The 282,484-nt window shown below is 31.0% G+C and overlaps 32 protein-coding genes, 2 long non-coding RNA genes, 1 other non-coding gene and 5 pseudogenes across 77 annotated transcripts; 20 read left to right on the top strand and 20 right to left on the bottom strand.

The window, feature by feature from the left end:
* Positions 1-16,714: 16,714 nt before the first annotated feature.
* LOC111306445 (embryogenesis-associated protein EMB8-like) lies at positions 16,715-18,650 on the bottom strand (annotated as a pseudogene).
* A 2,674-nt stretch (positions 18,651-21,324) lies between these two features.
* On the top strand, positions 21,325-22,463 carry LOC111306133 (uncharacterized). The gene has a single exon (XM_022904038.2). The coding sequence runs from the start codon at positions 21,710-21,712 to the stop codon at positions 22,166-22,168; it is 459 nt and encodes a 152-aa protein (XP_022759773.1). The 5' UTR covers positions 21,325-21,709; the 3' UTR covers positions 22,169-22,463.
* Positions 22,464-23,986: 1,523 nt separating this feature from the next.
* Positions 23,987-27,528, top strand: LOC111305321 (thioredoxin-like fold domain-containing protein MRL7, chloroplastic). Its single transcript, XM_022902741.2, has 6 exons — positions 23,987-24,813; positions 25,089-26,118; positions 26,484-26,568; positions 26,813-26,924; positions 27,030-27,137; positions 27,279-27,528. The coding sequence occupies exons 2-5, from the start codon at positions 25,298-25,300 to the stop codon at positions 27,131-27,133; spliced, it is 1,122 nt and encodes a 373-aa protein (XP_022758476.2). The 5' UTR covers positions 23,987-24,813; positions 25,089-25,297; the 3' UTR covers positions 27,134-27,137; positions 27,279-27,528.
* A 3,375-nt stretch (positions 27,529-30,903) lies between these two features.
* On the top strand, positions 30,904-34,731 carry LOC111305320 (succinate--CoA ligase [ADP-forming] subunit beta, mitochondrial). The gene is made up of 12 exons (XM_022902740.2): positions 30,904-31,156; positions 31,491-31,601; positions 31,792-31,903; positions 32,200-32,264; positions 32,391-32,468; positions 32,612-32,686; positions 32,798-32,950; positions 33,076-33,210; positions 33,357-33,521; positions 33,850-33,972; positions 34,329-34,400; positions 34,496-34,731. The coding sequence occupies exons 1-12, from the start codon at positions 31,058-31,060 to the stop codon at positions 34,571-34,573; spliced, it is 1,266 nt and encodes a 421-aa protein (XP_022758475.2). The 5' UTR covers positions 30,904-31,057; the 3' UTR covers positions 34,574-34,731.
* A 259-nt stretch (positions 34,732-34,990) lies between these two features.
* Positions 34,991-38,099, bottom strand: LOC111305319 (long-chain-alcohol oxidase FAO2-like). Its single transcript, XM_022902739.2, has 3 exons — positions 37,736-38,099; positions 37,354-37,626; positions 34,991-36,856 (listed from the first exon to the last, which is right to left on the bottom strand). The coding sequence occupies exons 1-3, from the start codon at positions 37,964-37,966 to the stop codon at positions 35,132-35,134; spliced, it is 2,229 nt and encodes a 742-aa protein (XP_022758474.2). The 5' UTR covers positions 37,967-38,099; the 3' UTR covers positions 34,991-35,131.
* A 3,743-nt stretch (positions 38,100-41,842) lies between these two features.
* LOC149512831 (polyubiquitin-like) lies at positions 41,843-43,045 on the top strand. The gene has a single exon (XM_089751090.1). The coding sequence runs from the start codon at positions 41,843-41,845 to the stop codon at positions 43,043-43,045; it is 1,203 nt and encodes a 400-aa protein (XP_089607216.1).
* Positions 43,046-44,340: 1,295 nt separating this feature from the next.
* LOC111305318 (glutathione gamma-glutamylcysteinyltransferase 3-like) lies at positions 44,341-50,471 on the bottom strand. 5 transcript variants are annotated; one of them, XM_022902733.2, is made up of 8 exons: positions 50,312-50,471; positions 50,042-50,198; positions 49,739-49,977; positions 49,485-49,648; positions 49,138-49,204; positions 48,462-48,689; positions 47,781-48,293; positions 44,341-44,517 (listed from the first exon to the last, which is right to left on the bottom strand). In XM_022902733.2, the coding sequence occupies exons 1-8, from the start codon at positions 50,384-50,386 to the stop codon at positions 44,449-44,451; spliced, it is 1,512 nt and encodes a 503-aa protein (XP_022758468.2). In that variant the 5' UTR covers positions 50,387-50,471; the 3' UTR covers positions 44,341-44,448. The 5 variants fall into 5 exon arrangements, with proteins under 5 accessions (XP_022758468.2, XP_022758473.2, XP_089607039.1 ...); XM_022902738.2 differs by having other exon boundaries at positions 49,138-49,189; XM_089750914.1 differs by lacking the exon at positions 44,341-44,517 and adding an exon at positions 44,793-44,981.
* A 3,825-nt stretch (positions 50,472-54,296) lies between these two features.
* Positions 54,297-59,394, bottom strand: LOC111305317 (glutathione gamma-glutamylcysteinyltransferase 1-like). 2 transcript variants are annotated; one of them, XM_022902731.2, is made up of 9 exons: positions 59,051-59,394; positions 58,668-58,824; positions 57,898-58,136; positions 57,254-57,417; positions 56,749-56,800; positions 55,899-56,126; positions 55,291-55,800; positions 54,840-54,893; positions 54,297-54,673 (listed from the first exon to the last, which is right to left on the bottom strand). In XM_022902731.2, exons 1-9 carry the CDS (start codon positions 59,129-59,131, stop codon positions 54,659-54,661), a joined length of 1,500 nt encoding a protein of 499 aa, XP_022758466.2. In that variant the 5' UTR covers positions 59,132-59,394; the 3' UTR covers positions 54,297-54,658. The 2 variants fall into 2 exon arrangements, with proteins under 2 accessions (XP_022758466.2, XP_022758465.2); XM_022902730.2 differs by having other exon boundaries at positions 54,666-54,893.
* A 2,145-nt stretch (positions 59,395-61,539) lies between these two features.
* Positions 61,540-63,217, top strand: LOC111306132 (uncharacterized). The gene is made up of 3 exons (XR_016331759.1): positions 61,540-61,921; positions 62,310-62,344; positions 63,000-63,217. It is a non-coding gene; the product is annotated as an uncharacterized LOC111306132 (long non-coding RNA).
* A 1,972-nt stretch (positions 63,218-65,189) lies between these two features.
* LOC111306131 (uncharacterized) lies at positions 65,190-67,250 on the top strand. The gene has a single exon (XM_022904036.2). The coding sequence runs from the start codon at positions 65,584-65,586 to the stop codon at positions 66,967-66,969; it is 1,386 nt and encodes a 461-aa protein (XP_022759771.1). The 5' UTR covers positions 65,190-65,583; the 3' UTR covers positions 66,970-67,250.
* Positions 67,251-67,997: 747 nt separating this feature from the next.
* On the bottom strand, positions 67,998-69,612 carry LOC111305315 (CRIB domain-containing protein RIC6-like). The gene is made up of 4 exons (XM_022902729.2): positions 69,421-69,612; positions 69,014-69,117; positions 68,785-68,881; positions 67,998-68,551 (listed from the first exon to the last, which is right to left on the bottom strand). Exons 1-4 carry the CDS (start codon positions 69,482-69,484, stop codon positions 68,127-68,129), a joined length of 690 nt encoding a protein of 229 aa, XP_022758464.1. The 5' UTR covers positions 69,485-69,612; the 3' UTR covers positions 67,998-68,126.
* A 1,290-nt stretch (positions 69,613-70,902) lies between these two features.
* On the bottom strand, positions 70,903-76,212 carry LOC111305314 (uncharacterized). 3 transcript variants are annotated; one of them, XM_089750279.1, is made up of 12 exons: positions 75,927-76,212; positions 75,339-75,460; positions 75,115-75,210; positions 74,167-74,270; positions 73,525-73,709; positions 72,994-73,116; positions 72,817-72,905; positions 72,296-72,401; positions 71,740-71,837; positions 71,308-71,562; positions 71,118-71,201; positions 70,903-71,046 (listed from the first exon to the last, which is right to left on the bottom strand). In XM_089750279.1, the coding sequence occupies exons 2-12, from the start codon at positions 75,435-75,437 to the stop codon at positions 71,032-71,034; spliced, it is 1,254 nt and encodes a 417-aa protein (XP_089606405.1). In that variant the 5' UTR covers positions 75,438-75,460; positions 75,927-76,212; the 3' UTR covers positions 70,903-71,031. The 3 variants fall into 3 exon arrangements, with proteins under 3 accessions (XP_089606405.1, XP_089606406.1, XP_022758461.1); XM_089750280.1 differs by having other exon boundaries at positions 75,339-75,474; positions 75,927-76,187; XM_022902726.2 differs by having other exon boundaries at positions 75,339-75,485; positions 75,927-76,106.
* A 983-nt stretch (positions 76,213-77,195) lies between these two features.
* Positions 77,196-78,911, top strand: LOC111305313 (large ribosomal subunit protein eL14z). The gene is made up of 5 exons (XM_022902724.2): positions 77,196-77,347; positions 77,509-77,610; positions 77,751-77,880; positions 77,976-78,088; positions 78,683-78,911. The coding sequence occupies exons 1-5, from the start codon at positions 77,345-77,347 to the stop codon at positions 78,737-78,739; spliced, it is 405 nt and encodes a 134-aa protein (XP_022758459.1). The 5' UTR covers positions 77,196-77,344; the 3' UTR covers positions 78,740-78,911.
* A 115-nt stretch (positions 78,912-79,026) lies between these two features.
* On the bottom strand, positions 79,027-88,516 carry LOC111305312 (serine/threonine protein phosphatase 2A regulatory subunit B''alpha-like). Of its 2 annotated transcripts, none has more exons than XM_022902722.2 (12): positions 87,725-88,516; positions 86,329-86,571; positions 86,079-86,184; positions 85,835-85,934; positions 85,563-85,668; positions 85,335-85,425; positions 81,562-81,703; positions 81,137-81,284; positions 80,902-81,011; positions 80,035-80,191; positions 79,820-79,945; positions 79,027-79,710 (listed from the first exon to the last, which is right to left on the bottom strand). In XM_022902722.2, the coding sequence occupies exons 1-12, from the start codon at positions 87,890-87,892 to the stop codon at positions 79,570-79,572; spliced, it is 1,638 nt and encodes a 545-aa protein (XP_022758457.1). In that variant the 5' UTR covers positions 87,893-88,516; the 3' UTR covers positions 79,027-79,569. The 2 variants fall into 2 exon arrangements, with proteins under 2 accessions (XP_022758457.1, XP_089606604.1); XM_089750478.1 differs by lacking the exon at positions 87,725-88,516 and adding an exon at positions 87,094-87,227.
* A 677-nt stretch (positions 88,517-89,193) lies between these two features.
* LOC111305311 (vacuolar protein sorting-associated protein 2 homolog 3-like) lies at positions 89,194-91,972 on the top strand. The gene is made up of 11 exons (XM_022902721.2): positions 89,194-89,371; positions 89,627-89,671; positions 89,842-89,876; positions 89,956-90,006; positions 90,131-90,235; positions 90,345-90,416; positions 90,689-90,760; positions 90,868-90,948; positions 91,200-91,235; positions 91,332-91,387; positions 91,556-91,972. Exons 1-11 carry the CDS (start codon positions 89,338-89,340, stop codon positions 91,605-91,607), a joined length of 639 nt encoding a protein of 212 aa, XP_022758456.1. The 5' UTR covers positions 89,194-89,337; the 3' UTR covers positions 91,608-91,972.
* Positions 91,973-92,034: 62 nt separating this feature from the next.
* On the bottom strand, positions 92,035-98,453 carry LOC111305310 (casein kinase 1-like protein 9). The gene is made up of 14 exons (XM_022902720.2): positions 97,533-98,453; positions 97,383-97,423; positions 96,482-96,551; positions 95,860-96,008; positions 95,676-95,771; positions 95,402-95,472; positions 94,602-94,663; positions 94,428-94,491; positions 94,198-94,282; positions 93,554-93,680; positions 93,301-93,374; positions 93,160-93,223; positions 92,713-92,846; positions 92,035-92,405 (listed from the first exon to the last, which is right to left on the bottom strand). The coding sequence occupies exons 1-14, from the start codon at positions 97,606-97,608 to the stop codon at positions 92,145-92,147; spliced, it is 1,374 nt and encodes a 457-aa protein (XP_022758455.1). The 5' UTR covers positions 97,609-98,453; the 3' UTR covers positions 92,035-92,144.
* Positions 98,454-103,944: 5,491 nt separating this feature from the next.
* On the bottom strand, positions 103,945-105,753 carry LOC111306130 (scarecrow-like protein 23 pseudogene; annotated as a pseudogene).
* A 3,124-nt stretch (positions 105,754-108,877) lies between these two features.
* On the bottom strand, positions 108,878-114,574 carry LOC111306127 (uncharacterized). Its single transcript, XM_089750410.1, has 13 exons — positions 114,026-114,574; positions 113,406-113,580; positions 113,176-113,259; positions 112,856-113,097; positions 112,558-112,777; positions 112,153-112,232; positions 111,746-111,830; positions 111,210-111,341; positions 111,000-111,113; positions 110,840-110,887; positions 110,323-110,407; positions 109,796-109,852; positions 108,878-109,670 (listed from the first exon to the last, which is right to left on the bottom strand). The coding sequence occupies exons 1-13, from the start codon at positions 114,265-114,267 to the stop codon at positions 109,546-109,548; spliced, it is 1,689 nt and encodes a 562-aa protein (XP_089606536.1). The 5' UTR covers positions 114,268-114,574; the 3' UTR covers positions 108,878-109,545.
* Positions 114,575-116,417: 1,843 nt separating this feature from the next.
* LOC111305307 (ABC transporter I family member 21-like) lies at positions 116,418-118,637 on the bottom strand. 3 transcript variants are annotated; one of them, XM_089749708.1, is made up of 7 exons: positions 118,427-118,637; positions 118,169-118,329; positions 118,029-118,080; positions 117,789-117,925; positions 117,417-117,503; position 117,356; positions 116,853-117,080 (listed from the first exon to the last, which is right to left on the bottom strand). In XM_089749708.1, exons 1-7 carry the CDS (start codon positions 118,599-118,601, stop codon positions 116,992-116,994), a joined length of 702 nt encoding a protein of 233 aa, XP_089605834.1. In that variant the 5' UTR covers positions 118,602-118,637; the 3' UTR covers positions 116,853-116,991. The 3 variants fall into 3 exon arrangements, with proteins under 3 accessions (XP_022758453.2, XP_089605834.1, XP_089605835.1); XM_022902718.2 differs by lacking the exon at position 117,356 and having other exon boundaries at positions 116,418-117,082; XM_089749709.1 differs by lacking the exon at position 117,356 and having other exon boundaries at positions 116,853-117,082; positions 117,796-117,925.
* A 322-nt stretch (positions 118,638-118,959) lies between these two features.
* Positions 118,960-124,726, top strand: CHR8 (chromatin remodeling 8). Its single transcript, XM_022902716.2, has 8 exons — positions 118,960-119,164; positions 119,364-119,559; positions 119,698-120,270; positions 120,480-120,879; positions 121,160-122,033; positions 122,183-122,792; positions 122,994-123,464; positions 123,651-124,726. Exons 2-8 carry the CDS (start codon positions 119,470-119,472, stop codon positions 124,305-124,307), a joined length of 3,675 nt encoding a protein of 1,224 aa, XP_022758451.2. The 5' UTR covers positions 118,960-119,164; positions 119,364-119,469; the 3' UTR covers positions 124,308-124,726.
* Positions 124,727-125,062: 336 nt separating this feature from the next.
* Positions 125,063-127,480, bottom strand: LOC111305309 (uncharacterized protein At1g03900-like). The gene is made up of 3 exons (XM_022902719.2): positions 126,864-127,480; positions 125,904-126,188; positions 125,063-125,360 (listed from the first exon to the last, which is right to left on the bottom strand). Exons 1-3 carry the CDS (start codon positions 127,347-127,349, stop codon positions 125,295-125,297), a joined length of 837 nt encoding a protein of 278 aa, XP_022758454.2. The 5' UTR covers positions 127,350-127,480; the 3' UTR covers positions 125,063-125,294.
* Positions 127,481-137,364: 9,884 nt separating this feature from the next.
* On the top strand, positions 137,365-144,659 carry LOC111305299 (dolichyl-diphosphooligosaccharide--protein glycosyltransferase subunit 2-like). Its single transcript, XM_022902688.2, has 20 exons — positions 137,365-137,435; positions 137,612-137,757; positions 138,018-138,210; positions 138,310-138,399; positions 138,626-138,688; positions 138,963-139,032; positions 139,216-139,280; positions 140,075-140,129; positions 140,266-140,393; positions 140,478-140,593; positions 141,051-141,120; positions 141,508-141,612; positions 141,738-141,827; positions 141,910-142,058; positions 142,258-142,369; positions 142,449-142,532; positions 142,624-142,704; positions 142,794-143,018; positions 143,621-143,743; positions 144,264-144,659. Exons 2-20 carry the CDS (start codon positions 137,615-137,617, stop codon positions 144,378-144,380), a joined length of 2,079 nt encoding a protein of 692 aa, XP_022758423.2. The 5' UTR covers positions 137,365-137,435; positions 137,612-137,614; the 3' UTR covers positions 144,381-144,659.
* A 218-nt stretch (positions 144,660-144,877) lies between these two features.
* LOC111305300 (putative methyltransferase PMT3) lies at positions 144,878-149,678 on the bottom strand. 5 transcript variants are annotated; one of them, XM_022902690.2, is made up of 11 exons: positions 149,356-149,675; positions 149,103-149,245; positions 148,960-148,999; positions 148,674-148,724; positions 148,246-148,547; positions 147,977-148,141; positions 147,685-147,867; positions 146,970-147,564; positions 146,114-146,226; positions 145,786-146,006; positions 144,878-145,440 (listed from the first exon to the last, which is right to left on the bottom strand). In XM_022902690.2, exons 5-11 carry the CDS (start codon positions 148,489-148,491, stop codon positions 145,119-145,121), a joined length of 1,845 nt encoding a protein of 614 aa, XP_022758425.2. In that variant the 5' UTR covers positions 148,492-148,547; positions 148,674-148,724; positions 148,960-148,999; positions 149,103-149,245; positions 149,356-149,675; the 3' UTR covers positions 144,878-145,118. The 5 variants fall into 5 exon arrangements, with proteins under 5 accessions (XP_022758425.2, XP_022758426.2, XP_089606981.1 ...); XM_022902691.2 differs by lacking the exon at positions 148,960-148,999; XM_089750855.1 differs by lacking the exon at positions 148,960-148,999 and having other exon boundaries at positions 149,153-149,245.
* Positions 149,679-150,756: 1,078 nt separating this feature from the next.
* LOC111305304 (Serine/Threonine-kinase) lies at positions 150,757-157,834 on the top strand. Of its 16 annotated transcripts, none has more exons than XR_016331552.1 (10): positions 150,790-151,077; positions 151,168-151,241; positions 151,408-151,488; positions 152,192-152,284; positions 152,524-152,643; positions 153,793-153,864; positions 154,294-154,371; positions 155,059-155,323; positions 155,406-155,474; positions 157,662-157,834. XR_016331552.1 is itself a non-coding variant. In XM_022902712.2 (8 exons), exons 1-8 carry the CDS (start codon positions 150,990-150,992, stop codon positions 154,602-154,604), a joined length of 726 nt encoding a protein of 241 aa, XP_022758447.2. In that variant the 5' UTR covers positions 150,764-150,989; the 3' UTR covers positions 154,605-155,040. The 16 variants fall into 16 exon arrangements, 3 of the variants coding, with proteins under 3 accessions (XP_089606983.1, XP_022758447.2, XP_089606982.1); XR_016331554.1 differs by having other exon boundaries at positions 157,622-157,834; XR_016331556.1 differs by having other exon boundaries at positions 157,571-157,834.
* Positions 157,835-166,233: 8,399 nt separating this feature from the next.
* Positions 166,234-170,571, top strand: LOC111305303 (protein CUP-SHAPED COTYLEDON 3-like). The gene is made up of 3 exons (XM_022902705.2): positions 166,234-166,779; positions 169,217-169,482; positions 169,939-170,571. The coding sequence occupies exons 1-3, from the start codon at positions 166,611-166,613 to the stop codon at positions 170,347-170,349; spliced, it is 846 nt and encodes a 281-aa protein (XP_022758440.1). The 5' UTR covers positions 166,234-166,610; the 3' UTR covers positions 170,350-170,571.
* A 5,810-nt stretch (positions 170,572-176,381) lies between these two features.
* On the top strand, positions 176,382-181,468 carry LOC111305296 (putative inactive lysine-specific demethylase JMJ19). Of its 2 annotated transcripts, XM_022902680.2 has the most exons (8): positions 176,382-176,549; positions 177,001-177,304; positions 177,466-177,543; positions 177,688-178,197; positions 178,289-178,513; positions 178,706-178,867; positions 179,495-179,863; positions 180,272-181,468. In XM_022902680.2, the coding sequence occupies exons 2-8, from the start codon at positions 177,008-177,010 to the stop codon at positions 181,106-181,108; spliced, it is 2,478 nt and encodes an 825-aa protein (XP_022758415.2). In that variant the 5' UTR covers positions 176,382-176,549; positions 177,001-177,007; the 3' UTR covers positions 181,109-181,468. The 2 variants fall into 2 exon arrangements, with proteins under 2 accessions (XP_022758415.2, XP_022758418.2); XM_022902683.2 differs by lacking the exon at positions 178,706-178,867.
* On the bottom strand, positions 178,729-179,670 carry LOC149512830 (uncharacterized). Its single transcript, XR_016331128.1, has 3 exons — positions 179,538-179,670; positions 179,097-179,222; positions 178,729-178,852 (listed from the first exon to the last, which is right to left on the bottom strand). It is a non-coding gene; the product is annotated as an uncharacterized LOC149512830 (long non-coding RNA).
* Positions 181,469-181,582: 114 nt separating the features above from the next.
* On the bottom strand, positions 181,583-183,686 carry LOC111306444 (putative arabinose 5-phosphate isomerase). The gene is made up of 3 exons (XM_089750083.1): positions 182,802-183,686; positions 182,022-182,245; positions 181,583-181,908 (listed from the first exon to the last, which is right to left on the bottom strand). The coding sequence occupies exons 1-3, from the start codon at positions 183,453-183,455 to the stop codon at positions 181,752-181,754; spliced, it is 1,035 nt and encodes a 344-aa protein (XP_089606209.1). The 5' UTR covers positions 183,456-183,686; the 3' UTR covers positions 181,583-181,751.
* A 15,152-nt stretch (positions 183,687-198,838) lies between these two features.
* On the bottom strand, positions 198,839-200,614 carry LOC111305305 (protein LIGHT-DEPENDENT SHORT HYPOCOTYLS 3-like). The gene has a single exon (XM_022902715.2). It carries the CDS (start codon positions 199,837-199,839, stop codon positions 199,297-199,299), a length of 543 nt encoding a protein of 180 aa, XP_022758450.2. The 5' UTR covers positions 199,840-200,614; the 3' UTR covers positions 198,839-199,296.
* Positions 200,615-215,440: 14,826 nt separating this feature from the next.
* LOC111305298 (U-box domain-containing protein 3-like) lies at positions 215,441-222,160 on the bottom strand. Of its 3 annotated transcripts, XR_002691978.2 has the most exons (6): positions 221,807-222,017; positions 220,162-220,442; positions 219,053-219,169; positions 216,969-218,867; positions 216,365-216,502; positions 215,441-215,834 (listed from the first exon to the last, which is right to left on the bottom strand). XR_002691978.2 is itself a non-coding variant. In XM_022902687.2 (5 exons), the coding sequence occupies exons 2-5, from the start codon at positions 220,435-220,437 to the stop codon at positions 216,437-216,439; spliced, it is 2,358 nt and encodes a 785-aa protein (XP_022758422.1). In that variant the 5' UTR covers positions 220,438-220,442; positions 222,031-222,160; the 3' UTR covers positions 215,993-216,436. The 3 variants fall into 3 exon arrangements, 2 of the variants coding, with proteins under 2 accessions (XP_022758422.1, XP_022758420.1); XM_022902687.2 differs by lacking the exons at positions 215,441-215,834; positions 221,807-222,017 and adding an exon at positions 222,031-222,160 and having other exon boundaries at positions 215,993-216,502; XM_022902685.2 differs by lacking the exon at positions 215,441-215,834 and having other exon boundaries at positions 215,993-216,502.
* Positions 222,161-225,073: 2,913 nt separating this feature from the next.
* LOC111305301 (putative E3 ubiquitin-protein ligase XBAT35) lies at positions 225,074-229,715 on the bottom strand. Of its 6 annotated transcripts, none has more exons than XM_022902698.2 (9): positions 229,306-229,715; positions 228,916-229,030; positions 228,600-228,680; positions 228,351-228,439; positions 228,162-228,253; positions 227,883-227,964; positions 227,529-227,631; positions 226,881-226,966; positions 225,074-226,011 (listed from the first exon to the last, which is right to left on the bottom strand). In XM_022902698.2, the coding sequence occupies exons 1-9, from the start codon at positions 229,393-229,395 to the stop codon at positions 225,250-225,252; spliced, it is 1,500 nt and encodes a 499-aa protein (XP_022758433.2). In that variant the 5' UTR covers positions 229,396-229,715; the 3' UTR covers positions 225,074-225,249. The 6 variants fall into 6 exon arrangements, with proteins under 6 accessions (XP_022758433.2, XP_089606933.1, XP_089606932.1 ...); XM_089750807.1 differs by having other exon boundaries at positions 228,916-229,060; positions 229,316-229,715; XM_089750806.1 differs by having other exon boundaries at positions 229,316-229,715.
* A 385-nt stretch (positions 229,716-230,100) lies between these two features.
* On the bottom strand, positions 230,101-232,986 carry LOC111305302 (rho-N domain-containing protein 1, chloroplastic-like). Of its 2 annotated transcripts, none has more exons than XM_022902704.2 (2): positions 232,810-232,986; positions 230,101-231,427 (listed from the first exon to the last, which is right to left on the bottom strand). In XM_022902704.2, exons 1-2 carry the CDS (start codon positions 232,847-232,849, stop codon positions 230,334-230,336), a joined length of 1,134 nt encoding a protein of 377 aa, XP_022758439.2. In that variant the 5' UTR covers positions 232,850-232,986; the 3' UTR covers positions 230,101-230,333. The 2 variants fall into 2 exon arrangements, with proteins under 2 accessions (XP_022758439.2, XP_022758438.2); XM_022902703.2 differs by having other exon boundaries at positions 230,101-231,442; positions 232,810-232,985.
* A 600-nt stretch (positions 232,987-233,586) lies between these two features.
* On the bottom strand, positions 233,587-234,833 carry LOC111305295 (mitochondrial ATP-independent inner membrane protease subunit 2-like; annotated as a pseudogene). The gene is made up of 4 exons (XR_016331531.1): positions 234,643-234,833; positions 234,305-234,489; positions 233,907-234,013; positions 233,587-233,811 (listed from the first exon to the last, which is right to left on the bottom strand). The product of XR_016331531.1 is annotated as a mitochondrial ATP-independent inner membrane protease subunit 2-like (transcript).
* A 4,866-nt stretch (positions 234,834-239,699) lies between these two features.
* LOC111305294 (ENTH/VHS/GAT family protein) lies at positions 239,700-242,774 on the top strand. 2 transcript variants are annotated; one of them, XM_022902679.2, is made up of 4 exons: positions 239,700-239,852; positions 240,021-240,562; positions 241,521-241,787; positions 242,249-242,774. In XM_022902679.2, exons 2-4 carry the CDS (start codon positions 240,077-240,079, stop codon positions 242,612-242,614), a joined length of 1,119 nt encoding a protein of 372 aa, XP_022758414.1. In that variant the 5' UTR covers positions 239,700-239,852; positions 240,021-240,076; the 3' UTR covers positions 242,615-242,774. The 2 variants fall into 2 exon arrangements, with proteins under 2 accessions (XP_022758414.1, XP_022758413.1); XM_022902678.2 differs by having other exon boundaries at positions 239,716-239,852; positions 241,518-241,787.
* A 6,013-nt stretch (positions 242,775-248,787) lies between these two features.
* Positions 248,788-261,566, top strand: LOC111305292 (structural maintenance of chromosomes protein 1-like). 2 transcript variants are annotated; one of them, XM_089749735.1, is made up of 18 exons: positions 248,788-249,544; positions 249,652-249,888; positions 250,000-250,233; positions 251,700-251,938; positions 253,462-253,728; positions 253,861-254,131; positions 255,114-255,240; positions 256,295-256,402; positions 256,493-256,600; positions 256,664-256,803; positions 257,195-257,275; positions 257,364-257,572; positions 258,660-258,829; positions 259,523-259,632; positions 259,728-260,104; positions 260,401-260,652; positions 261,046-261,273; positions 261,366-261,566. In XM_089749735.1, exons 1-18 carry the CDS (start codon positions 249,107-249,109, stop codon positions 261,412-261,414), a joined length of 3,645 nt encoding a protein of 1,214 aa, XP_089605861.1. In that variant the 5' UTR covers positions 248,788-249,106; the 3' UTR covers positions 261,415-261,566. The 2 variants fall into 2 exon arrangements, with proteins under 2 accessions (XP_089605861.1, XP_089605860.1); XM_089749734.1 differs by having other exon boundaries at positions 257,195-257,284.
* Positions 261,567-262,313: 747 nt separating this feature from the next.
* LOC111305293 (patellin-4-like) lies at positions 262,314-264,078 on the top strand (annotated as a pseudogene). The gene is made up of 2 exons (XR_016331021.1): positions 262,314-263,111; positions 263,268-264,078. The product of XR_016331021.1 is annotated as a patellin-4-like (transcript).
* A 377-nt stretch (positions 264,079-264,455) lies between these two features.
* TRNAR-CCG (transfer RNA arginine (anticodon CCG)) lies at positions 264,456-264,528 on the top strand. Its single transcript has one exon. It is a non-coding gene; the product is annotated as a tRNA-Arg (tRNA).
* On the top strand, positions 264,491-266,085 carry LOC111306126 (legumin A-like; annotated as a pseudogene).
* LOC149512829 (legumin A-like) lies at positions 266,068-267,443 on the top strand. The gene is made up of 2 exons (XM_089750573.1): positions 266,068-266,480; positions 266,612-267,443. Exons 1-2 carry the CDS (start codon positions 266,337-266,339, stop codon positions 266,999-267,001), a joined length of 534 nt encoding a protein of 177 aa, XP_089606699.1. The 5' UTR covers positions 266,068-266,336; the 3' UTR covers positions 267,002-267,443.
* A 242-nt stretch (positions 267,444-267,685) lies between these two features.
* LOC111306125 (uncharacterized) lies at positions 267,686-269,968 on the top strand. Its single transcript, XM_022904033.2, has 2 exons — positions 267,686-268,027; positions 268,226-269,968. Exons 1-2 carry the CDS (start codon positions 267,888-267,890, stop codon positions 268,545-268,547), a joined length of 462 nt encoding a protein of 153 aa, XP_022759768.1. The 5' UTR covers positions 267,686-267,887; the 3' UTR covers positions 268,548-269,968.
* Positions 269,969-282,484: the final 12,516 nt, after the last annotated feature.

The raw sequence follows: 282,484 nt of genomic DNA, 5'->3' as shown, positions 1-282,484 counted from the left end.
GACATTTTTTACGATATTTTACCTTTTAAAAAAAAAAAAAGTACCCTTCAGTGAATAGGGTAATCCTTAGTTAGGATTCTTTAGAAAAGAAATCATAATTGGTTTAAAGGGGCAACAATGAATGATTTTTCAAATGATAAAAAAAATATGGCTATTTTTCATTTCAAATGTGAATACTTTTCTTGAGCTTTCTATTGAACAAAAATAAGCTCATGGATCTTTATTCATTTTTAAGACATATCCACATCTACTAGTTGCCAGCTTCTTTTGCTCAAATAGTCTTCTTAGATCAATGTGAATGAGTTTTTAAAATAAAATTTCAAAATTATTGTTATAATTATCTAAACATCCATCATTTAAAATTTAAAAATGGGAATGAACAGCATGAAATGTAACAAAGTATGGAACCATGGTTGAATGAAAGAGAAAATGTAATGAATATATTATTCTTACATTTTATTAAAATGATAACAAATTAAATCCTATTGCCTAAAGAAATCCTAACATTACTTTGAAAGAAATCATAAAATGACAAGCAACATTCAACTAGCCTTAACATTATTTTTTTCCAAGATTATACCCCACACAATCAAGTGAAAGATCTTTCTTAACATCTAATGCCCTGATTCATTTTAACTCTCTAGGCCTTTTCAGATCAACGTGTTCTTGATTCTCACTCAGAGCATTGACATTGTGATTTAGCAATAAATTATCACTAACATTAGGTGTTGTTGCTCCTCTTTGATCAAAATTGATCATTCTATCTTTGATCAATCTTTGCATTTTATGGTTCAAAGCAATGCAATTTTTAGTGAAAAGGCCAGTAATTCTATAGTGGTAGTCATAGTGGGCTGTAAGATCATACCACTTGAGATAAGGTGACTTAAGCGGCTCTACACGATTGGGAGCAATTAAGTGGTTACTGTAGAGCTCTCAGTATAACTCTATATAAGTCATGAGGATTGAATCAAATATGAATTTTTCACGAGTAGTTTATTGCTCTCTTAAACCACCTATTGGGCTAGTAAAACAGGTTTAAAGTCTTGAGAAAAGTTGAATGTTAAAGCCGTATACGAGAGCTTAGAGGCTAAAAATAAGTTGGTATATGGACGAGTAAGATGGTAATAGGGCTGGCTGGTATGGATAAGATAAGGTATTATTCACAACAGAATAATATAGAGAGTAACCTTGTGGATATGGTTGATATCCCTTGAACTATCTATCAAAGCTCACAGCTTGAGCTTCGATCTCTTTCTTCTTTAGCGCTTTTTTAGTTTCTCTTCCTTTTAACTTACCATTTTTAATGGCATTTTCAATGAATTCGCCTAAGATCATCATGTCAATGAAATTTTTTGTTGTATTCCCTATTATCTTTTTATAATAGAGAGATTTTAAAGTGCTGACGAAAATATTGTGGTCTCTTTCTTAGTTAGAAGAGGCTGTACTTGAGAAGCAATATCCCTCTACCTCTGGGCATATTTTTTGAATGATTCAGTCATTTTCTTTTTCATATTCTGTAAAGAAAGACTATCTGGAGCTAAGTCTATAATATGCCAATACTGATTAATAAAGTCATGGGTCATATCACTTCAAGATCAAATATAGGTTCTATCCAACTGGACATATCACCTAGCAGCAAAGTCTGTAAAACTATCTTGAAACACATGTATTAATAACTTCTTTTTATTAGCATGGATAACCATTTTTTGATAGCATATGATAATATAAGTTTTCAGACACTTTGTACCATCATACTTTTTGAACTCTAGTACCTTAAACTTCTAAGGGATAACCATATTTGAAACTAAACAAAGCCTAGCAGCATCAACTAAACTATAAAAACTAACTCTTTCTATTACTCGTAACTTTTTTTCTAATAAATTTATCTTCTGTTCAGCTTTTGAGGCTTTTAAAATCTCTTTCTCCTTGGACCTCAATTTTTTTTTATCTTCTAGATCATCTAAATTAGAAGCTGGTATTGATTCTACTACTTTCTCAGTAAAGATAGGATTTACATAACTTTAATATTGTCATGGATTTGAAGCTAATGACATTTCAAGATATATATATATCCTACAAGATAGGTTAACTGTTATAGTGATGGACCTTGTATAGGTTGGCTTGATGTGACCCAAAACCAGAATGGTACAGTGGGTCAACCACCTTTTGTGGTGGATGGTCTTGTTGGCTAGTATTTTCTTCTATATTTTTTTCTTTGTTTAACTTGTTCAAAGCCTCTAGAATTCTGTTTAATTCCTCTTCAAGCTTTTTTTAAGCTTTTTTTATCCTCTTGAGACGATTAGAATTCTCTTATTTTATTTGTTTGGCTTGAGCTTTTGTGTTATACTGGTGAGTTGGGTTATTGCTTGGTGAAGCTATCCTTGAACCTTGAGTACCACAATTATGATAAAAAAAGCTATGCTTTTTGCATGATATGTTGATACATATAATGAAATGATATGAAAATAGTGCAAATGCACAAAATCAAATAAACAAAATGATTAAATAACAAATTGTTCTCTCTTGTGTCCTAATTTTGAGTTATATTTGTTGATGAGTAGTAAAGGCTTTATCTTAGGTCAACCTCTTAAGGGTGAATTATATGCAAGGTTAGGAGATTTTGACCACTAAAAGTTTCTCAAATTGTTTCTTATATCGTCATTTATCATAGACTAATAAGGCAGTTTAATTGTCACCCATCACAGGCCACCAACGGAAAAGATTCAATTTTAGTAAGAGTATTTCGCTAGCCATTGCAGAGATTATCATCTCATAAAAGCGTAGGTACTTTACTCATTCCTAAGAGGGACAGAGCTCGAGTATAGAGCTCATGGAATGTAAATACATGTGATAGTATGTGTGAAGGAACATATATGTTTCATGCCCCAAAAAATAAAAGATAAGACAAAACAAAAAAAAATGTTAGTAAACAAATAACACAAATCATTAAAACCATTAGACCAAAAGATAGAATAAATTCAAAAATTATGGCTTAATCTTTAGCTTCCCAGTGGAGTCGTTAAACTGTCATAACATATAGATCCATAAATCTATAGCTACACTTAACAAATTAAAAAGTTGTCACCAATCTTTTTTAACTAGTTGTGATTGGTCACCTAAGGAATCTATCTTCTCAAAGAGCTCTTAAGCTTGACTAAGGGTCCCTAAAAGAATAGATTCGGATCTGCAAACTAGAACAAGATTTGAGAGTTCGGTTACATGTGAGGAAGGTTATAGCACCCTCACATGCCCATCCAAAAAATGGTACCATATTATTTCAAATTTATTCTAAGGTCTTGAGCCTAATGGTTTCAAATTTTATGTTAAATATTATAAATAATTTTTAAGATTCTCTATCAATCTAGTAGAACTCTTAAAAAAATACTTTATCACCTCAAGAATATTCAAGAATCCCATTTGATATCTTGAAGAGGCTCCGTTGTCAGAAAAAAAAAAATTTTTTGTCGAAAATATATCTAATTATTCCACAATTTGGATCAAATTAGAAATATTTTCTCTTTTGAAATTTCTAAATTTTTCACAATTTAAGTTTATTTAGAAAATCTTTTTATTATTCTTTTTTTATTTCTAAATTTTTCATAATTTGGGTCAATTTATAAATATTTTATTTTTTAATTTGTAAAATTTTCACCATTTTGGCGTATTTAGAATTTTTTTTTTTAATTTTTAAATTTTTCACCATTTAGGCCTATTTAGAAATTCTTGTTTTTTAAAAGAAAATAATATGACAATTACTTTTATTGAAATTTCATCAAAATTATTTTACCATTTGAGATAAATTTAGAGAAATTTTTTCATCTAGAGATTTCTTAGGAATTACTATTTAAAATTTGCAAGAATATTATCATTTGATAAATTTCTAAGAAATCTCATCCTTGGGTAATTATCACATATTTTCAATCAAAATTTTATTGGAATAGAATACAATTACTTGTATTGAAACTTCATATAAATTATTCTACCATTTGGGCCAAATTTAGAGAAAATTTCTCACCTAAATATTTTTTTGAAATTTAACATTTGAAATTTCTAAGAATCTCATCATTGGGTAATTTGTATTTAATTCCAAAATTTTTATATTTTTATGTTTTTTTCATTTTTTTCTGTTTGAAAATAAATAATAATTATTGTTACTAAAGCTTTATCTAATTATTCCACCATTTAGGACAAATTTAGATAGAATTTCTCACTTAAAAATTTTATAAAAATATACCATTTGAAATTTCTATAAATTTCATCATTGGATAATTAATATTTATTTTCAAAATTTTTTTATTTTTTATTTTATTTTTTTGAAATTTAATCATGCCAAAAATACTAAATAAAACACATAAATAAAATACTAAATAAAAAATATGAAAAAAATAGAAATGGTTCGACTGGAGCGGCTAAATCAGCACAGCTGCATACACAAAAGATGGCTTAAAGAACGACTTGGGAAAAATCAGCTCAGTTCGACTTAGCAGCAAAGTCTGGCTAGGACGTGGGTTGACAGATCAAGTTGCGCTTAGGTCGAGTCGTCCGAATGGATAATACACGAATCCTGGGTTTTCTTAAACGCCAAAACAACGTCATTATGGCAAGACTATAAAAGGCTAATTTCAAGCTTTCTGCCTCATATCTCACTTTCCCATTCTCTTTATTTCCTTTATTTTCTCTCATTTCTCTCTAACCCGATTGAATCTCTAGTTGAATATCAATTGTATTTTGAAAATTATAGTCGGAATCTGGATTGGTTCGCCGGATGGTCACCGAAAAATTCAAACTTTATCAAAATCTTCACTGAATTCTGAAAACCTTCGTCGAAAAATTCAACTGGGGCAAAAAAATTCACAAAAAACTAAAAAATTTTGGCGGAATCTGAGAATTTTTTAGATTTTTTCAAAAAAAAAAAGTTTTTTTTTCCTAAACCCAAAAATCTTCAAAAACCTTTTTGATTGCTTTCTGCTTGTGATTTTTTTTCTGTTTTTGTGTGTTGCTTTTTTTCTATGATTCCCTTTGGCCTCTGATCAATGGATTTTTATAAAATTTAATCAAAAAATTTTTTGATTAACTTTATAACTCCCACTTTGACAATAATTTGGCCTTATCCCATAGAAATCTAATTCAATAATGATTCTGCCACTAGTCCAATTCACGGTAAAACTTTCTTTTCTTTTTATCACCTAAAAAAAAATTAATAATAAATCTAACAAAAAATACAAAAAATAGATAAATCAATAAAAAAATGAAGATTAATAATTAGCCTAATAAAACCAAAAAAATAATAAAATAAATAAAAAGTAAAAGAATGGCCAATTGGGCCTAATAACCTGGGCCCATGGGTTTCGACACGGACCAAGTAAGGTGTATACAATAAATAACATATTTATTAATTTAATAATTTAATTATATTTATTATAAAATAAATAAAATATTATTATATTTTATAAATTATTATCTTTAAATAACGTTTAAATCATTAACTTGTATAATCATTTCAATAAATATGATTATTTTTATACTTTTAAATAAAATAATATTTTATTTTTTATAATACCAAATATAATAATATTTAATTTGTATAAATTAACAATTATTAACTAAATAAAATGATAAAATCACCTTAATAATAAAATTACCTTATTCATTATATTACTATAATAATTTTAAAAATAATATCAAATCGCTACCTTAAATCAATTGTTGAGGGACTTTATGATGCTCGTCACTTTATATTTTTTATATAATATATATATTGGTTTTGTAATAAACGCTGGTGTCACTTGACAAGCGACGCAACTCAGTTAAGGATTTTAATAATAGTGTAGACCATCTATTTAAGATCTTGACATAGGTGTATTTTTTTTTATCCAAATTAAAAATTGGATTCACTAAAAAAAAAAAAAGCACTTGTTTTCATGTACGTATACAAGTAGTAGCATGCTTTAAAAAAAAATCCAAAATTTGCTCTAATAATGACTATTTATCTCAAGTGTTATTATTTGAGTTAAAATTTGAGAAATTTTGTATTTCTTTTTATGAAAATTAATGATAAATAGCCTAAATTAAGAATGCTAATTTTATTCATACTTAATGAAAAAATTGATATTTTACTTAAATGGGGATGAAGATGGAGGTGATATTAAATTGTGAGTATGAATATGAGTATAATTTTAAATTTTTATTAGGTAGAGAGATGAAAACAAATAATATAGCATTCACTCAGTATTTGTTCCCTACAAATATGTTTATATATATTTAATAAATAAATTTTTATTAAAAAATATAGATTATTATTTTAAAATAATTAGAATTACTAAATTTTTATTGAAAAAATATATATTAATATATTTTTATAAAAAAATATTTAAATATACAAGATAAAAAAATTTTATTTTTATTTTTTTGAAAGTTATGGGACCTATTAAAAATCTGTGGGGATGGAAATAAATTTAAAATATCTATTCAATACGAGTATAGGAATTGGTATAATATAAAAATTCGAGTATAAGGATGGAGAATATTCTACCTTTTTCATACCATATCCGTTGATATCTCCAGCCCACATTTAGTAAATTTACTTATATAAAGTAAAATATTTATTTAATAATACTTTAACTTTAAGCATATACTGTATAGTAATCTAATTTAACACAAAGTTATTTGATTTTAAATTTTCAAATAATCAGGTAATACGATAGTATTGCATTTCCATATATTTAACTTATAATTTAACCGAAACCATACCTCAAACATATTTGAGTTAAACTATAATAGTAACATTTGTTGAGGTTTTGACTTATCTTCTTAATTATAAACATTTTTTTTATAAATTTAAAATTATCGGAATTAAACCTCAAACATTAAATTAAAAGTTTAATAGTAACATTTGTTGAGGTTTTGATTTATCTTCTTAATTATAAACATTTTTTTTATAAATTTGAAATTATCGGAATTAAACCTCAAACATTAAATTAAAAGTTTAACATTCTACCAACAAATCACATGACAACATTTTCTCTCTTTCTTTCTCATATAAACATAATATCCCTTCCACTTAATTATAATGCCATCAACATTTTGAAGATGCATAGTGCATTACAATGTTATCCATATTTCTTAATTTTTCTTGAAAATTATGCCATTTTTCAATTGTGGCAATATAAAACTACAGAGACTTCTTTCTTGTATGGGAAAAAAGCTTTTTGATAGGATATTGACGCTTGTATAATTGAGAAATTATGGTGTATATATAAATTCGCCATGCTAATTCACCTATAAACTCGACGACAAATTGTTTATATTCCTTTTAGGGAATAAACTATTTATATTTCTTATTAAAAAATTAAATTCAATATTTTTATTTGTATTAGAATTCAAGTCCATGCTTTGCTTACGGAAGTAAAATACAGTTATGTATTAATTTAAACATTAAAAAATGTAATCTTTAAAAGGGCAAAGAGAATTTTTGCCTTGAATTAATTGAAAATGATTACACACCGTTTGAATTGTGTTGGTTGATGATAGAAACATGCTTTATGAAGAGGTGGCAAGCCTTGGCTAGGTTTGAAAAGAGAAATCAAAATAGTTATTGTCTTCCTGTTTGACGTTTTGTTGGTTGTTTTCAGAATTGGATTTAGGGTTTGTAAATGTTTAGCACAAAAAAAGTATGCTTAGTAAATATTCAGTATCAACATGAAACTCTGTAAATGCAAAAGATGCAAATCTGCACGATGATTGTATTATCAGTTAAAGCAACTTTTTGCTTGTTCAACTTCCCATAAACTCTATTGTAAATCAATTCCCTCACATTCTTAAGATTAGAGCATCTAGAAACATGTATTACTGAAAAATAAGACATTACAAGTATATAAAATATTAAAAGAGAAAGCAAGAAAGTAAAAGATGCCCGTAAGTCACATAAGGTTCAACTAGGTAAAGCATGTTCATTCACATTAAGAAAAACAACATTGAAAATTTGCATTCAATAAGAGTAAACACAACAACTTAAATTCAAATTTTAATTATTTATTAGAAAAATATTAAATAGTTTAAGAGCAAACTTAACAACAATCTTGTGTTCTTTTCTTTTAGTATAATCTATTGATGCCAAGAGTCGAACTTTAATACATGTCATATAAGATAGCAACATCATAAAGATGATATTGAATAGTATGAGCTAAGAAATTCAGGAAAAATTGGCACAAATATATCACCTGGATGCAAAACAATGGTCTTTGAACATGTTTTATAGAATCAAAACTACTTGAGTTAGAGTAGTACTCACCTGCTGACTTGAAATCAAACGAAACAGGGTTAGGTAGAAGGCAAATCAGGTCTGAATCTGATAGTTTGGTAGGGCATGTGTCCTGCCCCGAACATAGGAGGGAGAAGAGTTGATAAGCCGTTGCCGTTCATACCTGCCTGGCCGTGTCGCATTAAAAGCATGCAAAACGCATGTTAAAATAATACCATGCCTCAAACCTTTAATGTTTACTTGTTGCAGCACACATCTTTCAAGAGCGCACTATTTAATCGTTCTATAATTTTCTTTCTCGTTTCCCTTTCCTTTAGAAAAAACGATTTAGAAGATTTTCATTTGTCATTTTAATTTTTTTTTTTTATAAAAAACAAAAGTTGCAGTATTCAAGTATACTAAAAATGTTGTGCTCTTGACGGAAGGGAAAAAAAAAATGGTAATATACTAATATTCCCCATGTGATCTGCCTGCCTAGCCTTCACGATCTAACTTGTAAGGCTTGAAAAGTATCGAAGGCTTGCCGTTTAAGCTGTAACCCCTGTTCTGACTTCTCAGCAAAAGCTAATTAAACACAGGACTTGACTATTGGTTAATGAAAAAATTATTTTAACCTCATAAAAAGATAGTATTTTAATAAAAATAAAAACTGTAAATATGGCTTTTTTAAAAAAAAAGATCAGGAGACCTGCTTTAATTATAAGATATGAAAGTTGAATGCAATTAACAGTTTGATTTAATTGGTAAAATTGTTCTGTGTCAAATATAATAAACTATGAGTTAATTTGAATTATAGTAAAAAAAAAAAAAATTCATAGGTCTAAAAGCACATTTTGAAAATTCTATGATAATTCAAGACCAAATACATCTCATAATTTTTTTAGTACAAAAGAAATTGTAGATTGAAAATAGAAAAAAAATTATAAATATTAAAATTTAAATTTCATAAATACTGAATGCATATCTTAAAAATAATTGTATTAATCAATTAAATTAAATTTTATATTTATTTCATAAATTATTCGTGTGCATTAGTTAATTGATATTTGCTAACTTATCTGTGCGATTCACCAAAATCAAATCCTTTTAACTAGGACAAATACTAGGATTTGATATTATTGATTTGATCATACCAAGGCCTGCAACCAAAAATTGAAGCTGTTTTATAAAATCTGCTTAAAATCTTGGAATTTATTAAATTTATTAATTCGTTTGACCCGGAAAAGTACAGGAGATACTATAAATAGATATTTACTAAATATAAATAAATTTAATAAAAGTTAGTGTCTCCAATAACGTCTGGACAACCTGTATGAACCACCTACCCTTGGCTTCTTTTGCTGGCAACTCGTACTAGACAGAAAAAAAAAATGTAACTTTTTCGTTAAAAACAGACATAAATGCTATCTACACAGCAGATGAATATAAATTATAATTTGAATCTCTTAAAATTTTCTTATTAAAGGATGCATATAAATAATCTTGAGTTGGTAATGAAAAATAATCCTCTTCTACTTCATAAAAGATAGAATTTCTTCTTATTTTTTTCAAAATTCAAATCCAAAAATTTTACGTTAACTTAATATTTTAACCATTAAAATGTCCGATTGAAATAATTATTAATTGCATCAATGTATCTTAAAAGATATAAAAGGTAATCTGAAAAAATTGAAAAAAAAATGATAAATTTTTTCAGTTTTGGTACAAATTGTTTAAATATCTACTAAATTAAATCATATAGGTAAATTTACAAATAACCCGGCCCGCAAATTTGACCTACCTAGCTCAAGCTTTGAATAAGGATTTTAATTTTGATGCTTAATTTTAATTCTATTTAAAATATTTTTATTAATTTTAGTTTTAAAATATATTTAAAATATTAATTTTTTAATATTAATTTTTTAAAAAATTAAATTTATTGAATTAAATGAGACAAGTTAAATCGAGTCTTGAATAAAATTTTCTAAATTTTATTTAGATCTAATCTAATTTAATTAGACTCATGAACACCTTTATTTATAAACAAATTAACTTCATTATTAGTATTATTATTGTTATAAATGTAATTTTATTTCAACGATTTAAATAATTAAAGAACTATTAATTTTTACTCGGGAGAGGGGAGTTGAGCTTTTTCCAATTTTATATCATTATACTAGACCAGACGCGCGAGGCAATAACGTTACAAACATATCGTAAATCCGACATCGTTTAGGAGCTGCCGGGGATGGATGGGACCTTTCCATTAACAAATCAACAATAATGCTCAATTTGATTTACACATCTCAATAATATTGGGATTAATATCTTTTTGACTTTTTATATATAATGTGCATTGACTTTTTCTATCTACATCATTTTCTTCTATCCGTATAACATAGCTGAATATGCAAGCTGTTCAACTGCATGGTTTCGAATTTAAGTAAAGAAAAATACTCTAAAATTTAAAGTAATATGTGAATAGTTTTGGTTTTAATTATATATTCCTTCATCCTATCTTATAGTTATTAAATTTGATTTTTTATTTTTATTTTTTTGGAAAACAATTTTTTTAATTATTTTTTTAAATATACTTGATAAATGAAAAGAAAAGTTGTTTTTAAGAAATACAAAACATGTAATTGTGAAAATAATTATAATTAATGACATCTAATTATAAATATAATATATATTTAATAATTAATAACTTCCTAAAGTATTCAAAATTGGGTCAACTTCTTAACTTACAAAACATAAATAAAAAAGTAATGAGTATTTTTTGTTTTCATAATTAAAAGCACGTTTTTTATTTATTTTTGAGGCAATTTTTTAATTTTTTAATTTTTAATTACTAAATACATTTTTACTTTTCAAAAAAATGAAAATAAAAAATGCTTTTATTTTCTAAAATTAAACATTACCTAAAATTTATGAAAAACAAGAAGGCTACCTCTTACACAATTAAAAATTTAGTAAATTTTTACTTTTAATTCATTATTTATTTATTATAAAAGAAAAAATTAGTAAATTTTTACTTTTAATTCATTATTTATTTATTATAAAAGAAAAAATTTTGCCTAATTTTATCCTTTTGTTTATTCAATCTTTTTCTTTTAGGTGGTATTTGATACGAGGTGACAATTTTAAAAGTCATGATGATTAAATTGTCCTATTGGATCACACCTTGTGATCCAATGTGATAGAGATCTTGGATTGTAAAGAGTGATTAAATTATTATCTTAGAGAATAATCTAATTCTATCTAAAAGAATATAAAACTTTTATCACATAAATAAAATGATATGTAAAATTAATAATAACATATTACTGTAAATTAAAATTTTAATTCCTTTTAAAATTGTAATTGTTTTATGTTTTCAAACTGATATCCATAATAAAAATCTTAAAAATAATTTGTTTATTTTTTTTACTTTTTCTAATGTTTTATATATAACATAATGTCTTTGTTTTTTTTATTATGATTTTAATAGATTAGTTTTGTTTTCTAATTCAAATATTTTTTTACATATCTAATCTAATATATCTAATATATATATATATATATATTACAACATACAAGATTACATGATTAAAATTGTTTATGTGGATGCCTAGGTGGATAATCTCTTTTAATGACACATAGGATAATATTTATATTATTTCATTTATCAAATAAAATTTTTAATAAATTATTTAAATTCAATATTTTGGATAATTATTTAAATTGAAATCAATATCTATCTAAGATTGAAATTTTTGTATAAGATTTGAATTCAAATATATTAAATCATAATTTATCTTTTCTTTTTAAATTTAATGGTAGTTCCAAATATATATTTAATAAAAAAATTTTTTCAAATAATTATATTTAATAAATTATTTAAATTTAATATTTTTAGAAATTATTTAAATTCAAATCAAAATCTATCAAAAATTAAAAATTATTTAATAGATTATTTAAATTTAATACTTTTAGATAAGTTAATGAATTATTAACTAGAAAGCATGTATTTTTTAAGTAATAAAAACTTACATCTTTATATAAAAATATGAGATATTTAAGTATTGATAAAAAAGTTAGATAAAAATATTTTTTTTATAAGTCATATTTTATTTATCCAAAAGAAGTAATAAAATTGCTACAGTACATACACTTCATATATACAATCAAATCATATTCTAACTATTATGCAATATAGCTTTATTTATATTCTAAACATCACACAAAACCTTGTTGATTGGGTCAGAAGCAATTGAATGCAATTCATATAATCGAGTCATAACAGTTTCCTTAATCAGCTTATACATTTGTTATTCTGTTCTTTCTTTATTATTGAATAATCTGCAATTCCTTTCTTTTCATATATAGTATATATGAGCATTCCAAGCAATGTTCAATACTACTGATATCAGTGCCTTGTCTTTTATCATTGTCATTACCCATTTCAATTTTTTAATCCACTCTCTAACTACTCTGTCAATCTTACATGACTATAATACCTTTCTTCACACCATTTTTGCATATTCACAATCGAAAAATACGTGGTTCTAGATTTCCCTCCATGTTGACATAGGCATCACCTTTCAGCCACCTCCACTCTTTAATTTTTCAATCTATCTTTTGTTAAAAGCGTATTTAGTATAGTCATCTATGCAATCATTAAGTGCTTTCAGGATATAATACTGAAATCAGATTAGTTTGTGCTACTCAACCTTCATTTGCTTGGACCTTATATCATTCCAAATCGCTGCAATAGAATAGCCATTGCTAAAGACAAGCCACACCTCAATACCATTTTTCTGTTTTATGAATTGGCATGCAGTAGTTCGGGATAAAATATGTTTTTGCTTTGAAAACAAATATAATGTTTTATTTATGTTCTAATTCAAATGTTTTTATATTATATTTGGTTAATATATTTGTTTCTCTTTAGCCTTTAACTTTTTTTAATTTTGCTTAGATTGATTATAATTAACTTTTTGTATTACATATATATTTTTTATTTTATTCATTTCTTCAATGTTTTTATTCTCTGTTAATTTATTAACATATTTGCTTTTATTATTGTATATATTTAATCTTGACAAATTAATATGTAAATTTATATTTTCTATTTCATTTTGCTATACTTTTATTATTGAATTTCTTTGTATGAGAAGAATGATGATTATTACCATATCCAACTCATAAAAAAAAACTATCAATTATATTAAAAATAATTAAAAATAAAAAAATATTTCAAAAAAAAGTTTTTAAGCATAACATAAAGAATTATTATTTCCTTTTAATCTAAAAAATAACTTTATTTTGTTGACACATATAGAAATAATTGTTAGTCCGATATATTTGTATAATAATTACTTGAAGCATATAAAAAATAAGAATTAATAAAAAGCAAATGATTATAACAAAATTAATAATTGTGATTTATCGTTTAATCAAATATATATATGCCACCTAATCAACATTATGATAAAAAATAATTATTAATATTAACTATTTAAATATTGATTCTTGATTTTTTATCAAATAAAAAAAAGCAGTAGCAAAATTTTTAGTATTTAGCAAATAAATTGAAAAAAATATTTATTAATAAAAAAAGAATTTTATAATTCTTGAAAATTTACAAAAGTTTAAACTTCTTTTAGATAAACAATATCATTTATAATATATTATATTTAAATTATCATTTAATGTAACTTAACATTTATAAATATATGATTATATCTTAGATAAATAATGAAAAAATAAATTTAAAATTTAATAAAAAATCTTGTACATTATACAGGTTAAAAAAGCTAGTTTTATATTATAAAATTTAGTTTATTTAATAAATAACATATTTATTAATTTAATTATATTTATTATAAAATAAATAAAATATTATTATATTTTATAAATTATTATCTTTAAATAACATTTAAATCATTAACCTGTATACTCATTTCAATAAAGATGATTATTTGCAAACTTTTAAATAAAATAATATTTTATTTTTTATAATATCAAATATAATAATATATAATTCATATAAATTAATAATTATTAATCAAATAAAATGATAAAATCACCTTAATAGCAAAATCACCTTATTCATTATATTACTATAATAATTTTAAAAATAATATCAAATCGCTACCTTAAATCAATTACTGAGGGACTTTATGATACTCGTAACTTTATATATTTTTATATAATATATATATTGGTTTTGTAATAAATGTTGGTCTCACTTGACAAGCGGCACAACTCAGGATTTTAATAATAATGTAGATCGTCTATTTAAGATCTTGACTCAATGATTGGTGTATGTGTTTTATCCAAATTAAAAATTAGATTTACAAAAAGAAAAAGCACTCGTTTTCGTGTACATATACAAGTAGTAGCATGCTTTAAAAAAAATCCAAAATTTGCTCAAATAATGACTATTTATCTCAAGTGTTATTATTTGAGTTAAAATTTGAGAAATTTTGTATTGCTTACTTATGAAAATTAATGATTAATAGTCTAAATTAAGAATGTCAATCTCATTCATACTTAATAAAAAAAATTGACATTTTACTCGACGGGGATGAAGATGGAGATAGTATTAAATTGTAGATATGAAAATGAGTATAATTTAAATTTTTTTAGGTATTAAAATAAGTACGAATAATATAGTATTTGTCTCATATTTATTCCTTACATATATGTTTATATATATTTAATAAATAATTTTTTATTAAGAAAACACAAATTACTATGTTAGAATAATTAAAATTAATAAATTTTTATTGAAAAAATATATATTAATATATTTTTATAAAAAATTATCTAAATATATAAAATAAAAAAAATTTTATTTTTTTTTATTTTTTTGAAAGTTATGGGTATAGAGATTATCCATACCCATTCAAAATCTGTGGGGATAGAAATAAATTTAAAATATCCATTGAGTATGGATATAAGAACGGGTATAATATAAAAATTCAAGTATGGGAATGGAGAATGCTTTATCCTTTTCATATCATATCTATTGATATCCCTAGCCCAAATTTAGTAAATTTACTTATATAAAGCAAAATATTAATTAATAATACTTTAACTTTAAGCATATAATAAATAGTAATCTAATTTAACACAAAGTTATTTGATTTTTAATTTTCGAACAATAAGTCAATACGAGAGCATTGCGTTTCCATATATTTAACTTATAATTTCACCAAAATCATATGTCAAATATATTTGAGTTAAACTATAATAGTAACATTTTTTAGGTTTTGATTTACCTTATTAATTATAAACATTGCTTTTTATAAAATTGAAATTATCACAATCAAACCTCAAACATTAAACTAAAAGTTTAACATTCTATCAATAAATCACATTATTGATGACATCGTTTTCTCTATTTCTTTCTCATATAAACATAATATCCCTTCCACTTAATTATAATGCCATCAATATTTTAAAGATGCATAGTGCATTACAATGTTATCCATATTTCTTAATTTTTCTTGAAAATTGTGCTAATTTTCAATCGTGGCAATATAAAAATTTAAAGACTTCTTTCCTGTATGGGAAAAAAGCTTTTTAAATAGGATATTAATTCTTGTATAATTGAGAAATTATGCTGTATATATAAATTAGCCATGCTAATTCACCTATAAACTCAATGATAAATTGTTTATATTCCATTTAGGGAATAAAGTGTTAATATTTTTATTAAAAAATTAAATTCAATATTTTTATTTGTATTACATTTCAAGTCTATGCTTCACTTGCGGAAGCAAAATACAATTATGTATTAGTTTAAACATTAAAAAATGTAATCTTTAAAAGGCCGAAGATAAATTTTTGCCTTGAACTAATTGAAAATGATTACATACCGTTTGAATTATGTTGGTTGATGATAGAAACTTGTTTTATGAATAGGTGGCAAACCTTGGCTAGGTTTGAAAAAGGAAATCAAAATTCTTATTGTCTTCTTATTTGTCATTTTGTTGGTTGTTTCCAGAATTGGATTTAGGGTTTTTAAATGTTCAGCACAAAAAAAGTGTGCTTAGTAAATGTTCAGCATAACATAAAACTTTGTAAATACAAAAGATGCAGACTTACTCAGCAATTGAATTATCAATTAAAGTAACTCTTTGCTTGTTCAACTTCTCATAACCTTCTTGTAAATCAATTCCCTTACATTCTCAAGATTAAGGTATCTAGAAACATGTATTACTTACGAATAAAACATTGCAAGTATATAAAATATTAAAAAGGAAAGCAAAAAAGCATAAAAGTAAAAGATGCTCATAAGTCACATAAGGGTCAACCAGGTGAAGCATGTTCATTCACTTTAAGAAAAACAATGCTGAAAATTTGTATTCGTTAAGAGAAAACATAGCAATTTAGATTCAAATTTTAATTATTTATTAAAAAAGTATTGAATAGTTTAATGCATTCATTAAGAGTAAACATAACAATAGTTTTGTGTTCTTTTATTTTAGCAAAATAATCTGTTAATGCCAATAGTCAAAGTTTAATACATGTCATATAAGATAGCAACATCATAAAGATGATATTGAATAGTATGATAGTAGCTAAGAAATTCAAGAAACATATTTTCAAAATTGGCACAAATATATCATATGGATGCAAAGCAATGGTCTTTGAACATGTTTTATGGAATGAAAACTACTTAAATTAGAATAGTACTCACCTGCTGACTTGAAACCAAATGAAACTACAATGCAACATAGAAAGGTTTATAAGCAAATAATGTTTCATTGTAAACCTTACCTCCTACCCCCAATCTCGCCCCCTTTTTTTTCAAAATGAATATCACAGTTAAAAGTAAGCCCTGTGTTAATCCTTCATCAAAATCCCTGATAAATTTTGCTTTAACAACTGAAGAAATATTAAATTCACCTCCATATCTTCAAATAGGAAAGCATGCTTATAGAACACATGAGATTCAAGTGAAATCTTAAAAATTGTGATACCAAGTTGATAAAAGTAGTACTTAAATAAAAGCATCTTATAAGAAGATTATTTTTGAAATATTTTACAGATGGCTCTAGCAAAAAATTTTTCATAAGAATTATTAAAACCCTTGTGGAAGTCTTCATTAGCAATGACCAAATTGAAAGGATTATACAATGACATAGCACTAGAAAAAAAGCAAGTATGAAATTTCTGCAAGTGGAATACGGTTAAATGACAAATAAAATGGAAACATTGCTGTGATAAAATGGAGAAAATGAAGTAGAATCGAAACCAAAAAAAGATCTAACATTAAAAATAAAGAGTACAAAAATTTTTTCTTCCAAAACAGTGAACTTAGAATAGGTCAGCAACAAAATCATATTAAAAATAACTATTCAAGGCATATTTACCTACCAAACATTAGGGTAAACCGTAAACTAATTATAATCTATCATTATAAAACTTTACCTTGATAGAAAAGTTGAAATTTTTAAATGGATTCCATTTCAAAGTTATAATGAAATGCTCAATCATGAATCATCAATAATTTTTCCCTTATCCCAAGTTAATGTAAAAAATATTTTCTCAAATCAATGAAATGAATAAACTCCATAGATGAAAATTATTTAAAGGAAGTGCAATTGCCCTAATGAAACACAAATACATGAAATAAAAAAATAAAGATAAATTAGTGAACAATTTCAAATTAACTTCACAATAGGAAGAAAACATAAATTTTTCACAACAAATAAACAAACACATTTCTACCGATGACATCAAAACTAACCAACTAAGGTACAAAGTTTCACCATAAAAAAAAGAAAGAACAATTATACTATTATTTTACTTGACCAAGATATCAAAAGAATACTTGCACAAAGAGACCAACAAATAGCATACAAATTAGCTTTTGGGTATTCAGCACCAACATGTTTCACTTATTCACACGTGTCTCTTAGAAACGAAGTTGAGTATAACTACACATGTAATATATCAATGTTATTCCAATAATAAAATCAACATTTTCTTTCTTTAAAATAATTTAAAAAAACCTAATATCCGAAAACTTTTCTTATTAAAAATATTGAAAATCAAGCAGCAAAAAATGAAAAGTAAAGGGAAGGGTTTTTATTACCTAATGAGTGAAAACTGGACTATCTCCATAATTTTGACTATTAAAAACCACAATGCACCACCTTTTACTTTTTGCTTTAGTTAGCATATATCTTACATATGAATATTGGCTTTCTATAATCAAACCTGGCTACCAAAAAAAAGTCAAAGCTTCTTAGATTAACACAATTTATTTATACCAATATTTTTTAAAATATGGTTAATTTTATGTTACCAATAAAATGAGGATAAAAGAATCAGGAAAAAAGCGATGCTATTAGCCAAAGACCTAGTCAAGGGCGATGGAACCACCTTATTTGACTTGGAGGCACTTTATCATTGTGCCAATATAATAAGTGTTTGAAGTCACTAAAATAAAAATATTTTATAATAGCATTAGGAACTAAACAAACATGTCTAACAACAATCATTACTGCCACATATGCCAATACAAATTTATATCTAGGGTGGTTGAACAAAGTTTCATATATAAACTAAATATCTATAACAAAATCGGGACAGGTGTAGTTTTTGAACTTATTAATGGTAGGCAAGTCCTTAGCAATCTCAAGAAACTTGAAGCTCCAATTGTTATTGTTTGTACTAGCCTGTGATCACACATACTAAGTACGAAACTATCAAAACTTTCTTTCAAAATCGTAGCATATGATATATTTTACATAGGACTCTATTAAATATTTTTGTTCCCTCAAAATGTTGAATTTTATAAAGACATAAGAAAACATTACTAAACACATCTTCTAATTGCTTACCATTACTTTCAAATAAGCATATTTTGGTTATACATTCCATTCAATTAGTATACTCAAATTGAACTTACCATTACTTTCAAATAAGCATATTTTGGTTATACATTCCATTCTATTAGTATACTCAAATTGAAATGCCATGATAATAATAAAAAAAAAATTGCAACATTTCTCACCTGGCTACACCTTTATACTTTGAAATTCGATGAGAAAATTCACAACTTTTTTTGTAAATTAAATCCAAAAATAAATTAATTAAAAAATAAAAAAAGTATAAGTGTTGCTATTGAGTATTACCTCATCAAATGCCCAATATATTATTCTTTTGATTAACCTTTCATTTCATTGAATTCATTTTGATAAGTTGATAACTAAAATGAACTAAATAATAAACGAAAAATTAAGTGTTTATCGAAGTAATAAACAAAAAATTAAGTGTTTAGACCAAAATATAAAAATCTTATGATTCAATAGCTTCAATACCAAATAAATCAAATCTAATAAAATGAATAAAAAAGAAATATAACTTTCCAAAAAAAAAAATCAAAGAAAATCCAATGTTCAAATTTATTAGGAAATTAAGGATACTATCATATCCCTAGTACTTTAATGTAGCCAAGTTTTATGCATTTGTTACCGCTTCTTCACCATAATAAGCACCTAACCCAAAATCTAACACTTGAATTAAATCTTTCAATAATACCATAAATTTGATGATAAAAGGGAAAAGGCAAAAGGAAATATAAAGTGGTTTCTTGACATTATTAAAAAGAGAGGTAAAAAAAAATTATAATAAAGTGATAAACTCACTAAGATATATTACATTAATTTCAGTTTGATTTTATTATCGTTACGATTACCATTAATATCATTAGAAAAATAAACCATGACATTTATAGAATTACATCAAAATTATTAGTCAATAATTTGTGTAAAATAGAGCATGGATATGGGAAAAATACCAATTGGACAACCCTTCTCATTTCTTTTCCTTTTCTTTTGATTTTTCTGATCGTCTCTCTCCACCAATGTTGAAACTCATGCCAATTAAAATGCATGCACCCAGTCGAGACTGATTTTTTGGTCTTCAAAATACTCGGAATACTCCAATTTACAAAGCATCACCAAAAAACACAAAAAAAATAAAAAATCACAATCTTTATAATTTGTGAGGAACCCAGCAAAAAAAAAAGAATAAAAAACCAACAAAAAGAGAAAGTTTTGGCTGAATATTGAAAGGTTTGGACTGTTCGGGCAAAGCTTTGACCAACGAAAAAATAAGAAAAAAGAGAAGAGAATAAATAAAAGAGAAGCAAGAAGAGAAAATGGTTAGCCAAACTTTGGGTTTTTTTTTCTATAGGTCTTTGATCTTTGCGAAAGTCTTTTCTTTGAACTTTCTAGAAACAAAAATCACCCAAAATTACCCTCAATTTTATTTTATTTTTTATATTGTTGAGTTATCCCCTTTAATACAGACAAAGAACAACTTTTATATTAAGGTATAGATCTTATAATTATTTTTTACAAAACAATTATTGAATTTGAAATTGACTCGTTATAAAATTTCATAATCTTTACATGATTTGTATTTTGGGATTCTAATCAAACATGTAAAAATTATGAAATTCCATTTATACTTTGCAATTAAAATGTATCATTTATATGTATTTCCATCAGTTAAAAAAAAAAAAAAAAACCTCATAAATATTAGATGTAGAGCATGCAATAAGGAAGTTATATTTGATAATTTAAATATAATATGAAAACAATATAAAAAAAACATAAAAGTTTAACAAAAATAGTATATGAATTTAATAAAAATAAAAAATTATATTTTATGTTTGATATATTAAAATAAATTATGATATGATAATTTTTATAATTTATACATATTTAATTTGAAATAAATACAATACAAATTTCTTAATTATCAAATAAAAAAACTATTATTACTAAAAAAATAATAAAAGAAATTAGGCAAAAGCCCATGGATCCTATTCCTTATGGCTAAAGAAGAATATTCATTCTTGCCCCACCATTTTTATTTTTGCTTTTCCAAAGATGGGTGACTTCTTGGCATGGTTAATCCGTCAAAAGACAGAAGTGATAAAAACATAAAAATCATGAGATAAAGAATGGGGGTACTTTCGTCATTCAATGTTTTGTGGCAATCCCCGTAATTTTGTCCTTACGCAGGGGCCAATTCTTAAACCCTTCTCTATAAATACCTACAACCCCACCATCGTTTCATTCTCCTTGTACCATTCATTTTTTTTTTCTCTAAAAAATTTCTCTCTCATTCATCCTTTTTTTCTACCTCATTTCTTCTCTCGTATTTATAAATCACTTTCAAGCGGCAATTTAGAAGCCAGATTCCGGTCGCTGCCTTTTTGAAACTTTATTTTTAACTTTTTTTTTACCCTCCGTCTCTCTGTCTTTACCCCTTCTCTTCTTAAATATTACTTTTAACTGTTTTACCTTTTTACCGCTCATTATTTTAGCCAAACAACCCCATTTCTTAAAAAATTTGAAAAATATGGGGTCCCCTGTTTTATCTCTCGGGGGATTTATTTTTTATTTATAATAGATATTTTGTGCCGACGTGGCATGCACCAAAAAAGGCGCAACAATGAACACCAAAACGATGCGCCTCCCTCCCCGTCGGGTTACCATGCCCAACAACAAGCGAAAAGAAAGAGACAATTTTGACCTCAAACACCTAACCCCTTCAGCCACAAAATTACCCAAGCCGGCTGTCCCCTTAGCCGGTTCTGAAAAAGCCTCCCAACCGTTTCTCTCAAACCAGCTCCTAGCTGGATACCTGGCCCACGAGTTCCTCACTTGTGGGACACTGTTCGGCCAACCGTGGGACCCGGCCCGACAGCAACAAACGGCCGCCGAATCCGGGAGGGGAGTTAGAGAAGATGCCGAGCCAAGCGAGAGATCCGGAGCACGCGACCCCGAGCCAAAGCCGAGGGAGGCGAAGCATCAAAGGTACGTGGAAGTGGCAAGCCTACTGAAGACAGATGGGGCCCACATACCGGGCATTGTCAACCCGAGCCAGCTCGCTCGTTTCTTACATATGTGAGGTTGTTTTCTCACACGTGGAGACACCTCATTGGGCATCGTTTTCCTTCACATTTAAAGCAGCAGACCAGAAAGAAAAAGAATGAAAACGATAAAAGGAAAAGAAAAACCTTTTCTGGAGAGCGTATCTTATCTTCTTCTCCGTCTTTCTACTGAAGAAGTTCTCTGTGGAGTACGTAGCCTTAGCCCCATAGTTTTGTTTTATTGTTGTTGAAGGTATGCATGCTAGATGCATGCATTCATGCCTGTACATTTGATGTGTATGAACTGAATAATACAAATGAAAATTTCTGCAATGCTTTCCATTACTTTTGATAATGTTGTTAGGTTACTAAAAAAGTCAAATAAGAACAGAGCAATGTCGTTGGTATATATAGATAACAGATTGTCTCCTTTGATAGAACAAAATTGGTGTTTTTTTTAACGGTTGATTTGAGTTTGCAAATTAAGTCGGTGTTTTGATTTGCCAAACTGCAGTTCATGAAATGCAAATAAGTGTTAGATTAAAAAAGAAAACCGTAGGAACACATTGAAAAGAAACATGGGTTATTACTAACAAGTTGGCAGAGAACCCGTGGATATCCCTTATTCAAAGCTTTCGCCATTTTTTTTTTTAATGGAAACGACTGAAGAAGGCCAACAATTTTTGTAGCTGTCTATTCTGGAGTAATGGGATTGACTTTATTAATTGTAAGGTCGATTCTATTGGTTAAGATGAACATTGTTTCATAGCTGATTAAATAAGTTTCAATTCTTAATTTGACGAACTACTAAGTCAATATATGTGCATACATTGTACATCTCAAAAAAGGAAAAAGTCAAGCGGATGAAATTATTTACTTTTTATGTTTAAAAAACAAAAAGCATACACATACTAGAGTCCATTTTAATTTATCTCTTTATTTTTATATATTTGTGAAATTGGTGTTATTTAAATCTTGAGTTTTTTTTTTTTTTTGGTTTATATTAAATTTGACCCCTTCACTTATTGGTTTTAAGATTGAACCCTCCACCTAGTGTATTCAAGTTTTTTTTTTTTTTTTTTTAAATTTATATATATATAATCAATTGATTTTAAATTATATACTTAAAATTATATCAACATTCAGATTTTAATTTATAATTTTGTTTTATATATTTAAATTTGTCATGTGATAATTATGTTTACACATGGTTTATATGTTAAAATAATATTATTTTACATATGTTAATTCTTGAATTTAAATTTTTATGACTTTATATTTAAATTAAAATTTTTTATCTATTATCAATTAATTTAAAGTTGAATAATTAACAATCCTAATAGTTCTTTTCTTAAAAAAAAAAAGCCTAATAGTTTTACCATATATTTAAGATTTTCTTTACCCAGAATTTACCTCATTGGACATATGGCCACCCCATGGTTGATCAACCTTTGAAATTTGAATTTGAATTTAAATGCTTTTAGGTGTTTGCTACTTTTAAGTTTTATCAATCAGCCCGCTACCCCACTGAGAAATGAAGTAAAAATAAAAATTGACTCACTTATTTTTTAAACTTGAATCAAATTAGTGCGATACTTTTAAAGTTTTAATTCAAAGCAATAGTAGTAACTGATTCTGACTTTGTCTTTTATCCGTAATTTAGAAAAATTCTAAATTCGAATAAAAACAAAAAAGCTCGGTGCAATAAAAATCTTGAAACTTTTTTATTTGAACCGGGAAAATGGACCGGCTTTAGCCAAAAAGCAAAGGGACCGGCATTGCGGCTTGGCGATTCTGTGGCTGTGGGACGTATTGTCAGACCTAAATATAATAAAAGGATCCTAACTATTAACTATGAGCCATGAGGAGAGGACATTATTAATTATTGTTAATTTTATTTAAAATTGCCCTTTTTTTTCTCCTCTTAGTAACCCTAACCCTAATCCAATAAACTAACAAAGGTTGTTATTATTCATATCTATGCCACTCGTTTCTTCTTCCTGTCCCTTTTTCTTTCGCTCCCCTCTTCCGCTTCTGCCGTTTCAAGGGTGGCCGTACCATCGTCGGCCTCAAAATCTTGATCTGAGCAGAGACTTTTTTTTTTTTTTTTTCTCGCAGTTTAACGTTTTAGAGATTCTAGCGAAGTCCGGTGTCGGATCGAAAAATTTCTTAAAAGTTTCAGCTGATTAAGGGGATTTGGTGTTTGTTGATTGCTAATAGCCGGTTTGGAAATTTTATTGGGAATTTTGATGGATAAAAGTTGCTAATATTTAAGTGATTTTGATTTATTGCGACAGAATTTATTTGGGATTCAAGATTTTTTTTACTGTTCATAGAAAAAATAGTGCTCTTCAAATGTTACTGCAACGATTGAATTTGAATAAAATATTATCAGTGATTTAGATAAGAAAATATCCGATTTAAAGAGCGTGGAGAGGCTCCTTGGAAACCACTTCTTTTCGTTTAGGGTAATAATAAAAATAAAATAAAATAATAACCATAGGAAAAGCAGACTTGTCCTTTTCGCAGAACAAAACGGCACCGTGGAACTTGGATAAGAAAACGGCCGCGAGATTCTGGGTTTTGCTAAAGGTGTGCTATGCTCATCCTTATTTCTCCATTTTCAGGTTGATGAATTGGAGTGTTTCAAATCCATCAACTCCTAACGCCAACCCTCTCCGAGGTACTCTAAGTTTTCCATTTAACGAAAAATTTCTAAACGTTTATCTACTACTACTAACTCTTGCCAAGTTTCCGACTCTCTTTTTTTTTTTTTTCCTCTTTTGAAGTTAAAATTTCATTAGATATATTCATTAAAATGAGAATTATTGTATCTATAAATGGGTAAACAAATGATTTTCATATAAGCATGCTGGATGATTGTTGTGTTTAAAAAGTTAAGCAATTAGTTTATGATGAATTGCTCATTACTTATTTCCTTGACTTATACTGTGACAGGCTTCTATTGCAAAGAGTCTACTATCTCAGCTTAAGTTTTGGGCATTTTGGGATTTCATGGTTGATTATAATTATTAAAAGGGTCAACAAATTGGAAGCAAAATTTGGGAAACAGACTCAGCTATCATTATTACTTGTTTAGGATTGTTTCTATATTCCTTTGCCAAATTATATCTTCTAGTGCTTGAAATTACTTGGTTGTTGAGAAAATGTTATCCCTTCATTTTAGAATTGCTCCGAAATCCTTTTCGCCTCGTCATGTAGTAAACATTGATCATAATTCCTGCACCTTGCTACCTATCTCTAATTTTACTCCTAGTACTCTTAGTCATTCATACCAATGCTTGCCATCTAGTTTAAACCATAGCCGCGCTTTAAAAACTTCCCCTTGCTTTGCTATTTCAAGCAAATCGGATTCGAAGCCTGACCATGACCCGGATGCTGAAGCTTTTTTGAACCCTAAATCTAAAGCTGAAACAGGAAGCCATAACAAAAAGTATGTTGTTTCCCGTAACAAAGATGAAATTCCTGATAAAAGCTTCCCAACAACCATTCCTAAGAAGCCAAGACGTGGTCGTAGGAGTGAAGCCGTAGCTGTTGAAGATTTTATTCGTGACTCACTTGAAAAGACATTTGAATCAATCCGGCGGCAGAGTCCAGAAGCTTTTGAGAATAACGAAAATGTGATGAAGGATAGACTTGAAAATGAGTTTGATTCTGACAGTAGCAGTGATGAGGATGAGGAGGAGGAGGAGGATAGTGAGGTTGCTGGTAGAAGAGGAAAGAAGATGGTAGTGGAAGAGGACGATCCAGATTGGCCTTTGGATGCTGATGTTGGTTGGGGAATCAGGGCATCGGAGTACTTTGAGCAGCACTCAATTAAGAATGTAGTTGGTGAAGATGGTTTTGAGATTGACTGGGAAGGAGAGATTGATGATAGCTGGGTAAAGGAGATTAACTGTCTGGAGTGGGAGAGCTTTGCTTTCCATCCAAGCCCGCTAATTGTTCTTGTATTTGAGAGATACAACAGGTAACCCTTTTCCTCTCGAATTTGTTGTGTTACTGTCTGTCTCTTTCAAATGATTTTTTCTCCAGTTTTTGGAATACTGAGGCATATGACAAAGAATTTCAGACTTATGTAGTGTTTATGTATGCATTTTGCCAATTAATTTTGCCTGTGGTTAGCGAGAGCATTAAGACGATAAAGTTCCTCAAGATGCATTTTGGTACTTCCTTCTGATGCATGATGTTTAATTGCTAATTATATTATGTTCTTACATGTTTGCACCTATTATAGAGGAGTATACCTTTCAAACATCTGTAACATAAAGAATATATTTAATTTTTATATCTAACATTTTATAAGGAAAAACATCCATTTGATTTTGTCAACAGGGCAACTCACAATTGGAAGACTTTGAAGGAGCTGGAGAAGGCGATCCAGATATATTGGAATGCCAAGGACCGATTACCTCCTCGGGTATAAATCTGTGTTTTGTCTTTTATATGAAAATACTATGTTGGCAAAATATAAATTATGCTCACCGACTTGGTTGCACATAAGTTTCCATAAGGTTCAGTTCATGTATAAATCACTCACTGCATGTGGTTGCTTGAGAAATCTGAGTGTGTTCTACTTTGTTAGGGAAAGGTCGAAATTTCCTCAAATTGTTTTGCCTTGTTTATCTGCCAATAATAACGCCTTGAAATATTCCTGGAAACAGGCAGTGAAACTGGATATCAATATTGAGAGAGATTTAGCTTATGCTCTTAAAGTCAGGGAATGCCCCCAGATGTTATTTTTACGTGGAAACCAGTTTGTGTACAGGGAGAAAGGTAGGTTGTACAGTTTTGCTTGTAGGAGTCATAAAAAATATTGGTCTGTCAAATTGATGTGAACTCCTTTCATCTGATGTTACAATTTAATGAGGGTCTTTGCAGAGTTTCGCACAGCTGATGAATTGGTCCAAATGATTGCTTGTTTCTACTATAATGCAAAGAAGCCTTCATGGATTGACAAGGCAGCCATATATCGACCTTATTAAGTGTGTATGTGTTAAACAATCCGCACCTACAGTCAAGAATATGTTTATTCCTCATAATTTGTTCTTGATCATTTTGGTTCTGTTTTTCCTTTGGGATAATGATGTGTAATCCTTCTGACCGGGGATTTCCTATGCTTCAATGCAGGTAATCCCCTAGCTTGCTGAACATAATGGACACCTATGCTCAAATGCAGATCTAACATCATGCTGTGAAAAGCAGAAATTGACTCTGGGAAAACATGAACAAGTAATGAATCATCTTTCTTGAGACCAATTAATGTATTTTTGTTGAGAATTTACTTCTATCACCTTCTGGACGAGTGCATTTGTAAATAAACTCCATACATTGTTGAATTTCTGTTGATGTTTCTGCAATAGGTCTTTTGTTTTCCCTCTTTTTGGTTTTAAGTTAATTCATCCACTTAGCTGAATCATTTATATCAGCAACTTTCCTTCCTCAAAGTCCATAAATAGCTGCGTATGTTCTTGTTTTTGTTTTGGTGCGAGAGGAAACATTGCAATTCAATCCAGGGCAGAGGAACTTCATTAGAATCCAAGTTGAATTTCCAGGACACAAGTGTCCCCCATAGAAGTTTATAAGTTTATACATTGGTCCCCATAAAACTCAAGGATGATTTCAAATGTTAAACCTCATGTTGTTGAGGGGAAGATCTCTGCCAGTTAAATGTGAAAGTGAAATAACAGCACGTGAAAAATGAAGATCAAGGTTCAGATTCTTGATATGCGTATCAGAAACTAAATCAACTTTGCTTCACTTTACTGAAGAATATGCCATCTTTTTGCATGCTTTCTTGTGTTTTACAGCAAATATTCTTCTGTAATGGTGCACTGCCAGAAAATGGAACATTTCCGTAGGTTAGACTTTCCAATGTCACATAACTATTTTGAAGGAACACGCTGGTTCCCGAATGCATTTTGCCTATAATTTTTTACGGTAAATTTTACTCAAGTCTTTGAATTTTGAATATAATTTAATAAAGTTTATTAATTTGAAAAATAGATAATTTATCTCAAATTTTTTAATTTTACATGATAATTAGATCTTTTCATGCTAAAAATCTCATTTAAAGATATCTTAAAATGCTCACATAAAATAATATTTTATAATAATAATCTTTTTATTTATTTAAAATATATCAAATCTGTTAATAATAAAAAAAAATTAAATACAATATATAAAAATAAAATTTACATTTATAAATATGCTAATATATAAATATATCTATAATAAAATGAATATATTAAACATAAATTATTATTTTAACATGTAACAATTAAATAAATGAAAGATATAATATGAAAAAGGATGATTGAAAAAAAAAATGTTCAGAATTGAATATATGTTAATTCGATTTTAGTTATTATAAAACTTATATATATTTTAAGCTTAAATCTATATGTACGTGAAAATATAGTGACAAATTTATTTATTTTAAATTAAAAATGATTGATAATAAGTAATTAAATATTATTTATAATAAGTAAATCCAAATTAAAAAGTTATAATATTTAAATACAAACAAATTTTTGTTATTACATTTGAATAGATATATAAAATAAAGAATAATATGTATATATATAATAAATTTTGAATGGTAGTTTTGTAATTGCATAACAAATTGGAGTGGATTGTCCATTTTTAAAACTATGAATTTACGTTAAATTATACTTACAGCTAAAGGACTTTAATGAAATTTAATCATTTTTATTACAACATTATAATTGTTTAATAACATTAAAGAATTATATAAGAATCTACTATTTAAAAATGTGAGTTTTATATAAAATTTTGATAAAGTTTATGTAATTTTAAATTTAATTAATTAATTATAATGTAATAATTGATATATTTTATGATCAAGATTTAAACATTTTTTCGTAAACTTGGCTTACAAATTGCCAGAGAAAAGAAAAATGAAAAAAATACTACCAAGATTTTGATAGATTTTTTTAAAAATATATTTGAAAATTTTAGAATCTTTTTAGTTTCTTTTTATTAAATTTTTAAGATTTTTTGAATTTTTTAAGTTTTCATAATTTTATAAATTTTAAAAATATTTCACATGATTTTAATTGTTATAATTTTTAAAATTTGTTAAATTTTTTTGAAATTTTTTTAATGTTGACACGATAATTGATAATATAACATTAATTAAATTTTTTTGATATATATTAGTATTTTATTAGAATTCATATTACATTAGTAAGTTTACTAAACACATTAGTCTTAGATATCAACCTGAATAACCAAATAAAAGTTAAAATATCCAATTAAAAATTTTATTTTTATTAAGTATCAAATTAATATAAATTATATAATATAAAAGCCGTTATTATATGAAAAATTATATGATACACTAATGGTAAAATTCTTTAATTTTACAAGAAAAATTAAGACTATAACACATGTCTCATTTTTTAAAATTATTTTTTAAAAATTTTAAATATATACTAAAAAACTTAAATTATTATCTTAATCTCACTAAATTATAACCCGTGCTATGCACAAAATAATTTTATTTATTTAATGTATATATATATATACAATTTAGTTTTTTTTTAACTATATTCAAGTCTTTAAAATTTATAATATATATAAAATTTATATATATTGATTTGTCATTAAAAAAACAAACTTTTTGAAAACAATAAAAAAATTATGTATTTCCTTTGGATATTTTTAGTTACAATAATATTTATACATATGTAAAATTATATTAAATATAAATAAATTATGTTTTTTTAAGAAAAATAAAAATATATATTATTGAATGATAAATTAAATAATAAAATAAGTATTAACACATTTTCACTTTAGAAATATTGACTAAATTATTATACAAAATATGAAAAATATATGAAAATATGTGAAAAATAAATAAATTGAAAAAATTTATTTTTTATAAAAATGAAACTGTAATAACAATAAAATATATTTTTAAAAAATTTATAAACAAAAAAATAAATTGAAATAGTAATAAAATATACATTAGAAAAAGTTACTAAAAAAATTAAAAAATTGATGTATAATTTATAGAAGAAGTTTTTAATGACAATTATGATTAAATAGATAATTTTAAATTAATTTTTTAAAATTTAAAATGGATATAATAAGTGATAAAGATAATATTAAAATTTTACATTTATTTGAAATATAAATTTAATAATTAGAGTTTAAATGGATATAATCATTTTGATGATCTTATTATTTAAAGATTTAAGATAAAAATTGTTTGAATTTTCAAAAATTTATCTAAAATTACTTGAATTTTTAATGTCTTACTTAAATTTTTTAAAAAGATAAATTTTTAAATCAAGATACAAAAGATTGTTAAAAGATTTTGATTAATTTAATCTTTATAATTTTTAAATATACTTGAAAGATTTTGATAATTAAATAATTTTTTAAATAAAATTATTTGGTAAACAACTAAAGTTATTTATTAAAAAAATCTATATTTCATATTTTTAATTTTAAAATATATACATCTAAATTGATTTGATTTTCAATTATAATTTAAATAATTTTGATATTTTAATAAATTTAAAATTATCTAATATATAATTAAAAGAAATTTTTTTATTCTTTTAAAAAATTATTAAAAAAATTATTTTTATTACCTAACAAACTTATTTGTATATACTATTATAAACATATATATTAGATATATTAGATTTGTAGAGTAAAAAATTAGTGTATTTAATAATTTCCGTTTTATATTTAACCCCAAATAAAACAATTCTAGGGTGGGGTCTTACTTTTTCTCTAAACCCGCTCGCTTTTTCCCTTACTGCGGCAGGATCTTTCTCTTTTTCTCATTGATTTTTCTAGGGTTTGCTGCAGGTTTCGGTTTAGCCCTTCGTTGATCATTAATCTTCTCTTAATAGGGAACGAAGAACAAAATGAGAGGATTAGTGAACAAGCTCGTCTCCCGCTCCCTCTCCGTCGCCGGCAAATGGCAGCAACAGCAGCTCCGTCGTCTCAACATCCACGAATATCAGGTTTGTTTGTTTATCACTTTTTTCTTTTATGTATTTTATTCCTTACTTGCCATTATTTTTTAAATTATTTCTGTGAAAGACGGAAACTTTGATTTCCAAAAGAATACTTGATTAGTGATCTATAATTTATACTGATTTTAGTTCCTGTTTGGTTCCTATGAAATTATTTTTACGTAGTTGACGGTTTTGTTTTTCCTTTTTTTTCTGTTTGAAAATTGAACTTTTGAGTTTATTGCATTTTGCTGGTTTTTATGGATCTGTGCGTCTGTTTGGAAATAAAAATTTCATTTGAGCGTCCCGGAGATAGACGTAATTTTGGTTATTTTAAAATCAGGGGGCTGAGTTGATGAGCAAATACGGAATTAACGTGCCAAAAGGAGTTGCTGTTTCTTCTGTTGATGAAGTTAAAGAAGCAGTCAAGTCTAGCTTCCCAAATGAAAATGAGGTAACTTCTTCAATTTATGCAATGGATTTTTTTTATGTTTATTATCCTGATTGTTGATTTTGTTAAGCACAATAGAGTTATTGGTTTGTGTTCTTAACTATGAGAAATTGGACTTTGAAAAATATTTGATGACATTTGGATATGAAGTGATTGAATAGTAAGGGTATTGATAACTTTGATTATGGCGCAGTTGGTGGTTAAAAGTCAAATTTTGGCTGGTGGAAGAGGCTTGGGAACTTTCCAAAATGGTTTCAAGGGTGGAGTTCACATTGTCAAGGCTGACCAGGTTGAAGATGTAGCTGGTACTGAAAATTAGACTGTATTACACATTGCAAAATACATTTATGTACGAGTATTGTTCTGGAGTTTTTCATTTATCTTTGCCAAATATGATGTTCGAAGTTATACATGTGTATTTGACTTTGTCTGTGTATTGTCAAGACGTGCTCTTACTAAAGATTGAGATGCTTGTATGCTATTTAGCATTTAATTGCCTTGCTTTTTCTTTTTCCCTTTTCTATATGAAGATCTTTCTTTAGTTGTTTTATATCTTTCTTTAGTTGTTTTATAATAGGTGCTTTATTTTAATTGCATGCAGCCAAGATGCTTGGGCAGATACTTGTTACCAAACAAACTGGCCCCCAAGGCAAAATTGTCAGCAAGGTTTGGCACCCATCATTTTTTTGGTGTGGAATTTATATTTTAATCATTCTATGCAGTCAGTTTCAATTAAACTTTGGGGCTTGGATCCAGTAATTGTTTGAATATCTACTACATTTTCTTTTACAGGTTTACCTCTGTGAAAAGTTGTCACTTGTCAATGAGATGTACTTTGCTATCACTTTGGATCGTAAAACTGCTGGTCCGGTATGTCTCAAATCTGTGTAGGTCATATTTGTGCTTGCTGGAAACAACTTTTTTCTTGTTTACCCCATTACTGTTTGCAACTGTAATTGATTTCTCATAAAGCCAAAGGTGCATAATTTCACTATTTTTTTTCTGTTTCTCAGCTTATAATTGCCTGTAGCAAGGGAGGAACCAGCATTGAAGACCTTGCAGAGAAATATCCTGACATGATTATTAAGGTTATAATCATCTTGTTTTCTGATGTTTTAGTATAACCAATAAGGTAGTCTCTCCTTTCCACGGTGATCATGATATGGATATGCAACTGATTTATCTTCTATTTTTGATAGGTACCTATTGATGTTTTCAAAGGAATTACTGATGAAGATGCTGCCAAGGTTGTGGATGGTTTGGCTCCAAAGGTTGCTGATAGGAATGAGTCTATTGAACAAGTGAAGAAACTATATAAGCTTTTCTGTGAACGTGATTGCACATTGTTGGAAGTGAGTATGAGTTTCTTTGTCTGGCTATCTCATGTGTTACTAGTAGTTTGATTTGCAAACTGCAAAATGCATTTCTCTTTTAATTAACGGTCATCTTAGTGTGAGTTGTTTATTCTCTTCAACAGATCAATCCTCTTGCTGAGACTTCTGGCAACCAATTAGTAGCCGCTGATGCAAAGTTGAACTTTGATGATAATGCTGCTTTTCGTCAAAAGGAGATATTTGCTCTCCGTGATCCATCACAAGAGGATCCTCGAGAAGTATGGATTTGTCTCCTTTTCACTTTTATTATGTTCATCAAATGATTATTCTTGGTTCTCTTGTAAATCAAAATACAGCTTAAGTGAATTACATGATAGTCCAATATTTGTACTCATGTCCTATTCTACATTTTCTCTTTTTACAGGTTGCTGCTGCCAAAGCTGATTTGAATTACATTGGCTTAGATGGGGAAATTGGTTGCATGGTGAATGGTGCAGGGTTAGCAATGGCTACAATGGATATAATTAAATTGCGTGGGGGAACACCGGCCAATTTTCTGGATGTAGGCGGAAATGCTTCTGAAGGCCAGGTAATGATGGTTTTTACTTTTAATACTTTCATATAAATTGCCTTCTGTGGTAATTTTGGTCTTTCAAGTGTGCTTACTTTCTGGCACTGGTACATTGGCTTTTCATTAGTCTTAATAATAGTTATGAGGCTTGTATGTGTGGAACATGTGAGCACACACTTCTGCGCATGACTGTATGTGGTAATTTTGGTCATGCATTTCTAGCATCACTCATCATGATGTACAGTGATTTGCTATATGAAAAATTTGGTATCTGTTGATGCTAACCTGATGCTATAATCACTGTCAAATGTATTTGTTCTTTTAATTCTTAGATAATGTGGAACAGGTGGTTGAGGCATTTAAGATTTTGACTTCTGATGACAAAGTGAAAGCAATTTTGGTGAACATATTTGGAGGAATAATGAAATGTGATGTGATTGCAAGTGGGATCGTCAATGCTGCAAAACTGGTGAGAGTTGCATAGAATTTCTTCAACTTCCCTTGGAGCAAGTTCTTTATTTACATTGGTGACCAATTCCTCGTGCATCAAACTAGCATTGAATCTTAATATGTATGGATGAATCATCATTTTAAAACTAATGAAGAACAAACCAAACTGCATGTTGGAAATTTATGAAGCACAGTTTGGTTTTCTTTTAAATAAAACAATGGAGAGAGAAAAAAAAAAGAAAAGAAAAAAGAAAAAGGGGAGAAGAAACTATGATTGTTTTTGCTTGTCAAACTTCGAAGTTATCAATATCTAAATTTTATTGCATCCATAATCCTTGTTAAAGGCAATGACTTGTGTTGCACCTTGTGTTATAGGTTGCCCTCAAAGTTCCTGTGGTGGTTCGTCTTGAAGGTACAAATGTTGACCAAGGGAAGAGAATTTTGAAGGTAAATTGGAAATTTGATGGACATAACTTTTCTCATATCTTGGCAATTATTGATGCCTTTTTGGTTTTCCTTGGTGGTTGCCAATGGTCGTGCAGGAAAGTGGAATGACACTAATAACAGCTGAAGATCTGGATGATGCTGCGGAGAAGGTGGTTAAAGCAGCAAGCAGTTGAGAAATTTAAGATATGGGTCTTTTGTTCTTGTTTCTTATCATCTTTCACAACATTGATGAGTTTTTATAAATCAAGCCCATTGACTCTTGTTAGTGATAAAGCAGGGTTGAGGAATATACTTTTACCGTCCCAGGAAATTGGCTTTTCGTGGTCTGAAATCAGCCCATTGTCTTCTTGATTATTTGCATGTCCTTACACCCACTCCCCAGTCACCAACGATCCTTTTCTTTCGTTTTAGATCGTGTAGTGAAATCTTGTTTCAACAAATTGCAATGAACAAATAGCCATCGAGAAAACTTAGTGTGGAAATTTCTGTGCTTGCATGTGTATTAACGTTAAACGTATTGCAGGGCTTCGTGGGTGAGCCAATGGAAGCAATCACATAATGAAAGGTTTAAGAGCCAATAGTTAAACGCATTTGAGACACAATACATGGTTTATTTGTGAGTAGTTGTATTACAGAGTGCATGTATTTTACAGGAAATTGGTACATTTTTCAGACTTGCTCTAGTAGTTTAGACAGAAGAGACTTTGGACAAAGGTTGGATGACCAAAGGATCATTCCTTTAACAATTTTGCAATCTTCTTGGAAATGCAATAGGACGTGGATTGTATGGTGACCATTGGATTGACGCCGATTGCAGTTGGCAGGACACTTGCATCGCACACAAATAAACCTTCCGCTTCCCAACTGTGACCATTCTCATCAACGCCACCTTCTGCCTCATTTGCACCCATTCTACAACTTCCCATCTGATGAGCTGAAACGTACATGGTCCAATACTCATCCTTGGAACTAGGACCTCCAACAACTGGGACATTATCCAAGAACTCCTCCAAGCTTTCCTCTGAAAGACCTTTGCATTTAATTCTTTGGCCATCACTACGTTGGGTTCCTACTTCCACCGCCCCAGCTGCAATCATTATCCTTAGTAGTTGCCTCAGACCAATCTTAAGATTTTCTTTATCCACTTCGCTAAATCGATACTTGATCTTACCTTCTTCCATTACTTCCCCTGAACCCTGGTCTCTGATCAATGTGAAAAGGTGAGCCAATCTCGGATACCTCACCATTTTATCCTTTAGCTCCCTTCCCGAAACCCATGTGGATAATGCTGCGACTGAGGCCGGTCCAAGTGCAGGAGTTTGTATAATTGCATGGACATTGGATTCTTCTGAAACAACCCTACGAAATGAAGTGATGATTCCACCCTCGTACGCTTTGCCTTTGATTCCTGATGCATCTTCTGGAAAGTATCCCCAAGCAAATAGCACTGGATGCAAATGAAGATTCCTGCCAATATTTGGGTTTTTTAACCCGCTAGAAATCATTAAAGGAGGAGTCAGGAGAGATCCACAAGCTGAAATTGTTGCTTTAGCTTCAATATGCAGCTTCTTGGTCAAATTTTTGTTCAAAGATGTTGCAATCACACCCAGGCATTTCTTTCTTCTCCTTGCATCGTTATTATTCACCAATATAAACTTCTCAGCTTTGCATGCTGTTAGGATCACCGCACCGCAGCCCACAGCATCCACCAGCCAAGTAGAATCAGTTCCTTTCTTGTCTCCTGTTCTACACCCAAAATTACAGGAACCACAGTAATGATTCTCTGAAGAATTCCTTGGAACCGACTCGATTTGCAAACCAAGATTCTCACACCCTTTTCTAAGAACTTGATTTTGGAATCCTTCCTCCGTACAATTTTCTGTAACTCCGATCCTCTTGCACACAGCATCCATTGCAAATTCATAGTCAGAGCTGCCAAAGAATGGAATCTTATGATCCACAGACCACTCCTTGAGAACATTCTTTGGTGTTTTCAATGACGCAGACCAATTAATAGCTGAGCCTCCTCCTACTGTTGACCCAGCCATGATCATGATTTTTCCATTCATGGTTGCCAAAATTCCTCCAGACTCATAAAGCTCAAACATAGATGGACCTTCTAAAGACGTATAGTCTTCTGCTGCAAAATAATTCCCTTTCTCAACAACAACCACTTTCTGGCCAGAGCTTGCAAGAACTGCTGCAGCAACCCCTCCACCGCAACCAGAACCAACTATCACTACATCACATTTGATCTTGTAGACGTTGTGCTCTGCATCTTCCAGCACTTCAAGGCCTTTCTCAGTGAGAGATTGGACTAAGGTTGAATCATCTTCATGCATTGTTTCTATGATGCCCTTTTGAAGTGGTCGCCCTTGAGGATATGCCTTTTTCTGCCTGTTGTCTACGTTGTATCCTACTGCTTTCCATGCTGGGTTTTCTGATTTTTCATCGGTCTGCAACAGAGAAATTTCAAAGCTTCGAGATGGTAATAATCGGAAGAAAATGAGTGCACAGTATCACTACATCGCATGGTACTATGTTATTTACTGCTATCTACACTCTACGCTGCTTGGACTCAGGTTTAAGCATATAATTACAATCAATTTCTTCAATTCGAAGTATTTGATAGGTTTTGCTTGAACTCAGTCAAGTGTATGCTATTTCTCTAGTGAAGCATTTAATTTGTGACATCAACATAAATCAGCCAGACAGGGTTTGATTTTTATAGCAGAGAAACAGTGAAAAAGTGACATTGTTCATTATTGTGTGGACAAAATACATCAAATATCAATATCTTCTCGATTCCTTGGGTTTAGGGTGTTCCTAATATATTTTTTTTTAGCCTTTCCTTGTTTTATTATTTGGCTTATGGAATCAATGTTTAGTTCCACCCTAGTCTCATACAAACGAAAAGAACAGATGAGATTAAAAAAAAAAAAAGATCAATTACCATGGAGAAGAAGATGAACAAGCAGAAGGTTTTGATCAATGCAAAAACAGCTCTTAGAGGTAACGGATGGGCTTGCCCTGACCATTTCATGAGGATTTTTTCTCTCCTTTCCACGGGTATTTTTGAAAACTTGTGAATGAATGGCCATGTCCAGTCACAGCAAAGCCAACCACAAAGCAACAGTGTGCCCAATCTGAAGGAGAGAACTGTCAAAACCACTTTAACAAAGGAGATAGCTTTGGGTTGACCCCTCTTCACCATCAACTCTGCCACCTGTTCCCATTTGGAAAACAAAAAATATATGTTTTTAACTGTAATTATAACCATATAAAGGACAACTACTTTTGAAAGAAAAAAGAGATAAGGAAGACGAGATTTTTACCTCATCCGGAACTGGGGGCTCAGCCCCAGAAGCTTGATAGAAAGCCTGAAGGGCAGCCTGGTCAGCTGAACTATCCTTGTTGTTGATGGTATCAATTGGCAGGGAAGGGACGAAAGTTTCACAAATGGCAGCAAGTGATTGGATCTGAGCAGAAGAGAAACCATGGGTGTATTTACTCGTTCTCCTACCCCCTCTCAGCAAAGGATGACCACACTCCTCTTTTCTTTCCATCGTGTTTTCTCCACCTATTCACTAAACTCTTCTGCTTTGCTTGATAGAAATTCAATGGCTTCGAGCTATGATAGAAAGAGATCGGTTGTCGGCGTTTTCCTGTTTAAATAAAGCCTAAAGGCACACTTCGCCTGTAGAAATAAAGAGGTCTTCTGTTTTTTTATATGCCTCTCGACTATGAGGCTAAGGTAGGGGTGCCTTTCTTTTATTTTGTTCTAACTCTCATTACATTCCTAAAATATGGTGGATGCCCTGTTTTAAATGACACCATGTCAACTAGTAATTGGCCTTTCCTAAAAATATTGATGACTTTAATTACAATTAGGTACCTAAGGGTCCCCCCCCCCTAAAAATTAATTAATTAATCTTTGGACGTGCTGCATGTGAAAACGTATGGTTCAATTATTAATGATTGATTAGACGGCTAGTTTCCTTGGTATTTTACTCTGGAAGAATATTACAATTTTAGGCAGAATGCAAACGAAATCCAAACTTGTGGTCCTTTTCCATCCGTCCCATTTTAAGTGTGGATCAAATAAAACCATGATTACCAGTAAAATTACAACTCAATGAAGTATTACTCAACATATATAATATATAATATATAATTAGTATATTTAAAAAAATTAATAAATAAATTTTAAAAATCAACATATAATTAAATAAAACGATAAAATTTAAAATTGAAACTTAAAGATTTCAATTATTCTTTCTGTCGTTGAAGTAAAACTTCATTGACAATGATAGTGTACAGTTTTTTTTTTTTAATCAAATAGTAACATGATTTATTAATAAAATATTAAAATTTTAATTATATTAATTAAGATTAAATCCTAATAATTTTAATTATAAAAAAAAAAACTGAGGTTTTGTTGCTAAAATTGGAAAGAGAATACAAGTGAATCCTAACAAATTTAATTATAAAAAAATTTGAAGATTTGTTGCTAAAAGTGGTAAGAGAATATAAGTGACACAGAATGCAACAATACTTATGTAAAGGTAGGGAGATAGAAGGAAAGAACATATTTGTTTTCAATAAAAGAAAAGGAAATAAGTACATGCTTTGGAAGAAAAAGAAATGAGAAAGTACCAAAAAAAGAAAAGAAAAAACAAGGTCATTGCTCGTCGCTCAACTTAATTACTGTTTGAAATGAAGTACACCGACAGTATAGAAGTTGAAACGGTGGATAGAATTAGAATCGAAATGAGATAATATAAAATATTTACTCTTGAAAAAGGACATATTATAGAGACGAGCCGTTGATGGTGGAAATTGAAAGATTGAGACAAGACATATATGGGCCAGCAAAAGAAATCCAATCGAAACGGGACGCACAACTTCTTCCTGTTGTGGCCGTCCTATCTTTTGATAGATTTTTTCATTATTGTAGTTGAAACGCTTTGATCCCCTTATTTTTGTTTTCCTTTGGAATGGGCAACTTCTTATCTCTATTTAGTCATTTCAAATACAAAAATGTATGGCAGGCAACTGGCTTCTGTTTCAATGTTTTTTTGTTTTCTGGGTTCAGGTCAATATTCTAGCATTTCTTCCAATAGTTGCAAAATAAAATTAAGAAAGTTGTAAGAACAAATTTCTCTTGAATTTGATGACTATCAGAAGTGCAGGAGAATATTATAAAATCAAATGAACTGAAGCTTTCAGCTTTAGAAATTAGAACAGAACTTGTGATATATATTGTTACCTCAAATGTAATGATGGGATCTTCAAGGGTGAGCATGATTGCGAGTATTTCATCCAACATACGTAAAACAGAAGAAGGAAAATTTTGATAACAGTAGCTTTATATATGGCAGTAAATCGATTACAAGCATTTCTTCCAACAGATATGGAACCTACCTTCCTGGATAGGTTTTCAGCATTTTTGTTTGATACAATCGAAGAATGGATATAGTAAATTGATTCAAACCTACAATTTTATTTGATTTCACACGTTTTGAATCACAAAAATAACAAATGCAATAAGTTTATCAATTGCTTCTGCCTACTTTTGACTTTTGTCCTATCTTCTTGGGTGGTCAAATTTGCAGGTTACACCGTTTGCATATTTCCCAGTGTTATAATTAATTAATTAACAGATGGATTGGATGAGATGAACAAATTAACATCTGATATAGCTATCTTCAACGCTGTCACAGGAAACAAAGAAGAATAAATGAGAAGGCAAATATATACTAATTCACAAGTGGTATTAGTCTTCTCAGATGGCCTTTGTGTAAGATAGATTCATGAGCATTTTCTGAAGCAACACCCTGGAATATGCATCAAGCTGTTAATTAGAAATGTCAGCAAAACAAAAAGGGAAAAATTGTAAGATGGTATCATGTTTAAAATTATTACATGTAGACTACACCCATGCTATGTTGTGAGTGTTGGGCCCATGTCATTGCAGTGACCCTGAGTTTGCCCGAATTGTGGCCAGCATGTTGAGCCTAAGGCTTGACACATTACGTTTTGTTATTAGGACCCGCAGATGTATTTAAAAAATCTATAATATTATGAGTAGTTTTTAAATTATTTAATATGATTTTGAATTTAAAAATTTTTAATGTTATATTTAAATTATAAATATATTAATTAACGTAATATTTAAAAAATTATTTATTTTTTATATGTTATTATTTAAAAGTAATCATATTAAAAATAAATATTATATTAATTAACAAATTATAATTTATATATTATATTATAAGTTTTTATAATTTAAATAATACAATAAATATTTTATTATAATTTAAATATTATTTAAACATTAACCCATTTAGAAAATTTCTATAAGATGGACTAAATGGGTAAAGAAGCAGACCATAGAAGAAGGATACGCGGAGGCGTTGGTTCCACGAGTTTTCTTTCTTTTCTTTTTTTTAACTTTGTTAAAAATCTCAAATTTCCCCAAAATTAATGATGACATGGACGTGGACCCCACTACTGACATATGTGTCGTTTGACTTGGCATCCAATGACCACGAGCGGCTTACTATTGGCCGATAACGTCGGATCAGCTTTTTTTAACGTTTTAGTTTTAGGGCTAAATTGTTTTACTTTCGGAATTAAAGTTAAGGGTATATTCTGATTTTCTTCGACTCCAATATAAAGTGGTAAACAGACTCTAAAACTACTTTAAATTAATACATGAAGCAAAGTCTTAGGGTATATTTTAGTTTGTTCACCAAAAAAAAAAAAAAAAAAAAGATGAAACTAATTTGTTCATGCGAAAGTTGCCTAGTGAAAGGCATGGAACCTGCACAAAGCTGCGGCATTGATCGCCACAACACCATCTCAATCGTCGTCAAGTTGGTTTCGCCCTTATCAGACGCGAAAACCATGAAGCTGCAGGCCATGAAAAGCTATGACACGGTATGGCATGTCAAGGCACTAATTGATATGAAGGAGAGGATTACACCTAATCAGCAAATATAATCCACAATGGAACAGAACCAGAAGACAACAAAACTTTAGCAGCAAACAAGATCGGGAATGGGTCAATCCTGTATGTTTTTATTTGTCCCATGGGTCCGAACCATCCCAAACAGTGTGGTTCAAAGGTGACTGTGAAGGTGCCCTGTTGGAAGCCTGTAACGGTGGAGGTGCAACCATGGTACACGTCTCGACATGTCAAGACTTTCATGTAAAGCTTGACGGGTTTAATGTTATTGGATAAGTGTTTGCTGAAACACGGTGGAAAGCTTTTATATAACGATGATCACATCGACCTTTTTCACAACGAGTTGCCTAGTTATCTCGTCGTGACTCCTGTGTTTGGCCGACAATGACCAGGACTCGTTTATTACCTGGTTGGAACAAGATCTTGCAAGTTTTGATATAAGGGTTAGTGGTAGTGGTTTGGAAGAATACTTATGGTAAGCAAATCGAGTACTCTATATGATGTCAAGAAGATGATTGAGAAAGTTACTGATGTCGCACTGAATCAACAGACTCTTTTCCATAAAAAGAATATGGCCAGGCTTGAAGAGGATGATAAAACTCTAGGGTTTCACTCCATGAACGAGGGCTCTGAACTTTATGTACTTGGCTTGTCACCAAAGTTTACCATAAAGATGCCACAAGTTAGGGATACAGTTTATCTCAAAGCCAAAGGAATCAAATATGTCAGTGATATCAAGGATGGTATATTTGAGAAGTTGGGGATCCCACATAACAGCCAAAATCTTGTTTACCAAGGCCAGTTGCTTGAGGATTCCCAAATTCTAGAAGCCTTCGGCATTGATGGGGATTCTGTGGTTTATGCGATAATTGGATCCGATGATCAAACCAAAGAAGTGTCTCTGCATATAATGTATTTTGGTTTATTATTTTGTGACATCAATGTGAAACAGTGGTATACAATTTTAGATGTCAAGACCGTCATTGAGAGCCAGCTTGGAGTGCCAATTTGTGTGCAGGAGTTAGTTCACCAACATCAGCAACTCAAGGATTGGAAGCATCTATCAGATTACAATCTTAAAAATAGGGACAAAGTTTATCTGGAACTCAGAGGTTCTCCAGTGAAGTTAATTATCAATGTGCCTAGTGGAGGGGAAGGGGACAAGAACAAGGACAACATTTTGATTGAAGCCAGAAACACAGATACCATCAATGAAATTTTGAGTCGGATCCCTGAAGAGGAGATAGAAAAGATTTATGGTCAGCCATGTCTCTTCCACAACAACAATCCATTATTAGGCAACAAAATGCTGGCTCAATACGGAATTAATTTGTCTAGATGTATTCTTTCTCTAGGCAAACTGGTTCAAATAAATGTGACAGGAGCAGATGGCACAACCACAAAGGTAAACCCGAAACCTTCCTTTGATATCAAAACTGTGAAGCAAAAGATTGAACAAATATGTGGGATTCCGTATGAGCTACAAAGGCTTATCTACATCGATGATGATGAAGAACTTGAGCACGAGGCTGAGGATACGCTGAATTTGGCGCACTATGAGGCTGCTTTGAGGAATCTTTGGGATCTAAGGTGGAAATTTGGTGGTAGATCTTGGTCGTTCTTCTGGCCCTTCTACAGAGGCAACATGCTTGGTGCTGAACTCTGTCTTTACTAGGAATTTTATTTATTGGTTTTATTTGACTTAGCTTTCATCAGCGTAACAATTGCTCGAGAGAATAGTTTTTAGTTAATTGGCTGGAGGCTTGACTTGATTAGGTGAATGAATACGAGGAATTTTAGTTGTTTAGTTCGTTTTGTTGTTCAAGGCTTCCCAGCAAGAGCATTTTTTTTTTTAACTCTATCAAACAAAAATATTAACTGATTGTTTAGAATAATAGAGTATTTTTTTGCTGCTGCTACAATGAAGAAACCAATTGTTTGTGGCACTTGTCAGAAACGCCTGCCTAGCATTCAATTAGGAATTAAGATGCAGGGGAATTGAAAGGCCAAGTTTGGTAATTAGAATAAAATAATATTGAAATTTTGGTAAAAACTAATAAATTTAGACTCCATTTGTTTAGTAAAAAATAATTTTTATATTTTTAAATATTTATTTGAAAAAAATTAACTGATCAACATAAAATAACTTATTGATTAATTAAAAATAATATATATTTTAAATTGTCTTACACTTTTGAAAAGGAAAAGATATTTTTTGTAAAATAACTATCTACAAATAAAATTACTTAACAATACTATTAAGCGTAATTTTATTCCTATCGAACATTGAACATAACTTTTTAAGTTTAAATTTAATTTGATTCGATTTAAAATATTATTATATTAATAAATAATATTTTTATTTAATTTTATTTAAAAATTTAATATTAATATTAACCTTAAAATTTTTTTAATATTATAATGTTAAATACTTTTATAATTCTATTCAAGTAAAGTTTTGAATATAATATTTTAAATCGAAATTGAATTTGATTTTACTTAAATATTATTATATTAATATAAATATTTTATTTAATTTTAATTAAAATATTAACAATAAAAATCTTTTGATATTTTAATTTTAATTTTTTAATTTTTTATATTATTAAAATTAAAATTTTAATATTTTAAGAATAAATACTATTATATTATCATTTTTAGTATTTCTTATATTAACATAATATTTTAATATTAAATATTATTATTAAAATATAATTGTTTTTAATATTAATAATTTTAATAATAAATAATTTTTAATATTTTAAAAGTTATATTAATATTATTTGAAAAAAATTTTAAAAAAATAACCAAATACATCTCTCATTAACTCACCCAAATAACAAAAAATCTTTAATTTTTCATAAAATGTAAATATTTTTTAGAAATCATTTTTAAAAAATTATTTTCCACCAAACATTCATAACCATAATTATAAAATATATTCTATAATACATAGAAATTCTCTGGATATTAAAAGCGCACAAGAAAATGAGGTTTGCATATAACTAAACGACTTTCATAATGAATCCAATACAGAAGTTTGTCTAGCGTTCTTGGACATGCTTGTCTAAGGAAAAATCAAGAAGAGGAGGGTGGCATATTGAGATCAGCCTTGACGAAAGAGAGCTGTCGTTGCAAATGCAGAACCTGTCAAGGTCATAATAGGACAGACAGACATCTTTGAGATGAAATTTTACTTTTAATTAAACAAGATTTATTGCAATTGAATAACCAATATGAATCAGGCATGACCGTGAAAATTGAATTCTTAACCAAAAGCCTATGTACCTTTTGTTAGGATCTGTGACCTGCCTTTAGTGGCCAAAATAGTTGTCTACATCATACTTCGCAATTTAATACATCATACTTCGTAATTTAAAACATGAAATAAAGATATCATATAAAAATAATACAAACAAAGATACAAAATGAAATGATTTAAAATTTTATTAAAAACCATATAAGTTTAACAAAATTTTAAAAAAAATGTATTTTACATTTTTATAGCTACATAAATTATAACATGTAATTTTTTTATAGAATACGATAAAAATACACGAATTATCAATATTTTACACAAGAAGATTCATCAGCTCTAATGATGATGGCACCTAGAAGTCATTGAAAAAGAATTAATTACACTTTTGGTGTTGAATTTGAGAAAACATACAAATTGACATTTAAAGAAATAAAATACACAATTTGCACCATAAACTTTCAAATAATACAACAACACACTAAGCCTTATATCACACTAAGCCTTATATCTCATACTCCGAGATCGACCATATAAAAAACCAAATAAGAGAATCAAGTTAGGATATAATTTGAATCTTCTTGCATCACTCATTTCTATCAACAATCACCTTTTCATCTAATTTTTTAACCCTCATATCGTTCTTTATTACTTACATATATATCTTTCGTGGTTTACCTTTAGATGTTTTGCTAGATCTAAAGACTCAATTCTCTTAACTGGTGTCAGCTAGGCCTACGTTTCACATGTTCAAACCATTGCAAACCAACCTATCTCATCTTTTCTTCAATTCGAACTAACCTTAATTTTTCTTTGAATCTATTCATTTATGATTTTATCTCTTCTAATCTTACCACACGTCCATCTAAGCATCCTCCTCCCTGCTATGTTCATTTTCTTTTCATGTTGTTTCTTAACAGCCCAACACTCAATTTCATATAATAATGTAAGCCTTATAGTTGTTTTATACAATTTCGCTTTTAACTTTAAAGGCAAGTTGCGATCACACAAACCAAAGCACTTTGTCACTTCACCCATCATGCTTAAATCCTATGTTTGACATCTACTTCTATTTCAGTATCACTTTGAATAATTGATTCCAAATATCAAAACTGGCTACTCTTTAATACTCCCTCACCATCTAACTTAATCACACTAATACTTACTTCTTTGTGACTACTAAATTTGCATTCCATATATTCAGTTTTAGATCTACCCAATTTAAAACCTTGAGACTCCAATGTACTCCATAATTCTAATTTCGTATTAAAGGCATCACAAGTTTCAGCAACTAAGATTATATCATTGAGAAACAACATACAGCATGACACTTTATCTTGAATATGTGATATGAGTTCATCCATAACTAATGCAAAAAGAAAAGGACTTAATGCTAGGCCTTAATGTAATCCTGAGGTAATAAGAAAGCCATCTGTCATGCCCCCAACCATTCTCACATTTTAACTATGTTGATGTACTTAAGGTATTCTTTTCTTCATTAAGGCCTACCAAAGCACTTCTCGAGAAACTCTATCGTATGCGTTCTCCAAGTTGATAAATACCATATGTAGATCTTTATTTCTCACCCAAAAAGCCTCTAATAAAATCCTCAAAAGGTAGATCGCCTCTATTGTAGAACATCCTCGCATAAACTCAAATTAGTTTTCGAAATTAATGATCTCACATCATAACCTAAATTCAATTACTCTATTCCAAATAGTCTGACTTGTAAGTTTTATTCCTCGATAGTTCACACAATATTGTACATCACCTTTATTTTGTAAAAAGGCACAAGAGTGCTCTTTTTCCATTCTTTTGGCATCTTTTGGGTATGCCAAATTTTGTTGAAAAGATCCGTCAACCATCTTATCCCTATTTCACCCAAGCATTTTCAGACTTCGATCAAGATATCATCGAGTCCTACAGCTTTCTTTACTCTCATCATTCTCAAAGCCTCTTTAACTTCATAGCTTTTAATATTACGCTTAAACACACAATTTACATTCTGTGAAGGTATGTACAACCCACCTATATCATGCTTAAAACTGTTATTAAAGAGATTATTAAAATAATCTCTCCATCTTCTTTTAATCTCCTCATCCTTCACTAAAACTCCTCTGTCCTTGCCTTTGATGCATCTAATGCAATTAAGATCTCTACTCTTCTTATCCCTTTTCTTAGCAATTTTGAACAATGCATTTTCTCCAACTCTTGTCTCTAGTTTTCTATATAACACCTCATGGATCTTACTCTTTGAATCTTGAATAACCTTCTTGGTTTGTTTTTTTGTTGTCTTATACTTCCAATAACTCTACTCATCCCTATTATTTCATAAATTTTTATAACACTCCCCCCTAGCTTTAATTGCCTTTTTCACATCCTCGTTCCACCACCAAAATTCTTTTCCTAATGTGCCTTACCCTTAGATTCCCCAAGTGTCTTTTTAGCAACCCTTTAAATTTCAACTGTAATATTTTCCCACATTACTTCTACATCCTCATTGGTATTCTAATCAAATTCTTTTACTAATCTATCCCTAAACGCTGTCATTTTGTCCCCTTTCAAGTTCCACCACTTAGTACGTGGTTCATAACTTTGATGTCTCTTATTTGACCCCCTGAGATGGACAAATTCTAATATATCATTTTAATCCAAATTCTAATACTGTTAACGTGCTTATATGATATCTAATCAATATAATTTTGTTATATGCTTATCATTTGTAAAAAAAAAGTGTTAAATATTTTGTAAAATCTCCGTAGATATTATGTGAAAGTCATGTGACAAACAATAATTGACCGATCCTTAACAAATACTTTTATGGTTCAGATAAAAAATATATTTTTAATTTATATTGAAAAATATTGATAATATATGTGATGAACACATAACTTGATCATATTTGTCAAACATCACATATACAAGCTAATATGATTTGCAATATTAGAATTTAGATTAACATGATACATAATTTGAAAGTTTAGGTGCAACTGGTATATTTTATATCTTTAGGTATCAATTTGTATATTTTCTCAAAGTTGAGATACCAAAATGTAATTAACTCCATTGGAAAATGATTAAAGAAAAACCGATAAAGTCTATGCCTAAAAGGAAATACTAAGAATTTCATAAAAAAAAAGGAACCAGACATTACCTCCTCTTGGAGCAAAGTTGGTAGATTGTCAACGGATGTAAGGCCCTTCATCTCTGCCTGTAGCTTCTCCTCTTTAAGGCCCAGCCAGGTATCTTGAGGCAGGGAGAAAAGAAGTACCGTCAGACCATCCCCTATTGATGGATGTATACCACAACAACTATTTTGGTCAAAATCACAAAAACAACTGGGCTCTGTTTGAGATGATGGGATCAGCATATCAACCATTTGTTCAGTGCCATCAGTGATTACTGTGCCTGAAACCACTGTGACAGCTTCCTTACTCTCAGCTTTTAGAAGTTTTACAATCATATCTTTACAACACAATCCATTTGCTGACCTGATTTTCCCAGTTAGAAGTTTTGCTCCTTGACAACAAACATTTGCAGCAATGTCAGCTAACCCATCTTTGTAACCTGAAGGTGCCAAATTTTTACACAACGAGCTCTCAAATGCCAAATATCTCGTCACATGTTTGAATAGTTCAGTCTCTCGTATTTGTTTTAATACTTCTTCCTGAAATTTCAAATTAGTAACTTTTTTTGTTACTTTCTCTTCCAAGTCATGGAAAGAAATCAAAATAAGTGAAGCTCTAAATTGAAAATTCACACTCTTCAAAAGGAGGAATTAACAGGAAAGATAAATGGTAGTGCAGAGAAAGATAAACAAATATGCCCATCATACCTTGAGTGCAAGCCTTCCTTTCTCCTCTTCACTCAATACGGTACCGCCATCATCCTGTCTCCGAACCTCTGTAACCCACTGGATAAAATCTCGCAAATTGGAAGGTGCTAATCTAAATACAACACATAATACATCATCAACATCATTTAGATTCTTGGAAGTGAACAGAAGGGGAACATCTTCTGTCAAGTACTTAGCAACTGCGTTCCAACCCTCATGTCTACAGCTCTGCATTTGATCCACAATGGATGCAGTAACACTTATCACCTCTTTGAACAACAGAGTTCTAACGAACATAATGAAAGCAACAAAACAAAAAACAATTCAAGATTTGAAACGTACATAGAGATGGAAAAGGATCACAAATATCAACAGCAAAGAATGTAATATTTATCATATTATAAGAACTAAAATCTTATTTTTAGTTTAAGATTTTAAGCTCCCCTACATGTGTCCCAGGTTCAAATTTGCATTAAGTTATATTAAAGAGCATATTCAAAATTTTAATGCCACTTAATAATGAATCAAATTTCACAATTTGTTACTATTCTCTTTCAACTGTCATTATTTATTAAACTGATCCTTGAGGAGAAAGAAAGACTATTGTAAAGGATTTCTATCAAGACATAAAGATGGAGTTAGACGGGACTGAGCTGCCAATGATAAATTAAAGTACCACAGTGTAAAGAACAGATGTTGCTTTCTGAAGCCTTGAAATAACCATGAACCTGCAGAAAGCAAGCCTGAGTTGTGATTAGCAAATATTAACATCTAAATCACAACAGGAAGGTAGTAATAACTAATAACAAGCTAGCGAGTTTGAGATCTGACATATTTTACAACAATCCAATCAACCAATAAAGGGTAGATTGTAAAATAAAGCTAGAAACTTCAAACAATATGCAAATTCAAGTTGAGCATACTCGCATAGAAACAAAAAAATAAATAAATAAAAAGTAACAGGTAATAAAAGTAACAACCATTCAAAGCCTAACTTTATGAAGAGGAAAAAAATCAGATTACCCTCTGTGATGTCCGGTGTCTTTGTCGATAGTATTCATAGCGTCCCAAAGAAGCGATAGAGGAACCCAATGAGGAGGATATTTGAATCTAGCAACATCCAAAATCAGAACCATATCCTTTCCGGCATGGTAACCCCCTATTGGCGAAAAATGACCGGTTCCTGTCTGCAACCAGCTGCCATTTCAAATAGGTAAGACGCAAAAAAAGGTCAATAAGTTAATATATATTGAATTGTGGGTAATCGAAATGATTACCTGCTTGAAAACTGCTCTGTTATATGAGACAATCAAATGGCAATCCTCGGAAGAAGTACACGAAATCACGCGTTTCCGAAAGTCGTCAAGACTAGATTGATCGGTCCTGAAAGGTTCAACTTGAGCACCATTGCAAACAGCCAAACAAGCGACTTTCCCAAAAGTGACGCCTTGACTCTTGATTTTCTCCAGAGGCTCGCAGCAATCTAACATCGAATCATCGAACCATCTCCAAGGCCCTGATTAAATTGAAGGAAGAAATTTAATTACATAGAAAAAAGGAAAAAAGGGAAAGGAAATTACCTTTCCAGATTTTTCCAGGATCTATGGCAAGGGCGTTTAAGACCATGGCGAGGGTGGCAAGTCCGCAATACGCAGGCTCTGATTGCGTTTGGTAGTATGATATCAGTTTGAAAAATCCTTCCGCAGTTCCTCCTGCTAAAGCTTCCGTGAACAGTTGCTGTAAAAAAATTACAATTAAACTTTTTTAAAAAATAATAATAAATAAAGATTTAAAAAGATTAGAGAAAGACAAAGAGAAAGAGAGAAATTAGGGTTTTCTTCTGTACTTGCCTTTCCTTCCGGAGAAGGGAACTCGATTGCAGGAGGAGAGGGAAGAATTCTTCTGTAAAGACCCGCTAACGCCATTGTCTATGCTGCTTTTTTTTTTTTTTTTTTTGTTGCCCTCTCTAATTGTGACTTTCGAAACGGTAGTAGACTAGCAGTAGAAGTAGTTAGCGTTACGGTGCGGTCATGATACATATTAAGAAATGACCCCAACCAACTACGTGTCTAATCCGCGTGGAATGAACGCGAACCTAGACTGCAGTCAACTCCTAGTGCATTACATCTATACAATAGATCTGTCAGTATGAAAACTAACCCATAGATTCGTTGAATGACACCTGTTTAAGAATAAAAAAACCATTTTATCCCTTCATCAAAATAAAATATTATATAATAACAAATAAAAATAATCTCTTTTAATTAAAATTTATTTTAAAATGTATTTTATACCTGTCCAAACTAAACTTAATTGATTCACACCTATAACCAAATCAGATACTTTAGTCCTTTTATACAACCTGAAATTTTTTCTTCCCTCTCACCAAATACAACAATCAAACCAAATTTCATAAAAATTCAATTCCAAAAAATTTATGCTATTCACATTGCTTTAAATATTAAAATTAAAATTAAAATTCTTTAGAAAAAGGGAATAGCAAGATGCCAATGACTTCTGTCAGAATTTCAAAGGTTAAATTAAAAAAAAAAATACTACACCCATTAAAAGAAAAAAAAATCCTCTAATAAAGTTAGATTTGAGGCTCTATCAGTCAAATCTCAATAATAACATTCAAATGCAAACAAACGAAAAAAAAATTGATCAAACAATGTCAATACATAACATAGACGAGACATAGATCAGGGAGCAAAGAGCCAAGAACCTTAAGGTCTCGTGAGGTCGGCTTTAGTGGCTTGTGAGGAGGTGACAGTCGGTTCCGCGGAACACTGGGACAGGGAGCAAAGCCATAAACTCCAGCAAGATTAGGAGATACTGTTTCAAAAAAAAATCTTATAATTATCTAAATCTTTAATCTTATGACTTCTTTAAACTTTTAAAAAATTGAACAGTAAAAAATTAAAAGAAAAGGTTTAAGAGCAAAAAAACCCCTTTGCAATGAAATAAGAATTGAAGGGGAGAAGATCTGTACAACATCACATGGTTAAGGAAATAACTTTCTTTTTTGGATTTTTTAGACAAGTAGAAGGAAGAGAAATTATAAAGAAAAGATAGAAAATAGGTAATTATTTTATATTTATTTATTTATATTTTTAATAATGATTGATTGGACATATAAAAAACAAGTCATGCAAAGGAGGGGTCAAAAAAGAAAATAGGTGAAAAACTATTAAGAGAAAAAAACAAAAAATTAATTATTTTTTATTTTTTATGACTTTTTAAATTATTTTAGTTTTTTTTTTTTTTTCTCAGGAAGTTTAGATTTTTGAAAAAAAATTTGATATTTTTCATATATTATACTTTATTAGTAATGAAATAAGGATAGGAAGAGAGAAGATATGTACAACATTATATATGATAATTTGTATTTTTGTATTATATTTTATGTTATATTTAATATGTGTAATGATATAAATTATTAAAATATAAATATAAAATGAATTATAAAAGTGTTCAAATCATAAATAAGAATATGACACGTTTAATATGATGTTATATGTGACACAATATAATTAATATGTATATAATTAATTAGTTTAAATATAATACGAATAAATATGAATAATATAGATATACATAAATAAATACAATTAACACTAATATACATGAATAAAAATAACTAACACTACTATATACAAAAATATGATTAAAATAATAAATAACTATAAATTATTCATCATTTATAACTTAATAATTTTGACATATTAATAATATAAAAAAATACTTACATATTAAAAAAATAAAAAAATTTAATACTCATTTACTATGTATTTAATATATATATATATTTTTAAAATTTAATTTATATTACATAATTATATTCATTTTTAATATTAAATTCAAAATAATCAACTATTAAAAATTAAAAAATAAAATAATAATATATAAGACTAATATTAATATTAATATTTTATTTTTATTATTAATATTAATATAAAAAATAATGTTATAATAATTATTAAATGAATATTATAATTAAATGTTTAAAATAAATTTTTATATGAAATTAAATAACTAATTAAGTATCGTAATTAAAAGCTTTAAAATTAAAATAATCTTTATATGTATATATTAAATTAAAATAAATATAAAAATGTAATAAATGTGTTAAAAATATTAAATATATATTTGTATAAAGAGATTAAATCAAAAGTGTTATTTGTATCGTGTCACGCATTTAGATAAATCAAAATATATATAACATAAATTATATTGTATCGAAATTCATATCAACATGAATAAATACGAAACATATTTTTTTAAAACATATATATAATTTTTTATATCATTTTTATATCGTATCACTGTGTTGTATCTGAATTTATTAAGATTATACAACATCACTTCATGGTTAAGCAAATAACATTTCTTTTTATGGACTTTTTAGAGAAATAAAAGAAAGATAAATTATAAAAAAAAAAGATAAAAAATAATTATTTTATAATTATTTATTATGTTTTAATAATAATCGATTGGATATACAAAAAAAACAAGTCATACAAAGGGAGGGTCCAAAAAGAAAATGGATGAAAAACCATCAAGAGAGGAAAAAAACTGAAAATGAATAAAACTTTTTTATGACTATTTTAATTATTTTAGTTTTTGTTTTTTTTTTTTTTGGCTTAAGAAATTTGGATTTTTGAAAAAAATGATATTTTCCACTTATTATACTTTATTGGTAATATCTTCTATTATATTTATTTTTGAAATTTTCAAAACTTTAATATAATACTAGGATTTTACGTTGAATAAACTTCACTCCACAATGTCAAAAAAATATCATGAAAGTATTAGAGTGAAGTTTGCGTATAAAAATAATTATTGTCAGATAATTAATGAAAATAAAAGAAAAGCATTTGCTGAAAATAATAAGCGGTAAAGTGCACACATGTTAATGCGAAGGTCATTACGACTTTTTAATTTCACTCTCAAAATTTGTATCTAAATAAAAGCATCTATATTAAAAAAATCCTTTGAAGGTTTTAATATGCGACGCTTGTTTAATATTTTTAAATTGTCATTATACCCTTATTTATTATTTATTATATTATATTTAATTTTATTTGTTTGTTTTATTTTATTTTGTTTTGTTTTCATTTAATTATTTTTTTATTTTGTAAATTTATTATTTATTTAAATTTTAAATTAGGATAGGTTTTGATTAGTTAAAAAATAATAAATTTTAAATTTTGAAAAAAAATGTATTAAAATTTTTAAAACAAATAAAATATATAAATAATAAAATATTTAATAATAAAAAATGGTTAATTTTTTAAAAAAATTATGAGATATTTTTGAATATTACCCAAATTATGGAAAATTTTAGAAAGAATTTAATAAAAATAATTGACATTAATCTCCAAGCCAAAATAGAATTATTAAAATTTTGAAAAAAAATATTATTTCAAAGATGATAAAAATTTTGAAAATAAATAAAAATATTTCAAAAAATGAATTTTGTAGAAATCACGAATTATTATTTTTTATGAAATTTTTATATGAAAATATTTTTTAAAATTGACTTAAATCATGAGAAATTTTAGATAAAATTTTAAAAATGATAATTGACATTTAATTTCAAATAGTAAAAAATAAATGAGAAAAATTTATAAAAGTAATAAAATAAAATTGGGAATTAAAATTTAGACCTTTTAAAAAATTAAAAAAAATAATAAATCCTATAATAAAATTCTTAGAAATCATGAACAATTAATTTGATGAAAAATTTTTAGGTTAAAAAATATTTTTAAATGTGATTCAAATGATAAAATTTTTTATTAAATAAAATGACAAAACAATTTAATTAACCACACATAGCGGAAAATGAATACTAGTTAATTCTAGAATTTTCATTTTTCTACAATTATATACCAATATTAATTGCGAAATGGAGCTAATATTAGGATAATAGCATCTCACATTCTTTTGTTAAAATAAAAAATAAAATTTGTCTTCATTGGATGTATGGTAATGAGATAAGGGCAGTTTATTGCACCAACATTTTGCAGATAAGTAGGAAAATTGCTTCATCGTGATGCAGCATCCATACCACTCCCAAAACATGGAATTGCTTCAAAGGTTACTGCCTCTGAATGACGTTTCTTTCCACTTTGTCTTGAGGTCCCCGGAAACTCCCCTTGCCTCGTAACAATGATATTTCCGTCACAGGGGTAGCATTACTTGCCCCCCGGCTGTATTAAAAAGGGCAACACATTTCTATGGTGCTATCTAACTTTGTTACCAACAATATATACTATTGGAGAGAGAAATGAAGATAAAAAGGAAGAGAAGAAAAAGTATGCGAGGGGAAGATCGTGTAATAGGCTAGCATAAAGGTGCACCTAGATCTTCATCTACCTTATTCTCTTGACATTTCTTGAGAAGATGAAGCTGCCGTCGAAGGTGCAAAACCTGCCATACCAAAATTTGCGAGTAGTGAGAAAATCATTGAGAGACAGATTCATAGCTCATTGTGCTGCAGTAAGTTAGTAAACTTGCCAGACATTGCTCAAGCATTCAGCAATAAATCAAGGAATTCATGCTGGACATTGTTTTTTCTCTAGCGCGTATTGCAGTTAGTTCTCAACAAAACTGACATGTGCAAAGAGCATCCAGAAGGCAACTGACACTCGGTTAAATGCCATCCCCCAAACTTGGACATGTTCTCACTCAAAAGTCAAAAGAATGATAGCAGCAACCAAAACCTTATTTCCTTACCATGCCCATTTAGTAATTTTATTTTATAAATTAATCCACAAAAGGTTGCAAAAGAAGCAGAAAGATAAATAGACCACTATTATGTTGTTACCTCTTCCTGAAGCAAAATGGGAAGATTCTTGGTGGAGACAAGGGAATACATTTCACTCAAAAGCTTCTCATCTTTAATACCACCCCACGTTTCTGGAGGCAAGGCCAGCAGAAGAGCTGTTAGAACATCATTGCCAGCCGGGTAAATCCCAATGCAACTAGTTGGGCTAGAGCCACAACAATTCAGCTTTTTCAGGTATGAAGGAACCAGCACATCAACCCCCTGCTCAGAGCTACCATTTACAACTGTCCCAGACACAAAGGTAATAGGCTTGTCACCATTAGCCTTCAAGCTTGTAACACATGTTTCCCGACAGCAATACCTCTTTGGGGAACCAAACTTCCCATCCAAAAGTTCTGCCCCTTGGCAACAGACTGTGGCAGCAATGTCAGGCAGATTACTTTCACGACTTAAAGCCAGTGCATTTCTGCAGCATGAATTCACTGATGATAAAAATGTTACAACATGCTTAAAAAGGCTGGTTTCCTGTACTTGTTTCAACACCTCTTCCTGGAAGGGCAAAACAACTTTTAAGAAAGAACTATGGCAAACTGCACAAATACTAAAGGAAAAGAAAAATAAGACTGACTAGTGAAGTTTTACAGCACCTTTAGAGAAAGCCTTCCTTTCTCCTCTTGGCTAAGATTTTGACCACCATCCTCCCTTCTCCTAACTTCTGCAAGCCACTTGATGAACTCTTCAAAATTTGATGGGAGTGATGAGAAAACAACTGAGAGAACTTTATGAACATCTTTCACATCGTCTGACTTCACAAGATTAGGAACATCATCCATTAAATACTTCGCAACTTTGACCCAACTTTCATGCTTACAGCTCTGTGCAAAGAACAGACATATAATCCCTCATCAGAAAAGAGATAGAAATAGTTCAACATTTCAGCTCTAATATATTAAATCATACAGAGTAAACCCACAGGCAAACATAAGACTAGACAGACTTTCAAAACAAGGCAGGTGTAAAGCTATCCAAGACAAAGTCACTCTAGCACTACCAAACACACAGCACATGCATGATGCATCTGCCATCCAGAAGAGATGCAATTTTACCAAATAAACATGTAAACAATTTGTTGTTAACCCCTATAGTAAACCAAAATTCAAGAAACCACACCTAACTGCACTTGTTAGAGGATAAGCACAAAACAAATAAACAGTTCACCCAAATGCTAGTTTAATGATGAGAAAAAGAAGCCTAGTGTATTTTGGTGATAAATTTTTGTTTCTAGTGTTGTATCAAATGCATCTTAACTCTACTGCTGATGATATTAACTGTAACATTCAACAATCAGTCCACCCAGCCACCCCACATATACACCGAAAAGACATAGAAAAGAAGTTTGAATAATCATTTGAAAATACATATTGGCAAAATATGAAGAATTGCAGAATAGCAGCATTTCTGCAGGTATAATTTAAACTGTAAAGATAACAAAATTACCAGGGTATAAAGCAATCCTGGATCTCTGTGAGGTCTGGAAATTAGCATGAACCTAGCAAAAATAGATCAACCTAATGAGAATCAGCAATTAACACATCTTGGTATCCCAATAATAATACAGAAAAAAAAAATGAAAGGATTCAAAATTTTTAACAAACTAAAGAGTTTGGGACAGCAGTGCAGTTTGCAGCATCTCTCATTCCCAGTTTCTTACAACATATAGGCAAGCATGCATACAAGCTGAGGAAGCTCAAGCCTATAGCAATGTCTGTATCTTATAGTAATCTGTAACCAACCATTTTTAACAGAATCACAAATACACTAGATCTGGTAAACTAATTAATTTACTGGTCGACCTTCCATATGTTTGAATGCGACTTAATCATATTTCTGAAAATATTTCAGTCTTCCTCTAGCCTCCCCACCCAAGAAAAGCTGCTTGTTAAGGCCATTTTGCTTAGATAACATTGGACAACTAATTTGGAAAGCAGATATAAATGCATACCCTCTATGTTGCCCTGTTGCTTCATCAACATTATCCATGGCTTCCCAAAGAAGTGTCACAGGAACCCAATGAGGAGGATACTTAAAACGAGCAACATCTAAAATCAGGGCCATGTCCCTTCCAGCATGATAACCACCAATAGGAGAAAAATGGCCAGTGCCTGTCTGCAAAATATATAGCCAATTGGATCCACCACTTAAAAGATGTAGAAAGGATGCAATACACTTGATTTTATATTGGCAAAAGTCAATGAATAGATAGTCAAAAGCATGGCATCATAATCAAAATGGAAGACTTAACACATAAATGATAAATAATATTTGAGAATGGTAATTCCTAATTGCCTAGCTACTAAGTGATTAACCAAGGATCAATATATGCAATAATATTCAAATGATTTACAATGATAAACACAATTATGTACAAACACCTAATCAATGTCAAAGACAGCTGATCTCAAGTGGAAGAAAAGCTCAGATTGCTTGCATGTCACCCATTGTCACAGCATGAAAAAGTATACAATGAATACAAATAAGCCTAGTATTATTACATCCCAGGCCGCAAGCACATGAACTGATCTGTTAAATAACATTATACCAAATGAAAGAGCTGGGAAATATCCTTAGTATAAAGTTGAATATCACCTGTTTAAAAGTTGCCCTATGATATGATGAAATCACATGACAATCATCAGAAGTGGAACATCTCACAATAAAGTTGCGGAAGTCATCCAAGGTGCTTTGGTTTGTGCGGAAAGCTTCAACTTTCGCTCCAGCACAATGAGCCAAACATACAAGCTTCCCAAATGATATCCCTTTTTCTTTAACCTTTTCCAAAGGCTCACAACAATCAAGCATAGATTCATCGAACCACCTCCAAGGTCCTACAAAAGAAACTCATAACTGCTCGGTATCTACTTTTGGATGACAGAAAATGAATTCTGTTACTAATCTATCAAATACAATAAATAAGAAGTATAACCGTGATACATATCATTGAAACACTACTCCAGTCACAGGAGATGCGATTCAAACCAACCAAAATAATAGTAAATATAGATGTGAATCGGGCCATATCTAATACCAACTGCCAACAAAATTTAAATGTTACAAACACATTGCAAAATCGGCATCATACATTGGATGACAAGATATTAAATCATTTTCAAAGTTACAAAAACCATTTGCAGCATTACATTTAGACAACTTGAAATTCTTATAATTCCACTAAAAGTGCCATTCGCTCCTTCTAGCCTGCAAACACATTCTATTACCAATGATGAACATGATACAACAAATTCTGTTACATATAGAGAGATTGCTAAGTTGATGAATAAAATAATTTATAAAAAAAAAAACCTCTTTTGAGTGCACAGACGAGCTGAAAAATATATCCACTAAATTCTAGAACTTACCTTTCCATTTTCTTCCAGGGTCAATAGCAAGGGCATTCAAGACCATGGCAAGGCTGGCTAGCCCACAGTAAGCTGGCTCTGATTGTGTCTGGAAGTAAGATATCAACCTATAAAATCCTTCCATCGTCCCATTTTGAATAGCTTCAATGAAAAGTTGCTGCAGTTCGAATACATTACATGGAACTGAATTATTAACCATAAACATTAAAGAAAACTTCCCAATTGAAAAAATTGCAGTTTACAATTCCGTTAATTCTTTAATTGGAAATTACTACCAAAGACACATTGTTCAATTTGACCTAAAAATCAACAATTATCTTTTTGGCGGATGATGAAAAACCTTAAACAGCCGAGAGGTAAAAAATTGAGAACGTTGTGATTACCTTTCCATCGGAGGAAGCGAAATCGACCGCAGGAGGAGAAGGAAGGACTCGTTTATACAAACCAGCCATTGCCATCTTCATTTTGCTTTGTTTTTCTCGATTTATACTAATTCTGTTCTCTTTCTTTTTTGGGGGTAATTTTTGTTAGGTTTCTTCAAAAAGGAAATTGAATATTTTGTGCAATCAAAGCTTAATCAAATTTTAGATTCAGAGATTTAGGACTTGGCGAATTCAAAGCACCGCTGATACGCCGTTACGCCTGTCTTGATCACGGAGACACAAACACAAGACAAGAAGAGAGAAGAGACGGCGACGAAACGACGTGACGCGGCGCCCGCCTAAACAGTTTTCAAATAAGGAAAGGGAAATCTATTTATTTGGGGTTTTTTGAAGGGATTACGGCGGTTTTTTTGCAGCGAGCCAACGTCGTCAATGCCAAATTTTTAACTCAAGTCAACGTTCGTTTTGAAGAGAATTTCGTGGTAAATTGGTAAATTCCGTGCCAGGCCTTGGCCTATGTCTACGGATCGGACTTGGCTTCAATTTGGGCTGGACCTTTAAAATAAAATTTTGACTTTTGACTTTTTTTTATTTGTCTATGAATATTATTATGTAATATATATATATGTAACAGTTATTGATTTGACAATAGTAAGATCAGGTGATATACTTGGTTTGTATTTAAAAAATAATAATATAATAAAAATTTATTTTTTATAAGATCGTTCAAATATTTTAATAAAAAAAAAATTATCTTTAATTTATAAATGGTAATGTGTGGTTGAGAGTAGAAGTGTAAATAATATATTAGTACTCGTAAATTATTCAGGTTTGATTCGATTATTATCGAATCAAGCTCAAGTTCGAGTAGTTCAATTTATTGATTGAATCAAATTCGAGTATTCTAATACTGATTCGAATAGCTTACGAGTCTAATCAAGTTTTTATATTTAAATATATTTTTATTATTTTAATTTATAAAATATCTCAAATTTGATTTCGAGATCAAGTACAGATAATCGAATTATTGTCGAGTATACAAATCGAACTTATTTTTATATATTAATCGAGTGAGTTCGAGTAGTTCGATTTCGATTACGAATTGAATTTGAGTTAAAAAAATGAAACTTGATCGAGTTCAAATTCAGTATCGAGCCGCGAATTAAGAATCGAGCTCAAGCTTGAATTTCTCATTAATTATCGTCGAGTATATAAATCAAACTTATTTTATATATTAATCGAATGAGCTTGAGTAATTCGATTTCGATTACGAATTGAACTTGAGCTAGAAAAATGAAACTCAATCGAGTTCAAGTCCAGTATCGAGTCGCGAATTGAGAGTCGAACTCGAGTTTGAATTTCTCATTGTATCAACTCAACTAGGTTCAATTATACTCTTAGTTGAGAGCCCTTTTAAAAAATTTTTAAATCTTTTAGTATATATATATTTGATTAAATAAATTTAAATTGATCTCTAAATTAAAAATATTAATATTTTTTTATTTTTTTTATGATTTTATAATTTAATTTTGTTACTTGAAATTTAATTAAAGGGTTAAAATTACATTACTATTTATCTTTTTATTATATCCACTAATCATTATTTAAAAATCTTTAAAATTATTTATTTTAAATCACAATAATTTGATTTTAACTTTTTAATTTGATTTTAGCTTTCGTGTTATAGTGATTTTTTTTTTTTATAATTTTATAAACTCATCTTTTAATATATTTTTTAAGCATATATATATTTATATTAATAATATGATAAAATATATTTTTTATAGAATATAATAAATATGTTTTATAAAAACAAATTAAAACATAATATTAATTGCCCCCCTTAAAATCGAGTGTCAATATCTACCAATTGCACCTTTTAAAAATTAAATTAATGATTTAAATTATATAAATTTTTTAAAAAATTAAACTAATAAATAAAATCATCATATCGTAATCATTTTAACTTCAAATGTAAATAAAATATAAATATTTAATTTAATTTAATTCATAATATTATTTTTCATATCTTATAATAATTTTACGCACTAAATACAATTTAAGTTTTTATAATCATAATCAAATCTTATCAGTCTTATATACCTAAACAAGTAGTTATTGTTGTCATGTAGTTGCATATGGTGTAAAAACAACTAAATTTTGCATATTAACAAAAACTTACATTAACATTTATATAAAGTTTTACATCGAATATAGATTGAATAAATATTATCAATAAAATGAGTTTATTTAATGAAAGTCTAAATTAAAATTCTTATTTGTAATTAAAGTTAAATCAATCTTATTACTATGTATTTAATAAAAAATATTTCAATTGATAATGTAAAAATATTATAAACAACAAATTTTTGTTTTCTTCGGTTCAAAAGTTTGTAACACTCGTGCTTTTATATATTATACATAATAAGCTTATCAGATAATTATCCTTTAATAAGATTAATATATATATATATATATATATATATATAGATTTCAAGAAGATAATCTCAGGTTTTATCTTCTTGAAATCTGCAGTCTTTCTTTATATTAAACCCTTTAATTTCCTTATTTGGTTTCAATCAATAGCATTTGGAATCCCTTATAATTATTCAAACCTATTGGTTTCTTAAATTTTTTGAATCTACAGCAATATCCTCAATATTATCTTAAATTTCCTCAAAAAACCCAAAAGTCCAAACGCTTCAAATCAATACATCTCTATGGGATTTCGTCATGCTTGCATTTTTCAATCATTTATGGCCCCAAACAAATGGATTGTGATTTTATCACCAAATTCTGGACAACATCAAGCTACGTGTGGATCATCGCTTTCCATGCCAGTATCGCTTTTTCTACTTCAATCCAAAGCAGGTAAATCCATATTTTATATATCCAACTTTTTAAATAAACTCATATGATGATCGTTGTCTTAGATTTAAAATTGCAAGATTTGCAAGATTTTTTGTGTTGAATCTCTTCCAGTCGAATGTTTAAATCTTAAATTTAACAATTGCAGAAGCTTTCTCTCCTTTATCACAGATTTAATTCCGTCAATTTTTTTTTTTAGAATCCCATCAGCTCCAATTGGGTTTGTTCCACTTCCCAAAATGCCTAAACTCCTTCCTTTATCCAAACATTCCCGTCTTGTTTGCCTCTTGATTATTTACTTATTTATTAACAATTTGGATCTTCCAAAAGCCTTTTTGAGGAAACCAAAAAAACTAATACCCATTTTTTTTATCTTTGATTCTCTATACAGATTTTGTGTTTCTGAAAAGCATAAGCGGGAAAATTGTAAGTAATTTTTAAAATTTATATTTAGGAACTCATGATTTGTTGCTACATATGTTAACTTACTAACCCTTTTCTCATGCAGATTTAATGGGTTACAAAACCTTAAGCTCAAAGTCGAAAGGAATTGAACCAATAATTCAACTCTGAAATCTTTGATCTGTTTTAGTTTGTTCCAGTCATTGAGATTTGAAAAAACATGCTTATGTATGTATTGGCAGTAGGTATAACAATAGAAATGTACTTGTGTCTTATTCTATGTGTTTTGTTGAATATGAATGTTAATTTTAGGAATAGAAATTTATTCTTTTAATTTATAGTTTTTTAGTTTGATTACTGATGATTTTCATTGATATTAATTTTAAATGGTTTTTGGTTTAAAAAAGACAAAAAAAAAATGAAGATTATTGGATCAGTAGGCTGATTAAATTCCAAGGAGAAATTGAATTATTAGATCAGTAGTTGAATTTTTTTTTTTTATTAATCAAAGCGTTAAACTATTGTTGTTTTAAAAACAAAAATTTAGGAACATATACAGATTCTTTTAATTTGGGAGGTTCAATAAAGGTTTCTGTGCTTTTGTTTTATTCTTTCTTTTTGGTGTTAATTTGTGGGAGTATGTCACTCTTATGATGATGCTGGGTTTGCTTTGTGACAGATTGAAAGTTGATTTTCATTGCCAGTGGGTATGTATGACTCTATATGGGAACAAAGATGAGATTGTGAGAGCTTGGGATACCAACTGTGTTCAGGTTGTGCTTAACTTTGTTTATTTTTAATGTTTCTTTTGTTGGTACACAAGTTAAGAGTTTAAACTTTAATGTAATTAGAGATATCAGATTCTTCTCATTTATACATTTGAAAATATTTTTTCAATGAGTTGTTATAGATTGATGGAGTTTGATTGTGAATACTTAGAGACGAGGAAGGCATCATTCCTTCTAAAGTCAATATGCAGCTAAATGATGAAAAGCAATCTATAGTTTAGTTTTTGTAACCTTACATTCCTAATTACTGGAAACAAGACAGATGCAAGATGTATGATAGAGTGTTTAAGAAGCATGGAGGTCAGCAAATGCTTTTCAACAGGAGTGGTCATTTGTGAAAAGTATATCTCCCTATATTAATTTTTAATGTTATGCCTTCTAATGAAGGTTTTTTTATCTAGGTTTAACAACAAGGGATTATTGATAATCATAAGTTTCAAGCATTTCTTATGTAGACTATTACTGTTGATACTATACAAGAAAATTATACACCATCGCAACGCACGGATTGTTATCTAATATATATATATATATATATATATGTCATTTTATTAAGGGACCCTCCATTTTTTTTTATTTAATGACAAAGATTTATGGACTTCATTTATTATTATTTTTTTAAAGATTGGTACAAATTTAATGATTTAAAAAAAATATTTTTTTGCGATATTTTAATAAATTTAAACTTGTACAACAAAAAAAAAGTACACTTTCTCCGTTACTGAAACCAATCATATGGTGGTGACCCTCTATTTTTATTATTATTCTTATTATCATTGAATTAAAATCAAACTTTGAAAACCCATCAAGCTATTTACTTGTACAATCCAAAAGAAACTTTGTGTGTGGACAATTATGAGTTTAACTCCTCACGGATTTGGTTTAGTAGGAATTATCACATAATTTTAACGTAATTTAATTAGAATAATATTTTTAATAAATATTTATATTTTAAAAATAAATTATAATATTTGTTAATAATTAAAATTTTATAGCTGTTATTAAGGCATATCAAAATTTTGTGATAATTCAAATATCTGTAGAATCAAAACTCAAAACAAATATGAGAGCAATCAGGAGTAAATATGAAAGAAACTACTTTATTGGCAAAACTTTTTAACCGTAGCAGGAAATTATCGTCTCCCCACCGTCAAAAGATCGTACTTCTGCAAGATATAGCCATGTAAAATTAATTACCATCCGTCACCAATTTTGTCCCACATAACCACAGTGAAGAAGCAAACAAGTAAATAAAATTATTACTATTATTTTACTCTTGGCTTCTTTCGCTTACCTCGAGAAATGAAAAAAAAAAAAAAGGTAAGAATTTCTTTCCACTTTCCGAGTCTATGGAGTTTGCTTCCACTTCAACAAGTAACCGCAAAGATCAAAAAGAACGAAGAAGCAAAGGCAAATTTTGGCTGGGTAGGTGAAAAAAGTATACTACTGCAAAAGTTAAAACCAGTAAATGGACCCTACACTGCGCAGAACAGGACCAAACCGTACCGGAAATGGACTTCGCATGCACTGTCGTTTCCGGAAACGGTCCTCCGTACAATATACACCTGTCATCTGCCAACGAGTACGATGTCGACACGTTTCAACAGAATGCCTCGTTCGTCGTCCGTTACATGTCGCTTTAATGGGACATTGAGACAGTAGGTCGGCGGCTGCGGCTCATCATTGTCGGCTTCCGCGCTACCTTTGTTCCTTAGGTTTTTCTGCCTGCTTCTCTTCGGCTATCGTTTTATGCTTTTTTACTGTTACCGAAGTTAAAACTTAAAACTACAAATCGAAGCTCCAGCCTTTTTCTTGCAGGGTTAAAGGCTTAAAGCTCGAACACTTTCATTTACGTTAGTGCTTTTGAGTGGCCAGATAGTTTGCTAAAAATGTTCGTAGTTTATGGAAGGCTTAAAACACGTACTAGTAAAACAAAAAAATTGACATCTTTGGTCTGGCCAATTGTATGATTGGTTCTGCTCCAACATTTGTGTACGTTTTTTACATACAGAATTGGCGAAACTATGTAAAAACAAGATCCAAAGTCCATTGTTCCCAAAAAAACCTCTTCCACTGACCCTAATCTTCTCCTCTTTTGCATTTCTCTAAACACTTGAAATTTTGCATTAACTACTGCCGAGGCGTCTTTTTTTTTTTTTTTTGTTTTGCTTCGCTGTTTGTTTTGAGCATAATTGGGGTTCAAGTTACAAAAGATAAGGAGGAAATTTTGAAGTTTGGTTGGACAGAGGCTCAGAGCTAGGTCGACTTGGCAGAGCCAGCCTACACTACAGTCCAAGGGCAAGTCCATTGAGGTAAATTCACAATATCTGCACATCATAACCATGCGGCAAGCTCCAGCAAAGCGAATGAAAATCACCATCTCTTTGCTTTGATCCCAACCGAACACCTCCCACACAATTATTTGGTTTTCTCTTCTCTTTTCACTCTCAAGAAAACCACTAACCAAGAAGAAAAATGGCTGCTCTTTCCATTTTGAAGCTCGTCTTTTTCTGCACTCTCATGTTCACTGTCGTTACCATTTCATTGCAACAGGAGCAACCTGTCCTCAATTCGGCTGAGCAGGACTCAGTTTACCAAGTTCTCTCCTCCATCAACTCAGCCATCCCCTGGCGTACTCTCTTCCCTGACGACCTCTGCTCCTACCCTCCACACGGCGTCGTTTGTGATTATTTTACCGACCCCGCCACGAACAACGTTACGGTTCACATCACAGAACTGAGTTTCGGCTACGTTTCGGATTACACAGCAAACCCTCCTTGCTCTCCAAACTCCACTTTCAGCCCTCTCTTCTTCACTTCCTTCAAACATCTACGCAAGCTTTTCTTCTATCAATGTTTCACCGAAACCCAAGTTTTTGTCCCTGAGATTCCCACAACTTTCGGGTCCTCTCTTGAACAGCTTGTCTTTATAAATAACCCAGCTTTTGTTGGTCCTCTCAGTGGCATCATCCGCAATTTCACAAGTTTGAGGAGGGTGGTTTTGACTGGAAATGGAATTTATGGGAGTATCCCAGATGGGATTGGTGATTTGGTTAACCTTGAAGAGATTACACTGTCAAGAAACAAGCTTAGTGGACAGGTTTCTGTTAGTTTGTCTAAGTTGAAGAAACTGAAAGTTTTTGACTTAAGTGGCAATAATTTTGGGGGAAATGTCCCTTGTTCAGTTGGTAATCTCACACAGCTTTTGAAGCTAGACTTGAGTTCAAATGGGTTTTCTGGTAAAATTCCAGGGAGCTTGAGTAACTTACAAGGTTTGGAGTTCTTGGATTTGAGTTTTAACCGTTTTGGTAACTTTGGGATTCCTTTGTTTCTTGCTGATATGCCCAGATTGAAGGAGTTGTATTTGAGTGGAAATTTACTAGGAGGTGAGATACCAGAAATATGGGAAAAGCTAGGGGGTATTTTGGGGATAGGATTTTCTGGTATGGGATTGGTTGGGGGAATTCCAGCTTCCATGGGGGTGCATTTGAGAAACTTGTTTTATTTAGGACTTGATAACAACAAGCTAGAAGGGAAAGTGCCTGAGGAAATTGGATTCTTGAAGTTTCTAAGGGAAATCAATTTGGAAAACAACAATTTGAGTGGAAGAGTTCCTTTCTCTTCTAAATTTACTGCTAAGGTTGGCGAAAAGTTAAGGTTAAAAGGTAATCCAGAACTGTGTGTTGATGAGAAATTGAGCCATGGTAAAAGCATTGGCAGCAGCTTGGGAAAATTGAAGAAATGCAGCAAGCCAGACATTCCCATTCCCGTCCTCTTCATTGGAGGTTCTAATGCTGGGCTGTTATCGTCTTCTTTTCATGTTATGTTACTGTTTTGGGGGTTTTTGATAGTTTTAGTTTGATTGTTTATCATCAAAGATCATGGAAAAATACTGATATATCTTACAGAAACTACAAGTTAATACCGACTTGAATTAATAGGAATTTTTGGAGGTTTATTGGCACTGTATTGCGGTGGGTAAAATTAAGTAATTACTTTCTTTTTTGTGTTTTGTTTTGGTCAATTAATCAATGACAAGTAGATATAGTATTATTTTGTTGCTAAATATCCACTTCAGTTCAGTTGCATTTTTTTTGAAAAACCACTGCATACTTCTAGAAATTCTCTTGTTGTGATAACTGATAGTCTGATGAGTAGTAGAATCTTTTTTGTGCAATGTGGTTTGAGGAAACTGAAAATGGCCAACTTTTATCTTTTTGGTTTCACATTTTCTCGAGTTTTCCATTTTATTTAGACATGAAATTATTTTGAGTTATGGATCAGATTGCCGATTTATTTGATATTTTAAGGGAAAAAAAACAACTTTTTGGCAACCAGTTTGTGGTGTGAGATTTGCTTCAAGCCTTGAGCTAACCCTCCTCTTCAATTTAGTTATAGTTTTATTGTTTTGTGGGAAAGGGGATATTATCAGGATCAAACTGTTTTCTTTCTTGTGATGCAAACAGGTTAATAACTAGTTAAGCTAACTAGATATTCTGGCTCAAGCCATTGAGACATACTGAGAGAAAGCCTCGAGCATTCGTGAAATGACTTGATGCAACTCTCGAGAAAAAAGCTGCTGTTTTAGAGCATTAATCCTGATTCATGAAGGCTCAGACAATACAAAAATTTCCAACGCACTGTTGCACAAGGACAAAAACCAGCTGCACTCGCATTGCGGTTGATGTAGACATGAACTATCCATTTATTGTATAGCCATGATCAGTTTGATCACGATTGACAGTCCATTTTCGTTATGATAGTTAGATTTAGGGTAAATCTAAAACTAGTTCTCCCACGCTTTGAAAATTTTCCTTCATCGAAAGCTGAACCACTGAATCAGTTCCAAGTTTCAACAATTAATTCCAAAGGATTTTTTATCGTACTAGGTTTCCCCGAGGTGGGAAAAAGATTAAAGAAAAAAACAAAAGTATGTGATTCTTCTTGGTTTCCACTAAAGCAAAAGAGAGTCTAGCTTGCTGCTACCAACCAAAATCAACGGCACCAACATTAATTTTCTCAGGTACCTTCCTCTTCTTCAAAACCTGAAGCATTACTAAGCCGTTCCTCTCGGGGTCCAGATACAGACCCTGACTCGGATCCAGTATCCAAGTCCTGGGTTCTGTGCCCCCTGGAGGATCCACCGACAGAGGAGTCTTTGGACTTTTTTCGCCTACTACTTTTCTTTGGGATGCCAGGGAGGTCTTGTGAGGTTGAGTCAGTAGCTTGGTTTGGATCCTTGGGTTTTCTGGGCTTGATACTACCATCTGAAGAATTCTTGGAAGGCTTCCTTGGTTGCCTAGGTTTATTTGGTTTTTCCTTTATTGAAGACTCTCCTGTACCATGTCCATTTGTAGATGAACTGCGCTTTGATGATTTAGGCAGTTCTGGCATGTCTCTTGGTGAAGAATTTTGACTCCTTGAACCTATTCCGCAGCTCCCATCTGCAAAATTATATTAATACTAATCAAAATAATGATGCATAAACTTATGTAGTACGTACCAAAACTTGAGAAATAAAATCAATAATCGTGCAGTTTGTCAATAGAATTAATGCTACATTTTTAATTTCCGTAATCAAAACTCAATTTTGAAAATCTCAAATACGTATTTGAGAAATGAATCAAATGATGCACACAATTCTTCTGCTTCGGTTTGGAAAACCAATATATGGTACCTTGACAGACCCATTTGACAGGATCTTCCTCCCGAACTTCTCCTCCATTACCTACAGGTGCTGATGAAAGTCCAGGTGGTGCTTTAAACTCATTCATCTGCATATAAAATAAAAGCCAGAATATACTCAAATATGAATCTTGTTTTTCTTTTTACTTGGCAATTTTAATTTTGTGATCATAACAAGATAAAAAAATTCTAATAATCATAGTACTAGTAGTTAAATTTACCCAGCTGGGTGCAGAATTTACAGATGGGCCATCCCATCCTATATGAGCCACATGCTTTACATCTGTTGGGAGACCAATCTGCATTTCAGGCTCTTGTTCATTATCTGCAAAATAAGTACAGACATTTTGTCATTATTAGCAAGAAACGCCAAACAAATCCAACTAAATCTTGTGTTTTCTTCCTTTTCTTCAATTATTTATTTATTTGTTAACAAATTGGGGTACCCAATTTCCTTTCTTGTTCACTAACTTTTGCAAGACTCATTTTTGTCTAAAATCTGAAAAAGTTTCCCTAATGAATTGAAGCATATCTCCCAGAAATTTTACAAGTTTCTGCATCTTTATGTCTTGAAATGGATAAAAGAATCTGCAGTAGTGTAAAAGGCCAAAGAGATGGAATTACAAACCAAATATTTGAGAAATGTATCTAAGGCCTTTTAGCAGGCCCTTCATCTTATTGTTTGATGACATCTTGATTTGTTACTTTTGCTTTGACAAATCAGCCTCTTAATTTTGAGTTAGCTTCTGAGATGGAGGTGGAAACATTTGTTCTGCTAACATCTCACCTTCAAAGAAGAACATAATGATGCAAACATGCATCAATTCATACATGCAACAACATGAAAGGAGATTGAATTTTTTTTTTCTTAAGAAACAGCAAAGAATTTTAAATTCAAAGAAAAAAATAACAGTGATTGTTCCTTGAACCTTAAGATAGAGGAAAAAGTGAAGTTAACAGAAAAAAATTGGATAAAAAACATTGGACTGTTTTTGACAAATGTGTCTTTAGGGATTGTGGTCATCAGGAGAAAAGAATTAGGAAGGCAAATTCTGTCTTAAGCAAAACTTGCGTTAATTCAATGGAAGTGCATCATCTCACAATTAAGACTAGTCAATTTAAACCAAAAATTTTTCGAAAAATTAGGTAAGAGAATGAGAAAAGATAAATTTTTATTTAAAAAAAAATACTAAATTTAGGAAAGTTTACGAATAATCATTTGATCTGCTAAGTAAAATACTGAATTTTTAGTTTTAGATTCAAACAACTTCAAATATCAAACAAAAATTAAAAACGTTTCAATAAATTATCTTATTTATTGAGAAAATATAGATTATTTGATTTTTTGTGCTTGCTTTATCTAACATAATCTTCCTGGGATTTTTTTTTTTTAAATTATAGAATATAAATTTTGTGTGCATTCCCGTTATTTCTATATATACCAGTAATGAGTGAAGGAAATCTTGCTGAAAAAAAGATATTTAATTCAAGTTTAAGCACTCCTATCTGTTCATGATCTGTCCTTTTTTCGTTGTCTTTTTGGTATAAATGGTCCTTGCTATTATACCATGTTTTTAACTACATATATATATATATACATACATACATACATACATACATATATATATATATATATAGAGAGAGAGAGAGAGAGAGAGAGAGATAAATTTTATATTTAAAAACCATGTTTTTACAATCAAGTAATCTAAACTTTATATATATTTATTGAAAAACAAACTTTATATTAAAACATATTTGAAGCTGCAAGATTGAATCCTAATCACTAAATTAAAAAATATAACCTTTTATCAACAATCCAAATGGTTATTTTACACTTTATATTAAAATAATATAGAAAGAAATTGAAATAGAAAGTATGCTCCCATTATTCCCTCGTCTTTGATTCATAAATTTGTCTCTTGTGATCAAAGAAAAACGCTTAATGGAACGAATTTGACTTCCTTGCATTATTTTTTTTTTTACACACTACATTTTTTTTACTTTGTTATTTTAACCGTGAAAGCTCATAATTCCACAAAATCATCTCATCATAATCATTTTACACAAAAGAACTTCAGTTTTCAAAAAATGAAATCAATTAATATATGTATGAACAAGGTGGAAGAGAAATAAAATAAAAAAAAAATCCAAAATACAAGGAAAATTGGAAAAAAAATTAGGCGAAAAAATGGATACAAAAATCTTAAAAATATAAAAATTCATGTTTGATGATCTGCGGCTATGGCTTCTTGGCCTGCATGCAAAAAAAGGCAAATGAATAATCAGTCTATCCATCTAACTATTTTGGAATAAACAAAGCCTTACCTTTTTCAAGTACTTGTCTTGAATCTTCAGTGCCTCTTTACATGCTTTCTTAGCATCCAAATTTCCAGTAATATCACCCAATATCTAGATAGAGACTTCCATGGTCAGAAAAATGCTGCAACATGAATGGGAATTTGCGAGGATTTATGTGCACAAGGGGGAAAGGAAGAGAGAGAAAGAGAGAGAGTACCGTGACAACATCATCCAAACCCTTAGCCTCCTTTAGAATCCGCTTATTCTTGGTCTCAAGAACACTTGCAACAAGGAAAACTGCTAGTGCACTGTTTTTCTCTGTTTGTCCATTCTGCACATTTTTTCTTTGAAATTTCCCATACTGCTTTAGCAGCTTCTGATCTAATGTTAGTGCAGTGCTGCTATCTATAGTTGCATCGGGCAGCTCATACGACGAGAAGATATTAGGGTTGTACTCCATTGCCCACATTACCTGGAACCAATCTCTGTCTTAGGATAAAGCATAGAAAGAAATTCGAACTCACAACAAATTAACACAACTGATGAAACCTTCAATTCTCTCAAAGCTACAATAACAGCTTTCCTAGATATTAAAATAGAGAGCCCATTTCTAGGAGAAACTCAAATCAATAGAGCTCTTTCCTCTCACCTCCCAAAGATACAATGCATCAACAAAGGAGAACTCTCTCCGGAAGAGTACCATCAACATGCGAAACGCAAACAAATACTCCCCACCATCTAGTTCCTCTGTCACACAAATTAAATGAGATTTTAGTTGAACAAGATAAAATTGTAAGACTATGAAGATGGCAAGAAAAAAGAAGGCACAAAAGAAAAAGTGTTGTGTTTTGGGTACTGTTGATGTCCATGAAAAGCATTGGGTGCCTCTTCTTTTTGTTCTAATTTTCTTTCTTTTCCACTAAGTTGTGTATATGAAGTTAGGAGAGGTAGCAAGTTTTTAAGCTGTAGTCACGATCTTAAAGTTCAAATGGCATAGGAACATTTTGTAGGAGCTCCAGACATGCTATAATTGGTCTATCTAGTATTGATACTTAAATACATAACAACTGATGTTGTTAGCCAGCTTTTTCCAATGGTTTAAATTTTCAGGGTAATTTTAAACTAAACAAGGCCAATGTTAACAAGGAGTAAAACAGCAAATAGAATTAATTTAGAAAAAAATAATGGGGCAAAGAAATGCATACCAAGGTGTTGATGAAGCTTAGGGTCAACAGTTTTAATAACTTGTGAAAGTGTACTAAGCTGGGACTGCACTCCTATTGAAGTTGTATTGCACCTAAAGTTTTCCCTCTGTTACAAAAACAAAATCAGAAGTCTGACTTGTACTTTTGGGGATGTAAAACATTATATGTAAAGCCAAAGTTTTATATGAACCTTCCCCACATAAAATCATCATATAGAACAAAAATCTGCAGCAGTTTAAGTAAGCATGTACTTCTTTCATTTTTAATCACCATATACATGACATAAGCATAAAGATCCCACTATGTCAAAAGCTTTATAAGACATAAAGACTGTCCTTTCCAAAATGATGACCTAAAAGCAACCAATTCTTCAGACTAAGTTAACCATTCATAAAAAGCAACTTGAACAGATTAATGATTAGTGAATCATACAAACTAATTCCGAGAAAAAGAAATGTAAAAGATGGTGCATCATTGAATCAATTATTCGATTAACAATCCTGCAAGAAATACAAATTTACCAGTCTGCGCATTGCACGCTCAAAACACCAAAATGCGTCTGCTTCATCTTCAAGAAGAATTACCATTGGAGAGCATATGTCATTCATTCCTGCTCATGAAAGAATATGCCAGAAATGTTGGAGAACAAGAAAACTTTAGCTTGGTAACAGCTAATGCAATCAATAGCTACTACTCACCTTGAACATAACAAATATCATCATCTACCCATGAATATATAGCAAGAATATCCCAAAGTTTTGCCTGATTAGTTTCATTCTCATAAAAGAGAAGTGCTCGATCAGTTCGAACAACATCCAAACCTACAAACCAAATACATCAAGTACATTAAGGACGGTTGGAATTTAAATAAAGCTACAACTATAATTATCAGATGGAGGCATAGATGATCTAAAACCACAAATGAAGCCCTCTATAACAAGCATGCTTTCTGAAATAGGATTTTCCTTACGATTAGAACAGCTTACAACATAGAATATCAACAAGCAACTACGGTAGAATTTTACAAGTGTCGAGGCCATTAGAATGGTATTCAAAAAAGAAAAGGTTACAAACAAGTATGAGACAGGCCTAGTTAAAGCCTTAAAAGGACATCTACCGAACTTATTGCTGCAATGAAAGTACAAAAATGGTTAGCAGTACGTCAAGAATCAACATAAAGCACCAGGAAGATCCAATCGGTTGAGCATGAAATTATATACCATACATACCGATTTGATGCAAAGAAAGCATCCACTGAGCCACTTTCTTGTCTGAAACAGCACTTGTCACATTGCAACCTTCGACTTCTATTGGTTGGCCATTATCAGTGATAATTGGTGTTGTAATGAACTTTCCACTACCAATGACAGGCACCATATTCTGGCATTCAGTCTTCCACATGCCATACCGCTCCCTGGGATGGTTAGTGTGATAAATTCAGCCACAATGATCAACTTAGGAAAAGTAAAACATTGAACTTAAGAGAAAGAAAAAAAAGTCAGCATTATGAAAGAAAACTAAATGGTTCACAATAAAATTACCAAAATCAACACAAAGTCATACTTGAACATGGCTGACTACCTAAATGCATCTTCAGAAACAAAATGTCCTCAAATATAAGACTTCATAATCAATGGAAAGGAAGGCATGACTATTCATTGAGTGAACAAACCATGTTAAATCAGTACTTTAGGGCCCAAGCAACAGTTACAGAGCTATAAAACTTCAATCAGGTAAAGATATGGAGCACTACTAAAATTTAGAAGTGATAAAAAGAAAATACACATTAAGTCATGAACAATTTATACTTGTTGAGACGCTAAAATCAATTTCCTAGTTCTATGTATTAAATCTCAATGTAAAGTTGTTACCTCCTTTGCTGTCTAAGCTGATTCCGATCCTCAAAGCTACTGTTGGGATCAAAGCAACCTAAAAGGAACTCCCAGACTAGCCCTTTGATTGAAGGGTGAATACCCTACCATAACAAATCAAGTAAAACTAACAAAAATAAATTCTCCATATTTGATATAAGTTGTTTAACTTTCAACAAATATAAATAGATAATTATATGCAAACCACACCAATGTAAACAGACACAAATAAATATCAGCTATTACAAAGGTGGTACAGATGGTTAACCACTTCAAAATGACAGAGCAGAAACCCAGTTGAATAACAATCATGAAAAAGAGACAAAAATGCATGTGCATAAACATGTGTATGCATTCATGTAGACATATGTCTGCTATAGGATTGGGAAAGAGAGGGGAGAGTAATAAGATTGCATTTCTATTCCTTTATAATTTATAGGTTGGAGCTGAATATAAATTTAAAAGTCACAATGATTAAAATTATTACATTATTGTCTTGAACACCGTTAAATTTGGCCCATACATATGTTAATATATGATGCAAAAGTAAATCTATACCAGCTCAAACTTACTTTTGCATGGATCTGAACAAATTTAGTTCTCCATAACCTCATGAGGTTTTTCACAAGCTTGAAGAAATTTGATATTGATTTTATTTGGGTGCTAATATCATAAAACTCATAGAAGCAATCTCATATTGAACATAATTCAGGAGTTTTATTAAAGACTTTAAAGTTATGAATGAATGAATCACATTTTAGAAATCTTATCTCTAACTTTTATCTTAAATTACTAATAAAATGATCATACTATCCAACATCTCAAATGCAACAACTTACTCTATTTCAATGTCCAATACTCTGTGTCAGTTCTTTGGTCCAAATTGTATATATAAATATATATGTAGTCAGGCAATATAATTATAAATAGAACTAGAAAGAAGCATACCCCTCGTTGGATCCGTCTAAGAACTTTTGCTATATCCAGGTGACCATCTTCAGAAAATGCAGCATGCCATCTTCTTGCACTGAGAGTTTTCCCTGCCTGAGAAAATAGATAGGTATTGCAGGTGCATCACCAAGAAAATGGTATACGTCTAGTAAAAAGCAAAGCCTACAAACAGAATTAAACTGAAACTTGAATAAGGGAAGATGTGAGTAAAAGATGCACACCCTGGGCCTAAAGCGGGTCTTTGGAACATCAGCTATGCATTCTGGTCTTATGGGATAGAAGGCCTCCAACTCCTCTGTTCCAGGATTTTTACCAAACATCTTTGATATTGCTGCCCAACCACCTAAACAAGTGACCCTAATCATTTACTGCCCATTAAACACAATAAAACTAAAGACATTTAACAATACTCAGAATACATAGAAAACTGTGAACAAACATTAAATCATTGCCACTGACAAATAGAAAGAAGGAAATGATGAAAAACATCATCACAATAAAAGAAAGAAAAAAGAACATCTTGGCATCGTTAAATAATTCAAGGCTTTAACATTTGAGTGTCAGATCAGTTTAATTGATTCATTCCCTTAAAAACCCAGAAACAATCATCATCAGACCATCAATGGTAGATTCAAATATTCATCAAATTCAAAACAACCCATCACCCTTTTGGGGACAGACTCTTCCTCTCTCCTCCCTGTCGTGGATGATCCAAACCCAAACACAAGAAAACCAATAAAGAAATTCTGAAAAAGAAATATGTTCAAAATTGCATCTTTACATATTATTGTTATATTTCTAAAGCTTACTTGCAGAGTGATGAAATCAAATAGAAAGAGCCAACTTCTTTGCTGGCAACGGACTGGATATGCTACAAAATTCCCTTCATGGAAGCTTTTTTTTTTGCTTGGAGACAAGGCAGAAATGGAACAATTCAATGAAGAACGACGCAGAGGAATTATTGGTAAGACGGGAAAAAAGGATTCTTTATTTTAAACGGTAAAACAGTCGTTGTTAATGGAGGCCACTGGCCAAGTATGCATTTTTAGGTTTTTTTTTTTTTTTTCCCCATTGTCCCAAAGAAGCAAATGTCACTTTTTGACAACAAACTAATTAGAGAAATGGATAGTTTCCTTAATTGAAAGGTTAGTTTCCTTAGTGAATAATTTCTTTTCTTTTTATTTTTTTATTTTTCAGGACTTGGATTTATTATTAAATTATATAAACCACTCACTAATTTTAATAAAGTAAAATAAACTATTAGAAATTTAGGTATTTAATTTATATTATAAAATTTATGTTCCTTAAATTACAATTTTCTTAATAATTCATAAATTACAATTTCATCCATTATTAAGCAGAAGATCTTTGGCAAAAAAATTTATCCATGAATTGTTTCGGGCTAAATTCGCGTCAAGCCTAAGCTTATTATTAGCAACTTACATATTTGTTCTAAACTAAATCTGATTTGACTATTCATATTTCAAATTCTATTCAAACTCATCCATTTAATAAATTATACAATTTAAATTTATGCAAATTCATCCAAAATAAGTACTCTTAAAAAATATAAAAACATGATATATATTTCAATCTTTAGCATTTTTTTTCTTTTATAAAGTTTATAATGTTGATAATTTAACGTATTTTTTAATTTTACAATATAGATTTTAAATTAATATAATTATATAATAAATATACTTTTACAAATTAAAGTTTAATAGTTTTTCAAATCTTTTAAAAAAGCATAAATCTTTAAATTCAAGAGAGTAATGTATTTTGAAATATATTGATTTTGTATTTCAAAAATACTTTTAGTTGAAAAAGCATCTCTTAAATAATTTTTCTAATTTGAGATGTAAAATCAGGTATTTAAACTAAAAAAATTATTTTTTAAATTGATTAACATTAAAATTGAGTAAAAGTCACTTTTAAAAGGAAAAACTATTTTTTAAAAAAACAATATTAAACTGAACCTTACATATTTATCATTTTAGCTTTGGTCATCATTTTCTAAAGACTGAAGCGCAAACCCGAGCCCAAAAAGGAAAAGCCCATATTGGCCCAAAAAATAACCCGCAGGGCCCAAAATAGTTAAAAACTTAAAACCCTAGTTACAGAAGTTTAATGGCGGCTTTCGTAAACCCTAATTCACCCCACTGCATCGCCTCTCTTCCACTTCCCACCTCTCCACTGCCATAGCCCTTCCTGCCCCAGATCTCTCAAAATGGTAAGCTTCATAAAGAAAGAAAATCCCATTATTGTTTTTCATCTCTTCTTGTTTTTCTCAGCATCCAAACAACAAAAAGAAACAAAAAAAAAAAAAAAAAGATATCATGATTTTCATGTCCATATATAATAATTATATATTTGAATTTGTTTTTTTTTAAGCCGTTCAAGAGGTACGTGGAGATTGGAAGAGTGGCTCTGGTTAACTACGGCAAGGACTATGGCAAGCTCGTTGTCATTGTCGACGTCGTTGATCAAAACAGAGTACAAGATTACATTTTATGTTTGCATTTTTTGGGGGTGTTTGTTAATGGGTTTTCAATACACTGCAATTTTAGCTGAGATTTTTAATTACTATTATTATGAAATAAGCCGTAGTAATGGCTTTTGTTAATGTGATTTAGGCTCTTGTTGATGCACCTGATATGGTAAGAAGCCAAATGAACTTTAAAAGGCTAACTCTCACAGATATCAAGATTGATATCAATCGGGTTCCTAAGAAGAAGACTTTGATTGATGCTATGGAGAAAGCTGGTGAGTGTTAACTTAAATCCTTGAACTTTAAAAAGAAAAGGGGGAGGGTCTTTTTTTACTTTCTGTTCCCTGAAACTTGATTTATAACGGTGCAGATGTGAAGAACAAATGGGAGAGCAGTTCATGGGGTAGGAAGCTGATCGTGCAGAAAAGACGGGCATCACTTAATGATTTTGATAGGTTCAAGCTCATGTTGGCAAAGATTAAGGTCAGCAAATCATTCAAGCTTTTCATATTGCATCATTTTCTTGCTATGCTTGCCTGGTTTTTATTGCCCTTTGAATTTTGTTTATAGTCCTTCATGTATCCAAGATTGGCATAATCCTTGAAACCCTCTCTCTTTTCCTCATTGTCCATTTCTCTGTCTCTCATTTTCTGTTTCAAAGCTTATTTTATGCCTGCCATAGACTGTGAACTGTTTAGAATGCCTTAGGCATTGATTCCAGAACCCATGTTTCAAGTGTTTTATCTGGCTAGCTAATTCAGTTTTGGCCTCTTTATGAATGAGAGCATCTGCTCTAATTTTGGATGGAAAGGAGTTGAAGTTAATTTTGTACTATTTTTTGCTGTAAAGTCCACTGTTAGTCCTTCAAATGTTAATGATTTAAAGAAGTTTGAACTTGAATGAAATATGGCGAGGATAAAGGTATGGTTCTGAACCTTTTTGGGACAATCAAGACATAAAATCTTTAGCTATTGAAGTTATTTTGGCCCCTTTGGTTAACTCAACACTGAGAATAAATTGTTTTCCAACTTCTATGATTTATGATCCTGATTTATATACTGCAAATTTGTACTGCAGAGGGCTGGAATCGTTAGGCAGGAGCTGGCTAAACTTAAAAAGGAGACCGCTGCATAAACTCCCTTATAGAGGCCTTTCAATATGGTTATACGTTTCCAGTTTTGATTGAGTCATTGGCTCCTTTTGATTTTCATCAATATAACTACCGTAAACCTACAGACTTGAATTTTGGATCATTGTTATTATAACTGTTGCTATCAAAATCTCTCTAGCTGAAATTGATTCTTAACTTTTGAGTTGATCCCCATTCCAGAGTCTATCAATCACCAATTGTCATTACTATAAACCCACTGTCATTACACATTACGCATATAATCAGAAAATCAGTACGAAAAAATAACCGGTATGGGAAAAGTGATATTTTTCATATATAGTCCTGACAATAGAAACTAGTGCAAGGAGATCAGTACGAAATCTCCGCACAACAAAGAGGAAGAATAAAAGAATGTAGGTTTTCAACACTCTTCCTGCAAACAATTTTTGACATGATGCTGCAATTCCAGTACTTTGCCGTTGTTCTTGAATCCAAAATGAGAAACTTAAAAAAAAAAAAAAAAAAAGAAGTCGAAGAGGAGCAAGGTTAGAGAGAGAAGCAAATGGTTGTCTAATCAATTAATGAAACAACGACCTTTAACACAGTAGCAGATTCTTGATACGATGGTTGGTTAAGCAATTATTTTCATCGCGGAACGTCAGTGCAGCGCAGCATAGTTGCAAAAGGGCTAGCCAATAGCAGGCTGGGTTAATATGCGTGTAAAAGCTATACAACCCAAGTTGATATTTTTGGCTGTGAATTTTCTGATCAACAGTATCTCCATTTAGCCAGCCTTTCTTCATACACCCCGAATATGTTTGGCAAAGGTCCTACAAAACTTGCTTCAGGAAACTTAAAATGGAGCTTCTAGGGACTCATCCCATACTTCAACACTTCCATTCGAGGCATCTTCAACATCTTCTTCCATTGAAAGCCTGATATACTCCCTATGAGCAAAGCGATCCCACTCTGTCAAAGTTGGATCCTCGCGTTCCTGCTCACACACAACAAAAAAAAAAAAAAATCCAAGCAGGCTTTTGTCATTCCAGAGAACTAAATTAGCATCCATTCAGCACCCAAAATCTAATTGTGCAATCACTAACCAGCCGAATGAGGAATGGGTCACGGGTTTCAAATGCCATGAACTTATTAAGATTAAAAAGGATGTTAAAAACATTTCCTGAAAGTTTGCACCGTTTCAAGTCCCATAGCGTGATGCAATCTTCTCTCTGCAAAAAATCAGCGAGTTAAAATCATCTTCACATGCAACAAACAAGTACAATGAAATAATAGTTATTAGAATGAAAGTATCTTTAACCTCAGTTGCAATCATGTCAATTATTTGACACAATATATCCTCAAAGAGCACAGGTTCTTGGGCCATGCATTCCATTCGGTGCAGCTGCTCCTCATAGAAAAATTGCATTTCATTTGACGTGAGCACACCATTGCCATCCAAATCTATGCACTTGAACCTGTAAAAATAACTAATTAGATGTGGAAAGCTAAGCTAGTAGATGAGGGAAAAAGGCCTTAGATATAAGGCACAAAAGAGGAGAACGCTAAAAGTTTTCTGTTCTACAAACAAAAGCAAGGAATGTAGCATGCAAAATAATGCACCATTTATGCCAGAGAAACTACATGACAACAATGCTGATATTCTTAAAAAACAGCAGGACATTTTAGAGTATTACAGATCATTCCCCTTGGTTCCCCTTCCCTTACTTTTAAGGCATTGTCCAAGTACAGAAAATGAAACACAACCATTCTTAAGAGATCATAAAGCATCCAAAGCATTTTCAGCATTTGTTTACATAAGGGATAGGTGCATTGCACCATGTGCATTGTTATCTTATTGAAGAACAATATAACATTTTTTCTAGCTTCACCTGCATTTTCAAAAGGATAAAGTAATGGTCAATGCCCTGAAACCAGCCAAGGTTTGATATTGTTCTTGCAAACTAAATGTTAATTTGATATGATGAATAAAAGGAAATTTGCAAGAGAATCATGAAAATAATTTAAAACCTCCAAATGTCAACCTAAGAATAAGGTGGGGAATTAACAAGGAGTTACTTGACTTCAAACTGTATGAACAACAAGAATCCAACTCACTTCAAATAAGCAAAACTCAGTAGTGTAATCTATTGTGGAAAATGAGAGGTAAAAAGAAAAAAAAAGATACCAATATTCAAGACTAGCGTTAGATGATTTGTCCTCCTCTGAGAGCATGAAGTAAACAAAGTCTTCATAACCCATCTTCCCTTCTACCTCACTGGTAAACTTCCGTGGAGCCTGAGATGGAATTCATGCATTCACAGCCAAAGAAAACCTCATATGTAGGAAAAGATTTATTGTACTTGAAAATAGAGTCTAATTGATTCAGAAGTTTAGAGAACTAATGACCAGGGCAAACCAACCTGTGAAAAGATTCTATCAACAATCCTGTAGGTAAGGGCATGATTACCATATCTGATGAGGTTTTCTCTGTCGATGAAGAAATCATGGTCTGTGTCCAACTCCCAAAACTTACAGTATATAACATAGAAGTGTTCATATGAAAAGAACCTAGAAGAGGAAGCAAAGAGGTTGCGTAATTTACAGCATTAGTAATTCATGAAACAAAAAATTTAATAAACCCAAGCTCTCCACAATGTTCAATTGTTTACTGACCATTCAGAAGAGAAAAGAGCAAGAATTTCCATGCTTTCACCGACCAACTAAAAATAGTTGAGAGAAACTGCGGTCTCAGTTTACATAATTACTGTTTAGTGTGTAAGGATTTGTGTGCTGCTGCTTTCAATAAAATAACATATATTCTAAAAAGGTCCACCTGGATACTAACCTAAGGACTTTGTTAATGTCCTCTTCCTCATCTGCATGTTGCATGGCAGCAATCAGATTTCCACGTTTGAGCTCTCTGAGGGTAAGACTACCATTTCCTGATCTATTGAGGTGATAAAATATTCTGTATATGACAGTTTCACCTGAAACATTAAAAAATAAATTATGTTTTCCGGTATCAGTTATGCAGTATCTTTGCATAACAAAGAAATTTATGGTTTGGACATGTGAAACGAAAGTCTATTTGTGTACCAATTAAGAGAAATGAGCTTTTGAATTTGGGAGACACCAAAACTTCTAGAGATAGATCATGAAAGACATGAATGCAAGTAATAACAAATGATATAAAGGTTAAGGAAGTAGATGAAAATGTTATTTTTGATAAAAATCAGTAGCACAAGAAGATTCAAAACTACGACATATCATGATTTCTTTTTTGGTTTGATGATTGAAGAAACAAAAAAATACATTAATGAATGAAATGATCCATGGTACCCCCTTAAATGACTACAACAATCAATCAACTTTTTTTAAAGCATTTTTTCAGCTTGACTACGCAAAGGGAATAATCCCCCTACACCCCCTCTTTTTTTTCTCCTTTAATTTAAATCATTTGGTAAAAATTTCTGAAGCAAAAATGTTGTCTGAAGAATCAAGCACAATGATGGCCATCATTAGAATCTTTGTTTACTTAGCCCTTAATTACACTTATTTCACAAAAACTGCATACAATCTCCTAGTTATTGTTCTTTATGCATTCCTTATTAATTACTAGAAAGATGCCCACGCATTGCCATGGCTTAAAATTTTTTTGTTTTGCTACCTCTATTAATTATATATATATTTTTAACAAATATTTAATTAAAGAAAAAACCAAAGGTAAAAAAACAAACATGAATGAAATATGAATATCTTAATTAGTCTGATTTTCTTATAAAATTAATCGAATAAAAAAAATAAACGCAAAGAACAAAAAAATTTGAAAAAAATGGAAATTGTGTAAATGGGAAAAAATTTTAAAAAAGGAGAAAAAGGAAAAAAAAAACTCATAAAGGGTGCCACAATAATATCCCATATTGAGTTTAAAATATTAATTTTTTATATTAACGTAAAAAAATATTATTAATATAATACGTATATATATATAAAATTAAATAAATAATAAAAAATATTTTTTTATATATACCTCCAAATGAATACCCAAAACAACCTTCCAACTTGATTTTTTTTTTTTTAAAACTCGAGCTGTCCCAACTCAATCTTAATTTTAAAAAATCACCTTTCATCAGATTGAAATAGATCAAAACCCGTTGGATATAAATTGTTTTAGTATTTCTATCAATTGACACCTTTCGTTGTAAAAGTTATCTAATAAAAAAATATGAAAGAAAAAAAAACCCAAATGAGGTACTAAGTGAACACCTTCATTTTTTTTTTTTTTACAAAATAAGTTTTATTAAAAAGACCTAAAGAAGGAAAAGGAAAAAAAAAGAAACAAAAAAGGAGAAAAATTTTTAAATGGAAAAAAAAAAGAAAACTCATTGGAATACTATATGGACATCCTAATTGAATTAGAACCTATTAGATACAAATTGTTTTGCAATTCTTATTAGGGGTGATAATAGTTTTAATTTGATCAAATTCGGTTCAATTTTTTCAGATAATATATAATATTATGAATTTTTAAAATCCGATCAAAATTTGAACCGACCTTTTTATGAAATCAATTTGAACAAATTCTATTGTTTCAAAATTAGTTCAGTTCGATTCATCAGTTTTTTAAATTTAATTTTTTATGCATTATTTTAATATGATTTTTAATATATTTAAATAAATTTAAATATAAAGTAATTATTTTTATTTTATAAAAAATTAAAAAATATATAAAAGTTAATAAAAATATATAATTTGTTTTAGTTCTATTTTTCAATTTTCACTTTCAAACTCGAAATTTGATCAAAATATAATATATATTTAATATCCGTACTTAATCCGAACTGAATAAAAAAAATCAATTCGAGTCGAAATTATTATAATTTTGAATCGATTTTCAATTTTCTTAATATGTTTCTCACCCCTATGTAGATAGTTTTTTTTTTTTTTGTAAAATTTATCTAATTAAGAAAAATCAAAACAAAAAAAAAAACAAATTGAAATGATGCGCAAACATGTACATTGGCTTTTTTCACAAAATTTATTTAAACTTAAAAAAAAATCTTAAAAAATTAAAAAAAGAATGAAACATAGGGTGGTACATTGAGACCTTGAATAAAGATCAAACAAAATTCAAAATCAATCAAATTTATATAGTGGATAGATAGATAGGTTACATCTTAATTATATATAAATATAATATTTTTATTAAATTAAGATATTAAATAATAATTTTATTAATAAAATACATATATGTAAATGCTAAAAGAAAAGACAACAAAAAAAAATGAAGAAATTGAGTTGACACATAATATCAGTAATGAGAAAAATATTTTTTTGAAAATTTTAGATCATAGATTTTTTAAAAAAAGAAACTATAAAAAGACTAAAAAAGAAAAGATTGAAAAAAAATCAAATCTGGATGTGACGTTATACCTAAATTAATTTTTATTTCCTAAAAAATTATCAAATTAAAAAAAAAAGTAACAAAAAATATATTTTAATAATAATATCAAATAGCTCAACATTAAAAAAATTTAAAGTATTTGCAAAATATTTATTAAATAAAAAAAATGTAAATAAAATATAAAGAAGCATAAGGGAAAGAAATGAATAAAATGGGTTAACACACAACATGCCCTTGATATCAAGTGAGTCTCTAAAAAAATAAAAAATGAAAAATTATTTATTAAATATATAAAAATAAAAAAAGTGGACCCTACGAAAAATATTTTAAAAGGTGAGCCCTACAAAAAAATAAAAAATATTATGAAAATATTTTTAAAAAGCAAAAAGTTAAAAAAAAAAAAGGTTGACATGTGTTAACAAATGGGGAAAGGAAAAAATTAAAAAAAAACTCCAAAAAAAAAGTTGATGCATGGTGGAACAGCGCAGTCTGTTTAACTACAGGATTTATCTTATAGATACTCAACGTTATTGAGTTTGATAAATTGAGAGCTTTATGCAACTTTTCACCTACTAAACATTTCTCATTTGATAACTGATCTGCATTTACATTTTATCATCAGGATCAAGATCCATCAAGCTGCTTTTTGCTGAGATTTCCACAGGAAATTATAAAATCAGCACAAACAAATTCAGCCAAAATCAGAATGCATGAATTGGTTGGTGTTGAAACTCAAAACAATCAAACCATGTTCTGAGTGCATGTCAATCCCACTTGGGCAATGCTTCAGTTTAGATTCCAATTATATTAGCAATTTCAGTCAAAGTCATTCAGAAAATTCATTGACATGGTACCTTGCAAAATTTAATTGTAATTTCTTCTAAAGAAGAGAAAAGAACCAAAGAAATATGGTTCAAGGAGCCTATCAGAACATTAGACAAAATCAACAGGTTAACACCATATGCTGTATACTATGCATATAGTTCCTGGTAAATTATGAGCGTATGATGTTCACCAGTCCACATCACCACTCTTGAGATTATATCAATCCATGGCATAATACACCAGTCAAACTAGCTAGCAGATTGCATGTTCAAATATCAATGTAGCTTTCCACATAAATAATTAAAAAAAAAAGATATGAAAAAAAGGAAATAAAGTTCACTACTTCATAGTCACTTATTAAAATAACTCACAATTAATAAAATACATACCATATCTATCTTGAAATTCAGGCGTGTTTCGCAGGAATTCTAATCCTGGATGGGTTGCCAAAAGCTCTCGAAGAACAGGTTTGAAGTCAACCTGCATCCAAGTCCCAAATGATCTTATGAAGAAAAGTATGAAATACATAAAACTTTAGGCCTTCGAAAGGATAATTTTAACAGAAGAAGAACAGCTAATCAAAATAATTTTTTCAGAGCAAACACAAAAAAGAAAACCTGAGTGAGGTGCTTGCAGCCTGGCCGCTTAAGAATTTCAAATATTTGAGTTGCCAAATCCATTGTCAGCATGTTGCCATCAACCCAATACTTGATGAAAGCATCTCTGAAGTCAAATGATAAATTTAAGAATGTATGATGGAAGCACTTATTAAAAGAAGAAACAGCCAACACCATCTACCAAGTGCTTTCGACAGACCATGTTTAAGCAGTCAGAGTAATTCCTACACATAAAACATCCATTCATCTACAAACATGCATAGAGCTTATACCTGGTCACTATTCCGGCGCAATCTACATCTATCTTCCTAAAAAGTGCAGAAGAAAGGAAAGATGGTAGCTTGCAAACTTCCTTTGTCACTGTTTTAAACTCTGCATAACCAGAGAAAAAGCATTAATTCCTTCAAAGTTTCAAGGGGATTTTTTCACCCTTAATCACCAGAAGATAATGTGTGAAGGGGAAAAAACAACTTAAAATATAAAATGAACACATTAAAGATCAAATATATATCTCACCATCTATTTGCAATCCATTTAGAGGATTATTAAAAAGGTCGTTAATTTTAGAAAGATCTTGTTCTTTCAATTCCTTTGTAGGTGGACGACCATTTTGGAAATAAAACTGCAAGCAATTATCAGACAAACAACTTTATTGTAAGTACTTTTCAGCAATTTTGGGTAGTAAAACCTAAAACCAACATTTCCAATCTAAGAAAGCTTTAAATATAACAATAGTCCAAAGAGGACTTTCAATAGCAAATCAAACCTGTGGAATGACTTCTTGAGTTGGTTCCCTAACTAATTTCAATGGAAAGCCAAGAGCTGATGGGCTAGACTTCTGCTTCGATGTGCGAGGAGAACCAGATGAGCTTCTTGGAGAAAGTGGAGGAGCACTGCCACTCGAAAACATGGAAGGCAATGAATTGCTCCCAACAGCATTTACATTAGTAAAGTTTGCAAAGGCATTCACTTTGGTCCCTGCTTTTGCATCGTCGATCAAAGATTTCACCTGCACTCATGTTAAAAAAGGGAGAAATGAAAGCTCATTGCATGACAAAACATCCATATGCGGATATAGATGAATCTTTAGTGGAGGAAAATCTAGCAAACAGAAAAGAAGACGAATCTAAATGCAGAAAAGTTTCTAACTTGTCATAGTGCTGTATTCTATCAGATTCAGTCATTAAGGAACGTAAAAATTATTCCTACCATAGCCATTTAAAAAATACAAAATCTTGCAAATTTCTACCAGAAATTTATATGTAATACATGCAGTCTTGAACCCCTCCCCTTTTTTCTCTAAAACAAAGGAAGGGTAGAATACAAGTTAGATTTACACATCTTACAGTAGTTCAGAGCCTGTGGAACTCATCCTTATAGTTTTAAGCATCCTAGGTGAGCCTAGAGTGAAATTCCAACCCGCAAGATTAAGATATGTGTCCATATCTTGAAGCAAAATACAATAGCAATTTTCACAGCAAATTACTAAAAACCATATAACCATCCTGTGCACTTTCATTGTAGCACCTACCATGACATTAACATGGTGCAAATCAAGAACTTGCATTTACTAGCGCAAAACTACCAAATAAGTTACTCTATGACTAATAGTCAGAATGACAGAGGTGTTTGTTCTTGGTTGCAATAAATCTCCGTTTGCACCCATTTGCTCCCCTCTGTTTACTGTTTTTAAAAAACCTAAGTGACATCATAAACAACAGTTAGTCCCCATCCATCACACAGAATGATAAAGTATCAATAATGTTCAACTCCTTTTTTTAAATGTTTAAGTTACATATGTGATAAGTCCCTTGAAATAACCAGTTTTTATACTCATCCAATCCTCATAACTTAATTTTGTTTGTTTTCATATGGATTTTATTTGGTGTGCATGTCTTTTTGACCATCCATTCATTCATAGAAACCTACACTGATCATAAGGTTTATATCACCAGTCAGCTTCAAAGACATCATCATATTACTAATTCGCGTGAACTTCAATTAAAATAAAATAAGTTTCAAATGGCAACAATTAGCAGCATTAGACATTAAATTCAACAATAGGCAGCCAACTAAAGTCGAAAACAAAATCGAATATACATAAATTATTAAAGAAAGACTAAGAAATCAATAATAACAAAAGTTCGATTAAAAAAAAGTACCAGATGGCCGGTCTCCGGAAGCGAAAGCCATTGAGAGAACAAGTCCTCGACAAGTTGAGGACTGGTTTTAAGTGCAAATCGAGACACTTCAGGAAGCTGCAAAAGCTCGGGGTCCAAACAAGTAACATCTTCCAGTGCATCAATTTCCATTTTTATAGATAACGACATCTCGCCTACCACATCAACCAGGCTAAACAAATTCAACCACTCTAAAACCCTAACTCCTTCAATTCTTCAAATGCAACAGTCAAAAGAAACCAACGCCACTTTGCTTTCGAGATTTCTCTTACTAAACGAGGACAAAATGCGCTTCCAAATTCTAAGGTGAATTGACGAAACAGTAGAAAAATTTTGCACCCAATTGTTAAGGAAAAAGACTGCACAATCTTTTCTTCACCGGAAGTAAAAAGTCACCGTTTAATTCACGCCGTTCCAGAAACCCTAACTGTCGAGTAATGAATAAACTGAAATACCAAATTCTTGGAAACTTCCCGAAAGAAAATTTAACCTGTTTTGTCTTCAAGAAAAAATAAAAATAAAAAAAATAGAAATCACTTTCCTTAGAACACTTTCCATCTGCTTGCGGTTCGGATTTAAAAAAAAAAAAAAAGAAGGAAGAAAAAGAGGAGTAGAGAATACAGAGTTTTTATTATTATATTATTATTTTTATGGGTACTTTCTTAGAGAGAGAATGGGGAGTGGAGAGACAAAAAGGAAACGGAAAGAGCTGCGGAGGACGAAAGGTCGAAAGAAAGCAGCGAAGCGCGTGGAGTGGAGTGTTTCAGTGCATTGTACTTGTAGGTGAAAATATAGATACGTATATTTATACGGTCTACTTGGTTTGACTAAATGTCACATCATCCGTAATTCTTGTCCGCTTTGCTGACGAAATTATTTTTTATGTTAATATAAATTTTAAATTATGCTTGACCGTTGGATTTCCTTCTATATTATAGCTGGTTGGTTTCGATTTAAATTATGCTTCATTTGTGTCTTATTATAGCTGGTTGGTTTCGATTTAAATTTTTTTCTTTGATTCTCTCTAATTTTTTTTTATTTTCACGTATATTAAAAAAATTTATACCATAATAATAATATTGAAAATGATAACACGGATCGCTATTTTTGCAATTCAATGATTTTCACACTTATTAGAGTATTTATTATCATTTAAACAAAGTAATCTACTTTTGTGTATTTCTTGATTAAAGGTCTTTTTCACTAGCTCAACTGGTCAAGTATATTCATGTCCCAATTCAAAATTGTATTCGGACTTTAAATAGCTAATTGTTTTTTTTTTTTTTTTTGTTAGTGGGGAGTAAAATGAGATTTATGAGAACCTCATTGCAAACTTTAAAATTTCAGAGGAAGGTTTCAGTTATTTACAAGGAATTTAAGCCCCAATTTGTAATAGGTCCACTAATTAAGTATAATAATAATATAAAATATTTAAAAAGGCCGGAGACAAGAAAAAGCCCGCAAATTTCCAGGCAACTTCTCCCGCATTGGAACCAAACACTGTTTTTCTTGTTCCCGTAAAGATATCTCCAAAACCTCCTCTACCGAAAAGGCCATTTGAAATCACCAAACAAAGGAAAAAAAAAAAAAGGAAAATGAGCATCTTCAGCAAAAAGCCCAATCCCAAAGGTAATTTTATTGCGATTTATTTTGTGCCCCAATCATACGATCAAGCAATCTCAAACTTTTTTTTTCTGGAAATATTTAATTATCTTCAATTCAATGTTCATCTTCTGGAACAATCAAATTTTACATGCTTCTGGTGACTTTTTTTTTTTAAAAAAGAAATCTATGGTTACAGTTCGCGTTGACTTGTGAAAGCTTAACGATCATGGTTTCTTAGTTTGTTACTATACTTTATTATTATTTTTTGGAGATTTGCAGACGCTCTTCGTGAGAGTAAGAGAGAAATGGCTCATGCTACTAGAGGTAATATTTGACTATTTTCCCTACAACTTGGCCTTATCCTTTTTTAATTAAATTAAATTAATTTATGTTTCCGTATCTCTCTCCCACTCTGTGTGTGTGTGTGTATATGATTTTGGAGTTGGAGCATTACTTTGATCTGAAACTCAGGTATGCTTTTGGCCTCGATTCAGGTATAGAGAAGGAAATAGGAGCCCTACAATTAGAGGTACATCCAAGTACCAACTGATGATGGTCTTTTTGAGGATTTTGTAAGTGGGTTTTAACCTGATTTATCGTAATGGCAGGAAAAGAAACTTGTTGCTGAAATCAAAAGAACTGCAAAAACCGGAAATGAGGTATTTTTAGCATAGTAATTTTATTGCATTTATGTCTCTCCCTAGAGATTTGAGTGCCAAGTTCATTTACCTTGCATGCTTAAACCTGTTTAAATTATCCCTTTTTCCCATATACATTGTGCAGACAGCAACTAAAACTCTAGCCCGGCAGCTAGTCAGGCTTAGGCAGCAGATAACTAAATTACAGAGTAGTCGAGCTCAAATGAAAGGCATTGCAACTCATACGCAGGTGCACATCCCTCCCTCCTTCTCTTTCCCTCTGCTATTTCATCTAGGTTTTGGCATTACCGGTGAGTTTGTTGCATTGTGCTTCTAGCAATGCTTGTTTCTTTTTATAGGCAATGCATGCTCAATCTTCAGTTGCCGTTGGCATGAAAGGTGCCACCAAGGCAATGTCAGCTATGAATAAGGTCAGTAATAATTTTATATGATACATACGTTAATTTTCATTTTACATGGATGATGGTATGGATTGTATTCATCTTTGTCCTTAGTAACCCGTTTACCAAATTGTTCCCCTTAACTGTTGGTGGATATCTATATCCTATGTAGACATCCATAGATATATCACTATTACATGTTTGTGTTATGGACATCAGCGTGAACACAATCTTAGAATCATTTTCCACTTTCAAAATAATCCTTGAATTTTAAACTGCTGATGACTGAGATTTCATTGCAGCAAATGGCCCCTGAAAAACAAGTGAAGGTTATACGGGAATTTCAGAAGCAGTCTGCACAGATGGATATGACCGTAAGATGATACTTGTCTTTTCCAATATAGAAATATGGAAAAGAGTTCATGTTTGAGTTTTTAGTTCATATGCATGGAATTTAACAGTCTAGCATTTGTGCTTGCAGACTGAAATGATGTCAGATGCTATAGATGATGTTCTGGATGATGATGAGGTGGAAGATGAGAGTGAGGACCTAACGAATCAGGTTTGATTCTTTCTCTTTCTTTTTTGAGAAAAAAGGGTTGGAGGGGGGAGGTTGGATCGTAAGGTTTAGCCGTTTAGGTGTGGGGCTGATGGGGTAAATTAAAAAGCTGGTGAAAGGATGGCTTTTGGGTGCTTCTGTGGGGCTCGGACAAATTTTCTTGGGCAGGGCAATAGGTTAAGTCCATTGTTTGACTGTTGTAAATTCCAAAACAAAGAACTGATAGTGACCATTTTTAATTTTCTTTTCTTCAGGTTCTAGATGAAATTGGTGTTGATGTTGCCACTCAGGTTGGTATTTTGCGTTTTTCCCCTTCATTTTGGGATTCTTGTGAGCCAAATATCATAGTTTTTGCAATCGTCTGATGTCTATGTAAATTTTCGCAGTTATCATCAGCTCCTAAAGGTAGAATTGCAGGAAAGAATACCGAAGGTGTTGGCAGGTATATTTACAATAATATGCGACTTGTTATATCTTTTTTTTTTTTTTTTATTCGGACTTAGCCAAAAATTTGAAATTTTGGCCCTCGTAAACCACCGTTTGAATTTGTTTCCTGAAAGAGATTGAATTATTTTTGTTTTGTTTGCTAATTTTTAATTCCTTCTTGCAGTTCGGGTGTTGATGAGCTTGAGAACCGGTTGGCAGCTCTTAGAAATCCATGAGCTGAAGACAGAAAACTCCAGCTTTTCCTTCATTAATCTATTGAGTTATTCCCTACAATTATCATCTCTCTGAGTTTGTAATTTTATTGTCTACATACGACGTGATGATTCACGTTTCCAGAAGGTGAGACATAGGTTACGTAACTTTGATTCCCATTTGGATGGTATCCATTTGAGTAATGTGTAAATCCTGAAAATATTGCTGGGAAGCGAGGAAAAGGGGAAAAAATTCGTTAGGTACTCACCTCCGGCCTGGGTACAGGCCGCTCTGCTAACCAAGGAAGTTAGCTGGAGTTGCAGGCACTGAAGTGGCATATAACATTAAAATTCCGATGAATGAATTCTCTTTCATGCTGTCGAAAACACGTTACAATGGCCATAAACTCTTCAAAAAGGGGGGAGGGGGGGGGGGGGTGGTTTGGCAATATGGTAAAGGAAGTCACAAGTTGTTGTGGCATTGAATCTGGGTGATATCCCCTATACACTTGAGATTACAAGTTCATAAGAACATCAGCCTACAATTGTTTTACTGCTCCATCATTTCCTAATCGAGAGGAGCTCAAAACTTCGAAGAGGGTGATCATCACGGCTTCCTCTAACTGGGGCAGCACGACTAGATGTTTTGGACTCAACGGCAAGTTGGATTCTTTGTGTTGTAGACACGCGACCACCACTTGGCACCAGTCGGTTTTGTAGAGCATCATTGGGTTCACCTGATGAATTTGGGATGCCGGCAACAGCTCTCCTTGAAGTGCTACCGTATCGAGAAGAACTGCGTCTTTTATCCGAATCAGGAGGCTGAAATAGCAAACCAAAGATCAGAATGTTGGAAATGGGAACATATCATTCTAGTGTTATGACTTGAACAAAATCATTACTTGGCCAAAAATTAAAAAACGGCAACAGGTATAGGTTGTGATATTTAACTTCACATTCATAAAATAGGACAAAAAGTGGGTCCAAAGCTTAGCTATAATACAGCCGAAAAAGACATTGGTGGCTGAGAACCTTTAAAGTTAGTAGGATTTCATTTTTAGAAAAAGATTTTCACACACAGATGTAAAGGCTGATAAAACAAAATGTTTGAATGGATATTAAAGCTCACCACATGCTTTGACAAAGTTACATCCTCAGCAGTCTTGTGTCGAGAATGTTCATGACGAGGACTAGTACTCGAAACATTTCTTTTGGAAAATGCTTCAACTGCACCAGAAAATCTATCCCGAATCTCTCTTCCCACTGAATGTTGTTGTCAACGGGAATAACCCATTAGAGGTTCCAAAGATAGAACACAAAGAGGTTAGTATAACATTATAATAGTTAAAGCATTTTTTTTTTTGAAGAAGACTGCAAAAAAATTGTACTCATCCGCATTGTATAATTTTTGCCATTATATTAGTCGCCATCTTTTTTTTTTTCCTCAATTTTTTTAGATAAACTCAAATGACCATCTTCTAAACCAAATAGTTGACTATCAAATATTTAAGTTCCAGGAATCTGGTATGATTATACTATCTAATGAGAAATATAGTTCGGTTAAAAGAAAGCAGACCCAATATTCTTTCTGGTCTTTCAATGGCTGGCCCTGCAGCTAGACCTGCTCTTCCACTGGAATGCTGAGAAACAGATAGAAAAGCTGAGTGATATTCCCAAGATGACAGTAACCGAGAGCTAGAAGTGAAGAAGTACTTACTCTCCCTCTGGAGCTGCCACCAATCTGTGGGTACTTCAATACAGTCCAGTCAAAGACATAGTCAAATTGATAACCTGCAGCAATGAGAGCTTCTTTAACCAAATAAAGAAAAAAAACTGACTTTGAGATTCCATGAAGAAATTAATTTAATAACATCCTCTGAGTATGTGTGTGTGTGTTAAAGAGAGATAAAGAGAGTAACAAATAAAAGAGTACTATATATACAAAGGTCATTATTATGATGATAACTAACCTTCTCTTATAAACAAGTCTCGGAAAAGCCTCTTCAAATATGAATAATCTGGTTTATCTTCAAACCGCAAAGAACGGCAGTAGTGAAAATATGACACAAACTCAGATGGATATGACTTACAGAGCACCTGTTAAATGCGCATACACCAACATTACCGAACAAGGAAACAAGAATAACAATCATAAGATGGATTAACACTGAATTTTGGTACCACATGCCGACCATAACTTAGCTTTAATAGATGCATTCCCTTTGTCAAATTTATACATCACGCTTTCTATTTGCTAATCAAGCCAAATTAAATTTCATTATAACAAAACCCAAAGAATTTAATTCTCCTCCCTTTTACATTAGACTTATCTCAAACAAATAGGGAACTTTTTACTCTCAAAAACATTTATGGAAACAGCAATTCATGAGGAAAAATGTGCCATAAAAGAATTCAAATTGCTTTAAAAAGTTTATAGTAATGATCAAACATTCCATAAAAATGGGCAGGGATAATACAAAGATCAAGCCTGGCCCGCATACAGATGAAGAGCAGGCCTGTTTACAAGCACTAGCAATTCCTACATCAGATTAGTAACTCAACCAAATTTCTTGAAGGGAAACAATTTGTCTAAGGATGGTGAAAGTTATCATACCTCTATAGGAGTTGATACCTTCTTTTCACTAATCTTATCATATTTTTGCCTTTTTGTGCCAGCTTTTAGCCCTTGCCAGGGAAGGCTGAAGCAAAGAAATTGTGCAAATTGAATCAAAATCAATGTGAAGAAAACTAAGAATAAAGATTCAGTAACAAGAAACAATTAAATATCATCTGGAAATGCATAAAACATTGAATGAATGAGCATGAGGCCACTATATAGACAACCTTCCTCTCAGGAAATACATAAGCACATAACCAAGGGATTCCAAATCATCTCTTCGGCTTTGCTCTACCAGTAAAAGAAAAGAATGTATGTTAATAAAAGAAACAGGAAGTAAACCTACATCTATGATATATGATTTACTGCAACTAGTTGTGTCACAAAGTAAAATGACTCACCAACTCCAAGGTGAGTGTTCACACTTGCATAACGAGCTGTTCCTGTGAGGTTTTTGTTTTCTCTGCAGCAAAGAATTTGATCAGTTGTTTTCACCAACAAATCCATTTGGGACTAGGTTGCACCAAATACTCAGTACATCTTTACCAAGTAGAAACTTAATACAAAGACAGGAGGTAATAAGTAAAGAAGGAAAACTGAGAGAGCGCAAGAGTGATAATCAGAATGGATGTTTAAATTTTAAAGCAAAGTAGGATGGGCATCAAAGATAATTAAGCATTAGTATATTGAAAACGAGTAAATTTGAGTGGCAGTATGTAATCTTTATAAAACCAGTTAAGAGTCAAGAGTAAAAGAAACCACTCCATGTTCAAAATTCACCCAAAGCAAAAGAGACCTTTATCCATATCAAAGTCAATTCCATCAAGTCAGACTGACCTCACCCCACTGAGGCAGCAGTGCATGGTGGAATGCCTAACAAAATGGCATCGAAAGAAAAAATAGCATGAGATATGAGCATAGCCTCAAGTTTTGGAGTTATATTTATTTACAAGGGTTCAAAAGGCTGACAAAACTTTCAGTAAAAGCTTCCTCAAACTGCACAAAATGCCAAAGCAATATAACTTGCATCCATGAGTAAAGCAAACACCCAGCTGAAAAGAAGTATATAGACCATGAAGTAACTTTCTTATCTACTATCTTAACTCAATAGTCATGTATTATGATGAGAACTATACAGTTTTGAGATATTCAAGTTTGAATTTCTGCATTAAGAAGTCAAACAAAAAAGACAAAAAATCACCTGTACGGAATGTGCTTATGAGTCTGAAGATCCCTATACTTCTTTGCAAGACCATAGTCAATGATATATACCTGTAATAAAAAAATTAAAAACAAAAAATGATACCACAATATTTCATACTTTTCAAGTGTCATAGAGTCCTATTCTCAGAAATGGAATAATATTCTTATCATAACCAGAAACTCAAAATTGAAGGTGGCAGTGCTAGCAGTCTAATGAGTATGCGTGTGGTATATTGCCAACATATCATACAAGAAAACACAATAACTAATACCTGATTTGCCTTGCGTCCTAGGCCCATCAAGAAGTTGTCAGGCTTTATGTCACGGTGAAGAAAACCTCTTGAATGCATATATTCTACTCTATTAATCTGGAAAAAAAATATATTGAAAAGGGAGAACATTAAATATGAAAGAACTCAAAACTAATTCTTTATCACAAAAAGGTCATGTACTTACTAATTGATCAGCAAGCATCAACACTGTTTTTAATGAAAGTTTCCTGTTGCAGCAGTTGAACAAATCTTCTAGACTAGGTCCAAGAAGGTCGATTACCATGACATTGTAATCCGCTTCAACTCCAAACCACTTGAGGTGGGGAATTCCCGCTGTATCAAGGAGAAACTCACCAAGTTATTTAAAGATAAAAAAAGTGCCTTTTAAAAATTTATCCAAAAAAACTAAGCATCAGAGTATTCAAGATTAAATATCAACCTGCCAGCATGTCCAGAGAAAGGTTTGTAATTGCATGCTGAACAAATTGTTTAAAGACTAAGTTGATAGTGCAAATATTATGAAAAGGAAAGAAGACCCACTATTCTCTTTCTAAACCAGCAGATACCAAGATCAATAGCAAATTGAATGAAGACCGATTAAGAAGTTATAAATCAAAGAAATTACTGACTTCCATCAGACAAGAGCTTGCATGTTTTTCTCTGGTTTTTTTTTTTTTTCTCGTATGATGGTAGTCCAGTGGAAAAGGCTACCCAGAGAAGACCATAGTCAAGTTATGTAGGATCAAATCATTTATCAAGACAGCAAGAGGGGGGGGGGGGGGAGAGAAGCAGAGGCAGAGACTTACTTCCTCCTTGAAGAAGCATATACAATTTTGACTCATAATGAAGCTGTGGATGCTTGGTCTTCACAGATTCCTGAAATTAGGAAGAAAAAAAAATAGGTCAAGGCCATTGCTTTGGAAGTTAGAAAATATAAAATGCCATTAAATAAAAAAATTGTTTTCTGCCCATCACTGTTACCATGAATAGGAAATTTTCACACCCTTCACATTCACACCTAAAATGACACATTATCGTATGTAAAGTGCACCACCACATCTTCATTCCAAAGGAGGAAATAAAGAAAAGAAAAGTGCAGCTTGGAAATACAAAGCTGATAAATTGTCTTCAAAAATTACGCTTAGTAATTAGCATGAATTTGTTATTTCAATTTTTCATTTGTGTAGAAACACTTTCTTCTTCTCAGAATGGAAATGAGTGCAACAACAAATGTTCTTGCCTTTATTTTTAAATGATGAACCATGTAAAGCTGAATATAGCTAGATATTCAAACACTGTCTTGGACAAATGACTTTCCTTTACACAAATTAAGATGCGCATTAGTATAAACACTTTTCTTTTTAAGGTAAAAAAAAAAGCAATGACTAAAGAGCATATTTCTGATCATTTTTTAGTCAATGTCCAAAACGTAATGCAATAAAGTCCAAAGGTTAGTACCACTAAAACAACAGAAAAAGATAAGCAAGAATAACTGCCAATAAATTTTTTTTAAGAGAGAGACAATAGACTACAAATAAATGGGGTGAAAACAACCACCAAAGCAAGCATACGAAAAACAGAAGATTGCTTTATTTATAGGTATTCAAGATCCAAAATCATCATTACTAATAACACAGCTAGAAATCAGTCCATCAGCAGACCAACGAAACACAACCAAAAACACATCCTCAAGAAAAGATCACATACCAGTTTGACAGCAACTTCATCTCCAGTTTGCACATTTACCCCTTCAACAAAAAAAAAAATCAGGAAAAAGGGCACAATGCGGACAAAGAAACAATACATATTTTCCATAAAAGAAAGAGAAAGTTATCAAAGAGATTTGGATTATTATACCTAAATAGAGCTCTCCAAAAGAGCCACTGCCAATCTTTCTTCCAAGCTTGAACTTACCACCAATCACATGATCCATTCTCAAACAAACAAAAACAACTCTCTTCAATAATACCCAATACCACAAAGTGGTTAATCTAAGCTAATTTCACTCAGATTTGTCAAATTCAGCATCTATTGCCCCCTAATCCAAATACTCCCTCAAAACTCAACGGATTTACCAAATTGACAACCCCAAGCCTCCAACAGATCAACTAAAAAAAATGTTAGCTTTCTTCAATAATCAGCAGGGATAAAAACGTCAAACAAAAAAATCTGGGCTTTTGCCCAAAAGAAGAAGAAGAAAAAGGAAACCTTTGGAAGAATAAAGCTACAAATAAAAAATAACAAAAATTAGAGATTTCAATCTAAGCCCAGGAAAGATAAAAAGACGATTATTACAAAAAATCTAGCTTCACGGACTAAATAGTTTGATAGCAAAATCCCTAAAATTTGAAATGAAAACCCTAATTAGGGAAAAAAAAAAAAAAAAACCCAGCTACATTGACCTGGGAAGAGGAGGAATCAACTAGCAAAACCAAACTTCCAAATGTAATCAAATAAAAAAAACGGTTGAAAATTCTGAAATGGCTGAAAATAATAAATCAGATGAAATACGAAAGCTTTTATTTTTTTGGGGATAAAAATGAAAATCAGAATAGTAAAGAAATAGTTTTCAGGTGTTTGTTATTAATGATGCAAGAAAATGGAAGAGAGAATTAAGGGGAAGAAAGGGAAAGAGAGTTTGAATTTGTTTTTTTTATTTTATAATTGAAAAAAATAGTTTTTTTTAATTAAAAAGAAAAAGACATGATGAGGGGTTAAGCGGTACCTTCTCAAACTGCCGCCTTACCAAACACGCTTGGCTTCTGTCCGAGTCTGACCCTCTCATCTCTCACTCTTTCAACTTTTTTACTTTTTATTTTTTTATTTTAACTTCTTCCAAAGCGTGCTTTCCCTTATCTCTTTACATATTGACTTTTTAGACTCAAAAATAAAAAATTTTGATTTTTCTTTCGACTTCTTCCACTTTCTTTATTTATTTATTTTTTTAAAGACGGTTGCTTGATCTTACGCCTTTCCTCAAGATTTTATTAGTAGTTAATTTGGTGCATTTATAATTTTATTTTTACAATATTTACCATAGTGATCAAACATTAATTTAATAAAAACATTTCTTTCCCTTGTTAAGGCTTTTTTCTTTTATTTTTAATTTTTAATTTAATTTTACTATTAATTTTTATCTACTTACCATACTTGATAAAAACATTTTTAAAAAATCCACTTGATAAGAATATTATTTATTTAATTTTTTCCAATCATAATTTTTAATTTTCATAAATTTAATCAACATGCATATTGTATAAACTAATAACATAATACTCCAATATCTCTTCTTCTTTCCTTTATATTCACAGAAATATAATAGTAGTAAATATTTTTATTAACTATAAATTTACTCCATTGATGAAAAAAATAAAATTTGAATTTAAATCTTTTTAATAATCTTCGATTAAGATTAATTTAAACTGCATTATATGTTTACAAGATACCAATAACAACATATGTTAGTCTTATTTGAAAATCAAGTATTTTTATTTACTGATATATTTTTTTAAATTGAGTTCCAATTGTTTAGAAAAAATCATGAGTGGTTGAAGCTAGTTTCTTTATTTTCAATTTTTTTTTAATGAGGAAATTGCATGGAGTTGAGGTGGGAGGGTCTGAATTTTGACTCATTCCACATGGGATCATGCTCCTCGTTAATATGATGTGGGAATTTATAATTGAAAAATAAATACTATGCTGAATTATTCTTAATTATGGAATAAACCGCTGTTCTTCAACTTTTCAATTTGGTTCCATTATATAAGGCCAAGATTTGTATGAATGTTCAATTCAATAAACAACATTGTTATAACAAGTCCATGTCTCTTTTTTTTTTTTTAATTGGACCCCAATGAAAGTCCAGCGCTGACTCATTCATTAAAAGAATCTCAGTGACAAAAGAACATTACTGTAAAATAAAGACGAGAAGGCTATAAGTACCATAATTAGTATATTGTCATCTAATTAATGTCCTTGTTATTACAATTTTGCCCATAAATTAGATCTTGCTCAATTGCTCACACAAATTGTTGGTGAAAATTGAATTTGAGCAGCTTGACAGTCAAAACGATTGGTCTCGCATGACTTGCTTGGTCATTGACCAGTATATCCGTATTTTTGTATATATTTAAAATTGTTAGAAATTCAATTTTATTTATTAAAATTAAAATTTTAATATTTCATAAAAAATTAATTTTTTTATAAATATTGAGTAGCTTTAATTTGCTTATGGGTGTGTGATTTTTTTATGAAATTATTTATCCATGTTTATTTATTGCAGTTGGTCCTAATTACCTTAATTTGCACGCTACACCCAAAAAAAAAAGTGATTTGAACGCCGGAATTAGCTAAACAAAAGTTGTGAAAGTTAATTTCTCTGGCGCCGACCGTCTCCAGGTGTTTGTGATTTTGTATACCTACAGGGGTTATTAATTAACTTGTGATGTTTATATGTATGTATATTTCATTCATACGTATACATTATATGTACATATACATATACATATATATATGTATATGTACATACTTTATATGAGTAATTATGGTACAATGAATGTGTACAATTTGACAATTGAAAGCTACAGACCAAAGTGGTATGTTTTTGTCTTGATATATATTTGAATGGATAATAAAATTAATTTTAATGAAATTAAATTTAATAATAAAAATTATTATAATTATAATTGATTAAAAAATTTTTAATAAAAATTTTATATTGAATAAATTTTATTAAAATCGATACTTTAATTTAACTAATAATAAATAAAATCGTACCTAGCTGTAAGTACAATTATGGTCGAGAAAGCTAGCTATAAGGCCGAGATGGGATGTTTTTCTTCTAAACTTAAAAGTCCAAACTCCATCTTCCGCTAATGTTTCATCATATGCCTTTCTTCGCAGTTCACATCATAATTTACTGCGAGTGGCCCATCGACGTCGCACATTTCACAACCCCACTGAGAGAATCCTAAGCTGAATCATCAATAACTGACAAAGAGATAGGGACAAGTGCTGTTCACTACAGGGAGTGATTAGCTAACTAACTGCATGACTAGCAGGGATTAATGTCCAGTATATGATCATGAATAATGTAACTTTCCCTAAAAGAATATCGCACGTGCATATATACATATACAAACATATATATATATATATGTATATATGTATTGAGATTGTGGCACTTAGTCATTTTTATAATTTTTACTAGTAATAGACACCCTCGTCCGTAGGGGTGAATTATTTTTTTGTCAAAAAATTTTATTTTATTTATTATTTATTTATTATTTTGAATATATTTATAATTATTTTAATATAAAAATAATAAATTTAATTAAAAATATTAAAATAAATATATATAGTATTTCATATATTACGATTATAGTTTTTTGTTAATTTTTTATACTATATTTTGATAGTTGAATTTTTATTAATTATTTAATCAAATGTATAACTTTTATTTTATTGTAGTTTATAAACTTTTAGTAAAAATATTTAAAACAAAATAAAAATAATTTACTTTTTTTTTGTTATGTCTTTCTACATTTATATTTAAAAATTATATTTTTTAAATTTTATTTTATTATAATAATTTAATATGTAGCTAAGTTTTATGTAATTAATTTAATATGTAATTTAATAAGAGTGTCATAGTAATTTTCATAAAATGTCACCTATCAAATTTTTATAAAATAATGGTAATGTTATTTTAATAATTTAATATATGATTAATTTTATATTACGTTAAAATTTAATATAAAACAATTATAAAAGTATTTTCGTAATTATAGCGTGAGAAATATTACAATAATTTTAATTAATTATGTTAGGAGTAATATTATAATAATTAGTTTTTTTAACCCATATAAAAATTTTTATTAAATGTTTCATAAATTTAAATTTATTTTAAATTATTAATTTAATATATAATCATATATTTAAAAATACTAAGTTACAAATTAATTGATAATTTATATATAATATATTATAAATGATATTGTTTATATAAAAGAAATTTAAAATTTTGTAAATTTTCAAGAAAGAGAATACGATCCCAATGAGATATAAGTTGACTTGAATACCTAAAAAGAAATAAGTCACCATAAGGACTTTTTCATGATCCATCGTGATCTTTGAAGAAGCTATTGAGTTGGATGACTAATCATAAGTGGGTGCATCATGTGGATCATCTAGTCCCCATAATGGATTTCCATTTACTTCAACACCTTGCTTAAGAAGATTAAGCATGTTGAGGTCGTAACATTAGAACTCCCCAACTCCAATAATTATGCCACTTTTGGTAAGCTTGTGGCGAGATAGATAACGGAGCTCGTCATCTAGTCCCAAACCTATTGAGATTTCTTGAAAAACCACAATATAGAAGCCATTAGCATCACTACACCAAAAGAGGGTCTAAGACATTGGCTTATTTGATCACGTTATTTGAAGGCAAACCTCTTACCGTGATTGTAGAACCAATGAAATGTGAGAATGCAAACTTAAAGCTCTCACAAAAATCTTGGTAAACTTGAATTAAAGTATTTCCATTAAGAACATCAAGATCATCATCCACTTGATCAATGTATACTTAAATTGAAATGTGTTGTTGTGGTCATCTTTGGCAAGTCGATTGTTATACAACCCTATCTTTCATCAATTGTTGCATTTGTAACTACTTGACTTTTAGGGACTGAAGGTCAAGGTGTTGCTAATGTTCTGTTTGGTGACTATGGGTTAACTAAATGATCTTACTAATATTTTCATTTTGAAGGATTTTGGATTTGAAATTTTTGTGTCGGTTTGCTTTGTGATCTACATCAGTTACATGTTAGACTGAGTATGTATTTGATAAGTTTAATGTCTATTGATAGGATTTTTATAGTTATAATGGCTCTTACTTGTATCAACAAACTTATGGTTATATGCCATGTGGGACATATTCTATTCCCAGTCTACCTCTTCCTGTTATGGGACATGATGGTCAGCTACATGCGCTATAGACATTTAACAAAAAAGATGAGACTTTTATTTCTTACAATAATTCTTCAAGAGAAATAATTTTGAGAAAATAAAAGGGTTTGGGGTTTCGAGGAAGAGTTACTTTAAATGAGTTTTGAAAAGAACAGAAAGGAACTGAGAAACTTAAAAAAATACAGCACGTCATTGAAAGCTTTAATTGAAGAATAGTTAGAGAGGCTTATGGGTTTAAAGGACGAAGAAAAATGATGTTTAAAATGAAGAATCACTTAAATTACTTAAATTACTTTCCATTTGGATTTGATTTTAAATTACTTAAAAATTAATTTTAAATTGAGATGAGGTGATATAGGGATAAGAATTTCATTAAAATTTAAATTGATATTTTATTTATAATTTAAAATTTTAGATGATTCAATCATTTTTGAAATATATATTTTTTATATATAATTTAAAATTAGTAAATATCTTATATGTCATTTTAAAGAAAAATTTTAAGAATTTTCTTACGTGTCAAAAAATGAAACTGTCCATGTAAATATCAATGTCAATAAATTTTATCAAGTAACTATGTATGTTGTAATAATATATATATATATATATATATATATGATTTTGGTTAATTATGATAAAAAGATATTTTTGTAATTATGATAGAAAAATATTATAGTAGTTTTTTCAATTATGATAAAAAAGATATTTTATAATTATGCTAAAAGAAACATTATATTATTTTTTATCAATTATGGCACGATAAACAGTATAATAATTTTTACCATTTATGATAGAAAAAACACTACAATCACGTGTCGTCCTCTAAGCAAATAATCAAAGGGGTGTTATAGTAATACCAATGGGAGACTATTTAAATGTATTTAGTAAGATAAATATATATTAATTAAAAGATTAAGCTCTCCTCCCATAAGAAGTTACACTAGCAGACAGATTGGAGACAAGAAAAAGACCAAACGAGACCCAACAAGAGAATAACAAGTTATTCTCTAGTGAAAGATCGATCCTCGAAACCAACTAATCATTTCTTTGTTTTAGCTAGGTTGAATACAAAGCGGATAGCCCTAGGATTTCTAGTGAAAGATCTTAATATCTGCAAATTATTATTTACAAGTTGGAGTTTTTGGTCAGATCGAGTATGTATGTGTCTATATGTATATATATAAAACGAGTGACGAACGACTTAGTTAAAACTTGAAGCAGAGCATTAATTGAATAAGAAAGTTATGAGAATGATTTGCTTTGCAAAGATTGAATTATGGAACAAGGATGAGGAATTAAATTACATCTAGTTCTAGTGTTTATTATATACTAATTACGCAAGTTCACAGTAGATGAAAAAGATAGAACAAAAAAATTACAAAAGGAGGGGAAAAACATCAGCAGCTATATCTAGAGGCATGCGATGTCCAAGCAGAAGCAGTAAACAAGCTAGTATCTTTCCATCCAAGCCTAAGTGTTCCATCTCCTTGAACAAGGCTATAAGCATGAGCAGGAGGGAACATGTTCAATATTAGTTGTGCCTGAGCCATGGAGTTGCTGCTCATTGGCACCTGCAGAAAGCAATTCCTTGCAAGCTCACTTCTCCAATGCTTTAACTTATCCTCCCCACTTCTTGCGGGGCCTCCTATTGCCAATATGTTGTTAATTTCCTTATAAAAAAGGCAATGCTCGATGCGATGCCTGCTAGGGTCATCAGCTGGCAGATATGCCCCAAGCGAATCAAACATGGTGGAATAGTAGTGGAGAGAGCCCACTAAACGGTCCAAGAAAGATCCACCATGGGAGAGATCTTGCTCGACCAATGTGATCACTCTTGGAGCCAGTTGTTCAAAAAGTTTCAGTGTCTTCCAATCGGGTCCCGTGGCATCATAGAGTGAATGCTGTAGCCAGTGAATAGCTAGTGTTTCTCCCCTTCGGACTTGTATCATTGTAATGTCAATTTCTCCAAATTTCTTTGCGATTGGGTGGAATTCAAATGACATTCCAAGGCGTTTAGCAAAATTGGAAAGTTGTTTTCCTGTCTCCACGAGAAGCTCCATTGTACTGCCCATGCCGGTCATCCTGACGTGCGGAGGCCCTTCAATACGCGTCGCTAGGATATGAAATAAGGCCGGCCATTGCAAACCTTGCATGATATCGAGGTCTATGATATGAACCTTATCGCGTCGATGAAATGCCTCAAGGATGGCTTGGTTGGAGGTGAAGTGAGCGAATTTAATAAACGGAGAGACATTGTTGAAGGCTTGGAAGGCACAATGAACGCTTTTATAGTTTACCAAAGGAAAGCAAATCCCCAACCATGAGTTAATAACCCTACTAGACATGGCCTTAGCAAAATATGCCACAACCCTTTCAGCACAAGAAAGAGCATAAGGAGAAGCCATCTGGGTCAGTTCAAGCAACATTCTATGAGCTTCCCCAAGATTGTCAACAGAGATAGCAACAGCACACTCCAAAAGAAGCGTTATCAAGCTTAAACCTTGCTCTTCTAACCTACTTAACCCTTTACCATTCCCTCCATTATTTTCGCAAACGTTATTTGTTTGGTTTCCAACAAGCTTGTTGCTCCATTGAAGCTCTTCAATACAGTTGCCATCCGAAAAACTCCTTACAGTTTTCGTTGGCCTAAAATCACCCGGCAGCAATGGGGCAAAGTTATCCTCGCATACCATTGATGTGTCAGCCGCCTGAAAGCTGCTATGATCAGTTTCTGTATTATCAGCTGGCAAGTCATCAATGAGCTGCTTGGTGACTTGCTCAACCCACTCTGAGAGCTCATTTCTCTCCAAGTTTATGCAACCATTTTCAAGTGTTTGTCTCGGGATGGAGTTGACAGCAATTGTTGTTGGAAACCCAACAGAGGCAAAATCCCATATTGGTTCATAATGAGGCTGGATCATATCTAGAGTCGCATGAAACACTTCAAATCCTCCTTTCATCATTGAAAGATGAAGCAGAAGGAAGAAAGAGAAAATCAGAGAGAAAAATAGTTAAGGGGTGTGGGAGGGTGTTAAGCAAAGCTGGAGGCCATTTTTAAAGGGGAAATTTAGGGCAGTTAAGATGACCAAAGAAAGGAGCAAAGACTAAACTTTGGGACTTGTTTAATGCAACAGCTCGGCCGGCATGGCCTGACACAGATCAAGATACGAAGCTAAAAGCCAAGCAAACGTCATTTTGGTAGTGATTTTCCCATTATTAACTTTCTTAAGATTTTTAACAAGTTTATATATTTTGAAGCCATGAAAGCGTAAGGTGGAATTTCCATAGATGTAGAAAGAAGAACTACCCTCACATATAAAATTATCAATAAAAGGAAAAGATTTAAATGAAATTTTTTAGGTGAAAATTATGAAGTTTCTTATTAAAAATGATTAAATAAGAATTAAAATCTAAAATCAAACTTAATAAATTGAAAATTCTTTTTATATAAATCAAGCATGAAATTTTTTTTAAAAAAATTAATAAATTTAATATGTTTTTTAGTTGGATATTTTTAATAAAAATTTTGATAGAATTTTTACAATTAAATGAGTACTTATCAAATTTTAATTAAAACCAATATTTTTAGTAATTTTTTTTATATATTATTATTTTTCATATTGAATTCTATTAATTTATCAATTTGAAAATTTAATTAAAATTTTTTTAAAACTAAAAAATTCCATCTAATTAAGAATTTTATCTAAATTTTGTCCAAAAAAAAATGAAAATCGTGGCTTATGTGTTATAGATTGAATTAAGCTGCAAGTGACTTATATTATATATTGAGTTTATGGTTAATTTAGTATAAAATATTTAAAAATTTAAAATTCCAAAAATCTTTTTTTTTATAAAATGCTGATTAAATTTTAGTTATAATAAAATATAAAACTGAATAAAAGATTTTCTTCAAGGATTTAATCGAAAGGAAAATGCTTATGAGGTAATCATACAATAAGAATTTGAGTAACGAGCAGCGTTTTAAGAACCCTTTAAAGATTAATTAATTTTTATTTACAGAAGTAATATTCTTTCATTAAACGGGATAGCTGTTAGTTAATATGCTGATTTTTAGGAAATTGAAAAAAAAAAAACTTCAATCGGTGTGTTTTCGTGGCGATGTTGAGATTAGAGGTGTAAATGATACATTAGTACTCGCAAGTTATTTGAGTTTGATTCGAAAAAAACTCAAATTCGGTTTGATTATTATTGAGTCGAGCTTGAGCTCAAGTAGCTCGACTTATCAATCGAGTTGAATTCAAGTATTCTTATATCCGACTCGAGTAGCTCGCGAGTTTAATCGAGCTTTTATATTTAAATATATTTTTATTATTTTAATTAATAAAATATTTCGAGTCCGAGTTCGAGTTCGAGCATGAATAATCGAACTCTTGTCGAATATACGAATCGACCTTATTTTTACATATTAATCGAGTTTAATCGAACGAGTTTGAGTAGCTCAAATTCGATCATGAATCGAGCTCGAGCTTGAAAAATAAAATTCGATCGAGTTCGAACCGAATATCGAATCCCGAATTATGAGTCGAGCTTAAACTCGAACTTCTCACTGTTCGATTCGACTCGACTTAATTACACCCTTAATTGAGATAGCTTGTTTCCTTTGACCTCTTCATAAGTTTGGTTAAGGCTACTTTAACTAAGCCCCATAGTATGACAGTTTAAAATGTAAAAATATATTTAGGGTTTAATTAATTAATTAATTAAAGTAATAATAATGCATGGTTTGGTTAATGATAGTGGCACACCTTGAAGCCGACGGGGTGACAGCAACATTGATAATGACACATCAATTTATAGAATTAATACACAATATAAACTATACGTGATTTTGGAATTACTAATGACATAATTAATTTTTCTATTATACTTTTACTGTAAGTTAATTTCTAACAAAAATAATCATGTTTACATTATGACTGTAAAACTGTGTGATTTTGAAACTATCAAACTAATAATCAATTCTACGAAGTATATACAGATACAAATTTTTGTTGTGCTGGTAAGCTGATGATTTTGATGGAATCTGAAATTTAAAAAAAAAAAAAAAAAAGAATTTTACATATTATTATCATGTAATATTTTGAAATGAAGACTATATATCCCAAAAGCAATGGATAAGGATAATTAGTTGTAACTCGATATTTAATTGATGGAAAGTGGAGTAAGGAGTGGGTTTAACGTTTAAGAATCAGTCAAGAAATGTCATCTCAAGCAGACCAACCAATACCAAATACGGACGCTGTCTTTAAGGGGTCAAATGCTTTTTCCTTCTCTTGTCACCAAAAAAAAAAAAAAAAGCCAAAACGTTCAAATTAACAACCAGGTCCATCTCGCCTGCTGATTGATTTTCATTTTTTTTAAACTTCGATCGAAGCCATTGCAGACCCAAACAAGTGCATAGGTTAACGACCACAGACACATAATGTTACAACATTCTCAACCAAAGGAAACATTGTAGAAAAATATATGTATCCTGTTAGAAAAAATAAATTAAAAAAAATTAAAAAACAAAATTTTGATTTTAAGATGTGAAATTTTTTAAAAAAAAAATAATTATATATTTAAGGTACAACAAAATTTTAAAATTTTTAATTAAAAGTAATAAAAATGATTATTTTAAAAGATTTATTTATAATGATTGAATAAACATAAAATTTTATTTAAATGAATATGATTTTTTGTATAATCGTAATATTTATAAATAATAATTTATTTATATTCAATAATCATAATTATTTAAAATATAAATAAAATTAATTTTACTTCACTAACAAGTTCAGAAATTTAGCTAAATTCCTATAAATATGAACCGAACTTTCATACATTGATATTGATAAATGGAGGTAACTTCTGCATCACAATGATTGATTACTAGGCTAATTCTCAAAATTCCCTTCTATCAATCTTATTCTAAGATTTCTGTAAGAAGACAATAGTTCAAAATGGTTTGGATACCAGACTGACCAGTCAGTCAATTGGATCAATACATTTGATGGTGAAGTTAGATCCTAAATTTGGTTAGTCAAAACAAAATTGATAGTGACACTACGTTTGCAAAATATCATGACAGATGGCACCCAAAACTGACTCTGGACCCATAATACCATTTTTGAAATATCAGGCCGCATCATTTGGTTGCTATAAGTCACAAGATTCTGAATTGGGTAATGTAGACTAGACAGGTCGATATATTTTAATCTAACTTCTATTTTAGTAAGCAAATATTAGTAATATGTTTTTTTCTTTTCTTATCAAAGGCAATTGGTTCAATAATAAGCATTTGTATCTCATGTTTGTTATTATAGTTCAAACATGTTTTTAAGGGTTTGATTCATTGATAAATATTTGTATCTCCAGTTTGTCACGTTTTTGCTTCAAACCATGCCATGAATCGAAGCGAATCTGTTTAATAACAGCGGGCAGCGGCGGCGGTAACTATAAGCTAACGCTCTTCAAACCATCTCTCAGGGCATTCAACCTTTTGTTAAGACATAGCAAGGCATGTATACATGATGGTATATGGCTTAAGAGCGTGTCTTTGTACAACATTTTGCTGCTTTTGACACTGACAAAGAATAAAATATTTTGAACCTAATATTATGGAATGGCTAGTAGTTTCTCCTTAATCCTTACTCTCTTCTTTTAGGTTTTCTTTTTCTATTCTCCTGTTTGTTTTTATATTTATATTTAAAGAAAAAAAAAAAAAAAAACCTTTGATCAGTAGTAGCTTTCCTTGGTATCTAGACCTTAAACTGTGAATCAAACCTGAAGTTCCTGCAGTTATAACGACCACCTACCAACATGTCCAAAGATGGGGTTTGGTTACTGGTTAGTAACCCGGACCAACTTGTCTTCTAACAGTTGAAAAAGATGGGGCAAGTTACTGGGACCCGCACCGCTTTTCAGTGGCTTCGAGTTGGGGAGGCAAGAGATTCAAAAAGCTCCCTTGAACAGGCTGATCATTAGTAGTTGAGTCTGAAGTATCTGATGTATCTGACTCACCCTCTATGTTGAGTAATCAGATAGAAAAACCAAATATGTTAAAGATAGTGGCAGTGATGTATATGTCAGCAGACATACAAATAATAACCAACAACATATCAAGTATGATAAGGAAAAAGTGAAGGTACCGAAAAGCGACTTAATAGACGGCCTCCTTGAATTGGTGCCCTTCTTCTTCAACTCAGCTGCAAAGAGAAAGTAAATGTCATCGTATAAATGTAATTTCCAAGGTCCAAATACTGACAATCATAGAAAACTTTGCATGAAAACAAGGTACTATAAAGTAATGCCAGCAATAAATCACAAACAGGCTTAAATAGATTATGCTGTACTTTCCAGTTATTTTGGGTCAGCGATTTGAACACTTGCACTCCCCATGAATCTAATGCAATAACCCTTAAATTCAGTGATTGGGGATAAATCTTTAGTGCAAATTACTGAAACAACTATTTTCCACATACAGCAGAATCAAGCTATAAAGTTAAGATGCACCATTCAAACAAAAACAGCTTGTACAATATAATAATAATGATCATATGAAGCTTTAGAATCTTGAAACATTGGTCAGACAGGCATTCTTACACATGATTCTGAAACCAATACCATGCCAGTGTATGCACATAATTCAATACATAAAGCGGATAAAGAAGAATACCCATCCCAGGCACTTGATAATCATTGACAATTTCAAAATTTTTGTATGTATAACCCACAAAGTTGATGTCCTTTGACGAAAGCATCTGCAAAATAGATGGATGATCAAGAAAAAACAATTATTTTTGTCATTAATAATTAGCATATGAAATGCACTGCCATGACATGTTGGGATTAGGGAGCACAAAATCATGAAATGCAGTTTCATGAAACACTCTCTGAAATTATAATAGACTTTCGAATTTTTAACAATCAAACAGTACACATGCAAAAACCATCTTGACATAACAATAATAACAACAACAACAACAATAATAATAATAAATAAATAAATAAAATAGTACCCACCAATATAATTCTATGGTATAGCTGCTTCAAATCAAATTAAAAAATCTTAGTTCTGAAAAAATGATAAGAGAGCCAAAGAAAAAAATGACAATTTTGTCATTCACTAACAGCAGACTGGAATGCAATGGATAGATGACTCCAATACTATACAAAAGTTACTGGAAGCTTACTTTCCTCCATGGACCAGATTTTGACGATGTTTGATTCATATTCTCAGACTGTACAGTGAAAAATAAGCAAACAGAAAACAAACATCATGAATGACATTAAAGTTGCAACATAATCAACGGTTCAACACTACTGAATCTGAAAATTAAGGGTTATCAGTACCTCATCAAACTTTTCAAAATTTTGAGTATCTAGCTCATCATTAACCTCAGGAATAAATGCTGCCTCCATTTGATATATCCTATCCCAGTCCACACCTTGAAACCACGGATGGTCCTAGGGAAGTAAAAAGAAGCAAGATAATCTCCTTTTCTGGAAACAAGTTTAAGGAACAGATTCAAGAATCTAGAATAGTGTCACACCAAACAACACCTTAATTTCACCTGCCCCTTTTGATCCTAGTCTCTGATTGACATTACACAAGAGTTTGCTAATCAGATCTTGTGCCTCTGGAGATAACCTTGCTTCTTCAGGGAACTTCAAATGAGTTCTCCAGTTTACTATCTATGCAAAGAATAAAAAATGTGACATTATTAGAGAAATGAAACTTCTTTATATCCTTCTTTTTCTTCATCAATTAATTCATTTTGCAAAAACAGATGGCTGTTATGCAGCCGAAAAAGGAATTATACTTAAGCTGCCCTCTATGAACAGGAGATCATTGGAGCAAGTTTTGTAAAGATTCCCTAATAAAAATTCATAAAACAAGAAAAATCTACGAAAAGTCATAAATGTTTTATTGCTGAACTGTGAGAGTTTCTTTCCACATTCCAGCCTCAGCAAAATCAGGACTGGTTAACTGATCTTCAGATGAAAGTAAAAACAGTGATAACACAAGCCAGATCCAGACAAAAGTAATAAATGAGAAAAGAGTACATAACATCAATTGGCACTATTTCTCAGATTACCTTTCTACAAGTTGACATCGGATCATCTGAATAAAAAGGTGGATATCCCACAAGCATTTCATACATAATTGCACCAAGTGACCACCTATGCAAAATAATTATCATCAGTCACAAGAATCTATAATACTGTCAGAACTGCAGGAAATTAGGACATTCTTGACATCATAAGAGGACACCACTTTAATTCACCATTTGTTATTGAGAGAAAGGAAGCTAATATTTCAAAATAAGTCAACAGTTTATATAAAATAGTTAAAAATGAAATGCCCTCTAACCTGCAACTAAACATAATCAGTTCGGTTTCTAAATTAAACGGTTACAATTTGAATTGCTATGTCAAACAAACCAAAAGGAGATTCGTATGTGAAACAAAATGGAATTTCATTTCAAAACGCATAACTACTCACCAATCACATTCCATTCCATAACCTTTCTTCAAGAGGACTTCTGGAGCAATATAGTCGGGAGTACCAACAGTAGAATAAGCCTAAGAAATCCAAGTATTTGACAAAAACAATAATGAATCATCCAACAATCACTGCTGAGTTCTTCCAAAAGCTCATAACCATTACTTCAAGACACGCACGAACACATATGAACTGAAACAATTCTATTTACAAATATTCTGATAGAAAAGCAATGCAGGGTCCAATATTTTTCATTTAGTGAGTCCATGAGACCATCTTCAATTCACCAAACAAGGGCAACCTACCTCAGATCCACCAATATATTAATTTAATTTAGTGAACCATTTATATCATGAGATATAGAGAGATAGAAGGATAGTTGAGACATAATGGATGAGAACTTACAAGCATTCTCCGGTTTTTTTGCCAATGCTGTAGTTGCTCTTGCTGTGTTCGTTTTGGAGCTGGTGGGCGTTCATCATTTTCTGTAACCTCGTTAATGTTACCTCCTACAGAAAAATCCTGTTCTTGGAGAATTCTGCAATCTAAGGGTTTACATAGTCCAAAATCTGACAATCTCAAGTGTCCATATTTATCCAGTAGCAAGTTGTCAGGCTTGATATCCCTGCAACATTTAACACTCAAAAGGTTAACCCTACGTCAGAAAAAACATCTTGAGAGTTCATTTTGTCTATATATTGACCTATGAATGTAATTGTGCTTGTGGATAGATTCAATAGCCAAAACTGTCTCTGCAACATAAAATCTAGCTTCATCATCAGTCAAGATATCCTTTCTCATAAGTAACGTCATCATATCTCCACCAGGTAGATATTCCATTATAAGATAAAGGAACTCCTCATCTTGGAAAGAACAGTAAAGTTTGACAATACAATTGCTGTCAACTTCGGCGAGCAGGTTCCTTTCAGCTCTCACATGCTCAACCTAAAATAAGATAGGAACATCCAAAATTAATAGTGTACAAAACCTCAACAACACCACGTGACCAGAATAAATGAAAACCTGGCCTCTTCGAAGCATTTCTGATTTCTTCAGCTTCTTCATAGCATATACTTGGCCGGTTGTCTTTTCCCTACAAACTCTAACCTGCACCATAAACAAATTTTTAAGAAACTCAAAAGATTAATTTTAATTGGAGAAAAAGAAATCAAGTACTCTATAGCATCAGTACTCCTTGCACAAGGACAAAACAGAACATGATCTATGGCGGTTGACAGTACATAGAAGTATACCTCTCCAAACGCACCCTTGCCAATCATAGTTAATAATTCAAAGTCATCAGCACCCATTTTATGCCTCTGAAGGCGCATGTATTCAGTTTCCTTTTTCTCCAAGAACTTCAGTAAGTTATTTTGATCTTCCTCAGAGACGTCAGCATCCGCCAGCTTCTTTTCCAGGATTATTCGTCTATTAAAAAAAGAGCTATTAGAAAATGAATTTCTTTAAAAGAAGTTAATAATCTACTAAAGTTTAAAAGACATTATAAACTCCACTCCAAATTACTATCAGCCCCTGCCGTGCTTATTTTCACTCAGTTACCATTTAAAGGGTAGAGCTCTTGTTGTTAGATATATTTTCTGCTTAAAAAGACTGCTATAATTATCTTTTTCATATTTTCCTTAAAATGATGAGAAAATTCCTCAGTTTGTAATGACTTTGAAAATTTGTTCAGATTCATTAAATCATACTACCAAAAGTTGGATATAATATTAGTCTTTTATATGTATCTAATTATAACTTACAGAAATATCCTCGCTTCTCAATATAATTTACAACTTATATAAGAAACGAAAGATACTTGAGCAAATTTAAGGATAAGATTAGGAAGATAAAGGGTCGAAAGGAGCCATACCGCTCTTTTCTTTCTTGAAGATTCTTCATTTGTTCCTTGTAATGATTCTCAATGTACTGCTTGGCAGCGGCGGCCTTTTGTTTGGTGACATTGGAGAGAGCTTCTTCGTCCGTATTGGCTTCGTCATTGCCTTCTGCTTCTCCTCCGCCTTCACCGCTGGACAACGGCTCCTTCCTCCTCGTCGAAGCCCTCAACTTATCCCTCGTTTGTAGCTTCAAAAACCAACTCCTCGCCGAATCCATTTCCTCTAATCAAAATCAAATTTCCCCGCGAACAAAAAATAAACAAAAACACACACACGCACAGAGCCTCAATTTTCGAGAAATGAAAAAAAAAAGTTAAGCAAGCAAAGAAATTCACGCTGCCGCGTAGTTTGCGTTAGACAATATGATCCGCAAAAAGCTCTCCCGGTTGTTTCGCTGCAGTTTTTTTTTTTGGAAAACAAAATGCGAATGAGAAAAAGGAGGTTTGTAAGAGAAACTAGAGGAAGGGAAGAAAGGTTTTTGGTTTTCTTGTCGCGCGTGTGATTCTGTCATTTGTATTTTCATCACTCACACTGTCAGACACCTTCCATTTTATATGCGTTTTTCCCTTTTTTTTTTTTCTAAATTTTTGGATTTTTATTTTTGTAAATAATTATTGGATATCACAAGTAAATTGATCCAGGAAGATTCATTATGCGGTTATTCACGTTCGTATCATGACCTCCGAACGTATTGAGTACCCTTTTTTTTTTTTTTTTTAACATTTGTGCTTTAATAAATATTGAAAATAAACAAAATATACAAAAAATTATATTGGAATGTTCAAATTAAATAAGCTTAATATATTTAAAATTTAATATTTAATTCAATTTATCCATTTAATCATGGTTAATAAATAACATTTAATTTAGGATTTACATTCTAACATTTATAATTTTTTTTTTAAATGTGATTTTTTATAAAAAAATATTTAGATATTTCTAAATTATATTCTATTTAAAAAATAAATAAAAGTTGTTAAATTATTTGTGAATAAGTGCAAACGATGGCATATGATTTCAAGTGATATTTGATTAAGTTCAGCTTAAAATTCATTGTTCAACCAAAATATTTCTACTAGTATAAAGTATATGCAGGCGAAATTTATTCTTCTTCCCAAGCCACCTTTATGTGTTGACGGTTGAAATGTTACAACCTTTACCGCAGCCTAATCTTCCTTCTTTTAATTGAACTGACCAAATCATGTTGAATGTTTTTGGGAATGTTTTGGTGGGATGGTTGGTTAACCTCTAATACACTGCAAAGTTTCATGTTTTTCTCTCTTTTTTTGTAGTTGTTGTGGTTGGAATATAATGAGAAAAGTCAGACCCAACCTAGGGACCGGGGCTGTTGCCAGCGCCAGTGATTTGGATTGGATTGGGCGTTTCTTCAAAGAAGGGCGGCACCTTGGGACAACGTCAAAGACCAACTTTGTGAATAGCACAAACCATCCATCTTCTGACCTTTTTTCCTCAGCGGATATTGCACCATCAACTACATTACTAATTGACAAATGTTGGGATAGATTATAATGTCTTTCACATTGTCTCACTAGTCACTACATGTTTATTCTAAGAATTTTGATGTGCTATTGATCAATGTAAATATTCATATGCTATAGTCAAATATTTAGTTAAAAATGTCCTAATTTAAAAATGTGACCTTAAATTAATTTTTATGAATTTACGTGCTATAAAAGAAGGAAAGAGAGTTCTTGTGAGCTTACAAGACGACACCAAAAAAAAAAAAAAAGCAAAGCAAGATAATGGGACGAAGTAGGTTTTGTTTTGTGTAAGATAATTCTACCGTGTTACGGTGTTAGTTGTTAGTTCCGTCCGGTCCCATCTTGGATGCCGGCAGGAAGGAGGAAGTTCTAGTCGACATCATGAACTGGACAATGATTTGAATTAGCGTAGCCAGCTTGGCAGTGGGAAGTGTTGCTGTTGATGTGGTGGTTGAGTGTGGAAGTTGAAGAAACATTGCTATAAAAAATTCAGGGAAAACATTAAGCCGCTTTCAGAAGATAATGAAATTAATTCAGACGGAATTAATCTCCAATGGAAGATAAGCCTGCAGCAGTATGCATGCCTTATTTTCCACTTTTGGGACAGCTCTGTTCAATGCGATTAATGGGTGTAAAGTCCATGTTCTAAGTTTAATTCTGATACGTTTTGTCAATATCAGCAAACCAACTTAAAAGACACCATATTTTGGGAAATAATACCATTAGCTTTCATGACCTTAAATCATTCATTCGGTCAACTAAAACTAAGGGGAGAAATTTGAAGCCTAAAAGCATAATTACTTGCAGCTTTAGTATAAACAACCAACAAGCACATTTCTTGTCAAGATTGTATCAAACAAAAGTGTAAAGATATATATACATTGTACTCAAGGCTTTTTCATTATTGAAATGAGATTACATTATTTGCCAAAGGCAGATTGTTGGATCAGGGCTTCATTGGTGTAGCCAACAAGATCCAGAAGCAACTATTCTGCATTGACTTCTTTCAACTAATTTCATAGATATTTCAGTACCATAATAGATGACAAATTACAACACTATTTGCCAAAGACAGATCATCAGTTTCACCATTATCATTTTTAAAACAAAGATACCAACAAGTATATAAATCGATAGTGGCCAGCTATAAGTAAATAGTAGGTGACCACAAAAAACTTTCCCCACTTGTATTTCTTGCTTTGGTTTTCAAAAATTATTGAAAAATAGCTGGACTAAGAGAGATCACCGATAGTATGCCATGTGCCTCGATGACATGAAAGGAGAAGTACCATAAGGCGAGGCCTTCTGGACTTGGGCAGGGGCGCTGATGGGTTTCTTTTTCTCACACTTGGATTCAGAACGAAGCCAGGCCTCAACAACAGAGAGCAAATTTTCAAAGCTTTTCAACTCATTAACTTCTGTCAACTTCTCAGATCTCTTCAATTCACCATCTTGGATGTAAGCCAGATGTGTTGCCCATGTTTCCAACCCATCAAAAATATGGGTCGCATATACAATTGTGGCTCCCCTCTAAAACAATAGTAAATATTAGTCAGAGAATGAACATGACATATTGGTTTTAGAAATGATGAAGCAAACATCTATGTTCTATATGTGGTTAGCAATCGGATAAGTGAGCCAATGTAAAAATCAAAATGAAATTGTGAATTTTACTCATTGTTACAGAAAGAAATGTATCAGCTAATGAAAAGCTATATGAAGAGCTATATGTTTTTCTTAAGAAATATTCTAGATAGTGACAATTCCAGCACCCTATTCACATGTAATCTCTCATTTTCTAGCTCTTCAACAACATCAGGCTTGAGCATGTTGATATTCTAGAACAGACAACAGAAGCCATTACCTGCTCACATTCTTCCTTAAAGAAATCAAGTAAATCCATCCTCGCAACAACGTCAAGGTCCACGGTAACCTCATCCAGCAAAAGAACCTGCAAATAATAAAAGATATTTGTAGTTTTGAGAAGCAAATGAAGTCAGCTACAAACAAATCAGAATAACTGGTAATCATGCAGGTTAGCAGTCACAAATTTATCTACAAATATTCCCGTGTTTAAAGTGGAAGATGGCAGTTGAATTTTTGTTTGTCACAAGATAGTATTGTTAATGGCACCATTACATTCATGCAGTCATAGATGATAGCAATACTACAATCATAAAGCTTCAAGTGATGATATTAGTCAAACGAAAATGGCGCATTCATAACTTCGAAATACCTGAAAAGGATGAAGAAGACCCATACAAATTTGGACTCGACGCCGTTGCCCATCAGATACCTTATGCATTCGCCACTGCAAATCAATATCAAGCAACTCAATCAACTTTTCTCTCCTCACAGGATCAATCCCTTCAACTGCGAACAGTAAAATTAGACAAAAAAAAAAGGTTTAAATTTCAAAAGTGAATAAAAGAGCAAATGAGAAAAGCGACAGTCAAACGGAGGTTAACTGACTCACCTCCAAATATCATGTGTTCCGCTGAGAAGTCCCCCTGCAATGGAACCTCCCCCTGCATATGTTTGGCCCAAGTAAAATTCCAGTTTTTAAACAAAAATGGCGGATATTTATCTTAAAAAGGGTTAGGAAAATCTACGGACAGCAGAGCCAATAGTTTTACTCCAAGATCCTCCCAAGTAAGCTAAATCACCGCTACAAACAAGTTGAGTCTCATGAAAAGCCGAACGGTTTAGCACTCTCACAACGTCTCTTCCACCAACCATATGCTTTCCCGCTAAAATTTTCAACAATGTCGTCTTCCCTGCCCACAATGAAAGAATAGAAAATTTTCTTGAGGAAATCGTTTCTGTTTGAAGGCAAAACAAAAAGGAAAATGAAATCGAAGTGATTGAAATTACCAGATCCGTTCGCGCCGACGAGAAGGCAACGAGATCCACGAGCGATATCGAGATTGAAATCCAAGAAGAGTGGATGTTGTAATTCGTATGCGAATTGCATGCCGCATACGCGGATGATTTTCGATTCTCCATTTTCCTTATCTTCTCCTGATCTGCAACAAGCTTGCTCCCCCATTTTCTTGTGGGCGGAGGGCTTTGGCGAAAGTAGCACGGAGGTGCCGGTTCTTCTGGCAGTCATTTTATGCAAGTCACTTGTTGTTGAGATTCAGCCAGTAGAAAATTGACACGTAAACGGTTGGTGAATCAGAATTTCCGCGAACAGATTTGTTACACGTGGCAGATGATATTGTGACACATTATTGATTCGGTTCGGTTCGGACTTTTCGGTTCATAGGCAAGGAGGAAACGCAGATATGCGGCTGCGTTTGATCGGAAGCGGAGGCTAAAACGGCATAAGCTTTTTGAGTTTTTGCTTGGGGAGGAAGACACCGAGCGTAACGAATATAAATAGGGTCAAAAAAGTCCCTGAACTAGAAGAAAACAAATTTGGTCCTAACACTCCATTTGGGTTGTATCGAGGCGACAGAGAAAACTGTAGGTAGCAAAGGAGAGAAGACGGCGCAAGAAACAAGGAACCGGTCAAATGGAATTGCCGATTATTTCTGGTTATTTTAATTAATCTTAAGGAAAGAAAATAATTTAAAATTTCTTTGCGACGATTGGAATTGCAAGATTTGGGTATGTCTACGAGCTCTGTATCGAATGTTTTTCTTTTCATCCAAGGAAAAAAAAGCAGAATTTTTTATAAAAAAAAATCTTTACTTTATCTGCGTGTTTATTTTTTTAATCTCTCAGAATCTCAGTAGCTTAGCTTAGTAGTCGAACAGGAATTGGATTTAATCGAATCAATCACGGAATTATACATTCTTTTTTGCAGTTAAAATTAGGGGGCCGCAGTGGTCTGTGGAAGGAAGAATGTAATGTGATTTTGGTTTGTTGATTTATATGACGAGATTAGAGTTGAGGGATCAAGGCGAATTTTGATGAAGGAAGAGGAGGATAGAGTCTTGTTGAGTAGTTTAGGGGTCACGTCTGCATATCCTGAGGATATCGAACAAGATATTCTAGCCGAGGTATCAGCTCAAAACCTCTCTTTCAATTCTACTTTATAATATAATGTTACTGTATTGTTCAGTAGAAATTACCCGCATTTGTAAATAATCCTGGTTGAATGTGGAGATTTGACAATGGTCAATTGTGTTGAATGTCAGGCGGAAAACAATGCTGGGGATGGGAGTGAAGTAGGAGGGACTACTGAGGAGGAACCTCCTGATAAGTCCGAAAGCAATGACCCATCTTTGTCAGCCAACCAAGCGAAACTCTTGAATAAATTGAGGGCTGTGGAATTTGAAATAGATGCTGTTGCATCTACCGTTGAAGAGCGGAGAGATGTTGCCTGTGGTGATCATCAAGCTGATCATGATGATGACGATAGCACGGAGAGAGGAAATAGAGAGGATGATGAAAGTGTTATGCAGTTTTCTTCACGTGATTTGACCCTTCAGCATGCCCTAGCTACTGATAGGTTAAAGAGCCTAAAGAAAACTAAGGCTCAACTTGAGAAAGAACTGTCTGGTTTGCTCAAAGAAAGTTCGTCTGAGGGCATTAAGAATGACAAGCTGATAAAGGACCTGGTGAAGGAAGAACCTAGACTGAAGAGAAAGTCAAAAGAAATCCAAAACCCTAGCAAAAATAAAGAAAAGCGGAAGAAAACAGTTTCCTTTAATGAAGATGTTGATTTTGATGCAGTGCTGGATGCAGCATCTGTCGGATTTGTGGAAACGGTGAGTTAATCATGGTTCCTAGTTTGGTTACTTATTGGCTTGTTTCTCTTTTTTTGTTAGAGAGTAGGGAAGAAGATAGTTTTTTTTTATATCTGTGATTGCTGTTTAAAGTTGTACATGTTTAAGACCTCCTTCTATTTCAAACCTGCGGAGAGGGGAGAGAAAAGAGAGAAGAGAACGATGCTAACGCCATGCTATTTCTGGCTTAGGAAAGGGATGAATTGGTACGGAAGGGAATTTTAACTCCTTTTCATAAGCTTAAGGGCTTTGAGCGCCGTCTTCAACAGCCTGGGACATCTAATGAGCACATTGTGCCTAATGAAGAAGATGAGAATGACGATCTTGTTTCTGCTAGTGTCGCTAGAGCTGCAGAGTCAATATCAGAAGCTGCACAAGCTCGCTCATCAACCAAACTACTTGATTCGGAAGCTTTGCCAAAGCTTGATGCACCCACCTTTCCTTTTCAAAGGCTAAAAAAACCTTTAAGATTTCCTCAGGCTACAGTGGTCAAGGAGACTAAAGGTTCAAAACAGAAAAGGAGGAGACCTTTGCCCGACAAGAAATGGAGAAAGCGAATCTCTTATGAGGAAAGGGATATAGAGGAGGGAGGTATGCTCGGCTTTGTCCTTGCACAAGTTATTCGGTATTTTATGACTACCATAAATTCCTTTTAGAGAGTTTTTTTTCTTAATTAACCATTTTAATCATTATCCTTTGAACAGCAACAAATATGCATGAACTTAATGTTTGTTCTGGATGGTTCTGAAAAAGTACATTTATGATGAACATTTGCTTGTAACTGTTTTGTTTTCTGTTCACTATGTGCTGTTTGCATTTTCAGCTGAAAGTTGTTTTTTGCTGTATCAATTTCTTTCTGAAATTTGTGCAGAAGATGTGAGGGATAACTTGACTTCCCATGATGAGGAAGAAAACCAAGAGGAGTCGGAGGATGTGGATGATAATGACCCTCCTTATGTGACACTTGAAGGTGGGCTAAAAATCCCTGAAACCATTTTTAGCAAACTTTTTGACTATCAAAAAGTGGGAGTGCAGTGGTTGTGGGAACTGCATTGCCAAAGAGCAGGTGGGATTATAGGGGATGAAATGGGTCTTGGCAAGACTGTCCAGGTCTTGTCTTTTCTTGGGGCATTGCACTTTAGTAAAATGTATGAACCAAGCATTATTGTCTGCCCTGTAACACTCTTGCGTCAATGGAAAAGGGAGGCACGAAGATGGTATTCAAAATTTCATGTTGAGATACTGCATGATTCTGCTCAGGATCCTGATTATAAGAAGAAGCAAGCCAAATCATCTGGAGAAAGTGATTATGAAAGTGAAGGTTCACTTGACAGCGATTATGAGGGAAACTTTTCTTCTAAAAGCAGCAAAAAATGGGATTCTTTGATAAATAGAGTTTTGAGGTCAAAATCTGGGTTGCTAATTACAACTTATGAGCAACTTCGACTGCTAGGTGAAAAGTTACTTGACATAGAATGGGGTTATGCAGTCTTGGATGAAGGACATCGAATCCGAAATCCAAATGCTGAAGTCACTCTGGTTTGCAAACAGCTTCAGACGGTTCACCGTATAATAATGACTGGTGCACCAATTCAGAACAAGCTTACTGAACTGTGGTCATTATTTGATTTTGTTTTCCCTGGAAAGTTGGGTGTCTTACCTGTATTTGAGGCAGAGTTTGCAGTCCCTATATCTGTTGGTGGATATGCCAATGCTTCACCATTACAAGTATCCACAGCCTACAGGTTCGCACTGTGTATCTCTAAAAATTTTAGTTGGTTTTAAGAAAGTTGGAAGAAGTAAAACCTTTTGTCATCTTGGGTTTCTTCATGCTGAAATCTTTGATTGTTTCCTTAATGAATGATTTCTAAATTTTAAGTTGTATATTGTGCAGGTGTGCTGTTGTCCTCCGTGACTTGATCATGCCTTATCTTCTCCGGCGCATGAAGGCTGATGTGAATGCCCAACTGCCAAAAAAGACGGAACATGTACTTTTTTGTAGCCTTACTGCTGAACAAAGATCTGTGTATAGAGCATTTCTGGCTAGCTCCGAGGTGGAACAAATATTGGATGGCAGTAGAAATTCTCTTTATGGGATTGATGTGATGCGCAAAATATGCAACCATCCTGATCTTCTTGAAAGAGAGCATTCCTGCCAGAATCCAGACTATGGAAATCCTGAACGCAGTGGAAAAATGAAAGTTGTTGCCCAAGTGCTTAAGGTTTGGAAGGAGCAGAGCCATCGTGTCCTTTTGTTTGCTCAAACACAGCAAATGCTTGACATTCTTGAAAACTTCTTAATTAGTAGTGATTATGACTACCGAAGAATGGATGGACATACCCCTGTAAAACAGAGAATGGCCTTAATGGATGAATTCAATAACTCTGATGATATATTCATTTTCATTCTGACAACAAAGGTTGGTGGTTTAGGAACAAATTTAACAGGTGCAGACAGGGTGATCATCTTTGACCCTGATTGGAACCCATCAACGGACATGCAGGTATCTTTTGATCAATTCTTCTTTTTTATTGACATATTTTTAAGATTTAACAAAACAGGCCTAAAGCATCTTAAGTCAGATGAATTTATATAAAGGAAAAAAAATAGCATGTGATGGATCTTGCTGCATTTTGCTTGATATTCCTCTTAGAAGGTTTTCACTTTTCACAATTGTTGTGGTGATGGCTATCACCTATAACAGGCCAGGGAGCGCGCTTGGCGAATTGGCCAGAAAAGAGATGTAACTGTATATAGATTGATTACTCGTGGAACAATTGAGGAGAAGGTGTACCATCGGCAAATTTACAAACATTTTCTTACCAATAAGATATTGAAGAACCCCCAGCAGAGAAGGTTCTTTAAAGCTCGAGATATGAAGGATCTTTTCACCCTGAATGATAATGGGGAGAGTGGGTCAACTGAAACATCTAATATTTTCAGCCAGTTGTCTGAAGATGTAAATATTATAGGTGCTCAGAAAGATACGCAGCATAAGCAGGAACATTCGAAAGCTGCTGTTCCTCAAGCTGGTAATGCTGACAGAGGAAAAGGAAATTGCTCAAACACTGCTCTTTCAATTGGGAAAGGAAAAGAAAAAGATGATCATAGTGATGGTGAAGTAGATGAAGAAAAAAACATTTTGAGGAGCCTTTTTGATGCCCACGGGATCCATGTAAGATATGTCTCAAATTATAATATAATAATGATCTCCTTCGTCTAATGGTAGTTTCACTATTTTGTTTAGGATGTCTCTTCTTGTAAAGCATTAGAATTGAAAATTTCTTGCTAAATCCATCAAAAAGATGAAACGTGTTCTTCCTTGACATTTTTCTTTTTCAATTTTTTCTTTTCCCCACAGAGTGCCGTGAACCATGATGCCATCATGAACGCCAATGATGAAGAGAAGATGAGGCTTGAGGAACAGGCTTCACAGGTGGCACAAAGAGCAGCAGAAGCACTACGCCAGTCACGAATGCTTCGAAGCCATGATAGTATTTCTATTCCAACTTGGACTGGGAAATCAGGAGCCGCAGGTGCGCCATCAGCAGTTGGTAAGAAATTTGGCTCAACTTTGAACTCTCAGTTACTAAAACCCGCAGGTGAGTCATCCAGCAGTGGCATGGCAGCTGGGGCAGCCGCTGGGAAGGCGTTATCTTCAGCAGAATTGCTAGCTAGAATTCGTGGGAACCAAGAACAAGCAGTTGGTGCTGGGCTTGAACATCAGTTTGGATTGGCTTCAAGTTCTTCTCACAGGGCTAGATCTGTGGTTAACGGGACTTCTAGGTCATCTTCTAATGTATCAAGTGTGCAGCCTGAAGTTTTGATACGTCAGATATGTACATTTATACAACAAAGGGGTGGAAGCACTGATTCAGCCAGCATTGTGGATCACTTCAAGGACAGAATACCCTCAAACAATCTGCCTTTGTTTAAGAATCTATTAAAGGAAATTGCTAAACTAGAGAGGGATCCAAATGGATCTCTTTGGGTTCTAAAGCCAGAGTATCGACAATAGTAATTTCTTTATCCAGAGACTAATTGCTTCAACAGCGCTCATATTTTGCTTCTTTTCCCATACATCAGTCCTACTGCTCAAGTAGTTTGAATTTTCCTATTCCTACCAGTTTCATAGTGGCAGCAGTGCTTTTTGTCGCAGGGGGAAATCAGAAGAAGTCAATAAATTTTTGGTGCTCTTGTTTGCACTTTGCAGCGCTTTTTACATTAACAACGTTCTCTTTCACTGTATTGAGTAAACGCGCAGGAGTTACTCTCCTGAGGGTTTTTATTTTGGTGGACTAGTAGGACAAAATCAAGGGTAGGTGGATACAAAAGGAAGAGGATTTTTTTTTTCCTTTTTATGTGCCTTAACGAGGCATATATATAATGTAATTAATTTTTTGAAGGCTTCTCTTCAATGTTTACTCATTTGATGTCCCTGATGTTCTTTCCTTTTTTCTTTTCTCCCTTTTGTTGCTGAAGTACTTCATATGCTATTATAGACTAAAGCTGGCCTTCCCTAGATCAAACTAGTAAATTAGAAAATCCACTGTGAAAGAATTATTTTCCTCTCTATTCAGGAAGCATGTTAATGAACATTTAAATGCTAGTTATGATGGTTGAGCAGTTTAGATAAATAAATTATTTCAAGAGCATAGTCCAAATGGAGGAATCCCGAGTGAGGGTCTTGTTGAAAAGCCGGCCATGGAAATACACGTCACATATCAATTTACAAGATTTAAAAGAAAATCATTACCTTTCAGAAAAAGAAAATTAATAAAATTTTCTATTATATTATAATTAAATAATATAAAACAATACCAACAAGTTCAAGTAAGACAAAAGTGGCATATCAATATGATCTTGGAAACATTATTTTCCAAACATGGAAGTATTTGGTACCTTGTACTTTCTTTGATTTTTTTTTTCTTTTTTCTTCATTTCTTTTTCAAATATCAAAAACATCAAACAAAAGATCATACATGCTCAACAAATGTTCACACAATTAGAAAGCCGCCCATCCTGATGCAGTGGTCTTCGTAGATCCTGACCCAGTAGCAGGAAGATTCCTCTGTACATGTCACCAATGTTGTTAAATGTGGAACCAACAAGGAGTTTCTGTTACTAAGAAATATAGCAGCCTCCTAATATACGATACATTTATCATCCAGGTAAATAGTACCCAAGAAAATATCCATAAATCAATCAAGTACGAAAAAAAAAAAAGCCAAAAAATAATTCCATTTCTTACATTAGAGCTTCCATTCTGAACCTATTCTCACATCATTTCCACTACTAGGGAACAATATGCATTGATTTAGCACAGAGCAATTATCACAGTAAAACATAAAGGAAGTCAATGTGGCTAAATCCATACAATGTCTATAAACAATTAAGACACAGAATCATAGAAATGTTGGCACAACAGTACTTGCCAAGAGCTACAAGTGTAATTTCTATCCAACAAAGAAAAATCAGGCATGTGGTGTATGAATTATGATAACCAATTCCCTCACAATGCTAAATTCAAGAAAAAAGACATCAAAATTTGAAAAATTTTTATGTAGTGCACATGAAACATATATCAGGTTAACGGATCATATTAAATCCATACCTCTAGTTGAGAAAAATCAGTTAAAGGGTCAGTTCGTCTGGTGTTTTCCTTGGGAGCTCTTTGGCCAACACCTTGACTAGCAGAGGTAATCCGAGCAGCAGCAGGGTCATTGGGAGGGGGTGGGAGAGGAGACCTTATTTTTCCCGCACCACTGGGTGGTGGGGCAAGGCTCAAAGTCTTAGGCTTTCCGCTACCAGAAAGCCCTCCTGACAATCCCGCGGCTGAAAGCATGCCAGTTCCAGTAGATGGCTTGTGCTTCACATTAATCCGAATAGTCTCACCTTCCTATAACCCAAAACACCATAAGATCAAAATTCACCTAAAATAAAATGAAAAACAGTATTTACAACAGATCAATAATAAACCAAAAAAAAGACTAAATTTTACTCTTCAGAGCATAAATCTAAAAACAACTAAGTGCAAATGACAACCGAAGAATCCAATTAAAACCTTTACTTATATCATTAATCAGCAAAACTTGAACTATCAAAACAACAGAACCTACAAAAAATAAATATTATAAATTATTTATTTAAGATGGCACATTGACAAAAAAGAAATTGCATAATCTCTCCACAATATTTAGATTCTTTAAGACAGTAACACCAATATCCAAAACAACAACAAACTCAATACTTAATCAAACTACAAATATACAAAATAAATTATAAATAGAACCATTCAATCAACTATATATCAGCCTTTGCTCACAGTCATAAAATCACGATCTTTTCAAAATATAAAGCCAAATTCACTTAAGTAGCTCAAACAATAAAAAAAAAAGGATCCCACTACAAAGCCCCAGATTCTCAACTCAATCACGTTTTAAACCAACAATTTTATACAAGTCGATGAAAAATATGAGAAATCAACAAAACAAATAAATCAACCCACATTCAAAAATCAGTCAAAATTAAAGGTTTAAATCAACTGAAAAGTAAAAGACTTGAAAATTTCTACCTTCAATCTATGGTTAACAGCAGGATGAATATCAATATGAGAATCACTCTCACTCGTCTCACCGGTCTCTTTCTCGTTCTCTCTTCTAACATACTTCTCGTGATCAGACAACGCCACGTTGAAATCAAAAGCCTCGTTCCGCTCATTAAACCCGAGTCCGACAAACGCGTGTTTCCCATTGCCGTCCTCGATCTTGAGCACGAAGTATCGAGAGGAATCGAGAGCGGGCTCGACGGAACTCTCGCGCTGGCCCGGGTGGATGAAACAAGCGGCGAAGAGCTCAGCCGAGTTGGGATCCTCTAATCGGATCTCGCAACGGTCCTTGCAGGAGACGACCCGGAGTCGACCCGACCAGATCTTGTCGGACTGGAGCCACTCGCCGCATTTGTAGCCGCCGGAGGTGGAGCGGGGCGGGATTTTATAGACAGAGACTTCGCGGACAACGAGGAGGGTGTGCTCGAGAGACTCCTCTTCATCGAACGACATGTTTTGGAAATGCTGAGGAGGGTGATGGGCATAGGGTTTTTTCTTTGAAAAGTTTTTTGAGGGGAAATTTAGGGAGAGATAGGTGGGATGGAATAATCAGATGGTGAAAGGTTTGGGTGGGGCAGGCAGAGAGACGTGGATTCAAAGTGAGTGATTGGAATGTCAACTGCTTTCCGGGGGAGAGGTGCGAATCCCAATCAGTACTTTACTTTTCGCTGTTTTCAAAAGGGACAAATAAACGTTTAGCTCCTGTACCATAATTCTTTTTTTGGTCAATTTAGTAATAAAGAAATAAATTATTATCATAATATTTTAATTTTTATTTCATTTTCTACTTTCATACTTCGAATTAATACCAACAGTTAATTTATTAAGCATACAAATTTAATAAGATATAAATACGTATTAAAATTTTAATCAACGTTACATTTTTAATTATCCTAAAAGCATTAAAAATTTTTAAAATTTCAAAAAAAATTAATTTTTTAAAAAAATTTAATAAAATGAAAATTTTTCAAAATTTTTTTAAAAATTTACTAAGATTTAAAAAATTCAAAATTTTAATGAAAATCCAAAAAAATTTTAAAAATGAAGATTTTAATCAAAATAATTTTTTTAAAATTCAAAAAAATAACAAAAACTTACAAAAAAAAAAAGAAATTTTAAAAAATCTAATTTTTTAAAAAATATGAAAATACTTACAATTTTTTGAAAGATTAAAAATTTTAAATATTTTGTAAGATATTAAAAATTTTATGAAAATTTAAAAAGATAAAAAAATCTAAAAATTTAACTAAAATCTAAAAAATTCAAAAAATCTAAAAATTAAAAAAAATTAAAATTAAAACAAAATCCCATAAATTTCAAAAAAGTTCTAAACAATTCAACAAGAATATAAAAAATAAAAACTTTAATAAAATAAAATTTTCTTTAGTTTCAATCAATGTTTACTTTTATTAAAAAAAAATTTATATATTTTTTCATTTTTTAAAATTTTCTTTGATTTCTTATTAAATTTTTAAGATTTTTTTATTTTTCTATTTTCAAAATTTATAAAATTTTTTATAATTTTTTAAGAATGTTTTCAGCTTTTTTTTTTTTTTTTTTTTAAAACTTCCAATTTTTTTCAACAAATTTATTTTTTATTTTCATAAATTTTAAGTTTTGTGAATTTTTTTGAATTTTAATAAATTTTTACTTTTAAAATTTTATATAATTTTTTATTTTATTAAAATTTTGAAAATTTTTAAATATTTCATATTTTTAAAAAATTTAGATTTAAAAAAACTTATTTAATAGTAACGTGACAATTGATTATGTCATATTAATTAGACTTATTATATATTCACGTTAAGTCAGCAAATTGATCGATGGAGTTAGTTCGAGATACCAAATCAGATAATGGGATGAAAGTTAGAGTACCAAATAGTTAATTTTATTTTTTTAGGTATCAAATTGATTGAAAGTATCTAGTATAATAGGCAAATGAGTATTTAACCATTTTCAAAATGTCAATCTATGTAATTAATTGACTTATTGTTAGAAAAAATAAATAAGAGAAGATGAATAATATAAAATAATTTTGGCTTCGAAGTGTGAATAACACTTTCTTAAAGACAATTATTATACCTTTATGATACAACAAAACCTCAAACTTTCAAATCGAAAACAATGAAAATGGTTATACTAAAAAATTTATTTATAATGAATAAACAGACAAACTTATATTTAGATGGTTATGACATTTTTTATAATCATGACCTTTATGAATAATAATCTATTTGTATTTAAATTATTATGACCATTTGTCATATGATAATTATTTCTATTCAAACATAATTATTTAAAATATAAATAAAATTAATACAAAAATTAATTTTATTTATCAATAATTAAATCTTTCTATCTAATTTGAAATACATCACATTCTAAACTACCAACAATCTCTCACTAGTTTGAAATATTGGTGCTTAATTTTTACTTTTTATACAAAAAAATATTATGATTATAAAAAAATATCTCTCGATTTAAATTTTCAATTAGCGTATATATCTTAGAAATTTAATGAAGTTGATGGTATCCACAAATTAAACCTTAACTCTTAGTATTAGAATTGAATATATAACATACATAATACTTATTTATTATTCTGTCAAAAGTTTATAACCACTTTTAGCATTATTATGGCTATGTGTTTATTATATTCATAAACATTTACAAGAGAGACCCAAACTCTTATTGTTGAAGCGGTACCACTTATATATTTATATGGGTAGAGTTTTCATTATGTTTTTCATCACTTTAGACATTTAAAACTCCATTAAGAGTATAAAAACTCATCATTCTCACATAATAAATTACACTAGTTTCTAAAATTTGAATGTGTTTTACTAGTGTTTAACAGACATATAACAATAATTTATTTTTATCCATTAAACTTTGTAATTAGAGGTTATTCAAAGTTGGGTTTTCATTATCGGTGTCTAATAGTAAATGTTTAAATCCATTATACTTATAGTATTACTAATCAAATATTTTGAAATTCAATTTTCTTTTATGATAATTACCCTCACTTGAAATTGAATCTCTAATATAATCACTTCAAACTTATATGTCCAAACTTTTTATTTTTCATATAATTTATATGCTCCAAACATTGTTGCCTCATCTTATCATTTTAAGAAATAGTTGGTTTTGGTTATAGCCACAACTCTATATTTATTAATTTCAACCATTCTATTTTCATACTTTTATATATTTTTAATACAATTATACTTATAATACAATTGGATAAACTCAATGAATAAATCAAACGATTTTAGTCATTTTAAGATTTTTAAGGACCTTTTTATGACTTTACTTTAATAAGTATTTAAACTTATTAGCTTGTATAATTTGCTCATAAAATTATACTAACTCTTACAGCATTATGATGGTAATTTTTATTTCTTTTGATTCTTATCACCCCTACCATGTGCAAGTATGCATTCTTTTATTAAATAATATCTCATTTAATTATTAAAATATCATATATACTTAATCAAGTTGCTATTCCATTTATCTTTTCACTATTTGGTGGTTTTTTTTTTTAAGTAATAAGCCTCCAAATTCACCTTTAATGAAAGATAATTAGTTGATATCTTAATATTGCAATCAAAATTTTAAAAATTTTATAAGCAGATTTCAAATATAATCATGCTTCTATAGTATCTTTTTAAGACTTTTATATCAATTCATAAATATTTATATAAATCTATTTCATCATGGATACTATTAATAATTTTTTATTATCATGAACAAAATAATTTTGATCACTCAAATGGATCAAATAGCATTCTTTCTGCTATTATAAAAGTTTTCAAATTCATAAGATCTTTGAATCATTCGTGACTTTCAAAGTAAATATACTTTGAAATTTTTACTATATAAAATCATATACGATAAATTATTTGTACAATCAATAAATTAGATCATATACATAAAAAATTATTACCACAATGTGATCAAAATAGTGGCATCAATTTTGACTTATGGCTATTTTAAGCTAACCATAATAATCCGCATCATACCTATAAGTTATGTAGATTTGGCTATTAAAATTATCTCATTTATAATTAAGGTTTTTAGTGAAAACCAACTATCTCAAATGTTATCATGAGTTTTTATGCATACAGTAATTGCCCAATGGTTAATTCCAAGTTCATGATTATTGAAACCTCAAAACTTGATTTCAAAATTTTATGAGAACTTTATTTTTTCACTATTGTGTAGCCTATATATCTCTATTATTTACCATTTTTAATTGGTTAAAACATTTTTGAATATACAATAAATTTAAATTTTACTCATAGGACCAATATGCCTATATACAATAAGAGTCTATAGTATATTCAACTCAAATTTTAAATATTTTTACAATCATTTTGTGATTAATATGTTCATATCTAGATTATCATATCAATACAATTCATGAAACATGAATCCAAATAATTATTTTCATAAAATAGTATAAACAATAATTATAATATGAGTTCTATTCATATTTCATACAAAAATTCATAATGAATTTGTATTAGTTAAATCATTGATTGGTTAACTTTAAGGGTTACAGTTTTCACAAATCAATATTATTATTTAAGCCTATATGTTAATATGGTATACAACCAGCCACATCCTTGCCATTATCATGAAACTATTGAAAACCTCGAAAACTTGTTCACTTTTCATTTTAATAGCTTGCAAAAGGTCTTTTTTTTTTTTACAACAAGCAAAAATACCTTCATTGTCTTTAACCAATAATGTATTAATTGGATTATGGCATTCTATCTCCATAGTCCATATCCTTCTTATATGTATAAGAATGAAAAATTCATATCATTTAGTTTATTTTCATAATATATGGTAAGCTGTACCAATGTTCTTTATGCCATCATAAAAGGGAATTAAACACTTGTATGTATTGATGCTTTTGGAACATTGAATTTGCATGTTTTTTTCTAATTTATAAACTTGCCTAATTAGACGTTGATGAGCATCTTTCAAAATGCTAGTAACTAACAAATGCTTCAATATTTTTTTAATGGCATGCATTTTCATTTAATCAATACTCCATATGCAAAAAGTAACAATGCTTTTTTCTAACCATTGATTAATTCTTTAATGATTTTTTATGATTTTTCACTTTGTGATTGTTCACAATAAAATTTTATTTTGTAAAATTACTTATAGTGTAATACACTCAGTAGGCAAAATACATGTCACACTGCTAATGTTTTCGATAATAATCATTATTTGGTTTATTATCCACCAATTAATAAATGAAACACCATATCTTAATAATAATTATTCACATATATCAATTTAATTTTAATTGGTTTTCATGAAAATTAAACACTAGTCAAATTTTAAACCAATAATAAATTTTAAAAATATATATATCAACATTTGATTTATAAACAACAAGCAAAATAAAATCATACAATAGCTTAACTCAACTTATTATCTCAATTTTGGTGCTATGATTTAATAATAAAACTAATCTTGTAGCCAAGTGTAATTTTTTGCATATATTATCTACTTGCATCTAATTTCTTTTTATGGTAAATTCCTTTACCCATTTTCAATTATTTTCTATAGAAACTATGGGACAATTTGGCTTGTTCTATATATAACAAATATATGACAATTAAATAATCGATCATTTTATTATGATCCAATTTAATTCGTTACTTGACAACAAATGATAATTTTTTTGATTGTAGATCAATTCATGTTTTTTTTTTTTTTTATATTTTCAAGTTATTTTCTATCTCAATCTTTATAAGTATCAAAATTTCAAATAAATATAATACAATTTATTAAACCCAATTATTTAGTCAATTTCAATATATACATAAACTTATGCAATGAGATCAATATTTTGCATATTGTGTTTTGATTTTACACACTAAATATATAAATTATTAACGTGTTATCTCATTCAATTAATCTTTTTACCAGCAATTATGCAAAAAATAAAATACATACCTTTAATGAAGATCTTTATGAAAATTAATATTTTGGTCTATAAAAACATTAATCTTTTACCACCTTGAGTCTCATCTAATATTGATCTCCAAATCATGCAAATTTCTTTTCTTTGTATTTTTATTGTGCAAAATATAAAATTCTCATAATTACCTTTAAATTGTTAGATAAAATAAATAAGAGAAAAAGAATAATAGAAAATAATTTTGGCTTTGAGGCGAGAATAACACTTTCTTAAAGGCAATTATACATTTAGGATATAATAAAACCTCAAAATTTTCAATCAAAAACAGTAAAAATGATTATATTAAAATATTTATTTATAATGAATGAACAAACATAAACTTCTATTCAGATGGTTATAACCTTCTGTATAATTATGACCTTTATGAATAATAATCTATTTATATTTAAATAGTTATGACCATTTTATCATATGATAATTATTTTATATTCAAACATAATTATTTAAAATATAAATAAAATTAATACAAAAATTAATTTTATTCATCAATAATTAAATATTTCTATCAAATGTGAAATACATCATATTTTAAACTACCAACATTTTTTTAGGCATTTTGGCCTTTTTTCTAACCCAAAGGTAATAAAAAAAAGCCTCTATTTACCTTCCCTAAAAATATTCTCCACATCGTATTATTAATTATTACTCAAATCCAAAAGTTAAACTAATTTTTATTTTTACTTATGACATCTATAACCCTTAAATCTCATTTCCCCTATACACTCTTACATCTCTCTCACACCATTTCCCTTTCAAAAACTTATTTACCCTAATCTTTCAACCCATAAACCCTTAAAATCAATTTAAAATCACTAAATTTCAAAAGTTAATCAAGTCACCAAGTTTCATATTTTAATTTATATCTTTTGATTTTTGTTATGTCCCTTTAATTTCATACATGAAATTGTATGTTTTTAATATGTATTTTTAGAAAATTTTAAAGGTTTTCTCAAAACTTTTAAAAGTTTTAGAAAATGCAAATTGAGATACTTTAAAGACTTTCCAAAATGCAAATTCAAAAACTCTAAAGGTTTTCAGATTTTACATTTTCGAAAACTTATAAAAATATTCAAAAATGCAAATAAAAAACTTTTAAAAACTACTAAAAATACAAATTCGAAAGCTTTTAATAAATGCAAATAAATTTTTTGAAAATTCAAATCTAAAAACTTTTAAAAGTTTTAGAAAATGCAAATTGAGATATTTTAAAGACTTTCCAAAATGCAAATCCAAAAACTTTAAAAGAATAAGTAAATATAAGTGTACAAAAGTGAAAAGGTAATTTATCAAAAATTAATTAAGTAATTTTATTTAAAATAATTTTTGTAATAATAAAATTGAATTGTGGAGAGCATTTCTTGGGGTATAAATAAATGTTTCCCTTGTAAATTTTGTTTTTTGGATTACTCTTATGGGACATTTAGTTTAAAAGAATTCGTAAAATTATTTTGAAATTTTGATAGTAAGTATTTGATTCACATATTTATATTTCTTTGTGGTATTCTAAAATTTTAGAGAAAAATTATATTATTTTTAAATTTGATTTGAATAAAAAATTATGAAATAAATATTATCTTTTTAAAAAACATATTTGAAAGTGATTACAACTTGGTTGTAGATTTTTAGTACTAAGTTTTTTTTTATATTACAACTAATGATATTTGATATGAAAAAATATCTTAAATAATCAATCATTTAATGTATTTGAGTTAAAGAAACACCATAATTAATGATCATTTAATATATATATTTTTTAAAAACGTATTAAATAATCATCAAATATGACATTTGTATTCTAAATATGCTTTAAATAATTATTATATTAATTATTTAATTTAATCAATTATTTAATTTTTTATAATAAAATTATTTAAAATATTTTTATAATATTTATTTGAATATAAAACAAAATATAAAAATTTATAAAAATATAAAATTAAATTTATTATTATTATTTTAAAAAAATTATTCTAAGTTTTCTAATTCAAACGCCGTAAAAAAAAGTGATCAAACTTATATTCGAAAGTCAGAATAGGCAAGGTGTAAGCCAATTATTTAAAACGCATTGAAAGAAAGAAACAAATTTATACTCGGGCACGGTCTACGTCAACTCCAATATATTGGTACAAGTCTCTAAGTTTATGATGCATGATGTGCCACGTAATTAACCCCAAGAATGGCATATTTTTATCTATATATATATATATATATATATGGCACATCTCTGTTTGCAATAAAATAATAGATGGGCCTTGATTGATTAAAATTAAGATTTTATCTTAAGTTTAACTGATTTTATATCAAATATTATTATTTTGTAGGTATTTATTTATATATATTTTAATTTATATTTTATATTAGCTTTATTTTTATCACAAATTTATATATTTTTTTCAAAGTTTCAAATATTTTAAAGTTTTAATTAATTTTTTTAATTAAAAGAGTATAAAAATAAAAAAATTATTTAAGATATTTTTTGTATAAAAATATCTTAAATAATCTTTTTAGTTTTTTAATTAAATGATCTTAAAAATCATAAGATTATTTAAGACATTTTTATGCATAAACATTTTAAATAATTATTTAATTTTTTTGACTAAAGGATCTTGTTATAATAAAAATATTATTTGAAACATTTTTTTGAACAAAGACACTTTAAATAAACTTTTATTTTATTAATTAAAATGATCATAAAATAAAAAATTTATTTAAAGTGTTTTTGCACAGAAACGTCTTAATTTTTTTTTTATTTTTTTAATTAAAGTATCATAAAAATTTAAAAATTATTTAAAGCGTTTTCTGTATAGAAACGTTTTAAATAAAATAATTCTTTTATTTTTTAATTAAATGATCATAAATTTTTAATTAAATATTTTAAAAATAATCATTTTATTTAATATTTTAAATAATTTTAAATTATTAAAATATTTAGGTATTATCTTGTTGCCAAATGCATCATTTGTTGTTTAGATATTTATTATTAATACAATAAAATAAAAAGTTTTCATCATATATATCAAAAAAATTATAGTAATTATATAAGAAATAATATACATAGATTGTTCTCACCAAACGAGTAAATTTAAATATAAAATGTTCTAAAAATGAAAAAAATCTTCGAGTATCACACTTGATCATAGTTTCTTTTAGAATATAATATTCTGTAAATCAAATGCCTTTTTAAAAAAAATCCATTTATGATAGTAGTTAGTAATAAAATCCATACTATGAGAAAAAATAAAAAAATCCCATATAACTACAAAATAAAACCAAAACACTTAGTTTTTTTCCCTATATTTAAAAAAATTAATCATGAAAAAAATTACATTTTTTTGAAAAATTTTATTTATTTTTGTTTTTATTTTTTAAAGATAATAAAAATCATGTTTCATTTGTAATTTTATAAGACTACAAAAATTAATATAGTGTAAAAATATAATTAAGTGATGATAAATAGGGAAATTTTTTTACTTTCCTTATTGCATTTAAAAGAATTTAGAGAGATAAGGAGTTCTGATTTTTTTTTGAAACTATTGAGATTGTAAGATTTTAGTGTGGGAAAAAAGTTTTTGAGCAAAACAAAAAAATCAAATTATGGTAAAATAAAATTTTGAGAAAAAGAGTTAAATTCAACCAATCAAACACACCTAAAATAATCCTTTATATGTTGCCGATGAAGTTTTGGTTTTATTCCGAAGAGAAAGTCCTAGTGCGAAGTATTAGGTTTAAATCCTATTATGTGTGTGTTTAATTATTTAATTATATTTTAATTTATTAATTGATTACTTAGTAGTTGTAACTTTATATGATACAATACTTGATTATAATTGTAATTATTTTTATACATAATTTCATTAAAAAAAAATCCTTTGCACGTTATAATCAATATACTTTACGTTAAGCAATTGAATCATGTTGGGCTTTTCAAGGTAGACCTTTGATTTAGTGTCCAATAGTAGTTTAAGCAGGCTGGCCCTTGAGGTTTTTTCTTTTTCTTTCTCTTTTTTTTTAAAAAATTGAATAGAACTTTGAAGTTACTTATATACAATTAAACTAAAATAAAAAATCGATTGAATACTGTTAACTTTATAAATAAAAAAAAAATTCCGGTTTTTATTTTCTTTTATAAGTTCCCAAAAAAACTAAGAAAGAAAATAAATTAAGATTTTGTTTATAATTTTTAAGGAAGGAAACATAAATTTTCTTAACCTTGACTTTATTTATAATTTCAGGGAGAATGTTCTGCTTGAACCCAAATTCAATTTGACGTGACACTCTAAACTCCACGAGCGGAGTTAAAAACTGGGCCTATTTGAGATGGCCCTTAACCTTTCGGGCTCAGTCAGAAATGTTCGTGGGTCAAGTTTGGTAAGTTAAACTTAAAATTGGACAAATTGCGTAATTCAAATTTTTCTTCCTACCACTTACTTTCGATAGGTAGTCGAAACTCTTCCCGTCACTCTTAAGTACAACAAAGATTGCGAAGACTTCAAAAAAAAAAAAAAAAATACAGACGAATTTCTTCGACATTTCTCGTACGTTTTCTTTTATTTTTTTTACTCGATCTAAAATATTTCTAAACCCTAGGGTTTTCCTTAATTATCTCTATCTTTTTCAAATTTTCAAATCTTGTAAAAAAAATTATTTGCAAGAATAAACGTCCGTTTTTTGGCGGTTGATTAAGTGAGAATGTGTTGGATTTTGATTGCAGGAAATGCCCAGAAGTCTATCTGGATTTCTGGTTCTCTTACTCTTCGTATCGATTTGCGAAGCGGCTTCGCTTTTTCAACCGATCTCCGATTCTCATCGATCTGCCGCTCTTGAGCTCTTCACTCCCGACCATGGATCCTTTAAATGGTTTTCTCAAACCCTAATCTTTTGTAACATACGATTTCTTGACTTCTACGTTTAGATGTTAAGAAAAGAAATTGGGTGAAAATGGAGAATAAATGCCGTTGAAGGTCAAACTTAATTAATTTAAACTCTTTTTTTTTTTAATTTATGATGAGAATTTGAGATTTTAGTTTCTTTTTTGTTTGAGTTCGAAGTAGAAAAAAGATATTTTAGATTAGGGTTTTAGGAATGCCTATCTTATTTGATGTAATTGATATCACCAGCTTAGAAGAGACCTACGAGGCCCTAAGAACATTTGAGCTTCTTGGAATTGAAAAGAAGCCTGATGTAACCGCCACCGCGTGCCGTTCAATTTCCGAAACCGTTGGGTCATCATCTTCAGCCCCAAAGGAACTTTTCTATGCTTTAAAAGCGAATAGCATAGCTAAATGCAAGATAAACGAGAAAGCTTCTCAGGTATTATTTGAATTTTGCATGCTGAAATGTGGTTCAAGAGCTTTAAACTTTGTTAAACCTGGAACCTAAAATTTTTTTTTTATTTTTCCTTTGCAAAAGGGTATTATTACAAGACTTAATGCTGCCATCAAGGGTGCAAGCTCGTTGCTTGACTTCTACTATTCAGTAGGAGGCTTGGTACTTATCAAGGTAATGAATGCCTGCGGTATATGGGTTATTATGATTTACTCCTTTTCTCTGCTTGCAGTTTAAGAAATTTTATGAGTTTTCTAGATGATTTATATACACATGCTTCAGCTTGTTATGTTGATCGTGAGACCTTATTTACCCTGCTTCTTTTCTACAGGTTCTATAGCTTTTAAGTTGTTTCTCACTTTTTCCTGCATACCTTCTAATGCATTGTTTGTTAATGCAGGATCAGAGTTCTAAAGCTGATGTTCATCTTGCTGACGCTGAGGGAGTTTTCCGCTCAGTCAAGGTTTGTTGCTATTACTAGATTTAGTTTAATGGTGAGGTTAAGATATGGTGCTGGGCCTTTCCGGGCGGGCTGAGGCCTATATTTTTTTTAGTCGGATTGTTATTGATGTGATGAGATTTGGGTTTGTGGAGGTGGCTTACTTCTTGAACTGACTCAAACTTCCATTATTATATTTATTTTAACATTTCCATTTCAGCTAACTTCTATGGCCTGATTTCAGTTGCAACATATATTTGTCATGGATGGATGATTTTATGTTACAAATTGTTGTCAGGCTTTCAGCCAGAGTGATGGCAGGTGGCGTTATAGTTCAAATAACCCTGAGTCTAGTGCCTTTGCTTCTGGTAAAGATTTATCTAAATTCTGTAACTTGTTTTCCCTAGACAATGTCTTGCAGAATCACCATATGGCTTGTTATATTACTGATGTTAGCTCTACAATAAATGTTGCTTATTCTTCTTCCCATTTATTATTGTTTAACTCAGTTGTATGATACTTATTTATTTAGGCTCGTCATATTCTTGCAGGAATAGCCCTTGAAACACTTGCTGGAATTGTTTCATTAGCATCTTCAGAAATTGACCAATCTTTGGTAAGTAGTAAATGTTGCTTGCTTTGATCTGGTAAAAGTTTTGACCAGTTCATGATTCTGAATCATTGATTAGCTCTAAATGGATGATAAGTTGCTCTCTCACTAATCTTCATTTACCTCCTTTTTGGAGGCAAACAATGTTTTTTAGCTTTGGATTTGGATTGATTATTTATTGTCCTATGTTTTTTTAACGGTTTACTTAATTCTCTAGCGACATCATCTGGGATATCTAACTTGGAGATGGGGATGGGTATTAATTCTGGTTTTTTATAGAAACATAAGTAGGGATTAGTATATACCAGACCAGATATCGGATTCTTTAGGGTTTTCTAAATTATTAAATTATTCTGTTGAGAAAAAGTGGATTATCGATTATTCTTCATGTTGTAATGAGGGCTATATTGGAACTCTTGTAAGGAAAAGTGGATTATCCTTCTTTTGATCATAGATCTACCTCTTTCTTTAGTGATGAGGGTTATATTAAACTCTAGGCCATCTGATTAAACTCCTTAAACCTTAATAAGCTGCAGAAGGATGTTTTAGGTCTGCAAATAATGCATGACTCATCAAATGAATCGATAATCATCCATATTCCTGTGACTTTTAAATATTTTTATTTATTACTTCGTTTATTCTTATGATGTTCGTTTTTGATATCAAATCATCTCTGCTCCAGTGAGCACAGTTTGCTTTTATCTTAATGTCTTGTTTTGGTTGCTTCTTATCTGTCTCTGTCAACCATTTTTATTGTCAGTCTGGGCATTCCATAATTTATCTTTGCTTACTGTTGGCAGATCAATACTCTAAAAAATGATATAAGAAAGCTTTTTGACATTGTTGAGAAATATGGTATGTAATTTTTCCTTTTTCCATTTATCATCTCTCAATCAAAAAAGGATGAACAGTTTTACTAATTTTAAATCTTATCTAGTCTGAAATTTGTTTTCTTTTTATTCTCTGTTAATCAAGTTATCTCTTTTCTCAGATGATGGGCCCCTTTACTTTGATGATAAACAACTTGATGATCGTGATTATGAAGGACCTTTGTCAACCACCTCATCTGTTGTTAGAGGGCTAACAGCATTTGCAGCAGTGACTCCTGGAAGTCTCAATGTCTGTTGGGAGAGCTTATTCATCATGCCTTTTTAACCCACTTGTCTTGGAATGTGTTCAAATACTTCTAGTTTGTGTCTGCAGCTTCAAGGGGACAAAATACTCGGATTGGCTAAATTCTTTCTTGGTATTGGAGTTCCTGGTGATGCCAAAGATTTCTTCAACCAAATAGACTCTTTATCTTGTCTGGAAAGTGACAGGTAAGGTTTTTTATTGGGCAGTTTTAATGTATTTGCATTTATTTAATATAATTTGATAATGACATTAGATTTCTTTTTGCTACCATGTTATGGAATTATTTCAATATCTTTTTATGACAGTGATATCTTAACCTTTGTTTAGTTTTTGTCGTTGAATAATAAAGTTTCTAGGTGACTGTTGAAAGAAAGTAAGAAATTATGAACGTGCTTATTTGTATATCTCTAGACCTCTAGTTTGCAGAAGTTTTTAGCTGTATTTTGTATATTCTGGAATTGAGCATAGTGTTTCTATACATGTTTTAATACTTGCTTTATGTCTTTTGAGGCTCAAAGAGATTGCCTTTTATCTTTTGAGACACAGAGATGAGCATTATTTTTTGTGTGGCATTGTCACCCTTTTCGTTGGTTTTGCATAATGAAGCCCTGGAGCTCACTGGACCTGTAACTTGCTATGCAGGTTTTCTATCCCACTGATCCTATCTCTTCCATCTACGGTGCTTTCGTTGACTAAAAAAGACTCACTCAAGGTTTGTCCCTAGTTAAAATCCTTGACATGAATAAGTAGTGACTTAAATGCTTCTAAAGTGGCAGAAATCTACCACCCAAGGATTGATTGTATTAAGTATTAGTGGCATTTCCATTTTGCTTCTGAAGATACTTGTGATGTTTGATGTAGTGTATGCTGACCCCTGTTCTGGTCTCTCTATCAAAAAAGGATCTTTTTTATTATCTTATTCAACTGCATCCAATTCATGATGCATGTTATTGGTGCATTGACTTGCTGTTCATCCCTTTTTCATTTTCATTCACATACTTAAGCCTCCTTGATTTATACCAGATTTGAAATCATTTAATCTGGTTTATAGGGTTTTGTTATTACTGACTGTTCCTTCTTCTACTCTTTGATATAACAGGTTAGAGTTAACACCTTGCTTGGTTCAAATGCACCAACTCTAACAGTGAAGCTTGTGGGAGCTTTTAATTCTGGTTCAAAGGATGCGTCTCTTGTTGAAAGCCAGGTCTGTTTTTCCCTCAAGTAGTGTTCATTTTGTTGGATATAATTCTGCTGCCTACAAGTTTTTAATTTTTGCATTTTTTATTCTGTTTAATTTGATTCAATGTTTGTAAATATTATCAAATACAGGAACTTAAGTTTGACGAGGAAGCTGGTGTACATATCTTGAACAACTTGCCGAAGAGTATTGATGTTGGAAGTTACACATTTGTTTTTGAGGTATTGTTCTTGTAGTTTATTCATGGATTGAAGCTTTACGTTCATCTGGCTTTCCATGACATGCGAAATTTAAACTTTTTAGATTGTTCTTCATGAACCTGAGCGTGAAAAGGTTTATTATACTGGAAGCCAAACAGAAGTACAAATATACGTCACAGGACTTATCAAAATTGAAAATGCAGAAATTACAGTACTTGACAGTGATCTTGCAAGCGTAGTAACACAGAAAAAGTATGTTGTCTGTTTCTTTTGCTTATGTTTTGTTGGCTTTTATAGTACATATAATTGATATAATTGATGACTGTCCGGGGTACTTGTATAATAACATCTGATGACACTTTTACAAGTTAGTGCCTAATGTGTTTGAATTTTTTTTTAACTGAATTCTGACCTTTTGTTTTATTCGTGGTCTAACATCCTATGCATATAGGCTAGATTTAGCTGGACAAAATGCTGTATCATTATCAGCAAACCACCTCCAGAAGCTGCGTCTATCCTTTCAGTTGACAACTCCTCGTGGACTTGCTTTTAAGCCACATCAGGTTCCTAATTCTAGTTGTCTTCATTTTGAACAAATGGTATTCTTTACAGCAGTTCGTTGCTAAGTTTGGTGGTTTGTAGGCATTGTTCAAGTTGAGACATGAGAGCAAGGTTGAGCACATCTTTGTGGTTGGAAACTCTGGAAAACAGTTTGAGATAGTTCTAGTTAAGTATCTTTCTGAGGTGTATGATGGATTAAAATGTTTGTATTATTTATAATTTTTTTTATATTAATCCTATATGGCTTGTCTTGTAGAATTTTCTTGGGCTGGTGGAGAAGTTCTTCTATCTCTCTGGTAGATATGAAATCGAGCTTACTGTTGGTGATGCTGTTATGGTAGGTGTTGCTTTTGCTCTTAGAAAATTTCAATTTGCATTAGTCCACAAATATGTTGAAATAAAATATATATCTTTTGCTTATTTCAGGAGAACTCTTTATTACGAGCTCTTGGACATATTGAGTTAGATCTACCAGAACCACCTGAGAAGGCGCCCCGGCCCCCTCCACGGTCTGCTGATCCTTACTCAAGATATGGGCCCAAAGCTGAGATAACACACATCTTCAGGGCTCCTGAAAAGCGGCCACCTAAGGAACTTTCTCTTGTTTTCCTGGGTTTTACCATCTTGCCATCACTTGGATTCTTGATTGGGGTGAGTCTTTCATGTTTTGCTGCTTATTATATTTTCATTCAACTAGAAAGTTATTGAGATCTGAATTTCTAATTTATTTTTTTAAAAACTTTTTTATGTTTGATCAAATTGTTTGAAATTGTTTTGGGTTCTGGTTACAAACTCAGACTGGTGTTACCCTACTTAATTCTCATAACTCATGCATATCTGTGTGTCTGTGGCATGCTGCATGCTCCTTCTTGTGGATTTTTCATAGCATTTTTCTTGGGGAGAGCCACTGGGTGCGTAATATCTTAGAAACAAGGATTTATTAGGATGGAAAACGAAAAAGTCTTAACAAGAGGTTTTGGGGCTATTGAGATCCAGCCTGGAAGAGAAAAAGCGTTTTGGTTCAATAGCATTCTTGGAGCTTGGTAAGCGATCTCTGTAGGAGATCTTTGGCATTTCAATTTGCAATCTTGTTGTTAAGGTATTGAGGATTGCAATAGGCCTGCTTTTAACTGTTTCTGTCTGGTTCTTGCATGCATGCATGCATGCATATGTTAGTAATATTTACTTTAATAATCTGCTCATGCTATCTTGAAACCCTTTTGATACTGGGTGAATATTGCTCGCTTTTACAGCTACTACGTTTAGGGGTGAATCTGAAGAACTTTCCTACCAAAGCCGTACCTGCCACATTTGCCATTCTCTTCCATTTTGGCATTGGAGCGGTTCTGTTGCTCTATGTGCTTTTCTGGTTGAAGGTTAGTATTATATGTATTATTATATACACTTATGGTGTGTTTGATGAACTAGATTATGATAAGATAGAATAAGATGATATTATGAATATAAATTAGATTAAATAATATCATCATATTTTGTGTTTGATGTGTGCAATGATTATATAGGATAATTTTATTTATTGGTTAAAATTATCTTTTCTCAAAATTTATACAATTTAAATTATTAATGTAATTTTTAAGGGTATAACACGACATGTAAATTCAATCACATGAATTAAAAATAATTTTTTCCATTTTAAGAGAATTGAATCATCCTATGCCAAAAGGATGATTAATCTTCCTTGCAATTTTATCTATTTCTTTAGATACAAACTTAACATGGTATGGAATGATTATCATCTTATTTTATTTATCATCATATGCACCAAATATGGCTTTAAACTAAACTCCTGGGCTAAAGTCAGTGGCCCTTTTTTTTTATATATATATATATATTTATTATGTCGTTAATATTTTTTATTTATCTTATTGGGTGCAGTTGGATCTATTCCAAACACTAAAACTACTTGGTTTCTTGGGAGTTTTCCTTGTGTTGGTTGGACATAGAATCCTTTCCCATTTGGCTGCAACATCATCCAAGTTGAAATCTGCCTGAGATGAATGAATGAAGAAAGAATTCCTTTACAAGCCTGATGTAAGAAAAATGAAATGGTCTGCTCTTTCGATAGGCAGATATGTCTCGGACATTTCAACTCAATTTTGTAGGCTCATTTGTTGTTTTTGACAAATTGAGTAATCTGTTACGAATCTTAGTAATTAGTGTTACGTCAAAGAAAATATGCCACTCCAATTTATTTGGTAGCAACACCAACATCAAGAGAACATGGCCTTTGATTAAAAAATATTTCTAATTTAAAGTGCTGAGTTGACTAAAGATATGTGGCTTCTTTGGATTGATGGTTGGAATTTGCATTTTGTACTTCTTTTTCTGATCTCTGCATAGCAGATATTGCTCTAGGTCCTTTGATTCTGATTTCTGCCACAGAAGCAATTAATGAGTGGGAGGAAATATACAGTGTTGATATATTTTTCTTTGTTGACACAGGTGAAGCTCAGAAATAAATAAGAATCAAATGTTTTATCAGAAGTGTGTAATTGTAATCATGCATTTTATTAAAAGAAATTAATTGTTGAAAGAATAATTCTCTTGCAGTCTAAGAATTTAACGAAAATAAATTGATAAAAAAAAAGGTGAAATGAACATAGGGTCAACATTCTGGATATGTGCCTATTATGTTATAGAGTGAAGATAGAAGATAAATGAAAGAGCATACAATTGTAGAAATCAGCATCGCCATTTCCTGGATTGGAACTTTGCAGTCGTCTTACTTATTTATTCCGATTCCTTGAGGCTTTCACTTGTAAGCCACGTTTTCTTTTGAATTATGAACACTGCATCATCCTCATCTTGCTCTGAGTCCGACTGAGAGTCTGCTGTCGCCACTGATTCCCAGTGTAATGCTCCTAAGTATTTCTTTATCAACTCCGCTACTGTTCTGTTATCATGAACAATTATGAAACCTTTTGGCCTCAATATACGGTCCATTTCTATTAATAAATCCACGATGCTACACTCTTTCTTTTCAATATCAGAGAAGACGGTCCAAGCATGAAGGAGATCATAAGTTCTTGGATAAGTTGAGAAGCTTTCACACCTGTTAGTTGCCGGCACAGGAATTTTAGCAACAAATAGGATACTTCAAGGCAGACTAAAATGAAATATATGAGAAAGGAAAAAAAAAAAAAATTCATGCCGTCAGATACTTAATTTTCTATTAGCTGTTAATAACTCCCTCAATCTGGGAGCTAAGGCTCTGAGAAAACTAAATAAGTATTGACCTCTCTGAACTCTAACCGACTGTATGATGAACATGTCTTTGCTGAAACCCTCTCCTTCTCCTTACTTACTCCCTCAAAGCAGGACCATACTAAATGAAGTGGTTACATATTAAACTACAAAAAAAATCAAATTACTTGTCTAATTTAAAATTTTAACATACCAGTTATGGACGGTTCCTATCAGGCCTCTGTCATATACTATCTTAAGAGTGTTGGGCCCATCTTCTGGTACCACATTCATAACCCAAACATCTTTGTCATTTACAGCAGCTGCAAATGAACCCAGGTTTGCCTTCATGTCCATTACATTTCTCACTGTATCAGACTCAATATGTGGACCCAAAAGATTCCAATAATTTTCAACTCTTCGCTGCCAAAGTTCCTGCAACACATCAATCCAGCCATAAACCAGTTTCTTCATGCATGTATTTGCTTATAAATGCAAATATCATGCAGACGTAAATAGGTGTAAGTCTTGTAACAGATTACCGTGTCCTTTACAAACATTTCATCAGAGTAGCCCAAATCAGCAAGACGAGGAGGTGGAGTAGTCAAACGAGCAGGCCAAGGAGCCAACCCACTCCCTTGTGCTCTCTGGATTTCTGATTGGGTTGAAAGAGAATGTCAACTTTCAATATTAATCTTTCTAGCATGGAAACAGCTTATAATGCAACAAGAAAGCAAGGTGCAAGCAGAGCAATATTTCTTTTGTCAAATACACATTTTATGTGCAACAGCTAAAAGAGAATTCTCCTCTTTATTTAATACGGTATTACTGATAAGTAATAATAGAGGTTTACTTCTCTAATTGTCATAAATATAAAAGAATAGATAGAAAATCTATCATTAATCCATACTTAATCCTGCCTTTCTGCATATAGTTTATAAAATGCAATGATTTTAAGATACCAGAAGATTGCACTTGGTAATTAGAAAATCTCATTGAAAAGGATTACAAGAGTGATTATACTCTAAAGTATGCTTTTCTTTCAAAAATAATGGCTTCAAAGTTAAAAGTCATTTCTATCTCAATAAAGTGCAGTGTTATACATGTTTAGTTCTAGTTTGCAGATTTGGTAGAAAAGTGACTTTAGTCTAAAGTCCTTAAACTTTATACTATTCTCTTCAGCACTTATATTTAGCAGTAGTCCATGTTTAATTCTATTTTGCAGATGATAAGAGTTGTAAGTACTTACTTTAGTCTAAATTCGCAAGAACTTCAAAATTCTCTACAACGTTTGTGTAGTATTTCATGGATAGACAAAGCGGACATCAGAAGATACATACCAGACAAGGGATCAGAAGATATATACCAGACAAAGGAGTAAAGGGCACAAGTACTCACGACTGGAGTAAGGAGTGATACAAGCTTCCATTGGAACATCCCACACTGCATCTGGATCATCATCAGATTTGCACATGGGAGGATGAGAACCAGGCTCTCTTTGCATGTAACAGTCATTTGTCAGGGGTTTGACCCAAATAACAGTTTGATTCCTTTTAGAAGCTATCTTCCAACACATTCGCTCCACGAGGGCACTCATTGCTCTCCAAATTCTCAGATCTTCTTCATCCTGGGCATATGCTTCAGGAGATGAATAGGCAAAATAACCTCCTGGCCTGAGTACCCGGTCCAGCTCCAAAAGAAGAATTCCATTCCTTTGAAGCCAATCAATCCTGCATCGAGAACAATGTGCAAGTTCAAATGATCTACTAGGGTAAGGAAGTCTCTTTGTCCCTAAAACACCGAGATATGCAGGAATTCCTCTCTCCAGAGCAAACTGGATCTGGTTTTGATGAACGTCATTTGGGGCTAAAGACATTGCAATGATATCAGAAGAAAGCAAGTATCCTCCAAAACTAGCAACTCCACAACCCACATCAAAAACTGTTCGGAGGTTTCCTTCATTGTTTAAAATGTTGTCTGGAAACTTTAGCATCTGCCAGTTGAAAACACAAATATGATTATTGCTGTATTCATCAGAGTGAAAGTTTCATATATTCAAATAACCCGTAATTTTTTTTTTCTTTTTCCTTCCTGAATAGGACAAATCACTTACATTTGCCATTGAAGCGATATACTTATCTGCCCCATAATGGAAGTGAGTTCCTCCTCCAGGAAATACAATCTTGTCACCTTTGACAACCATCCAATTCTGATCAGATTTTTCTGTTGCAAGGTGGGTATGTGGTATATTTGCTTTCCATACCTCATCCCTGCTTTTGGGCCACTTGATAGGGGTCTGAAACCATCAAGAACCAAAAATTTTATAATTCCTTAATCTGCACGGTAAGAAACATATGAAATTTTCTTAACTCCATTTAATGTAGAAAACTAGAGCAAGAGTTCACCTTGTATCCAGGTGGAGGAGGAATCAAACAATTGTAGCGTCTTTCAGGCAGTGGGCAATGTCTTTCATAGTGTTCCATCACAGATAAATCCAACTTCAATCTTGTTTGGTATATAAGATTCCTGTCTAGGCAAGGAATTAGCTCGGAATGTCGATCGTCACAAACCTTTGACAAACCAATGACGAGCAAAAACCAACTAATATCAGGTAACCCATAAACAAATATAGGTGCAAAATGGTACAAAGTTGGCTCATATAAATTGCACTCACAGGGAAACTCTTTACTATAACACCATCATCTCCATCTTCAAGATGTTTATCAGAAGAATCAGCAGTTTCTTCATCCCCACGCCAGTAAGAAGAACCAAGTTTCCTCAAAGATTTACTTCCATACTCAAGTGCAGATGAACCATTGTTCCGAGTATATGCATAGAAGCAACCACAACAGATAACCAAAACTACTATCCAAGTGACTAACCGTTTCTTTGGATTCACATCAGCCCTTCCCCTTGTCATATCTTTTTCGAGCAAACCAAGAAGAAAGAGGAAAAAGAATCTCCCTTCTACTTTGACTTCAACATGCAAATAAGATACAGAGTTAGAGATCTTTGCAAACCAAATTATTGGATTCAAAAGACCAACTATATATAGATTTAATATCCAAACTAACAAATCAATATTTCAATCACAGAAAATACCTCAAATTAGAAGTAACTTTTTTGAATCCCTGCTCGCATATCCACCGGAAACTGACAAAGAAATTACAAAATTTCAAAAGCAGTTGATGCAAAAAGACCCACATAACTCATCGTCAGCTTCTCAGCAATTACTAAATTCAAAACCATTGATTCTAATGAATGAATGCATGACATAAGACAATTTAGAGGGCTAAACCAGGGCATTGGATCCAATAGAAGACACTAAACAAACATTGGCAGTGAAATAAATAACAAAGCAACAGTTTTTAAATATATATATTATTACCTTGTAAAAAAAAGCCAAAATCTCCCAAGTAAAGAAAAATCTTGCAGAGCACAAAGAGAAAAAAACCCAGATCAAATTGAAAACACCCAGTTTCCCAGTTTCAGTAATATACAAATAAAAGCATTGAAATTGATGATTAATACCATAGCAAACGTTAAGAGTAAGTAGTAACTAGTAAAGCACCGACAGTTACATTGTCAAATACAATTTGACATCCAAAAACAAAAGCTTTGAGAGGGATAGAATAGACCCACTTCAGTCATTCAAAGCTTCAAACTTTTTCCACCTAAAAAATAATAACAAAATATCAAATAAGAAAAAAAAAAAATGCTGTCGGCAACATGGGCAAAAAGGCGGAAAAAAAAAATGCATGTAGATACTGTATTCTTTACATACCTGTAAAGAAAAAGAGGTGTTAATTGAAATCAAAATTTTTCCAAAAGAGGACAGAGCACTGAAGAAGCTTTTTGAACATTCAAAAAAGGAAAGTTCTCTTCTTTTTTTTAAATGTTAAAGCTGTATCTGGTCTCTGTTTTAAGGCTGTCAGTAAGTTAGCAGATGAGAGGACAGAGATAGAGACAGAGGCAGAGACGAAGTTTAACGACAATGAGGGCTGTCGTTTGGTTAGTTTCGAATTCAGGTATATACGCCGGTTTTTCTGGGGATTTTGTTACAGATTTAGAAGAATTCTTTCTTTCTTTCTTTTTATTCTACAGTCAAATGCGGCTCAAATTAAAAAAAAAAAAGCATTTTATTTTGTTGATTTGGATAAATAAATTAAAAAAAACGTTTTTTATTAATGGAAATTGGAAGAACATTTATCAGGTTATTTTGTTAAATATTTTTTTAATTATTTTGATTTATTTTTTTGTTATATGTAATATTTAATTGCATAATAAAAATAATTAATTTCTCTTACTCCAATATTCAAACTCCAATTTTTAAAACGTAATCTTAAATTTTAATTGAAGAATTATTTTGATTCTTGTTTTAATTATATAATTATTTTTTAATAATTTTTATAATTTTACTATTAGATAAAATTATTAAAAACAAATAAAAGATTAAAAAAATATTTTTTGAATAAGAAATTAGCAAATAACGCTCTTTTTTATTATGTCTGGTAATTTATTTTTTGTATTCACAAGTGAAGTTATATTATTGCAATTAAAAATTGATATTAGTATTAATCAAAGACATTAGAAAGTTGAAATGTAATATTTAGTTTAAGGTGACAAAGGTTTTCACCACCATTTGATCAATAATTGAATAAAAAAATTAAGTGAAAAATTTTATGCTAAATTTGTTGAAATCATTAATTTTCTTTGACAAAATTTAATTTTATTATTAAGCTAAAACATGAATACAGTTGAATTTGAGATTTAATTTGATTAATTTAAAAAGTGATTTTTAAAAAATAATATCTATTAAATATTTAATATGAATTTTAATATTTATAATTTTTTTTAAAGTTTTTCAATTATGGATTATCTTTGTATTTATTTTCATTTGTTATTAATTTAAATATTTAATATAAAAATAATATGATATAAAATTGTAATTGGAGTAAAAAATTTCTTCAAAATATACTATTTGATTGAAAAATTTGAAGATTTCTATTTTATTTTAGTTCATGTAAAGTTGATTGACACTTAGATAAATTAATTTATTATTAAAATTATTATTTAAAAAATTTATGTACGTAATATTTTTTTAATTATGTAAATAGTAGGATAAGAGGATATTTAAAAATAAATTAAAAATTTCAAAAAAATCTTAGGTCACGTGAAAAGAAAAAGGTGTTAAGTTTATGAAAAAAAAAAAGGCCAAAAAAATTTATGAAAAAATGAAAGTGATTTATTTTTCATCATTATTATATCATATTGCAAATATTATAAATACACGTCACTAAACCGAAAGTTCCAAAACCGAGAAGTGGGCGGCGCCGCCAACGTCCGAATTACCGTTGGTGTTAAGGTTCCAAATTAAATTTTAGGGTTTTTTCTTTTTCCAAAAGCTCTCCCTTAAAGATGGAGAAAGGGAAAAAACGCAGAAGAGAAGAAGAAGAAGAAGAGATCGAGGCCAAAAATAGCGATGCTGATCATTCTCTTTCTCTCGGTATAAAAGCTGACGCTTCAAACAAATTACTACCAGTTTCCTTTTCGTATTTTAGCGAATGTTTTTCATGACTGCTGTCTGATTTCGCAGAGAAAAATCTTAGCTTTAGCGACACTTTGATGGCGCTTCGTATAATGCGAGCCCAGTTTCCTCAAATTGATAAGGTTAGCACTCTACTCTACTCCTAATATCTCTACCTTTTATTCAAAAAATTTTATTTTGCAATTTTCAATTAAAAATCAAGTTTTTTTTGTTTTAAATTTTTTATATCAACTTTTGTTTAAAGCTATAAAGCTAAAATCCTTTCATTTGATTTGGTTCTGTTTCAAGGTCGCAATTCAACCTTTCATTTTGCAGTCACAATTGTATAGCAGTGTAAAGGATAGAACTCAAGTGGATAGGGAGCTAGAGGTTTGGTTCCTTAAACTTCAAATTTAGTATATTATTTAGGATGCAAAATTGTTCCTGAACTATGATTCAATTTTAAGTTTGGCCAAAAATTTGTTTTATTAATTGAATATTGAGAGTATCATTTATAAAGTTATTTTTTTATATGCTGTTGCAATTTGAAGTAAATGTTGCTACAACTATACAAGTTATTAAACAAACAGAAAAAAAAAAAAACTTTACAAGTTATTTTATTTAGTTGAGTGTTTGGCATGTTGTTGGTTTACATTTTGTGCTGAAGCCTTGAATTTTATATCCCTTTTTTAGAACTTTATTCTATGAGATGTATCTTTATGTATTTTTTTCTAGGGCATCATGTGGTTTCCCAGGAGAAAAAGGAGTCACCTACTTTCCAATTAGATCCACATGCATTTTGTAGATTTTAGTTAGACATGTACGTTTCGTGGCTAACACATTACACATCATGTGTTTCTTGGTAAAACACATATTTGGGACATGTTTGGTGACTGAAACGTGATAAGAAAAGATTCTAACTACCTGGACAGTAAGTACCTAGTTCTTGTGAAGTGAGCATGTAAATGTTCATGTTTATTAGGAGTTTCTTTGATTGGAATATTTTCTTGCAACTTTTTTCTCTGAATTCATAAATAGAATAACTTTTTACTCAGTCCCATGTGGTTTTTGTAATATGTTCTCTTTTCTGCAGTCTCTAAGGAGGGAGAAAGCAGTGCGTGTTTTCAAACTAAATAGTGGGCAAGATGATCATGGCATAATGTTTTTAGATGATTATATAAAAGAGGTTGGTTGATTGATGTTTGTAAATTCTTTTGATTGAGGATGATTAGCTTGTCATGTTAGTTGCAACTTTAATGTTAATTAATTCAAACTGAGGCCTGTTACATATAATCTGAGCTGGCTCTGATTGAGGTATTAAGCTTTATGGTGCTTGGTATTCTTGGCAAGGGATGTTTGTTTAGTAGCAAGGCTAACTATTGTAGGCTACCTTTTGACTGATTTCTCTGTCCATAATATTTACAGATAGAACATGTTGTCAAAAGAATTGAAAAAAGGAAACAAGGTGATCTTGAAGTTTTTAAGTGGTTTAAAGTGCATGTTATTGAATCCAAGCTGGAATCTAGCATTGAACATCAAGAACTTGTGAGTGATCCAAACATCAATGAACTATGTTGTTCGTTTACTTTCTACTCTGCTTGAGATAGATATAATTTTGTGTTTGTTAGAACCTTCAGTCAACAATTGCATTCTGCAAGTACAGTTTTGAGTCATTTTGTGAACCATTTTTCTATGTGCCTGTGTTTGTATGTCTGATTGCTTCTTTCTGTTTACCATGCATATCCATTTAATGCATTTTTGGTGCACCTAGTTTTTCCCCCTTTATAAGGAATTGTCTTGAAAGTTCCTTTGAGGAATATTTGATCTTGTTTAGAAAATTAGTAGATCCTAGCCATTACATGTCTGTTTCATATTTAGTTTGGATCTCCAGCTTTTGTTCCTTTTTTATTTTTTATTTGGTCTCTAACTGTATTAAATATTGGCAAACAGAACAGGCAGACCCATATTATCTTTTTCTTTTATCGGGTAGAGGCAGTCATATTTGTTGAAAAGGCAGACCAACATTATGCTACTTTAGTACCTAATTTTAATCTCTTAGCACACCTACCTTTTACTTGGAGTTTGACATGCCAAAAAACTTTTGCTTTTTTAATATGTTGATGTCCTCTACAGAAAAATTCACTACTTGTGCTGCATTTCAAGTGGCTCCGACCATTTCCTTAAGTGACAATTATGGATCTATAGCCTACCTGTAATCTCGTATTTTAGGAGCATTCTGAAATTTGTTTTTTTGATGTTCATATCATGTGTTATTGCTGTTATTATTAATAGTATTATTATTTTTGGGTGCTGATGTATTTAGTTATTTCAGTATACGTTTGGTGTGCATGACATACTTATCAATTTTTTGTGATGTAAAAATTTTAAAATAATTTTGAGTATTACTAATTATCAGGTTGTTTATCTAGTGGTAGACTCATATATGTATGTATATATATGACATATGGGTTAAATGTGATGACTCCAGAGATCTTATATTATGAAACTTTCATGTTGCGTAAGAAGATATTAACTAATCTTTTATGAATGTCTTGTCCTCAGGACTTATGTTCTTTCTACTTTCATTTTAATAATTTTCTTTTTAGAATGTTACCTTAACCTGTTTAGGTTACCATTTGCTGTGCATGCAATTTTGTCTCTATAATTTCATGGTTTTGCTTGTCTTTGCTGCAGTGTTCACTCTTATCACTAGGGGGAAGGGTGAAAGATGAACACATATCCCTCCTAATCAATGCTGGCCTTATTGTAAGAGAATTTTGCTTTTGGTGAATTTGTCATATTGTTTCAGTTTGTTGAACTGCGTTTCTTGGGTACTGTATATTTTGTGGCTATTTTGCCTTGGTATATCATAAAAACAATTTCGTATATTAAATTCAGTAATTATATCAAGCTAGAATTACATCCTGTATTATGAGTGCCATCTGGATGGGTTTATTAGAATGCACAATTGTAAACTTGTACGTGTGTGCGCATGAAAATGCTTTTCACTTATTTTTTATTGGTATTTAGTTGAATGGATTTTTTTTTTCCTTTTAATTTTCCACCATATGGTACTTATGCAATTCCATTTCCCTCTAATTTGCTTTATTTTTTCATCTTATTGCATAGTTGCATTGAACATGTTTGATTTCTCCCCAAGTGTGTTCCTGTTCTAACAATGGCATTTCCTTTCAGACTCGCCAATTGATTGATCCAACTATGTACTGGTTTGCAATCCCAAATATTGGTTCAATACTGAAAGGCCTCTCCCAGGTAAATAAACATTTTAAGTTAATTTTCCTGCACTAACCAGTGGGATGTTAATATTTGCTTGTCACATTCCATTCCTTACAAGTTCACTGAGTTTAAGTATTTGGACTCACCAGGCATGTTGGGCTCCTATGATTGTGAGGCAATATGACAGGTTTTATTTTGCAAAGAGGGGAAGAATGTCTATCCCTGATATGTTGATTGCTTTTGTACCTGAAGTTGTGAGCATATGGTGAATTAGGTGCTTGGAAATATAAATATACTACCAACTCATCATTGGAACCATACGCTAACATGGAATGTTAGATTTTGCTGGTTAGAAAAAGGAGTTGAACAGAAATTTAAGACCAAATCCCATTGAATCCTTTTATGTTATTTTTGGTTCCCAATGGTCAAAACTTTTGGTTTCACCTATTTGGTTTCCATCAAATTAAAAGGTCAGAAGGAGCCTGAACTTTGAAAGTGGATGCAATATTAAAATCTGTGGACTTTACTTGAGTATGAATTACATAGATAAATATCCTCCAAAACTTTTCAAACATTTTGCATTTCACCAAGTACTTTGAATAATTTAGATGCTGCTTTGGTCTAACAAAGTTAGAGTGCTTTTAGATTTTATAATAAGATATTTTAAGTCCTCTACTCTGTCAGCGTTGTGCTTAAAGTGTTCTTATTATGCTCGGTATTCAGGGAAGGAAGGAACTCCTCTCTCTTTTAAATCGTAGAAGATATAGAGAGATGATGTTGGCTGCTTTGGAAAAGAAGCGGCTTCGATTGTCTCCTCTTGATATGAGGTTTCACCTTCGTGACTTGATTGGATCTGGTCATCTCAAAACTGCCCATACACCAACTGGTATGGTTGTTCGGGTTTCAAAAGAATAGAACTCAAGAAGATACCACTAGGAGTGACAGTTAGATTATATTGCTTCTCTTTGGGCTCAGTCTTGAATATGAGGTGTAGTTACCAATTCAGTTGAGTCATTAGCTTTTAATGCTTTAAATTGCCTGCTAATAGAATGATGAAAAATTTTGATTAGGTTGATGAATGAACAAAAGACAACCATTGTCAATGCAATCATTCACATCAGCATGGAATGCTGGATGAAGTGAGTGTCTTCTCTTCTAAATCTTGTATTATTCATTTATTTGGCAACCTTCCGTGATTGATTAAACTGCTGTAAGGCTTAACACTAATAATATTTCAGTTGATTGCTTGTCATGGTGATCAATTGCAAATTCATGAGGTTGTTTTGCTTCTATCAACTTGCCAATCTAATATTTCAGTGCTTTAACGTTGATCTCCCCATGTTTAAAGTGAAGTGAACCACTGTAAATGACCTTTATTCAATTAAGCTGACCCTGACCTTAACTCAGAGAATTTGAATTTGTATACCAAGCTGCTGAAAATCTTAATTTTTTTAAATTGAGAATAAACCTTAAACTCCACTATAAACACCATAATACATATTAGAAAACAAAAGCGTTCAAAAGTGAAACTTTTTTGGTAAACATCTTGACCATATTTATAAACACTCTCTTTTATATGTATAATTGTTGTATTCGTATGCTTGAATGAAAAAAAAAAAAAAGAACAGTAAAAATCAACTTCCCCTTAAAATATTGAACATTTAAAAGATCCTAATATATAAGACCAAACTGTTTAAAACAAATTTAAAAGAGAAGATACATGCTACTTTATTTGTTTATTTTAATTATAAAGACCCTTGTGATGACCAATTTATTGATGGTTTTCTTTAAAAAAAAAGTGACTTTTCTAGTTCATAAATAATTCAATTTGACCAAGAATTAATATATTATATATATGTATGTATGTATGTATGCATGTATAGGCATGCCTAAGATTTGAATCAATGGGGGTAAATAATTAATATCAAATTGTAAGGTTGGAATGGAGAATCTTAATGTTTTTGACAATGGTGCAGCTGTCACCTAGTGCAATCTTAAATTAGAACGATTATATAGATGTTGCAGCAACACTTGTTAGTTTTATATTTATATTTGATCTTGGTGTAGCTAGAATCTCTAGGAAAATATTTTGCTTTGCTTGCAAACCCATGTAAAGAGAGAAAGTCCTTGATATGGTCTCATACTAACTTGGCTTTTATGCCATATAGCTTAGAATTTTAGGCAGTTGATGAAATTTAGCACAAGGAAAAAATCAGTTGAATTGAGTGACATGACCATTTGGTTAAAAGTAAGGATATCAACCTTCTATCTGAAATAAATGCATTCCTCAGAAAGTCACCTATTCTATCAGGGGACTATATTTTATTCAATGAAACACAATGCATACACTGGTAAATATGATTTGAGGGGACAAGCTGTGAGAATAGTTGCCTGACTACGATTTAATTGTAGATGTTGGATAAGAAGTTAATGTTAGAGAACTTATGCTTCTATTCCGTCTTTACTTCCTCTACAGTCTACTGTGAATTCTTCTCATTGATCGGGTTTGCAACTATCACCATCTATGAGAGCTGATGTTACATCTTCTAAATTTTGCATATCTGATATTGTTACATCAATTGTATTGTCATACTAACTGGAAAGAGAGGGAGAGAGAGAGATGTAGGACCAGCAAGATTTTAGAGTCTTGTGATCTCTGTGCAGATATGGCTTCTAGTAGGGCAATACATGCAGAACTGGATTCTTGTTGTCTGCACTTCATAATTAGGACAATTCATTGTTGAATGATTATTTTTTGGGGTCCATGATGTTGTGGACTTGGATGGTCATTAATAGCCAGTACGAGTTTGTCATATTTGCATTCTGATCTCATAAATGTGATAAGATTTGTCGAAGAACATTAATCCCATTAGAATATGGTACTTTTTCATTTATGCCATAAGGTGGAAAGCTTTCATCCGGTGCATGTCTTGGCTATTTGCTTCAAATACAAAGCCCATTCACCCTATTGGCCTGTATATACATTTTTATATCGTTATTCGTTCGGTTTTCTTGGCATAATCCACTTGATCTGGTTGCTTATATTTATTTTATTATCTCAGATGAGTCGGTTTCCAGTTGCTTGTTCATAGAATTATTAGATGTGAAAATTGAATGTGGATTTATGCTTGATGGTGAGAGTATTGATGTGTATGGCTTACTTTTGAAAAGTGTGTGTTGGTTTACGGATTTCTCTGGTTCCGAAACCGGTTTCATATTTTTTTACTATGCTCAGTTGATTAAAGCTTTATTTGAAAACTCGGCATTTGCATTTTTACGAGAAAAGGTGCCAAGATACGTGATTTGAGACTGTACATTCTTTATAGGGACTGGATCAAATCCAAAAGTATGCAAGGGATTTATCACATGATTTGCAAGTGATTCAGCTTTTTTTTTTTTTTTTTGTTATTGTTTTTTTCATCTTTTAAAATTTCTATGTCATGTACCGTAAATAAATGTTATTATTATAGAATTTAATAATAATATAGTTTTGTTTGGACATGATTACATCAATGCTTGAATAATATGAAAGTAGAGGTGTAAGATGTACCCAACGGTACGACTAAATTAGCTTCCGGGCATCTTCCTCTTCCTGCCAAATTTTGAGCCCTATTGTACCATGGAAAACAATCATGTTCATGGTGGTTCTCATCCAAGTGGACTCATCAGCATCTGGATGCTGACCGCTAATCACAACCCACCTTGTCTGATTGGTGATTTCTTCGGCCGGTCTATGCAACCAAGTTCTCACCGTCATTTCTTACAAACTGACAGCTCAGGGTTTCGTCGAAAGGTTTCGCTAACTCGTTTATATATTCCCATTTTCAAACAATGATGGTTTTTTTTAGTACTTTAGACTAATAATTAAATCTTGATTAATGAAATTAAGAATTTAATATTTTATTAAACGCATGATTGTGGACAAAATGGTGATTTTACTCCCATTAACTTCATCTTATTTGTGGACATTCTTAGCTGTTTTCCTCTCGATCGGCGTCCTTCTCCAGACATTTAAAACCATTGGGATTGAATATTGATGCTTTCGATTTTTCGAGTTTCATATCATATTAATCCAATGAACTTGACATGAAATAAGTTAATCATGTTGATTTAATGTTTTCAAAAATTTCCACACCCTTTTGGATTTATTAGGAGCTATCAAATTGAGCAAATATGTTTCATGACTCTGAAATGAAATTATGACTCAACCTGACCACCTAATAATAATATTAATCTTAATTTCAACTTCTATCCAAAATTAATTATCAATTTGGTAATTATGTACAATTTATGTGTTTTTTGGTTGTTTTTTTTAAATCAAGATGGGGTATAGGAATCTCTGTACAGGGTATTTAACAAGAGCCTTGGGGGGAATATTCGTTACTGAAAGAATTAAAATCAAAGTGAATGAAAAAGCTTTACATAATAAATATGAAGTCACGAAGCTTTACATAATGATTTTGAAAGGCATCACCATCATCAGAATGTGGGATAAATTACAATATTGCTAAAGCAGTTTTGAAAGCCTCCAGAAATCCAAGCGTATGTAGTGTGTGTATATATGCAAAAAATCCATGTAATCTATACATCTCAAATAAATCTCTTATTTAAATGCAAATATTGTCACACAAGAAAAATTGCTGTTGCTTTTACTATTTAGATGTTATTGACGTAGACTTGATGATTTTGTTTCTTGTTTGATTATAATTCCTCGTGTGTCCATTGCTTTGTAGTTTAGAATTACATGAAATTAAAGAAGCAGATCAAAGGATCGGTCCGAATAATCACAAAAACTTTAGCTATTGTTTAATAATTCTTCTGACCTGTAGTTTAGGAAAGAGCTTTAGACTAACAGAGTCCAGTTAGGCGGATAAGTTTCTTAAAGGTTGTTTAAACGGTTTGCTTTAAGATTCTATATATATATATATATATATATATTTTGGGTGGTGAACATCATTGTGAGGTGGCGTATCAACAGTTTTTCTTTTATTATTTTAATTTTGTGTGGTTTAGGGACCATTTTTGGATTGTTTCCAGAGAACTTTTGTCAGTGTTGTTCCTCTTAAGCTGACATTGCACAACCCAATAAAAAAGTGGAGTGGGGTTTGAGAGAGAGAGAGAGAATAGAACCCTTGAAAACCAAAATCTGAAGGAATAGTGTTAGTTTATGGTATGAATCATGGTAGCCAATGAGATGGGTTGAGTTATAACTTATAAAGGTTTCAATATTTAATTTAAAAATTTAAATTCAAAATTTATTAAATTTTCTGACTCTTTGGTCTGAGCTTGAGAAAGCCTCCCTTCACTTTTTTTTTTTGTTGACAAAAAAAATTCATATGATATATCTAAGCAGCCCTAGTTGGTAAAGGACCGTAGTGGCATATTCCTTACTCGATCATTTCCGTTTCAAATCTGCAGACATTCAACGAAGGCTAGGCTTATTAGCAGTTTGATTAAATACTCAAGGTTTCTGGTCAGTCTAATAATGGGATTAATTCCAGGAGTAGAATAAAATAAATTGTATGACAAGAAATTGGGTTGATTGTAGATTAGTTCAGATCAGCTACCTGCCAAAATAAACATTAATGTGGTTGAAGAAAATGGGTAAATTTGAAACTACTACGCTAATAATTTGGTTTAGGATCAGGGTGTATGTGGATCCCAGAGTTAAATCCAAAATGCAATCAAAGACCTGCAGATGTTCTTAGCTTGAGCAGATTTATGGCCTCCCCCTAATTGCTTATGCTTCTTTAATTTTAAATTATGGGAGTATGGTAGGCCATTTTACATAGAATCTCGGATTGATTGATATTGCCTGTGAAAACATTGTTATTTGTCAATATTTATCGACAACCAAGCATTACAAGACACGCGTCTTCTCTGTCTCTGACGACATGTAAAATTATGCAATCTAAGATGTTTTCCCTGTTAGTGCTATGGCATGCTTAACTGCAATGAGGAATCCTAGTTCTTCATTTCATTTTCTCAGAAACACTTTGAGCTGACAGAAGTTCAGTCAAGACTAATGATCTTTCTTAGCTTAAAGATCACGGATACACATCCAGAGGATTATTACTGTGACAGCAACTTTGGCAGCTGCTGAATCTGATAGCTCTCCCCCTCTCCTACTTGATAATCTGTCTCTCCCTTTCTCCATTATTGAACCTGCAAGTACAGCCTACAGACCTTGATATATCAAGAGAGAAAGCTTAATTATTAGGAAACAGACAAACACGGTTCAGATTTCATAACAAGTTCAACAGCTCTAAGTGCTTAACCGCAAAATAGATTTGGGGGGTGAAAACAACAGCTAGGATGAGAATGATTCAGAGATTAGTTTGTGTGAATTTTACAAATATATTAGGTGAACAATAGCTTTCAAGATCCAGTACATACTAAGTTAATTGTCATGCCCTCCCTTAAATCAAGGGTTTTTTTTTTTTTTTTTTTTACTGAATCCAGATTACCAAGCAAATTATAATAATGGAGGTGAGCAATCTCATCATCCACTTAAAAAGCCAAGTTGTTGTTGTTCATGGTAGGGTTGTTGATATTGGATATGTGGGTCTTTTAAGATTGAAATAATTTTGAGAAAAAAAAAAAAGAGAAAAGAATCCTTCATGTGATAATTATACACGGGATTCTGTTCTTGCCAGAATAAAAACTTTTTCCTCTTTTTTTTTCTTTTTCTTTCTTATACTTTCTTTTTTCTCTTTTCCTCTTTCTTCCGTTGGTGTCTCTCTCAGGCAGTGTGTCTGCATTTGTGGGCTCATTCAAGAACATTTGCGGCGCTCAAAACTAAAAACAAGAACTAGAATTGCTAGCGTCTTAACTCTCATAAATCACCTCAAACCCTTCTCCATACACGCTATCTCTGCAATCACAAAACCTAGCTTCTTCTTCACATATATTGTTATTATTATCATTATCCATATAATTCTCCAGCTGTCGTCACAAGAGGCATGCAATGTCGCCAATGATCGTATACGCCTCTAATCCAACAAAAAGACCACAAAATTATTTTGTCAATATATACATATTTATATTTCTTTAAAAAAAAAATAGCCGACGTTTTTATTAGCAAGTAATATGTAGTACTACTATTGTTGACTGACAGATAGTTTTTGTGTTAAAATCATAAACCTAAAATATCTGTAATTAACTTTAGAGACGAATTAGCTTAGTAAATACAATTGTCGGAGTTGCTTTTATGACTGCCAATCACATCCATGGCTGCGTGATCAACGATGCTTATACTTGTAGATAACAATTTCCCTCGTTTTCAAGCTATCAACCGAATCTTTTGATGTTGTTACATTTTTTTTAGCAAAATAAAAAAAAAATTATTCTAGCTTGAAAAAGACATAAAGGTTTTTTTTTTTTTTTTTGCTTTTTGATGAGGGTATATGTCTAACTAATCATGTATCCAATTTGAGGGTATCGTTTTATTCCGAATCAGCTTCAAATCCACTGTGGGAAAATTCCTTTTGATGGAGTAATCGCCAACAATTTTAATTAAACTACTTCAAATCTACCATAGCTTTGTTGACAAAAGTGGTGTCTACTTTGTTCCTATACCTAAAAATCTTATACTTACTTTAAGCATGATTATTTTTCTGTTATACAGGTTAATCAATGCCATTCTTAGCCAAAATCTTTTTGGGTTTGTGAAGTAGGGATGAGATTTTTTATTCAAATAAAAAAAGCAAGATGATCGATTTGAAAAGTTCCAATACTAGATGTTTAATCGTGCATGCATGATAATTAAATTTGTTTCAAATCCTTAAGGTATAGTAAGATATTGTTTGTTAAGAGACTTTTTTTAGGTTACATAATTAAGAATTTTTAGTTTTATCTAATACATTTTATTCTCAGATCAATTCAAATAGATTTATTTATATTGAATTTAGTGCATTCATGAAAAATTATTTTCTTACAGTCTCAGATTCAAATTAAGAGAATCAAAATAAGAACAAACCTCTCTCGTCACTTCATTTAATGCATTGAAAATCATCAAAATCATACAATTTTTAATTCATTGAATGAACATTTACATTTCCTTGAATACTTTTAATTCTGAATGCTTAACTTCTACAAATATATCTTTTCTATTTTTGGTACATATCGTATTTGGAAAGAAATGAATTAAGTAGCCAATCATAACATTGAATTGAAAGGATAACAAATATCACATGAACCAACTGTTTTCTGTTAATTAACAAGGAACAACCTTTTTTTTATGAAAACAAGGAATAAACTTGGAATATTGTTTCATAAATGTACTTCAAGACAATATGATAAACCCTTGCGGGTAAAGGCTTGATAAAAAAAAAACAAAAAAAAAAAACCCAACTTTATGAACAGTAAAAATATTTTATTATAGTCTGAACAAGATATATATGTTGTTTCAAACCCCAACCATACATCAAACAAACAACTGATCAATAAAATCAAGTGAAGTCTCTTTTATCTTTTTTCTAGATTTGAAGAAAGCTAGCCTTAAATATGTTTTATCTGTTCAAAAAAGCAAAAAGGAAGTTTGTTTCTTGATAAAGTTCAATAATGGTAGTTTTTAGTCACGCTATTCACCAACAATCTCATCAACTTACCACAAATTTCAAAAGTGCATATACATAAAGTGAATAAAGATTACTTTTCTTTGAAAAAGTTATTCATGGAAGATGAAAATTAAAAAGTTGGGGAATATTTGGCACATGGGTCACAAAAGAAAGATCAAATATATTTCCAAAACTTATTTCATGTCTTGATGATTAGGGTAAAGTTCTTATAAAAATCTTTATGTTATTTTATCATGATTAAAATTTAATTTAAATGATTCACGTAATGAGTTTTATTTAATAATTTTAAAATTTAAATTTTAACTCTTATAATGGTTTTTTATTATCGGACTGCAATTTCTTTATAAAATTTTTTTTTTCTGCTCATAAAGAAATTTGCAGACAAGGTTCGGATGATTCTTCTTTGAGAAATCATGGGGGAAGACGAAGGAAAGAAGAAAGCTATTCCAATTTTTGTTGGTATACGACCGTCGTTTAGCTAGCGAGTAATAATTTTATTTTTTTTTGCTTGTCAACTCAGCATGCAAATCTTAGGATAATCATTGAAATCATAATATTTTATCAATAGTTGTACGCGTAAATGAAGCATTTATTAATTTATATATATACATAAATCAAAGTATTATAATTATAGGCGACTGATCACGATTTTGAAAACGCCAATTGCTCATTAATAACAAGTGGCCAAAGAACATTAGAGAAACCACGTGGGGGTCTGACTCATGGCGCTGAGTTGGTGCAATCCTATTGGACAAACTGTATAGATCGATGACTAGGTGGACCTCCACATGGAAAAATGTTTATGTAACTTTCTAATTAATAATGAGACATTGAAATTTAGGAGGAGATGACGACATTGGCATTTTGGGGTACGGTGTGTATGAATGAATATCCCTTAAAATTAGAAGAAGCCCATAACTTATGGAAGTGTATCAACCAAAAAGGACACATTTTTTTAAAGGTAAGGGAAAGAAGAGAAAGCGATTGGAAAATTATTGGTTCCAAAGAGGAATGTGAAGCCGTCACTCATCGTCCAACATCAAACCACACCCATAGCTAACTCAAGTTCCCTCCTTGGAGAAAACCCTAACCCTACAACTTCACTATCATTGGAATTATTATCTTAATTTCGTTGCTAGGGTTCTCTCCATGATTTTATTTTAGAAAAATCTATACGTCATTCCCACCCTTATGATGTGTACCTTAGCATATAGGTGAATCACATGCCTTCCGGCGCCATCGACGCCCCTACGAACTTCGGGTTTTTTAAAAATATTAATGCCAAATAAACATTAATAAATTAAAAAAAAATTATTATAGTACATGTATGTAAGTTGGCTTGCTCGAAAGACTAAATGTTCAAACCTAGCTCGTGAATTACTAAGAAAAGTGAATGACCTAGTTTTGACTTGAAATGTTGTTTATGGACTCTTCTTATCTTTACTCCTTTCTGTTTCTTGTAAATCAGATAGTGGGTCAATTTGATGTCCAATTAAGCATTTGGTATAGCTTTTTTTTTTTTTTATAGTTAGTCATTTATGGTTTTTGATGAAACATTGATTGATAATCCAAGTTAACTTAGTTGTTAAGATAATGATTATGACAAGAAGCTCACTTTCATATGTTAATTCATCAACTCATAGATATATGGCAAACTAATACGCATTAAATTACCGTTGTTTTCCGACATGAAACAAAGACATCAAACCCCATTTTTAATAACTGTCGCATCGCGTTCTTCTTTTCCTTTTTGAAAGACATTTTTTTTTTCATATAAGTCCGACAAATAATAATGATAAAATATTTTTTTATTTAGTAAAAGTTTTCAAATTTATAAATAAAGTTAATAAAATGATACACATAACTTAATATATGCTTAAAAAATAAAATGTATAAATTTTTTAATTCGTTAATTAAATTAAAAATTTACATTAATAGGATATAAAAAACTAATTCTAATAATAATATTATTAAAAGGTGCAAATGATATCATCTAATGGCAAAATTGACCCTTCATCTTAATAGCTACCCAGCTCGACCTGCTAAGCAAGTTACCCACCTTCAGAAAATCACAAGGCCAGTATCGACCTTATTGCTATGATATATACGTATAAATACATATATCTAGATATTGTAATTAGATCTTAGGGCTTTTCTTTTTTTTTTTTTCACAATTATTATTTAATGTAATAATAGTAAAATTTGAGCTTTATTATCTATATTATTATATAGAAAACTCATGATTAATTAAGTGTCACGGGTCAAATAACATAAATCCAATTAAAAATTAATAAAAAAATAAATTATATAATATAAAACATATACTAATAAGATTATGATAATAATTTTATTTTCCTTAAAAATTGAGTGGGAATCCAGAATTTAAAAACCACTTCTAATTATTTTATCTCCGTCTCAAAGTTATTTTACTTTGTTTTATCTTAAATTATATGATAGTATAAAATCTTTTTATTATTTTAATGTTTTTTAAATAATTAAAATATTATCTATTTCACCCACATAATGAACATTGATAAGTCTAGTTTCAATCTAATTGAATTGAGTTGTGACCCCAATCCTGTCATCATCAGCTATATACTATCCCCTAATTATTATTATCATCAGATCATGACACGTCTTATGACAAATATCCTTTTGTCTGTATTTTCTATAATTATTTAATTAATTATTATCATTGTCCTTCTAACATTACTCACTGAAAATTAAAAAGAAATAGTATTTTTTTTATAAAATAAGGATATTTTCGGATTTTTTTTTTAAGAGCAATCTTAAGTGGGTTTTTTACTAATATGTGCATTTTTTTTCACAATATCATCTTGAGATATTTTATTACCGAAATGTTTTTTTTTAACAAAATCGAATGATAAAGAAAAATTCTTTTTGTTTTTCATCTCAACTAATTAATGTAGATAATTAAATAATATTATTAATGTATAAACAGTTCACTTTTTTTTAGTTATATATATATATGACGGGTCTGATGTCCTTCATCATTAGTGGACCCCAGTTAGACAAGCATCAGCCCACTGGTTTTTGCTTAGCATCCATCCAAATTTTATCTTATGTGACCAAAATTTGAACAGATGGGATGGGATTCTCTCTCTCTCTCTTAAATTGATAATTATTAATTATTAACATTTTCTTCTTCTTCTTCTTCTTCTTCTTCTTATTATTCCATCTATTAATTTTGATTATTTATTATATTTTCCTCCTTTTTGTGTGTGTGTGTGTTTTTTTTTTTTGTTTTGAGTTGTCTCTGTTCTTGCTCAGACCAATGAAATGGATCACGTGGTCGGGGACATTAGGTTTTTTCAGCCCTTTCTATTGATCAAGATGATAATATGGTCCCCCTTTGATGGAAGTGTCCGTCGACCAACTATTATTATTATTATTATTTTTCGTCACGTACAAACCTAGCTATATATATATACACACACAATACAAACCTTCCTCTTCCATATAATATTTTCAAGTCCTAAACGAAGAAAATCATACCGTACCTTCTTTTAGTTCATTTACATTCCATCTCCTACCTTAAATTTATTCTTTCATTAAATTTTGCCCCTCTCCCCCGTCATGCCAAAGATCTCAAAGAAAAAAAAATAAGTTTCTTATATATTTCTTATTTCTTTTCCCACCCACCACCCTCCCCTTTTCCTTCTTAGCAACATAAATATGGGGCTAAGGGACATTGGAGCTACACTGCCTCCTGGGTTTAGGTTTTATCCAAGCGATGAGGAGTTGGTCTGCCATTATCTCTACAAAAAGATTGCCAATGAAGAAGTCTTGAAAGGTACTTTGGTGGAAATTGATTTGCATACATGTGAGCCATGGCAGCTTCCTGGTAGGTCTCTCATCCTTTTTATCAATTATACCAAATTCCTTCTACGGTTTCCCTTTAAGGTTGCTTTTGGAATCTTATTCTTTGATCACTTTCTATCTTCCCTGAATATGGGCTGTTCGCTAAAATTATTAATGTTCCATTAAAGCTAAAGAAAACAATAATAATCATTGGTTGATATATATATGTTAAAGTTTAAGCAAACTAGCAAGGATGGTCTCTTAGCTGCGGTTGTCGGTGTGTTTTAGCATGTTTGAAAGACAAACAGAAAGGAGGACAATTATTGAATTGTTCTGATCTCTAGTACAAGGCGCAGGCAAACATGCGGTGCCGTCTGCCATGTTATCTATTAGAAACAGCAGACCAATAAACACGTCCTCTAATAGAGAGAATGAAAGAGAAAGAGAGATGGGAAAGGAAGCACATGAGTTTTCTTAGAGTGTATACACTCACACACACACACATATATAGAAACCCATAAAATATATGCATGTATATAAGTATGTATATATATATATATATATATATATTTATGCATGTGGTGAATATGTAAGTTTATTCATCTTCATTCCTTTAATATATAGAAATATAGAATGCCAACTTCTTTAGTGATAACTCCCAAATAAGTACTAATAATTTTTCTTTGGATATGAATCCACCAATAGTGTTTTCTTTTTTGTATGCCTTCACCTACTTCTTGAGTCATGTAAGTAAGGTTTGTTTGTTTTTTCTCTCATATGTTTATGTTTTTTGTTTTGGCACATTGCAAGAACTAAAATAATAAATAAATAAATAAATTCTCCATCATTTGATTTGATTCCAGTTATATATATACATTTTACTAACTATAGCCTAAAATCATGGGATATCTTTTCCTTCAAAAGCAAAAAGTGGGAGATTTCATCTTTCCATAATTTGAGATATTTTCCCTTTGTCTGAAATCACAACCATCAAACTTACTGGTTTAGATGTTTTAGTATAATTTTCTTTGTTAAAATAAAAAGAACTCCTAGATTTTTTTTTTATTCAAGGGATGGAGTTGAACTAGTTTTTGATGTAAAAATTATATGAACAAATAATTAAAAATATATTTGCTCTGCTAAATTGAAGCCCCCCTAATAAATGCATCAAATCATCAAGCTATAGACGATGCCTATATATCTTCAATAATTCATTTATATATGCCAACTCTTAGACAGAAAAAAAAAAAAAAAAAGAAAACAGCTAGCATTTGCATGTTTACCTGCTTTTTAGTCAGTACAAGTTTTTCCTTTTCAAAGTAGAAACTGTAGATGTATATGGTACTCATACGCAATAGACAATACCTTTGCCCATATATCATCTTTCTTTCTCTCTCTGTCTCTGTATCTATGCTATCTCGTGCACTTTCCAATTTATGTAGTCGTGTTCATTAAGAATAATTTTTGTCCATAGACAAACTTGGCAAGTCCTAACAATTATGAAAAAAAAGATCATCGCAATGATCTCATGCGAGGGTAATTAAATTACTTGGTCATTGCTATAATAGAGAAAGTTACACAAGACATAATGGCTAAATGTTGAGTGTGGTCTTAGACTAACATGTGACCTAGAAATAGAAGCCACTCTCTTTGTCACCTTTTGTTTTTTTCGCACTTAATTTATTGATGCGTGGTAGTCTCTTTTTGGTTGAGCGAGAAAAATGAATCTTTAAGAGCTTATAAGAGTGATTTTCATTACTAAGTGTTGCTTGCTTGTGTTTTATTTTTGTAAGATCTAGCACTTATTGTTTTTTTAAGGATTCTTGTACCATTCGATTTTGCTATGAATTTAAGATTTTGATTTAAAATAAAAAGCATATAAGATAAAATTTTCTAAATATAAATTGAACAGCCTAAAGAAGTCTGTACGTAATTATTAATTATTATATTGTTTTAAAGTTTGTATCTAAGATATTAAGTATAAGACAATTTTATCTCATTTAGCTGTTACATAGCAATTACCAACAGAGAGTTTGCTTCCCCAAAATTCTCCAAAAACATCACTTTTAAGTTTTTAAGACAATCGTCCAAGGCAAACAAAGAAACTACAGTTAGTTGTTAGAGAAAAAGGTTGTTTTCCCTGGCATGTAATGCCAGACAAATCCTTAGCTTTCTTAGACATAACTCATAAGGTGACAAAGACTTACCAACACTCTCAGTAATTCAAGTAAGAAGAAAAAGTTAGTGAATTTTTTTTTTAATTATGTCGATTGAAAGCAAAAGAAAATTCCATAGCAAAGCTTGATGTAACTCATCCAGTTTTCTGTCTCCTAGATAAATTATTTATTGTTTATGAACAGTAATTAATTATATTTTAATTATCCGTATTTATACTTACTAGGAGTGAAATTAAACAAATTACAATCAACAAATGAACTATATATTTTGTGTATGCATGGGGACTTAAAATGAAATTAAAGAGGTGGCAAAGCTGAACGCAAACGAGTGGTACTTCTTCAGCTTTCGTGACCGAAAGTATGCCACAGGATTCCGAACGAATCGGGCGACGATTTCCGGGTACTGGAAAGCAACAGGGAAGGATCGAACGGTGGTCGACCCAGGAACACAAGAGGTGGTAGGGATGAGAAAGACTTTGGTGTTTTACAGGAACCGAGCTCCCAATGGAATCAAAACGGGTTGGATCATGCATGAATTTCGCCTCGAGACCCCACACATGCCCCCTAAGGTCATTTTCCTTCGCTGCTCTTTTCAACTATGTTCATCAATTTCTGTTTATATATGCTGCTTGAAAATGACTGAGAGAGAGATAGAAATTTAGAGAAAAGAGAGGTGGTTGGCAATTGCAACTGCCATATGTATGTGAAATAAATATCGTGTTTTCTCAAACGAAACTTAACAAAAAGTAGTGGGCATATGCAAGTTGTCCACTTACCATTTGTTCAATTTCCATGTGTTCTCATAATCAAGTACTTATGCAATGATAGTATTATTGCCGAGGGGGAGAGCAAAGAGAGGGATGTTTGAGGCTTATCACCAAGGCAAATTGGATGGGAACTATTCATATGTATATATGAGCATGGCCGGCCACTTTTGTGTGTGTGTGTATATATATATATATATATATAACGAGCATCTATATATTATGTATAGCTGATCAAGTTGAAGTTTTGTCTTGTGACAGGAAGACTGGGTTTTATGTAGAGTTTTTCACAAGAGCAAAGGAGAGAATAGCACCAAACTTATCAGCTCCCCAATGATGTTCGAGACCTCAACTCATGCCCCATCTTTAACAGACCAAACAACCATGGCTTGTGGGTGTCAACAAATCAGCTCTTTATCCACCACAGCTACCCATCAAAGCCACGGCCAAAGCTTCCTAAACCTGCTTCAGTATAATCCTCATCAGGAAAAGAACAATAACAACAATCATCCCTGCAGCAATGAGGCTAGCTCCAAAGTTGATGATGACTACGAGTTCTTGTGGGCCATAAACATGGAAGAAAACAGCTTGGGAGATCATCATGTTCACGGGGTCTCTTCCAACTTGGAGGACATGAGATTTGAGATTGATAACAGTATGGTTATCCTATGAAAAATATTGAATAAAAAAAATAAAGAAAACTACCATTTGTTGATTTGCGATGTTGGTGTGGTGTTTGCCTTTGACTATACAACTCATTTTACATTGGATGTTAGAAGATTGTGTGTATTTTCAGTTTAGGGTTTTTTTTTTTTTTTTTGTATACATTGTGCATTGTAAAAATTATATATATATATATATATATATATATATATAAAGCATCTTTATTCTTTACTGGTCTTTTTTAAATTCAAAGTTTATAAACATTTTGTAATTAAGATTATATATTATTATTCAATACATAGTTAATAGAATGCGAAAATTTGACAAAACATTTTTTTTTTTTACATTTAATCAAATATGTTAACTTTTTATTAAAAATTAATATTTTATCCATAATTAATGGACTTTTATAAACAAAAAGTAAAAATTCGCTTATGAAATTTTGTACTCCATTAGCAATGCAGTGAACATTGAACAAAAATCCTAAGACTGTGTTGTAACCACCTAACTATTATATATATATTTTTTATAAATATTCAGATTAGACTATTAGCTATTAAAAGGAATCAGTTATACCATGTGTACTTTGATCCAACTTTATATTAGATTTAATCAGCTATATATGGTTTAATTTAGTAATTTGTTATAAGAGTACGAATGTACTATTTGATTATAATTGTAGTTTTTTTTTTTATACTATTTCATAAAAAATATATATATATATGTATTATAATTAAAATCATTACTATGCAAAATATAAACAAAATAATTTTTTAATTTTACAATTAATTACTCATTGTTAATTGCATTTTCAGCAAAAACTTTATTAATTGAAAGGTAATTTTTTATCAATGAAAATGCAATAATAATGATAAAAAAAAATCATCATACAATAAGTGTTGCTTGTTTGCCAACTTTTTTTTTTTTTTACATTAAAAGAGTTATATATATTTATTTATTATAAAAAATGAGACCTATATGACAGTGCAGGCATGGAAATCTCAATATTATAGGGTTTAAACTCTCATGAAGTATGAAAAATAGATTATGAAGCTTATATGGAATCCTTTTCTTGGTGTAAGTTTTTGGTTGAGTTAGATTTTAGGTTCGTGCCTTTGCGGCATTGTGCTCTTGCCTTTTATATTTAACTAATTAAACACAAGATTTTGTAGTTATGAATGCAATGAACAAAATTTGATACATAGTGTAATTGATAAAGTATACTCATTAATAAATTTTAAAATTGATAATTGGTGGCTCTAATTTACCTCTAATCTTTTTTCATATCGGCTACGGTCTCTTTTATATAAAAAATATGAATATCTTTATTGCATTAAAATTACTAACTAGCTACACTTAATTTAGTTCTCCAATTAATTAACTTCAATCCCTAAACTTTGAGTCATTAATTTTAATGCATGACATGATTTTTATTGGGGAATCTAGCTAATAGGCAAAAGAACTTTTGCTAGTGTGTATCACTTTATGTACAACATATATGCCTTACTTTTTCAGCTAGTCATATCCTCATCCAAAGCCTAAAATTGCGTACATTTGGGTGGTTAAATTCGACTTATATCTTTTATTGTAAGCTCCAAGGATAAGATATAAAATATGGGTTGCCAATCCCAACACTTTTTTATGGATTTTTAGTCTTTAAGTTGTTGATAGCTAGCTTCATTGATAAAGTTTTTTAAATGTTTTTAGGGCTACTTAGACTCGATTTTTACCAAAGAGAAAAATTATACAAATAATAAAAGATAAATCACACCTTTAGTTACTTAATTTTAGGTGGTTTCTTATTTTGATCATTCAACTATGAAAAATTATAATTTAATCGATAATGTTTATGATATTATCTTTTTTGGTTAGTCAATTATTAATTTTTAACAATATGCTTACATGACAATATCACATTATTTGTAAAATATCATGTGATATTATCAATAACATTATAAATTTTAAAAATTACAAATAATTTAAAAAGTGAGTTTTTTTTTTTTTTTTTATGTAACATCAATTATAATTATACCCAAGCTTAACTTAAGTGATTGTTATCTTTCTTTCAATGTTCAAAATTTAAAGTTGGAATCCTCTCATTTCCCTTAAACTTTAAAAGTGATAAAAAGCCAATTTTGATATTTTCTTATCACTTAAATCTAACAACATTTTATAAAGTCGAGGGTAAAAATTATCAAATACACTGATAATAAAATTTTTTAACTCAATAAATAAGATTAAAATGAGACACATATCTTTTATATGTTTAAAAAAAATAAGATGTGTCATCTTCTAACTTCGTTTATAAAATAAAAGAATTTTATTATTAATGTATAATTTTTCATAAAAAATTACAATTAAACAATATACTGTAGTTACCTTTCAAAGAAAATATACTACTGTATTCTCAAATTCTCTTTAGCATCGTAATTATTTGAGAAGGAATAACAGTAATCGATTAGGATATATCCTCACTAAAGCAGAATATTCCCTCCTTTTGTCCTTCGTGTCTCTTTGTAAAAAGGTAACAAAATACAGAATAAATATGCTGTCTTTTATATATCTTTATTGGAGAATAGAAAAACCATTGAAGAGCTTCAACAATCATCCCGCAATAATTTCCAGAATATTAGAATGATTGGTTTTATTTCTTACATTCTCACGTAAACTTCACAAGTAAAACTCACATAAATAAATAAATATATATATATATAAGAAGACATTATTATCTCTATTATTTGATGTACACAATTATTTTTGGTGGATATATATTCCAGAGTTTCATTTATCCCCACTTGTCACCAAAAAAAAAAAAAAAATTTTGTGGTTATATTTCCACTTATGATGGATGAGGGAGACATCTGTATCTTGTTCAACTAGAAGGAGAAACAAAGCCAAAAAGCACCTAACCCCTTTTACAAAGTACAATCATTTTGAGTAAATACAAGAGTAATTAATGAGTCTTATCAATAATAATGCAATTATAACTCTGCTTTTTTGTTTCCGTATTGCATGATTTAATTTGGTACTTATATCTCTTTCTAATGACGATGAAAGCCTTAATTAAGCTCAACCTTCCATTGTTTCAAATACAATATATATAGTGAAACAAAAAATTTCGAATTAGCTTGTTTGATTAATTTTTTATTTTCCCTTTTTGCTTTTTTATTAAATTTTGTTAGACAAAGATTAGATGAAATGATGAAATTTGAGTAATTAATTTGTTTTTAAAAATTTCCAAAAGAAAAGCTTCAATTGTGTAAACGTGAAATTTGTTTTAACCACTCAATAATGCAGATGGTCCCTAACTACCACTAAAATCAAATGAATTAAGTAATATTCAGAGGTCACTGACAATTCTCAACAAAAATACATTTATTTACTTAACTCCAAATTAATCAACAAACAAATCCAAAACACGTAAGCCAGCTAATGTTACTTTTGGACCACCACATTTCACTTGCTTGAGTTAATCCTTGAAAGAAAGTGAACAGAAGTGATTCAAATGATTTCTATGAATCTACCTTCATTATATAATTTTAGAGAAAAAACAATCTCAAAATAGATGTAAAATACTACAGAAATTTACATCCAAACTATAAAATATTATATGTTTTAATTTAAAATTTTCATAATTTTATAAGATTTTTTGCAATCTAATTTTAAGTTTAACGAATTCTTAAAATATCTTAATATAATATTGAAGTGACATAAATATAACGTTCTGATTCTATATTAATTATGTTGTATACTATAATAGAAATGAGGTCCATTTACTTGAAGCATCGGGATTCGAATAATTGTAGGTTCCTGGTTGGATCGAAGAGGATTCTCAAATCAGACAGGAGCCATGACCGTGATAGTATGCAAGATTGCATTTGCCAACCAGGCAAATTGCCAAAGACCCAAGTTAATCTATCATTTTTGGTCCTTGATTACTCTTGTTAATTAATCCAAATTAAGACATCCAAATGACAAACATATTGCCAATTTCTTCCTACTTTCCATCAATGAAACCTGTGACAATATTAATTAATTTCTGCACTAACTACAAACTGAAATGACAAATCATGGAACAAACAAAACATCATCAAACAGTAGTTTGTTTTTGCATCTTTATATTGGTTTTGAACTGAGAAACCTTCCATGAAATTTCAGGCCATAATAATGTTTGGTATATATTTTTCAAAGCATTGGATTCTCTCTCAAATTTTCAATTGGAAATGGACAAAGGCATCGAGGATTGAAAATGAGAGAAAGGGTCTAGGTGATAAAAATGGAGAAGGAAAACAATTGTAATAATTGATGAATGTAATCATATTAGTCAAGAAGTAAAAAAATTTCAAGTGTTCGATGATATTAACAAGGACCAAAATTTTTGTATTGGTGATTGCGATGTGGTTAATTGCAATGGAAAATCAAAATTGATCAGAATAGACTATTGAAATTTGATCCATCCCAAGGAAAATTAATTAGTTTGTTTATTAAAACTCGAAATTAAACAAGTTCTTGATAATTAGGGGAATAAGAAGGTTAAGTGATCAGACTATTAAATCTGTTGCTGAAAGAGAATTGGAACAATATTATACAAATCTCGGCACCCTCAATAATAGATTTAGATCGTTTAAAGAGTGAATTAATCTGAAAATGAAAATTACATTGGGTTATACATCATTAGTGGAATGCTTAGATTTTATAAGTGGAATAAGCACAAATTATTTCAACACTTTATATCTAAAAAAAAAAGGAAGATCAACAATAAAAATCATGAATGAAGCTGCTTTGCTTGTAGAACACGATACACGGGAATGTCCGGTGTTGGGCAATTACCACTGTTTTGTAGTATTTTCTGTGTGCTCCAATATATATATATAAAAAAAAAAAAAACAAAACAAAATCAGTGCAAAGAAAAAAAAATGTAAGTTGGGAAAAGGGTCAATGTCGTGTCGCAATGGAAAAGACTGGACACCTTTTTCTTTAAGAGAAGCAAAAAAGAAAAGAAATTCTTATCCAACAGTCCAATTTGTAAATGCCATAGTTCCAGGGCCTGGTTAGCCAGTTGGACCAAAATCTGAAGACCAACTTCTGCAAATTCCCGAATCCTACTCTTACCTGCTTTCCAGTTTGGGCCTTTTGGTTTACTAAAATCTTTCTATTATATAATTTTAAAAAATTCTTAAATTATTCTATTTTTCTTTAGAAATTTTTTTATATTTTTATTATATTTAAATAAATCTTTATCTTTATATTTTGATTTTGATTTTTTTTCAAATGAACTTTTATTTCTAATAAAAGAATAGTTTATGTTAGGTTTGCTCATTTAGATTTAAGGGTTGATTTAAATATAAATTAAAGATTAAAAATTTATTAAAATATAAAAATTTATTTAAATGTAACACAAATATAAAAATTTATTTAGGTAAAGTTATAAAATTTAAGGATTTTTTTTATTTTAGAAAAAAAATTCTTGAGAGCTAATTTTGATTTTTGGAAGTTAAGTGGAGGGAATGGAGTACGAATATATTTGGAGATATATATGTTATATAACATTAATTAGTTTGATTTTTAATGTTTTTAATTATTTTGATTTTCAATAATTTGTTTTTAATAAAAATTTCATCACTTTTGTAAAAAAAATCCCATTTAAAAATTTTATCCTAATATTATAAATTTAAAAATGTAAAAATAAAAATAATAAAATTTGACATACCCATGAGTAAATAATAATAATAATAATAATAATAATAATAATACGTTTTCAAAAGTTCTTTTTTTTTTTTTAAAGTAAAAAACGATGTCTATCTTTAGTTTTAAATTTTTGTAATATAATTTTATAGTTTTTTTGTCAATCCACCGAATATATTTATCTGACTCGTAATATTAATTTAATCAAAAGTTGTATATAAAGTATAGATAAATAGATAATTGGCAAAAAAAACATAAATAAACAAAAAAACAAAATTGGAAGAGGGCATAGTGGGAATTCCATTATAGACCGCTTGCAGTTCCATTCTCAGTCCAAACACCGCTCGAAACCAACCATCGACCAAAATGTGGGCAATCAAATTATGGTTACTTAAGTCTTTTTTCCCTTTCCCCTTCGAATTTTCCCTTATGGATTGACCCAGTTCTTCGAGGTTTCTTCAAAACAGTCGGTTCCAATTGCATTAGACATCTGGGATTTTGTCTCCTGTCTCCTTTTCTTCTGGGTATGTGCAGAGCCTTTTAAATTTTTTTTTTTTTTTGTTTTGGTGGTTTTCATTAGTTTGGTTGTAAATTTTAGGTGTATGAAATTTGTGGGAAACTTCACTTGGTTTAATGTAGGTTCTTATCCAACACCACTTGGACTTTCGTTAATTGAATGATGACCCAAAGTTGTCTCTAAATTCTGAGAAAAATAAACTGTAAATTGTTGTGAAGTTTAGTATTTGAAAAATGTTGTTAAGTTGCATTGGAATCAATTTTTAGGTTCCTTTTCATTTCAATGTTTTTCAACTGCAAAATATTTGTGGGCTTTTATCTAATTGGCTGTTGAAAATTAAATTCAAGGTTTTCAAGAAAGCAGTTGATCTTTGGTCTTTGTTGTTAACTACTTGTTACATTGAGATTAATCAGTTAAAATCTCCTTGGTTATATAATTGCTATTTTTCTGTTTTCCAGTTTGGATATGGGGGCAGAACACTGGAAAACTCGTATTGAAAATGAGAGTCCTGCAAGACTTTCAGCTCCACCAGGTTTTGCATCTCTTTCGTCTTTCTTCTTGAAGAAGGTTGAACATCGCGAGGAAAACTTGGGCTTCAAAGACTCGAAGGATGCATCCACACAAGGGAAACTGCAGGTAGAGGCCAAATCTGACGTGATTGATGTTGAAAAGCTAAAGGAATCTGTTGGGAATAGACCGTGGATACTTTATGACAAGAGCGATCAAATTGCAAGGGAATATCATTCCATGCAACATTATAAGGTCATATTTATGCCTTTCTTCCCTTTCTTTCTTGCCTTTCGGTATAATTTGTTTAGTCCATATGCTAGACTATAGTCTTAGGATCTATATGATTCTGTTTTACATGCTTCTTTCTCTCATGACTTGGTACCTCATGACCATTTATTGAAGCCTTGAAACAGGCAACAGTAATGCAGTATCCTGGAGAAGCAAGAAGAGATGTCCTTGAAGAGGCGCCTGTTTTTCACCCATCTGAAGAGGTCCCTTTTGTCTCACTGGAAAAAAAAATGACATTTATGCGTTTCACTGGTTATGCTTCAATTTATTTGTTCCAAGTTTGTTAATGCCAACTGTTTTGGCTGGTAAAAGTTTTAAATATTTAAGGGGTTTGAATCTTATCCCAGGAATTCAATGACGCACTAAAGTACATTGAGAGCATACGTCTTAAAGCCGAGCCATATGGAATTTGTCGTGTTGTTCCTCCTCCTTCATGGCAACCACCATGCCTTATTAAGGAAAAGGGCATATGGGAAAATTCTACATTTGTTACCCAGATTCAACAGTTTGACAAGTTTCCAGCTCAGTCCGTGAGGAGCAAAACAGCTGAAGTTTATACAGGTGCAAGTAAGAGAAGAAGCTCGGGAATGAGTTTTCAGCAAGGGTTTAGGAGTGAATACTCCATGAATCCTGAGGATGTTGCATGCTTAGATATGGAGCTCAATGTGTCCAAACCTGGTCCAGAATTTACCTTAAAAACATTTAAGAAATATGCAGATGATTTCGTGCAGCACCATTTTTTCTCCAAACATAAGGATGCGGATCATCATGTCAATTGCAAACAGGGGGGGCCATCAGTGGAGAGTATTGAGGGTGAATATAGAAAGATTGTTGAGAATCCCACTGGAGTATTAGAGGTATGGTAGAATCATGTAATGTGCCCATTTATTATATTTTTGCTTCTGCTCCTAAAATTATCTAATATACTTATGTCTTGATTCTTCATAGGTGCTATATGGCGACAATTTGGATACTATAACTTTTGGCAGTGGATTTCCAACAGCATTAAATTCTTGGGAAGTAGATAATTATCCTAGTTACATTCATTCAAGCTGGAACTTAAATAATGTACCTAAGCTTCCAGGTTCTCCTCTTTCTTTTGAAAGTGATAAGACTTCTGGTGTATTAGTGCCTCAGCTACGTATAGGAATGTGCTTTTCATCACAATATTGGGTAAGGATGGCTTTGTCGATCACATGTTACTTCTGCTAGATTGCAAGATGCTAAATGTTTATGAGTATGTTGGTGGATGTTTGTGTCATAGACATTTATTTATGTACAGCAAATAACAATCAACGTATTTTTCGTTTTGTATAAACAGCTTTTCATGCTTGTTTTAATTTATTTAATCAATTTTATGAGCAGAAAGTTGAAGAACACCATTTATACTCACTATGTTACATGCATGTGGGTTCTCCAAAAATTTGGCATTGTGTCCCTGGGAGATATTCCTTCAAGTTTGAGGCTTTTATGAAGAAGTTCCTTCCAGATTCAATAGCCAAACAGTTTAAGCTGCATCAAGAAGTGGTGAGTAATAATTCCTTATTGAATTGCATGCAAGGTTTACTTTTTGTTTGACCCTTAAGAGGTTATTCCATGGCATGCTTAAAATAAGCATGTGGAGATTCGTGCTGTGATTTTCTATAACATTTTTTCTTTGATGTATCTTTAGCTTGTAATTATACAAGCATTGAATCCTGAATTATTCCAATTGTGCAAAAAGTATTTTTTCCGAAAGCTTTATTTTTTAGCTTACCTTTTAATAAAGAATGCTTTAATATCGCTGTGATGACTCGTCTGTGCATCCACTTCATTGGCAAGTATTTTGCTGGAATTCATACTTATAGGAGTTCTCTTAATACAAGAATACTCTGAATGTAACCTTATGAAAAGAAAGAAGAGTTTGAGGTAAGTGTTTGCATGTGTAAGTATAATTTTTTGCTTGCTATATATGAACAATTTCAGTGGCACTACTATATTTTTATTTTCTAGAGCAATCTTTATCCTGATACTATTGGATTACTTGGATGAGCCCTTTATTGGTCACATAATTTCAATTTCTCTGTTTTCAGTTTTAGAAACTAGGATGTTATAGAAAGCTTAGGAAATTTGTGGAGTTCACGTATACCCTAAAGCTAAAAGTATTTGATGCAGACCACAGGACTTTCTCCGTTCATGTTGAAGTCTGAGGGCGTACCTGTCTACCGTTGTATTCAGTATCCTAGGGAGTTTGTTCTGGTTTTTCCAGGAGCCTATCATTCAGCATTTGATTGTGGGTTTAATGTTGTTGAGTCAGTTAATTTTGCTCCTCTTGATTGGCTACCTCATGGGCAGAATGCTGCAGCACTTTATCAAGCACTGGGAAGAAAGACGTCAATTTCCTTCAATAAATTGTTGATTGAAGCTGCTAGAGAAGCTGTGAAGGCGCAGTGGGAGCTATCTTTGTTAAAGAAGAACACCATTGACAATTTAAGGTGGAAAGGTGCCTGTGGAAAGAATGGGATCTTGACTGAAACACTGAAGGTACACTTCTGAATCTCATCCTCTGTAGTCGAGGTTGTAATCTATGTGAACTAGAACTTCCTTGATTTAGAAATTCTGAAATTTGTTATTCACTTCATACTCCATCCTCCCCCCAAAAAGAGGAGAAAAGGAACCCTTCTTCTAAAGAGATCAGGGGTGTGGTTCTGAACTCATTGTGTGTGCATGTGTATTTCTAAATTTTGGTTGCAGCTTTGAATTTGTAGTCTAGATAATATCGTAATTTTATACTTGAGTGGAGCAATTAGGCTTATAGTTACTGATGCTTTTCCTCTTGCTTTATATTTTGCCCCTTTTATACTTTGAGTGGAGCATTGAGGCTTATAGTTACTGATGCTTTTTCTCTTGCTTTATGTTTTGCCCCTTTCTTTCTCACATGGGAGCATGCAGTCATGTGTCAAGCAGGAAGGTAATAGAAGGGAATACCTTTGTACCACCTCTCAGAAGAGGAAGGACAAAAACTTTAATGCTACTGGCAAAAAGGAATGTAGCATATGTTACTTTGATTTGTACCTCTCAGCTGCACACTGTCCATGTTCTGCTGATAGATATTCATGTTTAAATCATGCAAAGCGGCTTTGTTCTTGCACATGGACTGACAAGATTTTCCTATACCAGTACGAAATCAGCGAGTTAAATATTCTTGTTGAAGCATTGGAAGGGAAATTCAGTGCAGTGTATAGATGGGCTAGAGAGGACCTTAATTTGGGTCTTCACTACTACATTCCTAACGAAAATTCATGCACAAAAGATAAAGGACAAAAAGAGCACACGTTCCAAGATGCAGGAACATGTTATGGCAATGGTTGGACTACTGCTTCTTCCATCAAGGCAGAAATAAAGGCCCGTCTACGGCAATCACAATACCTGAATCAACTAAAATCAGAAGAGAAGACAGTATCAACTCCTTCCCTTCCAAGTGTGAGTCAAGATGATACTTCCATGTTACTTAGAGAGATGATGTCAAAAGCTTTATCATCAAGTAAAAGCATGTCAAGTTCCTCAGAATCTGAGGAGACAGCAGACCTTAACCTTAATGATGGAGGAGAAGGACGCATCTCATCAACATGCAGTTCGAGGCCTCCTAATCGTCCTGAAAGAGAAGTCACATTATCAGAGCTTCTAAAAGATATTTCCCATAAGCATGGTAAAACAAAACATTTTAAATCAACTTCTAAAGGACTGCCTCTGAGCCATCCAGCTTCTAAGAAACGAAAAAAGAAGTAAATCTGAACTCGGCGCTACAACTAGCTTAGGCCTTGATAAGAAGGGTCAAGCATCCAGGCGGGTATATCTGCCAATCAAATGTACGTTGTACAGCTACATTAGTACGTAGACAAAATTGTCGTGAATGAGATAGAGCCAATTAGCCTTTTGTTATTTGCTTGCTGTGTTGCCTACCTTACTGCTCTCTGGAATTTTTTCCTGTTGTAGAGTGGAGGAAATTTTTTTCAACCATATTGTGTGGGTCAGATTGCAATTGTCTTTAGTAGGACATGGACACTTTTTGGGAAGAAAGCCAGGTTATTGACATTGTTTTTGAACAAGTTTTGTTAATATACCTCATATGATTGGAAATTTTGAATATCTATAGCCTCTTTTTTTTTTTTCCTATGAAAGTTGCTTGATTATGAAGCCTTGCTTGTTTCCCTGTTGAGATAAAATACGGGAATATATTATGCAATCTTCAACGGAAGTACCTTCTTTAATGCCTAAATAAATCACATTGAATTAATAAATTGGTAAATAAATATGTCAAGAATACATGACAAGACATTATCTTGTTGAATTAAAATTTTAATTAATACTCACGAAAGAATTATCTCAGGGTATTAACATTCAAAACCAGACAAAAGACCGTTTCATTGTCTCAGAGGCCAGCTGAAACTAATCCATGCAATGTGACAATGCCAATCAAGACATTTTGATGATCGATAACGGGCAGAAATTGTACAGGAGAAGGTGGTGATTCCATCTTTTGCATGGCTTCCACTGCCATCGCTTCTGCACCAATTGTTCTTGGTTTCCTGTTATAACCAAAAGGATATGAGTGACTTGATTGAAAACAAGATAATCCATTAATCAGAAAGCAACTTCACAATTTACTACAACTCATTTGAACACTGCCCTTTGCATTTACCTGTTGCACATTTCTCCCACCGTGAGCTTGAATATGGCTTCACCGCTGGCCTTAAGAGTACGCCGCAAATCACCATCTGTAAATGTGCCAAGCAAGTGATAATCCTCATCTATAACCAGCAAGCAACCGCATCCTTTACTAGTCAGCTCCACCAGCTGATCCATTATCAAATCTCCTTCCTTGCAAACTGGAAGTTCATCTTGCTTTTTCATCACATCTTTTACCTACAAGCACAAAAGCACCAATCCATCATTCTACAACTTCAATAAAAAGAAAGAGTCTATATTTTCGTGACCTTCAAGTTTCCTCCACATTACCAATTCTGAAAATTAAAAGCAATGAAGAAGCTAATGCACAAATTAAGCAGAAAGCAAAACATGAGAGAAAAAAAAAAAGAATTAAAAAAAAAGGAAAAAGAAAAACTTTCAGTCTCGACTGTCCATCTATCTCAGTTAAATTGACAATGACATGATCCTAGAAATAGAAGTTCAAATAAATCCATCAAATTACCGCAATAAGTAATAAATCAAACATTTTCAATTTTCACCATTCTACTGCTCATATATACATATATATATATATATCAACCTTGGCATTCATTAGCAAACAAAAAGAACAGTCTTTGAATCTTTCAATTAAAACCCAGATCTCAAAAAATTGAGAGCAATAAACTTCATAAAAAATGTTAGAAACCCACTAATGATCCATAATCCCATCATCAAAAGCAATTAAATTTATCAAAATTCTAATCTCAAAATCAGTAAATAATAAAAAACAAACCTTAAAGATAAGGCTTTTCCCAATCCTCCCAGCGGGATGATTCGCCGCGTATTGCTCCTTAGTCAAGTTCTTAGCTCCCATAAGCGCAATTGCCACAGTGTCCCCAAATACCATCTGGATCGCCGTCGAAGTCACCGGGGCCAAATCGAACGGACACAATTCCCTCTCCAACGGTAAATGCACGTTCATATCGCAAGCGTTGGCCAAGGCATTGTTGGAAACGGAGGTAACCGAAATGAGATAAACCCCCTTGGCTCTGGCGCAGGGGACGAGACGGAGGAGTTCTTCTGTGGAGCCGGATTTGGAAAAGAGGACGAGGATGTCGGCGGAAGAGAGTGCGCCGATGTCGCCGTGGAGGGCGTCGAGAGGGGAGAGGAAAGAGGAGCGGATGCCGAGGGAAACTAGGGTTTGGGAGATCTTGTTGGCGACGAATCCGGATTTTCCGACACCCGAGAAGAAAATGGTGCCCCGAGAATTAAGGAGTGTTTCGGTGAAGGATAATGCTTGGGATAAGTCCAGGTTTTGGAAGAAGTAATTGAGGTGGTCTTGTTGGGATTTGAAGAGGTTGAGAAGGGTACTTTCGGAAATGTGATGGGCCTGGGGCTTTTTGGACGGTGGTGACGGGATGTCTAGTGACGGAGGAAGCGATCCCATAGTCGGTGGTCTCAGATCTAATAATTTTTCTTTTCTTTTCTTTTCGTTTCTTTGTATATTTGGCTACATCCAAGGAGAAAAGAGTGGGGGTGGTAATACCGGGATATTTGGGGTTGATTTAGCCGTTGAATTTTCGCGAAGAAGAAAGGGGGAGTTTAGGGTAACTTTCAAAAACAAAACGTGTCGGCAGGTCATAACTAATTTCGCCAAATGATCTGCTTCTGAGATTTTCACATGAATGTTTGAGGGTAGAATTTTGAGAATAAAAAATGAGATTGCTACTATTCATGGGATGATTTTTTTTATATAATTCAGAGTCAAACCCAATAATACTAATGCAATCCCAAAATATTATAAAATAATACTCTCATTTGAAGATTGAAGAGCTTCGATGTTCCATGCATGTTAATTTTAAGCCCTTTACCCATACATGCAACAGCCACTTTCATCTTGCTTATGCTTGGATTTATTTGCAGATTTTTTGTATAATAACGTCTTTGATGGTTGATCTATTTATATTTGAAGTTAGTATTTAATATACTAAAAATGTATTATTTTTATACATTATCAACTATTTAATGAATAAATATTAAATTTTCAAGTCTTTAATAATAAATATTAAAAATTTTATTTAAGATTAATTAATTATTAAAATTTTATTCTCCCCTAATTTTTTTTTTACTGTTTCCCTTTTCGATAGTCCGAGACCCTCGTATCCATTTCTAATCTTGCTATTTAGATTGCTTTTCTCACAATTACAAAGGTAAAGATTATTTTTTAAGACACAGACGGATCATTATTAATTTTCTTCTACAGATTTATTGCTCATAAATTAATCATCTTCTCAATTTTTGAATTTAGATTTTTCCAAAACAGATTCGTATGAACCTTTGGATGAAAGACTTCTTCATTAAGAGCTACTTAAAATTTTTCCTGATAAAAAGTTGTTGTTTCTTCGTCTTTTAATCTGTTTATCTAGACAAATTCAGTGAACTTTATTTATTTAATTGTCCGGTATTGGAGATCACAAGTCATGTGAGGTTTATTATTGATTGATAATGTATAAAAATGATATATTATTATTGTATTAAATATTAATTTTTATATTTAGATTTAGTTCAATTGTTCATGTTTATTGAATTAATCCTTGAATTCTTTTTTTCACTTATTTCCTAATTCATCAGAGTTTTGTTATCATTCATATCAATAATTGTGTGCTCTGATTTAATAAAATAATAAAATTTTAATTTTAATAATTAAAATTTAACTCTAATAATCTCAATTATAATATATATGTATATATATATATATATATTTACTCGTTTTCCTTTCTTTCTATATACTAGAGATAAGGTTCAAGCCTTCGACGAATAGAATCCCTAACTTTTGTTTTCTTCTGTTTAGCTGTTTGAGACTGCTTGTCAAATATGACTTGGACAAAAATGCGGACATGATATAACACTAATGGCAGGTTTACGGCTCACTGGCATTTAATTGACTCCCCCATTAAAAATTTATTTATCAAAATTTTCCATAATATATACAAACAAATCAACATTTATCTTTCCATGAATTCAATTCAAACTAAAGGGTTTGTGCTTGGGCTTCCCTCCCTTCCATTAGTACTCATTAATAACTTTAATTTTTTTCTTCTAAACAAAAAAATATAAATATAAAATATATATATATATATTAGATTATAACTCGTGTGATATATGAAATAATTTTATTTATTTAATATGAATATATATATAAATAAATTTTTTAAAAATTTATATTCAAAATTTTAAAACTTATAACACAGATAAAATTTATATGTATTGACTTGTTATTAAAAAATAATTTTTTGTAAACAATAAGAAAAAAATTATGTCTTTCCTTTGGATATATTTGTTTATAATAATATTTATACATCTCTAAGATTATATCAAATAAAAATATTATGCCTTTCTTAAAAAAATAAAAATATATATTATTGAATGATAAATTAAATAATTAAAAAAGTATTAACATACTTTCATTTTAGTATATTTGACTAAATTATTATGTAAAATATGAAAAATGTTAGAAAAATATGTGAAATAAGAAAAAATATATATTTTACATAAGAATGAAACTATAATAACAATAAAATATATCTTAACAAAAGTTATAAACAAAAAAAAAAAAAAAACATTGCAATAGTAATAGAATATATCTTGAAAAAAAGTTATTGAAAAAATAAAAAAAATTGATGTATAATATATTACAGTTGTAGTTTTAAATTTGTAGAAAAATTTTTTAGTGGCTATTAGAATTAAATAGATAATTTCAAAATTAATCATTTAAAATTTAAAATAAGATATAATAAGTGATAAAGATAGTATTAAATTTTTTGCATTTATTTGAAATATAAATTTGATAATTAGAGCTTAAATGGATATAATCGTTTTGATGATCTTATTATTCAAATATTTAAAATGAAAAAATTTTGAATTTTAAAAAATCTTATATAAAGTTGCTTGAATTTTTAATGTCTTACCTAAATTTTTTAAAAAGATAATTTTTTAAATCAAGATAAAAAGATTTATTGAAAGATTTGGATAAACTTAATCTTTGTAATTTTTAAACATGTTTGAAAGATTTTAATAATTAAATAATATTTTAAATGAGGTTATTTGGTAAACAACTAAAATTATTTTTTTAAAAAATAAAATCCAAATTTCATATTTTTAATTTTAGAAAATATATCTCTAAATTGATTTGATTTTCAATTATAATTTGAATAATTTTGATATTTGAATATATTTAAAATTATTTAATTTGTAATTAAAAAAATTATCTTTTTTTTTTTAAATATCTTATGTGTCATTTAAGAAAGTTGTCCACATAAGTGTCCATGTAGCAAACTTATTTATGTATGTTGTTATATAATATATATATACATATATTAGATTATAATCCATGCGATGCATGAAATAATTTTATTTATTTAATATGAATATATATATATATATAACTATACATATACAAATTGGTCTCTTTTTAAATTATATTCAAATCTTTAAAACTTATAGCATATATAAAATTTATATATATTGACTTGTCATTAAAAAATATATTTTTTGAAAATGGCAAGAAAAAAATTATGTATTTCTTTTGGATATTTTTGTTTACAATAATATTTTTATCCTTGTAAGATTATATCAAATAAAAATAAATTATACCTTTCTTAAAAAAATAAAAATCTATATTATTAGATGATAAATTAAATAATAAAATAAATATTAACATACTTTCACTTTAGTAATATTAACTAAGTTATTATGCAATATATGAAAAATGTTAGAAAATATATGAAAAAATAAAAAATAAATTGAAAAAAATATTATTTTTCATAAGAATAAAACTGTAATAACAATAAAATATATCTCGAAAAAAAGTTATAAGCAAAAAAAAAATTATAATAGTAATAGAATATACCTTGAAAAAAAGTTATTGAAAAAATTAAAAAAAAATTGATGTATAACACATTACATTTGTAGTCTTGAATTTGTAAAATAATTCTTTAGTAGTAATTAGGATTAAATAGATAATTTTTAAATTAATTTTTTAAAATTTAAAACGGATATAATAAGTGATAAAGATAATATTAAATTTTTTACATTTATTTGAATTATAAATTTGATAATTATAGTTTAAATGGATATAATGGTTTTCATGATCTTATTATTTAAAAATTTAAGATGAAATTTTTTTGAAATTTCAAAATCTTACATAAAGTTGCTTGAATTTTTAATGTCTTACTTAAATTTTTTAAAAAGGTAATTTTTTAAATCAAGATAAAAAAGATTATTGAAAGATTTGGATAAATTTAATCTTTATAATTTTTAAACATGTTTGAAAGATTTTGATAATTAAATAATTCTTTAAATAAGGTTATCTAGTAAACATCTAAAATATTTATTAAAAAATAAAAATTATTATTTCATATTTTTTATTTTAAAAAATATATCTCTAAAATGATTTGATTTTCAATTATAATTTGAATAATTTTTATATTTGAATAAAATTACATTTATCTAATTTATAATTAAAAGAAACTATCTTATTAGAAAAAAACCTATTCTATATGTTATTTAAGAAAATTGTCCAAATAAACGTATATATGACAAACTTGTTTATGTATGTTGTTATATAATATATATGTGTGTGTGTATATATATATATATATATATTAGATTTCATGATTCCAATTTCTCATTAGGGAATATACTTACCACATTTACAAGGAGATTTAAGAGTAAACTGTACTTAGGTTTTATAAACTTTTCTTGTCAATTTTCTTTTTAAACTGTGGACATAATTTTAGTTCTAGTACTAATGGAGACAGGATTTTGATCTAATAATAACACATCTTCTATCTTCAGGCAAAAGAAAAAAAAAAATCATTTGTTTTGCTTTCATCTATTCTATCTTTACCTTATATATCTTATTCATCTCCCCTTCCAAACTCCCAATTCCCAAGCATATATACCACTGATCAACATCGCTTTTATTTTAAGTAATGTGGATCTCTCTTCTTTAAATACATCTCTTTAGTGAAAAAGAATTCATGTTTTTTAGGCAAGACTTAGATCTAGGGGCTATAAGGATTTTACGCCCATTTGGCGTAGCTTGGTTTCGGGAATTTCCGCTTTGCAGCTCAGTTTCAAAGAGGCTTTCGTGACACTCCAATGGCTCTTTTATTATTAACTGATGACCCTTACAGGCCCAATGAATTGGGCTCAGCAAATCACAAAAATCCACTTCAATGATTCTTTAATATGGGTTTTTTTTTTTTTTTAAGGGTAAAAACCAAACTCACATATATAATGTGATACAACAGTACATAATCCAACATCTAACGTCTAATCTAACACAAAATGAAAGTTGTCTTTAATATATGTATATTTGAGCTTGGAAAAAATTTTTCAGGTGAATGGAGAGCTTTATGTTTATAGTTGTTTCTTAAGTAATTTATAGGTTTATAGTTGACTTATATATTAATTTTATGAAGTTTGTTTGACAAATGTAATGGATTTTTCTTTTATGTGTATGTTCTTTTAGATATTGATTTTTTTTTTTTTTTGTTTAGACCATGCTATTGCGTGGAGTAATTGTATTGGAACTCCATTTGTTTGTTTTTCTTCCGTTAGCTGAAAGCAGAACCTGTAAATTTCTCTTCAATATTCGTGCATAAAACATATAAATATTGCATGAAATTGTGTAACTAAAGATGTACTGAGAGCATTCCTATGTTTTTTTTCAAATAAATTTTATTTATTTGGCTGAGCAAATAATAATAATAATAATAATAACGGCCAACAAAAAATAGACGAATCGCATGAAGATCCAAATTGAGAACTCCCCAAAACAAGGTGACGTACAGTTAAAGATATTAGCACAGTTTATATTAGTCTCCGTGGCAGAGACGTACCTTGAAGGGAAACGGTATAGCCATATAGCATTAGCTGTAAATAGCAATAGGCAGGAGTAAGTTTTTCTCAGTAAACAGAAAACCAGGAAGTACTGTCAAGCAGCTGGAATATCTCTGGTAGGGGTCCAATATTCATCCAGCTAATTTCACTTGCATTAAGTCATTTTCAGTTCTTTTTTGTCATTACAAGTATAATTAGTTTATTCAGGCATCTTTTCTTCGATCTGACGCCAAAGATAACGGTACTAGACAAATTTAACTGTTTCTGCTAGCTCCAACCATTCCTCACTAGATTCACTTGCTACGTCTACTGCCCTATACATTATCTAGCTATGAAGCCCCCACTGCCAGGCCCTCTGTTTTTAACCTTTGATTTGAGAAAAGCCAAAAAGGCTCATTGTCGGTCTGGATTTTGGGGATGTGACCCAAGACCTTTCAAAAGACTGACCAACAAATTCCACCCCCAGTCAAATATTTTTGGCAGTTTCACCAGTAAAACGCTTCGAGAAAGGGCATATAATTACAATCTATGGGTGCATGGCAGATGACACGTCGTAGCTAGGCGGATAGCAACTAGAGTGGTCTTTGATCTAAAGCCTTAGGGGGTGATAATTATTATGCTTTTTGGAAGGATTTGGGTGAAATTGTTGCGGATAGCAGGGATTCAATAGTGAGCTAGCAGGCCGAGAGTAAGGACCACTTGCACTAGCTAATTATATATGATCAGCCCCCTGTGCCTTCACAATGTGAGGTACGTACCTGCCAGTGATATATATGTAGTTTGGCTGAGCTTGCAACTTCCAACTTAATCTATTTGCTGCTGGGCTTGCTCGCTACTAGTACTGTACTAGTATATATATATATATATGGCTTTTTCATTATAAATGGTTGAAGTATTACACGACTCAATCATATAATATATTATATATTTTTTTATTTTTTAAATTTAATAATTTAAAATATAATATAATGATACGATATAATAATAATAATATGATTAAAATTTTTTAAAAAATTATAAATAAATTTAATAAAATAAAAAATTATATTTTTTATTTTTATATCGATATTAATTATTATATATAATTTTTATACAAAATATAATGTAAATATGATATTTTATAATATAAATTGTTAAGTGTACTTTTTTTTATTATGCGTGTGATCTTATCAATCTAGTGTCAAATCACATTGCTATCGATGGTTTTTTGCGAAAAAAAAATGTGGACATTAATGTGATCATCTATATCATTACCATTCTTTTAATTTAGTATGTGAAGTTTTATAAATTTATTGACAGGGTTTTCCTCTTAGAGAAATATAAAAACTTTACTCTCCTTCGGCTAGCTACTTCATACATTTTCATAACTACATATACGACAAGACTTGATCAAGTTACATGATTATTGGCTTCATAGTTTTTTAGTAGTTACTACATTATCTATAAACTGTCCTTTTATGTAGTAGAATTCAACTATCATGATAGTTTGTCAACTATTTTTTATAAAAGATAAATTAATAAGAACTAAATAAGTTATAATCTGTTTCTCCCATGCACAATGTGTTTTTTTTTTTTTTTTATAATGTAAGTCATAGTTTGAAGATAAGAGTATAGGTTACAAATGTAAAGATTTGAACTCTATGCCTATTAGATACAACTTTATAAAATTGATTATATGAACTAATTAAATAGATTTCATTGAAAAAAAAAAAAGCTTCGAATATACTAAACTGGAAGTCGCTATATATTCAATATGAAAAACTGCATTAAATTTACCAAGTTTTTGTAACGTAAATTGGTGATAAATGTTAATTATTTAAGTCCTTTAGAATATAAATCGGACAAATTGATAAATGTGTTACAATGCGAAAGTTATCCTCTTTTTTATGTACTTCCAAAAACAATTTGTTTTATTCTAACCCCCTTGCCATTATTAGGTGACAGAAACAGAGAATATAGATACAAGGAATCACCCAAAAAAAAACATTGAAGGTAAGCAAGTTTTTATTTTTCCTGCATGTTTCTGCCTATCCTTTTTCCTTTTCTCAATCGAAGAATACCTTAACCGCAGTTACAGTAACTTAGTAAGTACCAATAATTAAAACGTTTCTTTGTTGTTGTGGTTGTCTTTGAAGATGGTTTTAACCATGAAAAGATCATCCTAGTAAAAAGGGGGTCGGAACAGGGAAAAGGCCTTAATTTAATTAGCTGTAAACACTAAGAGAGTACCCTCTTATCTCATTTCATGCTTCTAATAGCTACGAAAGAAAGCTCCAAAACCAAAATAAGAAAGAACGTTGAAGACGAAACTGAGACTGAGAGAGAGTTCAGACTAGAGAGCTCCCATTCCATGTTTCCACGATAGGTGCCCAATAAAGGATTCCATAATTTTAATCACCATCACCACCACTGTATAGTACAGGGAAAATCGACTATCAGACGTGGTAAAAAACAGCAATGGCAGACCCCCGGCCCATCTATGTCGATTTTCAGACATATACTAATTATATATATACTGCCAGCTGCTTCCCAATGTCTATCTCCCAATGGAGGCCCCCATGCATCAATATTCATTCGTTTCTTCGACTCCCTTCCCTCTCAATAATATTCCTTATCCTTATTACCAGTAATATTAATGTATCTAACAAAGCATATAGGGCATTTGCCTTGAGGAAAAAAAAAAAAAAAGAAAGAAAGGAAGAGTTTTTTTTTTTTAGCCAGCTAGTTGCTAGTCCAAGTCCAACCAAAAAATATATAAATTAAAGATCAATTAATTAAATTCATAAAAGAATCAATAAAATAAATTAGTATAATATTAAATTAAACTCAGAGACTTGAATTTGAAATCTAAATGTATGGTCTACTTGTTATCATTGAGACATCTCGTATCACATTGGAAGCTTTTGCATTTATGCATTTTTTGAATTTATATCACTTTTGCAATTTAGAGATAGTTGAAAAAGTGAAGAGATTGCAAGTGCTAATGTCTCATGTCACATTATAAGCCTTTGCATGTATGTGTTTTTGTATTTTTATAACCTTTGCAACTTAAAAATTAAAAAAAGGTGTTACAAGTATTAAAATTTGAATTCTAAATTTAAATTTTATTTTTAAAAAATAATTGTATAAATTAATTGAATTAAATCATAAGTTTTGTAACATGATTTTTCAACAAAATTCAAAAATTAAAAACTTTTGGAACTGTTAAAGTTATCAAAATATAACCTAAAACACATTAGAGTATTAGATAAATGCTCTAAAATAATTATATCATTAGTATCAAGATAGGTATAATAATTCTCTTATTTCATTAATTATTATTTTTAAAATCAAAAGTCTTATTTGACCATCGGCATATGTTGTTAGTTAAAGATATCATTTTTATTTAATACTATTAGAATATTTATGCAATTAATATTATATATTTCTGTTTTGGTGAAAAGGACACGTAATGTAAAATAGCATTCATCACAAAAGAAATTGAGTACGTTAGTGCACCCAATAAAAAAAACCTTCAGTTTCATATTAAAAGCGACATGACATGTCCCTTATACGCAGTTTACTTGGAAAAGAATAAAAAGTTACTACGAACAAATTAATAAAAATGAGTTTATAATATATAAAAAAAATTAATGGTAAGTAAAATTAAAATACATCCCTGAAATGTAAAAATAAATAAAAAGAGGGGGTCCGTACGTAAAAAAATTCAAAATAGTACCGCTAGGAGAGGGAGGGCATACGAAAGAGGACCCCATGCATCGAATACCCACCGCCTCTGGGATCTTGACTGGCTGGGCCCTCTTACTTGGTTTTGTTGTTTTTTTACTATCAAACGTCAGAAATTAAAATGATGAAGCGCCATGATGGGTAGTCTCGACAACTATCCTGTACGGATCACTCCCACAGAGGCACGGTGGAAGGCATTCCATGATGGAGACACGTAGCCAAACGCATGTGAAGGTGGCGGTGTGAGAATCTAAGAATTTTGTTTTATTTAAATTTTACATTCTCATTTTGGGTAAACCAAAAAAAAAGAAAGTGACTGTAGCCGACATGGATGCCAGGTGTGCACGTGGGATTCGCATGGGTGGTGGGTCCAATCTCATATTTTTCTTTTATTATTGGTCAAATCGAACGTCCCATCTCATTGACCGTAGGATGCGGGATTCTCGTACGTCTCTGCTCCTTTCAATTGATTGCCTCTCCGCTCCTTTTGAATTATTTTGCATGTAAGTATTGTATTTGTACCCCAAATATACCCATCATTCATACGTAAGTACTCAATAAAAATACAGTACGTATCTCCATTTTTTTTTACTTTCCACCTCTCTGAATTTTATCCCAAATGTATCTTCCGCCGTATGTTTGAGGAAGAGGTATGGATACACAAATTTTAGAGAGATTGATTGTGACGTCATTTTTGCCCTTGATCATGCTAAAAGGTCTTTTATCAAAGAAACGAAAGTCTGGCTGTAGGCCACTCCCCATACTGTATGGTCAATTAATGCTAGGAAAAAAAAAATCCTTTTCACTGTTTAAAACACATCTTCCTTACTTGACCAAACAAATTTAACTCAATTTTTTTTCTTTTGGGTGAATTTATATTTTTCTTATTAGTCATATACACACAATGGATATATAAACTAGGGACAGGGCTACATTGTCCATGTGTGATGAACATTAGTGTGAATTAGAAATATATTATATCTATGATCTCAATCATATGCAATTTAGTTTGAAGAAAAAGAAGAAACTTTAGAATGTAATTGAGAAGCTTTCATAGTAATTTTTAATTTAAGTGCAAATAAATTTTTGAAAATGTTATCTTCTGCATAGAATGTATCCAAAAAGAATAAGATTACATTTCAAACTCCTCTTAAACACACTTGAATAAAAAATAAAAATTAAAAAAAAAATAGCGTAAGAGAAAATGATTTAATTCTTCAAATGACTATATGTAAAAGTTGTGTTAAATAAACATAAATGAAAGAATTTATAAGTCCTAAAATGTATTTGAAGCACCTCTTTATGAAAAGCATCACTTGAAAGAAGAATCCTCATTTTTGGAATGAAGTATCATGTTCAACAAATAAAATTTTTGAATTTTTAGTAGGAGCATTTGAATGTCAAAAGTAAATTTTCATACAAAATGTGAAATCCTACATTTGACTCTTCATCTCATAAAATTCGGATGTCCAAGATAAATTTTTAGATAAATTACATTTAAACTTGGTCATTCAAATTCTCTTTAAATGACATCTAAATTCCTTTACTTATTTTTCATTCTAAAAATTATTTAATAAATTTAAAACATCATTATTTAACACTTATACATAATACATGAATAATGCATAAATTATAAACTATTTTTCATAAAATTCATTAAAAAAACACTTAAAAACATTCATTCTTTCATAATATATGGAACACGCATGTCTTCAGCCTCAGTATGTTCTTGATGTTGATGATCAATGCAGGCTCTTTGATGAAACCTTTCCAACATAGTACTAGGATGTTTCATTATTACAAGGGATTGACAAAAAAACTATTGTCTTGCTAGGCTAGTTCTAAATGTTGCTGATCTAAACTACTACCAGTACCCTGTAAAACTCTTTAACTTTATATTATGATGATGTTCCAGTTTGAAAAAAAGGAAAAAGATTTGACATACTTCTAGCTTATTGCAACTAGGGCAGGACCCATTGGAATGGGTCCCAGTTAGAAAAAGGAATTTCATCACTTGTTCTGATCAAAACATTTGCCTGCTGTGATTCTTTTATTTTCTCCTTCTGATCTCTAAAGTTCGAGTTTAATTGATGCATATGAGTTATAATAAAGTTTGTGACATTTGGAAGTACTGTAGGAACGTGAAGGGAAATGGACTGTAGAGGGCAGGGGGCAGTGGCCTGGGTAGTGGTCGACCTTTGCAGTGGGGGAAAACTTTTGTTCAGAGAAATAGCATGCATAAGTATAAATCACATTTAGGCTTATGGGGAAGGTAAATTTTGGGCTGCCTTACTGCCAACCTTTGGCTTCTATTGCCTCCACTTTTGTACTGTTATGCATAAGTATAAATATACAAATGCTGCAGTTAACACACCACTTTTCTTTTATTTTTATTTTCGTTAATCCCATTTTGGAGGAAACACTTACAATTTATAGTTATGCATTTAGAGTCTAATTTTTACGTCCTCATAGATATTGGAAAAACTAACTATTGAAGTATGGATTGTCAATTTGTCTCATTTTGATCGTGGAACATTCATAAATCAATGTTCTTTTTTTCCTTTGAAAAGTTTTTTGGTCGATTGTACCGTGCGCAGCTGCATTTGACTTTGATCCACCCTCTCATATAAAATACATGTTTTAAACAACAAGTTTTTTCTTCTTGATAATACAAGCAGTTATTTTCAATTTTTGTTTGGATCTAATTTTTTGTCAAACAAAAATCTAATCTTGTTTAGTAAAACTTAAGTTCATCTACTTACCAAATGCATTAATCATTGAAGATAAACTCATATGTAATCTTTTTGGTTTCATGTGATTTTATTAATTTTTAGCTAGAGGTTGGAAATTAATATATATTATACATTCAACAATTATTGCAATAGTAGCTTTTAGTTTTGTAGAAGGGACGACACAATTTCATGGTTCTAAACTGCTATATCATTTGTAGTATCATACATTTGCAATGTGCTTATTTCCCCGGATATTCATCGAAAACCAAAAGTTCAACATAAAAAAAAGGGAAAATCAAATGTACAGATCTAGTTATGGGAAATTAAGGGATCCAATCATAAAATACAACTTAATGTGCACGCTCTCACCATGCTCCAAAGGAAGCCTAAAAAAATAGCTGTAATCTCATCATTGGTTGTTGTTAATTAGTTTTACTTCTAAGCTTAGCTATATTTATGTACTATACAACAAATTAATATTGACAACAATTTAACTAGAATCCAATCTCAATTGATCATATAGAACATCATAACCCCCCTTTAGTTGACTTTCAATATCGTTCTTAATTTCAGCAATTTTATCTTCAATCTTTTAATTTCGACACTTTTACCTATCGGTGTTTCAAGAACCATATGAAGCGCTTAATTATTGGACAAATGTAACTTAATTTAGCTAGGTGGACACGCACTTGATTTCACTAATATTAGGGTAATGATTTCAAACGTGAACCAAATAACAGATTCTTTCGATTATAGAAGTTATGATCATTAATGATCTATTTCTAGTCGTTCAAAAAGATTCTTGAAGTTACCATCTTCAATTCTTCACCACTGCAATTGGAGCTAGGTCTGCATATTGCTTGCAACAGCAGACTTTTCCCAAAATGTATTGATGGAGATATAAAGGGAAGGTTATATCCATCTTATATTATGATAATATTGAAATTAGTGGAGTGCAACAAGACCCAACCTTTCAAAAAAAAAAATTATATGCCTATAGAAATTAATTGCATCTATGTTGAGGATTGTGGTGCCAGCTACAGAGTTGTTATTTCCATTGTGCTCAATATTGAGCAAAAAGAGATGAAAAGAAGAATGTTCGAAACTCCAACTTCCAATTATTTCAAGAATGCAAATTACCTAATTTCAAGTGAATGATCAAGGTAAATCATTGGATCATTCTATTACTAAAATTTGCCCCAACAAGATGGAGATACAAATTATCTTCTGAGCTACAATAAATATGGTTATGGAAATTGTATATCTTTCTTATTCACTCTCTTTGTCACTACGCACACAACTCTTGCCAACATCTGGCATAAGTAGAGATATAACTAGCTTCTTACATTAATTTCAAGCAAAGTAGCATTGCGCTCATACACATGTACAGAAAAACTAATATGCCTGTAGAAATTAATTACATGCATAATGGAATTTTATTTTTTTTTAAAGATGTGTATTGATATATTGAACACAGAGAACAAGATAGAGATAGAAGCATCACAATGTGAAAATGCAAACAGGAAAACCATATCATATAGTGTAGAATCTATATAGATATTAGATTAATTGTATGATCAGATCTGTAGAGGGAGAAGAGACGATTAATTAAAAAAGTTGTAATTCTTGCTAATAAAGAAATAAAGTTTATAAATCCATTTCAACAGACATGAAAACTTTTAGCTAGCACTTAGAAATATTGGCCATTAAATAAATTTCAGTTGGTGATTTTACAAGTGGAAATTGTCAGAAAAGTAAAACCTATAGTGCAAAATTTTAATGCAATTGCAAAGCATGATGGAGTAGACCTTGAGAGCATAAAATATATGCATAATTTGGTTGAAACGATACTGAATAAATAAATAAAAAGTAGATTCCATATGTTTGAGAAAATTCATTTTCACAAGTAGGCTAACAAATTCTAATAAAGAAACTAAAGAGGAAGAGGGGAAAAAAAAAAGAAAAAGGGGACAAATGTCTATTCTATTGGTGAAGTGTTAGACTCTTAGTACTATTGAGGAAAGTTCAATCCTCATCAACCTCAATTATAAAAAAAAAAAAAAAAAGAGAGAGAGAAAGCATCCACCTCTCAATTGAAAATCGAAAACTCTTGATTGCCTGTTATGACTATAAGCAAGTAATGTCAAGGAAAATAACAAAGGCTAACCATGGCTGACTCATCAATCTGAGGCATGCATTTCTTACATTTGAATGATAACTTTCGTCATTAAATAGATAAATTTTCCAGCACAATCCTAGATATGTATATATGATGACATGAGAAAGGTAATGCTTTGTGATAATATATCCTTTTTCTCACAAAAGGGTCCCTATTTCTATAATTTAAAGCATAGTAGGACTAATTACATATATAGTTAATCTAAACAACAATTAAGAACATCCGTATATAGATCATCTCGGTTCTCACAATAAGGGACAAGAAAGTTCTTTGGCATCTATCCTAGCTAGTAGTATAAGTTATACCCTTATTGGCTAAAACACTCCCATTCCATTAGGTGCAACTTTTTTTCCACTTAAAACAATGTCTCAATTATTCTTTAAAGCCAAATGTTAATCACCAAATCCAAAAGGAATGACCAGACCCTTTGGCAATCATAGATGTCCTGTCGGCCAGATTGATTAAAAAAAAATTCCCTTAAGTAACTTCATACACATTGGTTTTTAATTCTTTGATGTATCTCATCATTTATGTTGGGGGATTTGAGTTACCTTTGAAGTAATTTGGACCAAAATGTTTTGGAAGAATTAAAAAAACCAACTTTTCTTCTCATCTAAGTCTAATTCAGTATCTAAATATTACATTTCAATGCTGAAAGGCTGTTATTAGTTTTACTATCTGAATACTTTCTGATCTCCTCTTTCTGGAATAGTTGACAGATAGTTCACAATGGGAAGTGGAAGATGAAACTCCACAACTAGAATATTTATTATATTTAAGTGTTAGATCATTTGTAAATGAAAATCTAGCTTGTTAATTAGAAGTGTTAAACTATATACAATGAACATTGTTGTCTGCCATATTTTCTATATTGAAATGACAGCACCAATGACTAGGGCTGGCGAATCAGTGCAAATATATAATTATAATTGACCATTTTCTGGCCACTAACAAACTTTCAAATTCAATATCACAGAATAAATAGAGAGGAAACTAATGCTAATATCAATGTTTAAATGGTTTGATGTTGTTCTTATATTAATTATTAAATCCAGACAGTAAAGCAGTAAACTCAAAGTGCCAAGACAACAAAAGAGAGAAAAGAGAAGTCAGAAAAAAAAATGACAAGCAGAGAGAGGTGAAACTGACTACCATAAGCGATAAAGCCATTAAACAACTATAGTGCTAGACAAATCTGACACATGATCCTCATGTAAAGTTCTTTCGAGCACTTAACAGCAATGAATGGACTTGCCAACACCCTCATTAAAAGAATTGGAAAGCAAATGAGGTTAAAACGAGGAGAGATACGGAGAGATGAAGTGCAAATAAATATGGTTTGGCATACATGACTACTCAAAGTAAATAAAACCCATGAGCAATTAGATGCTCTCAGTTCCACTTAGGCAACAAACTGCTAGTACAATCACTCTTAGAATGACTTTTTTTAGTACTACTACTAGTCCTTACCGAGGATACTAACACTGTTTGCATCAAAAGTAGATTCAAGGAATCCCCCAAAATTTCTAAAGCATTACCAATTTTTACCACTCTAACGGCAAACAGAAAGCATAGGAAAGTAAAACTACCCTTAAAAATATACTGATATCTTAAAATAATACCATATAACTGATGGAAAAACTAAAGAAAGCTACCCCACATAGATCAAGCAATTAGGAGCAACCAGGAGAAACATTTACTCGTATGCTAGATAGAGTAAACTGCTATTTTGCTGATGCATATTTTTAACTTGCACCTGGCGGTGGTGGCAGTGGCAGAGTTGGGATTTGTTGAGCTGGTGGTCGCTTACGCTTCTTCTTCTCATAGCTAATCCCTCTTGCTTTTGACTGCGAATCACGAACCTCACGAAGATAAAGCCTCACAGCTCGTGCCCCAAATGGGTTTGCTTCAGGTTTTCCTCCATTTTCTTCAAAGGCAGCTCGGAGGCGGCCGATGAGAGCATCAAGGCTACCCCAGGCTTGACGAAGTGGGCATGGGCAAGGGGCTGGTGGGTTTGGGTGGCCATAGAAGGGGCAGATTGGAGTGTGGACTTTGGTTTTGCCGAATTGGTCAAGGTAGCGAAGGAATTCCAGGACGTGAGCTCCACTGCACCTGGACAGAGAAAGTGGGGGCCTATGATTCTTCAGGTACTGCCCAAAGGTGTTCCAGTCACGGCGCTTTTGGTTCTCGTAGCGGCTAGAGCTTGAAGAAGACGATGATGCAAGTGAAGTGGCACCGTCATTGCTAACGTTGATGAGGCTGGCGTTTTCGGACTTGGAGCTATCCATTTCTCTAATTGAATCGCTGGAAAGAGGACGGTTTTTAATAGGTATTCTACAACTATAAAACTATTATTGGGTTTTATTAAATTGGGATATAAAAAAGATGTGTTGGTCGTCTTTGCGGTGATGGTGCTGATGGGATGTTTCTCTTCTTTCTTTCAACTACTTTCGATCTTAACTAGGGTTTTCCTTTCCTTTTGGGTGATGAGAAAAACTCTTTTCAGTGACCATAAGACAGCCTAATATAGACCTAACAAAGAAAAAAAATAAAAAAGAAAGAAAGCAAAGAAAGAGAGCAAAGCAAAGTTGAAACCGTTGAAGACAAGTGAAGGAACTGAAAACTTTGGTTTCTTATAACTCCTTCAGCTTGCTATCACATAAGTCTACTTTCTGGCAGATGTCACTGTTGACATGAAAACAACACAGTCAGGAGAAAAAAAAAATTAAAACAAAGCACTAGTGCTTAATAAAAAGAAAGTAAGACCCTGCAGATTATTGATTGATATATATTACACATTTCCTTTTTTGAGGAGCTAGAATGGAACTTTTGAAGTTGAAGTACTAATTTTTATGATTTGGGATTGGTAGAGATAAGAGTAGTGGATGATCTGATTAGATTGATGGGAAGAGAGAGAGAGAGAGAATATCTTTCTCACACAGCAGAGTTTTTCTTAGTTTGGAGCGATAGTAGAAAACTTTGCAGCAGTGGGGGAATCTTGTTTTTCTGAAATATATTGCTAAGTGCTTTGGGTTTTTTTTTTTTTCTAAAAAAATGTGGAACAAAGATATCTATATTACTTTGTTAATGGGTTTTTATGATTATTAATGGCATTCTTAACTTAAGAGAGAGAGAGAGACAGAGGGAACTCTGGTTAGGGTTGTGGAAATGGCAAATGAAAAAGGGTCAGGGGTCAGTGCTCAGGGTAGTAGGTTGCGATGGAGACAGGATAAAGTTTTGAAAGGGTAAAATTTAAGGCAATGACATGATTTTGTATTTTTGTTTCTTTAACCCTGTAGTTTGGAATGACAATTCCTTCTTCAATGACCATAATACCCTTTGGCCCATTTTCTTTTTCTTTTTCTAAAATAAAACTTTTATTTTCTGTCACCTGAAATTGTGCCTAATTTATCTCCTAAAAATACTCTGGAAAATTCATGTAAGTTTTTACAAAAACCCTTTTTCTTTCTTTTTTTTTATTTAATTTCTTTCAAAAAAGTTAGAGTTGAGTGAGTTGCTTTTTTTCATTTTTATTAAAAAAATTAAACAAGGAAAGATTATTTAATTTTAGTATCAAAGTATATGTAGGTTTCAGTTAAAATTTATACTAAAGTTATAAATTGCAGATTAAAAAGAATTGTTGATAATAAAAATTAAATTAAATTAAATTTTTATATATAAAATATTCTATTCTTATTAACAATCAATCCTCATTCATATACTTTTACAAGGTACATATATTGACTTAAATTTTTTTATATCTCTTAACATTTTAAAAAAATAATTAAAGATATTCATTCAATCAGTTCGATTAATTTCAAATCGAAGTAATCTAATTATATTATTTTATTTTCATTAACTGAACTAAATTTTTTAACTTAAAAAATTAACTGTCCGAAATTAATTCAAATGGTTTAATTAATTTTTTTGGTTAATCAAATAATAAAAAATGTTAAGTTAAATTATATTTTAAATTAAATATGAGAAATAAATTAAATAAAATTATCCAATAAAAATACTAGAACACCAAAATATTAAATTAAAAACTCTAATAACTTGAAATGAAATGAACAAATTCATATATTTTTAATTTTATATACAGATTTGATAATATTTTGATTAAAATTTAGGTTAATTTGATTTTTAAACTGAATTAATCAAAACCAAAGTATTTTAAAAATTAATTTTGATAATCAATCAAAATTAATTTAATAACTAATCAATTAATCGAATTAAATCAATTAAATCGATTAATTTAATTAAATTTGAATTATGAACACATTTAAGGATAATAGTTACGTGAGATATTTACTTACTCAGTGTAGTAGTTTTTTTATTATTATTTTTTTATATAAATATTTTTAAAAAATTTGCCAAATGATTTTTTTGTTACAATCCAAACGAACCTTAATTATTTAACACAAAATTTAACATTAAGTTTATGCAAAAAAATCATAGATACAGTAGTTCCCTTGTGATTTCATATTTTTAACCCCATTTTTCAGAGCTTGAATTTTGAACATCTGATAGCCGTGAACTTCAAAGTGCTTAGGCTGCATGACTAGTATGAGTGTTTGCTAACTATTTCTTTATGAACTTATTTAGAAGTGTACAAGCAAAAAAAAAAAAAAATGGAGGCGGTAAGTGAACTCCTATGTCCTTTCGTTTTGATTAAAAATATATATACTTGTCAAATACCCATCCAATTATATAGACAATAAAAATATATGATATTATAAAATCTTTATTTTTCCTTAAAATGTGTTGTGTGTGAGCTCGAAAAGCCACTTCTAATTCATCTGTGGGTCACAAATCACAATCTCGGCGCAGAATACGACAAAGTCAATGCAAGTAGCCAATCAGCTTTCCTTTAACTATCATCACTTATCCGACATTCAAACTAAGATGCGCAGTGAAAATTGAAAAAGCCTAACCCTGTATACTTAAGGGGAAACCTATGCTCTATAACTTATTGTGGCCACCAAAAAAAAAAAGAAAGTCTTAAGACTTTTGGAATTATAATATTAATTGATTAATGTTTAAAGTATATTTTTTTTTGTACGTATTTGCTAATGTTTTAACTGGACATATGCGGTAGCTGCCTGTATACTCATCTGTTGCTAAAAAATAATAACGATTACCATAATAAGAAATTTTTCATAGTTTAAAGTTAAACCTTTAATGGAAATGTTTGATTGTGGACATAACATCAGCATGCAGTAACTCCGATTACTGCTGATTATTACCATGTGTTGCAAGTGCCAAGGTACCACTATAGATGCATCCAGCAAGAAAATATACACATGAAAATTATTAAATACATTGATAATAGGGTTAGCAAGATAATGCATATATTAAAAAATTTTAAAAAAATTAATTAAAAAACTATGAGATATACATCAATTTTTTAATTTTATTTGTAAAATTAAAAAATTTTACCACGGATATATTAAATAATTTCTCTCTCTCTCTCTCTCTCTCTCTCTCTCTATATATATATATATATATAATATAATGAGTGTGCACTAACAACTATTTTTCTTGATTGTTCTTCAGGAGGACTTTGCTGCAGTAAAAATATACTTTTACTATCAAGAAAAAGAATTTTATCCTAGAAGAAATTAATCAAAAACCTTACCTAGTACGGACTAAAATTGCATGTTAGGTCTTATTTATGAAATAAGGAAAGGGTGCAATAAAATTTGTACTAGAATGAACAAAATTCAAATTAAAGGACATTGAAGCAGCCTCATATAAATTGCATTCATTATTCACAGCTATACATATTATAAGTTGTGAGGCTACATTTATAAGTGCAATAAAGATAGGTTGCATGGAACACTACACTAGAAAACAAAGCTTTGTCTCTCGAGGAAAGGAAATTAAAGAAGAATTTTCTATTATATATTGTACGTACTTGCAAACTGTTGTAAATATTGATAAGCTACTTATTTTGTTCTTTGTTTTCTATTAGGTAAAACGCAAATGCTTCCAACAACTCCAATTACAGACGAGTCCCAAACCCCATGAACGCCCATATTTAGTGAATCATCTTTTCCTTCCTTCACTATTGTAGTCATCGTCCTTGTCCCACCCCCTCCCTGCATTGAGGAGAGCCTTAAAGAATGGAATCTGAAAGGTAGTGAAATTTGGTTAAGAAAAATTATTAACAAGCACTGTCAAAGTAATGAGCGAAAATCAAAGAGGATCGAACCACTATAATATACATCACTGTGCATTTTCTATTTCTCTCAACCTCTCTTATTTGGTAATTTTTCATTTTTTCCTTGCACTTTAAGCATTACTTCTCAAATTTTTTGCTACAAGTACTGTTTACTTCCTCTAACACTGTTTATTTGAGACCGAAAATTACTAAATTGGTATAAATCGAGTAATTATGAGTGTTTACTATTTCACTATAAATTTTTTTTTATATATTGATGTTTAGTTATATTGATAGTCAAATTTCGTTAGTAAAAGAGATTTTTATTGATGAATTTTTAATACCTTCAAAATATACCATACTTATATCAATATTTTATTTAACCGTTGATGTAAATAAATTTTCTCTGACGATATATGACTATTTGTAATTATAAATATATTATATATTAACGGTTATTAATGTAACCGTCAATATAAGCTTAAAACAAAAAAACTATTGGCTTATAAAAAATTGAATGGGATTATTGAAAGTATTTTTTACTAAAAATACTTTTAATAATCCATTCAAAAAAATTTTTACATGGATTATTTACTAACTGTCAAATTTTGTCAGTAAAAGAGACTTTTACTGATAGATTTTTAATACCATCAGAATGTATCATACTTATAGCAATATTTTATTTAACTGTCAGTATAAATAAATTTTTTTTATGGTATATAACTATCCGTCAGTATAAATATGTTATGTATTGACTGTTATTAAAATAACTGTCAGTATAGGCTAAAAACAAAAAAAAAATTATTGGCTTACAAAAAATTGAATGGGATTCTTAAAAATACTTTTGGCCAAAAACACCTTCAATAACTCATTCAAAAAAATTTAGAGAGAAATTATTGAAGCCATTTTTTACCAAAAACACATTCAATAATCCATACAAAAAATTTTGTAAGGGGCTATTGAATGTATTTTTGGCCAGAAACACCTTGAATAATCTCTTATAAAAAATTGAATAGGATTATTCAAGGCATTTTTCGTCAAAAATGCCTTGAATAATCTATTAACAAAAACACTGAAGTAGTTTAGTCGGTTAGAGTGTACGGCTATTAACTATAAAGTCGTAAGTTTGATCATTTCCTTTAGTATTTTGAGATTTTTTTGAGAGATTATTAAAGGTATTTTTTGCTAGAAATGTCTTGAATAATCATTTGCACATTGAATAATCCCTTAAAAAAAATTAAAAGAGATTATTTAAGGTATTTTTGAGTCTTAAATAATTTCCTTCAATTTTTATGAAGAAATTATTCAAGACGTTTTTGACAAAAAAATACCTTGAATAATTTGTTAACAAAACATTGGAGTAGCTTAGTTGATTAGAGCATATGGCTATTAACCATAAAGTCGTAGGTTTAATCTCTCTCTCTAGCATTTTGAGGGTTTTTCAAAAAATTATTAAAGAATTTTTTAGTTAAAAATACCTTAAATAATCTTTTACAAAAAATTAAATAGGATTATTCAAGACGTTTTTAACCAAAAATACAAATAATCCCTTTAATTTTTATGAGAAAATATTTAAAATATTTTTGGTCAAAAATGCCTTAAATAATCTATTAACAAAAACATTAAAGTAACTTAGTTGGTTAGAACATATTGCTATTAATTATAAGGTCATAGGTTCGATCATTCCTTTTAGCATTTTGAAGGTTTTTCAATGGATTATTGAAGATATTTTTAGCATAATCCTTTCACAAAAAATTGAATAGGATTATTTAAAGCATTTTTGATTAAAAATATCTTTAATAATCCCTTGAAAAACCCTCAAAATACTAGAAAAAGGGATCGAACATATGACCTTATAGTTAATAACCGTATGCTCTAATTGACTAAATTACTCTAATGTTTTTGTTAATGTATTATTCAAGATATTTTTTAATAAAAAATACCTTAAATAATCCTATTCAATTTTTTGTAAGAAATTAATCAAGGCGTTTCTGACAAAAAATACAATGATTATTCAAGGTATTTTTGATAAAAAAAATGCCTTGAATAATCATATTTAATTTTTATGAGGAGATTATTCAAAGCGTTTCTGGTAAAAAACGCTATGAATAATCCAAAAAATTGGTAAAATATTATTCAAGGCATTTTTGGCTAAAAATGCCTTGAATAACCTCATTGAATTTTTTGTAAAGGGTTATTCAAGGTATTCTAGCAAAAAACGCCTTGAATAATCCAAAAAAAAAGAGACAAGTTTATGAATTTAAATAATTTTCTTTACCTCTAACTCCCACCGACTCTACATACTTAATCTCCACCTCCCACCAACTCTCTCAACCTCTTACCAACTCTATAAACTTAAACCCATCGACACCCATTTTGTTTTAAAGTTGAATCAAAGTTGAAACATCAAGACTCTCATCATTTATCAAAGGTATTTTTCATTTTCTGCATTTCAATTTTATGTCATAAAAGCATGCCTATTATTTTTGTATTTTTAGCTGTATTTGATGAATCTAAACTCAGTCTTTATCACTTCGAAAAGTAGAAAAGAGCTTAAAAATGTTATTAGCGGCATTGTTTTTGTTAATGAAACAACTTCAATAAGAAACACAAATGAAAACTTCATCTATTTTGCTATGGATTTGTGGCCTCTTGATAAATATGACAATGGAACATGTAGCTGGGGAAAAGCTTCTCCTTAGGCCTCTTAGATAAAAACATCATAGAAAAAAATCCTTCTTTATGAAATTTTAATGCTTACTTCACTTTTACAAAAATTTCTTAAATAACAATCTGGCTTATCAGAAAATGAATTGTGTGGCTCCGACATTAAAACAAAAGTTACAGAAGATCAATATGCATCTGATGTGAACAACTTTCAAAACATTATTTAGAATATATATATAGAGGATTTGAAGTTCGACTATTAGTAATAACACCGAATGATTCTTTGATGCAAACTTCGAGCACCAGATTTGTAGACATTTAATAATATATATTAATATTTTTTTTATTTGGTACAATGATGTTAGTTCTTGACTTATTTTAAATTTGTGGATTATAAAATAATTTTGTTGTTACTTTATTTCAAATATTATTAAATATTTTTTTTATGTATTTTTACTTTATATGAAATCATATCATATTATGGTTATAAAGAAATTAATATTAATAATTGAAAATATAGTTCAAATTTTTTTTTTACCAATGCCTTAAAATTTATACCAACGCATTTTACTATTGAAATATTTTAGGTTATACTAACAGTCTATACTAATGAACATTAATCGTCGATATAGGTAAAAAAAATTAAAATATATAACTCTATACTAATGGGTGTTAACCGTCAATAAAAGGTATAACAGTTTAACACACAATAGATGCTATACCAACAGATATATATTTACTCATGATCTTAAACCGTAGGTATATCTCTGTAAGTTATTATGACATCTTAAAAACTGTTAGTATAAATATATACCAACAAGAGATATACTGACAGTTAAAAATTAGTCGAAATATATATTTTAACCGTCGGTATAGGGTTTATGATGTTATACTGACGGATTTTGAGGTTTTACCAATGCTTTTTTTAATGTCACTATATATCATATTTCTTATAGTGTTTTTTCATTTTTACCCAGAAATCTAAAATGGTGTTTTTTTAGGTACATTTGAAGAAGTTTAAAAGTTATAAGAGAGGTGATTTGAATTGACTTGAATTCTTTTAAACAGAGATAAAATTCATTTGATATAATCTAAGTTACTTTTTTATAGTCATGCTATTATTAGAAATATAGAGAGAGATGGAAAATGTATTTCAATAACATGAAACAGTACTATCATATATAAAATTAAGGTTATTATACATGAATATGATTGATGAAATATCCCTAACTTATGATATGACAATGATATAAACATAAGACTATATATGAACAGATCATTACTTAAGCTTAGTTAGAAAGATACTATAAACAATACTCATTGTTAACAAGATGAGTCACCATCAATCTTTTTTAACTAAGTGTGATTGGCCACCTAATGAACCTATCATTTTAAGATGCTCCTAAGCTTGACTAAGGATTTCTAAAAGAATAAGTTTTGGTCTACTAATCATAATAGGGTTCGGGAGTTTAGTTATATATAGAGAAGTTTATAGCATCCCCACATGCTCATCCAAAGGATAGTACCATTTTATTTTAAATTATCTTAAAGTATTGATTCTAATGGTTTTAATTTTAATATTTAAATATTAAAAATAATTCTTAAGATTTCTCCATTAATTTGACAAAATTCTTAAAAATACTTTCTTACCTCAAAAGTATTCAAGAATTTCACTTGTTTTCCTGAAGAAGCTTTGTTGTCGGAAAAAATTTTAATTATTTTTCCATTTTTTGGTTTGTTTTTATTGAAAATATATCTAATTATTCCACAATTTATGCCAAATTAAAAATTTTTTTTTTAATTTCTAATTTTTCACCATTTGGGCTTATTTAGATTTTTTTTTATTTGTAAATTTTTCACCATTTTGTTCTATTTAGAAATTCTTTTTTTTTTTATTTTTTTATCTAAAAAAAATAATATGACAATTATTTTTTGAAGTTTCATTTAAATTCTTTCACCATTTAAGACAAATTAAAAGAAATTTCTCACATAGAAACTTCTTAGGAAATTTATCATTTGAAATTTTTAAAAATCTAATCATTGGATAATTGTCAAATATTTTTTTATTATTTTTTAAAAATTTAAAAATAAATATTAATTATTTTTATTAAAATTTTTTCTAAATTATTCCACAATTTAAGATAAATTTAAAAAATTTTCTCACCTAGAAATTTTACAGAATTTATCATTTGAAATTTTTAAAATTTTCATCATTGGATAATTATTATTTATTCTAAAAAATACTTTATTTTAATACATTTTTTTATTTGTTCTAATTTTTTCTAAAATTTATCATGCAAAAATACTTTTAAAATAAAATAAATAAAATACCAAAATAGAAACGGATCGGCTTGACGACTGAACGGCTCGATTACAGACACAAATGGTGGCTCTAGAGACGCAGCTTGGTGGCTCGATGTGGCTCGGTTGAAGGGCTCAGTTGGAACACGAGTCACAGAATGGGTTGACACTCGGATCAAATCACCCGTTAGGAAAACACGCTGATCCTAGGTTTTTTAAAGCCAAAATGATGTTGTTTCTAGAAGGTAGAAAAGCCCAAGTTTTTGTTTTTCCTCCAAATTTCCTCTGTTCTCCCTCTCTTCTTCTCTTTTTTTCTTTCTTTTTCTCTAAAATTCAAGAAAATCGATTGAAGCCTTCACCAGATTTTGGAAAACAACATCGAAATCTAGATTGAGTTGTCGAAATCTTCAAGTTTCGCAGAAAATTGAAAATTTCATCAGAATATAAATTTTTTTCAAAATTTTCTATAAAAATTAAAAAACTTGTAGATTTTTCCCTAAAAATTTCATACTCTCTTTCTGACTGTTTGTCTTTGTGTTTGTTTTTTCCTCTAATCTTTCTGTGCACTTTCTTTGATCTGTGTCTATGTTTTTATGTATTTTGAGGCTTGATTAGGGTCTGTATTTAAAGCATTTTGATCCAAAAAATCCTAATTTTCTTTAAATTTTAACTTTAAATTCAACTCAAACTTTACAATCCAATTCAAATAATTTCACACAAATTCAACCACTTATTTTTTTTATTTTTTATTAATTATTTTTTAATTAATACTAACAAGTAAAACTCCAAAGAGATTATGGTGTCTACAGCCATTAGTATGAATTTCCAAGGATAGTTAATGATGCAATATCTTTAAGAATTTAGAGTTTAATTCAATTGGTTTATATATTTATATTTTAAGAGATAACATTTAATAATTTTAAAATGTAAATCTCAATACTTATAATTTTTTCTCTTATCCTTAGAACGCTACCTCTTTTGAAAAAAAAAAAATGCTACTACCAAATTAATCTACTTTCGCAAGTGCTTCAAGTAAATGGTTTTGGAGGAGGGGTAAGACAAAGAGAATCGTGATGGGTTAATTTATTGGTAAATTTTATAACTGGGGTGCCGAACCAAATATGGTAAAAAAACATATCATGTGGCAATTTGATATTTGGGTACATATCACAAGTTTGGATATGATAGTAAATGGACCCAGACACATTGCATCATATTTAAAAAGATATATATACCACATAAAGGCATGACCAAAGACTATGATGTCAAATAATGAGATGAAAATTGTTTATTGCTTTGTGGTTATATAGATAATCCTAGTGGTATCCAATACATAACAGGTGGAGTACTGTGAAATTTGTGAACTACTTTTTTTATGAACATTTCCAAGGTCCCCATAGATTTTTTAAATGTCCTAACCTGGGGCAGGTTAAACAGGAAAAAGTAGTTGAGACTCATAATCACCATTGTTAAAAGCTTATAAATGAACTAAACTATTCAAAGATGTGAATTTGTACTTGGGCCCCTTTTGTTTGTGATGAAAAAGGACCAACATGGAAGATGCAAAAGAGGCAAATCCATGCCAATGCAAATATCTAAACCATCATAAGTAGAAATAAAAATAAAAATCCGGGCAGAGAGGGCAAAGTGAAAACATAAGCTGCCCTCATTTTCCATTTTTCCTTCCTTGAGAAAAGCAAAATATATATAGTAAGTAACATTTTATTATTAAGATGCCCATATTGTTTTTATATATTTGTGTTAAGCAAATCAATTTGTTAGAAATTAATCTTTATTCAGTCATTAAATAAATATTTTTTCCTGATTTGTTGAATACAAAAATCTAATATGTAATGCTTTTGGAAACATATTGTGCGGTAGTAGCCAATAAAAGCAAACAAGACAATTGTTGGAACTGTAGTTTTTCACTAGGTTTTTTGTCACTGAAAATCTTTGTCATAATTTTTTAAACAACAGATTAATGTTTGGTGGTAAAATTATTTTATTAGTAATGGCGTGTGCCATGCACGTGCCCCTTGCCTTGTTCTTGTAGAAAACCACGTACATTTACCACGGCTTTTCCCAAACAAGTATATTTTAAAATCTTTATTTTTAAATTGGAGTACTTTTTAAATAAGGTATTTTCTAAAACATAAGTACCATGTCATGGCTTATGTGGCAAAAACTTGCCACTTTAACAATTTTTGCATTTTTTTGGTTCCCTATTTTCATCACTGCTTCACCAAAGATGATTGGCCACCAACCACCAATGAAAGAAGCAACATATTTAGACTGACTTGCAACTAGTTAAAATAACACCACAACAACATAAAAGCTTTCGCCACACCATTTGCACATCCATTTCAAAGTTTTACATTTCTGAGTCGATATAATAAAGTTTTACATGTTATGGCTTATGTGGCAAAAACTACCACTTAACATCACTCCTTTCGCTTCTTGTCCTAGAGCAGTAACCATTTCCAGGCGATCTAAATCGAGGGATAGCATTGAATGATGTGGATTTGAGTGATTTCTTCGTTGTCGATCATGGTGGATGCTGATTGGTGAATCGGAGAAAAACGGTTGACTTTAAAGTTTGCTCGGGAGAAATAGAGTTTCATCTGCGTGGAATGTTGGTGGCGAAAATTTTTTTAAAAAATGAAATCTTGTTGAGGAAGGATTCAAATTTCGTAGAGAGAAGAGGGAGTGAGTTTGTGGGAGACTTGATTTGGCCACGTGAATATTGAGGTGCAGACCAAATGCCCAAAAGCTTCAAGGTTTTAGCGGGTGGGGTTGCTTTGCCCTGAACTTGTTCGACGTACATCGAAATTATCTTGCTCCTTCCAACGGTGGTTCGTGGCCGGCCGGCCATTATGGTGAACAGTGATGAAAGTATGGAACGAATAAAAGAAGAACGAAGAAAAATGCTATGTGGCAAATTTTTGTCATACAAGTCATGACATGGCATTTGTATTTAGAAAATACCTTATTTAAGAAATAAAATTAAAATATTCTAGTTTAAGAATAAAAAATTTTAAATATACTTGCATGGGAAATAAACTCCACATTTATCTCTTTTGGTTCTCTTGAGTTCTTACAAGTATGGTTTTTTTTTATTATTATTTAAAGGCACTTTTTAAAATTAGTATATTTAAAAGTTTTTTATTTATATATTAAAATTATCATATTAATTATTAATTATTGTAATTAGTACACAAATTAATTATTTTACATGGCATGTTAATTAAATAATATTTAATATTATTAAATATAATTTTTTATAAAATAATAAAAATTTATTTTTGAACAATATAATAATAAATAATTTAGTTAAATAAAGAAAAGATTATATAATCAATTTAGTCCATTGTTTTTTTAAATTACACAATGAGATAGCTCTAAATGTTTTTTAAATTCACCTCATTCACATGTTAAAATTCCAACTATATTATGCACGCATACATGTACAATGACAATTTATATATATATATATATATATAATTTTCTCACAAAACAAGAAACTGTTATAGTTAAGTATGGATTTTTTTAAGGAGAAGTGAGTAGTTTTTTTTTTTTTTTTAAAGATAGATATTAAAAAAACATATTATATAAAAATTTAAAAGATATTAATACCCTTAATTTTATATTTATATTTTATTTTTAAATAATTTCATTGATTAAATTTTTGACATGAGTCAAATAAAACTATTATATTTATACGCGTAATTATCTCGAAAGCTTTATAAGTTATAACTCTATATATTTTTTTAGATATTTAAATAAAAAAATTAATTGATATGCTAATAGTAAAATTTTTTAATTTTATAAGTGAAATTAAAATGATAACACATATCTCTCTTTTTTTTTAACATATAAAGAACATTTTATTATTTTAATCCTGATTATAAAATTAAAAAGTTTAACTATTAATATATTTAATAATTTCTCTTTAAATAATTATCAGCTCAAGTTCCATTTTCTAAAGTAAAACATAGTAATACTTAAGAAACTCGATTATTCACACCATATGCATCCATAAACACCGATTCTTTGATCATAAAAGCTGGCAGCAACCCTTTTTTGTGTAAAAATTCTTTGAAATTAGAAATCATATATATTATTATATTAAGTATGAAAAAAAAAAGAAAGAAAGAAAACAAAACCCACATCACTATCATTAATTTATCAATACAGCTGTTTGAGAAAACTTGCACGTTTCTAAAGCCACACAGCTGTTTTGAACCTTACCCTTGAAAACTAATGCAAGATTCACATTAATGATTCAAATCAAAACCCACATTTTATTTTGGTTTTTTCATTTTCTTTTTTTTTTTTCCTTTGGTAATTTTGGGGAAAAGGGGATGGCTTGTTAGACTAGGCTTGAATTTTCTTTTTTGGACTATCTATAGGATAAAATTTTAGCCCTAACAATATTGGTCAGTTATTAATTATTGATGCGAAACTGTAACCAAATTTATAAAAGATAAGTTAACGACGTGACCAAAGTTCATAGTATTTGTCTAACTGCAGTTCTGTTAAGTAAAAAGCATTTGAAAGTGAAAGTCTCCAATTTACTGATGACTGAGGCCAGCATATTAATCTTATCCACATCCTTTTCTTTTATCGAATTTTTTTCTAAAATGAAAGTAATGAATTCAATCATTTTGAAATTAAAAATTATCATATATTTATTAAAAAATAAAAATATTTGATTCAATAATTGATGTATAATCTTTTATATTGAAGTGATAATTTTTTTTTTTTATTTGAGAAAAAGCAATACCAAGATAGTAATATTCTTTAGATTTTTCATCAAAGAATTTTCAAAATTTGAGTTGAAAACCAAGAATTTTTTAACAAAGAAAAGTTAATGCAAACTAAATTAAATTGCAAATGACCTTCTATTTATTGAGAACAAAAAAAAAAAATTTATTTATAAAGGTGAAATTTTTAACTCAAGTCTCAGTCATATGAATTTATCAACTTTTTTCTTGGTACTTCAAGTAATTATGGAATTATAACTTTCCTTTAAGAGGGGTCTCTACTATTCAATCCACGAACTTGTTAGAAAGTTATCTATAATTGATGAGAGGGACCAAATTTTTGCTTTGCTTCAAATTGGCCTTTTAATTTTGGCCCCCCAACACATCCATATGCTGATACATAAAAGCTTCAACATGCAGGCAAATGTCCCAAGGAACATCTCAAATTCCCAATCCTAACCGCATCCCTGTTTGCGAACAACACACATGCACATACTAACATATAAATAATAGAATAAATCCAAAACAAAAATAAGAATATTCAAATATACTTAATTTGACCCAATTTAAAGTGACCTCCTTTAACTCTAATTCACTAATAAATAAAGTTTACAATGAAACTTTTGGAAAAAGAAAAATCACTAAAAAAATTACTCAAAACTTAATCCAAAATTTAATTACACTCTTTTAAAAACTCACTCATATTCTTTTGATGTTTAATTATTTGAGATAAATTAACTAAAACCAAAATAACTTATTTATAAAGATAAAATCTCTTATAATTTTTAAACTTTCTACGTGAAATTTAAAATAGACTCTCAACAATTATAAATTTACCGAACTTCCCATGGGAGAAGAGTTTCAAGTAAGTTCTCAACAATCCTTTCTTACACCAATATCTCCATTGATCCCTTTGTGATTAATAATTGATAGCTACTCCCTAATAGTTAACATTTTAGTCTTTTTTCAAACATTTTAATGTTTGTATTAGCAGCTGGTCATGCTTGATGTTTCAAGTTTGAGGTGGACATATTCAGCCGGGCCCGACCTGAATCCAAATGATTTTGGTCTAAAGTTGGGTTCTTTCACAGGTGACTTGTGACAAAAGCAGTATCACACTTCTTGAGGTGGGCATTTCTGCATTTTTTTGACAGATTCAATGGAACACAATGTTCTCTCATCTAGAAACCCTTTTTTATATCACTCTCACATGATACAAACATCATGTCGATTTAATTTTTCAAATTCAGAGTGTATGAATGAATTTACATCTTATTTCAAGTGGATGCTTTTAATCTAATTATTTATAAATCTACGGTTTGAATCTCAGATTTTTATCCTTTGACACGAAAAGAACACTCGTCGAAAGGTCATGGAGGATCAAAGTAGAGATTCATGAATAAGAATTGATCACACCAGAGATCAGTGTGACGCAGTGGGCGAATGGTCACCTATAATGCAGGGAACAGTAACAAGAAGTACTTAAAGAGTCTGATTGTTGGTGGGAAGTATTTTCGTACCCAAAATGCAAGCTGTTCTATATTATGGGCCCATACATAAGATTAGTGGACCAGGGCCTACCTTGGGTATTTTCCTTTTCAAAACAGTAATACGTACCAGTAGAGTGTGGACCATGCTGCAAGTTTCAGGTGAAAAGTCACGTATTATCATATGAGTACTGCAGTAACAAGGATGAAACTTTGCAAATATCGTTTAGTTTGTCAACTAGTGGCTTAGATTTTGAGCGACAATTTGATAGCTTGAAGATTTTGGGTGTTTCTGGACCATTGAACATGTCGGCTTTGCTTAAGTTGTAACTTGCAGGAAATTAGGGCAGAGAATGTAAAACAAGAGGAAATAACTTGTGGTTTTATGGGATAGCCTTAGGCCCTTAGCCATAGATACTAAATACCTTCTGGTTTGTCTTTTTCCTTCAAAATTGAAGTGAACGAATGGCATTCAATTTGATTTCCTTGGTTGGGAAAGCGCATAGCAGGGGCAGTAAACCACGAGAAGTAGCCTAAAAAGAACAATCCCTCCTGTTACAAATGCAGGAGTACGAATTTGGAGTTCTTTAACCTGAAAAGGTTGGCAGAAACAATAATTTTCAATAGAGATGAGTAGATAACCACACAGGTATTGATTCACTTGCCATTGTACTTAAAATCAGAAGAAAGCTCCCAAAGCTGCCTTCTGATATTGTTTTCAGAATTATTCATTTGCCAACCCATTCCCATTAATGGCGTGCTTCCCAGTTTGACACAGACTCAGGAGAGAGAGAGGGAGAGAATCAATTACTTCAACCCCCCGGCAGATGCTTTGAGCCACAAGATGGTTAAGTAGCATATCTACCAGTCGGTTGATCATTCTTTTCCAGTTGACAGTATTGCTGAGTACCAGGTAGAAGTAAGAAGCATTTTCGTCAAACAAGTGTAAAAGCACATATAAACAAAAATTATTTGGGATTTAAGAGCAACTAACCTTAATAAAACTTTGAAATCTAGTGCCTGTAAAGGTACAAGATAAAAAACAAAAGCACAGAAAAGGGAACATTTGCCACTAAATAGCAAATATATCTTTCAACAAGATCCCATAACAGATTACAAGAGTCTATAGCATATGTACAACATATCTACAAAACTAGGGAACAAATCTGTTACTACATAAACTAAAACTAAATGAAAACCTACACTCGGTACTATGGCAAGCCAAGTTCTAAGGAAAATTACGCAGTAACTTATAAATAACCCATCACCTCCAGGGAACGCTTGCCCTATTTCCCCACCCCCTAACCGCCTTTAAAAAGGGGTTAAAAACAAACAAAGAATATAGTTCACAATGCTAATGCATATAGCTGGAGAGCTTAAGAATGTTTGAAAAGAGAGCTCTGAAAGGACCAATTGAGGAAGAACAACTTACATGGAGTAGGATATCAAAAACTATATATATATATATATATATATATATATATATAACAAAATTTGTCAGTTTTCATGTCTTGACCTTCCCCGTGGCACCTTCTCTCTGATTCCGGAAGTGACTGAGAAGCTGTTGTGCCTGCAACAGTAAATAAATAATATATCATGCATTTTCTCTTGTGCATTCAGACAATTTTCTTTAGATTAAACAGTAATCAAACATGTAATTAATAAGCAATCACCAAATTTAAGGTTTAATGAGCTTTACAAGAAAACCTTGTGCCTTTCTGATGTCCCTACTTTTCACAACAGGTTTTGGAAACATGACACATTTTCCAAACATTCTAATTAGTTACAATAAGAATCACAGATGCTAGGTTCAATTTCTGATAAATAATTGGACAAGTGGTAGAACCCCTCAATAGAGTTCATCACATAAAATATAAGCAATATAATCACAATTCAACTTTACTGGTGAAATGAAACCAAAAGTAAGGAATATAATCACAATATTGCTTATTACATTAAGATCCCAAAAAAAGGAGCACAGAATGCAAGAATTGCAGCACCATAACAGAAGAAGAGGAAAAAGCTAAGCTGCATACCTTTTCTTTTGCTCTTGGTGTGCCAGACTGAGACAATCCGACAAGGGGTGGCACAGCCCCTTCTTGCAAAACCAGGGTACAGAACTTGGGATTATTAAGGCATAGTTGCAGCAATACAGAGGCAGCATTTTCCCTACCCCTCTGTGATCCTGATTCAACAACTTCAACTAGTAATGGGATACCACCTTCTCGTACAATTGCCACACGCCCTTCCCCGATTGTTGAAAGGTTTGAGAGAAGAGCAACTGCCTTGTCAACCATCCCACTATCAGGATCCATTAACTCAACAAGGTATTTTACCGCACCTGCTTGAACTATACGAGCCTTATTTTCATGAAAGATTGATAAGTTAAACAAAGCAGTAGCAGCATCTTTTTTTCCTCTCAATGTTCCTGAGCACAGAAGATTCACCAAGGCTTTGACAGCACCAGAGCGTCCAATCCTAGCCTTGTACTCTTCCAGTACAGAAAGACTGAATAAAGCTGCCGCAGAATTTTCTTTGGCTCCATCATTTCCAGACTTTAAAACATGAATTAGTGGCTCGATTGCTCCCGATTCTGCAATAATAGCCTTATTATCTTCATTAATTGAGAGATTTAAAAGAGCTGTAACGGCATGCTCTTGGGTTAGCTTTACTTCTGAGTATAACAGAGAAAGTAATGGTGCAATAGCACCACATCGACCTATAATCATACGATTGTCCATGTTGTGCTTTGCAAGAAGGCGCAATTCTGCCGCAGCTGTAGTTTGGACTTCATTTGATAGGCTTTTAAGGTTGTCTACTAATTTCTTCACATGGGAACTTGTGGTCAAATCATCACCTCCTGACCCAGAAAATGTAATGGAGTTTGCTCTATTATAATTATGGTTTCCATTGACAGCCTCTTCTACTTTTGTACCAGAGACCTGCAACTGCTTTCCAGTTTTCCAGGAAGAAAATCCAGATTCTTTTGTTGAAGGAGAAGTGCCAAGGCATTCAGATGAAATTTCATCTAACTCACTCATTTCACATTTCTTCAACCTCCTTGACAAGTCATTCGAAGCAGGAGGCACATAATCAATACTGGAAATTTCACTTAAGGCTGATTCAGTCCTGCTGTGAATATATGATTGCTCAGGGGATTGGTGGTCACACTTGTCAATCTCCCTGCTTTGGCATCTATTGCATTCTCCACTAAATCTTGATGAGATGTCAATCTTCTGCTTCTCTAAACCATTTCCAACTTCAAGAGATGATCTTGATGTGGAACTACTACTGTTTGCAAAGCAATGGAAACTATCAGTACGTGTTAAATCTTGAGGAGATATATGATTTGAAGGAGAAGAGATTGAGACAAGTTTTGCATGCCCAGTTTTATTGGAAAGTTGTAAGTTGTTTTCCTCACACCAACTTGCTACCATAGCTTTGACCATGTAATTTGGAATGAGATTTGTATGCGTGAGTGATTGACGGGTCTTTGGGCAAATGGTCAGTCCACTATCAAGCCACTTTTGGATGGAGGCCCTGTCATAAGTTTGCCCAGAAGCCACAATAACAGGATCCATCATAAGTTCCAATGACAGGGGGCAAAGGAAGTGTGGAGGAATCAAAATGCCACTTGTGGGTTCAAAGTGCTCAATTTTAAGCATATAATCACGTATATGGGAGATAAGATCCACAATCTGATTGATTTGATCCAATTTCCCTTTTTCATTGTTGACTTGCGCATTCATTCTCTCTTTTTCCACAGCCACAGTCTCTTTTAACATTTCCTGGTTTGATACCAGGTTCAGTGACTTGATAACTTTTACCAGATTATCAGTGCAAGGAATAGCATCATCTTTTAGACTTCTCAACGCCTCCCCTATATTTTCTGATAGTCTCTCCTGCTTCAGACATTTAATTCCCCGCATACAGTGCTGAAACAGTTGAACATCAATTAGTCTCACTACTCAAAGTGAGCTCAGCACTGAGAAATTGATGGCAGTTTCCATTCAGCTGCTTTAACAATTTCTAAAAGGACAATAAAATTTGCAGAAAGAAAATGAATAGCATTTTTATCATCCAAACATAGTATGACGCAACAAATTTGATTTTTGCATACCTGAACACTGGTTATACTTGAAGTGGATGGCGATGACTGCAACAATCTATATAATATGTGACATATGTGAAGTGAAGAGCTTTGCATTTTTATCAGAAAAGGCACACTCTGGAGAACCTGTACATGTTTTTAAAACATAAATAAATAATTGGAATATAATAGTAGTAGAAGCCTGAAAATCCTATTTCTTTTACTCAAGAAGGGAAGGTATGCGTAAAACATCTCAACATCCAATATTCAAGCTTATTTTCTTTTGGGCGACTGTGCCAGATAATAGGGGGAAGTCCTCCCTTTCCCTTCCTCCCACCCCCCAACCCCTCCCCCCTCCCAATAATGAAGGCATCATTTGATCTCAGATCCTTGATATACCATCAAAGAACTTTACGAATTAGGATAACAAGCACCTTCCTTGTTCGTTTTACTAAATGCTATATTTGATTGCAGGAAAAACATGAGGACATAAATGCACTTTATCGCAAACTATAATAAACTGGATTAGCTTTGCCATTTTATGACTCAAGTGTTCTTCTACAAAGTATTACATTGTAATACCTATTTGGCACCATCATTAATACCTTTAAATTTGACTGTGTTACATTTGCGAGAAAAGATTTTCTCGTAGTCTATAACAAACCAGGTTACATTTGGAGTCATTCAAGGTTTCTTCTATAAACTATAATATCCTACAAATTAACTGAAACTTCACAGAATTTCAAAGAAGGCAAATTTTATATGCTTATACTCATTATGCCTAGTATTAAAGCGGCTGGGCATCCATCTTATCAATGGTTTAGTAAGTATCTCAAATTGATGGTGGGTACTATTTGGCTCCTCTGTCCTGTCTGAACAGCACCTAAATTGGACTGAATTGATGGCAACTGTTTTTTTGAACATTAATTAAAAAAAAATCATGAGTAGAAAATAGAATATGCTCATAGAAAACTGATGTTACAACAGAGTTTTGACACAATGCCACTAAATTAAGAACCAAAAAACATAGACAAATCAACTGGAAACGGAATCCTTGTTTCCAGCAGCATTTTTTTTTTCTTTTAGGTGTCATTCTACCGAGGGAAAATATATTCAGTAAAGATTAAAATTAAACTCACCCTGTGGATTTTGCTCATCTTAGGACACCAGTTCTCCATCAATTCTCGAGCCTCGTTAACAAGAATGTCTAGCTCTTCACACTCTTTATATAGAATTTCATCTGAAGGTATCTCGCAATCAACAACATCATCAAGCAGTGGTTTTAAAAGTTTTAACACTACAACCATATTGCTGTAATCCTCTTCAATGGGAACAACTTTTATTGTATGGCATGATACGAGATGAATGAATCGAGAGATACTGTTGATAAGACATCTCACGGAGGTTGTGTCCATCTGACCTGTATTTAATGGAGCATATGAAAATTTAAAAAAAGAAAATACTTATAATTGGAAGCAATATAAAAACTGCTCAGGCATGATCTGTTCATAGGTACAAGAGTGCCCTTGAAAAAACTTAAGTTTGCATCTTTGTCTGTATTGACTTTTTCCCATAATCTAAGGAAGCCCACTCATCTAGATGTCGAACAAAAATATAAAAGATCAATTTTTATAATTTTTTTATAACAAGAGAAAGAGTTGTGATTGATGTCTATGTGAGGAACACAAACAAACACATACACTGCTCCTGAATTATTTATTCACCGTTGCCATGGAAATTGATCTTTTATCCACAATCTAAGGAAATCCACTTGACTAAATTTCCAATTTAATAAAAAAATAAAATATCAGATTTTATAAGATTCAGTATGAAGAAAAGGCTTTTGACTAGCCAACATTTGTGTGATATGTTTGTAGAATATTGGACTTTTAACTTCAATAGGCAAGGTTCAATCCCTATAACCTCAGGTCGTCAAGTCAAAAAAAAGGCTTTTGATTAATGCCTGTGGGAAGAACACACATCCATTGTGACAGGAAAAACATATTACTTACACATTCAAGGCATTTTCCATGTTGACTTTCCCTTTATAGTCTAAGGAAACATTAGACTAGCTTTCCAACAAAAAATAATACTATGAAATAAAATAAAAGATAAGATCTCCACAAATTAATAGTAGCTTGGTAAGTGAAAGAGGCTTTTGACTAATAGCCTTTATGAGAAAAAAAAACACAAATAACCATTGGGATCTCGGAAGGCAACAAAGAAGAAAAAAAAGCTACTAAAGTTTTATATGAAAATGTTTTCATAGTTTATTTGGTGGTGAAGATGCTTGATAAAAGTGTAAATTCTAAATGTCTAATACTCACATCTCCATTGTTTCTTGAGAGAGTGAAAGAGACAGGGATAGAGATTTCTTAAACTTCAATGATGAAAATCTTTTCACCCTTCAGTTAGTAGCTGAAGAAAGCTTGATAAGAGTTTGAAGTCCAACAACATCAAAAGCTAAGTTTAATAGAGCTACCGTAAGATCCAAAGTTCCATTTTCTTCCTCTTAGTTATCAGCAACCAAAAAAAAAAGGTACTATGTAAATTCACTGAACCAAAAAAAAGAAAAGGTTTTTTTTTTCTTCTCTTCGATTAGAAACATAATTGAAATACTACCCCACAGTTCACAACTAAGAAAACCCAAAAGGAAAATTCACATAAAATCCGATTCAAAACAACAACACCACTTTATATAATCAAAACCCACCAAAATATTGCAGAAAAAAATTTTAAAAAATTTACAAATCAATATTTAAAGGAAGCACGTTTCTAGCATACCTCTTTCTTGAAGTGGGTTTAAGCTGGTGAAACAAAGAAAGCACAGATCTTGATGGACATTTAAGCAATGAAAAACACTTCAATGGAAATAACCAAATATTAAACCTTTAAGCATCAAACATAATAATTTCAAGCTCAGCTTTTTTTCATCAGCAAAGCTGCAAGAGAGAAAGAGAGATGCAAGAAACTAAAGAAAGAAAAGTGGAAAAACGAAGGGAAAATACCGGAAAAGGAAGCAAAAGGGTAGACTGGGTGGGGCCCTATTTAGTTGAAGATTTGTTGGGTTATGAGAAAAAAATTAATTAACAGTGGGGAAGACTTGGAATTAATTAAGGTTAATTAATTTTTAATCATGCTTAGTTGAAACAGAGAAAAAGAATTGAAGGGCTTAGGTTTTTTTTTAATTAGGATTTTATTAACTAGTTAAAATTTTTTTAATAATATTTTATATTAAATATAATAATTAATTTCATAAATTTTAATGTATTAAAAATAATAATAATAAATTTCATAAATTTTAATGTATTAAAAATAATAATTTAAAATTTAAGATTAATTTTAAAAAACAAAATTTTTAAACACTCGTTAACAAAACTTTTTTTATTATTAGTCAATTTTAATACAATAGAATGAAATCATACAAGATTACAAGGAAAATGTACAGTGTACTAGGAGTCTAGGATTGGTCTTACGTGTAATAACTCATCAAATGACTCATTTACCCTTGTCGTTTCCCACCTTTCGCAATTGCATGTGTCGGCTTTTTTTGCCCTTTTTCTTTTTTAAGCCCTTTTTTATTGGATTGCAATGTTTACCATCAGTTGATCACTTATTTCATAGGCTAGCTGACTAAAAATTAATTAAAAAATAAGGAATTAAAATTCCAACTTCGGGTGATGATAGCAATTCTTGTTGATTTCCTCAAATAATTATAATATTTAATAAAATGATTGCAAAAAATTTATGAAATTATTTATACGAAGTAAAAAAAAATAATTCATCAGATGATTATATGAAAGGATAAAATTTGGAGGATCTGGAATCTGTATTTGCATGACCATTGTATGGACACTGATTTCATTTCTGAAGAAGAATATCTCATAAATTGTTAACATTATAGTGCTAAAAAAATTTGGCATCTTATGGTAGATACATGATAGCTGATGAGACTCTACTTTCACGTTTCCATCCAATGGAAGAAATATCCATCTTCTGTCTTGTTCAACTCTGATTTTTCGTTGTGAATAGCAGATACAGGTATAGTTGCAAGTCACATGAAAAAAAAGAAAAAAGAACTCTGGTAAAAAAACTCTTGTCAGCTATTGGGCTTTTTTTTTAAAAAAAAAAACTTTGTTATGTGAATGAAAAAATTAAAAGGGGTCAACTACATGATTCTTTCTTTTTTTAATCCCAAAAGAAAAAGATATCAAGAAAGATGAAACAATACTAGTTTTACAGGAAAAGAAAATTTCAAAAAAATTTGAGGAGAAATTTCTTCTTGTTGATAAAAGGAGGATAAAGAAGAAGAGAGTGCAGTGCAGCCAATTGAATTGGCAAAAGCATAAGCCTCATTGTTTCCATTCATTACACATTGATATTGTACAAAGACTACTTTTCTTGTCCTTAGCTGCCTTAATTATAACAGCCTGCCCCATTTTTCTCCTGTTGCCAGCTATGAGCATATTTCCTGAACATGAACAAAGACTCCAATCCCATCCTTCAGTGGCATAAGTTGAATCATGTCTCTCCCCAATTTCAACTATCAAAGCTAAAGGAGATAATACAACAAAAAACCATGCATTGCATCATTAACTGCCCTTTTTTTTTTTTTTTTTTATTTGCAGAAATTAGCTTACAAACCTCCAAAAGTAGGTAGGGCACCAAGTGAAACAACCTGCCCTACCAGTCATCTACTAAACGAAGTTTCAATGGAGATCTGTGATTTTAGCTTCAAAGAAATTAAAATGTTTGGTAAGCAGTGTTGAAAACATGGCTGAAAAAGGCAATGACCCTAGGCTACTGCTTTGGTTTAAGAGGGTTTTGTCTAATGAACCAAATACTGAAATACTGACTCTTTTCGCTGGTTTGACTTCTACTTCATTTTTCAAAAACACATTCTTGCAAATCCCAACTTTTTTTAACAGGTTTTACTCTACTTTTATCTCTTACATATATATGGCCGAAGTCAAATAACATCATATCAGATTACATTACTTTCTTCCTTGATCATACAATTTAAATAAAAAAAAATTGCAACCATATTTGCCGTACACGCCATGTTGCCAGTTTTCAGAGGACAGAGTTTTCAGCAATTGATTCCCCATATGGGGATGGAGAAAAAGTTGAGACTTTGAAGAACTCTAGTCTAATCAGATGCCCCATACCAACACCCTTCACGATTTCAAGGCTTTCATTTAATAAGACATTTCTCTATTGAAACAAACAATGATAGCTTTACTTTCAAAACTCACTTATCCTAATCCTAGTCTTCCAATATCTTCAAGTGTCGGTCACACAGTCGATCCAGTAGTAAACAACTAGAAATTCATAAGTTTATAGGAGACTGAGAATTTAATTACCTTATATTTTATCAAAAAAAATGATAAGTTTTCCATTGATAGTGAAAACTAAACGATTTAAAATAATGTGATGTTTCTATCAATCCAGCAGAGTGAAACTCCAATAAAGTTATACCGTAGCAAGGACCAGGAGCAGTGGGCAAGCCATGTGCAGGTTATACCATCAGGTTCAGAAAAAAAAAATGATGTAAAGGGTATTGATGTTGGATGGTAGGGGCCCCCTTAGTGCTTCATCTTTAAGACTCAGATGAAAACTTTACCGGCCAGGACATCATTAAAAGCTTCGAGTACATTCTGGCTAGCTTCTTCTGGAGCTAGAGAGCCCAACCAGGCAACAAGTATCCTACTCGTATCTCTTGATTTGTCAATTTTCCAGAACATACATTTATCAGCTGGAACATCCATTCAGAACAAATCTAAGCATAAAACATTCTAGCTTTAAATTAACGTATATATGGCCTCTGGTCATTCTATTTGTGCAAGAAATGATCATTAATCAAATGTTCTTTTTATTTCTCTGTTCTTGGAAGGGTGCAATTCTAATAAAGGGAAACATACGTACAAAGAGGAACCTGTCAGGGAATTGCAGGTCGCTTGCTTCGGCTTCAAGCTAGATCACTCAAATCATATGAAGTTTCCCGGAAAGCCACGCATTGTATATTTTACTAAATAATGCTATTCTTAGTACTTGGGCAGAAACATTATATAGGCAGGTATATATGATCATTCCAGTTCTGTAAAATCAAAATGACAGTCTAATTTCATTTACAGTGAGCATGATAATGTAACACAAACTAAAAATTTCAAGAAGTTTAATCTGCCATGGATAAACCAATCCCAGATCCATTACGGGATTTCCACCAATCACACACTATAGAGCCTTATAACTTGATCTATTTTGCCTCGGCAAACAGGGCAAAAACCGTTTTTGGCCTTTATCTCATTTAAACAAGACATGCAACCAGCCATATGACCACAGGGGATGCATGCACCTTCAATTGGAGCTTCCCAACATATTATACATGAGGAAGAACCACCATCTTTAGCATCATTTGTTGGGAAGGCTCCATAACCTGTTGTCGTTGGATCTGGTATATCCACTGGATTCAGATCAATTGAAGGATAATGAATTGGCTCTTCACCTAAAACATCCTCGGGAATTGGTGGAGCAGATGGAGCTGAAGACATGGAAGCATTGAATCCACTTGTTTGGACAAGAGGGGGAGGATCCATGAGGTTTTCGACATGATGACTTTGTTTACCGGTTGGCCTAGAATCAGGCACAGCCCAGTCATTGTCTTTTTTTGTTGGAGCATCCATCCATCCACTGTGATCCCCAAGGGTTTGGACATGATGACTTTGGTTGCCAGTTGACCTAGAACCAGGGACACCCCATCCATTGTAGTCTTTTATTGTTGGTCCATCCATCCATCCAGTGTTACTTGACTCTGAATGTGCCTGTCCAGTAGCAGGACCCCATCCATTATAACTTTCAACATTAGCAGGATTCTCCCAACCATTTGCATCAACTGCCCCAGAGCTATGGTTATTATTAAGTTCTGCAGATTCAGCAGCAGTTGCTGCACTTGAAGTTTGGGTATCAAGAACCATTGGGGAAGGGATAACCTAGAACATCGAAGCTCATGTTAGTATGCAAGATGCTTACTGCATGTTATATAATGCGTGAAGAAAAATAATACTGTTTGTGAAACATAAAGACCAACTTTCCAAAAGTAATCCAACATAACTAACAAGTTGTTATCCAAAATAATCAGTGTCCCTACTGACAAATCACAGAAAATTCAAGAAGACAGTGCACTTGTTTGACAAACTTGGTCAGTGAACAAATCAAGATGCTAAATCAGAAACCAGAACTTTAAAGCAATCCTCTTTAACAGAACCAAATGACAGGGCATGAACATGTCTTCTATTAATACTTCAATTATATGGCCTCCATAATTTGGAGGGCAGCATTCAAAACAATTTATACCAAAATGCTGCCCAGAAAAATAATGAACTCATGTTTCCCAGTTCATGGCTGTTCATATTTGAACACAAGCAGAAGTTTTTCCCACTCTAGTTTAGATAATCAGACAAATAAGAGCGCCATACAATTACAATGAGCAATGATTCTAGTTTCACAAGAATGTCTCATGATGAAATTTACCTGAAATCTTCAATACCTAGGATAGTTTTCAAATACACTTATTTGAAGTAACAGCAATATGCTCCCCATAAAAGATAAAGAATCTGATGTCTAATTGGAAAGGTGATATATACATTATACACCCATCTCCATTGCATCTGCTCAGATGAGATTTTTGCTTTTCATAACAAATTAAATCTCTGAAGGCAGCATCCATTATCACCTTTCTGAACTTTGATCATGCATGTATTTAGTTTCTCTTTTAGCTTTTGCACAAAAATTAAGACCTGTGAATTTCAGCAAGATGACATTTGGAATCAGCTAAACCTATAGGTCCCAGACCATGTACCTGAAGAATTCCTTTGCATGCACTATATAACCATTGAAGCTGCTGTTTGTCCCCCTCATTTCCAGATGCAAGCTTGTATTGAGTTTCTAATAGATAAAAATGAAATGATTACAAAGGTTCAAACAACCAGAGATTCTATATAAGAAAAGATTGTTGGTTAATATAGTGCGAAAATGACAAAGTCAATGTCTATTCCATTTCATGGTTAGATTTACCACTGCCTTCATAGCTAAACAATTTTTTATCATCTGCCATGCAAAGATTTGTTGATATCTAGCACAAAACAATGGCATGATAAAAGAAAACAAAAGCAAAAATCATAAATCTGAACTTAGACCTTTAATCATCTATTTCATTAATGATTTATATTGAAATCAACAAATTCCAAAGTTGATCAGAACACTAAAATAATGAGGCAAGCATGATGAAGGAACTTTACAGATGTATAAAGGTCACATGCAAAACCCAAAAGGAGTAACTCATTCAATTAATAAGAACCCCCCAATCCAGTGCCTAAGGGCAGTAAAGAACAAGAAGAACCATAACATGACTAAAAGTATTCTTAATCACAGTCAAATACTTATCTACAAAAATGGCAGTTACAAGTAAAAATAATAAATGGAAATAGGTTCAGCTATAGGAAGTTACTGGTTGACTGATCAAATATGGCAAGTGATGGATCTGATTTATGAAATTTGGGTTCTTCAATTTTGGCCTTCCAAAGAGCAATCACTGTCTGAGGCTGTGCATCCTGCTCATATCAAGAATCACTTTGAAAGACTAACAAAAAGATGTAGATATGAAAACAACTTAGGAAACACTGGCAAAGTTACAGAAAAAATTATACCTATGCACAAAAAAAAAACTTAAAAGGAAAACCAAAAGAGGTTTATCCGGTTAAATGGTTACGGTAACCTCTCACAAATTATTTATCGAATAATACTCAAGGCCAGACAATAATTTTCCCAGGGGTCTAGGGTGAAGGTCAATTGAGTACCTTACCTGCAAAGTGGAATATATGGCAAGCTCAAACCTGGAAGGCTTCATGGAATTACCAGAACCGCAGGGTACAATGACAGCCCAGCTGCAAGAATGCACACTGATCAGCTAAGAAGTAAATGCACTACAAGGATTAGAACAATTAATTAATTATATATATATATGTATATATATATTTGTAATATGCATCATTTAAGTTCTAGCCAATTGACAATTTGATTGTGTGGAAAATCTATCAAGAAAAAATGAGATATAAAGGCAGTAAATCCACATTGTACAGACATTTTTCTTGATAACAACTGAGGAGCAAATCCACCAAGAAAGCCTGGACCGCGAAACTCCCGCAACCAGCCAGAGAAATAGCAAATATGATTCTGGATGGAAGAACACATGCAAGAAGATTTGAAAGACAATCTACTATACCAAGGAAGTATTTTTAATAAATTACACTCTTATATCTCTCAAGCATACCTCAATTGTACGGACAACATTTGTAAACCCCTTAATTCTAGCAACCTCAAGTGGAGTATGACAATCATCATTCCTCAATAAAGCATTCGCTGAAAACATTAATGCCAAACAAGAGCTCATTATACATTTAGTAAATACCAAACCAGATCATAGTTCCCACCACCAACCACCACCCGCCACCCCATCCTCTCCCCTTTTCCCAGAGTAATGCAAATAGCACCTTATACAGAACCAAATAGGAAGACATACTGCCATGAGAAAGAAGCAGTTTAACAGTCTGCTCCAGGCCTCTCTTTGCAGCATGATGTAATGGAGTCCCTGCATTTCGTCCTACCAAAATTTGCAGGTTAATTAAGGAGGCGGAGTTAACACAAGACACTATTTATCGCACAGAAAAAAAATCAAAATTATTGCTGATTATGTACCCAGTTTAAATGTTTTAAGCCTGAAGTGAGACTACCTAAACCACGCAACAAAATATATAACTTGTTCAAAGATTTACAATTTATTATAAAAAAGAATCACTTGAGGCAAAATTCAAACTATACAGCCTACAAAAACCCACCGGGGCGGTAAGCATTGACATTGGCACCCAATTCAATTAGAGTTTTGGCCACATCGATTAATTCAGGATTCATGCATGTCACAACAAGGGGAGTTTTTCCATCTCTGTCAATCCACTGCGTCAGAAAAACAACTCAGATGACAACCTTCATTGTACAAAAGACGCATATAAGCAAGTATCAACCATAAATGATCAAATTCCTTCTTTCCCTTCTTTGTTGTTTTTCTGTAAACTACAAAAGACACCCAGACTCCAACATATCCAATTAACACGAGCTGAAGGCCAAAACCAACTTTCCCTAAAGGCCAGCTCTTTATTAACTTTCCTCAAATTTACCTTAGAAAGCTATATGAAACTACTATATGCAAAATAAGGGAAATCAATAGTTACGTTTATGCACCTCAAGGCCAGCACCTTCTCTGCAAAGAGCTTTAATGCCATCGACGTTTCCAGCATTTGCGGCCTGATAAAGCAACTCATCTTTCGATTGATGTTGGACCATCGTATCAAGTTTCTGACCCATCAACAAGCCTTTACCAAAATGAAGATAACCCAATTTTTTTTATCAATCAAAAAAGAGAATTACAGGAAGGCATGGAATTTTAGATCTATCATCTATGTTTAACTAATTAACTCCGTAGAGGAAAACAACGAGCTATCAATCTGATTTCCTTTTTATGTTGTTGTTGGATGAGAAGCTATCAAATCCACAGCTTTGGAGGAAACAAAAGTGGGTAGTGAACGATTTCTGAGAGGAAACTTCTAGTCTTCAAAAAATTTGCGTCTTTTAATTTGAGGACAATGAGAAAGGGTTGAGGGAAGATTTTTGTCAGATAAACGGGTGGTGATATGGTGAGAACGCCCACACCAAAAGAGCCACGTAAGTGAGGCTGTTTGTTTTCGAGTTTGGGATTTCAAACCCTTTCGCCTACACATTGGCAAACATTTCTTAATAAACACATGCAATTCCAAGGAACAAATGTAGTTGTTCTTGTGCTTTTGTTATGTCATGCGTGGAAGTGGCAGCCAACTACGGAATGTACTAATATCAATGTAAGTTTTACAATTACCAATAATCACCGGGCGCAGAACACATCAGTTAGCAAAGCGAATGAAGAAGACCCCGAGAGACAAGTAGAATTTAGAACTAAATTTAATCACAACTGACTGCTGAAGCATGTTGAGTTCAGAACAAAAGAAGATTGATTTATCAATGACATTCAAAAAATTGCAAAGGGCTAACTTGACAGAAATATATCTAAACATCCATGGCTTCCAAGCCTCTTGGAAGGAATTTTTTGGCACCTCAGTTATACGTTTAAATAGTAATAGAAGATAAGTACTATGAAATTGGCACAAAAGGGGTAGCTTAGAACTATCAAAATGAAAGTGAGCTTTCGTTTTAGCTTCATCACTAATTAGCCTGAGCTACTACTCAGCAACAACACCAAATCGCTCTTCTTCATTTTGGAGAATCCCTTCAAACCACGAGACTTTGCAAGTAGCCTGAGTTCTGGTAGCTTCAATGCATTCAAATCTTCATGTCCGATCTGCTGTTCCCCCACCTCCTCATTAACAGCAGAAGATTCATCCTCAGACAACTCATCCAACACATCAGGATCTTGATAGATTAACTCGGGCTCAAGCTCCGGCTCAGTTTCAGATTCTAGTTCCTCCTCAAATTCAGGCACAAGATCGGGTGCAGGAGGTGACTCAGCCAAACTCAAATTTCTCTTCCTATCTGAATGGACATGTGTCACAGAATTGATGGTCTCCTCGCTAGAATAAATTGGCTGATATTTCATTTGTGGAACAGGCGACTTCCGTTGGAAATTTGATGCTGGTCTGCTTAAAGTAGGGGCATAAGTTTCTTTGGCCTCATTCCTCGCTCTATCATTTGATTCAAAGAAGCTGGAGCTTTTATCTTCATTGGCAGAGCCATTCACTTCTCGATGATCCAAATTCAGGTCTCTGCTGCTGCTGCCAATGTTGTTGTTTTTCTTACCTTGTTCAACTGAGTGTTTCCTCAACAGCTTAAGGAGACAATCAACTGTTTCACTCTCTTTACCTTTTCCCTGTAAAGCTCCAGTTTTCTTGTCTTCTTTAGCACCAGCTCTTTCTCGAAGTTTAGATTGGACCTTCCTGAAAAGCTGCACAATCTCCTTCTCTCTGGGACCTGGGGCTGCAGTGGCTTGAAATTTTGTGGAACCAGAGAGGGAGAGTAATTGCCCATTTTTTGAAGATAACAATTCAGATTCATCTAGAGTTTCAAAATTCTCTCTTTCTTCATTTTGCCTATTCCTCCCTCGAAACCCATGCCTTTGCCTCGAGCTGTCAGGTTTTCTCCAGTGATCACCAGAACCTGCTCTGCACACAAAAGATATTCCCCTGGAACCACATTTCAAAGATCTAATCTTCACATGTGAACAAATTCTGTGGTCACTATGTGAAAAGCAACGAGACACAGTCACTGCTCCTCCAGAAATACCTGAACAGGAGAGATATCTGCAATCTGTTGGTCCATAACCTACAACAAAATCAGTATCCATTGATAAAAAATTAAGAAAGGATTTTGCTGATGAATGCCCTTAGGGCACTTGTTAAGGTTAGTTAAGTTACTATTTATAATTATATTTATATTAAATGCAGTAGTTAATAGTTAATTTGATGAATTATAATGCATTGAAAACTGTAACTTACCTAATATAGGTAACCTTAAAGAATGCACTTAGTGCACTCGTTAGCAAAACCCATGAAGAAAATAACCATTTAAGTAGCAAGATTTTTTTGGGGCCTATTTCTTCACCCATGATGGACTTGCCCAAAAATCCAATAACCAAAAACAACCAATAAATAGCACAAACAGATAATCTACCTTAGGCAAATCCCACAATCAACATCAATCTTCACAAAGTTGCAATCACTTTAAACAAGAAAAAAAATAAATTTGAAATTTCACTCAAAACAAATCTAAGCATGCCTATTAAACTAATCTTGTCAGAGAATTCCTAAGATAAGCAAAGAACATAAAAAGAACCAAAAGTAACCAACTCTTTTGTCAGCAGATGCTCACAAATATAACAGAGTTCTAGTTATCTAGACAATATAAAAGGAAAACTTCAACATTCGCTAATAAAGCTTAGTTTCCAACTGCCCTTGCATTTTCTAGAGGTTGTGTAAGTTAAAACGTCCTCAACTTTCCTCTATGCTTTATACCTTATTAACTAATGCTGATAATGAAACCTCAATGCATTATCTTTTGTTGTGCATTGAAAGAAACCAACGAAAACCGCCAATCGACCATTACAAACTTAGCCACAATAAAACCACCGTGTGAACCAGCACTGGGACAAACTCAAAGATCATTTACCCCCATGTCAACAGAGGAATGCTGAAACCAACACGTCAAGACATGACTCCGTCCTCCTCTGGCTCATCATAAATTGAAATTACTTATTGGAGATGCTACAATCAAATGCAAAATTCAATAGTTTTTTTCTCTTCCAAAAATGCAATTAAAAAAAATAGAGGAAAAAAAAAGCGTAACACAGTTAAGCAACCTCCCAAACCACAAGAATACAGACCTAAACAAATTTAACATGAGAATTTCAGAGAAGCCAGCATGAATGGTCAAAATAGTCCACGAATAAATTTAAATAAATTTAATAAATATTAACCAATTTATTCTTCACTTGGGATAAGTTAAAGAAAAAATAATCCTTTAATAAAAATGGGTTATGTATAAAAAAACCCATTACAGCCCTCAACCTCGAACAGAGCAAACACTTCCTTTCATTTAATTTCTCACGGTTTCTTGGCAACAAAAGAGAAAGAAAAGGAGATTGAAATGAACCCCCCCCCCCCCTCAAGAAAAAACAAGTAAGAGAGATTTACCAAGGATGTTATTGGAAACAAGTTGAAGTGCATGCGACATGAGTTAGGTAGTTCTGGTGCAGAGCGTTCAGGCGGTTTTGCTTTCTCTTCGCAGGGTTTCTGAGTTTTTAACCGAGAGGTTTTTCTCTGTTTGCTAAAAATATAAAAGGCCATTGATAAGGGACTTCCTCGGTAATATTCATTTGTTATGGGCAATAGTGGATTAAGACAATAACAGGCCGTCATGCCGTAATCTGGGCTGAATCAGGCCTCGAAAAAGCATCACAACGGCTCAATTCTCATGCATTTAGATTGGAGAATGAAAGAAAAAGAATTTTCATTATCAAGGACTGAGATGGTTAAAAATGCCTTCTAGTGACTTATCAATGGCTCAAATTAGAAAAAAAAAAATCTAACACAAATATTCGGACTAGTAAATATACTAATAAAACCTTAAAATCTTTTATACAAATCGATAGTTATTACTTTTTAACTTTTTTTTGTTACATCATTAGGATAAAATTATTGTACAAGTAAAAAGAGAAGGGCAGCTTAACTCAAAATTAAATCCTTGACGTCCCGTCAAACGTCAACTGACGACATTACTTTTAAACTTTTCACTTTGTATTCAGTCCATTTACCCTATCTAAAGTTATATTTGCATTTTTGGATAGGACATACTTTCTACTGCTTCATTTGAGTTCAATGGCAAAACAACAGTTTTGATGCTTTCGAGCTCTTCAGCTGGAACGATATAAAGAAATTACCCAATTGCCGTGCCTCTTAAGGACAAACACATGAACCTCAATACCCTTTTTTTTATTTATTTAAATTTTTCTCTCTTTAGCTTCCATGTTAAACTAATACGATATCCACGGAGGAAAAAGGGCAATAAAGACGGTAGATACACAGTAAAGGAGCAGCATCAAGTATGGACAGTTTAGGCTTTTGTGATTTTTCAACATGTCATGGACATCCAGCTCTATTTCCAACATTGGAGAATCCTTTCGCATGGCGTAATGACTGTTAGAGGAACATCGAAGTTTCAGCAATCAACAAATTTTCATCTGACACAAAATCAAATGGTTTGAGATAGAAAATTACTATAATGGAGCTACCTGTTCTGCATAGGACCATGATCAACAGCTGTTCGCAGACAATATATAACTCGGCCAACTATGTCGGTCATGGGAACTGGACCAAATAACCGACTGTCCTTAGCTTCCTACCGTCTCAAAAGAAGAAAAAGGAAAACAAAGAAAAATGGAGAATATGGATCAGGTTCTACCAAAGCCATATAAACAGTTGTGTTATTCATTACTCAGACAAATCGGATTAAAGAACTCGGCTCACAATAGTAAAGAGATATGCAGGTAATAGTTAATAAGCAGCCTTTAGAATAAAGATTATGAACTAGATTAATGTTTTCTGTTTCCCCAAATCTTAATGATGCCTATCGATTTGTATAAGAATAGCAACTAAAACTTTTATCAGTTGTATTACTAATATTTTATACCTTAGGCTTCAAATTTTCATTGTCAGCCAACACCCAGCACCGGTCCTTTTTCAAGAACAAATGGCACATCTTTTTCATCCTTAGACACCATTTCACATCCATCAGTGGCCGCCAATCTTCTGACCAGATAGTTATCTGAATTGTCAGGGTCCTTCAAGACAACGACATCTCCAACAAAAATTCGACTGCCCAGAAGTTATGCATAGAGTTAGGAAACCATGAAATCATAGAAAAAATAGAAGATTAAATATGAAAGATATGTTGAACAGAAAAGGCAGTAAAGAAAGAGGATCATAACAAGATTATCTTCATACATATGTGCATACAGGCATACATACACAATTGTATGTGCATGTGTCACACCCCGCGTGAGCTCCATCGAGGCCAAGGCCTGAGCACCAGTGCAAGGAGGTCAGACCCTCGATCAAGCACCAAGCCGGAAGAACAAGTCACTGCCAGAGTTGCCTGATACTGAGCCTAAGGACCTTGCGCCAGAAGCTTCTAGAGAGCCCCAGAACGGTGGTGCGGGCAATGGATACGAGAAAAGCTCTAGATAAGCCCCACTCGGGCCAAAAGGGCGGGTATGGAACCTTCTGGAAGGGCCAGGTCCGCAAATGGGCAAAAATACTGCAGTGCCCAGACAGTGAAGCTTCAGGAAGGCCCTGGGCATGGACACTCTGGCTGGGGAGCTTAGAACATTTTGGACCCAGTTTGCCACAGAGTGCTTGGAACCAACCCTCTTCTAGAGACTGCCTAACCAACCTAATATGTGGTTAGGGACCTTGAAATCCTCTAGAATGCGCATAAGAGCCACACATTTGGTTGTTTAGTGACCACATACTACCCACCAATCTTGTATGTGACTAGAGACCTTGTAACCTTTTAAGATGTGCATAAGAGTCGTACATTTGGCTCATTAGTGAACATATAGGTTATGGGTTCATGCATAAATAAAAGTGCCCCTCCTCTTAAAAATATATATGAGAATTAGTGATCTTATAAACCATCAAGTTATTCAAATACAATTATATAAAATCACATTTTATTAACAATAAAAGATTTTGTGTTCTTTCACCAAGTGACTTCTTAATGTATACATCCACTTAATTTTTTTAGAGATTAACTTAGGCTAATTTTTTGCCTAAGATCGCATGATTGCTAGGTTTAAAATCAAAGCTCGTTACATTTGCATATTACAAATTAATGGAACGGTATAACCTTTCACAGAGGTTAAGTCAAAAACATCATTGACAATTTGATTATAGAAGTAAATTGATTACAATTTGCTACGGATCAACTCAAACCAGAGTTTTTTCTTTTTTGATGTGTTCCAACTCAAACCAGAGTTATAAAACCATAAGTTTATTTTTCAGGTGCTCTAAGAACTTGCACATTTAAATTTTCAAGGAGAAGTGAATCTCTAGGAAATGGTACCAAGAATATCAACTCTGAAAATACACAATTTGAAAAAAGAAAACCTTTCATTCCAACAAAATCCAAAAAAAAAAAAAAAAACCGTTTAAAAAAAAGAAATGTATTACGTTGGGTCACAAGAAGAGTACCCCTTTTTCTCCAATAGTTGGGTCCATTGCCTCTCCTTTATTCCGGTGTAAGTAAGTCAACTTTCCCTGAAACACATTTTTCCAAACTGCATCTTGTAATTCCCGGTCATTGATTTGGCCTTTCTTATAGTTCTGCTCCACGTTAAAATCCCGATCATTGATTTGATCTCTCTTATAGCTCTGCTTTAGTTCCCGGTCACTGATTTGTCCTCTCTTATAGCTCTGTTCCATGTTAAGATCCCGGTCACTGATTTGACCTCTTTTATAGCTCTACTCCACATCAAGATTCCTGTTAGGATAATATAAAGAATGCTAGTAAGTAAAGACCAATAAAAAATTTTGCATTTTTTAAATTAGTATAATTTATGCAGCAGAAGAGACGAAAGCATGAACCAACCATAGAAGCCATCTAAAATTTTAAAAGTACATTATTAACCGAAGCACCTCTAAATCATAAATTAAGCGTGGCGACTTTACAAATAAAGCAGATGAAATTTTTTTATATTTTTTAATTTTCATCTAATACTCTTGAAATTTCCAACTTTTTTGAGTAAAAAATTTTATTCATATAAAAAATGATATGAGTGACAAAATGTATACTAATACAGGGTTTTTTTAATGTAATGAAATTTGAAGTTGCAAGCTTATTCTTGAATTATTGATAAACTGCGGGTACATAAAGTCTCCAGTTTTTGCCATCTGGTTAAAGCCACAAGGATGGTTTGCTTACATTTGTCCATAAATGTAGAAGCCCAGCAATCAGCGTAGTTCTTAACTTAAAGCAAAAGTTGCAAGACGATCTATTTTCTGTGACCAATTGACCAGAATAGTTGTAGAATAGCAAATCGCATCCCAATTCATCATAAAGATGAGAACATAAACTGTAGTTTACCCTTCACCAAAAGCCCTTTTGGATATCATGAAATAGGCAGCAAGTGCAAAGAAAAACAACAAACCTTTTAACTGAGTTCCTTCTCTTCTCTATTTCAGTCCAATGTTGAAATGAGACGTTGACAAAAAAGACCTCTAATAGAAACTCATGAGCTTTACTTATTGGCTTCTTGTATACCACAAAATTTTCATATCATTCAATAGCAGCATTTCCAATTGAGAACAAAAGTAAATCTAAAAAGCCGTAGATCTGCTGCAAGATCGTCGCAACTCAGCAGAAAAGGACATAAAATCATTCAAAGGGGCAAAGTGATTTTTCAAACTTGTGAAAGAAGCATTAATTATCATAGCAAGCCAGTCAGATTGTTTTAAACATGGGTTCCTTTTTTTTACGACAATGCCCCTTTGAAGAAAGGTGTACATGCCTTAAAGAATAATTTGATGTCATAACTTCTAGATCTTAAAACCAGAACTGGGATACGTAACGAGTACTAAACGCAATTTATGTAATTTTTATTTAAAATAAAACGCCCAACAATAGTTCTAGAAATAAATATATGTCCCAATCTTAGAGCATGTCACTCACAAGATAAAGCAAATGTATCCAACATTTAATTTCTTCAACTCAAAAGTGATTGCCCTTAGTTATATTTCCTAGGGACCAACAATCTGATTTATTTTTCCATCCACTACCCAAAGTATACTATTAGTTACAGCGTGAAATATATGATCTTCCACCTTTTTTTAAACCCCACATTGGAGGGCTTAGAGCGCCATCTTTTTTTCATCCTATAATCTTCAAAAATAATACTTGCATCAAAACTATAATGCAAGTGAATGCATTATACTCTTTGCCCCCGATTAAACCTAGATTCAAACACTGATTTCAACATTCTATCTAGGAAACAGGTTTCAAATCATATCAATATTAATATTAATATTAATACATATATATATATAGACAGAGTTGCTATCAATGTACTCAATGAAGTTTAGCATACTTTCTAAGAATTTCAATAAACACAACAATTTATTATGTAAATTTGACAATATACCACCATAGCACTTCATTAAAAATCATTGAAAATAAAAAGGCAAAAGAAAACAAGATGACATTCAGAAATCAGGACAGAACCGTTATCATTAAATACTATCCATTCTCAAATCCCTAAATAACAACAACCAAACAATTCTTTAAGAAAAATATTAATTATATATTGTTACAAATATAATGATATTTATATTGCATTTTTTTTATATATTTTCTTGTATCTAATATAATTATTTTTTATTTCATTGTCAATTTTTTTTAATAAAACATTTATTCAAACAATACAGTTATAAATACTAGATTTTTTATTTTATATATTTTAAATTGTCTTCATTTCAAAAGCTTTCAAAATTTTAAAATTACCCATCTAAATGCACTGTAAGAAATTTTTTCTAATATTCATTTTTTTATCTTTGAAATTTTTTGTAGTATATAATATTAAACACGGTTAATTATGATTAACTATAAAATTAATCAAATTAATTAAAATTTCATTAGATATATTTTTAGAAAAAAACAAATAAGAAAAAATTTAAAATAAAAAACAAATAATAACTTTTAAAATAAAATCATAAAAATATGAACTATTTTTTTCCATTCATATTCAAAAGAAAAAAGAAACAGAAATTTGAGCCTTACTTATTTCATTTCATAATTATATATATTTGATATATATAAAATTAAACAAGATCATTTGATCATAAAATTTATCGTTCTATCAATAAAATTGTGTAATTATTAATCTCATTTCATAATTCAATATGTCACAAGATAACGATATATTAGATTATTATGCATATATTGAATCTCAAAGTATTATTATGGCTCATAATGAAATGAAATAAGATAGTTATTATTATGGTTCAAAGTATTATTATTAGTAAAAGTTATTGAAGATGCTATTTTCTGTTGCTAAACATGTTTTTTAAATCTCGCTTGTACTTTCTATATGTAAAGTTTGTAAATTAGGGACAGTGTTGTCCTTTTTCTTTTGTAAGTACATCCAATATTTCCTTTACCAATTCTTTTTTTTTTTTCAAATAATGCTTTATTTTCCTTTGTAAAATGTTACAATAAAGGGAAACAAACAAACAAACAAAAAAATTATAAACAAAAATTACATATATGATTTATACATTATGATCACGTTTAAAATATGAAATTATGATAAAATAAGTTAAAATAATATTATAAATATGATTAAATTAAATAATTTTATTTTATTTTATATTTAATATATGTAAAAATTAAGATAAAATAAATTATTTAATAATTAAAATTATATTTTTTAAAATTTTATATAACTTAAATTGTTTATTTAATTTTTAAGAGTATAATAAATTATATAAATTTAATTTCATAAATTAAAAATAATTTTTTTATTTTAAGATAATAGAATCATTTTATATTAAAAAAATAATAATTTTTCATATAATTATATCTCTTTAAATTAAATATAAATTAAATTTAATATAAAATAATTATCAAACTATTATATTCATCAAACCTATCTTACGCGTGTTAAAAATAGATTATTTATATAAGCTTTCATGCCTCATATCTTAAAGGATAATTTTATTTGATATTTGTGATTAAAAATTATAAAAAAAACCTATTCAGGTTGGAACAAAGTTATTGAAGCTTGGAAGCCAAAAGTTTCATTCACCTTAATTTTTTTTAAAGAAAGTAATAGATTTTATTTTTTATGAAAATAGAAAACAAAGCAATAGATATTTTTTTAGTCGCGCTTGGCCAAAAAGATAAGACATATATTTTGTAGTCGCACGTTAACCAGGAAAAAAAAACCACGCGCCCGGGTACAACTCCTTTGAAGCGGGGCCCAGGAACCACGAGGTCGCTAAACGAGCCACGCGGATCTTAGACTTGGACCGTTCTCATCGTCAGCTGTCATCTCTCTGTCTATTTCCTCTCTCTCTCTCTGCTCTCGCTTCTCTAACGAACTGCTAAAAGGAAAATAAAAGGACCAATTCCCGTTCTAACTCAAAGCCCCGATTTGTCTCTCTTTTACCGGAACTCAGTGCAGGTTCGTTAGGTTTTTCTCTTTATTTCAGTTATTTTCTTTTGTTTCTTCTGCTTTTTGTTTCTGTACATGTTATGATCTTGATTTACCCATTTGCTTTATTTTTGCTAGTAAACAAAATCATACTTTATTGCGGTAATATTAACGAATTTGTTTTTTTTTCAACCTAAGGTCTTTTTTATTTAGCTTGGAGATTTGATTTAACCAGTTAAGAAAACGGGGAGGGTATGGATAAAATGAAACTAGCTCAATGGGGTGAGAAGTTGAAAACGGGTGGAGCTCAAATGAGTAGAATGGTTAGTGGGAAAATGAAGGAAATTCTACAAGGTCCAACACCCGAATCGAAAATGGTCGATGAGGCCACATTAGAGACCTTAGAAGAACCCAATTGGGGAATGAACTTGAGGATATGTTCTATGATCAATTGTGAAGAGTTTAATGGGACCGAAATTGTTAGGGCCATAAAAAAGAAGATATCCGGAAAAAATGTTGTCAGCCAAAGGTTGAGTCTTGATTTGTTGGAAGCTTGTACCATGAATTGCGAGAAGGTAGCTTCTGAGGTGGCTTCTGAGAAAGTGTTGGAAGATATGGTTAAGATGGTTGAGAATCCGCACACGGATCACGGGAATAGAGAAAGGGCTTTGCAGTTGATTCGTGCTTGGGGACAGTCTGACGATCTGGCTTACCTGCCTGTGTTTCACCAAACTTATATGGTAAACCATTTTCACCTTGATTCGAGTTCTTTCATGTGTTGGTGTTGTATACTTGTATGTTGGTTTAGCTCTACATAGTTTTACTGGTACTTTGATGACAATCACTGGGCAATGGCATTTGTAGTTTCATTATTGCATCATATCAATAAAAGCTGTCAATCTGCTGATCTTTAGTTATGCCTGGGAAAAATCTCTGGACTTCTTCATGATATGTTTAGCAACATGAAATTTATCATAATATTTATTATTTTAAATCATATTACAAACGTTTCCTTATTTTTACTCCGATGTTAAAAGGCTGATCAGCTTTTAGGCAGCTGGACTTTTTCTAGTGCTGATAACAATTTGCTATCATAAATCATAGACCCAGTTTTTCGTTCTTCCCCTCCTTTCCCTGCCACTAAAGCCTTTCTCAGTCCTATTTCCATGTCGTAGAATTAAAATAATTTGGAGAATGAGTACCAGCAACTGCAAGGTTTTGTTCCTGTTCTAAGTTCAGCCAGGGTTTTACTTCATGTTCTCAAAATATAATGGAATTAAAATGTTGCAAATGCCAATTTGCACGTTGTATGTCCTCAAGTCAACTATTTAAGCTTCTAAGTCACCTTTGTTTGCATTATCATTTCATTATCTTCCTCTTACACTTCTATCCCATGTTTTGATACTTCATAATCCAATTTAAAGGTAAAAATGTTTCTTGAAGAACTTTTAACAAGAAGGGCTCCTACTAAATGTGTTTTTGTTTTTTGCTGATATTTTATTTTTGTTAAATTATCTACTCGTTATGAATTGTCAAATTTTCATCTTTCGGATGCACTTATAGTTTTCAACTTACTATGGATGGTTCCCAGCACCTTTCAAATTTGCCTACACCAATTGCATGCTGGCTATCATGCATTTAAAGACAGCAATTCTCCAGCTTTTTTCTTACTTTTTCTCCTGTTTTAATGTAAAGCAGAGCTTGAAAGGAAGAAGTACACACCTGTCAGTAGGTGATGGGAACTCACCCCTCTTGCACCATACCTTGGAGTCTTACATAGGAGAGCCATTGCCTCCCTCTGATAATTATCCTGTCAATAACACAGGATTGCATGGTAATGATTTTGCCTATAATTATGGGAGTCTATCTGTTGAACAAAAGAAGGAACTTTTTGAAGTAACTAGGAACAGCCTTGAGGTGCTCTCTAGCATTTTGAGTAGGGAAACAGAGCCAAAACCCACAAAGGTAATTCTTCTGCTTCTAGCATGAAAGCATGATTTAATCGTAACCGAGTAATTTGTAGTTCATAGACCATGCTGCATATCCGACCATTTCTGTGCAGCTATCATCACTTGACACTATATCATTGGATATTATCTCATTATTGTAACTTCTATTGAAGATGCTAACTTCCATAATTCATTTAATTTTTACCTGCTCTTTGACCTCTTCAGCATATCCGGAAATGAATGCTACTGCCTTTTAGTTTTTATTTTATTTTTCAAAATGCTTTTTATTAGCTGCATCATGAAGCTTTTTGTTCTTCAAATGTGATATTACCAGCATAACATCATCTGGGTTCATAGGAATGGATTAAATGCACTCTTCCATGCCAACCCCCTTTAAAATTAGAATGATACAATGAAGGAAAAAAAGATGAGGAAAAGAAAACTGAAAAACTAAGAAACGTTCTTGTGTGATTGCAGGACGAGCTGACAGAGAGCATGTTGGAGAAGTGCAAGCAGTCACAGCCTGTTATTCAAATGATCATAGAAGGCACTACTGATGATGATGGAATTCTCTTTGAGGCACTGAATCTGAATGATGAGCTTCAACAAGTCATCTCCAAATTTGAGAAACTGGAAGCTGGTTCAAAGTCTGGAAGACAGCCTAATGCCTCTGCTCCTGCGGAGCCCCATAACGAAAGTATTGTAGGTGCTTCCCCTTCGACCCATGATGAAACCAAGACGAGTGCTTCCCCCTCGACCCATAATGAAACCCAGATGAGTGCTTCCCAGAAAGCAGATGGTAATGAATCCAGCAGTGATAAGAAAATATTGAAGGAGAATTGAGGAGTTAAGAGGGTTTCCTAGGTTTAATTTCCGTTGCATGACTTCTTGTGCTGTTAACTTTATGGTCGGGTTATCGTACTTGGTGAATAAGACTATGTAGTCCAGTCACAATGATTTCCCTTTTGTCCCTATCTTTTGTTAATATACAACCGTTTTTTCATTTCTATATCTATAATCAATAACCATTAAAGTTGTACTAAGCTTTGAATTATTAGACGGATCATATATGTCATGAACAATATATATATATATATATATATATGTATATATAAAAGCTATTAAAGTAATCCCATATCCTTTTAAAATCAGGTAAGTATTGACGTTACAAATAATTTAAGGGTCAAAATGTCATTATTTATTATGAGAAATGAGCTGGAAACGAAATGATTTGGAATTGTTATGGGAGATGGATTGAGAGTAAAATGAGATCGAAGGATTTTATTTACAGTAAAAGCTTAAGTATAATGAATATTTTGTTTCATCATGTTTTGTATCCAAAAAATCTTATTCTCTAACTTTTAATCTATATTATATGATTGCCCTAAAAATAAATAAATAAATAAATAAAAATATTATAGATTATAATAAACTAATAAATTTAAATGTAATAATAATTGATTAATTTTTGAAAATAATATATGCAAATATATATATTTGTTTAATTTGAGAATTAAATTCAAGTAATTATAAAAAAAATTAGAATAAACAAAAATCATATATACATATTATTAAATATATTTAGACCATACTTTATTTTATATAAAATTATTATGATTTCAAATAATTAAAAAATTTTAAGAAAATTTAAATATTTTACTAATCAATTATTATTTTATTAGAATGTTCAAATTTAAAATTTTATATAAATATTAAGTTAAAATTTCTAAAAATGTATATTTTATAAAAAATAAAAAATAAAAATTTTGATAGAAAAAGCCAGAGAATTTTCTAGTATCTATTAAAGTTGTCCTAAACTTTGAATCATTAGACAGATCAGATACGTCATAAAAATAGCTTCAGGGGTAATTTAAGAATTTTATCCCTAAACTTTAATTTTTGCCAAATCAGCAATTTCTCTGTTCATTTAAAAGTCATCAAATAATTGCCGCATCATGTTAGCTAATTAGCTACTTCATTATCCACCTCATCGACTGATCAACATAATTAAAATTGTCTTTAGTTTTTTAATTTAGTGGTTATAAAAACTATTAAAAAGACATAAAATTTTGATTTTGAATCAAATTCTCTTATAATTGAGCTTCTGCCCCCTTTAAATGAAAAAAAAAAAAAACCATAATTAAAATCAATTAAATTAATAACAACCAATTATTTCTTAAAAAAAAAAAGAAACAATTTTTTTACAGTCTAGAAGCTTTATGTGGAATCGGTGCGGATGCTTCACAATCGGCAATGGAGGTGGCGGTCAAAGTGCTTTGATGTCGAAAACTAACAAATAAAAATAAAAATCACTTACTTCAAACAGAGAATAATCAGAAATTTTTTTTCATATTTTATTTTAATTGATTTTATATTACATGATAATATTAAAAAAATCAATCAAAACACAAAAATTTAATAAAAAATATAAAACTCCACTTTAACCAAACACACAAATAACAATCATACAATAAATTGACAAAATCCACCTTAAATATGAAAAATTTTCATATTTTTTATACTTAAAAATAAAATGGTTAACCACCATCATCATTTGAAAAATTTTCAAATTTTGCTATATTTCAAAATTTTCAAAAAAAAGAAATAAGCCACCAATAATACAATAAAAAATATACAACTAAAAACCCAAAAAAAAAAAACCTTTAGATGTAAAAGGTTTTTTAAATTCTTTATTTTTTATTTAAAGCAAATACTATGGGAGAAAAAAAATATAACTCTTAAATGAACATAATGAAGAGAACACCACCAATGGTGACCGACAAAAGTGGCAATAATGAAAGTGAAAATAAATAGGAAGAGACAAAAAAAAAAAGAAAAGAAAATGAAAACTAGGAATTTTTTAAAAACCCACTAAAAAAAAAAAAGAATAAGGATAAAAGAAATGGGAGTATGCAAGAAAGTATGAGGGGATTAGCTTTGAGAATGGGGTAGTGGAGACAATTAGTGAGAGAAAAATATGAAAAAATTAGTAAGGTTTTGTTTTTAAAATTTTTTTTTGGAAAAAAGGAAAATAAATAAAAAAGAATAAATAGGCTCATTTGATGTATCTAATCAATATTTGTTGTTTTGACTCGATAAAAATAATATGATAGTGTTTGGCATGTGACGATCACTTAAAAAATTATAGTGATTTACATGTAAATATTAGATTATTACATTTGATAAGTATTCAATAATATTATGTAATGGTAATTTTGAATAATTGAGAGTGATCAGATAATTATCTTGAAAAGTAATGTAATTTTTATATAAAAAAGATTAAAAAATTTTATCACAAAAAAAATTGATATATAAAATTAATAATAGTAAAATTTACTCATTTAATATGTAAAGTAAAAACTTGCTTCTTCTTAAAGTTATAATTATTTTATATTATAAAATTTTATATTTTCAAACTAATATTCATTAAAACAAACTCAAAAATGGTTTGTGTATTTTATATTTTTTTAATATTTTATATATAATATAAATTTTTTGGTTTTCTTTTTATTATCATTGAATAGATTGGTTTTATTTTTTAATTCAAATATTTTTTACATCATTTATATTATAAAAATAAATTTACCTATCAATAAATATATTTATTAATTTAATTATTTAATTATATTTTATTATAAAATAAATAAAATTACTAATATTTTATAAATTATTATCTTTAAATAATCTTAAAATTATTAATTTGTATAACTATTATAATATGCATTGTTATTTTAATAATTTTAAACACCAAAATAACTAATTTTTAGTAATACCAAACATAATAATTTTTAATTCATAAAGCTTAATTATTGTCAATCAAATAAAATGATTTTTAAATCACAACAATTAATATTATTTTGATAATAAAATCACTTCGATTCATGATAATCTTGCAAAAATTAACAAATGCTATCTATAAATTAATGGACATATATGCTACATAATAAACTTATTTTATATATATATATATAAAAAGCTACACCACCGATATTTTGATTATCATTTATTGTGTTTTATTGTTTCTTGCAAGTTAAAATAATTTTGTATTTTTAAATAATAATCTTAGAAAAAACAAATTTTAAAAGTTTTTCAACTATATAAAATTTTAGGCAATTTATATGAATTGTTTCTAAACAAAATGTTTAAAATAAGAATAATATAGTAGGCTAACTTCAAAAAATAATATTATATATTACACTAAAATAAAATAAACTTAGACTCCATACTTGACGTGTCTGATTAGCAGCCAAGAATAAAAGAATATATACTAAATTATGAGAATATTTTTTACTTTTTGTTTATTTAATTTTGAATTTTATGCATGAATTAAAAATTTCAAATCGGATAAGAATACAAAATAAATAAAATTAATAATTGAATAAATTAAATATTATTATTTTATAATTTAAAAGTCAATGTTTTAAAACAATTATCATGATTTATTTTATTATTATTATTATTTTATTTATAATTTTTTTAATTTAATAATATTTTTAATAAATATTTTTTTTAAAAACCTCACGTATAGCTAAAGCATCATGCATATATATATATATATTAGATTATAATTAAAATAATTAATAAATTGACATATAAATATTAAATGAAATCGTGACAAATATATAGTTTATTTATATTTGTAAATTAGGTTTTAATTTAGAGATAAAAAATAAATTATAGGTATTGGAACTGGAATATTAAGTTTGTTGGATATAATTTTTTAAGGGTGTTTAAATGAATATTTTATATATTATATATATATTATTACAGCATATATAATTATCAGATAATAATTACTGACGTTGATGTTTATGTGGACAATATATTTTTTCGACAAGTAAGATAATTTTTAAATTTTTCATTATGATGACTCATAAGATATTTATTAATTTTAATTTATTTATAAAAAATATATTTTAAAATTTAGTAAATTATCTAAAATTTTTAAATTTAATAAAAATTTAATTTAAATTATAATAAATTTCTTTTATCCTGTGCATTACTTTATCTTAATTTTAAATCAATTTTAAAATAATTTATCTTTTATAATTTATTTACAGTTAATATTAATATTTAAATTTATCATAACTTTTAAAAATATTATTTAATATCTTTAATTTTTTTTATAAATACTTATTATATTATCTTTAACTTTTAAATATATTTCATAAATAAATATATAAATAAACAAATATATGCCTTAACATGGTCATATAAAACCTTAATATAAATGAAAACTAGAGATTACTTTTTATGTTACAAAATGGGAACCATTTGTTTAATAATTAGTGTACCAATTCAACTTAGTGAAAAGGTAAATGCATAATTTTTAAAATTAAAAAAAATAAAATAAAACTAAATGTATCAATAACACCTCCATACTTACAACGTCTCTTAAGTTTTTCATGTGCAGCTAAATAAAATTGATATATAATTTTTACATTTTTTAATCATACGATTGCAATAATATTTTATGATATAAATCTATGATATATTTGAAAAATTAGTTATTAGGAATCTATTTAGATTCTAAACTTTGTCATACTTTTACAATAAAAATGTTAGCAATAAAAAATTTTCAAAATATCTATTGTGAATAGAGTCAATATATAAAACATAAAAAAATTTAACAGATAAAAGTATAAAATACTAAAATTTAAGTATTATTATCTGAATAGATTTATATAATAAATAAATTTATTGTTTAAATATATTTATGGATTGAAGTTTATCAAAATTTAAATAAAAAACCAATTTAAATATAAGATAATTAAATAGATAAAATTATTATTTAAATGTATTTATAGATTAAATAAAATTATATAGCTTGATTTTTTACTGTTTTTCCATTTAACTTATTTTCCAAACAATATTCCATATTCACTTTAACATTATTTTTTTACTGCTCTTCCATTTAAGGTGGATTTTTTTTTTCTTTTCCATTTATATTTTAAATATATTTTGAACATGTTAATAATTTAATAATATCAATTTATATTTTTATTTAAATTTAAATAAAATAAAAATAATTCATACATTGCATGAGTAACAAGCTATTAATTATATAAATTAATTGAATTAAAATTAAAATTTAATGATATAATTTTTAAAAATCATAACAAAATTATTATTATTATTATTTCTTAAAGATATACTAATAATTTTTTACAATGAGATATATACCTAAGTGTTAAAAGAGAAAAACATATTATTACTATAAATAACAACTTTATAATTATAAACTAAGATCGTTTGAAATTTTAACTTGATTATTATATCTATCTAGGGTTGATTAAAATGAAAATCCTAAATTAAGGATAACATTAAACAATTTTTTTGTAAAATTAAAATGGGCCTTGAAGCCCTTAACCAGCAAGGTTAACGTTAAATATTTAAATTTTGATGAAAGATGCATGATTATAAATGAATCAAATATAAATGAATAAGTGTATGTTCATGTTTATTCATTTATTTTTAAATGTGTTTGTATTTGATTCGAGTTTATTAAGAAAATGACTATGTTTATTTGTTTAAATAATATGTTATTCATATTCAATTCACGTTCGTTTAAATTAAATTAAACGAGTTTGTTTATGAATATTAAACGAATATATTCACAAATATATATATATATATATATAAATGAACACATTTATGAACAACAAATAAATCATAATAAAACAAATTTAAATAAATAAATCTTAAAAGAACATGAACAAATATAAATAAATATAAATAAATTTTAAAATAAAAGATAAAAATATAATTTTATTAATATTATTATAAAAGAACAATAAATAAATAATAAATAAATAAATTTTAAACGAATCATAAATAAATTTATTTATAAATATAAATAAATAAATAATTATTTATATTTAATTTATTTAATAAATAAATATATAAATGATATTTAAAATTATTTATTAAATTTAATAAACAAACATAAATAAATAAAAATCAAATATCTTCACGAAAGATAAAAACAAAAAAACGAATACGTTCATGAAAGATACGTGGAAACCTCCGTTCGCAAATGATTCCCCGACGCCCACCAAAAACTAACGTCTCCTCTAAGTTTTCCACTCTCCCAACTCTAATCACTCTATTTTCGAAAATCCAACCTTCCTAAATCTTCCAAATTCTCTCCTCCCGCCTATTCTCTCCCACCGAATCCCTAATTCTTCCATTTTCACCAACTTTCCAGGAAAATCCCCCTCGTTTCCACCCTCTCAAATAAAACCGTAACCCTAATTATCATTCCATCCAGATTCCCAATACCCTAACACTTCAAATCCAAAAGAGTGAAAACCCCAAACCGAAAAGTCAAAAACCATGCCGTCGCTGACTTCTCCAGGAAAAATACTCCGCTTAGAGCTCGAGAACTTCAAGTCCTACAAAGGCCTCCAAACTATTGGTCCTTTCTCTGACTTCACCGCCATTATTGGTCCGAATGGCGCGGGCAAGTCCAATCTCATGGACGCAATCAGCTTCGTTCTTGGAGTCCGAACTGGTCAGCTACGTGGGGCCCAACTTAAAGACCTAATCTACGCTTACGACGACCGCGAAAAAGAACAACGTGGCCGACGCGCATTTGTGCGATTAGTTTACCAACTTGCAGGTGGCTTCGAGCTCTGTTTCACCCGTTCCATCACCAGTTCCGGCGGTAGCGAGTACCGTATCGACAGCAGCGTTGTCAACTGGGATGAGTACAATGGGAAGTTAAGATCCCTTGGTATTCTCGTTAAGGCGCGGAATTTTCTTGTTTTTCAGGTAATTTTGTTTGTTTTTCTTGGAATAGGATTTTTTTTTGGTGTGGAAGTTAACGCTAATTTATAAGATATAATGATATAATTTTGAGAAAAATTTTCGTGGTTTAGGGTGATGTGGAGTCCATTGCTTCAAAAAATCCGAAAGAACTTACGGGCCTGCTGGAGCAAATTTCCGGTTCTGAAGAACTCAAGAGAGATTATGAGAACTTGGAAGAGCAAAAAGCTAGGGCTGAAGAAAAATCAGCTCTTATTTATCAGAGAAAAAGGACAATAGTGATGGAGAGAAAGCAAAAGAAAGAACAGAAGGAGGAAGCCGAGAAACACTTTCGCTTGCAAGATGAGCTGGTATAATTAAAATCTTTGATTTGTATAATTTGCTTGTGTTTACTTTTTACTTTTTTAGACACTAAGCTGGGTTGTTAATTTGTCCTTTTGATGGTCTAAAAAATTGTGCAGAAATCTTTGAAAAAGGAGCACTACTTGTGGCAATTGCTTAACATTGAGAAGGATATTGACAAGATTACAGATGACCTCAACTCTGAAAAGAGGAACCGTGAAGATGTGATGCATGAGCTAGAACATTTTGAAACTGAAGCAGCGAAAAAGAAGAAGGAACAAGCCAAGTACCTAAAAGAGATTGCTCACTGTGAAAAGAAGATCTCTGAGAGAAGCATTAGACTGGATAAAAGTGTGAGTTCTATGAAAGTCTTTTTTCTTGCGAGTCAGTGCAAACTTGTACTGTTGGAGTTGAATTATTGGTCTATGTTGGAATGCCTGTTTGTCAATTAGTTTTGATTAAGCTCCTTGGGGACTATTTCTTTAGAGTGTTAAGTTGGGGAAGAGGGTTTTAAACTAGCGACCTTTTTGGGGATAAGATCATGGCTACTACAAGGCTATTGCCTAGTCCTTGAATTTTATGGTAACTAATGTTGCTTCTTTTCAAATATAGTTGGGACTCCTATTCCAATTAATGATGTGTTGATCTCAGTTTTTAGTAGATCATTTCTAGACTAAGCTTAACAAGTTATTATGGTCCAGATACTTGAGCACTTTGAAAGTTATTTTGGCATGTGCCGTTCATGAGGCGAAATGTAGTCCTGTTCCTTGGCCATCTCTCACATATTTATTTGCCTAAGTGCTTGCATGGACAGTTAATGTAGGATTTGCTAAACAACTCAGCTGTTATTGTAACACTTAAAGGGCACCACCTGCCACCATCCTCTTGCAAGGCAAGATGTCTCAAGTTGGAAGATGATGGATCAACGGTTGGTATTTGGTAATCTTATGACAATGACATGGTGTTGGAACTATTGGCATTTATGGTGTAAGCTTCCATTGAGAATTTGAGAATCTGGGTTGATTAGGGTGTTCAAAGAAGGATTAAGCTTCTCTTTTTTGTCTCTGTGGTAAACATAATTTAGATTGATTTGGCCAATTAAGCTAGGGAAAAAAAATATTTTGTGACCTAACTTTGGAAGCGATTCCCTGATGATTATCTCTTCAGATAAGGTGACTTAACTTTGGCGCAAATTGCGCAAGGCCTGTTGCACTTTCACATACCAAAAGATGATGGGAAATTTGTTATTGGCTGTGTCAATCACCTGATGTTGGCTTCAAATTTCAGTTTCAATGGGACCTCACATGTTGGAAATTATCTTGTCATTTTTATCTATTGTATATTTAATTTTTGGTAAATGTTTTGTATCTTATGTGTTTATGGATACTAGAAATTGTGTGTTATGTCTTCCAGATTCTTAGTATTCTAATTACGTAATGGGTTTTGACTTCTCAAATGACCTTTCCTTGCTTGCCTTTTATGCGTAGTCCCTCATTTGAAATGTGTATCGTATTAGTGACTGTGCTTAGCATGGTTATTCACATATAAGAATAGATATTTTATGGATTAGGATGGAAATATCTGATGGATGTGACATAGACATGTGCCACAAATGGCTTGAATGGCATGATCTTTGTTGAAAATGTTTTTTTAATTGTGTATAAATTTTTTTGCTTGTACATTTCTAATCATTACTTATTGTGTTGCTAGTTTCCAAACATTAATTATCTGTCTATATATCAGTAATATTAATGCATTGAATAGAGGCTTGTAACTTAGTTTTGTTTTTGTTTTCTTTTTTAATTTTCCCTGAGTGCAGCAACCCGAGCTTCTGAAATTAAATGAAGAAATGTCTCGCATCAATTCAAAAATCAAGAGTAGCAGAAAGGAGCTTGAAAGAAAAAAAGAAGAAAGGAGGAAACATGGTAATGATATAAAAGAACTACAGAAAGGTATACAAGATCTGACTGGAAAGCTGGAAGCCTTAAATGAAAAAAGTCGTGATGGTACTGGAAAACTCCCTTTGCTTGACAGTCAACTTACTGAGTATTTCCAAATGTAAGTTCTTTTGGTTCCTTATGAGACAAAATTCTTCAGTTTCTTTGCTTGCATAGATTTTATCGTGGCTGAAATATCAAATACCTATTTTTCTCTCAAATTCAACCCAAGGATTTGTGGTTATTGTCCTTGACTCCTGGGTCTTTTTTATGATAGAATTTTCCAGTTTTATTTGCCATCTACTTTGCTGGATAATTGTTAATGTTTTTCTTTCTTCCTTCTTTTAGCACATTTCATTAAAGAAAATTTGTTAGCGTAATATTTTCTTTCAAGATATATATATATATATATATATATATTTTGGGTGACTAGAACCGGTATCTGAGCCTTAGTTAAGTGAAATAGAACAGTTTCTGAAACAATTTTGTAGAAGAAACATTGTGTTGAGTCTTTGTTCTTTTTCTTTCTTTCTTTCTTTCTTTTTGTGTGTGTGTGTGTGTGTGTGTGTGTGTGTTTGGAATGGTGATTTTTATGATAATTACCCCTTTCCTCTTCACAAATATTACAAAAAAGGGAGAGAAGACCGGCTCTTTGAATATTTAAGAAAAGCCATTGCGTTTTGGCTTTAGATATCACACAAGTCATCTTGATTTAGTGCAGAGAAAGCAGTCTGTCTACCTTTTTATGTCATCAATTCCAAGTGTCAATACCAAGTCGACCTTGTTTTGCTTATTCCTATAGATTATTCTTCTGGTAGCTACTATGTTCGTTATAATGACATATTATTTGTCTGATTATGGTTGATCAAGAATTGGCTTTATGGTTGTTAACTTGGTTTTGATATCAATTTTATGACAATTCCTTATTGGTGGCGGTTGTTTGTGACACATTTTTGGGAGAGGCATTTTGTTCTTTATATAGTATTGTCTTGAAAAAGTAAGTTCAGGCAGTTCTCATAGATACATTGTCTCTTGGATTGCCTCAAGTGAATTTTAGAGTTGAAACTGGATCAATGATATTCGCAGAAATTTGGTTTGCTTGTTGTTGATTGTGTTGTGCATTATTCTTTTCTGTTTGATAGATGCAATCAGTGAGGATGGAGTGCATATTACATTTGTGTAGCTAATCAAAGCGCAATTTCTTCTTTATTTCCAAAGTGTTGCTTGAAGTTGCTGTTGTTAGTCATGGTAATGATTTATCTGGTTTTCTGCAGGTTGTAGTAGGATCTTTTTGTTTCTTCCATGATTTAAAATTTCCCATAAACTCTTATAAGTAGGATTCATCATTCATTGGTTAACCTTGTTTGAATTATTGAACTTTTTTTGTACAAGGTGCCATTGTAGTCATACCTTGCAATTTGTTTTCATTTGACCTAATTAAATGGTTGGTGATGTGTAATTATATACATATACATATATATATCTATATATATATATAGAAATAGATATAGATATATCTATCTGGGCATGTGTCTAGTATTCATTTGTGCATGTAAACTAAACTTCATAAGTTAGAAGTGAATCAGTTCAAATCCTGAAAACTTTCTATTTACGGACGCAATATTGTGGATCTTGACGTTTCAGTAAGGAGGATGCTGGGATGAAAACTGCAAAGTTAAGAGATGAGAAGGAGGTTCTGGATAGGCAACAACATATTGATATTGAAGCTCAAAAAAATTTGGATGAAAATCTTCAACAACTGAGTAATAGAGAGCATGAGCTGGAAGAACAGGAGGACCAAATGCGAGCTAGACTGAAGAAGATTCTTGATACCTCTGCTAAACAGAAGGATGAGCTTGCAGATCTGAAAAAGGAACTACGAGAAATGCAAGATAGGCACCAAAAGTCCAGGTTATTCAAGTTGATGATAATATTTGGCTGCATTAGTCTCATTCCTCCTGTTTATTTTCTGTAGTTACAATCTTGAAATGCCTTGTGCTTATTTAAGATGCTTTTCCTCCGTCTTTGAATTTTGACATGCAGGTCCAAGCATGAGAATCTCAAGTCCAAAATTGGTGAAATAGAAAATCAGTTACGTGAACTGAAGGCTGATCGATATGAAAATGAGAGGGATGCTAGGTTGTCTCAAGCTGTCGAGAGTCTGAAACGCCTGTTTCAAGGAGTTCATGGTCGAATGACTGATCTTTGTAGGCCAACTCAGAAGAAATACAACCTTGCTGTAACTGTTGCTATGGGCAGATTTATGGATGCAGTTGTGGTAGAGGATGAAAATACCGGAAAGGAATGTATTAAGGTCTGCTAATTTGTTGCGTTCTCTAAGTAATCTTTTCATTTGTTAGATTTTGCTGTTAACAACATTTAATACTTGCATCTAAGTATTTAGACCCTTCTTGAACTGTGTGAAGATGTCTGAGCAATAATATACGTGAGTGCTTATATGTGGTGAAAATCACTCAACTGACTGACTTTTCTTTCTTTGTGTTGTTAAAACTTCTTTTTTCCAACAATCTTTTAAAAATGAAAGAAATATATTACATAGTAGGAAATGGGAAAAGCTCCCTTGAGGCATCTGTAAAAAATTGACAGGAGCACCATCATTGCAGAGGAATGAATCCCACATAACAAGAATGTATATTTCATCATTACTGTTATTGTTCATCATCTTGAGTCCTTGTATACTGGTCAGATATTATGGTTGTAATGCAATATGCATGTAATTAGTAGTTTGTGTGTCTGAGCATGATCTTGACTTCTGATTTATACTGTCACTTCCTCCCTGAACCCCATTTTTAAAGAGTAGAAAATAAGAGGAAGAAATAAATGGGATAATTGAAATTTAAAATTGCTATTGCACATTGACGATTCATGCATGTATAAAATTGGTTCCTTTACTGTCATCCTTTTGTGTGATTATAAGAAAGAAGAGAAAATGGAACCGATAGAATTGTTGGGTTTGTGATATAGTCATATAACAGTATGTTTGCAATTGCAAGGTTTTTTTTTTCTTTCAATATTTAATGTTGTTCTTATATAAGTCTGTTCTTGTTTTTTTTCCTTCAGTGTCTAATTAATTTGATTGGAGTTGGTTAACATATAACAGTATGTTTGTAATTGCAAGTTTTTTTTGATCTTTTTTCATTATTTAATGTTGTTCTTATGTGAGTCTGTTCTTGTTTTTTTTTCCTTCAGTGTCTAATTAATTTGATTGGAGTTGGTTAACACTTATGTTTAAGCAAAGTGGTGGTTTGATTATTAATCATGATTGTTCTTTACAGTATTTGAAAGAGCAAAGGCTTCCTCCTCAGACTTTCATCCCTCTTCAGTCAGTGCGTGTTAAGCCAATCGTTGAAAGGTTGCGCACCTTAGGCGGCACAGCAAAGCTCATCTTTGATGTGATCCAATATCCTTTGCCAAAGCTCATGTTATACTTGTTTCTATAATTGTAGGAGAAACATTTGTACATGCCATCCTGCTTCACAATTTACAGAAGAACTTCATATGGATTTATCTTTTATAGAGTTGCTGAAAACTCCATACAACTGGGGCTTTATTCCCCTTGGATAGCTAGCTTTAACTTTTGTAGCTTTCATTAAAACAACAATTATTTTCTGTTACACACTGATTCTCTGGGCACTTGATGTTTGGTCATGATACATTTGGTTGTTTCTGGCAAGCCACTGATGGAGGCACACTTTACCTTAATCACTTAATTCCGTCACTAATGGATTTGGTTATGTTGTTGGAATACCAGGTTGTGCTTCTTATAAGCTTAGAATTTGATTTGATTTTGATCTTATCTGTCTTTTCGGTCCATTTGCATTTTTTGCTTTGTTTTAGTGTGTAAAAGAGGCATGTTCTTGTTTTTAGTGTCAATGTACCGCCCCATTAAGATATCTTCTGTCCCGTAGAACTGTGTGGAAGGTGTTAGGTAAAATCTTGGAGCATGTGAATCTGGGGCTTCTACTATGGTCGCCTGTGAATCTTAAGTTGGTTGGAAAAGTAAGAAATGCTTATCATCTAGTTTATGAACATGATGGCAAGAAAGTGTCTCATTAAGGGATGGTATGGCTGATGAAACTCTCAGCTTCTTGGAATTATGATGGTGGCTTTCATTTGAGTGCATTTTTCATAAGTTACTATATTCTTTTAGTTGAATACATATGAGGAAAGGTGTATGTATCCCAACATTGGCTCAAGAAAGAGCATAATAGTGGTAAGCATTTATTCTGAGAAACTGTATGATGTTATCTCCATGCATACCTGTGTTTAGAAGACATGTAATGGGAGGTTTTTGGTCTTTATTTGTTCCTTCCTCAACTGGATGCTGCCTTAATCTGTTCTTTTTTATCATATATAATAAAAACTATATCTCCATTAACGAATTTGAAAGGAAAAACTGAAAAGGAAAACAAGCATCCATATGCCTCTACATCTTGTATACTTAACATTCATAAATTTGATCCTGTTTTGGAGAAGGCAGTTCTTTTTGCTGTTGGGAATACTCTAGTTTGTGATGATCTTGAAGAAGCGAAGGTTCTTAGCTGGACTGGAGAGAGGTTTAAAGGTGAATTTTTATTTTCCTTTTCATTTTGTAGTTCTTGATACCTTTGTATAGAATTCAATATTAATCTATAAATTTGTATTCATGCATTAGTTGTAACTGTTGATGGGATTCTACTTACAAAGTCTGGCACAATGACTGGTGGTACAAGTGGCGGAATGGAAGCAAGATCAAACAAGTGGGATGATAAAAAAATTGAAGGTTGGTTTCATACTTAATTTATCCAAGCCTTTTATTATAATATTAACTGTTACTATTTTACAGGTCTGAAAAGAAAAAAGGAACAATTTGAATCAGAGTTGGAAGAGCTTGGATCGATTAGAGAGATGCAGCTAAAGGAGTCAGAAACATCTGGGAGAATCAGTGGGCTTGAAAAGAAAATTCAGTATGCTGACATTGAGAAGGTAGCTTGACCAACTAATATATAGAGTGACTCCCTATCTGCCTTTTAATAGAATGCTTTTTTTAAGGGAAAACATCTTTCTGTAAAGGTGGTATTTGACATTTGTATATTTGCCATTCTTCTCTGTATATAGTTTAAGAGCAGAGATAAATTTTTTTTATCCATAATGGATACCATCATGGTTTGTTGATTCCGTTGATCACATAGGTAAATCTGTATTCATTTCCTGTTTTGAGAAAGTAATATGTGCAGTTTAAAGTAAACTGCTGAAAGTATTTTAATCTTATTCATAATGGATACTATAGTGATTTTCTTCATTGTGTTGATAGGTAAGTGCTTTTATTTACAATTGATCTTCATGAGATACATAATATAAAATGTTTTTGTTGCAGAAAAGCATAGAAGACAAGCTAAAAAACTTGAAGCAGGAGAAGAAGAATATTAAGGATAGGATTGAATGTATTACTCCTGAGGTTCGGAAGGTGATTTATGATGGTAACTATGCTTTTAGTCTATCTATGGTATTTTGTGGCTTCTCTTATGTGGTCTAATTGCTTGCAGTTAAAGGATGTGATTGATAAGAGGAGCAAAGACATCATGAAGCTGGAGAAGAGGATTAATGAAATTATTGACCGACTCTTCAAAAATTTTAGTCAGTCTGTAGGGGTGGCAAACATCCGTGAGTATGAAGAAAATCAGCTCAAGGCTGCCCAGAATATGGCAGAAGAGAGGCTTAGCTTGAGCAATCAACTCGCTAAGTTGAAGTATCAGTATGTTTTCTCTCTCCATCTATATTTTTCTATTATAAGCGTCTCCATTGCTGTAATAAATCTTTATTTGCTGATTGAAACCTCCCTGATGACCCATTAGTGTATTCTGGAAAATATTTTTGATGCCTTCTCAGTTGGCTATTCTAATTCTGAAAAGTTTTCTTACATTCTTCATTACATAACGGCTACTGGAGGAGTTAGCATATCTATTTGATGTAAACAGTCAAATAGCATACTGAAGTCCAGACTTCATAGTAATTTATAACTCTAGTTTCAGTTAGCACGTCGCTTCTGTCATCGTCTACTATGATGCTGTGCAAGAATGTGGTAATACGGCATACCTCCAAGAACTAATTATACACTGAAAATAATGTTAGGAAATTAAGAAGAAGAGACATGCTCATCTTTGATAGATTTTCGGCCAGAAGAATAGGTTGTAGTTGCATTACACTGTTGCCATACAAATCCTTTGCCTATGTCAAATGTTTGAAATCACCTTGTTATGCCAGCTTTGTATGAACTGTGAATGTATAAGCACCTAAAAATTGCTCCCTGTAATGCCTTATAGGGTGAAGAGACCCTAAAATTGGATGGAAATGAGCTATTTTTTACTCTAATATCATTTATGCTGAATTAGCTAGAAGTGAAAACCTAAAGAAAGGTAAAACCTTTTGGGTAAAAAATTTACAAGGTTAGCATTCACTAACTAATAGAATTTTTGCTAGGCAGTTCTTTAGATCAGATTATGACATCTGGTTTTGGTGGGCATACTGCTGGATTAAGCAGATGTCTGGTTTGCCTGTGATTATTATGATAGCATCTTGATTTGTTTTTGAGACTTTGACGAGAAACTGATGAAGAGTAAGAGTGGGGATTTTGTTTTTTTCCTGCTTTACAAGGTCTCAACCTTTTATTGTTTATGGTATAACATGATTACATCAGGAAACATGTAGATCTCCCAAATGTAGCTTGTCATTAGACCTTATTCTAGCAAGTAATTTTATTTCAAAATCATCCTGCATTGCTGCTCTATGGCATAGCAAGTAGCAACTGCTGATTGACACTTATTCTTCTTTCTGACTTTTAGGTTGGAGTATGAGCATAAGCGAGATGTAGAATCAAGAATTAAAAGGCTGGAATCTTCTCTCAGTTCCTTAGAAAATGATTTAAAACTGGTTCACAAAAAAGAGGCTGAAGTCAAGTTGACAACAGAAAAGGCTTCTGAAGAAATCAATCAGTGGAAAGAAGAAGTAAAGGGTATGGTTTTGTCCATACGTTCTATGTGAAGTTCAATATTTTGCCAGTAAATTAATCCTTTCAATTATTCTTCTAATGAAATAAACTTTTATAGTCGCAAACTTTTACAGTTAACCCTTACATGTTTTAGAAACTTGACAGTTGGATCTAATAATTTACTTATGTAGATTATGCTGTGCCATGTTTTCAAGTGACTCAGTTCTCTAGCATATTATATGGTAGCAATTGCAACTGCAGTAAATACATACAGAAAAATTTAGTTTCAGCAATTTAATGGCTGTAGACTGACATGGATGATGCACGTGAATAGATTATTCTACCCAGCAATTGAGTTTGTGAATGCCGAAATAACAAATAATTGAGAGTGGTGTATGACTTCTTGAGACTTCCTAACTTGATTCTTTATAACAGTATTTCTTATCACAAATTTCTAATATAATTTCTGAGAGTTTATTAGAATTGTAAAGTGAAATTGGTAACATTCAACATGGTATATGGTTGCTGACTCATAGCAAATAACTCTTATGATGGTTTTTTGTCCGCTTGAAGTTCTGAAAATATTTGAGGTTCCATTGCTACTTTCTTTTGGTTCAGTTATGCTGCTTGTCTCTCTTAACATGTGCAAACAACCCTGCTCCTGTTCAATGTATATAATTTGATGTCCTTTTATTTATCTCTATTTCTTTTTGGTAGAGTGGAAATCCAAGTCAGAAGAGTGTGAGAAGGAAATTCAGGAATGGAAGAAGCAGGCTTCTGCAGCTACAACAAGCATATCCAAACTTAATCGCCAAATAAATTCTAAGGTCCAAAGATCTTTTTTTTCCCCTTGCAGTCAGATTCTTGAATATGTCTAATGTTGAATTAAATTGACCTATAAATCTCTTTCCTTGATTTACAGGAGACTCAGATTAATCAACTGGATGAACGGAAGCGGGAAATTATTGAGAAGTGTGACTTAGAGTGTATTGAGCTTCCTCTCATTGCAGATCCAATGGAAACTGAATCTTCAAATGGGAAAGAGTTTGATTTTAGTCAGTTAAATAGATCTCTTCTGCAGGATAGAAGACCTTCTGATCGGGAGAAACTTGAAGCAGATTTCAAACAAAAAATTGATACCCTGGTGTCAGAAATTGAAAGAACTGCTCCCAATTTGAAGGCTCTTGATCAATACAAGACTCTTCAAGAGAAGGAAAGAGATGTAATTGAAGAGTTTGAAGGAGCAAGAAAAGAGGAGAAGCAAGTAGCTGACGCTTACAATTCAGTAAAGCAGAGGAGGTACTAAACCATTATAATGTTGCAACAACTCTGATCTTAGTAACAAAAAGAAATTAAAATAAATAAAGATAAATGGTTTTTGAAATCATTGAAACCTAGTGAAACTTAATGTCTAGGTAATCTAATAATGTATGCGATGGCACTTTAGTTGTGCTGATTTCTTGATAGCTACTGGTTCAATGGATTATCACTGACAGTTGGATCTAGTAATGGTTAAGGAAAGCTGTTCTGCCTGCAATATCTGCTCAAACATTTTGAAAATTTGCTGCTTGACTCGTTTCTTAATGATTATGCAGATACGAGTTGTTCATGGAAGCTTTCAACCATATTTCTAGTAATATCGATAGGATTTACAAACAGTTAACTAAGAGTGGTACACATCCATTGGGTGGGACAGCATATTTGAACTTAGAAAATGAGGATGATCCTTTTCTACATGGCATCAAGTACACAGCTATGCCACCAACAAAGCGCTTCCGGGATATGGAACAACTATCTGGTGGAGAAAAAACAGTTGCAGCACTTGCACTACTCTTCTCCATCCACAGGTGCACTTCTGAGATTTAGATTATTCATTCTTTCCCTATTGCTGTAGGTTGAATCTGTTGCAGGAGATGCAGTGTGTTCAATTTATTACTTTTGTACCTTCTCATTTTAGTTTGATGTATCTTTCATTAAGTTTGACCTGTTATTTTCCTATTAGCAGGGTCCTAAAATTTCCCCTTCATTTTCTTTTATTTAAATTGGATTTTGTTACTGTTCTTCCCTTTCCAAGTTGATTCTTTCCAGTTAGTTGTGTGAGCACATTCTTTTTAAAATTTATAAGATGATCTGATGGATTAAGTTCCTCAGGAAAATGGGTAAGTTATCCAGATCAGAGAGGGTTGCCCTTCCATTTTATATGGTCTAATGTTGTTCTCTTACATGCATGTGTGGTTCAGCTACAAGCCTTCACCCTTTTTCATATTGGATGAAGTGGATGCTGCATTGGATAATCTAAACGTTGCAAAGGTAGCTGGATTCATCCGTTCAAAATCATGTGATGGAGCAAGGGCTAGTCAGGACAGTGAAGGGGGCAGTGGTTTCCAAAGTATTGTGATATCACTTAAAGATAGCTTTTATGACAAGGCTGAGGCTTTGGTTGGGGTTTATCGGGATTCAGAGAGGAGGTAAGTTCTTGACACCACACCTTGTCCATAAATCCAGTGAAATTTGCAACATGTCTAGTACACCAGCATAAATATACTTTCTCATTTTACAGCTGCTCGAGAACTTTGACTTTTGACTTGACCAAATACCGGGAGTTATGAACGCAATTGCAGATTGTAGCTTGTAAATAATTTGTTCTGTAAGTAACCTAGTTTAGCACAATCTTGATATTACTTGAATATACTATGATTTTCGTAGGATGTAGGAATGTGGAAATGAATGCCAATTGCTAATTAATCTCTAGGTTTTTGTATCTGAACAAAATGTTTGGTCCGTCCTGTGTCCTAACTACTGAGTTGGATTCTCTCTCTCTCTCTTGCATGTGCTCAAGACGTTGCATATTTTTGTCCTTGAATTTGCAAATAGAATGAAGTCAAAACGTACACTAACCTCTCTGAACCTCCCCTCTTAACAGTTTCTTTCCATCTCATTTTTGTTTCAGTCTAATGCAAGAATACATAAAACAGCCTGTTCTGAAATCATTTCCTTTTTGTAATGGTTTATATTTGCTCCTCTTTTATTATTATATCCAGGTCGAGGACCTTAACAATCATTATTGGTTTTTTTTTTTTTTTTGGCCAATCGTTATTTGGGTATTAGGTGTATTTCTAAACTAAATATTTGGTATGTTTCAATTTTCCCCGGAAATGCAATTTTTATTATCTTTTTTTTTTAATCTTTAAATGTCAAATCATTATTTACTTATTATTGTTCCATTGTTGTTTGACTATTTCTTTATATTTCGGCATAGAAAAATCCATCTCTTTGTTACATAACATTACCCTATCAAGCAACTACTCTTAATTGGCCAAAAGAAAAACGATAGTTTGTTCGGGAAACAAAGAAAGCACGTACTTTATCTTGGACAAAAATCAGTCAATACTCAAATCATTTTTTTTCCCACAAGAAAATTGCTCTTACAATACCTTTCTTTATTTGGTTCTCCTCTCTCTTCCTCTCTGGGCCTCAACGTTGAATCTCTTGAGGTGATACTCATCAGGGTTTTAGTTTCCGGCTGCCCCCTCTCTATTTTCTGGATTCTTGCAAGGGAAGAGCCCCCAACTAAACGGCAAAATGGGGAAGAAAAAAGAAAAGATCAACAAAGTCAAACAAAGTGGTAAGATTCAAGATCAAAAGATGGCCAATGAAATTGAAAACGAGATGCCCCCCCAAGTTCAAGAGGCTAATGATAAAGAATATGGAAAACCCTTTGCCAACCAAGAACCCGATGAGGAAAACTATGAAGACCCTCCATCGGTTCAAGAAGATGAAAAGAACGTTGCAATGGAAATGAAGCAAATAAAAAAGAAGGCCCTGATTGAATTTAGGAGCAGAGTTGAAGACGCGATTCTTGGGAACTATTCTTGGGGAAACATAATAACCATGTTGGCCGAAAAGAAGGCACAAAGGCAATTGAACATCTGAAAGAGATTACACTTTGGGATGTACCCTTGATGCCAAGCAAACGCCATGAAGGAACTGATATGTGGTTTGAAAGATATAGCTGATACAAGGAAGGTCGCCCTCTGTTTTACAATATATGTGGTGCTTTGAAAGACAAGCAAATGCAATGTAAAATACTTGGTTCGGAAGAGAATTCCGAAAAGTTTTTAAGATAGTTCAAGACATGGAGAAGGGTATCAAGGAACTCAACTTTGAACCCGGTGGAGCAGACTCTGTAGTTCGGATTATGGATTTAAAGAACTCACCAGGGCATCCCACAAAGGAACTACGTACCGTTTTCCGAAAATCTTGGATGTTGCTTCAAGACCATTATCCTGAGCTCATCCATCGAAATGTAAGAGCAAAACATAGCCAGTTAGGAATGATATATGTTCTTTGATTAACTGACCATTGCTTAGTTCTAAATAATTTCAAATGAAAATTAAATCGCATATTGTTCATACCATAGATAATGAAATAATTGCTGATAATCATAAATGTTCGCTTGCAGTACTATGTATACCATGCGCTTTCTTCACGGCTGAAAACTCAAAGAACGAATAGCAAGATTGTTTTTGCCAGATCAGGGAACGTCACTGAGGCTCTTCTCAATTTAGAAACGTTATTCACTTACTAGTTCTAGTTTTTCAATATCCGATTTCCCATTGTCATCACATTTGCTTCTATCTTTTAATCCAACTTTGTTCGGAAACAAGATTAATATCTCCAGAAAACCTTGCAGTTGAATATGGAGGTCTCAGAAGAAAGAATGACAACGAGTTTTTTTCAGAGGACATTAGGATCAGAGCAAATACATCGGGGCGCATCCAAATTCCAGCCCGAGTTACACGTACAAAAGCTAATCTTGTGAAAATGTGGGTCTCCTTGGATTAATCTTGCTTAATTTTATATGTAATTAACACGCTGGAATGACAATAGTTTGGGATTAAACGGTGGTGGGATGTATCGTATAAGGAGGAGTTCGTCCCAGACGATGAAGGCTCGTAAGGAAAAGAAAGGGGAAGAGAGTGTTAGAAATTCTTTTTATATTAATGAACCAGGGAAGATTGTTTTATCTATTGATAATTTCATGCTCAAGAAGAAGAAGAAGGCTCTCTGTAGATACAAAACCAAATCCACTGTTCCCATTTATGTCTTGTTTAAGAAATAGGAGTAATCTTTTCGTCATTTCCTTTCATTTCGCCTACTGTCGTTGACAGACCCAGATTAAAAATTATGTGTAAAAATGATACCCCTTGTATATTGTTGCATGGTACTTTCAATTTTGGTGGTATATAATAATATTCTTGGGTACTACTTAATAGCTATATCTGATCTCTCATCACTCATATTCTTTCATATTAAGACATGTTAACATACAGCTTTCAAGGACTTGATCTCTAAGTCACTAGCATATGCTTCCATTTGAAACATGTAGCTGAAAATAGTTGTTTTTCAGCTTGCTATTCTATTGCAGAAATGTTTTCCAATGTCTTTAATAAGAGTGAATATGATCATTAATTTTTTAAAAACACATTAAACTTTGGAGAATTTGTTTGTTCCGCTGTTAACTGAGCTTTTAGATTTCCCGATCAATGGCATACCCCACAAATAACAAGAAATGTCGGGAAGGAGGTCTTTTTGCTGCTGCTAGATTTATCTTATGGTATTGATCTTTTATAAGTTTTCCTTCAACTTCGTTCGCGTGGCCTAATGGATAAGGCGCTCGCCTCCGGAGCGGGAGATAGTGGGTTCGAGTCCCACCGTGAACGGTTTAAAATTTTAAAGATTTTTGCAATTTTGCAATCATCATTACTATGGCTAAAGCTTTAAACAAATCAAGACGCCTAACATGCTACAGCCCAGTTAATATGGCTGAAGCTTTAAACAGATCAAGACGCCTAACATGCTACGGCCCAGTTGTCGCAACAACTATAAATCAATCTTACGCCTAACGTGTCCTGGCTCCTTCCATATATTCGCGTGGGCTTCACGTGAACTTTCGTAGCCTGTAGCCCTTTGCCCTTTGGTTGTTTAGACTTGAGATTCACCTGGCTGGCTTAAGTGGCCTCAAACTCATCTAGAAAATTAAAATCACTCTCCTCCAAAATCTCAAATGGAGACATGTTCTTCTTTTGGATTCTTCTCTTTCGAGTATGGTAATTTGTACTATCCTCGGAACCTTTGAGCCACCTGCCATATCTGATTTTATGATGTGTAAGCTGTTAGGATTAAGTCACCATACAAACAGAAGAATGGCGAAAGAATCCTGACCTCCGTTTCACTCTTTCCCTTCCATTTCTCTTCTATAAATACCAGCTTCCTCTACTCGCCTCTTCACATCAACCAAATAATTAAGCAGCCTTTTCCACACTACATCATGGCCAACAAGCCTTCTCTGCTCTCTCTTTCTCTTAGTTTTCTTTTGCTCTTCCATGGCCGCCAGGCCCGGTCTTCGCAGTCTCAACAGTTCCAAAATGAGTGTCAAATTAATAGGTTTGACACCATTGAACCCGTTACACGAATTAAGTCCAAAGCCGGTGTGACTGAGTGGTGGAACCCCAATAGTAAACAGCTCAAGTGCGCTGAAGTGGCAGTGATGAGGCACATTGTTGAACCTGATGGCCTTCTTTTGCCTTATTTCACCAATGCTCCCCAGCTTGTATACGTTGTCCAAGGTATATAAAACATTTAGTATCGATTATAATCCATTTTTAAGCTCACTTTTTCAAATGCATGAATTAAGTTAAAGTTTGACCTTACGGTTTTGTACGCGATGCTTTAAATTTGTTCAGGTAGAGGTATTTAAGGCACTGTAATGCCTGGATGTCCCGAAACATTCCGGGATTCACAACAATATCAACATGGACAAAGCCATAGGTTCCAAGATAAGCACCAGAAAGTCCGCCGCTTCTGTGAGGGCGATGTCCTTGCATTGCCTTCTGGAGTAATTCACTGGTGCTACAACGATGGCGATGAGCCTGTTATCACTGTCAACCTCCTTGACATTAGCAACAGCGCTAATCAGCTTGACAATAACCCTAGAGTAACCATCTTTACTCAATCTTGCAGTAAAATCATCAATCTCCAGGTCATTTTTCTTAACTTTTTCTTCAATTGTTGTGTTTCTGATCATCCTTCTCTATGTTATAGAAATTTCATCTTGCTGGTAACCCAGAAGAGGAAAAGAAGAAATTAAGGAGGCTACAAAATCAGCAGCAAGGAAGCAGTAGCGAGAGAGAATCTGAGGAGGAGGAAGAACTAAGAAGATGAAGATGAAGACAACAGCAAATCTCACCACCACCAATAGTAGCAGAGCTCATACGGTAACATTTTCGGCAGCTTCAACCCTGAGTTACTTGCTCAAGCTCTCAACGTCGACATGAAAATCATTAAGAAGCTCCAAGACGACCAAGGAAAGACAGGGACCATGATTAATGTCAAGGAAAGACTCCAAGTTGTAAAACCACCCCGGATGTAGCATGAAGAGCGCGAAGAGAGACAGCATGAGAGACGACAACAGCAGCACGGTGGAAGAGGAAGTCAAAGCGATAATGGACTAGAGGAAACTTTCTGCACCATGAGACTCAGGGAGAACATTGCCGACCCTGAACGTGCCGATATTTTCAATCCTCAGGCTGGTCGTATAAGTACTCTTAATAGCTATAACCTCCCAATCCTCAGGCACCTAGGCCTCAGCACTGAGAGAGGGGTTCTCTACAACGTATGTATTTGAAAATTTGTGATTTTATATAGATGAAAAAAATTCACAAGTTCACATTTGATCAAAACAGTGAATTAATTACTCTGTAATTTATTATAATTTCTTGTTTTTGGTGAAAATTTTGTGTGCAGAAAGCTGGTTTGATACCACAATGGTCCATGAACGCCCACAGAATATTCTACATGCTGAAAGGACGCGCCAGGGTCCAGGTGGTGAACGAAAACGGTGATGCAGTGTTCGACGACTACCTTGAGAAAGGACAGCTTCTGACGGTGCCACAGAACTTTGCCTTGATGAAACGGGCTGGAAGTGAAGGGGCCGAATGGGTTTGCTTCTACACCAATGACAATGCCATGAACACACCTATTGCTGGTCGAGTGTCTGTCTTGCGGGCACTGCCTAAGGAGGTGGTTGCAATATCGTATCAGATTTCAAAAGAAGAGGCCAAGAGGTTGAAATTTAGCAACACAGACACCTTCTTCTTCACCTCTTCTAGCTCCAAAAGGAGCGCTGAGGCTTAAATCCAAATGACAATCGAAGCCATGTACTGTAATAAAAGAGTTTATGTATTTTCCCTGTGTTTTTTGGTTGTTAATTAGTTAGTAATTAGGTGAGCTTAGCTTATATTAGAGGATGAATAAAAGATACATAGTCTTCTTATACGACAGACTATATTATGTAAGTGGCTGGAAAGTTACCGCTTCTGTTTGTAACTTGTAATATCTACTACTTTTTACGCTAGTAATTAATGTCTACTTTTTGTTACTCTTTAACTTTGTCATCTCTTTTAATTTTTGTTTTAATTTTTTTTTTTTTGCATCAGTAATTTCGTCTCTTCGACTGTAAGTTTTCCTTCAATCTTCTATTTGATTTTATTTTTATTTGTAAAATCTGAGATAAGTATATTATTTTCTTAGGTTTATCGTGAATTTCATTAATTTTTAAAGCGGTACAAAGTTAGAATAAATACATTATTTTCTTGGCTTTATCTTTGATTTTATTTTAAAGATAATTCAAATGATAATTATTTTGTAGAATTGATATTGGTCATGTGAAAAAATAAAAATAAAATAATTAGTATACTTTTAATTTTATCTCTAACTTCAAAGGATGATGTACATCTCTTCTACAATTGTACTATAACTATCTATTAATCAAACACAAATCTCTTAGAAAATTCATTTATAAGGGCCCTTGGCCGTTGCCACCGCAAATCTCAAAGTTTCCTCTTCTTCACCTTTTAGATATTTAAATTACAAAACAGGTTTCAAGTTCAAATTAAAGTCTCAACTTAAGTGTGAGTGGCAGGCTTAGCAGAACGTTTCGTTCGGACAGCGAATCTCAGATCCCCAACACAGCAGTTTCTCTTTCAAAATGGAAGTTTAGTGCTTCAAACAGCTTAAGAAGATGGCTACTTCTATTTTACTGAGTCAACTCATTCTCCTTCTCTTCCTCCCTTGCTTTGCAGCCCCGTCATCTGCGATTACTACCAAACGACAGCCTGGGTTTCTCTACTCTAGAACCAGTTCGGGGAGATGCACTCCTCAGTAAGCTCTTTCTCTCTAAAAACCCATCAAATAATGCTTTTCTGTTTTAGTTTTTTCTCAAATACCCGGAAATCACTTCCTTGTAAACGAACCAAAACAGTTCTAAAAATCTTTTTTTTTTTTTTTCAAATTGAGACTGGGTGAGTTATGGCACCGACTTGACTCAGGGATGCGTAATGGTGAGTTTTGTATCCGCAGGTTCTGGAGCAGCGGGAGAGAGGCGTGGCCAAGGATGATCCCACAGACATCGACAGTATTGAACGTGTTCGGGTCGAGAGCGTTTGAACGGTACAGACCTGATATGACATTGTTGGAATCAACGGCTATGAATAAAGATTCGAACGTGTTCGATGAATTGCTGGAGCAGGCGAGCGCTGCCTTGCTCAACTCGTATGCCCGGAAAGGGTTTCCTTACTCGGCTTGGGAAGTGAAGACACTGATGATTCAAGGGTTGGTGTCGGAGGATGCTGCAGCCCGCCTAACCAAACAATTTTCTGTTGCTAATGATGCTTGTTATTAGTACTAGTATCCAGTAGTGTTTATCAACACCATTCACATAGTCAGATTCATAAAAGTTATATTTGGGAATGGCTATTAAAATTATAATAAAAATAATAAGAAAAGTAATGGAGAGGACTTTTTTTTAAATAAAAAATAACAAAAAAAAAAGGCTAATTTCTTGGCTAGAAATCAATTCACAATCTATGGGGAATGGGTTAATTTGATATTTAATTCTTGGGGAATGCTACGGACAATGTTCTTAGCAGATGCTTTTCAACACTCGAAATCTTATAAAGCTACTTCATTCCGATTTTTGAATTTAAAATTTGTCACCGTCTGTATCGGTAAATATTTTTGTCCCAATTTTCAGATACTTTATAATCTCTATTGTTGTGTGAATTTTTCTTTCATGAAAAGAGTGTAGTATTAGTGGAGCTTTTTTTCTTTTTTTTTTTTCTTTTATCAAAGTGATTTTTTATTAGTTTTTCTTCTAACAATTTTTATTAATGACTGAAATGTACAAGTTAAAAAAAACTCTAATGAAAAAATTAATACAAAAACCAACAAAATAAAAATTATGATATAACAAAAGGATAAAGCGAGCTTGTGAACCCCGTCTAAAAGGGAACTTTATGCCCCCTGTTAGCAACAGAATTGCCCATGAGCTTGATGCAAATGACTCAATAATAAAAAATACCGACAAAACTGTCGAACACCAACAGGAGACAAAGGTTGGAAAAGATTTCAAGAATAAGCTTCTCATGGGCATTTTAACAAACATTTTGTAGTCCCAACTAGTCACCATCCGCAAAAGTGAGAACCAACACATAAAACAAACTAGATTAAAGTAAAATAGCAAAATAATCAACAAAAGCAAAATATATAAGAAACCGAGAAGAATAGAAGCCATTCTCTTTCTAAACTTGGCGTCCTCCTAATTTCAAAATTCTCTTTACTAACTCATGGGTAAAATTCACTTCTTGTTCTTTTCAGTTTCAAGGTGCACCTGTTTTACCTTTTTAAATTGATAAATAACAATTTTTTTAATTGAACTTTTCAATATAAATTTCATCAATTAAAGGGTAAAAGAAAATTATATAAGTCCAGATAAAATATATAATTCAAAATAACAAATTAATTGGGGTTTTTTTTTTCGAATGAATTTAATCAAGTATAATGAAAAGTTAAAAATAGAAAAAAAATTATTATTGATAAAAAAGACTCAGCTTTGAACTTCTCTGCTTAGTTAAACACTTACATGCCTTTTTATAAGATGATGTGGCTTTACAAGGGCTCGTGTATCCAAAAGCGATTGTGAGAAAGAGTGTCGCTAGCATTGTTCTTTAATTCTTTTGATTTCATTCAAAATAAAAAGAGGTAGTAAAGTTTAAAATATCATTTTTTTATTTAAAATATATGAATTTAAATTTTTGATAAATCAATTTTGCAATGTTTTTTTACTTATTTTTTTAGAATACGCAATATTTGTTTTACATTTTCTATGCGTGTTCTATTTTTATAAAATTTTTTTGACTGTTATCAAAAGGATCTATTTTGATAAGAATTTTTTGACTGTTTTCGAAAAGATCTAATAATGTATGTAAATTAGATTTTTTAGACAATTACGTATTTTGAGAGGCAATTTTGATTGGTTAATAAAAATATAATTCAATGCTATTTTTTTTTAATTTAATTAATCTATTGATTTTTTAAAAAATGTAAATCATTTTAATTTCAATATATATATATATATATATAAGCATCATCTCTTTCAAAATGTTTATATTTTGTAATTATAATATCTTTAATTCATGTGCAAATTATAGGTTAAATAATGATAAGATATAATGTGCGAATTTCGTGTGATGGTTGATTAATCCGATTAGTTCATCAATGGTCAGTAAGTGTTTTAATGATGATCTCGCACATATTTCATATCTAATTTAGTGGTGGTTTTAAAAAATCTCATGAATTGACTTGGGTTACAAACTTAATTATGACTGTATTGACTGTATCTTTTAGTATAACAAGTTATTCTTTATCTTGGGATCAAATTGGTTATTAAGCAATCAAAATTGTAAGAGGTATTCTAAAAGCTATTTCAATAATAGGATCGCATTTTGTAACAAAATTAATTTTATATTTTTAATTTGAGAGGAGTTAGAGTAAATTTAATAGAATATTTGTTAGAAATTATTTTATAATTGGATTTTTAAATTTGAGAGCAATTAAAGTAAAATTTGTAGAATATTTGGTTAGACATTATTTTATAATTCAAAATAATTTTGAAAATGACATAACAAAGAAAAAAGTCAAGAAGTTAAATTAAAATCTTTTTTATCATAGAGGTGAATTTTCTCGTACTTTAGTGAAAATATGGAATTAATCCTTTATGTTAATTTTAATATGATAAGTATTTTATTTTTCACATTTTTGAATTTTCATCTAGTTATAAATGGTGTTTAAATTCGTTTATTAGAACAGAAGAGGTTGATTATCTAACTTTTTTTAATGTGCATTAAAAATTTTCATGTAAACAATTACATAAGAATGTTTCTATGGTTTATTTTAATTTTTTTCTAAATTTTAATGTTATATTAAATAAATTTTATTACAAAATTAAAATATTTTATTTAAATAAAACACTTAAATTAACTCATAATTAAGCTTCATATTTCATTAATATTTTTATCTTTTTAAGAAAATAAAAATTATTACCATGGCAATTACATCTCAATAATGGTAACAATTTCAGTGATTTGACCTTTTTGCTAAAATATAGTGATATATAATCCAAATTTTTTTTATTTTTTAATCTAATATTTTATATTTTTAATTAAATAAGATGTCATATCATGTTTTTTAGTTAATCTTAACATTTTCATTTTCTTTTAATTTTTTTATTTATAAAATAATTTTTAATAAATTTTTAATTATTACATTTTAATTAAATTTATTCAAATAAAAAATGTAATAATGAAATAGTACTAAATGAAATATTAGTGGTAATTTTAAAATACTTAATAAATTGATAAATTTGTAAATTATTTATATATGATTTTTTTTTCAAAATTTAAATTAAATAGTTAAAACTCAAAGATTTTTCGTTTAATTTCACCAAACATGAAAAATAAAAAACCTTAATATACTAACAAAAACCCTAACGTACTCAATTGGACTACTCAACTGGTGACGGCCTATTATATCAATATGTTTTCCAAGTAAATTCAAAATAAAGTTTTAGTTAATTCCATTAACCAAACAACTCATAAATTTTCAATTATTAGTTTTTCATGACAAAAAGTTAATTAAAAGTCTCATATTTACTTTAAACTTGATAATTTAAAATATGATAATAATAGAACACAAACACAATAAAAAAAAGTGATATAATTTGAAATTTCAGTAATAATTATATATGACAAATAAGATCTTTTCTTAATGTTAAGGTGAAGGCCCTAAAACCTTAAGGTTTTAGGTTAAAAAAAAAGAAGATAATAACTACAAATATGATTTAGAAAAGAGAGATACTGAAAATACTATAACTATATATATGGATTATAAAAGAGAGATACTGAAAATATTGTAACTTGTATTGCTTAAAGTGTTTTTATACATAAGTTGGAGAGACCCTCTATATATAGTTGAAGTTCTCATGACTCAAGGACGAAGATTGACTTAATACAATAATTATTACAGAGTCCAAGATTATAACAAGATCCCCATGAATTAATGGTTAGGATTGACTCAATACAATGAGCATGAATCAATGGTTAGGATTGACTTAATACAATAGTTATTGCAGAATTCAAGATAATAATACAATCCCATGAATCAATGATCAGGATTTACTAAATATAACGTCCATTAATTAATGACTAGGATTGATTTAATATAATAATTATTATAGAGTCCAAAATTATATTAAAGAGCTCAAATTTTGTAAGAACAATCTTAACTTGATCAATCTTCAAATCTTTCTAAAAGTTTCACCACTTTGAGTTTGTCGGAGCTTAATCTGTTTGTACTTGGGCCTAACTTTGCCTTTTTCTTCTTTTGTCTTTGAAAGAAGAAAAAAATTCTTTTTTTTTTACCACACTGTACCATATATATATATATGAAGAAAAAAGATTTAAAAAAAAAACCTTAGAAAATTTTAGTGAAAAAATTGGTTGATGGCTAGTAGGAAGCTGGTTCAAGATATTTTCATTACAAGACAACCCTTTTTCTTCACTTTACGTTTCAACAAGTAAAACGTTAATAGCTTGGTTCGGGAAGATTATAAAATTTTGCCTTTTTTTCTAATTAATTTTTTTAAGCAGGTGAGTGTTTGGTGTTTTAGGATTCAAATCTGGGACTAAAATTGCTATATGAAAAGTGGAAATGGGTACTAGAATAATTGACGGTTTAGTATCTTTAATGAGTTCTACAAGAAAATTAAAGGCGAAGCTAATAGGTATTTTGAAGCTAATGATACTTTTCACTTATGATAGGGTAAAAATTAAAAAAATAAGTCTTTTAATTATACTTAAAACTCAAGGACCTAAATGTATTTTACTCTAAAATTTATAATGAATCAAATTATTAAATAGAGGTTTTTTTGTAATGAACCCGAAATAGCCCAAGTCATCAAGTCAACAACCATGTTAGTATTTTTAACGATAAAAAATTGAAGGAGATCATCAAGTTAACGACCATGTTAGTATTTTTAATGGTTAAAAATTGAAGGAGTTAGTGGTTAGACTAAAATTATCAAATCAAAATAAATTAATTTTTTCAAACTTTTTTTAGGTTTAATAAATCTAAATGAGTAAAAAATCATTCATGTAATTTTGAAAATAAAGAATGAAAACTTAGTCAACTAGGTAATTAAATGTAACGGATGGTGTGGTAACAAGCATTGTAATTCCAACCTGTTTTCCAAGAATTAACGGTCTTTTATGTAATTTCATGAACATAAATAATGAAAACCCTAGTCTACTAGGTAACACAAATGTAACGGATGTTGTTAACGATCGCCATACTTCCAACGTGTTTTCCAAGTAATTCCTAAAGAAAGTTTTAGTTAATCCTATTGACAACCTATTGATTTTCTATTTATTTCTCATAACAAAAAATTAATTAGAAGTTTCCTTTTTTAGTTTTATTTTCTCCTTATTTCCTTTTCTTTGAAGAAGAAAAAAATCCAATTTTTTACCATACTTTACTATATATGTGTGAAAAAATTAGCTTTTTTTTAACAAAATAAAAACCCTAGAAAGTTCTATAAAAAATTTGTTCTTTTTAAAGTGTTTCTATACATAGGTTGTAGAAACCATTTATTTATAGTTAAAGTTCTCATGAATTAAATATTAGTATTGACTTAATACAATAGTTATTATAGAGTCCAAGATTACAACAATAGAGACCATTTATTTATAATTAAAATTTTCATGAATCAAAGGTTAGGATTGACTTAATACAATAGTTATTATAGAGTCCAAGATTACAACAAGATCCCCATAAATCAATGATTAGGATTGACTTAATACAATAGTTATTATAGAGTTCAAGATTACAACAAAATCCCCATAAATCAATGGTTAGGATTGGCTAAATACAATAAACATGAATCAATGGTCAGGATTGACTTAATACAATAGTTATTATAGAATTCAAGATAACAATATGATCCCCATGAATCAATGGTCAAGATTTACTTAATACAATGACCATTAATTAATGACTAGAATTGATTTAATACAATAATTATTATAAAGTCCAAAATTATATTGAAGAGCTCACATTTTCCAAGAACAATCTCAACTTAATTAGTCTCCAAATCTTTTTAAAAGTTTCACCATTTTGAGTTTGTTGGGACTTGATCTATCTGCACTTAGCCTAATTTTCCCTTTATCTCTTTTTCTCTTAAAAGAAAGGAAAAATATACTTTTTTTTACCACACTATACTATATATATATGAAGAAAAAAGAATTTAAAAAAAAAACCTAGAAAATTTTATCGAGAAAATTGGTTGATGGCTAGTAGGAAGCTAGTTCAAATTTTTTTTGTTGTAAGACAACCTTTTTTCTTCACCTTACATCTTAATAGGTATAACACTAATAGCTTGGTTTGGGAAAATTGTAAAATTTTGTTCTTTTTTCTAATTAATTTTTTAAGGTGGGTGTGTGTTTGGTGGTTTAGGGTTTGAATGTGACATTAAAATTGATATTTGAAAAGTGAAAATGGGTACTTGAATAATCAATGGTTCAGTGTCTTCAATGAGTTTTCCAATAAAATTAAAGACAAAGCTAACAAATATTTTGAAGCTAACGATATTTTTCACTTGCGAAGGGTAAAAACTAAAAAAATAAGTTCCTTAACCTTTTTTTAGTGGGGTAATTTTTATTTTGAGATATTATGAATATTGTATAAATCTAGAATTTCAGCAATTGATTGAGAAACTAAAATGGAAAGTAGAAGAGTTGAAAGTTAGTTAATTTTTGTTTTAATATATTACACCTAAAAATCTTTTTTTATATATTATTAATATATTTTAAGAAAAAAATTATATTATAAAGAGGTAAAATGATCTTTTAATGGAGTTAACTGATAAAAAACCTTGAAAAGTTTTAGGGTGAGATATTCATTTTTTAAACTAATGGACTTGAGTTGAATTATATTTAAAACTCAAGGATCTGAATGTATTTTACTTTAAATTTTATAATGAATCAAATTATTGAATAGAGTTGTATTTGTAATGAATCCGAAATAGACCATGAATGAAATGACCATTCTTTTCAACTAAACAAAATAAGAGATTCAAACTTAAATTCTTACGAGGGGCGAGCTTCTATTCATTTGAAAGATTAACTTTGAATCCTAACAAAATGAAAGAAAAAAATAATTTATTTGATAAACTAAAACATCAATATCACATATCATAATGAAAAGTTTTAATTTTTTGAGGTTTTTGCAAATAGAACTTATCTAAATAATTATATTAAATTAATTACTAAGATTAATTCTAAAACCAGTAAACATTGAGTTTAGTAAATTGCTTTAATGTATGTAAAATCTTGAACCTAAATTTGATTATAAAAAATATTTTAAATATGGTTTAATTTAAGGGAATATAAATATTGTTTGATGAATAAATTTACTCATATAATTCTAATTCATTTAATAAATTAATAAAAAAATAGTTTTATTAAAATTAAACAGTAACATATTTGTATCATATATTGATAGATTTGTGATAGATTTTTACTAAATTTGTGTAATTTTTTTTTCGTATGATCACAATATTATATTATAATTGTGACAGAAATTATGTCAAAATTAGTAACAAATTTTATATTTACAATGAAATGTAACAAGAAATAGTGATGAAATTGGTAACAGTATTGTAGACACTCATTTTTATTTATTATTATTTATTTTTATCTTTTTTCCTTTTCTGACACCTTTTTTGCCAATCGTCGGTAGTCGTACTGTTAGCAGCACTGATAGTCATCGGTTATCACTTTGACGATCGCCTTAACCCTAGGCAGCCAAAGTTTAGTAAAATCTAAAAAAATTTGAGATTTTGATTCTAATTTGGCTCTTTATAAATAAAGCCACAAAGGGGACCAAAAAAACCCACAAGAAACCATCTAGAAAGGAAAACCTTACAAAAATGAAAAATTAGATTAAAAAATTGCTAGTTAAAAAAAAAACCTTTCTGTAAAAGAAACCCAAGTATACCAAAACAACAAAAATAAAAACACAAATAAAAAAAAAAAACATAGCCTTTGGTAATGGGGAACCATAGCGCTAAACCTAAAAAAAATTTTTTTCTTCCCAAAACTTTGGGCCTCATTCTACGTAATTTAGGGTAATTTCTTGTAAAATTAGGCTTAGATCTGTGTTTAGAGGGTTAAAAGAAAGATTTTTGGTGATTTTATATTTTTTGGCAACTGATAGACAACGGACGACAACAGTGATAGGTGAATGATACGATGTATCGATGCTAGATTTTAGGAACAAAAGTTGTCGGGTTCTGGGTTTTCTAAAGAAAGAATGAGAGTGGGAGGGAAAAGAGAGAATAAGAAAGAAGAAAAAAATATAATTTGGCCTTTAAATAGGCCTTTCAAATGACGTTATTTTGCAGGAAAAAGATCCGCGAATTAACTTGAGTCCGACCTGGGGTTTGCGCATCTAAGGTCCACGCACCCGACACGCAACCCGACCTTATCCCTTGCTGATTGGTCCAACTGAATTGGTTGCTTGAATAGCTGAACCGATTTCTTGAATTACGAAATCGCTTCAGACTAGGATTGGACCGTCGACGTTGACTCGTCGTTGACCTACGTTGACTAGTGAAAATAATTGGTTTTTGTTTTTTTAGTTTTTATTATTTATTCCATTTATTCTATTTTTATGTTATTTTTGTATCTTAATTTATAATTTAAGGTATGTAGAAATAAGTAAAATAATGATTAAAAAAATACTAATAATAAATAAAATATGATAAAAATTAAAATTAAAATTAAAATAAAAAATGGTGATTTTGTTAAAAATATTTACACAAGATTTTTTTAAAAATATTCTTAAAATGTTAGAAATATTTTAGAAAAAAATTTAAAACATAAAAAAATATTATTAACTAAAAAAATAAAATCACAATGGTGATTTAATAAAAAATTTTATACAAAGGAATTTTCTAAAATGTTCTAAAAAATGTTAGAAAATTTGTAGATTTTCAAACAAAAATACTAACAACAATAAAGTCACAAGTGTTGATTTTATTAAAAAATATTCACACAAATAAATTTTCTAAAATAATTAGCAATATTTTTGAAATTTTCAAAAAAAAAATTATCATTAATAATAATAAGATCACAAGTGGTGATTCTTAAATTATTCTTTTCAAAATTTTGCCAAAAGTGTTGATAAAATTATTTGAACATCTTTTCAATAAAAAATAATAAAATATAAAATATTTAAATTGTCGAAATAAAGAAAATTTTACAAGAATAAAAGTCACAAGTGGTGACTTTATCAAAATTTCTTAAATAAAAGATTTTCTCAAAATAGTCCGAAAGTGTCAGAAATATTTTGAAAGTTCAACCAATAAATTTTACTTCAATAATGTAATAAACAAGAAATAAACATTTCAAAGTAAATCAAAATTCTCATCGATAATAAAATTAAGAGGGAATTACAAGTGGTGATTTTTTTCCATTTTTTAAAGTTCATACTAAAAGTGTTGGTATAAGAAAATTATGATTTACTTAAAAATATATATTAAAATAAATCTAACGATTGAGTCTCTTCAAGGAAATAAGTAATTTTTTTAAATACTCTTGAGGGAAAAAATTTTAAGTTATACTGGAAGTATCGAAAATAACTTAAAGAATTTTTTATAATAAAAATAAAAAAAAATAAAAAAAGCAAAAAACTATTGAAACAAGACCATTCTAGGATCATATAAAATTAATTGGTACCCTCTTCAGACGGACGTTGTGGGGGTGTTGTAACCTTATCCAAACATAACTGTATTCTTGAATCCAACCTCAAATTCATAAACCAAAAATAGGATTAGTGGCCAATCATATCTCAACAAAAAAGATTGGTGGCGACTCCTTGATTTTCACATCTAGCAATCGAGTCTTCGGATAAAAATTCGTTAAGACAACTTGACAACTCTGTTGGGGACGTAAGAGAGTCGAGCCAAAAAATTATATGATCCTTAAGTCTTGGTTGGATAATCTAATTTTTTTATTTTTATTATTTTATCTGCTTGATTATTTTTTTATTTGTTTATTTATTTGATATGTGTTCAAAAATCTATTCCTTCACACACTCTACGTGCATATCATAATATGAGTTTTAGACCGGGACTCTATCCTTTTTAAGAGGGGGTAGAGCACCTATGCTCTCGTGAGGTGTTAATCTCCGCAATGGCTAGCGAGATACTCTTACTTAAATTGAATCCTTTTTATTTGAAGCCTATTATGGGTGAAAATTGAAATGCCTTACTAGTTCAGCATCGACAATAGTAAGGAACAATTTAGAAACCTTTTAGCTTGTGTCAAACCTTAAACCTTGCATATAGTGAACCTTAGGGGTCTAACTTTAGGATAAAGTCATGTTTTTCCTTTTTTGTAGAAATAATCTAAATTTAGGTCACATACCTATTATTTTAAATAAGTTGTGCACTAACTTGTTTTGTCTATTTCGTTATTCATATTGTATGCTAACTCTATTCTTGTTTGCTACTCATTTTTTGCATAAGTCATGTCAACATCAATAGGTTGCATTTATTTATTTGTTTATTTGTTCGTCTATTTTCATTCATTTCATGCATGTCATTCATTTGTAGATTATCATTATTCATTCATCATGTCATTGCATAATATAGAAATCTTTGGCTTTATCTAGGTTAGTAATTCAGAAGATATCGAAAATCAATTGGAAACACGGATATGGGCCTTAAAACTCAACCATGAAGAATTTGGTCATGACCTACGAGAAATAAAAATACAACTTACCAAGTTAGTGGAAAAGCTTGAAGTAGTCCATTTTCAAGAAGCTTTATCACATCTAATTTGTTCATGTATCAAACAAACATAGGTCAAGATCAAAAGCTTTTTATAAAATTGGTGTTACAAATGCATCTGATAGCTCAAAAAAAGATCAAGTCAGGAAAGAAGCAGAAGAAAAAAGATCTTCTAACTTCATCCAGACTCCACAAATTGGTTTAAACCCAAATCTATATCCCTATCCAATTATCCTTCAATAATTCTTTTTGGCAGCCCAAACAAAACTTGCTCCCATGTAACCCCCACAAATCAGCCCAAACTCATATTATTTCTCAGTTATGAGCAGTGCATCCTAAAAGTCTGGTGCTTATCAATCTATCCAGCAATCAAGTTTTTCAATAAACCATCTAGCAAATACACTTAATTCTATTTCATGGCCCACAATGATGAGACAAATAACTACTTAACCCAAAAAATCATTAAGTAAAAAGAAAGAGAGAACCATCATTGATCTAATCCTTATGACTTATACTTAGCTATTCTTACAACTCTTTAAATACCATTTGATTGTACCATTTTCTCTAGAGCTACTAAAACCTCTTTATCCTAAATGATATGATGTCGATACTCGATACGATTATCATTATGAGAAAACAAGCCATTCAATAAAAAATTGCCTTACTTTTAAATGCAAAGTACAGGGTTTAATAAAAAATGGCTGGTTAAGTTTTGAGAATGAAATGAAGCTCAAGATTGCTGAAAGTTCATTGCCTAATTATATAAATAAAAAAACCTATCAATAGTAGTACCATGATCTTGAAGTTGAAATATAAGACCAGGCAATAGATTTTAGGATTATTTAGGAATGTTATTTGGAGATTCTCGTTATCATAATGATTTTCAATTTAAAAAAAAAAAGCTTTTATTTAATGGCATTCAACGCTTGCATCTATCCATTCATATAAATTTTGTTTGTTTGCATAAATTTGTAGCTACCCATCAACATAATTTTTAATTATGGTAATAATAGTTCAAGGGCTTGATCGTTAATAGTTTCAAAGAAATCTGGTTGCCTCTTATCTAATACCTATAGAGCAAAAACAAAATAACTGAATTGAGTAATTTAAGAAAGCTTACGATGAAATGAGAGGATACCTAGCCCAGATAAAGGGAATGTTGAAAATTTTGAATGGAAAAACAAAAAAAACCTACATTCAAAAAATCAAAAATTCTCCAAATCCTACTGGGTTTGCTTCACATTAAATCCAAGTATCCCAAGGAACACAATCACAACAAGACTTATTTTTTAAGGCACATTCTTATCTTGAAATACCTTTAGTAGCTACACAACGACAATCTCAAGGATACACTATTTTTGAAGATAAATTTGATCCAATTCAAATCTCTAATGATCCTAAAAAGCTAAAAAAATGGAAAAAAAGTTCATTTGAAGTAATAAAAAATTCAAGTACCCAAAAGAAGATAGATCTCATAGAGAAGAGGCTTCGAGTTATTGAGAGAATAGATTTTTATGGATTTATGAATCCATCAGAGTTTTGTTTGGTACCAAATGTGATTGTTCCTTCCAAATTCAAGATCCTAAAATTCAAGAAGTATGATAGGATTAAATGCCAAATGACCCATATCACCATGTATTGTAGAAAAATAGTTGCTCATGTTCATGATGATAAGCTTTTAATCCATGTATTCTAAAATAATCTTACAAGGTTTGCTGTTAGATGGTATGTTCAGTTAGACATAACTCGCATTATTTCATGGAATAAATTGGTTAAGGCATTTGTAACCCAATATAAACATATTGTAGATTTGGCCCTGGATTGTTTGTCATTACAAAATATGGAAAAAAAACCTATTGAGAGCTTTAAAGAGTATGGATAAAGATGAAAAGATACGATCATTCAAGTTCAACCATCACTCATAGAAAAAAAATCGTAGCTTTTTTTGCTAACAATCTTCAAACACCTTATTATGAGAAGATGATTGGGAATGCCATAAAAACTTTTACGAACATGGTAATTTTGGGGGATAATTGATAATGTGATCAAAAGTAAAAAACTTAATGGCAGAGATATGAAGAAATATGAGGCATCTAAGAAAAAAGACAATGTGCAAACTGTAACTCATAAAGAGCAATGAGACAGTGGTTTTGCACTATATTATTTGCATTTAGTTTACCACCCTTACTACCTGTCATAAATAATGTCTCACCAAATTTTTACCCGAACCAATTAGGGGTTTAACCAAGCTTTTGCCTCCAAACACCTATAGCTATACCCCAACCAGTCAATCAATCAAATCTTTTTGGGAATAACAAAAAGGGACAGCAAAGTAACAAAAGAAAAAATCATGTCAACTTTATTCCTATATCTTACACAGAATTGTTACCTCAGTTTATCTAGAATTAATTTTTAGAGTTTAAGTATCTAGAACCCTTTTAACCTCCTTACCTAAAATAGTATGATCCTAATACAGAATGTGATTACCATAATGAAAATTAGGGCCACTCGACAGAGAATTGTTTCACACTAAAATATAAGGTTAGAGCTCTTATTAAAGCTAAAAAAATATAATTTGGAACTAAGAGGGATCATCGTGTTGCTGAAAGCTCTTTACTTTAGAAAAAAGGTGAACCAAGGGTGTTAAAGCATTGATATGAATAATTTTGATACAATGGATAGATGAAAAATTAGAGAATGGTTTTGTGACTTTTATGGGTAACTGATGGATACTTCGTTCAATGTTACAAAGAGATGAATTGATTCATGTGACCCTTTTATTTTATTTTTCACTTCTATATTAGATATGCATACGAACTTCATGACTTGTGTGAAAGTTTGAATCTGAATGTCAATTGAGAGAGTTTTTTTTTTTCTTTTTGTCTTAAGTTTTTTTAAATATATATATAAAGAATTTTTTTTTTATAATAAAAATTCTTAAAAATATTGGTGGTCGTTATTATGAATCTATCTGAATAAAATATTCTCGTTTCTTTTTCACATTCCAAAATCACTTGAAAAACCTTAATGCTCCAAAAGATACAATTTTGAACTTTGTGACGTCTTTTGTCAAGGCAATAAACACTGAAATGATCAATTTGAAAAAAAAAACTTCTGAGTTTATGATTTTTTTATTTAATGTTGGTGATTTAATAGGTTTCAAGGCTATGCTTCAAACAAAAAGTCATTTAGACAACCATGAATACACAAATGCATCATTTTTTCGTCTGGAGGCATATTGATAGAAGAGTATGATTTTCAATTACCTTAAGATTACCTAGTTTATGTCACTATCTAAATTTATGATGATATGTGCAATCGGGACCTAAATAAAGCCTTTAAACATGATTTTCATTGTCACATAAACCTTGTTGACTCATTAAGATAAAACAAAGATTGGTTATTATATGAGTTATGAAACAAGAAGAAAAGAA

The sequence above is a fragment of the Durio zibethinus genome, chromosome 21, assembly GCF_047325235.1.
Source record: "Durio zibethinus cultivar Kanyao isolate XHJ-2024 chromosome 21, ASM4732523v1, whole genome shotgun sequence".
NCBI lineage: Eukaryota > Viridiplantae > Streptophyta > Magnoliopsida > Malvales > Malvaceae > Durio > Durio zibethinus.
This window is presented reverse-complemented; position numbering and strand designations above follow the sequence as displayed.

Bases quoted from the DNA above. Each gene is read 5' to 3' on its own strand.
- LOC111306133 (XM_022904038.2), top strand. From the start codon at position 21,710: ATGAACACCAAAACGATGCGCCTCCCTCCCCGTCGGGTTACCATGCCC.
- LOC111305321 (XM_022902741.2), top strand. From the start codon at position 25,298: ATGTTATCCCTTCATTTTAGAATTGCTCCGAAATCCTTTTCGCCTCGT. The intron at 26,569-26,812 runs GTATAAATCTGT...TCCTGGAAACAG, and splicing joins AGGACCGATTACCTCCTCGG to GCAGTGAAACTGGATATCAA. The intron at 26,925-27,029 runs GTAGGTTGTACA...GGGTCTTTGCAG, and splicing joins GTTTGTGTACAGGGAGAAAG to AGTTTCGCACAGCTGATGAA.
- LOC111305320 (XM_022902740.2), top strand. From the start codon at position 31,058: ATGAGAGGATTAGTGAACAAGCTCGTCTCCCGCTCCCTCTCCGTCGCC. The intron at 32,687-32,797 runs GTTATAATCATC...TATTTTTGATAG, and splicing joins ATCCTGACATGATTATTAAG to GTACCTATTGATGTTTTCAA. The intron at 33,211-33,356 runs GTATGGATTTGT...CTCTTTTTACAG, and splicing joins CACAAGAGGATCCTCGAGAA to GTTGCTGCTGCCAAAGCTGA.
- LOC111305319 (XM_022902739.2), bottom strand. From the start codon at position 37,966: ATGGAAAGAAAAGAGGAGTGTGGTCATCCTTTGCTGAGAGGGGGTAGG. The intron at 37,627-37,735 runs GTAAAAATCTCG...AAATGGGAACAG, and splicing joins AGCCCCCAGTTCCGGATGAG to GTGGCAGAGTTGATGGTGAA. The intron at 36,857-37,353 runs GTAATTGATCTT...TCTCTGTTGCAG, and splicing joins TGTTCATCTTCTTCTCCATG to ACCGATGAAAAATCAGAAAA.
- LOC149512831 (XM_089751090.1), top strand. From the start codon at position 41,843: ATGGTAAGCAAATCGAGTACTCTATATGATGTCAAGAAGATGATTGAG.
- LOC111305318 (XM_022902733.2), bottom strand. From the start codon at position 50,386: ATGGCGTTAGCGGGTCTTTACAGAAGAATTCTTCCCTCTCCTCCTGCA. The intron at 50,199-50,311 runs GCAAGTACAGAA...ATTTTTTTACAG, and splicing joins TCCCTTCTCCGGAAGGAAAG to CAACTGTTCACGGAAGCTTT. The intron at 49,978-50,041 runs GTAATTTCCTTT...CAATTTAATCAG, and splicing joins TCCTGGAAAAATCTGGAAAG to GGCCTTGGAGATGGTTCGAT.
- LOC111305317 (XM_022902730.2), bottom strand. From the start codon at position 59,131: ATGAAGATGGCAATGGCTGGTTTGTATAAACGAGTCCTTCCTTCTCCT. The intron at 56,801-57,253 runs GTATGCATTTAT...TATTTTTGCTAG, and splicing joins GCAACAGGGCAACATAGAGG to GTTCATGCTAATTTCCAGAC. The intron at 55,801-55,898 runs GTGCTGTAAAAC...TTGCCCTTCCAG, and splicing joins AAGGAAGGCTTTCTCTAAAG to GAAGAGGTGTTGAAACAAGT.
- LOC111306131 (XM_022904036.2), top strand. From the start codon at position 65,584: ATGGCTGCTCTTTCCATTTTGAAGCTCGTCTTTTTCTGCACTCTCATG.
- LOC111305315 (XM_022902729.2), bottom strand. From the start codon at position 69,484: ATGTCATCAAACAATAAGATGAAGGGCCTGCTAAAAGGCCTTAGATAC. The intron at 68,882-69,013 runs GTAAATTTAACT...TTTTATATGCAG, and splicing joins TAAATTCTGCACCCAGCTGG to ATGAATGAGTTTAAAGCACC. The intron at 68,552-68,784 runs GTACCATATATT...ATAATTTTGCAG, and splicing joins TGTCAAATGGGTCTGTCAAG to ATGGGAGCTGCGGAATAGGT.
- LOC111305314 (XM_022902726.2), bottom strand. From the start codon at position 75,482: ATGATTAGGGTCACTTGTTTAGGTGGTTGGGCAGCAATATCAAAGATG. The intron at 72,906-72,993 runs GTGAGTAGTAGC...TTTCATGAGCAG, and splicing joins TGATATTTGTTATGTTCAAG to GAATGAATGACATATGCTCT. The intron at 71,838-72,295 runs GTATGCATTTCT...TTTGTGTGACAG, and splicing joins TAAGCTTCATCAACACCTTG to AGGAACTAGATGGTGGGGAG.
- LOC111305313 (XM_022902724.2), top strand. The intron at 77,881-77,975 runs GTGAGTGTTAAC...ATAACGGTGCAG, and splicing joins TGATGCTATGGAGAAAGCTG to ATGTGAAGAACAAATGGGAG. The intron at 78,089-78,682 runs GTCAGCAAATCA...TTTGTACTGCAG, and splicing joins TCATGTTGGCAAAGATTAAG to AGGGCTGGAATCGTTAGGCA.
- LOC111305312 (XM_022902722.2), bottom strand. From the start codon at position 87,892: ATGTCGTTATCTATAAAAATGGAAATTGATGCACTGGAAGATGTTACT. The intron at 86,185-86,328 runs GTTTGATTTGCT...AATTGCTTGCAG, and splicing joins CTCAAGAAGTCATTCCACAG to TTTTATTTCCAAAATGGTCG. The intron at 79,946-80,034 runs GTTAAAGATACT...GATTTTTTGCAG, and splicing joins TTGACATGATTGCAACTGAG to AGAGAAGATTGCATCACGCT.
- LOC111305311 (XM_022902721.2), top strand. From the start codon at position 89,338: ATGAGCATCTTCAGCAAAAAGCCCAATCCCAAAG. The intron at 89,372-89,626 runs GTAATTTTATTG...GGAGATTTGCAG, and splicing joins CAAAAAGCCCAATCCCAAAG to ACGCTCTTCGTGAGAGTAAG. The intron at 90,761-90,867 runs GTAAGATGATAC...TTGTGCTTGCAG, and splicing joins CTGCACAGATGGATATGACC to ACTGAAATGATGTCAGATGC.
- LOC111305310 (XM_022902720.2), bottom strand. From the start codon at position 97,608: ATGGATCATGTGATTGGTGGTAAGTTCAAGCTTGGAAGAAAGATTGGC. The intron at 92,847-93,159 runs GTCTGCTTTCTT...AACAACATTCAG, and splicing joins AAGACCAGAAAGAATATTGG to TGGGAAGAGAGATTCGGGAT. The intron at 92,406-92,712 runs GTGAGCTTTAAT...TTGCTATTTCAG, and splicing joins TAACTTTGTCAAAGCATGTG to CCTCCTGATTCGGATAAAAG.
- LOC111306127 (XM_089750410.1), bottom strand. From the start codon at position 114,267: ATGGATTCGGCGAGGAGTTGGTTTTTGAAGCTACAAACGAGGGATAAG. The intron at 111,342-111,745 runs GTAATCTGAGAA...TTCTTTGCATAG, and splicing joins CGATGTCAACTTGTAGAAAG to ATAGTAAACTGGAGAACTCA. The intron at 111,114-111,209 runs GTGTTGTTTGGT...TTACTTCCCTAG, and splicing joins AAGGGGCAGGTGAAATTAAG to GACCATCCGTGGTTTCAAGG.
- LOC111305307 (XM_022902718.2), bottom strand. From the start codon at position 118,601: ATGGGGGAGCAAGCTTGTTGCAGATCAGGAGAAGATAAGGAAAATGGA. The intron at 117,504-117,788 runs GTATTTCGAAGT...TATTATTTGCAG, and splicing joins GTCTTCTTCATCCTTTTCAG to GTTCTTTTGCTGGATGAGGT. The intron at 117,083-117,416 runs GTAATGGCTTCT...CTATTGTTTTAG, and splicing joins TTAAGGAAGAATGTGAGCAG to AGGGGAGCCACAATTGTATA.
- CHR8 (XM_022902716.2), top strand. From the start codon at position 119,470: ATGAAGGAAGAGGAGGATAGAGTCTTGTTGAGTAGTTTAGGGGTCACG. The intron at 119,560-119,697 runs GTATCAGCTCAA...GTTGAATGTCAG, and splicing joins AACAAGATATTCTAGCCGAG to GCGGAAAACAATGCTGGGGA. The intron at 122,793-122,993 runs GTATCTTTTGAT...CACCTATAACAG, and splicing joins ACCCATCAACGGACATGCAG to GCCAGGGAGCGCGCTTGGCG.
- LOC111305309 (XM_022902719.2), bottom strand. From the start codon at position 127,349: ATGTCGTTCGATGAAGAGGAGTCTCTCGAGCACACCCTCCTCGTTGTC. The intron at 126,189-126,863 runs GTAGAAATTTTC...TTTGGGTTATAG, and splicing joins CTGTTAACCATAGATTGAAG to GAAGGTGAGACTATTCGGAT. The intron at 125,361-125,903 runs GTATGGATTTAA...TGACATGTACAG, and splicing joins CTGATTTTTCTCAACTAGAG to AGGAATCTTCCTGCTACTGG.
- LOC111305299 (XM_022902688.2), top strand. From the start codon at position 137,615: ATGCCCAGAAGTCTATCTGGATTTCTGGTTCTCTTACTCTTCGTATCG. The intron at 140,130-140,265 runs GTATGTAATTTT...CTCTTTTCTCAG, and splicing joins TGACATTGTTGAGAAATATG to ATGATGGGCCCCTTTACTTT. The intron at 142,705-142,793 runs GTAGGTGTTGCT...TGCTTATTTCAG, and splicing joins CTGTTGGTGATGCTGTTATG to GAGAACTCTTTATTACGAGC.
- LOC111305300 (XM_022902693.2), bottom strand. From the start codon at position 148,491: ATGACAAGGGGAAGGGCTGATGTGAATCCAAAGAAACGGTTAGTCACT. The intron at 148,142-148,245 runs GTGAGTGCAATT...GGTTTGTCAAAG, and splicing joins TTATAGTAAAGAGTTTCCCT to GTTTGTGACGATCGACATTC. The intron at 146,227-146,969 runs GTGAGTACTTGT...CAACCCAATCAG, and splicing joins TATCACTCCTTACTCCAGTC to AAATCCAGAGAGCACAAGGG.
- LOC111305304 (XM_089750856.1), top strand. From the start codon at position 150,990: ATGGAGAAAGGGAAAAAACGCAGAAGAGAAGAAGAAGAAGAAGAGATC. The intron at 151,078-151,167 runs GTATAAAAGCTG...CTGATTTCGCAG, and splicing joins TGATCATTCTCTTTCTCTCG to AGAAAAATCTTAGCTTTAGC. The intron at 152,644-153,792 runs GTGAGTGATCCA...TCTTTGCTGCAG, and splicing joins GCATTGAACATCAAGAACTT to TGTTCACTCTTATCACTAGG.
- LOC111305303 (XM_022902705.2), top strand. From the start codon at position 166,611: ATGGGGCTAAGGGACATTGGAGCTACACTGCCTCCTGGGTTTAGGTTT. The intron at 166,780-169,216 runs GTAGGTCTCTCA...ATGAAATTAAAG, and splicing joins TGAGCCATGGCAGCTTCCTG to AGGTGGCAAAGCTGAACGCA. The intron at 169,483-169,938 runs GTCATTTTCCTT...GTCTTGTGACAG, and splicing joins CCCCACACATGCCCCCTAAG to GAAGACTGGGTTTTATGTAG.
- LOC111305296 (XM_022902680.2), top strand. From the start codon at position 177,008: ATGGGGGCAGAACACTGGAAAACTCGTATTGAAAATGAGAGTCCTGCA. The intron at 178,198-178,288 runs GTATGGTAGAAT...GATTCTTCATAG, and splicing joins ATCCCACTGGAGTATTAGAG to GTGCTATATGGCGACAATTT. The intron at 178,868-179,494 runs GTGAGTAATAAT...TATTTGATGCAG, and splicing joins TTAAGCTGCATCAAGAAGTG to ACCACAGGACTTTCTCCGTT.
- LOC111306444 (XM_089750083.1), bottom strand. From the start codon at position 183,455: ATGGGATCGCTTCCTCCGTCACTAGACATCCCGTCACCACCGTCCAAA. The intron at 182,246-182,801 runs GTTTGTTTTTTA...TTGTGCTTGTAG, and splicing joins GGAAAAGCCTTATCTTTAAG to GTAAAAGATGTGATGAAAAA. The intron at 181,909-182,021 runs GTAAATGCAAAG...TGGTTATAACAG, and splicing joins GTGGGAGAAATGTGCAACAG to GAAACCAAGAACAATTGGTG.
- LOC111305305 (XM_022902715.2), bottom strand. From the start codon at position 199,839: ATGGATAGCTCCAAGTCCGAAAACGCCAGCCTCATCAACGTTAGCAAT.
- LOC111305298 (XM_022902687.2), bottom strand. From the start codon at position 220,437: ATGGACACAACCTCCGTGAGATGTCTTATCAACAGTATCTCTCGATTC. The intron at 219,170-220,161 runs GTGAGTTTAATT...AAACATGTACAG, and splicing joins AGATGAGCAAAATCCACAGG to GTTCTCCAGAGTGTGCCTTT. The intron at 218,868-219,052 runs GTATGCAAAAAT...CAACTGTTTCAG, and splicing joins CAAGTATAACCAGTGTTCAG to CACTGTATGCGGGGAATTAA.
- LOC111305301 (XM_089750806.1), bottom strand. From the start codon at position 229,438: ATGGGTCAGAAACTTGATACGATGGTCCAACATCAATCGAAAGATGAG. The intron at 228,440-228,599 runs GTATGTCTTCCT...TAATGTTTTCAG, and splicing joins ACTGCTTCTTTCTCATGGCA to CGAATGCTTTATTGAGGAAT. The intron at 227,965-228,161 runs GTCTGTACAATG...GCATTCTTGCAG, and splicing joins CAGTTGTTATCAAGAAAAAT to CTGGGCTGTCATTGTACCCT.
- LOC111305302 (XM_022902703.2), bottom strand. From the start codon at position 232,849: ATGTCGCATGCACTTCAACTTGTTTCCAATAACATCCTTG. The intron at 231,443-232,809 runs GTAAATCTCTCT...ATTTTGTTGTAG, and splicing joins TGTTTCCAATAACATCCTTG to GTTATGGACCAACAGATTGC.
- LOC111305294 (XM_022902678.2), top strand. From the start codon at position 240,077: ATGGATAAAATGAAACTAGCTCAATGGGGTGAGAAGTTGAAAACGGGT. The intron at 240,563-241,517 runs GTAAACCATTTT...TTTAATGTAAAG, and splicing joins TGTTTCACCAAACTTATATG to CAGAGCTTGAAAGGAAGAAG. The intron at 241,788-242,248 runs GTAATTCTTCTG...GTGTGATTGCAG, and splicing joins CAGAGCCAAAACCCACAAAG to GACGAGCTGACAGAGAGCAT.
- LOC111305292 (XM_089749734.1), top strand. From the start codon at position 249,107: ATGCCGTCGCTGACTTCTCCAGGAAAAATACTCCGCTTAGAGCTCGAG. The intron at 254,132-255,113 runs GTCTGCTAATTT...TGTTCTTTACAG, and splicing joins CCGGAAAGGAATGTATTAAG to TATTTGAAAGAGCAAAGGCT. The intron at 260,653-261,045 runs GTGCACTTCTGA...TGTGTGGTTCAG, and splicing joins CTACTCTTCTCCATCCACAG to CTACAAGCCTTCACCCTTTT.
- LOC149512829 (XM_089750573.1), top strand. From the start codon at position 266,337: ATGAGACTCAGGGAGAACATTGCCGACCCTGAACGTGCCGATATTTTC. The intron at 266,481-266,611 runs GTATGTATTTGA...TTTTGTGTGCAG, and splicing joins AGAGAGGGGTTCTCTACAAC to AAAGCTGGTTTGATACCACA.
- LOC111306125 (XM_022904033.2), top strand. From the start codon at position 267,888: ATGGCTACTTCTATTTTACTGAGTCAACTCATTCTCCTTCTCTTCCTC. The intron at 268,028-268,225 runs GTAAGCTCTTTC...TTGTATCCGCAG, and splicing joins TCGGGGAGATGCACTCCTCA to GTTCTGGAGCAGCGGGAGAG.